Source organism: Physella acuta, unplaced genomic scaffold (assembly GCF_028476545.2).
Source record: "Physella acuta isolate Inbredline_101_S28 unplaced genomic scaffold, ASM2847654v3 ptg001245l, whole genome shotgun sequence".
NCBI lineage: Eukaryota > Metazoa > Mollusca > Gastropoda > Physidae > Physella > Physella acuta.
Window position 1 is genome coordinate 45001 of NW_026732761.1, and position 252500 is coordinate 297500.

General features: G+C 37.7%; 6 protein-coding genes across 15 annotated transcripts in view; 3 read left to right on the forward strand and 3 right to left on the reverse strand.

Moving 5' to 3' along the window:
• The window catches only part of LOC131957453 (uncharacterized), a 29228-nt gene extending 28077 nt beyond the window's left edge, over positions 1-1151 (reverse strand). The window contains exon 1 of the mRNA XM_059322276.1: positions 1092-1151. Within this exon, the coding sequence (XP_059178259.1) occupies positions 1092-1149 (58 nt within the window). The 5' untranslated portion in view covers positions 1150-1151. The remainder of the gene's footprint in view (positions 1-1091) is intronic.
• Positions 1152-4633: 3482 nt separating this feature from the next.
• On the reverse strand, positions 4634-40628 carry LOC131957457 (uncharacterized). 3 transcript variants are annotated; one of them, XM_059322284.1, is made up of 5 exons: positions 37703-40628; positions 27724-27848; positions 19729-19902; positions 17706-17864; positions 4634-5863 (listed from the first exon to the last, which is right to left on the reverse strand). In XM_059322284.1, exons 2-5 carry the CDS (start codon positions 27800-27802, stop codon positions 4740-4742), a joined length of 1536 nt encoding a protein of 511 aa, XP_059178267.1. In that variant the 5' UTR covers positions 27803-27848; positions 37703-40628; the 3' UTR covers positions 4634-4739. The 3 variants fall into 3 exon arrangements, with proteins under 3 accessions (XP_059178267.1, XP_059178265.1, XP_059178268.1); XM_059322282.1 differs by having other exon boundaries at positions 37663-40628; XM_059322285.1 differs by lacking the exon at positions 17706-17864 and having other exon boundaries at positions 37663-40628.
• Positions 40629-41071: 443 nt separating this feature from the next.
• LOC131957456 (GLIPR1-like protein 1) lies at positions 41072-61625 on the reverse strand. The gene is made up of 6 exons (XM_059322281.1): positions 61533-61625; positions 61103-61300; positions 60761-60848; positions 47320-47474; positions 43881-43996; positions 41072-41616 (listed from the first exon to the last, which is right to left on the reverse strand). The coding sequence occupies exons 2-6, from the start codon at positions 61289-61291 to the stop codon at positions 41547-41549; spliced, it is 618 nt and encodes a 205-aa protein (XP_059178264.1). The 5' UTR covers positions 61292-61300; positions 61533-61625; the 3' UTR covers positions 41072-41546.
• Positions 61626-68611: 6986 nt separating this feature from the next.
• LOC131957454 (dnaJ homolog subfamily C member 13) lies at positions 68612-197336 on the forward strand. 4 transcript variants are annotated; one of them, XM_059322277.1, is made up of 56 exons: positions 68612-68764; positions 72478-72545; positions 76179-76254; positions 78226-78375; positions 79157-79348; positions 79994-80047; positions 80405-80547; positions 80669-80828; positions 80963-81054; positions 82031-82128; positions 82792-82860; positions 85226-85308; positions 86465-86637; positions 88459-88558; positions 90294-90401; positions 92726-92881; positions 93354-93410; positions 93518-93639; positions 94696-94771; positions 99760-99855; positions 101079-101186; positions 101431-101523; positions 103145-103325; positions 107695-107770; positions 108039-108198; positions 108946-109110; positions 110530-110634; positions 112596-112798; positions 113030-113114; positions 117770-117970; positions 118231-118385; positions 119422-119623; positions 119780-119895; positions 140889-140967; positions 145688-145820; positions 147014-147198; positions 147581-147655; positions 149974-150090; positions 151223-151402; positions 159752-159925; positions 162534-162560; positions 165770-165883; positions 166397-166513; positions 166601-166654; positions 169318-169444; positions 170859-170950; positions 171334-171433; positions 174507-174581; positions 179063-179263; positions 181862-181943; positions 182710-182926; positions 189662-189841; positions 190501-190641; positions 192543-192683; positions 193981-194080; positions 195587-197336. In XM_059322277.1, exons 2-56 carry the CDS (start codon positions 72478-72480, stop codon positions 195712-195714), a joined length of 6762 nt encoding a protein of 2253 aa, XP_059178260.1. In that variant the 5' UTR covers positions 68612-68764; the 3' UTR covers positions 195715-197336. The 4 variants fall into 4 exon arrangements, with proteins under 4 accessions (XP_059178260.1, XP_059178261.1, XP_059178262.1 ...); XM_059322278.1 differs by having other exon boundaries at positions 82804-82860; XM_059322279.1 differs by lacking the exon at positions 162534-162560.
• Positions 197337-206681: 9345 nt separating this feature from the next.
• On the forward strand, positions 206682-209297 carry LOC131957452 (uncharacterized). Its single transcript, XM_059322275.1, has 2 exons — positions 206682-207108; positions 207974-209297. The coding sequence occupies exon 2, from the start codon at positions 208432-208434 to the stop codon at positions 209287-209289; it is 858 nt and encodes a 285-aa protein (XP_059178258.1). The 5' UTR covers positions 206682-207108; positions 207974-208431; the 3' UTR covers positions 209290-209297.
• Positions 209298-227873: 18576 nt separating this feature from the next.
• On the forward strand, positions 227874-246209 carry LOC131957458 (uncharacterized). 5 transcript variants are annotated; one of them, XM_059322287.1, is made up of 5 exons: positions 227874-227959; positions 233689-233895; positions 234727-234888; positions 237206-237355; positions 243281-246209. In XM_059322287.1, the coding sequence occupies exons 2-5, from the start codon at positions 233733-233735 to the stop codon at positions 243619-243621; spliced, it is 816 nt and encodes a 271-aa protein (XP_059178270.1). In that variant the 5' UTR covers positions 227874-227959; positions 233689-233732; the 3' UTR covers positions 243622-246209. The 5 variants fall into 5 exon arrangements, with proteins under 5 accessions (XP_059178270.1, XP_059178269.1, XP_059178271.1 ...); XM_059322286.1 differs by having other exon boundaries at positions 227882-228036; XM_059322288.1 differs by having other exon boundaries at positions 227882-227959; positions 233776-233895.
• Positions 246210-252500: the final 6291 nt, after the last annotated feature.

Consider the following 252500-nt stretch of genomic DNA (forward strand, 5'->3'; position numbering starts at 1 on the left):
TCCTTAACATTAGTAAAGGTCTCCAATAGATACTAAAGTGACCCACGCTTTTCTTTCTAGTTATTTAAATAGTAGTCTATAATTTATTTTCTACTTTTTAGTGCATCATTACATACAAGCTTGTTATTAAAACGTTTTTTATGAATTTTTTCTATATAAAGTACTAGTTTTCCGCACTAGTATACACATATTGTTCGCTGTTCATTTGGTGCGCATTTTTTTAAATTTGTTTTTTAAAAATTGTTTTAAAACATGTCTATATTCTGTGTTGCCATTCCCTCGTAGTGTTATATAGCAATATTCTAGAAAGTTTAGTGGAGATCATCTAGATTTATTTGAGATGTTTCAAACGCTGTTTGGCAATACAAAGATTACTGCGGCTTTGCTTTCAAGAGAAAACCGATTAGAACCATGTGAGGGTGTCTCTTATGTTTTAAGAGAAATAACAAGATTAAAACATTTGCAACACAGTATTATGGTTTTGGGACTGTGGTTCAAGGTCCACAATTACGGTTATGGGTTGGGTTTTGGGGTTTGGGCGTTAATTTTAGGGACTAGTGGTTATGGATAAGGGTTAGGGATTAGTTTTATAATTAATTTTGGTTAAGGAAAAAGTAAGGATTTCAATCATTTAGAAATAGTGCTCATTTCCTGGATAGCCTGTGAGAGGATGTAAGTATATATACGTCCGGCTCCTATATATATATATATATGTATATATATATATATATATATATATATATATATATATATATATATATATATATATATATATATATATATATATATATATATATATATATTTATATATATATATATATATATATATATATATATATATATATATATATATATATATATATATATATACAATAAGCAAAGTGTTTATTTATACGTACATTTAGTTTTTTTGTTTTACAAAACTAAATTAAATTATTTGATTGCGATGTGATTTTTTTACAAAATAAAAACAACTAAAAAGCTATAAATAGTGGAATTATAGAACTGGGAGTTTGGAATCACACCTTCATCTAAGTTTTCATGTTTTCAAAGATGTACTATCAATGTAGCCTCTAAATAGAAAAGCTTACCATCAATTGCAATGAAAACACAAAACGATAGGATCACTAGACAAGACGTGTTTGTCATCTTTCCCATTCTATCCACACGTTGCTTATAACTCGGTACGTGGCCAGCATCGATGACTGGTCAACTCCTGCGCTTGATATTTACTTTGGCGTGTTGGTTTAGCTGCATATACACACAGCTTGACGTGGCTCCGTGCTTCTTATTTGCAATCAGGATTTCTAGACTCAAGCCTTAGTGGTATTTCTTTGCTAAAGCATCAGTGGTATTTCTTTACTAAAGCATCAATGGTATTTCTTTACTAAAGCATCAATGGTATTTCTTTACTAAAGCATCAGTGGTATTTCTTTACTAAAGCATCAGTGGTATTTCTTTAGTAAAGCATCACTGGTATTTCTTTACTAAAGCATCAGTGGTATTTATTTACTAAAGTCGTAGTGGTATTTCTTTACTAAAGCATCAGTGGTATTTATTTACTAAAGTCGTAGTGGTATTTCTTTACTAAAGCACCAGTGGTATTTCTTTGCTAAAGCATCAATGGTATTTCTTTACTAAAGCATCAATGGTATTTCTTTACTAAAGCATCAGTGGTATTTATTTACTAAAGACTTAGTGGTATATTTTTACTAAGGCCTCTGTGGTATTTCGCCAATTTAAAAACCTATTCAACATCCAGTTGTTTAAATTATCAAAATGTATTTTTAAAATATTGTCAGCATGCATTTCGTCATTTTATACGTTCTCAACACCATTTACTCAATTGGTAAAATTCATCAACCTCAATGTATAGCGTAATACACAACTGGCATTTAGTTTGATGCACTTTTAATTTTTAGCGTGATACACTTTTAATTTTTAGCGTGATACACATATATTATTTAGCGTCACACCTCAACTTCATAAAATATTGTTTTATATCATTTGAAAATTCTGCAATTGTTGTCATCCTATGGCAACTTGGCAAACATCGGGACAATATTTTCATAGCATATAGGATTACATGTGTTTTAGATACGGTTACATATGTTTTAGATACGATTACATGTGTTTTAGATACGATTACATGTGTTTTAGATACGATTACATGTGTTTTAGATACGATTACATATGTTTTAGATACGATTACATATGTTTTAGATACGATTACATATGTTTTAGATACGATTACATGTGTTTTAGATACGATTACATGTGTTTTAGATACGATTACATGTGTTTTAGATACGATTACATGTGTTTTAGATACGATTACATGTGTTTTAGATACGATTACATGTGTTTTAGATACGATTACATGTGTTTTAGATACGATTACATATGTTTTAGATACGATTACATGTGTTTTAGTAAACTTTAGTTTCAGAATACGATAACATTTCTTTTATAAGATGATCAAGATATTTTTACAAGCTTTTATTTAACCCACTTCTTCTATCGTCAGTCGTCAGTCTGTCGTCAGTCGTCAGTCTGTCGTCAGTCTATCTAGATCGAAACGCCCGAGCGAAATTACAGGCACTTCTAACTGACAGATACAATTCGTTGTTGGTACGTGGGGTCAAAACATAAATAGACAATGCAACAAGATATTAAATTTGACTTAGTTGGTTGCCTAATTAATTTGTTATGAATTAATTAAAATTTTGTCCAAATTAGTAGGCTGTCTCATGAAACTATTCCGCGCTATTAGAAACACGTCATCACGTTAAATAGGTTCGCAATGGTTTTTTGTCATGCAACTCTAGTGTAAATAAAACATGTAAAGTAATTTAAAATTTTTATTTAAAAACGTTTTAATAACAAGCTTTTATGTAATAATGCACTAAAAAGGAGAAAATAAATTAAAGAGTACTATTTAAATAACTACAAAGAAAAGCGTTGGTCTCTTCCTAAATATTAGTAAAGGTATCTAATAGATACTAAAGTGAACCACGTTTTTCTTGATAGTTATTTAAATAGTAGTCTATAATTTATTTTCTCCATTTTAGTGCATTATTACATAAAAGCTTGTTATTACAACGGTTTTTTTTTTATGAAAAAAAAATTAATGCTTATGTGTATGTATGCGTGCGTGCGTTTGTAAGAGATGAGTGAAAATATGCCAAAAGAAAGGAGTTACTGTGCAGATAAACAAAACACAAAAGGAATAAGGTACACAAGCCTGCCATACGAACACAGGTTAGCCAAGCATACAAACACACACACACGTAAGCCAAACACACATATCCACACCATATCCATCAACCCGCACAGCTAATGCCTTACACAGGCGCCCTGAACTCATTTACATATACACAAACAAACGTCAGCGAGCATGAATTTTGCTGTGAATAAAAGTCAAACAGACCGTGCAGCCCATACCACGGCCTATCATAAAACCAAGGAGTGTCCAATGTCCAGCATAGAATCCAGGAATGTCCACACGGTTCGATGACAAGTGATCTCAGAACAAATGATCTCAGAACAAATGATCTCAGAACAAATGATCTCAGAACAAATGATCTCAGAACACATGACCTCACGGACAAATGATCTCTTGGACACATGACCTCACGGACACATGATCTCACGGACACATGATCTCACGGACACATGATCTCACGGACACATGATCCCACGGACACATGATCTCACGGACACATGATCTCACGGACACATGATCTCACGGACACACATTCAGTGTTTCTTCCAGGCATCTCTTCGGGTTAGGGCAGACCCCCCCCCTTCCCAAAGAAATCTGCCCCCCCCCCGAACGAGATGGAATATATATAGTAAACATATACTTTTACTATTGTCCGCTCACCCCCCCCCCCCCCCCGGAAAATGTAGACCGCCTCCCCAAAATAAAATATCAAGTGCTCCCCCCCCCCCTGAGAAAAAGAGTCTGGAAGAAACACTGCACACATTTTTGTAAGGAACGTCTGACACTAAGGATTCGGAAATGTGTGTAGGAGGGGGGGGGGAGTCCTGGTTGGTCGCTCCTACTAAAATTAATAACTAGATCAAACCGAAGTTGCACCTGGCATCTCAAGTTATTTGACTAGCAGCTCCAAATATCGCCCACCGACGCCCTAACCCCTGGTAACTGGGTGGTATCAAATGTGTATTTTACCTCACCATAGCTGAAGGTGATCCACTTACACGTCTGGGCGGTAATGCCGACAACCACTAAGATACAAGATACATAGTACCGTTATTGATTACTTATTTGTATACTAGTTCGAAAAACAAAACAAATGTTGTCTATCCGAAATAATAAAAACAAATTGTTTACTTAATTTAAAAAGGTAATAAATTACAGTACGCTAGTAAAGCTACGAATCAAAACTGGATGACGTGCGATTGAAGGTACAACCAGCAGAACGTATGGTATTTTAAGATATTCTACCTTGGTGAATCATTATTGGCCGCAATGGATAAATAAGGGCCGGTGATGTTGCGAAAGAGAGTCTTCCCCCCCCCCCCCCCACACTTTCCAAGCCATTTTTACAAAGAGCTAATACAAACCAATTTGTTAGAGATTTATTGAAATGATAAATTGAGAGGCAAACTTAATATAAATAAACATTTGATTGAAAATCGATAATTAATTTAAACGTTATAATTGTAAAAAAAAATGTCTTATATAGGGCCTATGTATCGAATACAAAATTTCATTAGGCATAGAAGATCATGAACCAAATTTGAAAAGCTACAATCGCGGCCAGAATATAATATTGGGTAGCTGCGCTGTCTGCTCGCCTACTTCTGTCACAGCTAGAAGCTAAAACTTGTAGGTCACAGCCAGCAACTAAAGCGGGCAGCTCACGGCTAACAGTTAGAGATTGATCAGGTAGCGGGTCCAAATAATGTTGGGTGCATCTGTCTCTCTGGTTTGTTGAAAGGTTGGCCTGACTGCCCCGATCAATGTGACTGTGTCCCGTTTGATTGACGTTCCCCTCAGGCCAAACATAATGTAGCTCCACCTTTCTTGGCTCGCCTTTCTCAAACCAGCAATCCCTCGCTTCTAATAGTGCATCAGCACAAAATGGATTGCCGCCATTCCTTTGATAACTTATATTCAGTTTGTCATCATTTGAGCGGTTCACCACTCCTTGCCCAGTTCTGAGGAGTGGATTTCCCTCTTGCCTGCCCACAAGTCCAAATGCTAGTGTGTCTAACTCCAACTTTAGATTCAGAATCGTTTTAGCCAGATCATGTTGGCAATCAATCAAGGCGGTTAACTCTTTGTTAAATCCCAACTTTCTGAGTTGTGCAGCATTTGCTTTTTGTTTTTGAATCTGCCATGTTTTCTGCTTGCTCTCAAATTGTTTTATCGTCCTGGTTTTACAAGTCTTGGATCTAATGGGTACTGGTATATTGCTTGGAACTGGTGTATTGCTTTGTACTGGTGTATTGTTGAGCAATGGCGAATTCTCGTGTCTCTCAGCTTGAAAATGGCTGACCTTATCTGGCTTGCTGGGAACATGTTGCACATGACTGGACTTTGAAGACTGAGTTGCCATCACGTGACTACATAGTTGCCGGGAGTAGCTAGACTCCATTGATTTATCACTGGATTTTGTCTGTGCTTTTTCTTGACTCCCTCTGACATAGCAGGCTCCAGACGTTGCCACATTAGTGTCTGTTGTTCGCTTCTCTGAACTTTGTTTCTTGTCCAGATCTTGTTGGCCGATTGCAATGCCTTTTGCGTAAAACGACTTTTTGCCAGAGCTAGAATGGACAAAAGATTTCGGATTGTACTTGGCAACATTTTTGTTAGACTCCTGGAGACTGTCATCTGAAAATTGAAAGATTAAAAATCTATTAACTAACTCTTCAGCGGTACATGGGTGAACTGACGAGGGTCGTACTTTAGAGGCGCAGCAATGGGGTTTTGGGGTGCTGACTGCACCGGGTGACACCAAAGTAAAAAATTGCAAAATTATATAGAAGGAAAAGCCCAGTTGAAAATGATTTAATTAAAGTTATGTAATTTTTAAATACAAATTAACGCTTCCAAGGCGCGTGTGTGTATTAATAAACAAGCATGAACTGTGTTTAATTATGATTATCAGCCAGAGATACGGCGTAACTCAGAGGATAAAAAGTTGTGTTGAGTATTTATAATAATAATATGGAAGGTGACACACACATTTTTAATTAGCCATAAAACAGTGTTATACCCATTTTTAAAACATTATAATATGTAAACAAATTTACGCCATTAGACAAAATGGGAGGAAGGCTAATAGCAAAGTGGGTTTTTTTTTTGTTTCTTGTTTTACATTATAATTAGTACCAAATACTCATTTTTTAATCCTCTTTAAAGTAATGCATTAATCAAAACACTTTTTCTGCTTTTGAAATAGCTTTTAGAGCCCACAAAAAACACACCTGTGAGGGGGGATGGGAAAGAAGAAACCCCCAGTTGTGAGGGTGGTTTTTTTTGGTTATATCAATGTGTCTATTCGTATATCGTAATATATACTAATACATACAGCCCGGGGATCGTACCGTCTTATTGTCCTCTTAAAAATCGTAGCCTGGCGCAGTTTAATGAAATCCAACACAAGTCCAATTCAAGATATTCTATGTTTATTTATTCACACAAATCATTCTCCTACTCCTACCCTAACTACATCCTACGTTCTACTATCTGCTACCTCTATCTAACTATTCCCTAACTCTACATATCTCCGACCGTTCTCTACCGCTACCTATCAACGACAGCTGACCCACGCTTCAGGGGTCATCTGACAGTCTCACGTGACCGGTCAGCTCCTGTATACTATTGGTCTACCTGACTACGCTTTACTCTGTTTCTGCTAACTTCTACCTGACATATAAGACGTAAACTTGCCTCATCATAACACCCTACAATCAGTTTGCACAGACAAATAATTGAAAAAAAAAACTAACTAGACCAGAGCCACACAGAAGCGACAGACAGCTAATTAACCACAGAATTTGCACACACCCCATTGATTTTCACAAAAGCGGCACACATCCAATCGACATACACAGCATGGACACACACCCAATCGACATACACGGCATGGACACACATCCAATCGACATACACGGCATGGACACACATCCAATCGACATACACGGCATGGACACACATCCAATCGACATACACGGCATGGACACACACTCAATCGACATACACAGCATGGACACACACCCAATCGACATACACGGCATGGACACACATCCAATCGACATACACGGCATGGACACACATCCAATCGACATACACGGCATGGACACACATCCAATCGACATACACGGCATGGACACACATCCAATCGACATACACGGCATGGACACACACTCAATCGACATACACAGCATGGACACACACCCAATCGACATACACAGCATGGACACACACTCAATCGACATACACAGCATGGACACACATCCAATCGACATACACAGCATGGACATAGACATTATTGACCCACACAGAATGGACACAGTCATTTTTTACCCCACGCAGACGCTTATAATATCAATCTATCTATCTAAATCTAAATACTACTAAAACTCAACTTTGTTTACATGTTTGAATATTTATTTGTTTGTCTGATTGGCTACTGGAGAGAATCTGCAATTTGTGTAGAGCTGTAAAATAGTATGTATGTAGAGAACAAGTTTTTGTTTTCAGACAGACTGTTAATCACAAATTTATTTAAAGCCGTTAATTAATTTATTGATTTATTCATTGGTAGATTAACCAAATTAATTATAAAAGTTTAAAAGAATGGATTTACTTTGACTGAATAGCGACGTCACGTTATTTGTTTACTTTTTACATCAACAATGGCGGCTCCCATAGAAGATTGTGTTCCCTTTTCCAATGTTTAATGCGTTCTAAAGCTAATTTTCTGTAACCATCGTCCGTTTGCTGTTTTTATAACGTTTCAACACTATTATCAATGTTTTAACAGTTCTTTTTATTTTATTATACAATACATTTCCCTAGATCTATAGATCAGCTGTTGAAGGAAGAAAAAGCTATGAATCTAGATCTAGATCTAGGTCACTAGACTTAACGTAAATTCTAGATCTAGACTTAATGTAAATTCTACATCTAGAATCAAGATCTAGAACCTATTTCATGCCCTAATTATTTATATAAATCTTTGTTTAGCGTCAATGATCATCTAATTCCGGAATGCATGGGATTTATCTATATTAATTCTAGATCTAGATCTAGAGTTACGGCAAAAACTAGAAATTAGACTCAACGTAAATTCTACATTGTAATAGATTGGAACACTGACGACAGAAACCATGCTGTTTGTATATAGAACTTTATTCAGCCTCAGCCACCATGATGGAAACACAGGAAGAGGAAGTGACGAGACAATAACATATATATTAACAAGGGACATCACTCAAAATGACATTATAAATATAATACTAATACAAGAAGAGTGAGTTCCCTTGACTTCACAATTCTCAATATATTACATCCCTTTACCCTTAGTAAACAACAACACATCTCTCAATAGAACAAATGATAGTATCCTAAAATCACCAAATATATTGCAACATGATCATTATGGTAGATTACACCCATACAAACAATGCACAATATGCTACAACATAATTAAGATACAAAACAATGATGTCAAAGTCCTTTTGACCTTTAAAATCATAGGTCTAACTTATTTGGGACTTTGATTGTCCTGTTTGACCCCCTTTTGATTTGGTGACTCAAGATTCTGACCATCAGGATTCTCTATCTCAGGAAGTCTAGGATCTAAATCATTAATTCCAGAATTTACATTTTCTGACTCCAGACTACTTGGTTCACTCATATCAACAGAACTTGGTTGTAGAACAAACTGAGTTGGTGTGAACTGTTCAGATTTGGTGGGATTGACAGATTTACACTTATTATCCGCACAAGTTATTTTTAACTGGTCTGCATGTCTACGGACAATAAGTCATTTGTTTTTACTTTATAAGACACAGGTCCTGTACATTGAACAATTTGACCTGGCATCCATTTTTCCTCGCTCCCATAATTTCTCAGATACACATTATCATTAACTCCAAATTCTCTTTCAATGGATGTTTTGTCATGATTTACTTTTGATTTCCAAATACCTAGAAGTTTCAGAAGTATTTGGCTTGTTAATTAATTTTACAGGTTTATCCTAGGATGTTTTTTCCTGATATAAAGGAACTATTTTTAAATTGGCATCTGAAAGTATTATGCTATTATTCAGATCCTTAACTGACACATCTCTTTGATTGATCAATTTTCTCAGGTAATCTGATAGTGCTTTTTGGTAACCAAAAATACTGTTTAAAAGTAATATCCTGGACCATATCAATTTGCAACTGTGATCCAGTATTTGAAGTGGGTGTATTAAATGGCAAAAATCTTTTTTTTTTCTTTTGATGTTACCCTTTTAGTTTCTGTAAGTGCTAATGATGTTAGCAAAGTTGTTTGATGATCACATTCCTTCTTATTTAATGTATTCTCTTTTAAAGCATTTGAAATTGCCATATCACCATAATCATTTATTAAGTTACAAATACTTTGTTTAGGCAACTCTGACTGATAATGGACTGCATCTTCTCCATCTTTTAGACTTAATTCCATTTTTCTTATTTTATATGGCCTTAAGTCATCATTCACAGACTCTTCAGGCCAAACCATTCTTACAGTACTCATATACTTTTATTAAGCACTCATCTTTTTGTGTTTCTCTTTTAACATCATTCACATTTATATTGGAGTTATCCATGATAGTGAAAAGAACAAATACATCTTCTGGTACATAACTAAGGCTTAGGTTTTTTAAAGGTAATCGACTAAGACTATCTGCACTATTCTCAGATCCAGGTTTGTATTTCAATTCATAATTGTATGCGGCTAGTGTGATAGCCCATCTTTGAATCCTTGGTGAGGCATGCACTGGCAGGGGTTTGTTTTCCCCAAATAAACCTAGCAATGGTTTATGATCTGTAAAGATGGTGAACTCCCTACCAAACAGTAACTTGTGAAATTTCTTAACACCAAAAATGATGCCTAAGCCTTCCCTATCTAACTGAGAATAATTTTTCTCAGCCTGGTTCAAAGATCTACTGGCAAAAGCAATGGGTCTGTCACCATTTTCATCTATAAGGGATAAGACTGCTCCTACACCATCTGGTGAAGCATCACATGTTAAGATAAGTCTTTTCCCTGGGTCATAGTGAGTTAGTAAGGTGTCAGAAGACAAAGCTTCTTTTGCTGCATTAAAAGCAGCATCTTGTTGTTTACCCCAGTGCCAAGTTGCATTTTTCTGCAGCAGCTTGTACAGTGGTGATAGTTTACCAGACAGATTCCCTATGAACTTCGCATAGTAATTTATCAAGCCCCAAAAAAGCTCTTAGTTGTTGGGTATTTTCAGGTTTGGGTGCTTCTTTAATGGCTTTTGTTTTCTCAGGTTGAGGTCTGAGACCTTGCTTGCTTAAAATATAACCAAGAAAACTAATATCCGTCAGCATGAATTGACATTTATCTTTGTTTATCTTTAAACCTTTTTCACCAACTATTTTCAAGACTTATCAAGTGTTTTAAGATGTTCAGTATCATTCTTACCAGTTATGTACACTTTGTCAAAGTAAACACAAACATTTGGAATATCCTTAAAAATACTGTCCATAACAGCTTGGAAAATTCCAGGGCCAGATGATATAACAAAACATAGTCTTTCATATTGGTAGAGTCCTTTATGAGTGTTTATTGTCGTATAGACTTTTGAATCTGGATGCAGTTCTAGTTGAGTGTAAGCATGATTAAAGTCTAATTCAGTGAATTTGTCTCCTCCTGCCAAATTCAAAGAAATTTCCTCAATGTTAGGAATAGGGTAGCTATTTAGATCTATTTGCTTATTCAGTGCAGCTTTATAGTCTCCACAAATTCTTACAGAACCATCCTTCTTTAACACTGGCACAATGGGCGTTGCCCATTCGGAATAGTCTACCTTCTTTATGATGCCATTAGATTCCAATCTACTTAGCTCATTTTCAGTTTTATCCCTCATTGCATAAGGTGGAACTCTAGCTTTGTAGTATCTTGGATTTGTGTCTTTAATGCTTATCTTCACTGTCCTATCATTTAGTAATCCTGAACTACCAAAAACACTTTCATTGTCAGATATAACTTTATCTATTGAAGTAAAACTAGATTCTCTTGCTTTGTTCACTGAAAATATACTCCCCAGTCTAACTTAAGATCAACTAACCAGTTCCTACCTAGTAATGGTGGTCCATTTCCTTCAACCACAAGAAGAGGAAGTTTAATACTTTGACCATTATAGCTTATATGAACCATACACTCTCCTATCGCTGGAACATTGTCACCAGTGTATGTTGTTAGGCACTTGTGACATGGTTGTAGAGGCACTGATCCTCCTGTGACAGAGTCAAAATCCTTCTTTGTGATGACAGTTAGCGATGCTCCAGTGTCAAGTTGGAAGATGATGCTCTTACCGTTTATACAAACTGGTACATTGATGGGAGCATGACTGTTTGATTTCACAGAGAACAGGTTGAAATCCGGCTGCGAATCAGTTTGAGCATTTTCACAGGTAGAGTGGTTCATTGGTTGGGTTAGGTAGTCTTGGTGAGAGTTAACATAGTGCTGCCTTTGGTTGCGGTACTGTCTTGACTGGCTAGATTTAGCAACAGACGAAGACTTTGCAAAGCAGGCCTTAGCAATGTGACCTTGCTTACTGCACTTATAGCAAGTTGCTGACTTGAACTTGCATCGATGAGATGCATGGGGACCGTTGCATCGATGACATTTTTGATAATTATTACTAGATTTAGATCTAGGATTTGAACTTGCAGGCTGTTTAGCATAAGTTGAAATGCTCTGATAGGGTTGGTGTTTGTTGACTAACCTGCTGTCTACTGCATGGATCCCTGAAGGCGCTAGAGATCTGGCCGCATCGGATGACTGCTGGAATGAAGTTGCAAGTTGTATTGCTTTTTCCAATGTTAGATCTGACTCGAGAAGCAACTTTCTTTGAACATCAGGGCTGTTTACACCTGTCACAAACTTTTCACATAGTCTGTCAGACAGCGTGTCGCCGAATTCACAGAATCTACTTAGATGACGTAAAGCAGCAACATATGCTGATATTGATTCGTTTGGTTGACGAGTCCTACCGTCAAATCTGGCTCTACACAGGAACTTTGATGGTGCGGGCGCATGGTGGTCTGTTAGCAGTTTGCTCAGCTCGTTAAAGCTCTTGGTATTTGGACTAGCTGGTGCGCATAAGTCCTTTAATAGCCTAAATTGTTGATGCCCTATGACTGTTAACAAAACAGCTCTCTTTTTGGCTTCTATCGTCACGTCGTTAGCTTCAAGGTAAAAGCTTAACCTATCTAGATAATCATGAATGGTTTCATCATTCGAATCAAATTCTTTTATTTGGCCATACAGCGCCATTATCCTAGAAATACTTAGCCAATATGCTCTAGCAAGCTTCTTTTTAAGTAAGCATGTGCTCTTTTAAGTCGATTGATCCCATCCTCGTCGCCAGTTGTAATTGATTGGAACACTGACGACAGAAACCATGCTGTTTGTATATAGAACTTTATTCAGCCTCAGCCACCATGATGGAAACACAGGAAGAGGAAGTGACGAGACAATAACATATATATTAACAAGGGACATCACTCAAAATGACATTATAAATATAATACTAATACAAGAAGAGTGAGTTCCCTTGACTTCACAATTCTCAATATATTACATACATCTAGAATCTAGAACTAGAATCTATATACTAAACTATTTCAGGCATTAATTATTTTATATAAATCTTTGTTTAGCTATGGAATTAGCTAATTTGGGATATAGGCCCCTAATTAAATTTAAATAATAGGACCTATTCGCGTAACTGGTTTGCAATACATAATAGGACTAATTCTACATTGGTTAGTCGGTGCCCATATAGCTAATATGGTAGTGTAATCGCAACCATGCGGGTGGTACGGGTTCTAGACACATCACGACAATCTTAATTTTTTTTTTCTATTTTTGTTTTTTTAAACGTGAATGCTGAAGTTGCCTATCGGGAACTCGCGGGGCACTGGGCAGGTGAAGCAGAGTTGAGTATGTCACCTGTGACGTCAGTGTATGAAGGGATTTTTTGTCAGACCCATGCTCAGCCGAAATCGGTGTTTTTAAAAGATAAAAAACGTCTTTTTGGATGTGGGGTCTGGTTATTTTGTGATACGTGACAGACGTGATGGCATTTATGGATGACCCCCGAAATTCACAGTTATCTAACTAGATAACGGGTAGTCTAGTCTATATATATATATATATAATTCTCTTCATGGGGACCATGCAGGACATGACGTAGACGCACGCCTTTACTCCCCCGCTCTCCAGGCAAATCGTTACCACCTGCACCTCCACCAATCTGGTGAGCTTTCGTTTACGACGAATGTTTACAATCATAGAGCCGGGTTAGTGACGGCTATTATGTTAGGTTTGCCTGTCGTCCCTACTGAGACATAGGCCGCTGTCAAGAGCTTTCCGGACATCTCTGTCCTGGGCTAGTCTCTCGACTTGTCCCCAGGTGTATCCGATCTTCTTGGTGTCTTCTTCTAGCTCACGTCTCCAGGTCTTTCATGGTCTGCCTCTCCTCCTGCCTTGCGGATTCCATGTAAGGGCCTGTCTTGTTATGCTGGATACAGGCTCCTTGAGTGTGTGGCCAATCCATTTCCATTTTCTCTGGAGGGTCTCTACTTCAGCTGGCAGTTGATTTGTCCGATGCCATAGAACATCATTTCTAATGGTTTTAGGCCAGCGAATTCATAGGATCTTTCTGAGGCATGCGTTTATAAATGATTGTATTTTCTTCTTATTTATAGCAGTTATTCTCCATGTTCAGCTCCATAGAGTAAAACAGGTTTTACTAGTCTGTTGAAGATCCAGATTTTTATTCCAAGGGTTAAATCTCCAGAACCCCAAACATTTTTTAGTTGGTTGAAGACTGCTCTTGCATTGCTCGTCCTTATTTTTATGTCTGCTTCTGTCCCACCCTGCTTATCTACAGCTATTAGGGGCAGATAATTTAGTATTAAACTTTTTGAAACGAAGGGGAGGTAACAATGTCTGATTGATCTTTTATTTGTCTGTAAACGGCTGCATTCACTGGGAGGGAGGGGGGGGGGGGGAGGGCTGGAAGGGGTAGTGTTTATTTCACAAATTATGAATTGCTGATAAGCAGAAAATAAAACAACTAGATGGCGGCGTATGCTACGTCGCAGGTCAGCTCGTATATTATAATTTTATATAAATGTTTGAAAAAGACAGAAGTATTTTGTGAAATAAATTGCAACAGCTTTTCTATATAGCATATTCAACGTTTATTTTCTTATAAATAAAATTTGAAAGATTTCATAAAATACGTGTATGAAACGTGTTTTTAAATATAAAACTATTAAGAAAGAGATAAACCTCCAAAACTTGTACTGGATGCTTGGTATTGAAATCAATGATCACATTATTTAATTGAATTACAACCATAACCCTTATTTTGGGACTAACACAATAACTACCATTATTTATCTGTTTAGGTAAATTTGGAAAGAATTATGAGTAACTTCGCAAACAATTTCTCAAAATGTATGTATTTCTTTTACTTTTTCCTTACTCTCTGCTAACCCGAGAGTTTCGAGTTCGAATCCGGGTTTAAGTTAGTGGAAAATCCCTGAGTCCACCCTGATGGGTACCTAACACACGTTATATATATATATATATATATATATATATATATATATATATATATATATATATATATATAATCTGACCCTATCCCAAAACTTGCGTAAGTCACTGCTGTAAGGCAGGGGTCTCCAAACTTTTCAGCCCGAGGGCCGCATTAACTATCAAATATCAGTTCGGGGGCCAGAGTTTCTTTAAGGCATCTCTTCAGGGTCGTGCCCCCCCCCCCCCCCAACGAAATATAATTTATTTAGAAATATATACAAATTTCAAGTGTCCACCCCCACCCCCCACCGAGGTCCACGTTTGTTCTCAAATTGTTCTACACGTTTATTCACACAGGCATGTTGTTCGAAAATTTGATAGGTACTTTGATGCAAAAGTTTTAATGTTAGGAAAGTTTTCCTTGTGCAAAAACTTAAGAAAATCAATCTGCCCTTCTTTTAACGTGTCTCTAAGGATGTCATTTTCTTATATTTCAATGAACTCCAGCTGCAGTTCATCTTTGCAACTGGTTACATTTGCTTCAAATGGGTTCTGAAACAATCTCACTTCTTCTGCCTTTGAATCCAAGTCAGAAAATCGCTACTGAAACTGCAGCTGGAGGTCTTTAATGATCTCGTATGTAAATGACGTGGGAAACTCAGTGGTTGATTCAGCCGTAAAGACCTTGCACTGCCGAAAGTGTGTCAAGTTGTTAGCCTGTACTTGTTCCAAAACCATGACAAATTTGTATCTAAAGGCCTTTAGGTGGGTGTATAGATCAGAAACTAGATTTCACTCTCTTGCCGTTTTAGGTTCAGAAAAATTAAATGACTGGTTATGACTGCAGCAGAGGCCAATTTCTATACCCATTCTTCATCAGACAATAATGGCTGTGACTTGCCTTTACTATCAGGAAGTCACCTATTTCTTTTCTTAGATACTCTGCTCAAACTTTTCTCGCAAAATTAGCAATCTTACTGATGTGAAATATGGCAAATCTTGCGATTTTGTGTTTGTCTCTGAACTATCTAAGGTTAGATATCCTCTTCGGTAACAGTGTCATACATTATATGTAGGGAAGCCAGCTCTTGTGTTATGTTCATGTCTTCATCCACACCTCTAATGAACACAAGCAGTTGACAAGCATTTGAGAGGTGGAACAGCTGTCCAGCGACTCATCCATTGCAATTGAAAAATGGCGAAACTTGCTTGAATTTTTCGCTATTTGAGTCGCAATGTTTCCACCAATGTCTGCAACACGGCGAGTAATTGTATTTGCACCCAAAGCTACATTTTAAAATTGTTTTGAATTTTCTGTGCAAAGCTCCTCAGCCACCACCAACAAACATTTTTTCAGTGGACATAAAAAATATTCGCGGGCCGGATAAAATGACCTCGCGGGCCGCATCCGGCCCGCGGGCGGTAGTTTGGAGACCCCTGCTGTAAGGTAAAGGCCCCATGGCTTTTAATGTCCACGGGACCCCGGCCTATCAGTTACATGATTGAATGTAACTGGTCAGGTGGTTGTATTTGACTTTGTAAGCCTAGTTGATAGCAGAGGCGTAGCGACCCTTCCCGGCGCCCGGGGACAAAATGTCAATTTGGCGCCCCCTCGGGAGCAAATTTTCGATTTGCACCCCCCCTTAAACTTTCGATTTGCACCCCCTCCCCCGCAAACTGCAAAAATGCAGCTAAAGTGACATTTTTATTTGTTTCTATAACCCATTTTGGCGCCCCCTAAGGTCGGCGCCCGGGGACATGTGTCCCCTCCTGCCCGCCCCCCCCCCTCCCATCGCTACGCCTCTGGTTGATAGTCTGTATAGGCAAACACATCTAGATCAATTGGACTAGATACGGTGGATTACTTGTTTTCCATCTTTTTTTACATTAAACAAAATTAGTTCCCTTGTTAGACTTAAGGGGATATGCTCAGTTTATTGCATTTTTTTATCAATCTAAGATCTAAAGCCTTTTGAATACTTTAACCATGTTAGGCATACGAAAGTAAGTATTAAATAGCAAAAAATGCTTTAAAATATGTATTGTTGTCATGGGAACCCGAAAAAACCTCCGTCATTTTGAATTTTTCGGTACTTTTAAAAATGCTAAGGCTTTTTTATTTATGCACTTATAGCAATCCAATTTAAACGGCTTATATTTCAGTATATAATACAGCTTTCTTCACTACAACTTTTTAAAGAAAAAAACTGGTCAGAATTCTACAAGGTCTGAAAAAATTGTACTCTTTTCAGTATGCAAAAGTTGCAAAATTTGAATGTTATTTTCCATAAGCTGATTTTCTATGAAAGCTATCAGAATTCCCTCGTGACAAATTTTTTTTTTGCACGAGGAACAATTACTAAAAATATAAGGGGGGGGGGGGGGTGGGGGTGGAGCGGAGGTGTGCATTGTTTAATAAATGTAGTAGGCTTTTTAGTGTTAAACAACTACGAACCGAGAAAAACGGCAAAAGGTAAAGCAAAGTAAGTCAGGAAATTACCATATCTGTGTAATTGGTGCAGCCGATTTTAAGCTTTATGTATCCGAGATGATGGAAATTACACAAGAAATCCAGCTTTCCAATAATGCCAAATACAATATGATGACGAATATAAAACTTTTGTAGAGAGCTTGTAAGATTGTGAAAAAAATTATTATTTTAAATAATAGGGTTATTAAAATGGTATTTTAAACACATAAAAAAATTGTCTCATTAAAGTTATTATCTTTTAAATACAAAAATGGACAAGGAATCCAAAATTGCAAGAAACACATTATTACAAAAAAAAATCAGGATTTTAGTGATTTTTTACTGAGCATATCCCCTTGAACGCTGGCTTTGTAAACTGTAAAATAATGTCTTTAGTTATTGTTATAAACTTTTATCGAATGTTACCATTAGATGTCAGGCTTTGAATGCTGGCTTTATAAACAGTAGAACCATGCCTGGCACGCTTCTCTCTCATTGATCTTACTTTTTCATCCAAGACCGGCCATTTCCGGTTTTTAACCGGCTCTTCTGATCCAGCTCGTGTTCTGCATGGCTGTTCAGCGCCTGGGTAAATAAAAATTGTCGACATTGTCTTGAAGCTTTAGCTCATGTCAAAAAACAGAATCTAATGCTGACCACACTATCCCTTCATATGTCAAGGTCTCTCAAGCACATGAACTCTACTTCATTGGCCCCATGTGTCGTGGGCACGAACAGGAAATGATGATGATGAAAATAACAGAATCTACAAGTGGTCTGTATTAGATATTACAAGCTAGAGAAGGCTCATGCATACATCATCAGCTAGAGTAGACATCGTCAGCCAGGCTTCGGTCTATTTTAGATATTGTAGCTTACAATTTGTAGGCAGGGCAGGGTTAGATATTGTAGCTTACAATTTGTAGGCAGGGCAGGGTTAGATATTGTAGCTTACAATTTGTAGGCAGGGCAGGGTTAGATATTGTAGCTTACAATTTGTAAGCTGGGCAGGGTTAGATATTGTAGCTTACAATTTGTAGGCAGGGCAGGGTTAGATATTGTAGCTTACAATTTGTAGGCAGGGCAGGGTTAGATATCTTACAATTTGTAGGCAGGGCAGGGTTAGATATTGTAGCTTACAATTTGTAGGCAGGGCAGAACTACCATACGCTGGACCCCGCAATGCAGAGAGGAGGGGCATTTAATTGAGGGAGCCAAAATTTAAAAAAAAATATTTTCTTTCACGCTGAGAGCAGTTTTGTGAAAATATTTTTAAAATGACGCAATTGCTTCGTAGCCAAAAATAAAACAACTACGTGACCTGTAGTGTGAAAGATAGGGAAACTTTCAAACCACTTTAATGACTTTCTGCTGTTGTCTAAATCTATAATACAAAATAAATGACCCGTTGAGGTAGAGATACAACCAGCGATAGGTTGATAGTGCTGTCTTTTTCTCTAAACCGATGCTATAACCAAAATCACCACCTGAACTTCAAATTTAACCGGAAACGAAAAATTTCATTAAAAAACGAACTTTTTATCCACATCGGCATTTTAACCTAGAAATAAAATAGCTTTTCACCATAACCTTCATCTGATACTAACTTTAACCACATAAATTAGTTTTCCGGATTTTTTTTTCGATATCTATATTCACTACTAAAATTAGACAAATAAATTAGGCGTTTAATTTTTTGGTCTCTATTATTAATGACGTCATTACTATTTTATATCGTTTTCGGCATTCGATTCTTAATTATATTTTTTATTCAACAATCAATAACGCCAATATATTTAGTGTGTAGACGCTAAATGTAGACATTACCACAATTCTTTATCTGGTAACCTTGATCTACACGTAGTTACTGCACATTCATACTAAGATGGTCGCACTCATACCACTAAACCTTGCACCTAAGCTCAACCTTGACAACAAAAGTCACATTCAGAGTTTCTTTCAGACATCTCTTCTCGAATGAAGTAGAATGCCATGCATTATTTGCTTCGTATTGTATTATTGCAAGTAATGTAGCAGGGTCTAGTTATATAACGACTAAAAGTGTTTCGTAAAGTTTTCATTAATGCGCATACGTTAACAAAAGAACATGAAGAAAATATTAAATGCATGCACATTGCTGAAACAAATTAAGATGATCAATGTCAAATAACATTCTTGCTTAGATTCCTAGAAAAAAAGATACATTTTAATAACAGTAGAGCGAAGAGAACTAATTAATGAACAAGTGGTTGGATGGGTGGGTGGGTTAGTGTTAGGGTTAGGTAGGGCGTGTAGGCGGGCGGGCAGACAGGTAGGTAGGTAACGGGTGGGGGGGGGGCTTTATCCATTTTTTGCGCGAGCGTGTCTTTTTTTTTTGTTTCGTCACAGATTAGAGGTTTCAAATTATGACAAACTTCAGCTCTGACAACCTATGGCCCAAAATACTTACATACTGTTGCTTCTGGTGAGTTCCCGGAAGAATTTCCTTTTTCCATCGCCTCCCCCATCCCTCGGCATTTGTTTCTAAAAGAGACGGTAGACTTGAGATAAACTTTAGGGATTTGCGTGGATACGTTTGGTTTTATTGAGCCGGTCTCAGAGGGTTGGGGTAAAACTTCTTGGTCTGAAAGATAAAATATCGTGAGACATACACTACCAATAGATGAAATTACTTGAGACATACACTACCAATAGATGAAATTACATGAGACATACACTACCAATAGATGAAATTACATGAGACATACACTACCAATAGATGAAATCACATGAGACATACGCTACCAATAGATGAAATTACATGAGACATACACTACCAATAGATGAAATCACATGAGACATACGCTACCAATAGATGAAATTACATGAGACATACACTACCAATAGATGAAATTACATGAGACATACACTACCAATAGATGAAATTACATGAGACATACACTACCAATAGATGAAATTACATGAGACATACACTACGATTAGATGAAATCACATGAGACATACGCTACCAATAGATGAAATCAAATGAGACATACACTACCAATAGATGAAATCACATGAGACATACACTACCAATAGATGAAATTACATGAGACATACGCTACCAATAGATGAAATCACATGAGACATATACTACCAATAGATGAAATTACATGAGACATACACTACCAATAGATGAAATCACATGAGACATACACTACGAATAGATGAAATCACATGAGACATACACTACCAATAGATGAAATTACATGAGACATACACTACCAATAGATGAAATTACATGAGACATACACTACCAATAGATGAAATTACATGAGACATACGCTACCAATAGATGAGACATACACTACCAATAGATGAAATTACATGAGACATACACTACCAATAGATGAAATTACATGAGACATACACCACCAATAGATGAAATTACATGAGACATACGCTACCAATAGATGAAATTACATGAGACATACACTACCAATAGATGAAATTACATGAGACATACACTACCAATAGATGAAATTACATGAGACATACACTACCAATAGATGAAATTACATGAGACATACACTACCAATAGATGAAATTACATGAGACATACACTACCAATAGATGAAATTACATGAGACATACACTACCAATAGATGAAATTACATGAGACATACACTACCAATAGATGAAATTACATGAGACATACACTACCAATAGATGAAATTACATGAGACATACACTACCAATAGATGAAATTACATGAGACATACACTACCAATAGATGAAATTACATGAGACATACACTACCAATAGATGAAATCACATGAGACATACACTACCAATAGATGAAATCACATGAGACATACACTACCAATAGATGAAATTACATGAGACATACACTACCAATAGATGAAATTACATGAGACATACACTACCAATAGATGAAATTACATGAGACATACACTACCAATAGATGAAATTACATGAGACATACACTACCAATAGATGAAATTACATGAGACATACGCTACCAATAGATGAGACATACACTACCAATAGATGAAATTACATGAGACATACACTACCAATAGATGAAATCACATGAGACATACACTACCAATAGATGAAATTACATGAGACATACGCTACCAATAGATGAAATTACATGAGACATACACTACCAATAGATGAAATTACATGAGACATACACTACCAATAGATGAAATTACATGAGACATACGCTACCAATAGATGAGACATACACTACCAATAGATGAAATTACATGAGACATGCACTACCAATAGATGAAATTACATGAGACATACGCTACCAATAGATGAGACATACACTACCAATAGATGAAATCACATGAGACATACGCTACCAATAGATGAAATTACATGAGACATACGCTACCAATAGATGAAATTACATGAGACATACACTACCAATAGATGAAATTACATGAGACATACACTACCAATAGATGAAATTACATGAGACATACGCTACCAATAGATGAGACATACACTACCAATAGATGAAATTACATGAGACATACACTACCAATAGATGAAATTACATGAGACATACACTACCAATAGATGAAATCACATGAGACATACGCTACCAATAGATGAAATTACATGAGACACACACTACCAATAGATGAAATTACATGAGACATACACTACCAATAGATGAAATCACATGAGACATACACTACCAATAGATGAAATTACATGAGACATACACTACCAATAGATGAAATTACATGAGACATACACTACCAATAGATGAAATCACATGAGACATACACTACCAATAGATGAAATTACATGAGACATACACTACCAATAGATGAAATTACATGAGACATACACTACCAATAGATGAAATTACATGAGACATACACTACCAATAGATGAAATTACATGAGACATACGCTACCAATAGATGAGACATACACTACCAATAGATGAAATTACATGAGACATACACTACCAATAGATGAAATCACATGAGACATACACTACCAATAGATGAAATTACATGAGACATACACTACCAATAGATGAAATTACATGAGACATACACTACCAATAGATGAAATCACATGAGACATACACTACCAATAGATGAAATTACATGAGACATACGCTACCAATAGATGAAATCACATGAGACATACGCTACCAATAGATAAAATTACATGAGGCATACGCTACCAATAGATGAAATTACATGAGACATACACTACCAATAGATGAAATCACATGAGACATACACTACCAATAGATGAAATTACATGAGACATACACTACCAATAGATGAAATTACATGAGACATGCACTACCAATAGATGAAATCACATGAGACATACACTACCAATAGATGAAATTACATGAGACATACACTACCAATAGATGAAATCACATGAGACATACACTACCAATAGATGAAATTACATGAGACATACACTACCAATAGATGAAATTACATGAGACATGCACTACCAATAGATGAAATCACATGAGACATACACTACCAATAGATGAAATTACATGAGACATACACTACCAATAGATGAAATCACATGAGACATACACTACCAATAGATGAAATTACATGAGACATACACTACCAATAGATGAAATCACATGAGACATACGCTACCAATAGATAAAATTACATGAGACATACGCTACCAATAGATGAAATTACATGAGACATACACTACCAATAGATGAAATCACATGAGACATACACTACCAATAGATGAAATCACATGAGACATACGCTACCAATAGATAAAATTACATGAGACATACGCTACCAATAGATGAAATTACATGAGACATACACTACCAATAGATGAAATCACATGAGACATACACTACCAATAGATGAAATTACATGAGACATACACTACCAATAGATGAAATTACATGAGACATGCACTACCAATAGATGAAATCACATGAGACATACACTACGAATAGATGAAATTACATGAGACATACGCTACCAATAGATGAAATCACTTGAGACATACACTACCAATAGATGAAATCACATGAGACATACACTACGAATAGATGAAATTACATGAGACATACACTACCAATAGATGAAATTACATGAGACATACACTACCAATAGATGAAATCACATGAGACATACACTACGAATAGATGAAATTACATGAGACATACACTACCAATAGATGAAATTACATGAGACATGCACTACCAATAGATGAAATTACATGAGACATACACTACCAATAGATAAAATTACATGAGACATGCACTACCAATAGATGAAATTACATGAGACATACACTACCAATAGATGGAATTACATGAGACATACACTACCAATAGATGAAATTACATGAGACATACACTACCAATAGATGAAATTACATGAGACATACACTACCAATAGATGAAATTACATGAGACATACGCTACCAATAGATGAAATTACATGAGACATGCACTACCAATAGATGAAATCACATGAGACATACACTACCAATAGATGAAATTACATGAGACATACACTATTAATAGATGAAATCTAGGAAAAGTAGTTGAGACCATCCCAGCTTCGGTACTGATGGACAGAAGCACATCGGCGTTTTGTTGTCCCTTTTAAGTTCCTTTCTCTGACTTGTGACCTACTTAAGTCTTATTTTTATAACTTAGTTTTGGTTCATGGAATCGACCTTGGGAGAGTTGTACAATCACTAGTACTTTTCCGTCACGTCATGTGATGAAATTTTAATAGGTTATTTCGAACCTTAGTAAATACTCAACCAATAGTCTTATGACTTTGGAGTGACCTCACTTGGTTTTGATCTTGTTTAAAAACCCCTGAACAAAAAAGCTCGGGGCAGTCTTTTGACCATAGATCTCGAGAGAGAGAGTGCCATGTGTGTGTGACGCCATTTTGTGTTACATAGTTTGTAGCGGCAGTTTTTCCCCTATTATTGGTGTTTCTAGTGCCATTCAGAGTTTCCAATAGTTTTCCTTAAGTTGTATTCATTCTCCAATGCCACACCTGTGACATTTGTAATCTAGTCTAGTGATTTATTTCATTAACTGTGAGTTGGCTGTAAGTTTGCTGTTGGATTATTATTTACTCTTAGTTTTTATATTATTTTCGTATAGACCAAGTGTCATTTTAATTCCTGTACACTTATTAAACGGTTGTTGACAGTTTCTCCTAGTTGTGAGTCACATCAGTTCAGCGTGCTTATACCCCTAGATCTTATTAACGAGCCCTCGATGAAATTTGTTGTGTTCTCACCCTCTTTAGTAGACCTCTGTCATTAACTACATCAAAACGAACCCGGGGCGTTCGTTAGATCTGCGGCTGTCAGACTAGCGATCGTAATAGATTTTGGAACCATAAAAGTAAACATCGCACCATGCAGTGCTTTTCAGTTCATCGCATTGTCTTATTATAACTAAAAGAGTAGGGTTTGTTTATATAAAGACTTAAATTTATAGTTGCCACTGCTTTAACTCTTTCGCATAACGCGTCTTGGACAGTGTGCGATTTGGCGCCCCGGGCTGAACTTTACTATGCGTTTATGTCTGTATTTAAGTTGTGTTTATGTTATGAGTGTTGTGTTTGTTTTTTCATTTGTGTTTTTTGGCGTTTGTGTTTGCATTGTGTTGGTGTTTTCTTTTGGGGTTAATTGTGTTTTCTTTTGTGTTTGTGTAGTTTTTGTGTTGTGTTTAGTTTTGTTCTATTCCCAAATGGGTACATTTAAAAACGATTTACCGTGGTGGAGCACGGGTATGCAGCTAGTTCTTTTATAACACTACGTGTGATGGAAACTCGGGATATAGGCAATATTTAAAATCTATTTTTAATTACTTAAACGTTTAAAAGTAGAATAGAATCTCGTAGAAAAAAAAATTGCACACTAAGTGAATGCCAAACAAAATGTGTATAATAGTGCGGAATATTATTAGTACTTTATAAATCCACATGCACTTTTTAGAGATATCGGAAATAGCGAAAATTGCTACTTTCGGTCAACGGAAATTACTCCAAATTTTACAGAAGGCAGAAAACTAGATCTATTACTTACAAGTAAAATTTCATTGATCTATCTGAAATAGTACTCAAGTTATAGGCTTTTGAAAAATTGAAAGTAGAAAACGTTCCGATTCCGGTTATCGGAAATTGCTCAAAAGTTGAAACCGATCTACACATTTGATATAATACTTATATCTAAAATTTCATCAACTTAGCTGTAACGGTACTCAAGTAATCGTGTTTACAGACACAGACACAGACTCACACACAGACATACGGACAAGATTGCAAAATTATGTTTTTCCGAATCAGTGAGATGTAAAACGTCGAGATTTGCAAAAATCTCGATTTTTTTTTTGCACGATTACAATACTTTCTCTATACTTTGTATACAAGAAATTAAAAATGGCATCCGTCAGATTTAACGGCCCTATGGAGATTTTACGACGGCAAAAAGTGTTCTTTTTTTTTTCTTTTTTTTTTGGTTATCTACAGTGTTGTTCTACGACGTCGCCAAGCGCCATAGGGGCTCGTCGTGCAAAATTAATTTCCGATATATAGCTCATAAAAGGAGAATTTCATTCGCGGTCACTTCTTAACCCTCATCGAGGGCTTAGAGCCTGTGCGTTAGTTTTCCCATTCGACTTAGCAATTGATATTTTTGAAAACTACTCTTTGTTTTCACAAAAATTACAAAAGTTGTATAAGGAAATACAACTGGTCAGTTTTTACCGCTTTGCCGAAATTTCCCAGATATGAAAACAGATCAGTACGGGGTGGGGAAGGGGTGTTCAACTTCACCACTGTCCGGTCACTTTAGGTCTATTATCTTACCCAGCGTGTGTGACCTGTCCGGTCACTTTAGGTCTATTATCTTACCCAGCGTGTGTGACCCTGGGTGTGACCTAAATGTCGCTCTGTACAATTATGATAACAATTTTGTTTTTACAGAAGGATCAATGGAGGGGGAGGGGTTATAACCCTAACCAGTCCCCCTTCTGCCTGGGTTAAACGTTTCTGCATCACATACCCATATATATTTTGATGCATGCTTATTTTCTGCTTTGGCTTTTTTTTTAATGACAGAAAACGAAATGTGAGTCATGAGTACAGTGAAGCTTCTTCTGATAATTTCACAGGATGTTCCCCCCCCCTAAAGTTACTTACACATATAGTGATTTTAACGGCTAACAGCTCATAATATATATAAGTCCGATAGAACGCAATTTTTTTTCTTTTATAACAGACTGTATTACGGTAACTTCTAAGATTTTAAACTTTTATTGTTCAACATTACTACACCTTTTGGGAAGTTATCGAGAGTATTCATTTGCCGGTTTATATGGGAAAAAATACATTTCGAAGGGCGGCGCCCGGTAGGGTGCCATTAGGTGCCCAGGGCTCAACCGTAAGCAATATGGCCCCGACATTTGATTTAAAGAGTGTGATTCACATTGGATCCGTTTGCGTTTTCTGTAGCAAAGTTGTTTTATCGGGCCGTGTCGCCCACATCCGTTCTCAATTAATAAAACTGTACACTTTCATATACGGGCCGCATATTGAACATCAGGTGGCAAAGAAATACAAAAGCACGAATGTGAATGGATTGGACATACCCTGCGTAAACCACTTAGCAAAATCTGAAGACAGGCTTTAGATTAGAAGCCTCAAGAAAAGAAGAAAGTAGGTAGGCCAAAACAAACATGAAAAATGTCAATTGTCAGTGAACCAGAAGCAGATGGGGCACAACTTAGAAGAATCGCCCAGAAAAGTGTACTATGAAAAAGTGTGGTTGCGCCCTGATGCTCAACATACAGGGATGATGATCATAATGGATACAATGGGATCCTATAGCCTTTCACACAAATCAAATCAGGTGTGTCGTTCGGTACCCCGGACAGGGGCACAAGAAATTCGATGATATGCCGTACTAGGGGCTATACACAGCGCCCCTGCAGTAGTTTAACCGATGGTTACCGAAAGCGCACACGGCGACGCCCCAGATACACAAACGGTCGTGTAGGTGTGTTCTAACTAATTATTACGAAGGGTGATTTACGTGGACTCAGAGTTTTCACACAGTTCCCCTGTGGCGTCTGGCATTAGCGGGGGTAAAGCCACGCCATAACAACTCAGATCCAAGAAAAATAGCGTCGGCATTGTTTATAAATCTAAATTACTTCGTTTTAGAAAACAAGGTCACGCATCTAAAAATTACTCCATTGGAAACGTATTGATGAAATCCGTTTACAATATTGCGTAAGCCCGATGCAACGCGCCGAATGGGTACGCTAGTATTAATATAAATGTGAAGTTAATCTACCTCAATTTAGAACTTGTATATACTATAAATTTGAATGTACGTGTAGGCCTACCTAATATTGAAAGTATTACCTGTTTCTGCCTTCATTGCTAAGGGTATTATACTTCTTCTTTCTTTCTGTGGCTGTTTCCATCTTCTTTCGGAATCCATTCAGAAGATGTGCGTCGATCAGAAGATTAAATGTGCGTCGATCAGTCTTAAAGATTAATGTCAGTAAAAAAATTAAATTGAGGGATCTATTCCTACGCTACAAGAATAACTAAAAATACAACTAATTAAAGCACAAATATTAATTCAATTAATAATATTTTTTTTTTGCTCCTTCATAGACTAGTGGGTTTTTAAAAAAAAAAGTTTAAAAAACGATCTACAACAGCAGTGATTGTTCTAAAGTAATTAACACACAACGGTGCATAGACAAAAAAATTACATGAGCTGCAGTGTGAAAGATAGGCAAACCTTCAAACAACTTCCATGCTTTATCGCCCCTCTTTAAATATTCTAATAGGGTGCCCAAAAAGCTAATTTTAATTACTTTGTATCCCAAGAACCGATTTCCGTTGGAAAAAGAGATGACACTGATGTAGAATTGGCGGATACATTCCTCTCCAATTTTTATCAACGACAAGACAAAGGGGCAAACCAGCTTAAGAATATTTAATTGACCAAGGATATGGAGATAGCCAAACTCCGCGAGAATGCCCTTCCGTTGGAAGAGACAGAACCGGGTCCGTGTGTGTATTATTTGAAAGACGGAATGCTCATCAGAAAATGGAGACCCCCCCCCCCCCTGAGGCAGACGAAGAGTGGAGAGTCCTACATCAAATTGTCGTACCGACATTTTGACCTCGGCACATGATACGCCTCTTTCAGGTCATTTAGGAGTGAAAAAGACTTACCAGAGGATAGCTTCACATTTCTTTTGGCCTCAATTGAGAAAAGATGTGGCCGAATACTGTCGAACATGCCACACGTGTCAATTAATTGGAAAACCAAACCAAACAATACCACCTGCTCTTCTACATCCGGTTCCGGCCTTCGAAGAACCTTTGAGTCGGACTATCATCGACTGTGTAGGACCACTACCCAAGACCAAATCTGGCCATCAATACTTGTTTACCATAATGTGCGCCGCGACCAGATTTCCAGAAGCTGTTCCTCTCAGGAAAATTAAAACTCCAAACATTGTGAAAGCTTTAATCAAATTTTTTACAGTGTTTGGTCTCCCCAGAGAGGTGCAGTCCGACCAGGGAATCAATTTTACCGCCAGATTGTTCAAACAAGTGATGAAACAATTGGGAGTGAAACAGTGTATGTCGAATGCTTATCATTCAGAATCACAGGTACCCTGGAACGATTCCACCAAACACTGAAAAACATATCCCGCACATATTGTTACCACCACAAAAGAGATTGGGACGAAGGAATTCCCATGTTGCTGTTTGCTTCCCGAGAGGCGGTACAGGAATATCTGGGATTTACTGGTGTTCGACCATACGGTTCGAGGTCCACTGAAATCACTTAAGGATATGTGTATGTCTTCGACCCCAACCGAAGGTCTTCTAGATTACGTCCTTAGATTTAAGAATCAACTAAGTGAGGCCTGTCGGCTGGCACGATCTCACTTGAAACAATCACAGAATAAAATGAAAACATGGTATGATAGGAAGACGAAAGCCCGCTCGTTCTCACGGGGGGGGGGGGGGATGAGGTATTGGTGTTTCTCCCCATACCAGGTCAGACACTACAAGCCAGATATTTTGGCCCATATGGGGTCGAATACAAGAACGATGACTTGAATTACACGATAAAGACTTGAACAAGAGTGAAATTTGCCACGCCACAGTCGAATATCTAGGTCATGTCGTCGGACAAGGACAAGTGAAGCCGATTGCAGCTAAGACAGAGACTATTCAGGCTTTTTCACCTCCCAATGATAAAAAGCAGTTAATGAGGTTTCTGAGGAAGGCAGAATATTACAGGAAATTCGGTGCTAATGTTTCAGTGATAACCGCCCCCTTAACCAACTTTCTCAACAAAAAACCGCCAGAATACGAGGAAGCCTTTGTAAGGATTAAAACCATGCTAACTGGCTCTCCGGTATTGGTAACCCCAGATTTTAAACGTCAATTCCGACTAGCTGTGGACGCCAGCGATTCCGGTGTCGGAACTGTCCTGTCCCAGTTAGACGAAGAAGAAGTGGAGCATCCGATTTGTTATTTCTCGAAGAAACTTAAATAGGCACCAAGCCAATTATTCAAGTTTGGAAAAAAATGTTTGGGCATAATCTTGGCATTGCAGCAATTGGAATTTTGTGTCAGTTGTCTTGCTCAACCCATCCTGGTGCTAATGGATCACAATCCATTGACATTCCTTAACAAGATGAGCACAAAAAACCAGAGGTTACTCCGGTGGAGTTTATATTTACTAGAATACCAGTTGGACAGTAAGCACATAAAGGGGCTACACAATGTCGTGGCTGATGCCTTGTCTCAGGGGCGGAACTACAGTGCCGCCAGACCCCGCAATGCGGGGGGGGCCCAGACCGATTGGGGGCCCAAAAATCCTGGCTAAATTATTTTTAAAAAAATGTTTTTAAAAAAATTAGGTGGAGGTCGAGTTATCTTTCTTCTACAGTTACAAACACGATAGTCGGCAAACGTCTTTGAGAAAAATGCACAGACTATAGCTCGAGAGACCGCCAGACACATAGACAACTTCAAAGACGTAGCCTACAGTTCTTTTTAGTGGCGTCGATTAGGAGAACAAAAAAACATTGTTATATTGTTTACATTATTAAAATACATATCTATGATTGTGTGTTTAAACTACTGGCCTGAATTCTACAAAAAATATAATTATTTATTTCGATCTCATACATTTATAATTGCGTTAATTTTTACTTTAACAACGGTATCAATAAACTTGTAAAAGTTTAAGTTATCTCCCTTCAGCGAAGAATCTGAAATTTGACTGCCGGCACGCTTAGAAATCGGGCTGGGGAAATGTTGCGGCGACTATCCTGGTCTTCTAAACGACCGAAAAAAGTCGGCACATGTAGATGTTTATCGGCGCTTTCTTGTCCCCTTCCAATGAACCTTCCCAACTCTCTCCCCGCCCCCCCTCCCCCCTCTCACCCCTACCCCTCACCTCTACCCCTCACCACACCCTTACTCTTACAATAAGATGTAATGCATAGATTAACGAACTACTGAACTGTAAACTGACTACTTCTGCACATTTTGTTAACGAAGTGTCTACTCGGAATAAGATTTTTCGGCAAAAGATAGTTCTGCGCATGCGCAGTGACCTATGGCTAGGGTTAGGGCTAGAATGAGGGTTAGGGGTAGGATTAGGGATAGGGTTAGGGTTAGGGATAGGATTAGGGCTAGGGTTAGGGATAGGATTAGGGTTAGGGATAGGATTAGGGCTAGGGTTAGGGTTAGGGAATAAGATTTTTCGGCAAAAGATAGTTCTACGCATGCGCAGTGACCTATGGCTAGGGTTAGGGCTAGAATGAGGGTTAGGGGTAGGATTAGGGATAGGGTTAGGGATAGGATTAGGGCTAGGGTTAGGGATAGGATTAGGGTTAGGGATAGGATTAGGGCTAGGGTTAGGGTTAGGGATAGGATTAGGGTTGGTGTTAGGGTTCTGCGGTTGTAAACACACGCATGCGCAGTACCATCGAAAACATCGCCGCTAAGTCGTAGTTTCTCTCCATTGCGCATGCGTATCGCATGCGTATCTTATTCCGACTAGAATCGGCCTAAATAAAGATAATCGTACCGCAGCTACAGTGTTTTTCTTTTACAAACCAAATATTAAGGCAGAAATGCACGAAAATTAAATTCAAAATAAAAAAAAAATTACTAATTTTGGTCAGCCGTGGGCCCCTAGACGGCCAGCCCCCCCCCCCCCCCCCCCCCCCCCCCCCCGCGCATTGCGGGGTCTGGCCGGACTGTAGTTCCGCCCCTTTTCATCAGGTAAATGAACAACTACTGACTAGTGTCTTTACTTTATTTAACAGTCACTATACCACGCTCTTCCGCAAAAGATAAAATCCATTACACAAACTGCAGTATAAAATATAGGCAGCTCTTCAAATTTGAATGACTTCTTTGACTCGTTGCCCCCCCCCCCCCCTTTGATAGCTAAATAGAGGACACGTAACTGTTTGACCGATCCTCCAAAGTGTACTGTGGCGGATGGGGCAGGGGATGAGGACCAAAAAGGGGGCTGAAAAATTGTCGACAAGTTTTTTTTTTTACATATTTAAAACAGTTATTTATAGTTGTATTTTTTAACCATCGCCAAGGCCGAGTTCTATTTCCCTACAATCAAACACACGCTGTCGCCGGTAAAATGCTTTTTAAAAAACAACAAAGTCCATAGCACGAAAAGCCGCTACATATGAAGTGGGCTTTCGTGATGCGCGGTTCTTCTCTGCGGCATTGCAAAGGGACCCGAAATCCATTGTACATTTTTCAATGTTAATATGTGTTTGTGATAGTGGTTGAATCTTGTATCCTACAAATAATAAAAAAAAAATACTAGAAACTTCAGTTTTATATACGTTTACTTGTTTATGCTTTTACAAGAAATATCATAGAAAACTTTTAAGGCATATACTTGGAATTATCTCCCCTGAGTAAGTTTTCCAATGGGCGATGCTGACGTACATAGATCAAGGCGTTTTGTTGTCTCTTTCAAGTTTTTTTCCCGAGCCGACCCCTATCCCATCCCTCTTTCTCAACCTCACAAGTATCGAGGAGATAAATGTATCGTTTATGAACTACTTCCTAACCGTACAATTCACCACTTCAGCACATTTTGTCAGACACTAGACAGCACTAGATCTAGTCAACAGATATTAATTTACTTTCATAGTATTAGGCACATCTAATTCACAAAACAGGGCAGGTAAGATTATTTTTTATATAATTATTTAGAAATTAATTAAAACGTTTAGAATTAATTGAACACTATTAATAGTCAATTACTATTTATAAATGACGTCATTGAGGTGCGGGTGTGTGAGGGTCTGGCTTTTTGTTAGTCCCTCCCCCCCCCTCCCCTAAATCAGAAGGTTATCCAACGCCTGACCTGGCCACATACAGTTGTACATGTGAAAAACATTTTTCTGTCTATTATGCATTACTGCATCATTCACCCAATCGCCATGAAAACTTGGGAAGCTGTTGAGTACAGCCCCGCAAAGGTTTCTGTCATAGGCCTAACATTTGTACATATTGGAGTGGGGACTCCTAACGGAAATGTGTGATTTAGCGCCCCAGTCATCCTGCATAAGCGGATGAGGTTACTACTTGAATACAACCGGCGTCAGTGTCATCCTGAGCGCATCACATATGAGCAAGTTGGCCCCCACAGACAGTCGTTTAAAAGTTTCCACAACACTAGGAATAAGTCTCGCTACTACACTCGATGACTAAATCTAATTAGGTGTCGCACCAATGTTTCTTCCAGGATAGACTGTTTTCGGGGGAGGGGAGGGGGGAGCTCTGCCGGAAGAAACAATGTGTTGCACCCAGTGGCGTAGCGAGGTCGGGTGTCACCCGGTGCGGCACTTAATGGTGTCATCACCCACCAGATGCGTAGCGACCCTTCCCGGGGACAAACTTTCAACTTTTCGATTTGCACCCCCCCCCCTCAAACTTTCGATTTGCACCCCCTTCAAGTTTTTCTCTATATATTTTGCTATTTTTTGCCTTGGTGTCACCCCCCTAAATGGTGTCACCCGGTGCGGTCCGCAACCCCCGCCCCCCCCCCTCGCTACGCCCCTGGTTGCACCCATCACCCGTGCAGTAATGTAACCGGTAGCTCCAAGAGCCCCGTGACTCCCCTGACACCTAGGCCGTCGCCGAGGGACTTACAGCATGCCTTGGCGTGTCTAGTTGGTAGTGTGGACAAACCCGCGCCCTAAGATCCAAGAAATGAACTGCCGACATTGTTAACATATAATTCAACTTCTGGAAAACAGGGCACACGGTTGATAACGTTTTGATGAAAGCCTCAAAAATCGGCGTCAGTTTGGTGTGTTGGACTAGATTTAGAGAGTCCGTGCTTCTCACTTGGAAAACTGAAAGGGGCCAGCTCGTGTGTTGGAAAACCTCTGATTTATTCGTGTACCAGATGAAAATTAAAAAAAAAAATTAGAGCGACCCTTGTTTTCCATATATATATATATATATATATATATATATATATATATATATATATATATATATATATATATATATATATATATATATATATATATATATAGGGGCCCAAAAAAAATTCTGCGGGGGGGCCTTTTTTTTCTAGTTCCGCCACTGCCGGTGTTAAGTACCCTGTTGTTCTGACGAATTGCTATTAATGATAAATGCTTTTGAAAGAACAATCTTTAAAATTCTTTAAAACCGTGTTGATTTAGTATGCACACAATATTATATGGTTAATGTTTTTTCAGTGCATTATTTTGAACAATTAACTATTATTATTAACAATTAATCATTGAATAATATAATAAGGAGAAATATTTGATACAGTCAAAATATTGAGAATATTCATTTATGGTCATAATCTATATTGTTAAACAAACGGTTGTTCTGACATGAATTGTTTTTTTTTCATGAATTTTTTATAACCCCAAAAAAGGTAAATGCTGTAAAAAGATTCGCATTTACAAAATAAAAAGGAGAAATCTTTTTTAAGGGGGGAGGCGTGACTTAGATGTCTATACGAAAGTGTGTAGGCGCGGATAGAGAGTGTCTGAGAGTGGCCTCCCCTTGGAAGTGGTGTTCGAGGGTGAAAACAAGTGTGTGAACGAGTGTGGGTAGCGTCAACACAGTGTATCTAGTCGTTAGTCTGTTCTTTGTGTTAATGTTTCTCTTGCAGGGGGTAAAAATTATACTTCAATGTTACTAATTATCTTTGGGGTGATGTGTTTGTGGTGTTAGTGGGGTGATGTGTTTGTGGTGTTAATGGGGTGATGTGTGTATGGTGTTGGTGTTAGTGGGGTGATGTGTTTGTGGTGTTTGTGGGGTGATGCGTGTGGTGTTAGTGGGGTGATGTGTTTGTGGTGTTAGTGGGGTGATGTGTTTGTGGTGTTAGTGGGGTGATGTGTTTGTGGTGTTAGTGGGGTGATGTGTGTGTGGTGTTAGTGGGGTGATGTGTGTGTGGTGTTAGTGGGGTGATGTGTTTGTGGTGTTAGTGGGGTGATGTGTTTGTGGTGTTTGTGGGGTGATGCGTGTGGTGTTAGTGGGGTGATGTGTTTGTGGTGTTAGTGGGGTGATGTGTTTGTGGTGTTAGTGGGGTGATGTGTTTGTGGTGTTAGTGGGGTGATGTGTTTGTGGTGTTAATGGGGTGATGTGTATGTGGTGTTATTGGGGTGATGTGTTTGTGGTGTTAGTGGGGTGATGTGTTTGTGGTGTTAGTGGGGTGATGTGTTTGTGGTGTTAGTGGGGTGATGTGTGTATGGTGTTGGTGTTGGTGTTGGTGGGGTGATGTGTTTGTGGTGTTAGTGGGGTGGTGTGTTTGTGGTGTTAGTGGGGTGATGTGTTTGTGGTGTTAGTGGGGTGATGTGTGTATGGTGTTGGTGTTGGTGGGGTGATGTGTGTGTGGTGTTAGTGGGGTGATGTGTGTGTGGTGTTAGTGGGGTGATGTGTGTGTGGTGTTAGTGGGGTGATGTGTGTGTGGTGTTTGTGGGGTGATGTGTTTGTGGTGTTAATGGGGTGATGTGTTTGTGGTGTTAGTTGGGTGATGTGTTTGTGGTGTTAGTGGGGTGATGTGTTTGTGGTGTTAGTGGGGTGATGTGTGTATGGTGTTGGTGTTGGTGGGGTGATGTGTGTGTGGTGTTAGTGGGGTGATGTGTTTGTGGTGTTAGTGGGGTGATGTGTGTGTGGTGTTAGTGGGGTGATGTGTTTGTGGTGTTAGTGGGGTGATGTGTGTATGGTGTTGATGTTGGTGGGGTGATGTGTGTGTGGTGTTAGTGGGGTGATGTGTTTGTGGTGTTAGTGGGGTGATGTGTTTGTGGTGTTAGTTGGGTGATGTGTGTGTGGTGTTAGTGGGGTGATGTGTTTGTGGTGTTTGTGGGGTGATGTGTGTGTGGTGTTAGTGGGGTGATGTGTGTGTGGTGTTAGTGGGGTGATGTGTGTGTGGTGTTAGTGGGGTGATGTGTTTGTGGTGTTAGTTGGGTGATGTGTTTGTGGTGTTAGTGGGGTGATGTGTTTGTGGTGTTTGTGGGGTGATGTGTGTGTGGTGTTAGTGGGGTGATGTGTTTGTGGTGTTAATGGGGTGATGTGTTTGTGGTGTTAGTTGGGTGATGTGTGTATGGTGTTGGTGTTGGTTGGGTGATGTGTTTGTGGTGTTAGTGGGGTGATGAGTTTGTGGTGTTAGTTGTGTGATGTGTTTGTGGTATGGTTTGTGTGTGTGTGGAGTTTAGTATATGTAACCTGGTTAGTTGTGCTTAGAACAGCACGCAAGCCTCTGTGTATCTGTGTATGTCAAAATTTATTTTCATGGAGGATTTACCTGAAAAAGAAGGTTTGAAATAAAACGGTCCAGTCCAGTAGAAGTCAGGGGCGGAAGTACAGTGCCGCCGGGGGGGGGGGGGGGGGGCAGCTCGTTTAGGGGCCCACAGCCGACCGTAATAATTTTTTATAGTTAAAAAATAATTTTCTATTTAAAAAAAACAGATCTAATACAGCAGTGATGTTCTACACTCTACAGTAAATAACACACGCTGTTTCATAAAGGAACAAAAAAATATAGGCAAACGTTCAAACCACTTCCATGACTTATTTTTTAAACAGTCAATAGAAACTTTTAATAGATTTGCACTAAGCAAATTAAAAAGCAATTAGATCTACTCCTCTTAATTATTTTTTTAATACATAAAGTATAAAGAATGACATAGAATAAAAGGAAATGTATTAAAAACTAATAATATAAATACAAAAAAACATAAAAATAAACATAAGGCGAAAAACCATTACACATACAAAGCTTTCATGCTACATATTTTTTGACCGACTTATCAATCAGGACGCATTATGTCAAACATTTAAACAGAGAATTTCAAACCAGACTAATAGCACTCACACAAATTATGTGTTGTTCATGTTGTGATCATGTTTTAAATAAAAATAAAAGCTAAGAAATTTTAATTTTTTTTCTAATTTCGAACAAGCCCGTATTGAGTATTCTACGTTCATATTATATATATATATATATATATATATATATATATATATATATGAATATATATATATATATATATATATATATATATATATATATGAAATATATATATCAGTGGCGTAGCGAGATCGGGTGTCACCCGGTGCGGCACTTAATGGTGTCACCCCCTCAGAGGCGTAGCGACTCTTCCCGGGGACAAATTTACGATTTGCACCCCACCCCCCACCGAACTTTCGATTTGCACACCCCCCCCCCCTCAAATGTTTCTCTATATATTTTACTATTTTTTGCCTTGGTGTCACCCCCCTAAATGGTGTCACACGGTGCGGTCCGCACCCCCCCTCGCTACGCCTCTGATATATATATATATATATATATATATATATATATATATATATATATATGGGGCCCAAAATTATTTTTTGCGGGGTGGCCCTTTTTTTCTAGTTCCGCCACTGGTAGAAGTTATATTTTTTGAGAAATCAAAAAAATCGTCAAGAACTAATTCCGTTCTCCGTAAATCAATCACAATTTGAAAGAATTAGGTCAATATGTCCTTTTTTACGTATGTAATTTCGTTCACTTAATAAAACGGTATTTACGTTATTGGTATTTTAGAAACCGGAAACAGAAAGTACACATTCTGGTGATCAGAAATCACTCAAAAATTGCGTTCTCTTACATAGAATCTACAGGTCAGGAAAAAATATAATAATGGAAAATACTAAACAAAAATATTACAACCGCAAGTTTAAAAAATCTACTAGATTGATTTTAAACTTAATTTACATTAATAAACGTTTATTTACTTTGTATAAATAAAAAAAACAGTTCAGAATGTATGCCTACACTTATGACAGAGTAGCCCACAGCTTGTGTTTTTTTTTACGCAGGAAGTAGATCTAATTTTTATGGAATAGTAAAAATCAAACTTTCTAAATGTAAGGAAATAATGTGCCAAACATGGTAAATGTAGTCTAAAGGTTTTGATCTTAAATTTAATAAACCGGGAGTGATCTCCCCTAAACTTTCTCGAATATTCTTATATAACACTACGGGGGATGGCGACTCGGGATATAGACATGGTTTTTTTAAATACTTAAACTTTTTAAAATAGAATAGATCATCGTAGAAAAAATAATTACGCACCAAATGAACGCCAAACAATCCGTGTATAATAGTGCGGAATATTATTAGTACTTTATAAATTCACATGTATTTTTTGAGGAATCGGAAATAGCCTAAATTACTACTTCCGGTCAACGAAAATTACTCAGAATTTGAAAGATGGCAAAGAATTTCAATTATAAATCTGAAAAAAGTACTCGAATTATAGGCTTTTGAAAAGTTGAAAGTAGAAAAAATTCCACTTCCGATTATCGGAGATCGCTGAAAAATTGATACGGATCTACGATTTTGATATAATACTTATATATGAAATTTCATCAACCTAGCTGTAACGGTACTCAAGTTATCGTGTTTACAGACACACAGATACACACACACACACACAGACACACACAGACATACGGACAAGCTTGTAAAATTATGTTTTTCCGACTCAGAGAACTGTAAAACGTCGAGATATACTTCTTATATACGAGCAAAGTTAATAAACCGGGAATGATCTCCCCTAAACTTTCTCAAATATTCTTATATAAAACAGGGGATGGGAACTCGGGATATAGACATGATTTTTAATCCATTTTAAATACTTAAACTTTTTAAAATAGAATAAAATCTCGTAGAAAAAAGAATTGCACATCAAGTGAACGCCAAAAATGTGCATAATATTATTAGTACTTTATAAATTTACATTAGCTTTTTGAGAAATCAAAAATAGCGTAAATTACTACTTCCGGTCAACGGAAATTACTCAAAATTTGATAGAAGGTAGAGGATTAGATCTTTTACTTACATGTGACATTTCATTTATCTATCTGAAATGGTACTCAGGTTATAGACTTTTGAGAAATTCAAAGTAGAAAAAGTACCACTTCCGGTTTTCGGAAATCGCTCAAAAGTTGATACGGATCTACTATTTTAATGTAATACTTCTATTTGAAATTTCATCAACCTAGCTATAACAGTACTCAAGTTATCGTGTTTACACACACAGACACACACACAGACATACGGACAAGATTGCAAAACTATGTTTTTCCGACTCAGGGAGGTGTAAGAGTCGAGGTTTACAAAAATCTCGATTTTTTTATTTTTGCACGATTACAAGAGTTTCTCTATACCTCGTATATACGAGAAAGTAAAAAGGCTGAAAAACGTGCATATCATATTAAATGTAGTGGTTTTAACTGATCCACAATTTGAAAATACATAATAAATTAGATTGAAGATCTACACTTAAAATTTTTAGCTGATTACTCCAAAATATAGTAAAAGATTATGAGCTTTTTTTCTTAATTGGGCTTAACGTATAATACTTTATGAACGATGGAAATCCTACGAATAGTTTAATTTTAGATGAGCGCCGTCGCTCAACAATGCAGGACATTTTCTAAAGTATATGCCTGTTGAAAGCCATGGTTCAAATAAATTTAATCTTCATTTTCTTAATATTCTCATTCTGTAATGTTTCCATTACAAGATAATTTTGACATTAGCCTAGAATATGGGTTAGGTTGGTGTGTGGGTGATGAGTACCGAAATGCTCCTTTTCAAACATAACGCAATAACATTTAGCATATAGTTATTTTTCAAAGAGTAAATCATATTTTTTTTATTGCCAAAGTTTCCTCTCATTAACTTGGTGATGGCAGCCATCTTGGAATTTATTTACCTTGTCAACATCGAAATAACTCAAAAATAGCCAATGTAAATTCAGTAAAAACTGACATGACTACAAACACGTTGGTTACAATTCTGCACTTGCCTCTGTGAAAATCCTATATGTAAAGAACCATGACTTCTGTGTTTATTAAGCAACATATACCCTGCTTTTCCGGGTTAAGGAAATATATTACCTTTCTAATTAACCCTAACCTCAATTAACCAAAACTAAACATAAAACAAAAACAAACTCAAACATAACGTACACGCAAACACAGACGGAAAAAACGGAAAAACAAACACAAACGTAACGCAAACACACAAGAAAATACCAAAACAAACGCAAACATAAACGCAACGCAAACACAAACGGAAATAACATAAACACAAACGCAACGCAAACATAAACACAAACGCCAATTAATTACTTATTCTCTATACTTCTTCTCCCCTAAACTTTCTGGAATATTCTTATATGAAACAACAGGGGATGGCAACTCGGGATATAGACAATATTTTTAATCCATTTTTAATTACTTAAACATTTTAAAATAGAATAGAATCTCGTAGAAAAAATAATTACACACCAATTGAACGGCAAACAATATCTGTATAGTAGTGTAGAATATTAGAACTTTATACATTCTTATTCGGTTTTTTTTTGGGAAACCGGAAATAGCTTAAATTACTTTTTCCATCGACGGAAACTAGTCAACTTTTCAGCGATTTTACTATAACCGGAACTTTTTATACTTCTAATTTTTCAAAAGTCTATAACTTGAGTACTATTTCAGATAGATAAATGAACTTTCACATGTAAGTAAAAGATCTAATTCTCTGGCTTCTGTCAAATTTTGAGTTATTTCCGTTGACCGGAAGTAGTAATTTAGGCTATTTCCGATTTCTCAAAAACGCATGTAAACTTATATAGTACTTATTATATTCCGCACTATTATGCACATTTTATTTGGCGTTCACTTGGTGTGCAATTCTTTTTTCTAAGAGATTTTATTCTATTTTAAAAAGTTTAAGTAATTAAAAATGGATTAAAAATATTGTCTATATCCCGAGTTGCCATACCCTGTTGTTTCATATAAGAATATTCGAGAAACTTGAGGGGAGATCACTTCCGGTTTATTTAAAAATTGTGTTTAATTACTGAAAATTAACGTCAAATACATCCACTATTTTTGGAGAGTCCGAAAAAAACGAACAAAATCATATTTCTATTTATTTCTAGCTTCCAACATGTACCTTTCTCCATATCCAACTCTATTTATCTTAAATATCTTTATCTCCATATATTAACTCTAGCCATACCTCTAACCCTCTTTGCTTAATCCTATCGTTAACTCTGTTCCTAAGCCTAACCTTATCCCTGACGTTATCTTAACTTATTCTTAGCCTACCCCAATCTCAATTTCTAAAAGTACAAAACACTTCTAGGCAATAAATATCGTATTTTAATGCATGTTATTAAATTTTCAATGAAGTCAACATAAAAAATTAAGGTTATTCACGTGTTGACTTTTTTACATAATAAAACAATGAATGTTTCAGTAGGCAGACATCGCCAAACTTCAGTAGACAGAAATCGCCAAACTGCAGTAGGCAGACATCGCCAAACTTCAGTAGACGGACATCGCCAAACTTCAGTAGACAGACATCGCCAAACTTCAGTAGGCAGACATCGCCAAACTTCAGTAGACAGACATCACCAAACTTCAGTAGACAGACATCGCCAAACTTCAGTAGACGGACATCGCCAAACTTCAGTAGACGGACATCGCCAAACTTCAGTAGACAGACATCGCCAAACTTCAGTAGGCAGACATCGCCAAACTTCAGCAGACAAACATCACCAAATTTCAGTAGGCAGACAGATAATATTAGACCACATGACTGACTATGGAGTGACCTTGACCTCAGCCGGGATATAAGGCCTCCAATCGTAAGTGACTATCGGGCTGTTTCCTCTACAAATTCAAAAAGACAAATTGACATTTAAAATGACAAATTGACATTTAAAATGACATGTTGATGTCTTTAAAGACCATGTGATATTTTAAGGGTATAGGTGCTGGAAAAAAACTTCTTAATAACGTAAAACTGAAGGTACAGGTAACGATAAAGGTATAGGTATAGGTATAGGTATAGGTATAGGTATAGGTATAGGTATAGGTATAGGTATTGGTATAGGTATAGGTATAGGTATAGGTATAGGTATAGGTATAGGTATAGGTATAGGTATAGGTATAGGTATAGGTATAGGTATAGGTATAGGTATAGGTATAGGTATAGGTATAGGTATAGGTATAGGTATAGGTATAGGTATAGGTATAGGTATAGGTATAGGTATAGGTATAGGTATAGGTATAGGTATAGGTATAGGAATAGGTATAGGTATAGGTATAGGTATAGGTATAGGTATAGGTATAGGTATAGGTATAGGTATAGGTATAGGTATAGGTATAGGTATAGGTATAGGTATAGGTATAGGTATAGGTATAGGTATAGGTAGATGTAGAGGTAGAGGTAGAGGTAGAGGTAAAGGTTGCACCGCCCCCTAATTTTTATTTAAAAACACATGTATTAAAAGTGGAATACATGCTGTCATAATGAAAAAACGTAGAAATATATTAGGTTAGCTTTGCCTGTTGTATAGATTTGTTAAAAAAGCTAAATCTCTCTCAGATTTTAAAATCTTATTTTGGAACAAAGCTTACAGAGTGTGAACACGTGTTAGGTATCACACCTTTTCGTGGTTTCCATGGCAACCAGGCTATCAGCGGCTATATACTATTTTTGTCTATATGTTAAAAGATATTAACATATTATGAATTTATTAACACACATGAAACGTGTTAAATCATTTTTTTTTCCTCTAAGTTGTGTATCCTTGTGGGTAGACACCACATCTATTCTATATAATGCTCTGCATGGGGACAATGCGAGACACCACTTAAACGCACGCGGTTACTCCCCCGCTCTTTAGGCATATCACAACCATCCTCACCCCCACTTGACGGGCGAGCCATGGTTCAAGACGAATGTTTACAATCTATCTATCGATATATATAATTCTCTTCTGGGATCAGTTAGAAAACAAGCTGCAAGCGCGCCTTTGCAGTCCCCTCTCTTCCTCTCTATCACTATCACTACCACCCCCACCCCCACCCCCACATGATCTGGTGAGCGGTGTTCACTCTGTTTACAATTTACAATCATAGAGACGGGTTTGGTGACGGCTATTAGGGGCAGATAATTGAGTTTGAAACGATTTTAAACTTAGAGGAGGTAACTAAGAGGAGGCTGCTTTCACGTGTGGGGGGGGGGGGTTAGTGTTTTTAAGCAAATATTTTCAATGGCAGCATTGGTACTGTCGAATTCACAAATTATAAATTACTGAAAAGTAGAAAAAAAACAACTAAATAGCGGCGTATGATACGCAGCGGGTCGGCTCGTATATATAATTCTCTTCTGGGAGCCGTTAGAAAACAAGCTGCAAGCGCCTCCTTGCAGTCCCCTCTCTTTCTCTCTATCACTATCACTACCACCCCCACCCCACCCCCACATTGTCTGGTGAGCTGTGTTCACTCTAAATGTTTACAAATCGTAGAGCCGGGTTTCTATTAGGGGAAGATAATTTAGTTCGATTTTAAACTTACAGGTGGTAACTAAGAAATAACTAAGAGGAGGATGCTTTCACGGGGGGGGGGGGGGGGGTGTAGGGTCAGGGTAAGGGGAAAAGAGGGGGGGGGGGGAGGGTTAGTGTTGTAAAGCAAATATTTTCAGTGGCAGCATTGGTACTGTCGAATTCACAAATTATGAATTACTGAAAAGTAGAAAATAAAACAACTAAATAGCGGCGTATGATACGCAGCGGGTCGGCTCGTAGTAGTTATGGGTCGGAGTCGTGACGGCTATTAAGGGCAGATAATTTAGTATTTAAACGATTTGAAACTATGGGGAGGTAACTATTTCTGCTTGATATTTTCATTGTCGCCTGTAAACTGTCGTCACGGACGATAATTCACGAGCCATGGAGGGGGGGGGGGGGGTAGTGTCGAATTTAAAAATTGTGAATTACTAAAAAGTAGAAAATAAGACAATCAAATAGCGGCGTATGCTACGCTGCGGGTCGGCTCGTACATCAAAATCTTTTCCCGATTGAGCCCAAGACATATGGGGCATACAATCCATACAAACTTTAATTAATTCAAATTATAAACCAACTCACGAGGGTGTGTAGTAGCATGCGAGAAATGCAATATTTGTCAATGTGCCGCTCCCATAGGCAAGATTCTCACAAGCTGTATACCCACATCCAACTTGCCGAGTGTTGGCCCACACGGCCTAAAAACAGATTTAAGAAAGCAATGTCAAATGCACAAATTAATAAAGGAATAAACCGGGAGTGATCTCCCTTAAACTTTCTCGGATATTCTTATATAACACTACGGGGGATGGCAACTCGGGATATAGACAATATTTTTAATCCGCTTTTAATTAATTTAACTTTTTATAATAGAATATAATCTGGTAGAAAAAAGAATTGCACACCAAGTGAACGCAATTCAAAATGTGCATAATAGTGCGGGATATTATTAGTACTTTATAAATTCACATGCGTTTTTTTGTTGTTGAGAAATCGGAAATATCGTAAATTACTACTTACGGTAAACGGAAATTACTCAAAATTTGATAGAAGACAGATAATTATATATTTTACTTATATGTGAAATTTCATTTATCTATCTGAAAAAGTACTCAAGATGTATACTTTTGAAAAATGGAAAGTAGAAAAAGTTCCACTGTCGGTTATCGGAAATCGCTCAAAAAATGATACGGATCTACGATTTTGATATAATACTTCTATTTGAAATTTCATCAACCTAGCTGCAGCGGTACTCAAGTTATCGTGTTTACAGACACACAAACATACATATACACACACATACACACACACACACTCACATATACGAACAAGATTGCAAAAATATGTTTTTCCGACTCAGGGAGGTGTAAAGCGTCGAGATTTGGAAAAATCTCGATTTCTTTTTCCACTATTACAAGACTTTCTCTGTACTTCGTATATACGAGAAAGTAAAAACGAGCAGTTTATGAGTGCATACGTCTTAAAATATATTTATCTAGGTTTGTAAACTAACACATTCAATGGATACCACTCAGAGTGTTTTACATATATTTCAGATTCAAACTCTTCTGCTTCGTTCTCAATTGAAATGTTAGACGAGATTTTCTCAAACACATTAAATTATGACGTGTCTACATGTTATGCGCCATATGGCATTAGGCATTTCGCTATCGGCTTGCTTTCCTTTGTTGATTTGCTTCCGTAAAAAAACAAACTACAAGTAAGTTGTCTTTTCTAGATGAATTCCTGTCCCTAACTACTGAGCTTCATTTGCCTGTGGGTCGGTCTCAAGACCTCTTTAATTTAAATGTTTGTTGTTGCTGTTTTTTCTAGCTTTTTTACTTTCTCGTATATACGAAGTATAAAGTAAGTCTTGTAATCGGGCAAAAGAAAATCGAGATTTTTACAAATCTCGACGTTTTAGGGCTCCCTGAGTCAGAAAAACATATTTTTGCAATCTTGTCCGCATGTCTGTGTGTGTGTCTGTGTGTGTAAACACGATACCTTGAGTACTGTTATAGCTAGGTTGATGAAATTTCAAATATAAGTATTACATCAAAATAGTAGATCCGTATCAACTTTTGAGCGATTTCCGAAAACCGGAAGTGGTACTTTTTCTACTTTGAATTTCTCAAAAGCCTATAACTTGAGTACCGTTTCAGATAGATAAATGAAATGTCACATGTAAGTAAAAGATCTAATCCTCTACCTTCTATCAAATTTTGAGTAATTTCCGTTGACCGGAAGTAGTAATTTACGCTATTTCCGATTTCTCAAAAAAACGCATGTAAATTTATAAAGTACTAATAATATTCCGCACTATTATGCACATTTTATTTAGCGTTCGCTTGGTGCGCAATTCTTTTTTCTACGAGATTCTCTTCTATTTTTAAAAGTTTAAGTAATTAAAAAATCATGTCTACTCTCCGAGTTGCCATTCCACGTAGTGTTATATAAGAATATTTGAGAAAGTTTAGGGGAGATCACTTCCGGTTTATTACCTTCTCGTATACGAAGTATATAAAAAAGTATTGAAATTATGCAATTGTGAAATTTTTTACTAATCTTGAAGTTTTATATCTCTTTGAGACAGAAAAACATAGTTGTTTTTTTTTCTGGACTATAGGAGCAGGCTGGTTTTTTATTAAGTTTTTATTCAATCTAGGTTGGATTATGCTTCTGTAGTGTGGAGCGGCAGCTTTATAACTAAGCAGCGTCTTCTACTATCATTACAAAAAAAAGGCTATAAAACTGGTTACTGGCTTGTCTAGTAGCCTTGATTCTTTTATTACAACTAGTATACCTTCATTTAATAAAAAGATAATATATACTAAAGAATTTATACATATATATATATATATATATATATATATATATATATATATATATATATATATATATATATATATATATATATACTACGATTTATAAAATATCCCACGAAAAAGCCCCCTCTTACTTATCAGACCTTTCTTTTAACACAAAATTAAATCGTCGTCTTAATTTACCGATCCCATATACAACTTTTTTTCCAAAAACATAGCTTCGCCTACTCTGGTTCTAATTTGTGGAACAATCTTCCTAATAAAATAAAATAATCTAGATCTGAAAATATGTTCAAAACTAAACTAAAACAATAATTATTTAATGACCTCTCTAATTGAATCATTAAAACATTTCTCATGCATATATTATATTCTTATTTAATCTCATTTTGTATTATAACTATGTAATATTATTTCTTTATTCCACATTTTAGTGCTATGTTACTGCTATGTCGTTACTATGCAATTGCTTTTTTACTTTCTCGTATATACGAAGAATTAAGTCTTGTAATGGTGCAAAAAAAAAAAATCGAGATTTTTACAAATCTCGACGTTTTACACTTCACTGATACGGAAAAACATAATTTTGCAATATTGTCCGTATGTCTGTGTGTATGTGTGTGGGTGTGTCTGTGTGTGTGTGTCTGTGTGTCTGTAAACAAGATAACTTGAGTACCGTTACAGCAAGGTTGATGAAATTTCATATAAAAGTATTATATCGAATTTGAAGTTCCATATAAAACTTTTCAGCGATTTCCGATAAACGGAAATGGAACTAATTCTGTTTCAATTTTTCAAATGCCTATAACGTGGGTACTATTTCAGATAGATAAACGAAATTTCAAAAATAAGTAATAGATCTACTTTTCTACCTGCTATCAAATTTTGAGTAATTTCGGTTGACCGGAAGAAGTAATTTACGCTATTTCCGATTTCTCAAAAAAAAAAAAAACTTAACTTATAGGGTTTTGAAAATGTTACTTAACGCATCCGAATTTAATATCTTTACATCACTTTCATTGCATTGGTTTTTTTTCGACGTAGTTCTTTCCTAATGTATAATAGAGCGGAAAATTATTGTTTTATTTAGAGGTATTTTGACATATATCCAATTTTTGAAAAAGCTGTAAGTTCTTTAAAATATAATTCCAGTTATTTAGAAACGTTTGTTCCATTATTCTTTTTATCCCCATTACCTGCGTGTAGTGACAGCAGTCACTTGACTTAAAGCTGCAACATTCCTCGAAAGTGCCGCCAACGTTAAATTTTTTCTCAGCTATCCACTCATTTATCATATCAATCAGCTGATTGGGTATCGGCCTGGTGTTGCCAACAGCTGCAATGTTTTCACCTGAAATACATGACATTTAACTATCACTTGTCTCTTTTTACCATCAACATAATAACAGCATGTGGTATGCTCAAGCACTAACAAAAACGGCCTATACACTCATTCATACTTAAAGTAGATGCATTTAAATATAACAATGAATGAAAATGGCCTACAAACTCACTCAAAAAAAAAAATAAACAAACTTTCTTGTATATACGAAGTATAGAGAAAGCCTTGTTAATGTGCAAAAATAAACCGGGAGTGATCTCCCCTAAACTTTCTCGAATTTTTTTATTTTTTACAAGCTTTTATTTAACTCACTTCCTCTGTCTGTCGTAAGTCGTCAGTCGTCAGTCTAGATAGAAACGCTGGAATGAAAATTCGGACAGTTCTACTTGACCGATACGATTCACATTTGACACGTGGGTCAAGACATGAAGACAATGCAATCTGAAACTAAATTTGACTTAATTGGATGCCTAATTAATTTTTTATGAATTAATAAAAATTTGGACCGAATTAGTAGGCATGTCTAGCCAACCACACCACACGCGTCATCACCTTCAATAGCTGCGCCATCACGTAATGGCTGCGTTCAAAAACCATTGCGCGCCTACTGAACGTGATGTTCAGTAGGCGCGCAATGGTTTTTAGTCATGTAACTCTATTGTAAATAAAATATGTAAAGTACTGAAAAAAAATTCATAAAAAAACGTTTTAATAACAAGCTTTCATGTAATGATGCACTAAAAAGTAGAAAATAAATTATAGACTACTATTTAATTAACTATAAAGAAAAGCGTGGGTGTCTTCCTTAACATTAGTAAAGGTATCCAATAGATACTAAAGTGACCCACGCTTTTCTTTATAGTTATTTAAATAGTAGTCTATAATTTATTTTCTACTTTTTAGTGCATCATTACATAAAAGCTTGTTATTAAAACGTTTTTTATGAATTTTTTTTTTATTTATTTTATTTTTTTAAATTTTATTTACCACAAAACAAATTACAACATATTTTACACTGGTAGGTTGATAATACTTTAACTAGTGGCAAGTTATCTGTTGGAGTTAAATTGATATGTACAAATCGAAAGAATAACCAAAAGGGGAACAATTATAAGCGGTTAAATATAACATATGACCACAATTTACTAAGAAAACATTTTCAAATTACAGTTCAACTTTTTGATCACTTCCAAAAAAAGGGAAAGAATCCACCATACTCACATAATAAATTTTAAAGCAGTGGTTCCCAACCTTTTTCGAGTGGCGACCCCCTTTTATAAATAGTTAGTGACCCGCGACCCCCATAAAATTAAAAAGCCGAATTTAGTGTGGAAATAAATAAGCAATTTGAACTACTCTTGATAACTGTTTTAATACGATGTTTAAAATTGCATGCTATTTACCAAACATTCACTGTTAAGTTTTTGTTAACGCCAACCTATGTCATTATCAACATTCAATTTACTTCTTAATTTTGTTTTTAATCGAAGAATAGTGTTGAAAGGCTATTCTCGAAAAGTCGATCAATTTTACGTTTGGGTATGAATGGTGAATAATACACCAAAATTGTGTGAGCAGTTTTTCATGTTAGGCGGAATCATTCTGCAAATCAAAGAATTCACCTTGTAATTCATCGGGAATGCTGGCAACATCAAGGGAAGTAGAGAATGGGTAATGCGTCAATGCAGATTCTTCTTCTTTCAGCTCAGAGAAATAGCGCCGCAGTTCGTTTTCAAGAGATTCAAGATGCCCAGAAATCGCTTCTTTCAAAATTTTAATTATCTCACAATCAGGTTCATCTACCATACTGCAGAGTTTCTCAAATGTACAACATTTCCAAGATTTATTTTCTTCGCCAATTTTGCAGCTTTGATAAAAATGCCCCGAGATTATTATGGAAAGTAATAATCCTCGTTCATTTTCCCTGAAGCTTCAGGTTAAGCTTACGTTGATGTTCGAATATATCTGCTAGGTATGATACTCTCTCCAACCACTCTATGTCGTTTTAAGTATACCAAAAGGTCTTGTTTCCTTTGCACTTCCAAGAACAATTTGATTACAGATTTCAATTCAAAAACACGATTCACAACACTTCGTTTGACAGCCAGCGTACTGTAGTGTAGAAAAGCAGAACCTCGTGATCTATATTAACCCATATTATCCCAAGGTCTCAAATTTTTATAATTTTTTGATATGGTTTAGCTTTTGGGCACTGAATGAAGGAATGACTATGGATTTTTTTTAAAAATCAATACTTTTTTAAATATCGATTTTTTTAAAAACGTCCCATAAATGGGACGCTAGCAACGAACGGCCCCATGTACATTTATTGAAAAATAAAATCATTTTTCACGAAATATGGCTATTTGAGCGAAAATTAAGCTGTATACTGATTTTGTATTGTTAGACCAATGATTACATTGTTTAGGACAGCTAAAAATACTGATAATGATCAATTGGGTTAGCCGTACCATGGTCTAAAATGCCGAAATTATGTTCAAAAGTCTAGTTTTCTTTCAATCTAGCATCCATCAAAGTGAACAACCCTTGGAAATAAGTAAAGCTGTGACTAGTACATCTAATTAAACACACCTGATCACAAATATTGTTATTATTCATCGAAACTGTAATATAATTAAATATAAATCATTGATTTTTTTGGGGGGGGGGGGGGGTACTTGAAATTTTCAGGGGTGGGGACTTAAATTTCAGGGGAAGGGTGGACATTGGTAAAAGTATGTTTTGTATATAAATTCCATTTTCTTCTGGGGGCAGAGCCCCCCCCCCCCCTCAGAAATGATGCCTGAAAGAAACTCTGCCCTTAGTCAATTTGTAATAGATGATCCGGTCCAGTCCCAGATGTCATCCAGCTATCTTCTCTTTTGTTACCCTCGCTATTCCCCCCCCCCCCCCACAGGCGTACATTAGGACATCAGACATCTTATTTCTAGGGCACGGATCCGTCTCTGGGGGCTTGTATTGAGTGTTCATGGCTCTCATCCATGTATGCACCTCACTATGCGAACAGCTCCCAATCTAACACCAGGAATCTCCTTAAAAAGTTAACAAAGTAAAGCTGGTATCGGTAACCTTTGGAGGGGGATATTATTGCGGCATGACAACTGTACACAGCTAATTCACCTTTCTGCTATATGTAGCTTAAGCTCTCTTATATGAAGAGAGTTAATCAACCCCCATGACTGAATCATTTCACCTAAATCGTGGCCATTGTTATTATTCTGGTTTGTTATAATTTTAATATCACGCGCTAGTAAATTTACAGCAATACTAAATTAGTTTGTATTCAATGGTATTAAATACTTCAGTAAGTGTAATTCTGAAAACTTAAAAATAAAATGTAAGTTTTTCAATATTTGCAATTTTCTAATACAATAATATATAAGAAAATATAGCTCAAGGTCATAATTAAATATCTATAAATACTACTTAACACCCCAAAGTCAACAGTTAACAAAGTCAACAATTGTTTCACCATAAATAACCATTTACCATAAATATATGCATCTGTGTTTCACGCTAGTGTCCAATAAATGTGACGTTTGTGTAACAATCTGCATAAATATAGGTCAAGGTCATAATTAAATATCTATACATACTACTTAACACCCCAAAGTCAGCAGTTAACAAAGTCAACAATTGTTTCACCATAAATAACCATTTAACATAAACATTTGCATCTTTGTTTCTCGCTAATGTCCAATAAATGTGACGTTTGTGTAACAATCTACATGGGGCCATTCGTTGCTAGCGTCCCACTTATGGGACGCTTGTTGTACACTTGATATAACGAAGTAGTAAAAAAAAAAATGTTATTTTTAAATTTTTATCAGATAGAAATATGGTACTGCTACAAGTTTCAAATGTATTTTGCACTTAAAATGTTAATATTTTAGAAGATATGCATTATCCTGTGCGCATGTTTTCTTTTTTCCGCCATTTTGACAAGTCCTGCAAATCAGGCACTATAACATTTTTCTAAATTATTCTTTTTCACAAAACACACACAAATTCAATAGTCTAGCCATTTTCAAATACAATGAAACATAATTTGTGTTTTAACTAGTTTTTAATAAATTTTAGCATTTTTTTTACCAAGCGTCCCATAAGTGGGACGCTAGCAGAATATGGGTTAATGTCTTTGCTCCCGATTAAATATAATGTACGACTGTTACTTGCAATGGAGTCTTGATGACGAGGGCGTACTGGTAAATCATGCAGTGGCTAGTGAGCTAAATCTTTTCTGTTTTCTGAATGCCCGATTTTTACCTAAACCTGGATAGCGCACCATCAGTACAAACCCCCACAGCCGTTTTAACTAACTTTAATCTTCCAGTTTAAAAAAAAATGTATTTATTTTCTCCATGCTATTTCACAAAATAGCAACTCTTCGTTGCTATCAATTGAATGAATATAGACAAAGACCAGCAACTGCGAACACGAACTCACGTCTATTGATTTATCAACTTGAAAAGCAAACAATGGTGAACGCTTGATTTCATTAAAAAAAATGTTATTTAATATCTACGGACACGTCGGCTACAAGCCGCTGAGTAGTATTATTAGGCAGAGATATTTGTTGCATCTTTACTGCACTGGAATCCCCAAGAATTAACTTCACCATCTTCAACATGCAGCGTTTGATGAGATTTTCTTCTATTGTTTGTGTTTTTGTTTTTTTTTTTGCTTGGCATTTTCTATCGCAACTTCATTTGATGCTTGCGCTAATGCTGTATTTCCTTGGCGACGTACGTTTGCAACTAGCTTCATGCCGACGAAAGAACACGATATCTTTTTTGGTGTGTCCCGAATGACTCGTCTCAAATGACGTTTTAGTTTTGAAGATTTTATAAACTCGTGACTGAGAACAACTTTGCACAGTAGGCCTACGTTTTGCTTCTACTCTATTTGAATTCCAGTGATGTTAGTAAAGCAGAACTGCAGATATTCTTCTAAATATTTATGTTTTGTTTCTCATTACTTAGGTTTAGTATACCAGTTGGCGACCCCCCAGAAAGCCCTTGGCGACCCCCAGGGGGGTCGCGACCCCCAGGTTGGGAACCCGTGTTTTAAAGGGTATTCTGCTTAGTAATGTACATCTCAAATGCCTCGCATTCTTTGTAAAAAGGTGATACATGTGTAAACAACAAATGTATAAAATAAAGGAACTTGTCCTGACTGACATCATAAAAAAATTAATACAATAATAAAATTTACAAAAAAACTGTGCCATTATGTCAGAATGTTGCACTGTATCGGTGGGGTGGGCGGGGTCATAGCGGCATGGGTTAAAAGGGGGTGGGGATTGGTTGGGTGCGGTGGCCCACACATCAGGAGCAATGTTGCGTGACCTGAACGCTGTGATGTTCTACATACAGCGTGCGAGTTCGTGTGTTTCTATATGTTTTTTTTTTTAATTTATTTTATTTTATTTTATTTTTTTTTTTTTTATTTTTTTTTTTTTTTTGCTTTAACTATATGATAATACTAAAATAGTAACAAATGATAGCTTTACAATGTTTGTAAGCTGTATAAATTAAACAATACACAAAAATCAACAATAGGAAACTGAAGGACAAATTATAAATGGTGCGAAACAAGGTGGGGACATGGGGGTTGAGGGGTGGGAGTCAAATTAATATTGATTGAAATGTATTTAGATAATACATCATTTTCAGTATTTAACCTAGTATTTCAAAACAGGGGTGGGGGTCGTGGGGACGAAGGGGATGCAGTTATGAGGGGAAATTTGATATTGGGATCATGAGGTTTAGGGGCGAATCTAATATATAAAGCTTAATTCTGTATGTAAAAATAAATTTGTTTGTCGTGGACATACTTCTATGGATTTAAGTGTTAGATTATTATCGTGCTCACGGTCTAAATTTATGAGTTAAAAAATTAATATTGAAAGTTTTGGGAAATAATTTTCATTTATCAAACTGATAGTAATAATTGTCGGCATGTTCATTAAACACAAGTTTAAAAAAATATCATCTTTTACAAAAATTCTAATTATGTCTGAAAATTATTTATATTTAGTCCTTTAGCACTTACTTCACTTTGATAAATTAGGAAAACACAATTCCTTCCCTTTATAAAACATTGCATTAGTGGAAAAGAATTTACTTTTTATTAATTTGTTTTGGTGTTGGGAAAAATAATAATTACATAATTAGCGGGGATTGATCAAGTGCAAATGTAGGTATTTTACGGATAAGCTTGGAGTATTATAATTGTTCATTTGGTTTGGTTTGGCAACTACGTTCGTTTAAGTGAGTGCAAAAGACTATGCATAAGTTGGGGTACTATAGTCGTTTATTAAGCTGAAACAGGCGATTCTGCCCCGGGCTAGACTGTGAGCACTTTGCGTTTATGTTCGCGTTTGTATTTTCATTGTGTTTAGGTTGGGTTTGCGTTAGTGGTTGCGTTTTGATTTCGTTCGTTTTTGTTCTTTCTTTTTTCGTTTTCGTTTGTGTTTTTTTTTCTTTGGGTTTGTGTTTGTATTTGTGTTTGTGGTTGGTTTTGCGTTTGGATTTGGTTTGTTTTCGTTTGCTTTTTTGTTTGTGTTTTTTTTCTTTGGGTTTGTGTTTGTGTTTGTGGTTAGTTTTGCATTTGGATTTGGTTTGTTTTCGTTTGCTTTTTCGTTTTTTTCTTTGTGTTCGTATTGGTGTTTGTGGTTGTGGTTGGGTTTGATGTTAGGTTTTTGTTTTCGTTTGCTTTTTGTTTGTTTATTCTTTGTGTTTGTATTGGTGTTTGTGGTTGTGTTTGTTGTTAGGTTTTTGTTTTCGTTTGTATTTGTAATTGTGTTAGCTTTATGTTTGCGTTTTGTTGTTTTGGTTTTGGTTGGTTGTGGTTTGGGTGGACAATGCCGGGTTTATGATGATTACTAAACACACAGGTAATGGTCTTTAACAGAAAGGTTTTTCACAGAAGCCAGAGCAGGGTATATAACTTGGAATATAGACATGATTTTTGATTACTTAAACTTTTTAAAAAATTTCATAAAAAACGTTTTAATAACAAGCTTTTATGTAATGATGCACTAAAAAGTAGAAAATAAATTATACACTACTATTTAAATTACTATAAAGAAAAGCATGGGTCACTTTAGAACTTTAGTACCTATTGGATACCTTTACTAATATTTGAGAAGAGACCCACGCTTTTCTTTATAGTAATTTAATAGTAGTGTATAATTTATTTTCTACTTTTTAGTGCATCATTACATAAAAGCTTGTTATTAAAACGTTTTTTATGAAAAAAAATTTCAGTACTTTACATGTTTTATTTACAATAGTGTTACATGACTACAAACCATTGCGCGTCTATTGAACGTGATGGCGCAGCTATTAAACCTGATGGCGCAGCTATTGAAAGTGATGACGCGTGTGGTGTGGTTGGATTGACATGCCTACTAATTCGGACCAAATTTTAATTAATTCATAAAAAATTAAGTAGGCATCCAATTAAGTCAAATTTAGTTTCAGATTGCATTGTCTTCATGTCTTGACCAACGTGCCAAGGGTGGGTCACTTTAGTTGGATACCTTTACTAATATTTGAGAAGAGACCCACGCTTTTCTTTATAGTAATTTAAATAGTAGTCTATAATTTATTTTCTACTTTTTAGTGCATTATTACATAAAAGCTTGTTATTAAAACGTTTTTTATGAATTTTTTTTCAGTACTTTACATGTTTTATTTACAATAGAGTTACATGACTAAAAACCATTGCGCGCCTACTGAACTTGATGGCGCAGCTATTGAACGTACCGTGATGGCGCAGCTATTGAACGTGATGACTCGTGTGATGTGGTTGGCTAGACATGCCTACTAATTCGGTCCACATTTTACTTAATTCATAAAAAATTAATTAGGCATCCAATCAAGTCAAATTTAATTTCAGATTGCATTGTCTTCATGTCTTGACCCACGTGTCAAATGTGAATCGTATCGGTCAAGTAGAAGTTTCCGAATTTTCACTCCTGCGTTTCGATTTAGACTGACGACAGAGCGACGACAGAGGAAGTGAGTTAAATAAAAGCTTGTAAAAATAGAATAGAATCTCATAGAAAAAACGAATTGCGCACCAAGTGAACACAAAAAAAAATAAGCATAATAGTGCGCAATATTATTAGTACTTTATAAATTTATATTCGTTTTTTGAGAAATCGGAAATAGCGTAAATTAGTACTTCCGGTCAACGGAAATAACTCACAATTTGACATGAGGTAGATAATTAGATCTTTTACTTAAATGTGAAATTTCATATATCTATCTGAAATAGTACTTAAGTTTTAGGCTTTTGAAAAATTCAAAGTAGAAAAAATACCACTTCCGATTATCGGGAATCGCTCAAAAGTTGATACGGATCAACGATTTTGATAAAATACTTATATATGAAATTTCATCAACCTAGCTGTAACGGTACTCAAGTAATCGTGTTTACACATACACACACACACACAGACACACAGACAGACAGACACACATACATACGGACAAGATTGCAAAATTGTGTTTTTCCGTATCAGTGAGATGTAAAACGTCGAGATTTGTAAAAATCTCTATTTTTTTTCTTTCGCACGATTACAAGACTTTCTCTATACTTCGTATATACGAGAAAGTAAAAAATAATCGTGCAATTCTTTTTTCTACGAGATTCTATTCTATTTTAAAAGTTTAAGTAATTAAAAATGGATTAAAAATCATGTCCATATCCCGAGATGTCATCCCCTGTTGTTTTATATAAGAATATTCAAGAAATTTTACGGGAGATCACTCCCGGTTTTATTAAGTACTTAATCTTTTTAAAATAGAGTAGAATCTCGTAGATAAAAAGAATAGCACACCAAGTGAACGCAAAACAAAATATGGATAACAATGCGAAATATTATTAGTACTTTATAAATTTACATGCGTTTTTTTGAGAAATCGGAAATAGCGAAAATTACTACTTCCGGTCAATGGAAATTACTCAAAATTTGGTATAAGACAGAGAATTAGATCTTTTACTTACATGTGAAAGTTCATTTATATATCTGAAATAGTACTCAAGTTATAGGCTTTTGAAAAATTGAAAGTAGAAAAAGTTCTACTTCGGGTTGTCGGAAATCGCTGAAAAGTTTATAAGGATCTACGATTTTGATATAGATTCTAATACTTATATATAAAATTTCATCAACCTAGCATTAACGGAAATCAAGTTATCGTGTTTATACACACACACAGACACACACACACACACACACACACACACAGGTATACGGAAAAGATTGCAAAACTGTTTTTCCGACACAGGGAGTTGAAAAACGTCGAGATTTGCAAAAATCTCGATTTTTTTTTTTGCACGATTACAAGACTTTCTCTATAGGCCTATTTCGTATATACGAGAAAGTAAAAAAACTAAAAGTATTAATACCCCTTCGTAACCAGTCGCTTACAACCAGTCGCCTACACCCTACCAGCTGTAACCAGTCGCCTACACCCTACCAGCTGTAACCAGTCGCCTACACCCTACCAGCTGTAACCAGTCGCCTACACCCTACCAGCTGTAACCAGTCGCCTACACCCTACCAGCGGTAACCAGTCGCCTACACCCTACCAGCTGTAACCAGTCGCCTAAAACCTACCACCTGTAACCAGTCGCCTACACCCTACCAGCTGTAACCAGTCGCCTACACCCTACCAGCTGTAACCAGTCGCCTACACTCTACCAGCTGTAACCAGTCGCCTACACTCTACCAGCTGTAACCAGTCGCCTACACCCTACCAGCTGTAACCAGTCGCCTACACCCTACCAGCTGTAACCAGTCGCCTACACCCTACCAGCTGTAACCAGTCGCCTACACCCTACCAGCTGTAACCAGTCGCCTACACCATACCAGCTGTAACCAGTCGCCTACACTCTACCAACTGTAACCAGTCGCCTAAAACCTACCATATAATTGTGTTTTAAAGATATCAATCCACAAATAGCAATGGGGATATATAAAAGCTTACAAAAATATAATAATGTAACAATAAGCTATTAGGGGAAAATATTAAGTTTTAAACTCTAATTGAAACAAAGGGGAGGTAAAAAGTTCTGCTTGCTCTTTTCATTGACGTCCGTAAACTGTCATTACGGGTGGCTGCTTTCATGGGGGCGGGGGGGGGGGGGGGGGGAAGAGGGTGGGGATAATCGTCCTTCAAAAGCTACTGATAGTGTTTTAAAGCAAAATATTTTCAGACGCAGCATTAGTAGTGTCGAATTCCTAATTTATGAATAAATGAAAAGTAGAAAATAAAGCGGTTCGTACGGGTTGGCTAGTTGAAAGTTAAACACCTTATAAACCTTACCTCAATCCTAATACTAATACTTACTATACACATACACATACACATACACATACACATACACATACACATACACATACACATACACATACACATACACATACACATACACATACACATACACATACACATACACATACACATACACATACACATACACATACACATACACATACACATACACATACACATACACATACACATACACATACACATACACATACACATACACATACACATACACATACACATACACATACACATACACATACACATACACATACACATACACATACACATACACATACACATACACATACACATACACATACACATACACATACACATACACATACACATACACATACACATACACATACACATACACATACACATACACATACACATACACATACACATACACATACACATACACATACACATACACATACACATACACATACACATACACATACACATACACATACACATACACATACACATACACATACACATACACATACACATACACATACACATACACATACACATACACATACACATATACATATACATATACATATACATATATATATATACAATACTTTTCCGAAAATTCACTCTAAAATTAGACATTTAAAATAACCGGTTTTTTTTTCCATTATCAATGACGTCAGTATTGTTATGTATTATTTTCGGCGTTTGATTCTCAATTCTATGTTTTAAATCAATGACGCCATTATATTTTTGAATAATCGCGAAATTTGTACATTACCACAATACTTTATACTTTATATGGTACCTTGATCAACACCCCAAAGCGTTGCAACTAAGCTCAAACTTGACAACTGTGGCATTCAGATTTTCTTTCAGTCATTTCTTCGGGGTATAGTCTAGGGTTAGGGTAGAACGTGTTTTCTATTCTAAATTATCTTTAGGGGTACAAATTACCTTTTTATTAAACATCTACTGTAAAATAAGGTGCGCAAGAAGATTTTTAAAATTTGACAACACTTTAAGGGTAATTTTTCATCCTTTAACAAAAGCTGCTGTCATATTTTATGTGGTCGAGACACTGTCAGTGCAAGTCAAAAGACCAGACTTTGGAAACAAACGACCAGTACATAAAAATGTCTTAGCGTTAGATTAATGACTCTTTCTTGTCATGAGGCCTGGACAGGGTAAGATTTAACAAGTTGTTTTTTCTTTACTGTAAAAGCTAACTATAATATATTGAGGACGGCACAATGGAGCGCACTAGCATTAAATAGACAAACATTCATTTGAACACTTCACTTTCTCAACCTTAGAAGTCCTCATAGAGTGAGACAGATTGACAATTGACAATTGGTGACACAATTAATTATGATATTGGAATGTGGTGACACAATGAATTATTAGATTAGAAGGTGGTGAAAGATGAGGTATTAGAAGGTGGTGACACAATGAGGTATTAGAAGGTGGTGACACAATGAGGTATTAGAAGGTGGTGACACAATGAGGTATTAGAAGGTGGTGACACAATGAGGTATTAGAAGGTGGTGACACAATGAGGTATTAAATTAGAAGGTGGTGACACAATGAGGTATTAAATTAGAAGGTGGTGACACAATGAGGTATTAGAAGGTGGTGACACAATGAGGTATTAAATTAGAAGGTGGTGACACAATGAGGTATTAGAAGGTGGTGACACAATGAGGTATTAGAAGGTGGTGACACAATGAGGTATTAAATTAGAAGGTGGTGACACAATGAGGTATAGAATTAGAAGTTGGTGACCTTATAAGGTATCCCTTTCAAAGGTGGTGACTATGGTGATTGGAAGATTGTGACACTATGCGATATTAAATCAGAAGATGGTGAGACTATAAAATATTAAATCAGAAGATGGTGAGACTATGAGATATTAAATCAGAAGATGGTGAGACTATGAGATATTAAATCAGAAGATGGTGAGACTATGAGATACGTTTATGCAAAATGTATATATTCTGATCAGCACTGTAAAAACATCTCATTGTATTGCAGTGGCGTCGTTAGGTCGGGTGTCACCCTGTGCGGCACTTCATGGTGTCACCCCCCCCCCCCCCCCCAAGAAACAAAGTATATTTATTTATTTATGTATTTATTTAGTTAGTTATATGTTTGTGTCGCCTACATAGGCCTATAATTTAAATATATGCCACATACACGTACATGTATGTGCATAAGCTTTAATCACTGCAGAATTATTAGTGACTATGTTAATCTATAGTCTGTTAATAATACAGTTCGTTGCAGCATTGTTTTCTCTATAGTTTGCACGATTACGTCATTGTGTCATCCCCACTCCTTTGTGATAATGGTCGATTTGTACATAAAAGACTATTTAACGTTAATTAATACTTAATGAAACTGGCAAAAAAAAGCATTTCTCTTCTGTGCATGTTGCAATTGCCACCCACCCCTTCCTTAATGGTGTCACTCGGTAATGTCCGCACCCCCCGCCCCACTTCGCTACACCTCTGTTGTATTGTATGGCATGAAAATTGGAGTCATTCGTTCTTTTATTTCAGGGCTGTTAGTGTACCGTCAGAATGACCTTTGACAAAACGACCCTGACAAATCGGTTCCCGACAAAAAAGTTTCCGACAAAAAGAGCCGCGAAAACTTGTCTCATAAGAAAAAGACTCGTTCCAGACTAAAAATTCCCAATAAAATGACTCTTTTGGTAGACACGTAACCAATGTCTACAACCGACGTCAGCATATTTGCTCCAGATAAATAAATGTATTGACCACAATGTACCCAACCTACCTTGACGTTAACTTCCTTTAAAAAATCCGCTCTAATGATTAACCTGTAAACGTTTGACGCTATCTGTTTTGATGGGACATTTTTCACGCCGCATGGGATTAGGATTAGGATTAGGATAAATTTGACGACAATAAGGCTCACCCCATCTTCTGGTGCGTGGCGGCTGGTGTGCGAACTTACAGGCATCCGTCCAATTCTGAGCTTTCATCGCTAACTCAGCATTCCATACCTGTTGAGACATGAACTCCACATTTTTGACAGAAGTTTATTATGGTTTGGTTTATATGATCATGGCAAGGTGGAAAAGTATTGGTGTCCATTCAAGGAAACAAACAAAAACAAAATATCAACAAAAAGACGATGAAATTTCAGTAGTTTATTGTCAGTTTACAATATGTCAGTGTGTATGTGTGTGCGTGCGTGTGTGTTACTGATACCAAACTGTCTTGTAAAAAAATATTTTAACATATTTCAATACATTACCAAGTCGGGCATGACTTTAGCGTTTTCCAGTCTCCTGGCTTCATTGTGGCTATCAAGTATGACTTTGATATGTTCAGCCGTCAACACGGGAGGGGCTGTTGTTACATTAGCGCTCGTTCTGATTTCAGCTGCTTTTGTTATGATGAAAATAAGTGCCATCAGTGCTATGAGGCGTACAAAAAAGGCCATGGCGAAAATCTAGAAACAAAATTCGTTAAGATTCAGAATAAGGGTTAGGGTTAGGGTTAGGGTTAGGGTTAGGGTTAGGGTAGTCTTTCAACCGCAATAAGGTTACTACAACCAAACTCTTGAAAACTAAAGTTTGTTAGATTCAGAGTAAGATTGTGATAGTTCTGGATAATTATTTTTTTTATATTTTCATGAGACACGCGTAATTACTTTTCCAATGATCTACCTTACTGATTCTTACCTTGAGGTAATTTTCCTGTAATGCTCTCTTGTTGGGTCTTGAGTCTTGATTAAAACGTAAGGAGCTGTACGGTGAAGCCACAAGCTCGTACGTCACACGTCATTATGCTAATCCCAACGACAACTAGGGCGGCGGTGTAATATTAATTAGTTCGACTTCGCTTTTTAAAAACAACACCTAGCCAGTGGCGGAACTAGAAAAAAGAGCCACCCCGCAATATATATATATATATATATATATATATATATATATATATATATATATATATATATATATATATATATATATATATATATATATATATATATATATATATATATATATATATATATATATATATATATATATATATATATATATATATATATATATATATATATATATATATATATATATATATATATATATATATATATAAACTAAATACGAAAATAGAATACTCAATACGGGTTTGCTCGAAATTTGAAAATATTACAATTCTTAGTTTTATTTTTAATTAAAACATATTACAACAACACATCATTTGTGTGAGTGTTATTAGTCTGGTTTGAAATTCTTTGTTTCAATGTCTGACATGGTGCTTTCTAATTTATAGGCGGTCAAATGTATGTGTAATGGTCTCTCGCCTTATGTTTATTTTTAAGAATTTTTCTATTTATATTATTAGTTTTTAATACATTTCCTTTTATACTATGTCATGCTTTATTATGTTTTTTTTTAAAATAATAATTAAGAGGAGTAATTGCTTTTCAATTTGTTTAGTTAAAAAAAAAGTTTCTTAATTAAGAGCACACATATTTGACTATTTAAAAAAGGGAAATAAGTAATGGAAGTGTTTTGAACGTTCGCATATCTTTCACACTACAACTCCTGTAGTCATATATGTTTTTCCTTTATGAAACAGCGTGTGTACTGTAGAACATCACTACTGTAGTAGATCTGGTTTTTTTTTTTTTTTTTTTTTTTGCAAAAAAATTATTTTTTTTTCTATAAAAAAGTTGAATCTGGTCGGCTTTGGGCCCCTAAATGGCCTGCCCCCCCCCCCCCCCCCCGCATTGCGGGGTCTGGCGGCACTGTAGTTCCGCCCCTGCACCTAGCTAAACGAACACGAACTACATTTTCAGCAATAGTCATACAAACTAAACAAAAAAAATACATTTTCAGCAATAGTCATACAAACTAAACAAAAAAAAAATTATTTTTTAGTAATAGACGTAAAGGCTTACAAAATAAACTATATTTTAATGCAGGGGTCTCCAAACTACGGCCCGCGGGCCGGATGCGGCCCGCAGCGGCCCGCGAAGTCCTCTCATCCGACCCGCGTAGATCTTTTTCTCCAAGTAAAAATCGTTTGTTGGTGATGGCTGAGGAAGTTTGCCCAGAAAAATCGTAGACATACCTGGAAGAAACTGGCCCCCGAACTGAAATGTGATAGTTAATGCGGCCCTCGGACTGAAAAGTTTGGAGACCCCTGTTTTAAGGAATAGTTATAAAGACTAAAAAAACAAAATACAATTTCTGCAATAATCGTATAAACTAAGCTACATTGTTAGCGCTGGACATAGATCTACACACTAAAAACAAAATTCAGTTTCAGGAATAGACATTATAGTGGCTTACAAACTAAGCAACATTTTCAGGAATATTTATATAGGAAAATAATTTACATAAATAAAGTAAAAAAGTTACTATTTTTAACTAATGGGGCCTACATATTCTTATTTACTTGTTGAGAATTGTAGGCGTAGGCCTCTCATATGTCGGTCTCGCAAGTCCACATTGTGTATTGTTGACGTTTTGCTTTAACAACAGCTTTTGAACGTCTGCTTTGTGATGTTATGAGGACGATAAATGTGGGCAGTAAAGGCGGCTAAAACTATTGTTGCTATGCGTAGAGTACATCAAATTATATTAACTATGTCTTCTTCCTATTTCACGCAGATTTAAAGTTTGTATTTTAAAAACATAATGAAAACTAACTAGGCTGGAACATTCTACTTAAATCTATTCTATAAATGAATTAAAATGTGCATACTTCAGAATAATTAATTTGACTTGTGTACAACCTACGAAGAGGCGTAGCAAGGGGGGGGGGAGCTCGGGGTACGGACCGCATGTGGTGACACCATTTAGGTGGTGACACCAAGGCTAAAAAAAAACATAGCAAAATATGTACAGAAAAATGATAATTCCTCTTAATAAAGAGTTAGTCTTTTAAGAGATAAGTTGACAAATCCCGACAAGGGTGGTTGAGGGGGGAAGGGGGAGTGTGATACCATGACGTAAACCTGCTAAAGATAGAGAAAACACGCTACATCAAGCTGTATTTATAACCGACTATAAATAAAAATCGTTAGTATTATCTGAGCACAGTTTAAAGCAATCACGTAGGGGGTGGGGGTGTGGGGGGGGGGGGGGAGGGGGGGAGGTACATAAACTCAAATATATGTGAATACACACACACACACACAAACACACACACATATATATATATATAATATATATATATATATATATATATATATATATATATATATATATATATATATATATATATGTATATATGTATATATATATATGTATATATATATATATATATATGTATATATATATATGTATATATATATATATATATATATATATGTATATATATATATATATACTTCATAGCGAAGTAATGACGTACAGCTAGTAATTTATATATATATATATATATATATATATATATATATATATATATAATACACGTATATAGAACGTGTTAAAAATTCGGCGACTTTTTTTATCTTTTCGCTCCCCCTACAACGAAAACCTGGATACGCCTCTGGAACCTACGCACATATATTTAATATTTTTACATTACATCAAATCAATTTTATGTTGATTTGCACTTTCGGAAACCACAAGTATGAACTAATTAATGCAAATACACATGTGACTATATTTCTTGTGACTTTTTCTGTGCTTTTTGTGGGTTTTTTCTGGTAACTTTTTTATTTTTCTCGTATACAAAGTATAGAGGATGTATTCAGAGGCGTAGCGAGGTCGGGTGCCACCCGGTGCGGCACTTAATGGTGTCACCCGCCCAGAGGTGTAGCGACCCTTCCCGGGACAAACTTTCAAGTTTTCGATTTGCACCCCCCCCCCCCCTCAAGTTTTCGATTTGCACCCCCCCCCCCCTAAAGTTTTTCTCTATATATTTTGCTATTTCTTGCCTTGGTGTCACCTCCCTAAGTGGTGTCACCCGGTGCGGACCGCACCCCCGCCCCCCCCCCCCCCTCGCTACGCCCCTGGATGTATTGTAATCGTGCAAAAAATCGAAATCGAGATTTTCATAAATCTCGAAGGCGTACACCTCCCTAAGTCGGAAAAACATACCTTTGCATTTTTGTCCGTATGTCTGTGTGTATGTATGTATGTGTGTATGACTATGAACACGATAACTTGAGCACCGTTATATCTAGGTCGCTGAAATTTCATATACAAGTATTTAATCAAATCTATAACGCTTTATTAACTTTTCAGTGATTTCCGGTTACCGGAAGTTGAGCTTGTTCTACTTTAAGTATGTAAAAATTGATTAAAAATCAGGTCTATATCCTGAGTTGCCATATACTGTATTGTTGTATAAGAATATGCGAGAAAGTTTAGGGAAGATCACTCACGCCTTATTCATATAGTTATCAATTTTAGTATCCCTCCGTATCCATAGTGTATGGCGCTCATTAAAACGAATTTAGGCGCCGTAGTGCTCAAGGGGGAGCATAAACATCAGAAGCTATCATAATCTTCGTAAATCGCGAGAAGCGATATTTGCAGATTAATCCCATATGCTTTATTCTGCTAGTTGTTAACCCTAAAGTCTCACATTCGAATCCAGGTTCAAGTCAGTAGTACATCCCCGAGTCCACCTAGCTCTGATTGGTAGGCCTACCTTACTCACTTTTGGGAAAGTAAAAGTAACTGGGCATATTACTAACCACACTAACCTTTCATATGCGGAGGTCACAGAAACAGGTGAACCCTACTTTGCTTGCCATATGGACCGTCAGGTTCTTAAAGAGAACTTTACTTTTAATGGATATAAAAGGCTTGTTATTAGAAATGTCTGAAATAGTAAGTTTTAAATATTTTTTTTTTAAATTTAAGACTTAGATCTAGAATCTATGTAGATCTAGACCTAGATCTAAATTTAAAAATAAACCGGGAGTGATCTCCCCTAAACTTTCTCGAATATTCTAATATAACACTACGTGGGATGTCAACTCGGAATATAGACATGATTTTTGTTTACTTAAACTTTTATAAATAGAATAAAATCTAGTAGAAAAAAAAATTGCGCACCAAGCGAGCACCAAAACCAAATATGCGTAATAGTGCGCAATATTATTAGTACTTTATAAATTTACATGCGTTTTTTTGAGAAATCGGAAATAGCGTAAATTAGTACTTCCGGTCAACGGAAATTACTCAAAATTTGATAGAAGGTAGAGAATTAGATCTTTTACTTACATGTGAAATTTCATTTATCTATCTGAATTAGTACTCAAGTTATAGGCTTTTGAAAAATTCAAAGTAGAAAAAGTACCACTTCCGGTTATCGGAAATCGCTCAAAAGTTGATACGGATCTACGATTTTGATATAATACTTATATATGAAATTTCATCAACCTAGCTGTAACGGTACTCAAGTAATCGTGTTTACACACAGACAGCAGTGGCGGATTAAGGGGGGTGCTGAGAGGGCTGCAGCCAGGGGCCCCCGATTTTTAGGGGCCCCCAAATTTCTTTTTTTAAATCATAGTAAATTTCCCTTTAGAGCTAAATAGTTGGGTTTTTTTTTTAACTATAAAAGCCAATGTTTTATTATTCGATCACACACTTTAGATTTAAATAATGGTTGAGTTCTGACACATAAGTCTATGATTGACGCCTTTTGAAAGTGCACAGCACTTGAAAGTTATTTAGTAAGATAGCTTCATATCATATAGCGAGGTGGTAACAAACATTAAAATAATACAAATGTTAGGCATAGTGTCTACATTCTGAATTAGGTCTCACTCGCAAGCATCCAGACAAGCAACATTATTGACCAGCCTTAATAATCAATGAAAAACTGCCTGGCCGTTTAGGATATCTAAATCTGTTTTTTTAGGTACAGGTTATCCAGATCTAGTTATTTGGATTAACACTCCTTAGATTAATTTCTTAGTTGCCCATTAGGGCCTGGTGAGCATAGGGAATATTAGGTAGAGTTCACATATTTAGTTGTTCTCAGCAAATGAGACATTCTGATCAGTTCTAGATTTATGCCTAGCTTCCTTTAGTTGTTTTAAAATTTGACATTGATCTAGGTAGGCTACCCATCTGTGTTTGGTGTTCTTGGATATGAACCTATGATTAGAGCTCAGGACTTTTGGGTCAGCAGTCTACCCCCTATTGTAAACTCGAAACTTAATTTTAAAAAAAATCAAAATAGGCCACAAACCGTTAGGCCTAATTAATTAGCTTGTAATTTCGTTGACGTCAAGGTAGATTTATCGTAAGAGTATAAGAAATCATCAACTTATTGAACTAAAACTTTATACAATTGTGGAAAGTGCGGACGGCGTATGGGTTGAGAAAGGCAGGGCTATGTGGACATCACATTCATTGAATCATACTATGTATTGTTTATAACAAAAACAAAGCTGCATAAACAATGTAGGTCTAAAAACAAATACGACAGTACCCGTGTTATTTTAACCCAACTCAATGGGCAGTTATGTCGCGGCAAACCTATTTAGGCCCTGTAATAAGGTAACCGATGTTTATGCCTAAATTAGGCCTAGACAGAAACAGATCAGACATGACGTTCAGTGGAAATTCAACTTTTTTGTGGGCCTTATAAATGGATGACACCGAAGAGGATGGAGGTGTGGTTTTTTTTTGGGCTTATGCCGTGCTTAGTAGTTTTAGTTGGACCTCGTTTAACCTCTTTATGTTATTAATAATTTCTAACATAGAGTGGTTTGAAATTCTCATTTTTCTTTTCGCGTCTGCAAGCAAACAAGTGCCAACAGTCTTTATCGCCATTATAATATTCTCATGGATATTTATATTTGTACAATGTTAGTCTGCATTTCCAGCTTTATCATGCCTAATATAAATTCGTAAATGACAGTTCAATAACTATCATGACACGGATATAACGGCTCAGGAGTTTCACTCCCATTAGCCAGGGAGGTCAACTCAAACAAACTGGCAAAAAGTGGACTGAATCAGTCTCACGAAGGTGTTGGTTTGAAACACTACATGTTAATCGCTTATTCATTCGTAGGCTCTGACCAAATCCGTAGGCTCTGACCAGGCTTTACTTCCCCCACCACCAGATTTATGACATCGTCCTAACGTCTGGTATCCGGCTAGGTCGATGATCAGAGGTCGGAAACTTCTACAGGCCTAAAGTAACAGTCATATATTTAGTACTGCTGACGCAGCAGATGGATCTCGCCTCTTTGTGTTTTGTTCGTGTGTGTGTCGTGGTAGTGGATGGGGGGGGGGGGGGGGGGAGGGCAACATATAATCTTGCTAAAAATCAAATTGTATCCAATTTATCGTTCATTGCACATAATTGATAGCTTTTAAAATTAGCAGTTTTGTAAATATCAGTTTCAAATGTTCCTAAAAGTTAAAATAATCCATGATTTTAAAAAATAGTTTGTTGATTAGGATATATATATATATATATATATATATATATATATATATATATATATATATATATATATATATATATATATATATATATATATATATCAGGGGCCCCCCAAAAATTTAAGCCTGGGGCCCCGCCCAAGCTTAATCCGCCCCTGACAGACAGACACACAGACACACAGACACACACACAGACATACGGACAAGATTGCAAAATTATGTTTTTCCGTATCAGTGAGGTGTAAAACGTCGAGATTTGTAAAAATCTCGATTTTTTTTTTTTGCACGATTACAATACTTTCTCTATACGAGAAAGTAATAAGACAACTTATGTCTAGCTCTCGCCGCTAAACGAGAAGAAACTATCATTAGCGGAAGTTCGCAACAAACATGGCAGCCTCCTGGATAACAGAAGCTTATCACTGAGAATAACAATCCGAAACAAGCTTTTTTCTCCTGCCATATTATTTACTTGATTTAATTAAAGTAAATAGAAGTAATACAATGATTTAAATGTTACTGGGTTAACTAAGACAGTAAGTTTTCAATCTTAGTTTGCAACATGTTTCATGTTTAATAATAGTGGTTCTCGACTATTATTAAAATTTAAGAAACAATGTCAACATCATCACATGACACGCCCCCTTTTAAATTTAGGCTTTTAATCATCTAATCTAGATCTAGATTTAGATGGAATCTAGTAAAGTCTAAAAAGGCAAGCTATTAATATTCTTACTTAATTTATTTTTCTGATTAGGCCTATAAAATGTAGATTTCTAGATTTAGACCTAGAGTTCTAGACTAAGTGTCTAGAGCCCTGCCCTAGACTCAGTCTAGGCTCTAGACTGTCCAGACAATGATCAATGTTGGATTGTTGGTAGCCTAAATTTAAAATTTAAACTATTTTAGCATTAGTTACTAGTAGTGAGTATTAGAGTATTAGGCATTAGGACTAAATAGGCCCCCTATTACTAAATAATTTAAATATTAATAGGGCCTATAGGATTATAGGCCTATTAAACTTAGTCCTCCTAAGGTCCTAAGGCCTAACCTAAGCTTAGTAAGCTGTAGTGTAGCCAGGCCTATTAAATATTAATAATTAATTAGGCTAGACTAAGCATAATTAATTGATTTAGTTAGGCCTCGGCCTACCTACTACCTACACTGAGAGAACTGCCTAATTTTAAATTTGGCCCCATCTGCCTAAACTTATTAGGCCTAAATTAAGTCCAATCCTATTCAATAGTCCTAGGTGGCTAAGTTTAATAATGATAATCTAAAGTAAAGAACGTCAAAGCAAGATGCTCACAACTTCCACTACATTATAAATATAAAGGCTAAAGCAAAGTCAACTGTAAATAAGTTTGACGAATAAAACAAAAATTTAGTTTCTATTTTCTCAAATTTTAAATTAAAATATTCTGTCACTTATCATACACCATTAAAAATTATATCTTATGGGTCAAGTAGAGGCCAATTTTAATTGTTTAGCTTACCCAGAGGCAGAGAAAACAAAAAAAATGTATTAAAAATGACCTAAAACACTTATAATGCAAAACACTTTTTTTTTGCCATTGCCATAATTCAAACATTATTTTGTTTTCTATGTTAGCATGCTGTCATGGCTATCATCACAACATTGGTTTTAATCACCAAAACAACATCTTTTTCCTAGGCACTCACAAAACTTTATTGGCCTATCCATTATGTTTAATAAGAAAATAGGCCTATTATTTTAAACGAGCCGACCCGCTGCATATCATACGCCGCTATTTAGTTGTTTTATATTCTACTTTTCAGTAATTCATAATTTGTGAATTCGACAGTACCAATGCTGCCACTGAATATATTTGCTTTAAAACACTATCAGTAGCTTGTTAAGGACGATAACCCCCCCGCAGTGAAAGCAGCCTCCTCTTAGTTACCTCCCCTATGTTTAAAATAGTTTCAAATTAAATTATCTGCCCCTAATAGCCGTCACTAAATCCGGCTCTATGATTGTAAAGATTTAGCGTGAACCACAGCTCACCAGACCATGTAGGGGTGGGGGTGGTAGGGAGCATGCTTACAGCTTGGTGTTTTCTAGGGTCTCCAAGAAGAGAATTATATATATTATATAGATTTTTTATTACAAATTCTTATTCTACACACAATTTAAGACATTGGTTAGGACCTACGTGATTAATTTAAAAATAGATACCCATAATATCCACACAAAAAAATTGATCCGACAGGAATCATAGATCTAGTCCTTATAAACTAAAGACAGGACAGTATTATGATAGATCAACTTTTTAAAAATTTTTAATGTAAAATAAAATTATAAATTATAATGTTTTCTCTCCTACAGAAGCGTTAGGCTAAAATGTTTTAACCACTTTATTGAATGCGTCGAAAATTCATAGTTCAGTTCTATAAACTTGCGTGAACTTAAATTGACCTCATGTATGCCTGTTTTTCAATTTGCTTTGTTTATGGGGAGGGGGGTGGAAGTGACATCACAGACTATCTCAAATAGCTAAAGTTCATACTATGATAATGTGTGCTATAGGCCTGCTGAACTCACAGTGACCCTTTGAACATAATGTAATGATTTTTCTTTTGCTGACAAGAAAATGTAGGAAGTCGAGCGTAAGAGTGATGATGTTTGGAAATTTTTGAATAATAATTTTTTTAAACTTTAATTTTGATTAAGAAAATTCTCTAAAAAAGCAAAGTAAAAATAAAGACTGATTAACTTAAGATTCGAACTCGGATCTTCTAGGTCAGCCATGTGTTTTGAGATAAAATATTAGGCATTTTTAACCTAAAGACAGTTAAAAACAAACAAAATAAACACTGCTTCATTTTCTTACTACAATATGACATTTTTAGGGATTCCAAGCATAATTTATTTTCAAAAAGGTAAATAGTATTAGTATCAGAATCTATTACTACTATACTAGTATTTGTAGATTATCTAGATCTATATTAGAGTTTTTGTTTGGAGTATGGAATAGTATACTCGATATCTATTTTTTTAATGTATTCTACAGAAATAAAAATACTCTGAACGCTTGCGCGTTCCGCATAGTCACAGTCTCTATAGACCACCGGTCAATAAAGTCTAACAACTGTTGCAATTAGCACTAAATAAGGCCATTGAGTGAGCATTGTTTAAAATACAATACTACATTTACTAGTTTAACAAAATGATCACATTATATGTTCACTGAAAGTACAATAAGTACATTCAGCATACATTGAAGAAAAAACACCAGTTTACTTCTAAAATTACTAATACAATACTAATTTATATAAATTTATTTTTTCTGCATATGCTACAAATGAACAGTAATAAAATTAGTTCATTTAGTAAAAAACAAAAATTAGTTGGTTCTATTTGACAACTAATGTACTGATGGCTTAAGCTTCTAAAAATAGTGGGCTTAATTTTTACATTGATACCTCAAGAGTGAGGCAAATTGTGGGCAATACAATTGTAAATACAAATTGTCGCAAACTTCATTACATTTTATTGCAACCCACTTTGAGATGATGAGCTGCTGCACTCAGAATTAAGCCTTTACAAAAATGTCCACACGAAAAATTGCTCTTTTGAAATTAAAACTAAAATCAAGCAATTCGTTCCTTGCTGAGGAAGGCAGATAATTTATTTCTTTAGAGTCTCACATTAAAATAATACTGAGATTTCATGTGAATATGTCATTTTTATTTGTCATACGTATTATCCTTAAAAAACGTAAAAAAGCATAAAAAAAACCAGAGCGTGACATTTCAGGGTTCAATATCATTTCTGATTTGCGGCCTAAAGATGGACTAATCAGAAATAGGCATATTGCAGTGCTAAAAAAAATAATTCTTTTGGCTTTTTTAACTATTGTTTACTTACTGTTACCTAAATAACCTTATGCCTGCCTATGAATATCCTATACATTAAATGTAAACTTAGGCCTATACATCAAATGTAACTTTATGATATTAATGAAAATATTAAAAATAATGTTTACAAACTCACCAATCCTAATCCTATATGGAAATATGCCCAATTAGACATGATCTGTGAACATAACTGCTTTCCATAAGTTCAAAGATCTGCTGTATGTGGAATGCTTTTTGAAAGTTTTTGTATATAGAAATAATAAGTTTAAGGTATACAATTCTAATTACTTTAAAAAAAATTCTTTTATGAAATGCTCCATTTTTTGCATTGTTTAAAATTTTAAAAACTTTTACAATTCTAAACTAGATGGGCACTCTGAAAGATAACAAAGATGTAGCCTGCTATTTTATTACAAAGCATTCCTGGAAGGGAAAGTAAGTGCATCTTCTTTTATCGTCTAGCCCAGGGGTCTCCAAACTACGGCCCGCGGGCCATTTGCGGCCCGCGAGGTCCTCTCATCCGGCCCGCGGCGATCTTTTTGTCCACGGAAAATTTAAAACAATTTGAAAATGAAGCTTTCGGTGCAAATACTATTATCCGCCTTGTTGCATACATTGGTGACTCAAATAGCGAAGAGATGTCTTGAAGAAACTCTGGCCCCCCAACTGATATTTGATAGTTAATGTGGCCCTCGGGCTGAAAAGTTTGGAGACCCCTGGTCTAGCCAAATAGGTTTTAAAATAGGGAAGTTAAAAAAAATAAAATTTGATTATTATTTTTTTTAATTTCTTGTATATGGAGCATAGAGGAAGTATTTTTGCTAAACTTAAAACTTGAAGGGACGGAGTGGTCTAGCGGTAGAGAGCTGGACTGCTAACCCGTAAGTCTCGAGTTTGAATCCGGGTTCTAGTCAGAAGACCGTCCCTAAGTCTACCCAACTCAGATGGGTACCTAACACACGTTAGGGAAAGTAAAGGCGGCTGGGCATGGTGCTGACCACACTATCTCTTCATATGCAGAGGTCACAGAAACAAGTGAACTCTAGTTCACTTGCTCTATAGACCGTCAGGTTTGAAAAGGGAACTTAACTTAAAACTTGAGATTTTCATAAATCTTGACATTTTACTCTTCCCAGTTTAGGAAACACCTGGATTTGCAATATTGTGTGTGTGTGATGACTTAAGTACAGTGATGTTGACAAAATTTCATATATATTTTAGGTCCAAGTTCTAGGTTTCTTTTAAGAGCAAAGACCCTTGAATACCCTTGATCTACCTAGTAAAAGTCCTAGTTACTTCTTACTATGTTCTTCATAATAGTAGTTACTAGTTAAGTTACAACTTACAAGATAGACGAGTATTCACTATTTCAGTATCTACTAGTAGATCTAGTTACAGTTCTAGATCTAGTAGTAGTAGATATACTACTAGCTAGATCTAGTATTAGATGATACTTGTAAATATTGCAAGTAAACTAGGAAACAGAAACGTATGCCAAAGGGAGATAATCGCTTTTCCCTGCCTTTTTAAATTCACTTTATTACTTTTTTTTATTAATTTTTATTTTTCAAGAAAATCGGAACAAACTTGAGTCAAATTCGGAATGACGGAGCAAATTACTTTTTTAGGTGAAAAAGCGGGACAGTTCAGATTTTGGGCGGGATGGTAGGCATGTCTGGATTAATAACAGAGAGAGCAACCAGATGTTTACATTTTAAATTAGCTTTTTAAAGTTTAAAAAAAAATCATTTCCACTTTAATAAAATTGTAAAATTTAAAAAAAAATGTTTATAAGGGAAACATTAAATTGCAATTAGAAAGAACTTTTATTTTTATATTATGAGTAACCGAAAATTCTTTATTTAAGATTTAAGATACAATAAAGTATTAATTATATAAACTTGTACATAAATTTACCTATCATTTCTATGGCCTGACTTCATGGAAGTGCTATGACCTCAACCCTTACATGCCAGTTATATAAGAACTAGCATGCCCGCCCCGAGTTGCCACAGTCTCAGAAGGAAGTCAGACTCAATGTTTTAAGAGGGTTTCACCAATGTGTTGCCAATCCTATATTCTTTGACATGTCACCTTGTTAACTAAAACTAAGCTATTTAAAAATAAATAATGCCTCCACTATATATTTTGAATCATATTTGTCAGGGCACAATTTTCCCTTCACTACTGCCTAGTATGCCCCAGAGTGTATTGTATGAAAGCTTGAATGTACGTTAATCACTGTGTCAATATTTCAGGGTGCTCTTTCAAATGAGCGTAGGTTCCATAAAGCTCATGGGAAAACCCAGGGCACCAAATAGCACCCTGCTGGGGCACCAATGGACATAGGGTTTTAACCCTAACCCTCTGCATCATGGTGCTCACAGGATATCCTTGGGTGCCAAATCGCACCCAGTTCCATTCAATTTTTTTTCTCACACAAACCTCCCCAGAAGTATTCTCATCAACTCTCCAAAGCTTCAGGTTCCTCAGATGAATGGTGTCGAACCGCATCCAACTTTTATTTATATATACCAAATATAGAGAAAAATCACATCGCACCCAACTGGGATGCTGCCATTGCGAAATTAAAGAAAATTTCAGCAGAAACCTCTCCAGGAGTATACTCAACAACTTCCCAAAGTTTCATGGCTATCTGATGAAAGGTGTAATAATGAATAAAGGACAAACAAAAATACTTTAGTTTATATATATATATATATATATATATATATATATATATATATATATATATATATATATATATATATATATATATATATATATATATATATATATATATATATATATATATAATATATAAAGCTCAATTCTGTATGTAAAAATAAGTTTGTTTGTTTGTCGTTGACATACTTCGATGGATTTAAGTGTTAGACAATTATCGTGCTCATAGTCAGTCTAAATTTATGAGTTAAAAAATTACTATTGAAAGTGTTGGGAAATAATTTTCATTTTTCAAACTGAAAGTAATAATTGTCGACATGTTCATTAAACATAATTTTAAAAAAATAACAAAAATTCTAATTATGTCTGAAAATTATTTATATTTAGTCCTTTAGCACTTACTTCCCTTTGATAAATTAGGAAAACACAATTACTTCCCTTTATAAAACATTGCATTTGTGGAAAAGAATTTACTTTTTATTACTTTGTTTTGGAGTTGGGAAAAAAATAATTACATAATTAGCGGGGATTGATCAAGTGCAAATGTTGTAGGTATTTTACGAATAAGCTTGGAGTATTATAATTGTTCATTTGGTTTGGTTTGGCACCTACGTTCGTTTAAGTGAGTGCAAAAGACTATGAATAAGTTGGGGTACTGTAGTCGATTATTAAGCTGAAACAGGCGATTCTGCCCCGGGCTAGACTGTGAGCACTTTGCGTTTATGTTCGCGTTAGTGTTTTCTTTGTGTTTAGGTTGGGTTTGCGTTAGTGGTTGCGTTTTGATTTGGTTCGTTTTTGTTTTTTTCTTTTTTCGTTTGTGTTTTTTTCTTTGGCTTTGTGTTTGTATTTGTGTTTGTGGTTGGTTTTGCGCTTGGATTTGGTTTGTTTTCGTTTGCTTTTTCGTGTTTTTTTCTTTGGGTCTGTGTTTGTGGTTGGTTTTGCATTTGGATTTGGTTTGTTTTTGTTTGCTTTTTCGTTTTTTTTTCCTTTGTGTTCGTATTGGTGGTTGTGGTTGTGGTTGGGTTTGTTGTTAGGTTTTTCTTTTCGTTTGCTTTTTTGTTTGTTTTTTCTTTGTGTTTGTATTGGTGTTTGGGTTTATTGTTAGGTTTTTGTTTTTGTTTGTATTTGTAATTGTGTTAGCGTTATGTTTGCGTTTTTGTTGTTTTGGTTGGTTGTGGTTTGGGTGGGCAATGCCGGGTTTATGATGATTACTAAACACACAGGTAATGGTCTTTAACAGAAAGGTTTTTCACAGAAGCCAGAGCAGGGCCTGGCCGGGACGGCTAGTATATATATAGATATACAAGAAAGTTTAGGTAAGCACACTCCCTCTTTATTTTATCATGGGCATAACTATAAAAATTGTCACTTTTATCAACTTAGATACAAAAGAATTTTCTCAGTTGGCACGCATGGCATCACCACCTACAATCCTGCAACTTTTGAAGTCACAAATCAGGTATTTGTTGTTCTCTTATTGTACTCATATTATTCTTTTATTATTTGCTTTGGCTAGCAGTTTTTCTTGCAAGGTTTCGTCTAGAAGTAGAATGCACTTGCTATACGGAAATTATGAGTTTGGGATCAGGACTTAAGGAATGTAGGTTGCTCACTAAGTAATTTACTAATATTCAAAGCAGGTGGTCCGATGCATAAGTGAAAAAGTAATACCCTCACCTGCCCATGGTCAGGACACTCTCCAACCCAACCACACCACTCCCTTACTTATATTAGGCGTATGTTTCATACTGTAGTGTTTCCGTAATGTTTCTTTTAAACTACACTATAATGGCGCCTATAATGGTTTTGCTTATATTAGGTATCTAATCAATGTTTCTTTTCCTTTTACTAATATCTTTGGCCTATAATATTTGTTTTTGTTTCTCTCATTTTTAGTGTGCCTATAATGTTTTTGTTTCTTTCATTAGTGGGTCTATAATGTTTTTGTTTCTCTCATTTTTAGTGTGCCTATAATGTTTTTGTTTCTTTAATTAGTGGGTCTATAATGTTTTTGTTTCTCTCATTTTTAGTGTGCCTATAATGTTTTTGTTTCTTTCATTAGTGGGTCTATAATGTTTTTGTTTCTTTCATTAGTGGGCCTATAATGTTTTTGTTTCTCTCATTTTTAGTGTGCCTATAATGTTTTTGTTTCTTTCATTAGTGGGTCTATAATGTTTTTGTTTCTTTCATTAGTGGGCCTATAATGTTTTGTTTTTTTCATTAGTGGGCCTATAATGTTTTTGTTTCTTTCATTAGTGGGCCTATAATGTTTTTGTTTCTTTCATTAGTGGGTAGTGGGCCTATAATGTTTTTGTTTCTTTCATTAGTGGGTCTATAATGTTTTTGTTTCTTTCATTAGTGGGCCTATAATGTTTTTGTTTCTTTCATTAGTGGGTCTATAATGTTTTGTTTTTTTCATTAGTGGGCCTATAATGTTTTTGTTTCTTTCATTAGTGGGCCTATAATGTTTTTGTTTCTTTCATTAGTGGGTAGTGGGCCTATAATGTTTTTGTTTCTTTCATTAGTGGGTCTATAATGTTTTTGTTTCTTTCATTAGTGGGCCTATAATGTTTTTGTTTCTTTCATTAGTGGGTCTATAATGTTTTTGTTTCTTTCATTAGTGGGTCTATAATGTTTTTGTTTCTCTCATTTTTAGTGTGCCTATAATGTTTTTGTTTCTTTCATTAGTGTGCCTATAATGTTTTTGTTTCTTTAATTAGTGGGTCTATAATGTTTTTGTTTCTTTCATTAGTGGGCCTATAATGTTTTTGTTTCTTTCATTAGTGGGTCTATAATGTTTTTGTTTCTCTCATTTTTAGTGTGCCTATAATGTTTTTGTTTCTTTCATTAGTGGGTCTATAATGTTTTTGTTTCTTTCATTAGTGGGTCTATAATGTTTTTGTTTCTCTCATTTTTAGTGTGCCTATAATGTTTTTGTTTCTTTCATTAGTGGGCCTATAATGTTTTTGTTTCTTTCATTAGTGGGCCTATAATGTTTTTGTTTCTTTCATTAGTGTGCCTATAATGTTTTTGTTTCTTTCATTAGTGGGTCTATAATGTTTTTGTTTCTTTCATTAGTGGGCCTATAATGTTTTTGTTTCTTTCATTAGTGGGCCTATAATGTTTTTGTTTCTTTCATTAGTGGGCCTATAATGTTTTTGTTTCTTTCATTAGTGGGTCTATAATGTTTTTGTTTCTTTCATTAGTGGGCCTATAATGTTTTTGTTTCTTTCATTAGTGGGCCTATAATGTTTTTGTTTCTTTCATTAGTGGGCCTATAATGTTTTTGTTTCTTTCATTAGTGGGCCTATAATGTTTTTGTTTCTTTCATTAGTGGGTCTATAATGTTTTTGTTTCTTTCATTAGTGGGCCTATAATGTTTTTGTTTCTTTCATTAGTGGGCCTATAATGTTTTTGTTTCTTTCATTAGTGGGCCTATAATGAATTTATCAGCATTGTCCCTAACACCAAAGCAGTCAACAATCAGGAGTTTATCATCTCAATGAAAAAGGGGGCAAAAAAAACTGACTCTATGAAATTTTCTACAGACCACAGAGCTGATCTTCTCACTGAGGCTCTGGTGAGTTTTGTTTTCAATGTGACATTTTAATTCTTCTTGGTTTTCAATGTGACATTTTTATTTCTTCTTTGTTTTCAATGTGACGTTTTTATTTCTTCTTGGTTTTCAATGTGACATTTTTATTTCTTCTTGGTTTTCAATGTGACATTTTTATTTCTGCTTTGTTTGCAATGAAACATCATTTTTATTTCTTCTTTGTTTTCAATGTGACATTTTTATTTCTGGTTTGTTTTCAATGTGACATTTTTATTTCTTCTTTGTTTTCAATGTGACATTTTTATTTCTTCTTTGTTTTCAATGTGACATTTTTATTTCTTGTTTGTTTTCAATGTGACATCATTTTTATTTCTGGTTTGTTTTCAATGTGACATCATTTTTATTTCTGCTTTGTTTGCAATGAAACATCATTTTTATTTCTGCTTTGTTTTCAATGAAACATCATTTTTATTTCTGCCTTGTTTTCAATGAACCATCATTTTTATTTCTGCTTTGTTTTCAATGGGACATCATTTTTATTTCTTTGTTTTCAATGAAACATCATTTTTATTTCTGCTTTGTTTTCAATGTGATATCATTTTTATTTCTGCTTTGCTGATAGTTTATATTTTTATTAAGCAATTTTACCGAGGTAAAGTTTTGAATAAATCATTTACCAAAATTTAAAAAAATCTTTTCTCTAACTTTGATTTAAATATTTAAAATGTTAAGTACTAGTAATATTTGTATAAAATATTATGTACTGAGACCACACCCATCACAAAATTATTATTTTATTTAATAGAGATACAGAGAGCAGTTTGCAGATCCTAACAACTTCACTGCTCGTCGTTTTAATTGCTTTAAGCATCATTGGTCAGAAAATAGAGTAGCAGTTCTATTAGAGGTTAATCAAGGCTCACTAGACCAGGTTGATCCATCTAGCAAGAAAAAACTCTGCTCATATGATTATAAGGACATTGAAGGTCTGCAGCTGGTAAGTTGCTTTATGGAACTATACAGTGCTATCATCTGGGATGACACTTTTTTCATTTGGGCGGATTAACACATTGTCTAGAATTTGAATTTTCAGTCAGAATTTTTGTCAGAATTTTTTCACTAATATTTCTAAGTTACATATTTTTGCAGATAATTTTTTAAAAAAAAGTTCTAAAATGATGACAACCTGCAAACAGAGTTACTTTAATACACCTTTTTAATGGGACCCCTCCCCACAATGTTGTCTGTATTTATAATTGACCATTGGTTTCAAACCACTACCATTCCCGCTGCATTCCATTAATTTTAGAACTTGAGATTGATTTTGAAATAAATATGAAGTGCTAAGTGCTTTAGTTAGGTTTAGAATAAATATGAAGTGCTAAGTGCTTCAGGTAGGTTTAGAATAAATATGAAGTGCTAAGTGCTTCAGGTAGGTTTAGATGTCACCATTCATCATTGGGATTGAATGCTTTTCCCATCAGACACTATTTCATTAAACTAAGAACTGGTTTTATATTTTCAGTTATCAGATTATCCTGTAGAACTGGTTTTATATTTTCAGTTATCAGATTATCCTGTAGAACTGGTTTTATATTTTCAGTTATCAGATTATCCTCTAGAACTGGTTTTATATTTTCAGTTATCAGATTATCCTGGAGGAGTGGCCATTATCTATGGAGGCTTCAGCAGGCTGGTATGTAATGTTCATGTTCAGTATTAGTTATAGATAAATCATATGACCATTATGTTGATGTTCAGTATTAGTTCATAGATGAATCATGTGACCATTATGTCATTTAAGAGGAGATAATTTTATGCTTTGATTCGACAGCTTTTCTTTACATGTACATTTGAAACATTTTAGCACCTTTACATGTACATTTGAAACATTTTAGCACCTTTACATGTACATTTGAAACATTTTAGCACCTTTACATGTACATTTGAAACATTTTAGCACCTTTACATGTACATTTGAAACATTTTAGCACCTTTACATGTACATTTGAAACATTTTAGCACCTTTACATGTACATTTGAAACATTTTAGCACCTGTTTGCGCTAGAGCAAAGAGATGAATTATGTAAAGCAATATCGGAAGCAGGTGCAGCATATGTCGGAGTTTTCATAAGGACTAGGAAAGAAACAATGACTTTAGAACAATTTCAGATGCAGAGGTTAGGAAAATACAGGTAAGTTTGTTGGTTTTTCTTTAGAATTTAAAATTTTAATTTTAAAAATTGAAGCCTGCGCTGTTTGATGATTTGATTCCCTTGCCATATTTTAATTCAGAACACTTGAATTATTTTGTAGCACTGATGAAGCTGTTACATCCTATGCGGAATTCACAGTCCAGAAAGTGTCTGTTAGACATACAGACAGTGTGAGGCGCACATTATGCCTAACTGAGACTTGTCTGGTGGAGCGAGATCCAGCCACTTATAATATTTGCACGTGTAAACCTTTGTGTGATGTGAGTTTTGTAAACCTTTGTGTGATGTGAGTTTTGTAAACCTTTGTGTGATGTGAGTTTTGTAAACCTTTGTGTGATGTGAGTTTTGTAAACCTTTTCATGATTGCACGCACTTTTTTTTTGCTTTGTTATAGGTTTTTGCAATAAATAGAGATGCGGAGAATCCACAGAAGTTCAGCGTTGAATATGTTAAGGGGGCCATCAGGATATATCTTTCCACAGACAGGTAAAATGATGGTATCATTTAGATTATCAAAGTTGGAGATTCTCTGATAGTCTCTGTAATGGAATTATCCTTACATTTTTGGGATTATTTGTTTCAGAGATTCTCTGATTGCATCTGTAATGGAATTATCCTTGGATTATTTGTTTCAGAGATTCTCTGATAGTCTCTGTAATGGAATTATCCTTACATTTTTGGGATTATTTGTTTCAGAGATTCTCTGATAGTCTCTGTAATGGAATTATCCTTACATTTTTGGGATTATTTGTTTCAGAGATTCTCTGATTGCATCTGTAATGGAATTATCCTTGGATTATTTGTTTCAGAGATTCTCTGATAGTCTCTGTAATGGAATTATCCTTACATTTTTGGGATTATTTGTTTCAGGGATTCTCTGATAGTCTCTGTAATGGAATTATCCTTACATTTTTGGGATTATTTGTTTCAGAGATTCTCTGATTGCATCTGTAATGGAATTATCCTTGGATTATTTGTTTCAGAGATTCTCTGATAGTCTCTGTAATGGAATTATCCTTACATTTTTGGGATTATTTGTTTCAGAGATTCTCTGATAGTCTCTGTAATGGAATTATCCTTACATTTTTGGGATTATTTGTTTCAGAGATTCTCTGATTGCCTCTGTAATGGAATTATCCTTACATTTTTGGGATTATTTGTTTCAGAGATTCTCTGATTGCCTCTGTAATGGAATTATCCTTACATTTTTGGGATTATTTGTTTCAGAGATTCTCTGATTGCCTCTGTAATGGAATTATCCTTACATTTTTGGGATTATTTGTTTCAGAGATTCTCTGATTGCCTCTGTAATGGAATTATCCTTACATTTTTGGGATTATTTGTTTCAGAGATTCTCTGATAGTCTCTGTAATGGAATTATCCTTACATTTTTGGGATTATTTGTTTCAGAGATTCTCTGATTGCATCTGTAATGGAATTATCCTTGGATTATTTGTTTCAGAGATTCTCTGATTGCCTCTGTTTTGGATGGTGTGCGAGCTTCTGGAAACAGGGATGTTTGTGTCAAAATGCATAACACTCCACGGGGATATCGTCTAGGTATAATCTTCTCACTTGATTTCATATGTTATCGCCATTTAATGGGAGGCAGTGGTGCCCTTTTTCAGGATATGCCAGTAGTTCTTCATTCCTGAACTGTTTTTTAATTCAAAGTTTAAAATTTTGACGTTCTAGAAATATTTGTATTATGAAGACTCCAGAGCAGATTTGCAACATATGGCGCTGTCCACCATTTGCAAATGCATAGAAAGTACAGTATCCTGTGCTCTGTAAATTTAATTAACATTGGCATGACATGATTTATTTTGCCACTAATTTCATTTTAGTTTTAACGCTAACAGTTGTTAAATATAGATTCTGATTTAAATCAAACTTGAAATTCACATGCATTAATCTTAGTACTTTTTTGCGGGACTAAGCATTTATAAATGTGTCTGTTAACATTAGTTGATCAGGGCTTAGTCTACCAGACTAGACATGAATATCTCAGTTGCAACAATCCATGATAATTTTCTTGACCTATGTGGACTGTCCACACTCTGTGTAGTCCAGAAGAAAAGGAAGATAGAAATAAGGTTCTAAATGTGGTCACAAAGATAAGGCATGTCTGTTGTAAGATGTGGCCTCTAAATGTTGAAGGCTCTAAGGTGCTTTTTCTTATGCATCTTTTCCCCCCACATCCACTCTGGTTTTTCTTTGAAGGGCCTTTCACAGTGCCAGTAGATGAAGAGGTAGAAGCCACCCATCTCAAGTCCTTGCAATCACTTCCAGGTAGGTCTTGGTGCATTCAGGTTTGTGTTGGTGCATTCAGGTTTGTGTTGGTGCATTCAGGTTTGTGTTGGTGCATTCAGGTAGGTGTTGGTGCATTCAGGTTTGTGTTGGTGCATTCAGGTTTGTGTTGGTGCATTCAGGTTTGTGTTGGTGCATTCAGGTTTGTGTTGGTGCATTCAGGTTTGTGTTGGTGCATTCAGGTTTGTGTTGGTGCATTCAGGTTTGTGCTGGTGCATTCAGGTTTGTGTTGGTGCATTCAGGTAGGTGTTGGTGCATTCAGGTTTGTGTTGGTGCATTCAGGTTTGTGTTGGTGCATTCAGGTTTGTGTTGGTGCATTCAGGTTTGTGTTGGTGCATTCAGGTTTGTGTTGGTGCATTCAGGTTTGTGTTGGTGCATTCAGGTTTGTGTTGGTGCATTCAGGTTTGTGTTGGTGCATTCAGGTTTGTGTTGGTGCATTGAACCATTAAATCAATTCTCATTCAACCATAACTGCTAAGTATATTGAGAAGGATGTTTTGGGATGGTAACTGTTTAAGAAGCCTTTTCTCCATAGCCTTAATGACTGGGGCGACTAGTTGACTAGAGCAAATGCTATATTGTTTTTCTACATGCATCACTAGGATACTATGAACTTGATTAATTATTTAGAGGTGTGTAGTTTTCATTATGGTTAGTTCAGTAGCTTGTAATTGTATATTCTCTATGATATAATTGTCCTTAACCCTTTGAGCCCGCCAGGCCGGTAAACCGGCTTCAACATTAGGCATATATGTCCGAAAAGCCGGTTTACCGGCCCGATGATCTAGCATCATATTCCTAGCGGCCGGTATACCGTGTAATTAAGTATAATTAGCGGGAGACTGACTAAAACGGCGCATATGTCTTTTGAGTGCGGGATTATGATTCTAAAAATTGATTTTTAGGAAAATTGAAAATGAAAGTGTTTACATTTTGTAGCAATGTCGCCGAAACGAAAAGCTGAGCTACAGCCGTCGACTTCATCACATCAAGTTGGTGCAAAAGATGAAGCAAAAGACCGAAATATCAATAAATGAAGTAGAATGACTGCATCTCAGGCAATACAACTACTTATTGATTCTGATGAAGAAGAAAATATTCCTGGTCTATAGTGTGTTGATAGTGACGTTGAATTTGAGACTGAACACAGTGACATTGAAATTGACAGTGACAATGAAACTGTTCAAGTACGTTCTGATGCACGAGGTGCTAAGGACAAAGACTTGCCGAAACGAAAAAAAACTGTTTTCTGGTGCAAAACATGAGAAGTTTTTCTTTGCGTCGGCTCCAGCAGTGATAACTGTTTTGAAAGTTATCACACAAAAGTGGACTTCTGGCGATGAACTAGTATGGCCAGGTATCAATATTAAAAAAACAATTACTAAATTGGTTTTTTCTATGTTCTATCAAAACAATAATTATGTGTTCGTTTTATATACATTGTTCTGTTCAAACGTTGAAAAAAAAAGAATTTCAGAATCTTGCTGCATTGTTGTTTGATCCTGAGTCTGGATACCAAATTTGGCTTGATTGTCTCAAACGGTTCAAAAGTTATAGGCAAAATAAGAAGCAGATTAGTAAAAATTGGTTTGGCCCTGAGAGCTCAGGAAATGGGAGAAAGTAGGTCAGGGAGGCCAGGGCTCAAAGGGTTAATTTATTCTCTTCAGGAACCAAACGTATGTATAATATAGGATATTTTATAACTGGAAAATTGAAAGTAATGCCATTTAAAAGTAGAGTTAGGGTAGAGTGTTTGGTAGCTAAATTTGTCTTCCTGCCAAAAATAGAATGAAGCGGAAATAGTTTTGTTATAAGTTGTAATGCTGTCTCCTTACATAATGAAATGGAAATAGTTTTGTTATTAGATGTAATGCTGTCTCCTTACATAATGAAATGGAAATAGTTTTGTTATTAGATGTAATGCTGTCTCCTTACATAATAAAATGGAAATAGTTTTGTTATTAGATGTAATGCTGTCTCCTTACATAATGTAATGGAAATAGTTTTGTTATTAGATGTAATGCTGTCTCCTTACATAATGAAATGGAAATAGTTTTGTTATTAGATGTAATGCTGTCTCCTTACATAATGTAATGGAAATAGTTTTGTTATTAGATGTAATGCTGTCTCATTACATAATGAAATGGAAATAGTTTTGTTATTAGATGTAATGCTGTCTCCTTACATAATGAAATGGAAATAGTTTTGTTATTAGATGTAATGCTGTCTCCTTACATAATGAAATGGAAATAGTTTTGTTATTAGATGTAATGCTGTCTCCTTACATAATGAAATGGAAATAGTTTTGTTATTAGATGTAATGCTGTCTCCTTACCTACTGTTTCAGGTGGCATAAGCTTCAATGAAGCCGTGTTCCGATTTAATGCTAATATTTCCTACAGTGGCTTGTTGCATGCAGTAACAGCTGAGGTATGTTCAACATTTCTTACTTCAAACTTTCTATACACCATTTCTTACACCCATTCTTACATCTATTTCTTACACCAATTCTCACATCCATTTATTTCTTACACCAATTCTTACATCTATTTATTTCTTACACCAATTCTTACATTTATTTATTTCTTACACCAATTCTTACATCTATTTATTTCTTACACCAATTCTTACATCTATTTATTTCTTACACCAATTCTTACATCTATTTATTTCTTACACCAATTCTTACATCTATTTATTTCTTACACCAGTTCTTACATATATTTATTTCTTACACCAATTCTTACATCTATTTATTTCTTACACCAATTCTTACATCTATTTATTTCTTAACCAGTTCTTACATTTATTTCTTACACCAATTCTTACATTTATTTATTTCTTACACCAATTCTTACATCTATTTATTTCTTACACTAGTTCTTACATCTATTTATTTCTTACAACTGTTCTTACATCTATTTATTTCTTACACCAATTCTTACATCTATTTATTTCTTACACTAGTTCTTACATCTATTTATTTCTTACACCAATTCTTACACTTATTTATTTTTTACAACAATTCTCACATCTATTTATTTCTTACACCAATTCTTACATTTATTTATTTGTTACAACAATTCTTACATCTATTTATTTCTTACACCAATTCTTTTATCTATTTATTTCTTACACCAGTTATTACATCTATTTATTTCTTACACCAATTCTTACATTTATTTATTTCTTACAACAATTCTCACATCTATTTATTTCTTACACCAATTCTTACATCTATTTCCTTCTTTGACCTATTGTTAAATTATTTAATATCTTTGAACAACGGTTACATCTGTTTACTATTTTCACCAATCTTTTTACTTTTTGGATAAATTCTTATGTGTTTACTTCTTTTGACCATTCGTTTGACTATTTTGTACAACTATTTACTTTTTTCATCATGATATTTATGGCTAGGTGTCATGTGCAGTTAGATAAAATGTACAATTATGTAGTATGATGTTTTAAATAAAACTTTACTTTAGGTAATATGTATGATTAGGTGAAATCTGTAGACAAGTTGAAAGTATTTAGGTGGGAAGAAAGTTGTGTGTAAACTGAAGATTTCTTGGTGAATGTCCAGGGTCTGTTTGCCCAAAACAAAGAGAAGCTGATAAACCTTGCGCTACAAGCATTGATTGAGAGAGAAGGTGATCAAGAGAAAGTCAGCAATGAATGTCTAGAGGCCCAGTTCCATGCCTTAAGGAGACTTGTGGCCTCTAAAGCAGGCTACCAGGGTTTTACAGAGATTCCAAAGTAAGATTTTTGTACTTAAGCAGTTCATACTTTTGATAATTTAAAAAAAAAATATTTCTGGGTTATATTAACTAATCATGTAGTTATTACTAAACATTACTAAATAAATAGATTTGGGATCAAAAGTTTCTAACGGTTATAAAATGTTATGAGAAACAAGTTTGTTTTTCTTTAAAATGGAAGTAGGAAGAAAGCTGAAAATACTAAGATAAAGGTAGAACATTTTTTACTAGTTTAGTAAAAAACTATCTGTAAAAGACCATGACTTGTGTTTTTAGTAAGCAGCGTATACCCAGCATAGATGTTTGGCAAAATAACACATAACACTAAGTTGAACTTTAAACTTAACTCTAACCACAACCAACCAAAACACAAACTAAAAAAAAAGCGCAAACAAAAACACAAACGAAAACATAAACACAAATACAAGTAGAAAAACAAATGCAAACCTATACACAAGCAATAACTCAGAAAATAATGCAAAATCAAACGCAAAAAAAAAGCAAAAATTTAAACACAAACATAAATGCATAGTGCTCACAGTATAGATCGGGGCCCCAAATCTACCGGGGCTGATTCAACTTAGTAAATGACTATAATACCCCATCTTATCCATAGTATATTGCACTCATAATACCCCATCTTATCCATAGTATATTGCACTCATAATACCCCATCTTATCCATAGTATATTGCACTCACTTAAACAAAAATAGGCGCAATAGCGCTCAATGGAAGGCCCAAATAGAGGCCCATGGGAGGAGGCCTTGTTTTTGATTTAGTGAAGGACCAAAGTAACCCTTCTTATCCATAGTCTGGATTTGATTTAGTGAAGGACCATAGTAACCCTTCTTATCCATATAAGTCTATCGTATTGTTTAAAATGAACGTAGGTACCATAGCGCTCACAGGAAGGCCCGGGGCTCCAAATAGCAACCTATCAGGGCGGCTGAGGATGCCGTAGTTTCAATTTAGTGAAGGAATATAGTAACTCTTTTTACCCACAGCTTATCACATTCTTTTAAACAAAAGCATGCATCATAGGGCTCACAGAATAGCCCACGGCGCCAAATGATTTAGTGAAGGACCATAGTAACCCTTCTTATCCTCCCCCCCTCCCTGCTTGTCAGCAAACGGAAATATAGAAGTAAACATAGAGGACATTTAGGAGTGGCTTCTAAAATGGTAAAATGTTATTGGTTAAAAATAATAATTAGTAAATAGTAAGTTCATGGTATTAAATAAATAAAAGGCAGTATTTTAAATAACTGTATTTTACTTACCACATTGCACTTTATCAATCCATGCTAATTATATAATTTTTTTTCCAACGCCAATGCATACTAATAAAAGGTATTTTTTTCCCTGATTAAAATTTTTTTTAAAGGGAAGTAAATTTTTTTTTGGTGTGATCTATCAATGTAGTAATTGGTCCTAAAGGAACAAAGAGAAGTAATTTGTACACTTTTACAATTTTTGTGAAGGGTGATACATTTTCTTCAATTTTGTTCATTCCATATGATGTTAATTAAAATGATAAGTTTGGAACATGAATCTTGTTTTGCAAAATCATCCATATTAATTTTTTTAATCATTAATTTAGATAATAAATACTTTAATAATATTACACAATGGCTATCAAGTAGAGTTTTTTTACTTATACATGTTTAACAAAACCTTCAATATTAATTAGGCATATGCTTTAGGTATATATTTGTTTGTATCACAAGTCAGTCCACCCGCCACATACAGAATTGAGCTTAATATATTAGATAAAAATAATAGAGAAAGTTAAAGACATTTTAAAACATTTTTATTTAGAATGAGAGAGAAGGTTGGATTAAAGGTGATCAAGGCTTTGAAGAGAAAAGATGATGCAATCACACATGCAGCCATTGACATGCTCTGTGCTCTAATGCAGGTATGTACTCACTTTGTGCACAAAATACCTCATCATATGTATACATTCAACACTTTGTTGTGTGCACAAAATACCTCATCATATGTATACATTCAACACTTTGTTGTGTGCACAAAATACCTCATCATATGTATACATTCAACACTTTGTTGTGTGCACAAAATACCTCATCATATGTATACATTCAACACTTTGTTGTGTGCACAAAATACCTCATCATATGTATACATTCAACACTTTGTTGTATGCACAAAATACCTCATCATATGTAAATACATTCAACACTTTGTTGTATGCACAAAATACCTCATCAGATGTATACATTCAACACTTTGTTGTGTGCACAAAATACCTCATCATGTGTATACATTCAACACTTTGTTGTATGGACAAAATACCTCATCATATGTAAATACATTCAACACTTTGTTGTGTGCACAAAATACCTCATCATATGTATACATTCAACACTTTGTTGTATGAACAAAATACCTCATCATATGTATACATTCAACACTTTGTTGTATGCACAAAATACCTCATCAGATGTATACATTCAACACTTTGTTGTATGCACAAAATACCTCATCATATGTAAATACATTCAACACTTTGTTGTATGCACAAAATACCTCATCAGATGTATACATTCAACACTTTGTTGTATACACAAAATACCTCATCATATGTAAATACATTCAACACTTTGTTGTATGCACAAAATACCTCATCATATGTAAATACATTCAACACTTTGTTGTATGCACAAAATACCTCATCAGATGTATACATTCAACACTTTGTTGTATACACATACACCATTTGTACTTTGTTGTATGTAAACTATTTCTGCCTTGTATTATCCTAGTTTTATCAACATCACCTTTATCCTTGTTTTATCCTCACATCAATACCATCTTGTCTAACTAGTTTTATCCCCACATCAATACCATCTTGTCTAACTAGTTTTATCCTCACATCAATACTATCTTGTCTAACTAGTTTTATCCTCACATCAATAGCATCTTGTCTAACTAGTTTTATCCTCACATCAATACCATCTTGTCTAACTAGTTTTATCCTCACATCAATACCATCTTGTCTAACTAGTTTTATCCTCACATCAATACCATCTTGTCTAACTAGTTTTATCCCCACATCAATACCATCTTGTCTAACTAGTTTTATCCTCACATCAATACCATCTTGTCTAACTAGTTTTATCCTCACATCAATACCATCTTGTCTAACTAGTTTTATCCCCACATCAATACTATCTTGTCTAACTAGTTTTATCCCCACATCTATACCATCTTGTCTAACTAGTTTTATCCCCACATCTATACCATCTTGTCTAACTAGTTTTATCCTCACATCAATACCATCTTGTCTAACTAGTTTTATCCCCACATCAATACTATCTTGTCTAACTAGTTTTATCCTCACATCAATACCATCTTGTCTAACTAGTTTTATCCTCACATCAATACCATCTTGTCTAACTAGTTTTATCCTCACATCAATACCATCTTGTCTAACTAGTTTTATCCTCACATCAATAGCATCTTGTCTAACTAGTTTTATCCTCACATCAATAGCATCTTGTCTAACTAGTTTTATCCCCACATCAATACCATCTTGTCTAACTAGTTTTATCCCCACATCTATACCATCTTGTCTAACTAGTTTTATCCTCACATCAATAGCAGCTAGTTTTACCCATCAAATGTTTCAGCCCATGCATGACAACTATGACCTAAGGCAGGAACAGCTCAATAAAACATCACTCATGTCTTCTAGGAAGTTTCTGGAAAGTTTGTTAGAAATGTTTAATGACCATGTGGTAAGTGCAGGATATGGTTTACTTGTGGTCCAACAGATTTCATGTGGTTTACTTGTGGTCCAACAGATTTGATGTGGTTTACTTGTGGCCCAACAGATTTGATGTGGTTTACCTGTGGTCCAACAGATTTGATGTGGTTTACTTGTGGTCCAACAGATTTGATGTGGTTTACTTGTGGCCCAACAGATTTGATGTGGTTTACCTGTGGTCCAACAGATTTGATGTGGTTTACCTGTGGCCCAACAGATTTGATGTGGTTTACCTGTGGTCCAACAGATTTGATGTGGTTTACCTGTGGCCCAACAGATTTGATGTGGTTTACCTGTGGCCCAACAGATTTGATGTGGTTTACCTGTGGCCCAACAGATTTGATGTGGTTTACCTGTGGCCCAACAGATTTGATGTGGTTTACTTGTGGCCCAACAGATTTGATGTGGTTTACCTGTGGCCCAACAGATTTGATGTGGTTTACTTGTGGCCCAACAGATTTGATGTGGTTTACCTGTGGTCCAACAGATTTGATGTGGTTTACTTGTGGCCCAACAGATTTGATGTGGTTTACCTGTAGTCCAACGGATTTGATGTTGTTTTAGTCCCAAACTTTACTGACAGAAAAGTTTTGTCAAGACTTGGAGCTAGCCTTAGTCCCAACCTTTACTGACAGAAAGTTTTGTCAAGACTTGGAGCTAGCCTTAGTCCCAACCTTTACTGACAGAAAAGTTTTGTCAAGACTTGGAGCTAGCCTTAGTCCCAACCTTTACTGACAGAAAGTTTTGTCAAGACTTGGAGCTAGCCTTAGTCCCAACCTTTACTGACAGAAAAGTTTTGTCAAGACTTGGAGCTAGCCTTAGTCCCAAACTTTACTGACAGAAAAGTTTTGTCAAGACTTGGAGCTAGCCTTAGTCCCAAACTTTACTGACAGAAAAGTTTTGTCAAGACTTGGAGCTAGCCTTAGTCCCAAACTTTACTGACAGAAAAGTTTTGTCAAGACTTGGAGCTAGCCTTAGTCCCAACCTTTACTGACAGAAGTTTTGTCAAGACTTGGAGCTAGCCTTAGTCCCAACCTTTACTGAAAGAAAAGTTTTGTCAAGACTTGGAGCTAGCCTTAGTCCCAACCTTCACTGACAGAAAAGTTTTGTCAAGACTTGGAGCTAGCCTTAGTCCCAACCTTTACTGACAGAAAAGTTATGTCAAGACTTGGAGCTAGCCTTAGTCCCAACCTTTACTGACAGAAAAGTTTTGTCAAGACTTGGAGCTAGCCTTAGTCCCAACCTTTACTGACAGAAAAGTTTTGTCAAGACTTGGAGCTAGCCTTAGTCCCAACCTTTACTGACAGAAAAGTTTTGTCAAGACTTGGAGCTAGCCTTAGTCCCAACCTTTACTGACAGAAAAGTTTTGTCAAGACTTGGAGCTAGCCTTAGTCCCAACCTTTACTGACAGAAAAGTTTTGTCAAGACTTGGAGCTAGCCTTAGTCCCAACCTTTACTGACAGAAAAGTTTTGTCAAGACTTGGAGCTAGCCTTAGTCCCAACCTTTACTGACAGAAAAGTTTTGTCAAGACTTGGAGCTAGCCTTAGTCCCAACCTTTACTGACAGAAAAGTTTTGTCAAGACTTGGAGCTAGCCTTAGTCCCAACCTTTACTGACAGAAAAGTTTTGTCAAGACCTCGAGCTAGCCTTAGTCCCAACCTTTACTGACAGAAAAGTTTTGTCAAGACTTGGAGCTAGCCTTAGTCCCAACCTTTACTGACAGAAAAGTTTTGTCAAGACTTGGAGCTAGCCTTAGTCCCAACCTTTACTGACAGAAAAGTTTTGTCAAGACTTGGAGCTAGCCTTAGTCCCAACCTTTACTGACAGAAAAGTTTTGTCAAGACTTGGAGCTAGCCTTAGTCCCAACCTTTACTGACAGAAAAGTTTTGTCAAGACTTGGAGCTAGCCTTAGTCCCAACCTTTACTGACAGAAAAGTTTTGTCAAGACTTGGAGCTAGCCTTAGTCCCAACCTTTACTGACAGAAAAGTTTTGTCAAGACTTGGAGCTAGCCTTAGTCCTAACCTTTACTGACAGAAAAGTTTTGTCAAGACTTGGAGCTAGCCTTAGTCCCAACCTTTACTGACAGAAAAGTTTTGTCAAGACTTGGAGCTAGCCTTAGTCCCAACCTTTACTGACAGAAAAGTTTTGTCAAGACTTGGAGCTAGCCTTAGTCCCAAACTTTACTGACAGAAAAGTTTTGTCAAGACTTGGAGCTAGCCTTAGTCCCAACCTTTACTGACAAAAAAGTTTTGTCAAGACTTGGAGCTAGCCTTAGTCCCAACCTTTACTGACAGGTCCACAACACTGGAGCTCTAGTCATTGCAGCCATGTTGGACTTTTTGACCTTTGCCCTGTGTGCACCTTACAGTGAGACAACAGATGGCAGCCAATTTGATTCTTTGTTAGAAATGGTTGCAGCCAATGGCAGAGTTGTTTTCAAATTGTTTCAGGTAGGTCACTGCTAATCCCTCTTTTTCCATGTTTGTTACTTGCTAAACTTTGTATAGAGCGTTAGCTATCTCTATCCAATCTACTACTGTGACAAGTACCTATAGGACAGCTCTCTATGTGACGTCATTAGCTAAACCTGTGTGCCTTTTGTCTCATTAGATAAGTATTTGACACACTCCTGTGTTGAAATGACTTTAAAAATTTCTTGACTGAAAGACTCCTGTGTTGAAATGACTTTAAAAATTTCTTGACTGAAAGACTGCTGTGTTGAAATGACTTTAAAAATTTCTTGACTGAAAGACTGCTGTGTTGAAATGACTTTAAAAATTTCTTGACTGAAAGACTGCTGTGTTGAAATGACTTTAAAAATTTCTTGACTGAAAGACTGCTGTGTTGAAATGACTTTAAAAATTTCTTGACTGAAAGACTGCTGTGTTGAAATGTTTATTTTGATGTTTATCTTTCCTCCAGCACCCATCAATGGCTATTGTAAAAGGTGCAGGCTTAGTTATGAAAGCCATTATTGAGGTGAGTTGCGTTGTTTAAACATTGAAGGCTGTTCACAGCTACTGTTTTAACAAAGCCATCATTTGGTTTAGCAATGAGTGTTTTAAGAAAGCCATTTGATCATACAGGAAGGAGATGCTGAGATTGCAGCTAAAATGCAAGACCTGGCTTTATCAGAAGGCGCTTTGCCAAAACATTTGCACACTGCCATGTTCACACAGAGCACAGACAGTAGGATGCTTACCAATAGGTCAGTTCACATGACTGACCAACTGGTTAGACAAGCTAGCACATGACTGACCAACTGGTTAGACAAGCTAGCACATGACTGACCAACTGGTTAGACAAGCTAGCACATGACTGACCAACTGGTTAGACAAGCTAGCACATGACTGACCAACTGGTTAGACAAGCTAGCACATGACTGACCAACTGGTTAGACAAGCTAGCACATGACTGACCAACTGGTTAGACAAGCTAGCACATGACTGACCAACTGGTTAGACAAGCTAGCACATGACTGACCAACTGGTTAGACAAGCTAGCACATGACTGACCAACTGGTTAGACAAGCTAGCACATGACTGACCAACTGGTTAGACAAGCTAGCACATGACTGACCAACTGGTTAGACAAGCTAGCACATGACTGACCAACTGGTTAGACAAGCTAGCACATGACTGACCAACTGGTTAGACAAGCTAGCACATGACTGACCAACTGGTTAGACAAGCTAGCACATGACTGACCAACTGGTTAGACAAGCTAGCACATGACTGACCAACTGGTTAGACAAGCTAGCACATGACTGACCAACTGGTTAGACAAGCTAGCACATGACTGACCAACTGGTTAGACAAGCTAGCACATGACTGACCAACTGGTTAGACAAGCTAGCACATGACTGACCAACTGGTTAGACAAGCTAGCACATGACTGACCAACTGGTTAGACAAGCTAGCACATGACTGACCAACTGGTTAGACAAGCTAGCACATGACTGACCAACTAGTTAGACAAGCTAGCACATGACTGACCAACTGGTTAGACAAGCTAGCACATGACTGACCAACTGGTTAGACAAGCTAGCACATGACTGACCAACTGGTTAGACAAGCTAGCACATGACTGACCAACTGGTTAGACAAGCTAGCACATGACTGACCAACTGGTTAGACAAGCTAGCACATGACTGACCAACTGGTTAGACAAGCTAGCACATGACTGACCAACTGGTTAGACTATCTCTAGCAAATGACAAACCAATTTGAGGTCATTTCTTTCTCAATTTATTTCCTATACTTAGGCAGCTGAGTCGTCATTTAGTTGGGTTATGGGTCACTGGTCATCCAACAGCCATGGGACTTTTAAAACGAATTTTGGTAAGTGTTAACACACAAAAAGGTGCTCTAAGTTATCATATTTTGGTAATTGTTAGCACAGAGTGTTCTAAGTTAGATTATCATATTTTCTTCTATATTTATTCTATGGCTTGTAAATGTCAGTCTATGGCTTATGTGTGTCATTCTATGGTTTGTAAATGTCAGACTTTCTCACTTCAAATTTGAAATCTCGTTGGCCAGGGAGTAGAATAAATTTTCCAACTACATTAACTGTTTTGAACATGACTCCCATAGATGACAAAAAAACATGGCGGCTATTTGTTTTTAGGCCTTGCTTCAAGATTTTAAATACCAAGAGTACCCAAAATGCAACAGTTATAAAAAATACTAATAATAGAATTAAAATAAGTACTGGTAGGCCTAGGCTTTTAATATTGTAACTATGTTTGGGACAACTTTTTACGGATTTGAAAAATAATAACAAACTGCAGGTTACTTTTATAAAATTAAAAGAAATCACAATTTGACTTAGGCTAGCCTACATCTTGTAATCTAGCATTATCATTGTTAACAATAATGGAAGTAACTTTTCTATTTTTATTTTTTTACCAATTTAACAAAAGTATTCATATTTGGTTTGAAAAAAAAAACTAGCCGGCAAGTATGACAACATGAAGGTGGTGATCTACTTAAAAACCATATTCTATACAACCAGCATAAAAAGTTTTCAATCAGTTCTAATTTACTCTAGTCTAGGCCTGAATAATGATACAGGGCGTCACAGTCTAGGCCTATATGTTGATAAATAGCATCACAGTCTAGGCCTATATGTTGATACATGGCCTATATGTTTATACATGGTGTCACAGTCTAGGCCTATATGTTGATACATGGCCTATATGTTTATACATGATGTCACAGTCTAGGCCTATATGTTGATACATGGCCTATATGTTTATACATGGTGTCACAGTATAGGATTATATGTTGATACATGGCCTATATGTTTATACATGGTGTCACAGTCTAGGGAAGCCAATAGGGATGTCTTGGGAGATGTCAAAATTAATAGCCGAGGATAGGAAGAAATGGAAGGAAATGGTGGAGGCCCTATGCTCCATAAGGAGCAAAGAGGACTAAGTGAAGTGTGAAGTGAAGTGTCACAGTCTAGGCCTATATGTTGATACATGGCCTATATGTTTATACATGGTGTCACAGTCACCACCCTTGATTCTGTCCACTTCCACGTCACCACCCTTGATTCTGTCCACTTCCACGTCACCACCCTTGATTCTGTCCACTTCCAAAACCCAAGTCACCACCCTTGATTCTGTCCACTTCCATGTCACCACCCTTGATTCTGTCCACTTCCAAAACCCACGTCACCACCCTTGATTCTGTCCACTTCCAAAACCCAAGTCACCACCCTTGATTCTGTCCACTTCCACGTCACCACCCTTGATTCTGTCCACTTCCAAAACCCAAGTCACCACCCTTGATTCTGTCCACTTCCAAAACCCAAGTCACCACCCTTGATTCTGTCCACTTCCACGTCACCACCCTTGATTCTGTCCACTTCCATGTCACCACCCTTGATTCTGTCCACTTCCACGTCACCACCCTTGATTCTGTCCACTTCCAAAACCCAAGTCACCACCCTTGATTCTGTCCACTTCCAAAACCCAAGTCACCACCCTTGATTCTGTCCACTTCCACGTCACCACCCTTGATTCTGTCCACTTCCATGTCACCACCCTTGATTCTGTCCACTTCCACGTCACCACCCTTGATTCTGTCCACTTCCACGTCACCACCCTTGATTCTGTCCACTTCCAAAACCCAAGTCACCACCCTTGATTCTGTCCACTTCCAAAACCCAAGTCACCACCCTTGATTCTGTCCACTTCCACGTCACCACCCTTGATTCTGTCCACTTCCATGTCACCACCCTTGATTCTGTCCACTTCCACGTCACCACCCTTGATTCTGTCCACTTCCACGTCACCACCCTTGATTCTGTCCACTTCCAAAACCCAAGTCACCACCCTTGATTCTGTCCACTTCCAAAACCCAAGTCACCACCCTTGATTCTGTCCACTTCCACGTCACCACCCTTGATTCTGTCCACTTCCATGTCACCACCCTTGATTCTGTCCACTTCCACGTCACCACCCTTGATTCTGTCCACTTCCAAAACCCAAGTCACCACCCTTGATTCTGTCCACTTCCAAAACCCAAGTCACCACCCTTGATTCTGTCCACTTCCACGTCACCACCCTTGATTCTGTCCACTTCCATGTCACCACCCTTGATTCTGTCCACTTCCACGTCACCACCCTTGATTCTGTCCACTTCCACGTCACCACCCTTGATTCTGTCCACTTCCAAAACCCAAGTCACCACCCTTGATTCTGTCCACTTCCAAAACCCAAGTCACCACCCTTGATTCTGTCCACTTCCACGTCACCACCCTTGATTCTGTCCACTTCCATGTCACCACCCTTGATTCTGTCCACTTCCACGTCACCACCCTTGATTCTGTCCACTTCCACGTCACCACCCTTGATTCTGTCCACTTCCAAAACCCAAGTCACCACCCTTGATTCTGTCCACTTCCAAAACCCAAGTCACCACCCTTGATTCTGTCCACTTCCACGTCACCACCCTTGATTCTGTCCACTTCCATGTCACCACCCTTGATTCTGTCCACTTCCACATCACCACCCTTGATTCTGTCCACTTCCATGTCACCACCCTTGATTCTGTCCACTTCCACATCACCACCCTTGATTCTGTCCACTTCCAAAACCCAAGTCACCATCCTTGATTCTGTCCACTTCCATGTCACCACCCTTGATTCTGTCCACTTCCATGTCACCACCCTTGATTCTGTCCACTTCCATGTCACCACCCTTGATTCTGTCCACTTCCATGTCACCACCCTTGATTCTGTCCACTTCCAAAACCCAAGTCACCACCCTTGATTCTGTCCACTTCCATGTCACCACCCTTGATTCTGTCCACTTCCATGTCACCACCCTTGATTCTGTCCACTTCCAAAACCCAAGTCACCACCCTTGATTCTGTCCACTTCCACGTCACCACCCTTGATTCTGTCCACTTCCATGTCACCACCCTTGATTCTGTCCACTTCCACATCACCACCCTTGATTCTGTCCACTTCCATGTCACCACCCTTGATTCTGTCCACTTCCACATCACCACCCTTGATTCTGTCCACTTCCAAAACCCAAGTCACCACCCTTGATTCTGTCCACTTCCATGTCACCACCCTTGATTCTGTCCACTTCCACATCACCACCCTTGATTCTGTCCACTTCCATGTCACCACCCTTGATTCTGTCCACTTCCAAAACCCAAGTCACCACCCTTGATTCTGTCCACTTCCATGTCACCACCCTTGATTCTGTCCACTTCCAAAACCCAAGTCACCACCCTTGATTCTGTCCACTTCCAAAACCCAAGTCACCACCCTTGATTCTGTCCACTTCCACATCACCACCCTTGATTCTGTCCACTTCCAAAACCCAAGTCACCACCCTTGATTCTGTCCACTTCCACATCACCACCCTTGATTCTGTCCACTTCCAAAACCCAAGTCACCACCCTTGATTCTGTCCACTTCCATGTCACCACCCTTGATTCTGTCCACTTCCACGTCACCACCCTTGATTCTGTCCACTTCCAAAACCCAAGTCACCACCCTTGATTCTGTCCACTTCCAAAACCCAAGTCACCACCCTTGATTCTGTCCACTTCCACGTCACCACCCTTGATTCTGTCCACTTCCAAAACCCACGTCACCACCCTTGATTCTGTCCACTTCCAAAACCCAAGTCACCACCCTTGATTCTGTCCACTTCCAAAACCCAAGTCACCACCCTTGATTCTGTCCACTTCCACGTCACCACCCTTGATTCTGTCCACTTCCAAAACCCAAGTCACCACCCTTGATTCTGTCCACTTCCACATCACCACCCTTGATTCTGTCCACTTCCAAAACCCAAGTCACCACCCTTGATTCTGTCCACTTCCATGTCACCACCCTTGATTCTGTCCACTTCCACGTCACCACCCTTGATTCTGTCCACTTCCAAAACCCAAGTCACCACCCTTGATTCTGTCCACTTCCATGTCACCACCCTTGATTCTGTCCACTTCCAAAACCCAAGTCACCACCCTTGATTCTGTCCACTTCCAAAACCCAAGTCACCACCCTTGATTCTGTCCACTTCCACGTCACCACCCTTGATTCTGTCCACTTCCAAAACCCACGTCACCACCCTTGATTCTGTCCACTTCCAAAACCCAAGTCACCACCCTTGATTCTGTCCACTTCCAAAACCCAAGTCACCACCCTTGATTCTGTCCACTTCCACGTCACCACCCTTGATTCTGTCCACTTCCAAAACCCAAGTCACCACCCTTGATTCTGTCCACTTCCACGTCACCACCCTTGATTCTGTCCACTTCCAAAACCCAAGTCACCACCCTTGATTCTGTCCACTTCCAAAACCCACAACTATATAATGACTTGTGCAACACTGCGGGTCAGCTCATGTATTTAATTTCTTTATTCCAAATATTTGAAGGCTATCTTACTGCTATGTTTTTACTACTCAATTGCTTTATTCCAAATATTTGAAGGCTATGTTACTGCTATGTTTTTACGACTCAATTTCTTTATTCCAAATATTTGAAGGCTATGTTACTGCTATGTTTTTACGACTCAATTTCTTTATTCCAAATATTTGAAGGCTATCTTACTGCTATGTTTTTACTACTCAATTGCTTTTTATTGCAATGCTGTTATTATGGTGTTGTTTTTTTTTTTTTTGAACGGCCAGTGTGAAAAAAGGCCTGAGTGCCTACTGTTGTTACCGTTATTGAATAAATAAATGAATAAATGTGGTTTCAATTGTTCTGTTTTAGTCTAAGTGTACATGTTACATTTATTCTTGTTGCTTCTCTGTATTTAACAGTAATGTGCTCTAATATTCTACCAGCCCACAGGTCTGATGACCTATCTTGACTCCACTGATGATGTCCCAGTTTCTGAGACTGACCGCCTACATATACGGGATAATGTCAAGCTAGCTCAGGTATGTAGACAGTAGTATCTGATGAGCTCAGGTAAATAGACTGTAGTATCTGATGAGCTCAGGTAAATAGACTGTAGTGTCTGATGAGCTCAGGTAATTAGACTGTAGTATCTGATGAGCTCAGGTATGTAGACAGTAGTATCTGATGAGCTCAGGTAAATAGACAGTAGTATCTGATGAGCTCAGGTAATTAGACTGTAGTATCTGATGAGCTCAGGTAATTAGACTGTAGTATCTGATGAGCTCAGGTAATTAGACTGTAGTATCTGATGAGCTCAGGTAATTAGACTGTAGTATCTGATGAGCTCAGGTAATTAGACTGTAGTATCTGATGAGCTCAGGTAATTAGACTGTAGTATCTGATGAGCTCAGGTAAATAGACTGTAGTATCTGATGAGCTCAGGTATGTAGACTAGTCTGATGAGCTCAGGTAAATAGACTAGTGTCTGATGAGCTCAGGTAAATAGACTGTAGTATCTGATGAGCTCAGGTAAATAGACTGTAGTATCTGATGAGCTCAGGTAATTAGACTAGTATCTGATGAGCTCAGGTAAATAGACTGTAGTATCTGATGAGCTCAGGTAATTAGACTGTAGTATCTGATGAGCTCAGGTAATTAGACTGTAGTATCTGATGAGCTCAGGTAATTAGACTGTAGTATCTGATGAGCTCAGGTAAATAGACTGTAGTATCTGATGAGCTCAGGTATGTAGACTAGTCTGATGAGCTCAGGTAAATAGACTAGTGTCTGATGAGCTCAGGTAAATAGACTGTAGTATCTGATGAGCTCAGGTAAATAGACTGTAGTATCTGATGAGCTCAGGTAATTAGACTAGTATCTGATGAGCTCAGGTAAATAGACTGTAGTATCTGATGAGCTCAGGTAAATAGACTGTAGTATCTGATGAGCTCAGGTAAATAGACTGTAGTGTCTGATGAGCTCAGGTAAATAGACTGTAGTATCTGATGAGCTCAGGTAAATAGACTGTAGTATCTGATGAGCTCAGGTAAATAGACTGTAGTGTCTGATGAGCTCAGGTATGTAGACTAGTCTGATGAGCTCAGGTAAATAGACAGTAGTATCTGATGAGCTCAGGTAAATAGACTGTAGTATCTGATGAGCTCAGGTATGATGTAGACTGTAGTAAAGTCTGAAAAAGAAAATTTGATTCATTCATAGAAGAGCAGTCCATTGTTTCATTAAAATTGTCTTCTTGTTACAGGACCATTTTAACAAGAATAAACGTAACCAACAGCTCCTTCTGCTTGAAAAAAAAATTGATAACTTGCTCCAGCACTGGAGATCCCGCATAGGTCTTGATAATAAACAGGTGAGATTTCTGTGCTTTTCATTTGATTATGATAATAAACAGGTGAAGTTTCTGTGCTTTTTATTTGATCATGACAATAAACAGGTTTTGTTATTCAAACATGTTTTTTGTACAAACATACTTTAGTAGTTAAAAAACATGTGTTTTATTAACAAAAAGATGTGTATTATTAAACCATTTTCTGTGTATACCAATGTATTCTCTGCAAGTATTTGTTTTGTACACACCTTTCTTACATTTGTAGCAGCAAAATGAAAAGCCAATAGTGCTGAGAAAAAGAAGACAAAGGATCAAAAGTGAAGCCAATTGGCCCTTATTTTACTACTACTTTAATCAGGTAAATGGTTTGGTACACTAACCTTGTATTTGACTGTCTCAAAGGATCGCATGGTGTATAGACTCCACACTTTCAATGCCCTATTGCGTCTTTATTAGCTTTACACTATCTCAGTGTCAAATACATGGTTACTGATCCCATATGAGTGTCAAATACATGGTTACTGGTCCCATACGAGTGTCAAATACATGGTTACTGGTCCCATACGAGTGTCAAATAAATGGTTACTGATCCCATATGAGTGTCAAATACATGGTTACTGGTATCATGTGACTGTCAAATACATGGTTACTGGTATCATGTGACTGTCAAATACAAGCTAGAAGAATAAAGATTGAACAAGCTAATCATACTAATGCAACTGCCTTCACTTGCCTTTATCATCAACAAAAAGAAAGATGTGGAGGAAACTGAACTTACTTACCCCATTAAGATAACCTGTTTAGAACTTTATCAATCAATGATAAACTGAACTTACCACATTATGATAAACTGTTCAGAATCTTATCAATCAAAGATAAACTGAACTTACCACATTAAGATAAACTGTTTAGAACTTTATCAATCAATGATAAACTGAACTTACCACATTAAGATAAACTGTTTAGAATCTTATCAATCAAAGATAAACTAAGCTTACCACATTCAGATAAGCTGTTTAGAACTTTATCAATCAATGATAAACTGAACTTACCACATTAAGATAAACTGTTTAGAATCTTATCAATCAAAGATAAACTGAGCTTACCACATTCAGATAAGCTGTTTAGAACTTTATCAATCAATGATAAACTGAACTTACCACATTAAGATAAGCTGTTTAGAACTTTATCAATCAATGATAAACTGAACTTACCACATTAAGATAAGCTATTTAGAACTTTATCAGTCAATGATAAACTGAACTTACCACATTAAGATAAGCTATTTAGAACTTTATCAATAAATGATAAACTGAACTTACCACATTTACCCCTTTACCATGTGTCACGAGTTAACTCGTCATATAAAATCTTGTGCTTAACTGCACATCACGAGTTAACTCGTCTTCAGATAAAAAAGTCGTCTGTGTGCCATGCGTCCCAAGTTAACTCGTCTTGATACGAAAATAGCATTGGAAATCAATAACAATGTAGAGGGAGGCTAATCTAACAGCCAATTCAACAGCGGATGATAAAAATAGGTCATCACGTGATGTGAAAACGAAAGTGGGAAAAAAAACAATTACACGGTTAACAAAAAAAAAAAAAAAACATTTCACGATAAAGGGGTTAAGATAAGCTGTTTAGAACCTTATCAATCAATGATAAACTGAACTTACCACATTAATATAACCTGTTTAGAACTTTATCAATCAATGATAAACTGAACTTACCACATTAAGATAAGCTGTTTAGAACTTTATCAATCAAAGATAAACTGAACTTACCACATTAAGATAAGCTGTTTAGAACTTTATCAATCAATGATAAACTGAACTTACCACATTAAGATAAGCTGTTTAGAACTTTATCAATCAATGATAAGCTGAACTTACTTACCACATTCAGATAAGCTGTTTAGAATCTTATCAATCAATGATAAACTGAACTAACCCTCAATTGATCCTGTTCTATTGTAGGATCATTCCAAGCCCAACTTGATATGGAACTATAAGACTAGAGAAGAATTGCGTGAGAGTTTAGAGAATGAAATGAGAGCCTTCAGTGTGGATAAAGAATTGGGTGCCACCTTTATTGTAGGCTGGAACCACACAGAGTTTGAGGTGCCATACCACTGTCTAGCTGATGAAATCAAAATAGGTCAGTCACACACGCTTTAGATTATACACTTATCTTAAAATGATATTAGGATAGAGCTCACAGAAAGGGGTTAGGATTATCCACTTATTTTTTGATATATGATATATCTGAGAGTATCCACTTATTGTGTCTGTAGGTGACTACTACCTAAGGCTTGTGATATATATCTAAGTGTATCCACTTATTGTGTCTGTAGGTGACTACTACCTAAGGCTTGTGATATATATCTGAGAGTATCCACTTATTGTGTCTTTAGGTGACTACTACCTAAGGCTTGTGATATATGATATATCTGAGTGTATCCACTTATTGTGTCTGTAGGTGACTACTACCTAAGGCTTGTGATATATATCTGAGTGTATCCACTTATTGTGTCTGTAGGTGACTACTACCTAAGGCTTGTGATATATATCTGAGAGTATCCACTTATTGTGTCTGTAGGTGACTACTACCTAAGGCTTGTGATATATATCTGAGAGTATCCACTTATTGTGTCTGTAGGTGACTACTACCTAAGGCTTGTGATATATATCTGAGTGTATCCACTTATTGTGTCTGTAGGTGACTACGACCTAAGGCTTGTGATATATATCTGAGTGTATCCACTTATTGTGTCTGTAGGTGACTACTACCTAAGGCTTGTGATATATATCTGAGTGTATCCACTTATTGTGTCTGTAGGTGACTACTACCTAAGGCTTTTGATATATATCTGAGTGTATCCACTTATTGTGTCTGTAGGTGACTACTACCTAAAGCTTGTGATATATGATATATCTGAGTGTATCCACTTATTGTGTCTGTAGGTGACTACTACCTAAAGCTTGTGATATATGATATATCTGAGAGTATCCACTTATTGTGTCTGTAGGTGACTACTACCTAAGGCTTGTGATATATATCTGAGAGTATCCACTTATTGTGTCTGTAGGTGACTTCTACCTAAAGCTTGTGATATATATCTGAGAGTATCCACTTATTGTGTCTGTAGGTGACTACTACCTAAGGCTTGTGATATATATCTGAGTGTATCCACTTATTGTGTCTGTAGGTGACTACTACCTAAGGCTTGTGATATATATCTGAGAGTATCCACTTATTGTGTCTTTAGGTGACTACTACCTAAGGCTTGTGATATATGATATATCTGAGTGTATCCACTTATTGTGTCTGTAGGTGACTACTACCTAAGGCTTGTGATATATATCTGAGTGTATCCACTTATTGTGTCTGTAGGTGACTACTACCTAAGGCTTGTGATATATATCTGAGTGTATCCACTTATTGTGTCTGTAGGTGACTACTACCTAAGGCTTGTGATATATATCTGAGAGTATCCACTTATTGTGTCTGTAGGTGACTACTACCTAAGGCTTGTGATATATATCTGAGTGTATCCACTTATTGTGTCTGTAGGTGACTACTACCTAAGGCTTGTGATATATATCTGAGAGTATCCACTTATTGTGTCTTTAGGTGACTACTACCTAAGGCGTGTGATATATATCTGAGTGTATCCACTTATTGTGTCTGTAGGTGACTACTACCTAAGTCTTGTGATATATATCTGAGTGTATCCACTTATTGTGTCTGTAGGTGACTACTACCTAAGGCTTGTGATATATATCTGAGTGTATCCACTTATTGTGTCTGTAGGTGACTACGACCTAAGGCTTGTGATATATATCTGAGTGTATCCACTTATTGTGTCTGTAGGTGACTACTACCTAAGGCTTGTGATATATATCTGAGTGTATCCACTTATTGTGTCTGTAGGTGACTACTACCTAAGGCTTTTGATATATATCTGAGTGTATCCACTTATTGTGTCTGTAGGTGACTACTACCTAAAGCTTGTGATATATGATATATCTGAGTGTATCCACTTATTGTGTCTGTAGGTGACTACTACCTAAAGCTTGTGATATATGATATATCTGAGAGTATCCACTTATTGTGTCTGTAGGTGACTACTACCTAAGGCTTGTGATATATATCTGAGAGTATCCACTTATTGTGTCTGTAGGTGACTTCTACCTAAAGCTTGTGATATATATCTGAGAGTATCCACTTATTGTGTCTGTAGGTGACTACTACCTAAGGCTTGTGATATATATCTGAGTGTATCCACTTATTGTGTCTGTAGGTGACTACTACCTAAGGCTTGTGATATATATCTGAGAGTATCCACTTATTGTGTCTTTAGGTGACTACTACCTAAGGCTTGTGATATATGATATATCTGAGTGTATCCACTTATTGTGTCTGTAGGTGACTACTACCTAAGGCTTGTGATATATATCTGAGTGTATCCACTTATTGTGTCTGTAGGTGACTACTACCTAAGGCTTGTGATATATATCTGAGAGTATCCACTTATTGTGTCTTTAGGTGACTACTACCTAAGGCGTGTGATATATATCTGAGTGTATCCACTTATTGTGTCTGTAGGTGACTACTACCTAAGTCTTGTGATATATATCTGAGTGTATCCACTTATTGTGTCTGTAGGTGACTACTACCTAAGGCTTGTGATATATATCTGAGTGTATCCACTTATTGTGTCTGTAGGTGACTACTACCTAAGTCTTGTGATATATATCTGAGTGTATCCACTTATTGTGTCTGTAGGTGACTACTACCTAAGGCTTGTGATATATATCTGAGTGTATCCACTTATTGTGTCTGTAGGTGACTACTACCTAAGGCTTGTGATATATATCTGAGGGTATCCACTTATTGTGTCTGTAGGTGACTACTACCTAAGGCTTGTGATATATATCTGAGTGTATCCACTTATTGTGTCTGTAGGTGACTACTACCTAAGGCTTGTGATATATATCTGAGTGTATCCACTTATTGTGTCTGTAGGTGACTACTACCTAAGGCTTGTGATATATATCTGAGTGTATCCACTTATTGTGTCTGTAGGTGACTACTACCTAAGGCTTGTGATATATATCTGAGTGTATCCACTTATTGTGTCTGTAGGTGACTACTACCTAAGGCTTGTGATATATATCTGAGTGTATCCACTTATTGTGTCTGTAGGTGACTACTACCTAAGGCTTGTGATATATATCTGAGTGTATCCACTTATTGTGTCTGTAGGTGACTACTACCTAAGGCTTGTGATATATATCTGAGTGTATCCACTTATTGTGTCTGTAGGTGACTACTACCTAAGGCTTGTGATATATATCTGAGTGTATCCACTTATTGTGTCTGTAGGTGACTACTACCTAAGGCTTGTGATATATATCTGAGTGTATCCACTTATTGTGTCTGTAGGTGACTACTACCTAAGGCTTGTGATATATATCTGAGTGTATCCACTTATTGTGTCTGTAGGTGACTACTACCTAAGGCTTGTGATATATATCTGAGTGTATCCACTTATTGTGTCTGTAGGTGACTACTACCTAAGGCTTGTGATATATATCTGAGTGTATCCACTTATTGTGTCTGTAGGTGACTACTACCTAAGGCTTGTGATATATATCTGAGTGTATCCACTTATTGTGTCTGTAGGTGACTACTACCTAAGGCTTGTGATATATATCTGAGTGTATCCACTTATTGTGTCTGTAGGTGACTACTACCTAAGGCTTGTGATATATATCTGAGTGTATCCACTTATTGTGTCTGTAAGACTACTACCTAAGGCTTGTGATATATATCTGAGTGTATCCACTTATTGTGTCTGTAGGTGACTACTACCTAAGGCTTGTGATATATATCTGAGTGTATCCACTTATTGTGTCTGTAGGTGACTACTACCTAAGGCTTGTGATATATATCTGAGTGTATCCACTTATTGTGTCTGTAGGTGACTACTACCTAAGGCTTGTGATATATATCTGAGTGTATCCACTTATTGTGTCTGTAGGTGACTACTACCTAAGGCTTGTGATATATATCTGAGTGTATCCACTTATTGTGTCTGTAGGTGACTACTACCTAAGGCTTGTGATATATATCTGAGTGTATCCACTTATTGTGTCTGTAGGTGACTACTACCTAAGGCTTGTGATATATATCTGAGAGTATCCACTTATTGTGTCTGTAGGTGACTACTACCTAAGGCTTGTGATATATATCTGAGTGTATCCACTTATTGTGTCTGTAGGTGACTACTACCTAAGGCGTGTGATATATATCTGAGTGTATCCACTTATTGTGTCTGTAGGTGACTACTACCTAAGGCTTGTGATATATATCTAAGAGTATCCACTTATTGTGTCTGTAGGTGACTACTACCTAAGGCTTGTGATATATATCTGAGTGTATCCACTTATTGTGTCTGTAGGTGACTACTACCTAAGGCTTGTGATATATATCTGAGTGTATCCACTTATTGTGTCTGTAGGTGACTACTACCTAAGGCTGCTGCTTGAAGAAGATGACGATGAAGCTTCAGAAGAAACCAGTGCTATCAAAAAGTCGTGAGTTATGTTTGAAAACATATCTATTCATTATATTCCCCTATGGGTTAGGGTTAGGGTTAGGGTTAGTGAGTCATCTTTGAAAACATATCTATTCATTATATTCCCCTATGGGTTAGGGTTAGGGTTAGGGTTAGGGTTAGTGAGTCATGTTTGAAAACATATCTATTCATTATATTCCCCTATGCATATTATTCTAGTTTTGATGAATGCTACTATTACACCTCTAGTTAATGTAATTATTGTTTTGTCTTCTGTCCTTTCAAAGATACGAGTTTTTCAATGACCTTTACCATCGTTTCCTGCTGACCCCCAAAATTCCAATGAAGTGTATGTGCCTGCAAGCTATGGCTATAGTCTATGGCAGATGTCATGAGGAGATTGGTGCTTTCAATGATACCAGATACATAGTTGGCATGTTGGACAGGGTAAGTCTGTGATACCAGATACATGTTGGACAGGGTAAGTCTGTGATACCAGATACATGTTGGACAGGGTAAGTCTGTGATACCAGATACATGTTGGACAGGGTAAGTCTGTGATACCAGATACATGTTGGACAGGGTAAGTCTGTGATACCAGATACATGTTGGACAGGGTAAGTCTGTGATACCAGATACATGTTGGACAGGATAAGTCTGTGATACCAGATACATGTTGGACAGGGTAAGTCTGTGATACCAGATACATGTTGGACAGGGTAAGTCTGTGATACCAGATACATGTTGGACAGGGTAAGTCTGTGATACCAGATACACGTTGGACAGGGTAAGTCTGTGATACCAGATACATGTTGGACAGGGTAAGTCTGTGATACCAGATACATGTTGGACAGGGTAAGTCTGTGATACCAGATACATGTTGGACAGGGTAAGTCTGTGATACCAGATACATGTTGGACAGGGTAAGTCTGTGATACCAGATACACGTTGGACAGGGTAAGTCTGTGATACCAGATACATGTTGGACAGGGTAAGTCTGTGATACCAGATACATGTTGGACAGGGTAAGTCTGTGATACCAGATACACGTTGGACAGGGTAAGTCTGTGATACCAGATACACGTTGGACAGGGTAAGTCTGTGATACCAGATACATGTTGGACAGGGTAATCAATACTAGTTGTGTATATTCACTTGGTGTATTTATGGATGTCTTTATCCACTGGTCTCCAGTGCACGGACAAGCTAGAACGTGATCGTCTGATTCTCTTCCTCAACAAACTCATCCTGGACCAAAGAAATGTCAAAGAACTTATGGATGCCAATGGTGTGAAAACTTTAGTGGACCTCTTGACCATTGCCCACCTGCACACAACAAGAGCAACTGTCCCGTTACAGGTTAAGAATCTCAATCTTTCTTACATGCTATTTATATATATATATATTCTACTAAAACTCAAGTTTGTTTACAAGTGTGTATATTTATTTATTTTTTTTTTTTTTTGTTTGTCTGTTCCCCTAGATGAGAACATCTGCCTATGTGTAGAACTGTAATATACATATTTATGTTGAGAAAAATGTTCTTTTTCCCCCAAATATTAAATATTATTTAAAGATGATAATTAATTTATCCATATATTCATTTGTAGAAACACCCCTTTAAAAGTTCAGAACAAAAAGTAACTTTCAAAGGGAACTATAGTGTCATCACTTGAAACAAATAGGATATTTTCAAAATTAAACAAAACTTGTAGGCCCAAAGTTTTAACATTGGAAAAGTATACACAATAATGATGAGTAAAAAATTATTTAAACTCTAATGCAAAAACAATAAACAATAATAATGACATCATCAAAACTTGGTTATAAAGACACTAACATTGCTGCCTAATTTATTTGTTGAATCATAAAAGTGGTCTGCATGCAGAACTTCTTTCCAAATTCTTTATTTGCTTATTTTTTCATGTCTGAGGAAAGTAGGCCAAACTAAATTTAATTACTTATAAAGGAAAACAAGTATAAAAACTATTTTAGTCCTTAAATATTTGATATTAATCTTTGTTTTTTAGCTTCACAGATCATTTAATTAGATGATAAAATGAATTTATCTAGAACAACAGATAAACAAGACTTAAGCCATGTTTCATCTATCTATGAACAAGTAGAGAATCTATATAGATTCTAGATCTAGAATCTAGCTCACTCACACAATGAATAATTGAGTTTCTTTACTAAACTATCTCAGGCCTTAAATATTTTATATTAATCTTTGTTTATTTTTTTAGCAAAGGAATTGGCTAAATTAGGGTATAATTCAATTTAAAATAATATTTGCATAATTTAACTTTATGGCATAGAGTAGTCTTTCAATTTTCACTCAATGGTATGTGCCTAGCTGGCTGAGATGCTAATGTAATAGTAACCATGTAGATGGTATGTGCCTAGCTGGCTGAGATGCTAATGTAATAGTAACCATGTAGATGGTATGGGTTCAAAACACATCATTTCAGTCTGAAATATTTTTGTTTTTATCACAACACGTGATTGGTTCTAATTCATTATTATTAGTTGGACCTTAGCTTTCATAATTTATTCATTTATTATTAATATGAAGTTCAAGCTCAGAAAATATTATAGAAAGAAATCGATGTTTTTAAAAGGCAAAAACATGTAATTGTAAGCTGAGGTGTGACTTCTTTTTAGATGTAAATGATAAAGTTGCCTTTTTGGCGTGGTGCTAGATGACCCTGAAACCCACAGTTATCCAAGGATAACAAGTAGTCTAGTGAACTTATCAATTTTATGTCTTTCACTTAGACCAATGTGATAGAGGCAGCACCTGACATGGAGAGAGAAAGTGAGAGAGAATGGTACTATGGCAACAAAGAGAAAGAAAGACTGGGACCTTTTAGTTACACTGAGGTAAATTTTAATACACATTTTTGTTTAACACAGGTAAATCTAATGCCTATTTTAACCTTATTTACACTGAGGTAAATATGTATTTTAACATATTAGTTATAACCTTTTATTTAGTTCACTATATCCATTTGCTTATTTGTTTGTGGGTTTTGGCAAATTTTGTTACTCAATTTTAACCCACTTCTCACACTGTGTTTACACTTATGACATGTATACTAGACTTGACCTATTTATATGTATACTTAACATGTTATGGGTATATGAAGTCACTGTGCACAAAACCACAACTATTTTCGTGTTCTGGATGAAGTTTTTGTCCAAATTTCTAGCACTCAGCTGATTGCAAAATGTAACTTAAAATAAATATACTTATCTTAAGTTTTTGAGTGCACACTTTTGAAATTTCTAACTTCTCTAAAAAAGTTATAATCACCTATTATTTCTTTAATTAAATCCCAAACATGTTTAAATGAAAACTTGTCTAATTAAAGGCATTACAATTTGCATGAAGGGATCCCACTTGTACTGACTATAAGGCAGATAACAAGTGATCATTATTTAGATTTAAAATGAGAAATAATTAATATTTTTTAAAAAGTGTCATAGGCCCACCTCTAAAATCTAGAAATACTTCTGTTCTTAATGATAGACTCGTCAATAGGAATGATAGACTCGTCAATAGGAATGATAGACTCGTCAATCGGATTTCAGTATAGTTATGACTGGAACTCATTATTTTTAATGCACTTGGCATTTACAGATTTCCAAAGAAATGAGACACTCCTCAGACATTATTCTTTCAAACAGTACAAGCTTTTCCTGTAGGATATAAATGAGCAACAAAGCAGTAGATCTATATGTTATAAGCCACTTTTCCTGTAGGATATAAATGAACAACAAAGCAGTAGATCTATATGTTATAAGCCACTTTTCCTGTAGGATATAAATGAGCAGCAACAAAGCAGTAGATCTATATGTTATAAGCCACTATGACTTTAAAAAGTGCAAATAAAAATAATTGTAGCAAAACATTCTTCTCTCCACTCAAGTAGTGAATGTTGTTTTTTTGTTTTAAGTCTATTTTTTTCTTTGGGTAACATTTGTTTAACTTTTTAATTTGAAAATTCTGAGAAAGTACATCAGAAAACTAAATGCTACTCTCGTTATAAATATCATAAAGTACATCAGAAAACTAAATGCTACTCTCGTTATAAATATCATAAAGTACATCAGAAAACTAAATGCTACTCTCGTTATAAATATCATAAAGTACATCAGAAAACTAAATGCTACTCTCGTTATAAATATCATAAAGTGACAGCAAGCTGGAGAAATGGCTACCGTGGGGGTGGGGTGGGGGTGGGGTGAGGCAATTGTACTGTGGATTGATGGTAGGGTAATAGCAGGTGGGTAATGTTGAATTCAGATTTTTTTGCACAATTACAATATTTCCTCTATACTCCGTATACGAGAAAATAAATATGAATAAATGAAAAGGGAGATAAAAGATGAGTTTGTTGTGGTCTATGTTTCTTAGATGAAAAACTTGTATGAAGAAGAGATAAGTTTGTTGTGGTCTATGTTTCTTAGATGAGAAACGTGTATGAAGAAGAGATAATTTTGTTGTGGTCTGTGTTTCTTAGATGAAAAACTTGTATGAAGAAGAGATAAGTTTGTTGTGGTCTATGTTTCTTAGATGAAAAACTTGTATGAAGAAGAGATAAGTTTGTTGTGGTCTATGTTTCTTAGATGAAAAACTTGTATGAAGAAGAGATAAGTTTGTTGTGGTCTATGTTTCTTAGATGAAAAACTTGTATGAAGAAGAGATAAGTTTGTTGTGGTCTATGTTTCTTAGATGAAAAACTTGTATGAAGAAGAGATAAGTTTGTTGTGGTCTATGTTTCTTAGATGAAAAACTTGTATGAAGAAGAGATGAGTTTGTTGTGGTCTATGTTTCTTAGATGAAAAACTTGTATGAAGAAGGAACTGTCCATGCAAAGACCAGATGCTGGGCTCAAGGAATGGATGGCTGGAAACCATTGCAGTCTGTCCCCCAACTCAAGTGGATGTTGCTAGCCAGCAGTCAGCCTGTCATGAATGAAACTGACATGGCCACACTTGTACTCAACATGCTCATCAAAATGACAGAATACTACCCTAGTCGGTCAGTGACCTCATGTGATTTCTCTCTCTCTCTCTCTCTCTCTCTCTCTCTCTCTCTCTCTACCTCTATGTGTACCTGATTTCTCTCTCTCTCTCTCTTCCTCTATGTCTACCTGATTTCTCTCTCTCCATCTAACTCAGCTAAGATAGAAGTCAGGTTGAAATCTAGCTTGACTTCGAAGTTTCTTCTTGTTGAATCTTTGAATGTACCTTGGCTTGTTTGTTTGACCAGTGACTCTGATGGTGCCATCATTCGTCCCTTGCCTAGGATCAAAAGGATCCTATCTGATGCCACTTGTCTGCCTCACATTGTGCAGGTAAGGGACATACACAGCAGTTGCTTTTTTTACAAACTTTTATTAAGCTGACAAACCTATCTGTGTCCTTAATGGGTGGTTGACATGTGTCTGTCATTAGGTGGGTGACATGTGTCTGTCATTAGGTGGGTGACATGTGTCTGTCATTAGGTGGTTGATGTGTGTCTGTCATTAGGTGGGTGATGATTGTCTGACATTGTGTGGGTAAGTATGTGACACATGTGTGTGTCAGTGTGTGGGTAGGTATGTGACATGTGTGTCAGTGTGTGGGTAGGTATGTGACACATGTCTGTCAGTGTGTGGGTAGGTATGTGACACATGTCTGTCAGTGTGTGGGTAGGTATGTGACATGTGTGTCAGTGTGTGGGTAGGTATGTGACAACATGTCTGTCAGTGTGTGGGTAGGTATGTGACACATGTCTGTCAGTGTTTGGGTAGGTATGTGACACATGTGTGTGTCAGTGTGTGGGTAGGTATGTGACATGTGTGTCAGTGTGTGGGTAGGTATGTGACATGTGTGTCAGTGTGTGGGTAGGTATGTGACACATGTCTGTCAGTGTGTGGGTAGGTATGTGACACATGTCTGTCAGTGTGTGGGTAGGTATGTGACATGTGTGTCAGTGTGTGGGTAGGTATGTGACACATGTGTGTGTCAGTGGGTAGGTATGTGACACATGTCTGTCAGTGTGTGGGTAGGTATGTGACACATGTCTGTCAGTGTGTGGGTAGGTATGTGACATGTGTGTCAGTGTGTGGGTAGGTATGTGACACATGTCTGTCAGTGTGTGGGTAGGTATGTGACATGTGTGTCAGTGTGTGGGTAGGTATGTGACACACGTGTGTGTCAGTGTGTGGGTAGGTATGTGACACATGTCTGTCAGTGTGTGGGTAGGTATGTGACACATGTCTGTCAGTGTGTGGGTAGGTATGTGACATGTGTGTCAGTGTGTGGGTAGGTATGTGACACATGTCTGTCAGTGTGTGGGTAGGTATGTGACATGTGTGTCAGTGTGTGGGTAGGTATGTGACACATGTCTGTCAGTGTGTGGGTAGGTATGTGACACATGTCTGTCAGTGTGTGGGTAGGTATGTGACATGTGTGTCAGTGTGTGGGTAGGTATGTGACACATGTCTGTCAGTGTGTGGGTAGGTATGTGACATGTGTGTCAGTGTGTGGGTAGGTATGTGACACATGTCTGTCAGTGTTTGGGTAGGTATGTGACACATGTGTGTGTCAGTGTGTGGGTAGGTATGTGACACATGTCTGTCAGTGTGTGGGTAGGTATGTGACACATGTGTGTGTCAGTGTGTGGGTAGGTATGTGACACATGTGTGTGTCAGTGTGTGGGTAGGTATGTGACAACATGTCTGTCGGTGTGTGGGTATGTGACACATGTGTGTGTCAGTGTGTGGGTAGGTATGTGACACATGTCTGTCAGTGTGTGGGTAGGTATGTGACACATGTGTGTGTCAGTGTGTGGGTAGGTATGTGACACATGTGTGTGTCAGTGTGTGGGTAGGTATGTGACACATGTCTGTCAGTGTGTGGGTAGGTATGTGACATGTGTGTCAGTGTGTGGGTAGGTATGTGACACATGTCTGTCAGTGTGTGGGTAGGTATGTGACATGTGTGTCAGTGTGTGGGTAGGTATGTGACACATGTGTGTGTCAGTGGGTAGGTATGTGACACATGTCTGTCAGTGTGTGGGTAGGTATGTGACACATGTCTGTCAGTGTGTGGGTAGGTATGTGACATGTGTGTCAGTGTGTGGGTAGGTATGTGACACATGTCTGTCAGTGTGTGGGTAGGTATGTGACATGTGTGTCAGTGTGTGGGTAGGTATGTGACACACGTGTGTGTCAGTGTGTGGGTAGGTATGTGACACATGTCTGTCAGTGTGTGGGTAGGTATGTGACACATGTCTGTCAGTGTGTGGGTAGGTATGTGACATGTGTGTCAGTGTGTGGGTAGGTATGTGACACATGTCTGTCAGTGTGTGGGTAGGTATGTGACACATGTCTGTCAGTGTGTGGGTAGGTATGTGACATGTGTGTCAGTGTGTGGGTAGGTATGTGACACATGTCTGTCAGTGTGTGGGTAGGTATGTGACATGTGTGTCAGTGTGTGGGTAGGTATGTGACACATGTCTGTCAGTGTTTGGGTAGGTATGTGACACATGTGTGTGTCAGTGTGTGGGTAGGTATGTGACACATGTCTGTCAGTGTGTGGGTAGGTATGTGACACATGTGTGTGTCAGTGTGTGGGTAGGTATGTGACACATGTGTGTGTCAGTGTGTGGGTAGGTATGTGACACATGTCTGTCAGTGTGTGGGTAGGTATGTGACATGTGTGTCAGTGTGTGGGTAGGTATGTGACACATGTCTGTCAGTGTGTGGGTAGGTATGTGACATGTGTGTCAGTGTGTGGGTAGGTATGTGACACATGTGTGTGTCAGTGTGTGGGTAGGTATGTGACATGTGTGTCAGTGTGTGGGTAGGTATGTGACATGTGTGTCAGTGTGTGGGTAGGTATGTGACACATGTCTGTCAATGTGTGGGTAGGTATGTGACACATGTCTGTCAGTGTGTGGGTAGGTATGTGACATGTGTGTCAGTGTGTGGGTAGGTATGTGACACATGTCTGTCAGTGTGTGGGTAGGTATGTGACACATGTGTCAGTGTGTGGGTAGGTATGTGACATGTGTGTCAGTGTGTGGGTAGGTATGTGACACATGTGTGTGTCAGTGGGTAGGTATGTGACACATGTGTCTGTCAGTGGGTAGGTATGTGACACATGTGTGTGTCAGTGGGTAGGTATGTGACACATGTGTCAGTGGGTAGGTATGTGACACATGTGTGTCAGTGGGTAGGTATGTGACACATGTGTGTCAGTGGGTAGGTATGTGACACATGTGTGTGTCAGTATGTGGGTAGGTATGTGACACATGTGTCTGTCAGTGTGTTGGTATGTGACACATGTGTGTCAGTGTGTTGGTATGTGACACATGTGTGTCAGTGTGTTGGTATGTGACACATGTGTCTGTCAGTGTGTTGGTATGTGACACATGTGTCTGTCAGTGTGTTGGTATGTGACACATGTGTGTCAGTGGGTAGGTATGTGACACATGTGTGTCAGTGTGTAGGTATGTGACACATGTGTCTGTCAGTGTGTTGGTATGTGACACATGTGTGTCAGTGGGTAGGTTATTTGATGCACATCTAGTGTGGCTTTTGTTTGTTGTCTGAATGAATCTGTGGGCATATGCTCAGTTTTTACTCTATTTTTTTACAAAGTAAGATCTGAAATTTTAAATACTTTTACCATTTTAAAACATGGAAGTATGTTTTAACCAGTAGAAAGGGGTTTGAAAACAATTTTGGTTGTCATGGAAACCCAAAAAACTATCAGCTATTTTGAATTTTTCAGTACTTTGAAATACCAAGAATTTTTTTTATACACCAATAGCAGTCAAATTTACACTGCTTTTATCATCTATTATATTCTTATTCTATCTCATTGTGTATATAACTGTACTATTATTCCTTCATTCCAAATGCTATGTTACTGCTTTGTCTTTACTACTCAATTCCTTTTTATTCATATGTTGTTATTATGATTAAACAAAAAAAAAAGGCCAATGTTTTTAAAGGCCTCCACACCTAGGGTTACCATTATAAAAAAAATGGAATAAATAAAATAAATTATATTTCAGTATATATTGAAAGATTTTTACAAAAATTTGTAATAGATCTGCTTGTCAGAATTCCCAAAAATTGCACACCTCTTAGCATACAAAACTTTAAATTTTTCATAATTTTTACCACAAAACTTCTTTTTTTTTTACATGTGTAACTAATATCAAAAATATGGTGGGTATCATTTAAGAACTGCAAAATGAGAACAACAGCAAAAAGTAATGAAAAAAGGGCCAAAAAAATACCATTTCTGTGTAAGCTGTAAAGCCAAGATGATTTCCAAGATGATGAAAATACAATTTAAAAAACTTTAGAAATCCAGCTTTCCAATGATTCCAAATACAACATGAAGGCGGATATTACATTTTTCGTAGAAAGCCTGCTAGAATGGAAAATAAAGATTATTTTAAATCAGGGGTCTCCAAACTTTTCTGTCCGAGGGCCGCATTAACTGTAAAATTTCAGTTCGGGGGCCAGTTTCTTCCAGGCATGTCTTTGATTTTTCTGGGCAAAGTTCCTAAGCCATCACCAACAAACGGTTTTTCCGTGGACAAAAAGATATCAGCGGACCGGATATGAGGACATCGCAGGCCGGATGCAGGCCGTAGTTTGGAGACCCCTGTTTTAAATTAATAGGGTCATAAAAATTGTATTTTAAACAAATTGTAATTTTCTTTTCATCATCAGTTATTATTTTCTTAATTTAAAAAATGGATAAAGTATCCAAAAAGTGCCAAAAAAATGGGATTTTGGTGATTATCTGCTGATGATATTCTCTTGAAAGCAGCACTTTTATAAAAGAAATATGTTGGGTTTTTTTTTTTTCATTTTTATCCATTTTTTTAATTATAATAAAAGATTATAGATTTTTTTTAATGAGTAGTATATTTCCTAGTCAGGGATAGAGAGTGTAGAAATAAACTTGATCTCTGTATAATAAATTTTGATGTTGTCCCCAGTTGTTGCTAACCTTTGACCCAGTCTTAGTGGAGAAGGTTGCAACTTTGTTGTTCCTGGTGATGCAAGATAATCCCGGCATCTCACGCCTCTACCTGTCAGGTGTCTTTTTCTTTATCATGATGTACACAGGCTCCAATGTCTTACCAGTGGCTCGCTTTCTCAAGTACACACACCTGAAACAGGCATTCAGATCAGAGGAGGTCAGTCTTATAGGGCTAGTAGCCAGCTGATGCTTGCTAGCTTGGTTGCTGGTTGATTGGTTGGTGTGTCAGTCAGTGCTTGGTTGATTGGTTGGTGGTTGATTGGTTGGTGTGTCAGTCAGTGCTTGGTTGATTGGTTGGTGTGTCAGTCAGTGCTTGGTTGATTGGTTGGTGTGTCAGAAACCAATTGCCTATTGTTTGTTCTCAATAAAGATATGAAGTCTTGGGTGTATTCAATGAGTTTTTTCTTTTTGAATTAGAACACGTCCTCAGACATCCTCTCCCGCAGTGTACTGGGCCCCATCCTACCTGAGGCCATGGTGTGTTACCTGGAGAACTACTCAGCTGAGAAATTTGCTCAAATTTTCCTTGGAGAGTTTGATACACCAGAGGCTATCTGGAATAATGAGATGAGGTAAGGGTTAATCCACATCAACATCTCCTAACTCACAATAACCAGAACCCCCACCCCCTCTCACCATTTGCTAAAATGATATGTGTGTGGGGTTTATCACCCCCCTCCCCCCTCCCCAGCAGCAGTCTTCTAATACCTCTGGTTTGTGTGGAGGCTATGTTTGTTAGTGTGGATGGTTTATCACCACCCCCTTCACCAACAGGATGGGGGTGGCCTAGCGCTAGAGAGCATGACTGCTAACCCGAAAGTCTCGAGTTCAAATCAGTAGAACATCCCTGAGTCCACCCAGCTCTAATGGGTTGCCTAACTCACATAAGGGTAAGTAAAGGCGGCTGGGCATAGTGCTGACCCTACTATCTCTTCATATGCAGAGGTCACAGAAACAGGTGAACTCTACTACACCTGCCCCGTAGACCATCAGGTTTGATAGGGAACTAACCCTATCCCCAACATCCCTCTTCTAATGCCTCTGGTTGGTGTGGGGGTTATGTTTGTTAGTGTGTAGGGTATATCACCACGCCCTTACCCCTCCCCAACATCCCTCTTCTAATGCCTCTGGTTGGTGTGGGGGTTATGTTTGTTAGTGTGTGGGGTATATCACCACCCCCTTACCCCTCCCAACATCTCTCTTGTAATGCCTCTGGTTGGTGTGGGGGTTATGTTTGTTAGTGTGGATGGTTGTTGTCACCATGTATTACAGTTTTGTTCATTCTATTCTTCAGGCGCATGATGGATGGTTGTTGTATTACAGTTTTGTTCATTCTATTCTTCAGGCGCATGATAGATGGTTGTTTTATTACAGTTTTGTTCATTCTATTCTTCAGGCGCATGATAGATGGTTGTTGTATTACAGTTTTGTTCATTCTATTCTTCAGGCGCATGATGGATGGTTGTTGTATTACAGTTTTGTTCATTCTATTCTTCAGGCGCATGATAGATGGTTGTTGTATTACAGTTTTGTTCATTCTATTCTTCAGGCGCATGATGGATGGTTGTTGTCACCATGTATTTCAGTTTTGTTCATTTTTTTCTTCAGGCGCATGATGATCGAGAAGATTGCATCTCACCTTGCAGATTTCTCTCCTCGACTACAAAGCAACACAAGAGCACTGTATCAGTATTGCCCCATTCCCTCCATCAACTACCCACAGCTAAGCAATGAACTGTTCTGTAATATTTACTATCTCAAGCATCTTTGTGACACAACACGTTTTCCTGACTGGCCAATCAAGGATCCTGTAAGTTGCTCTTATTACACTTATTACATTTGGAACATTGCTCAACTTATTCAGGCATTTCATTTTTTGTAAACCCTCTGGACAAAATCCTCCAAAACTTACTTTGTTAATTTCTTCATCATTGATACTGCAGATAATAAAATGTTTCCTTTTTAGATTCGTTTGTTGAAAGATATACTGGAGGCATGGAAGAAAGAGGTTGAGAAAAAACCCCCCACCATGTCATTAGATGAAGCATACAAAGTTCTGAACCTTTCTAAGGGCACAGGAGGGTGAGTTGATCACATCATATGTTGTCATAGTGTATGCTGGAGGGTGAGTTGATCATATGTTGTCATAGTGTATGCTGGATGGTGAGTTGGTCATATCACATGTTGTCATAGTGTATGCTGGAGGGTGAGTTGATCATATCACATGTTGTCATAGTGTATGCTGGAGGGTGAGTTGATCATATGTTGTCATAGTGTATGCAGGAGGGTGAGTTGATCACATGTTGTCATAGTGTATGCTGGAGGGTGAGTTGATCATATCATATGTTGTCATAGTGTATGCTGGAGGGTGAGTTGATCATATGTTGTCATAGTGTATGCTGGAGGGTGAGTTGATCATATCACATGTTGTCATAGTGTATGCTGGAGGGTGAGTTGATCATATGTTGTCATAGTGTATGCAGGAGGGTGAGTTGATCACATGTTGTCATAGTGTATGCTGGAGGGTGAGTTGATCATATCACATGTTGTCATAGTGTATGCTGGAGGGTGAGTTGATCATATCATATGTTGTCATAGTGTATGCTGGAGGGTGAGTTGATCATATGTTGTCATAGTGTATGCTGGAGGGTGAGTTGATCATATCACATGTTGTCATAGTGTATGCTGGAGGGTGAGTTGATCATATGTTGTCATAGTGTATGCTGGAGGGTGAGTTGATCACATGTTGTCATAGTGTATGCTGGAGGGTGAGTTGATCACATGTTGTCATAGTGTATGCTGGAGGGTGAGTTGATCACATGTCATAGTGTATGTTGGAGGGTGAGTTGATCATATGTTGTCATAGTGTATGCTGGAGGGTGAGTTGATCACATGTCATAGTGTATGTTGGAGGGTGAGTTGATCACATGTTGTCATAGTGTATGCTGGAGGGTGAGTTGATCACATGTTGTCATAGTGTATGCTGGAGGGTGAGTTGATCACATGTGGTCATAGTGTATGTTGGAGGGTGAGTTGATCACATGTTGTCATAGTGTATGCTGGAGGGTGAGTTGATCACATGTTGTCATAGTGTATGCAGGAGGGTGAGTTGATCACATGTTGTCATAGTGTATGCTGGAGGGTGAGTTGATCACATGTTGTCATAGTGTATGCTGGAGGGTGAGTTGATCACATGTTGTCATAGTGTATGCTGGAGGGTGAGTTGATCATATCACATGTTGTCATAGTGTATGTTGGAGGGTGAGTTGATCATATGTTGTCATAGTGTATGTTGGAGGGTGAGTTGATCATATGTTGTCATAGTGTATGCAGGAGGGTGAGTTGATCACATGTTGTCATAGTGTATGCTGGAGGGTGAGTTGATCACATGTTGTCATAGTGTATGCTGGAGGGTGAGTTGATCATATCACATGTTGTCATAGTGTATGTTGGAGGGTGAGTTGATCATATGTTGTCATAGTGTATGCTGGAGGGTGAGTTGATCACATGTTGTCATAGTGTATGCAGGAGGGTGAGTTGATCACATGTTGTCATAGTGTATGCTGGAGGGTGAGTTGATCACATGTTGTCATAGTGTATGCTGGAGGGTGAGTTGATCATATGTTGTCATAGTGTATGCTGGAGGGTGAGTTGATCACATGTTGTCATAGTGTATGCTGGAGGGTGAGTTGATCACATGTTGTCATAGTGTATGCAGGAGGGTGAGTTGATCACATGTTGTCATAGTGTATGTTGGAGGGTGAGTTGATCATATGTTGTCATAGTGTATGCAGGAGGGTGAGTTGATCACATGTTGTCATAGTGTATGCTGGAGGGTGAGTTGATCACATGTTGTCATAGTGTATGCTGGAGGGTGAGTTGATCATATCACATGTTGTCATAGTGTATGTTGGAGGGTGAGTTGATCATATGTTGTCATAGTGTATGCTGGAGGGTGAGTTGATCACATGTTGTCATAGTGTATGCAGGAGGGTGAGTTGATCACATGTTGTCATAGTGTATGCTGGAGGGTGAGTTGATCACATCACATGTTGTCATAGTGTATGTTGGAGGGTGAGTTGATCACATGTTGTCATAGTGTATGCTGGAGGGTGAGTTGATCATATCACATGTTGTCATAGTGTATGTTGGAGGGTGAGTTGATCATATGTTGTCATAGTGTATGCTGGAGGGTGAGTTGATCACATGTTGTCATAGTGTATGCAGGAGGGTGAGTTGATCACATGTTGTCATAGTGTATGCTGGAGGGTGAGTTGATCACATCACATGTTGTCATAGTGTATGCAGGAGGGTGAGTTGATCACATGTTGTCATAGTGTATGCTGGAGGGTGAGTTGATCACATCACATGTTGTCATAGTGTATGTTGGAGGGTGAGTTGATCATATGTTGTCATAGTGTATGCTGGATGGTGAGTTGGTCACATCACATGTTGTCATAGTGTATGCTGGAGGGTGAGTTGATCACATGTTGTCATAGTGTATGCTGGAGGGTGAGTTGATCACATGTTGTCATAGTGTATGCTGGAGGGTGAGTTGATCACATGTTGTCATAGTGTATGCAGGAGGGTGAGTTGATCATATGTTGTCATAGTGTATGCTGGAGGGTGAGTTGATCACATGTTGTCATAGTGTATGTTGGAGGGTGAGTTGATCATATCATATGTTGTCATAGTGTATGCTGGAGGGTGAGTTGATCACATGTTGTCATAGTGTATGTTGGAGGGTGAGTTGATTACATGTTGTCATAGTGTATGTTGGAGGGTGAGTTGATCACATGTTGTCATAGTGTATGCAGGAGGGTGAGTTGATCATATCACATGTTGTCATAGTGTATGCTGGAGGGTGAGTTGATCACATGTTGTCATAGTGTATGCAGGAGGGTGAGTTGATCACATGTTGTCATAGTGTATGCTGGAGGGTGAGTTGATCACATGTTGTCATAGTGTATGCAGGAGGGTGAGTTGATCATATGTTGTCATAGTGTATGCAGGAGGGTGAGTTGATCACATGTTGTCATAGTGTTTGCTGGAGGGTGAGTTGATCACATGTTGTCATAGTGTATGTTGGAGGGTGAGTTGATCATATGTTGTCATAGTGTATGTTGGAGGGTGAGTTGATCATATCATATGTTGTCATAGTGTATGCTGGAGGGTGAGTTGATCACATGTTGTCATAGTGTATGCAGGAGGGTGAGTTGATCATATCATATGTTGTCATAGTGTATGTTGGAGGGTGAGTTGATCACATGTTGTCATAGTGTATGCTGGAGGGTGAGTTGATCACATCACATGTTGTCATAGTGTATGTTGGAGGGTGAGTTGATCATATGTTGTCATAGTGTATGTTGGAGGGTGAGTTGATCATATGTTGTCATAGTGTATGTTGGAGGGTGAGTTGATCATATCATATGTTGTCATAGTGTATGCTGGAGGGTGAGTTGATCACATGTTGTCATAGTGTATGCTGGAGGGTGAGTTGATCACATGTTGTCATAGTGTATGTTGGAGGGTGAGTTGATCACATGTTGTCATAGTGTATGCTGGAGGGTGAGTTGATCACATGTTGTCATAGTGTATGCTGGAGGGTGAGTTGATCACATGTTGTCATAGTGTATGCTGGAGGGTGAGTTGATCATATCACATGTTGTCATAGTGTATGTTGGAGGGTGAGTTGATCATATGTTGTCATAGTGTATGTTGGAGGGTGAGTTGATCATATGTTGTCATAGTGTATGCAGGAGGGTGAGTTGATCACATGTTGTCATAGTGTATGCTGGAGGGTGAGTTGATCACATGTTGTCATAGTGTATGCAGGAGGGTGAGTTGATCACATGTTGTCATAGTGTATGCTGGAGGGTGAGTTGATCACATGTTGTCATAGTGTATGCTGGAGGGTGAGTTGATCACATGTTATCATAGTGTATGCTGGAGGGTGAGTTGATCATATGTTGTCATAGTGTATGTTGGAGGGTGAGTTGATCATATGTTGTCATAGTGTATGCAGGAGGGTGAGTTGATCACATGTTGTCATAGTGTATGCTGGAGGGTGAGTTGATCACATGTTGTCATAGTGTATGCTGGAGGGTGAGTTGATCATATGTTGTCATAGTGTATGTTGGAGGGTGAGTTGATCATATCATATGTTGTCATAGTGTATGCTGGAGGGTGAGTTGATCACATGTTGTCATAGTGTATGCAGGAGGGTGAGTTGATCATATGTTGTCATAGTGTATGCAGGAGGGTGAGTTGATCATATCATATGTTGTCATAGTGTATGTTGGAGGGTGAGTTGATCACATGTTGTCATAGTGTATGCTGGAGGGTGAGTTGATCACATCACATGTTGTCATAGTGTATGTTGGAGGGTGAGTTGATCATATGTTGTCATAGTGTATGCTGGAGGGTGAGTTAATCATATGTTGTCATAGTGTATGCTGGAGGGTGAGTTGATCACATGTTGTCATAGTGTATGTTGGAGGGTGAGTTGATCATATGTTGTCATAGTGTATGTTGGAGGGTGAGTTGATCATATCATATGTTGTCATAGTGTATGCTGGAGGGTGAGTTGATCACATGTTGTCATAGTGTATGCTGGAGGGTGAGTTGATCACATGTTGTCATAGTGTATGTTGGAGGGTGAGTTGATCACATGTTGTCATAGTGTATGCTGGAGGGTGAGTTGATCATATCACATGTTGTCATAGTGTATGTTGGAGGGTGAGTTGATCACATGTTGTCATAGTGTATGCTGGAGGGTGAGTTGATCATATCATATGTTGTCATAGTGTATGCTGGATGGTGAGTTGGTCACATCACATGTTGTCATAGTGTATGCTGGAGGGTGAGTTGATCATATCATATGTTGTCATAGTGTATGCTGGAGGGTGAGTTGATCACATGTTGTCATAGTGTATGTTGGAGGGTGAGTTGATCACATGTTGTCATAGTGTATGCTGGAGGGTGAGTTGATCATATGTTGTCATAGTGTATGCTGGAGGGTGAGTTGATCATATCACATGTTGTCATAGTGTATGTTGGAGGGTGAGTTGATCACATGTTGTCATAGTGTATGCTGGAGGGTGAGTTGATCATATCATATGTTGTCATAGTGTATGCTGGATGGTGAGTTGGTCACATCACATGTTGTCATAGTGTATGCTGGAGGGTGAGTTGATCACATGTTGTCATAGTGTATGCTGGAGGGTGAGTTGATCATATCATATGTTGTCATAGTGTATGCTGGATGGTGAGTTGGTCACATCACATGTTGTCATAGTGTATGCTGGAGGGTGAGTTGATCACATGTTGTCATAGTGTATGCAGGAGGGTGAGTTGATCACATGTTGTCATAGTGTATGCTGGAGGGTGAGTTGATCATATCATATGTTGTCATAGTGTATGCTGGATGGTGAGTTGGTCACATCACATGTTGTCATAGTGTATGCTGGAGGGTGAGTTGATCATATCATATGTTGTCATAGTGTATGCTGGATGGTGAGTTGGTCACATCACATGTTGTCATAGTGTATGCTGGAGGGTGAGTTGATCACATGTTGTCATAGTGTATGCAGGAGGGTGAGTTGATCACATGTTGTCATAGTGTATGCAGGAGGGTGAGTTGATCACATGTTGTCATAGTGTATGCTGGAGGGTGAGTTGATCACATCACATGTTGTCATAGTGTATGCTGGAGGGTGAGTTGATCATATCATATGTTGTCATAGTGTATGCTGGATGGTGAGTTGGTCACATCACATGTTGTCATAGTGTATGTTGGAGGGTGAGTTGATCACATGTTGTCATAGTGTATGCAGGAGGGTGAGTTGATCACATGTTGTCATAGTGTATGCTGGAGGGTGAGTTGATCATATGTTGTCATAGTGTATGCAGGGGGGTGAGTTGATCATATGTTGTCATAGTGTATGCTAGAGGGTGAGTTGATCACATGTTGTCATAGTGTATGCTAGAGGGTGAGTTGATCACATGTTGTCATAGTGTATGCTGGAGGGTGAGTTGATCACATGTTGTCATAGTGTATGTTGGAGGGTGAGTTGATCATATGTTGTCATAGTGTATACTGGAGGGTGAGTTGATCATATGTTGTCATAGTGTATGCTAGAGGGTGAGTTGATCACATGTTGTCATAGTGTATGCTGGAGGGTGAGTTGATCACATGTTGTCATAGTGTATGCTAGAGGGTGAGTTGATCACATGTTGTCATAGTGTATGCTGGAGGGTGAGTTGATAACATGTCATAGTGTATGCTGGAGGGTGAGTTGATCATATGTTGTCATAGTGTATGCAGGAGGGTGAGTTGATCATATCATATGTTGTCATAGTGTATGCTGGAGGGTGAGTTGATCACATGTTGTCATAGTGTATGTTGGAGGGTGAGTTGATCACATGTTGTCATAGTGTATGCTGGAGGGTGAGTTGATCATATCATATGTTGTCATAGTGTATGTTGGAGGGTGAGTTGATCACATGTTGTCATAGTGTATGCTAGAGGATGAGTTGATCATATGTTGTCATAGTGTATGCAGGAGGGTGAGTTGATCATATCATATGTTGTCATAGTGTATGCTGGAGGGTGAGTTGATCACATGTTGTCATAGTGTATGTTGGAGGGTGAGTTGATCACATGTTGTCATAGTGTATGCTGGAGGGTGAGTTGATCATATCATATGTTGTCATAGTGTATGTTGGAGGGTGAGTTGATCACATGTTGTCATAGTGTATGCTGGAGGGTGAGTTGATCACATCACATGTTGTCATAGTGTATGTTGGAGGGTGAGTTGATCATATGTTGTCATAGTGTATGCTGGAGGGTGAGTTAATCATATGTTGTCATAGTGTATGCTGGAGGGTGAGTTGATCACATGTTGTCATAGTGTATGTTGGAGGGTGAGTTGATCATATGTTGTCATAGTGTATGTTGGAGGGTGAGTTGATCATATCATATGTTGTCATAGTGTATGCTGGAGGGTGAGTTGATCACATGTTGTCATAGTGTATGCTGGAGGGTGAGTTGATCACATGTTGTCATAGTGTATGTTGGAGGGTGAGTTGATCACATGTTGTCATAGTGTATGCTGGAGGGTGAGTTGATCATATCACATGTTGTCATAGTGTATGTTGGAGGGTGAGTTGATCACATGTTGTCATAGTGTATGCTGGAGGGTGAGTTGATCATATCATATGTTGTCATAGTGTATGCTGGATGGTGAGTTGGTCACATCACATGTTGTCATAGTGTATGCTGGAGGGTGAGTTGATCATATCATATGTTGTCATAGTGTATGCTGGAGGGTGAGTTGATCACATGTTGTCATAGTGTATGTTGGAGGGTGAGTTGATCACATGTTGTCATAGTGTATGCTGGAGGGTGAGTTGATCATATGTTGTCATAGTGTATGCTGGAGGGTGAGTTGATCATATCACATGTTGTCATAGTGTATGTTGGAGGGTGAGTTGATCACATGTTGTCATAGTGTATGCTGGAGGGTGAGTTGATCATATCATATGTTGTCATAGTGTATGCTGGATGGTGAGTTGGTCACATCACATGTTGTCATAGTGTATGCTGGAGGGTGAGTTGATCACATGTTGTCATAGTGTATGCTGGAGGGTGAGTTGATCATATGTTGTCATAGTGTATGCTAGAGGGTGAGTTGATCATATCATATGTTGTCATAGTGTATGTTGGAGGGTGAGTTGATCACATGTTGTCATAGTGTATGCTGGAGGGTGAGTTGATCATATCATATGTTGTCATAGTGTATGCTGGAGGGTGAGTTGATCACATGTTGTCATAGTGTATGCTGGAGGGTGAGTTGATCACATGTTGTCATAGTGTATGCTAGAGGGTGAGTTGATCACATCACATGTTGTCATAGTGTATGCTGGAGGGTGAGTTGATCACATGTTGTCATAGTGTATGCAGGAGGGTGAGTTGATCACATGTTGTCATAGTGTATGCTGGAGGGTGAGTTGATCACATGTTGTCATAGTGTATGCTGGAGGGTGAGTTGATCATATGTTGTCATAGTGTATGCTGGAGGGTGAGTTGATCACATGTTGTCATAGTGTATGCTGGAGGGTGAGTTGATCACATGTTGTCATAGTGTATGCAGGAGGGTGAGTTGATCACATGTTGTCATAGTGTATGTTGGAGGGTGAGTTGATCATATGTTGTCATAGTGTATGCAGGAGGGTGAGTTGATCACATGTTGTCATAGTGTATGCTGGAGGGTGAGTTGATCACATGTTGTCATAGTGTATGCTGGAGGGTGAGTTGATCATATGTTGTCATAGTGTATGTTGGAGGGTGAGTTGATCATATCATATGTTGTCATAGTGTATGCTGGAGGGTGAGTTGATCACATGTTGTCATAGTGTATGCAGGAGGGTGAGTTGATCATATGTTGTCATAGTGTATGCAGGAGGGTGAGTTGATCATATCATATGTTGTCATAGTGTATGTTGGAGGGTGAGTTGATCACATGTTGTCATAGTGTATGCTGGAGGGTGAGTTGATCACATCACATGTTGTCATAGTGTATGTTGGAGGGTGAGTTGATCATATGTTGTCATAGTGTATGCTGGAGGGTGAGTTAATCATATGTTGTCATAGTGTATGCTGGAGGGTGAGTTGATCACATGTTGTCATAGTGTATGTTGGAGGGTGAGTTGATCATATGTTGTCATAGTGTATGTTGGAGGGTGAGTTGATCATATCATATGTTGTCATAGTGTATGCTGGAGGGTGAGTTGATCACATGTTGTCATAGTGTATGCTGGAGGGTGAGTTGATCACATGTTGTCATAGTGTATGTTGGAGGGTGAGTTGATCACATGTTGTCATAGTGTATGCTGGAGGGTGAGTTGATCATATCACATGTTGTCATAGTGTATGTTGGAGGGTGAGTTGATCACATGTTGTCATAGTGTATGCTGGAGGGTGAGTTGATCATATCATATGTTGTCATAGTGTATGCTGGATGGTGAGTTGGTCACATCACATGTTGTCATAGTGTATGCTGGAGGGTGAGTTGATCATATCATATGTTGTCATAGTGTATGCTGGAGGGTGAGTTGATCACATGTTGTCATAGTGTATGTTGGAGGGTGAGTTGATCACATGTTGTCATAGTGTATGCTGGAGGGTGAGTTGATCATATGTTGTCATAGTGTATGCTGGAGGGTGAGTTGATCATATCACATGTTGTCATAGTGTATGTTGGAGGGTGAGTTGATCACATGTTGTCATAGTGTATGCTGGAGGGTGAGTTGATCATATCATATGTTGTCATAGTGTATGCTGGATGGTGAGTTGGTCACATCACATGTTGTCATAGTGTATGCTGGAGGGTGAGTTGATCACATGTTGTCATAGTGTATGCTGGAGGGTGAGTTGATCATATCATATGTTGTCATAGTGTATGCTGGATGGTGAGTTGGTCACATCACATGTTGTCATAGTGTATGCTGGAGGGTGAGTTGATCACATGTTGTCATAGTGTATGCAGGAGGGTGAGTTGATCACATGTTGTCATAGTGTATGCTGGAGGGTGAGTTGATCATATCATATGTTGTCATAGTGTATGCTGGATGGTGAGTTGGTCACATCACATGTTGTCATAGTGTATGCTGGAGGGTGAGTTGATCATATCATATGTTGTCATAGTGTATGCTGGATGGTGAGTTGGTCACATCACATGTTGTCATAGTGTATGCTGGAGGGTGAGTTGATCACATGTTGTCATAGTGTATGCAGGAGGGTGAGTTGATCACATGTTGTCATAGTGTATGCAGGAGGGTGAGTTGATCACATGTTGTCATAGTGTATGCTGGAGGGTGAGTTGATCACATCACATGTTGTCATAGTGTATGCTGGAGGGTGAGTTGATCATATCATATGTTGTCATAGTGTATGCTGGATGGTGAGTTGGTCACATCACATGTTGTCATAGTGTATGTTGGAGGGTGAGTTGATCACATGTTGTCATAGTGTATGCAGGAGGGTGAGTTGATCACATGTTGTCATAGTGTATGCTGGAGGGTGAGTTGATCATATGTTGTCATAGTGTATGCAGGGGGGTGAGTTGATCATATGTTGTCATAGTGTATGCTAGAGGGTGAGTTGATCACATGTTGTCATAGTGTATGCTAGAGGGTGAGTTGATCACATGTTGTCATAGTGTATGCTGGAGGGTGAGTTGATCACATGTTGTCATAGTGTATGTTGGAGGGTGAGTTGATCATATGTTGTCATAGTGTATGCTGGAGGGTGAGTTGATCATATGTTGTCATAGTGTATGCTAGAGGGTGAGTTGATCACATGTTGTCATAGTGTATGCTGGAGGGTGAGTTGATCACATGTTGTCATAGTGTATGCTAGAGGGTGAGTTGATCACATGTTGTCATAGTGTATGCTGGAGGGTGAGTTGATAACATGTCATAGTGTATGCTGGAGGGTGAGTTGATCATATGTTGTCATAGTGTATGCAGGAGGGTGAGTTGATCATATCATATGTTGTCATAGTGTATGCTGGAGGGTGAGTTGATCACATGTTGTCATAGTGTATGTTGGAGGGTGAGTTGATCACATGTTGTCATAGTGTATGCTGGAGGGTGAGTTGATCATATCATATGTTGTCATAGTGTATGTTGGAGGGTGAGTTGATCACATGTTGTCATAGTGTATGCTAGAGGATGAGTTGATCATATGTTGTCATAGTGTATGCAGGAGGGTGAGTTGATCATATCATATGTTGTCATAGTGTATGCTGGAGGGTGAGTTGATCACATGTTGTCATAGTGTATGTTGGAGGGTGAGTTGATCACATGTTGTCATAGTGTATGCTGGAGGGTGAGTTGATCATATCATATGTTGTCATAGTGTATGTTGGAGGGTGAGTTGATCACATGTTGTCATAGTGTATGCTAGAGGGTGAGTTGATCATATCATATGTTGTCATAGTGTATGCTGGATGGTGAGTTGGTCACATCACATGTTGTCATAGTGTATGCTAGTGGGTGAGTTGATCACATGTTGTCATAGTGTATGCTGGAGGGTGAGTTGATCATATCATATGTTGTCATAGTGTATGCAGGAGGGTGAGTTGATCACATGTTGTCATAGTGTATGCTGGAGGGTGAGTTGATCACATGTTGTCATAGTGTATGCAGGAGGTTGAGTTGATCACATGTTGTCATAGTGTATGCAGGAGGTTGAGTTGATCACATGTTGTCATAGTGTATGCTGGAGGGTGAGTTGATCATATCACATGTTGTCATAGTGTATGCAGGAGGTTGAGTTGATCACATGTTGTCATAGTGTATGCAGGAGGGTGAGTTGATCACATGTTGTCATAGTGTATGCAGGAGGGTGAGTTGATCATATGTTGTCATAGTGTATGTTGGAGGGTGAGTTGATCATATGTTGTCATAGTGTATGCTGGAGGGTGAGTTGATCAGATGTTGTCATAGTGTATGTTGGAGGGTGAGTTGATCACATGTTGTCATAGTGTATGCTGGAGGGTGAGTTGATCACATGTTGTCATAGTGTATGCAGGAGGGTGAGTTGATCACATGTTGTCATAGTGTATGCTGGAGGGTGAGTTGATCACATGTCATAGTGTATGCTAGAGGGTGAGTTGATCACATGTTGTCATAGTGTATGTTGGAGGGTGAGTTTATCATATGTTGTCATAGTGTATGCTGGAGGGTGAGTTGATCACATGTTGTCATAGTGTATGTTGGAGGGTGAGTTGATCATATCACATGTTGTCATAGTGTATGTTGGAGGGTGAGTTGATCATATGTTGTCATAGTGTATGCAGGAGGGTGAGTTGATCATATCACATGTTGTCATAGTGTATGCTGGAGGGTGAGTTGATCACATGTTGTCATAGTGTATGTTGGAGGGTGAGTTGATCACATGTTGTCATAGTGTATGCTGGAGGGTGAGTTGATCACATGTTGTCATAGTGTATGTTGGAGGGTGAGTTGATCACATGTTGTCATAGTGTATGTTGGAGGGTGAGTTGATCACATGTTGTCATAGTGTATGCCGGAGGGTGAGTTGATCACATGTTGTCATAGTGTATGCAGGAGGGTGAGTTGATCATATGTTGTCATAGTGTATGCTGGAGGGTGAGTTGATCACATGTTGTCATAGTGTATGCAGGAGGGTGAGTTGATCACATGTTGTCATAGTGTATGCTGGAGGGTGAGTAATCATATCACATGTTGTCATAGTGTATGTTGGAGGGTGAGTTGATCACATGTTGTCATAGTGTATGCAGGAGGGTGAGTTGATCATATCACATGTTGTCATAGTGTATGCTGGAGGGTGAGTTGATCACATGTTGTCATAGTGTATGCAGGAGGGTGAGTTGATCATATCACATGTTGTCATAGTGTATGTTGGAGGGTGAGTTGATCACATGTTGTCATAGTGTATGCTGGAGGGTGAGTTGATCACATGTTGTCATAGTGTATGCTGGAGGGTGAGTTGATCACATGTTGTCATAGTGTATGCTAGAGTGTGAGTTGATCATATCATATGTTGTCATAGTGTATGCAGGAGGGTGAGTTGATCACATGTTGTCATAGTGTATGCTGGAGGGTGAGTTGATCATATCACATGTTGTCATAGTGTATGTTCGAGGGTGAGTTGATCACATGTTGTCATAGTGTATGCTGGAGGGTGAGTTGATCATATCACATGTTGTCATAGTGTATGCTGGAGGGTGAGTTGATCACATGTTGTCATAGTGTATGCTGGAGGGTGAGTTGATCATATCACATGTTGTCATAGTGTATGCAGGAGGGTGAGTTGATCATATGTTGTCATAGTGTATGCTGGAGGGTGAGTTGATCACATGTTGTCATGGTGTATGCTGGAGGGTGAGTTGATCACATGTTGTCATAGTGTATGCTGGAGGGTGAGTTGATCACATGTTGTCATAGTGTATGCTGGAGGGTGAGTTGATCATATGTTGTCATAGTGTATGCTAGAGGGTGAGTTGATCATATCATATGTTGTCATAGTGTATGTTGGAGGGTGAGTTGATCACATGTTGTCATAGTGTATGCTGGAGGGTGAGTTGATCATATCATATGTTGTCATAGTGTATGCTGGAGGGTGAGTTGATCACATGTTGTCATAGTGTATGCTGGAGGGTGAGTTGATCACATGTTGTCATAGTGTATGCTAGAGGGTGAGTTGATCACATCACATGTTGTCATAGTGTATGCTGGAGGGTGAGTTGATCACATGTTGTCATAGTGTATGCTGGAGGGTGAGTTGATCACATGTTGTCATAGTGTATGCTGGAGGGTGAGTTGATCATATCATATGTTGTCATAGTGTATGCAGGAGGGTGAGTTGATCATATGTTGTCATAGTGTATGCTGGAGGGTGAGTTGATCATATGTTGTCATACTGTATGCTAGAGGGTGAGTTGATCATATCATATGTTGTCATAGTGTATGTTGGAGGGTGAGTTGATCACATGTTGTCATAGTGTATGCTGGAGGGTGAGTTGATCATATCATATGTTGTCATAGTGTATGCTGGAGGGTGAGTTGATCACATGTTGTCATAGTGTATGCTAGAGGGTGAGTTGATCACATCACATGTTGTCATAGTGTATGCTGGAGGGTGAGTTGATCACATGTTGTCATAGTGTATGCTGGAGGGTGAGTTGATCACATGTTGTCATAGTGTATGCTGGAGGGTGAGTTGATCATATCATATGTTGTCATAGTGTATGCAGGAGGGTGAGTTGATCACATGTTGTCATAGTGTATGCTGGAGGGTGAGTTGATCATATGTTGTCATAGTGTATGCTAGAGGGTGAGTTGATCATATCATATGTTGTCATAGTGTATGTTGGAGGGTGAGTTGATCACATGTTGTCATAGTGTATGCTGGAGGGTGAGTTGATCATATCATATGTTGTCATAGTGTATGCTGGAGGGTGAGTTGATCACATGTTGTCATAGTGTATGCTGGAGGGTGAGTTGATCACATGTTGTCATAGTGTATGCTGGAGGGTGAGTTGATCACATGTTGTCATAGTGTATGTTGGAGGGTGAGTTGATCACATGTTGTCATAGTGTATGTTGGAGGGTGTGTAGGTCACATCACATGTTGTCATAGTGTATGCTGGAGGGTGAGTTGATCACATGTTGTCATAGTGTATGCTGGAGGGTGAGTTGATCATATGTTGTCATAGTGTATGCTAGAGGGTGAGTTGATCACATCACATGTTGTCATAGTGTATGTTGGAGGGTGAGTTGATCACATGTTGTCATAGTGTATGCTGGAGGGTGAGTTGATCACATGTTGTCATAGTGTATGCTGGAGGGTGAGTTGATCACATGTTGTCATAGTGTATGCTGGATGGTGAGTTGGTCACATCACATGTTGTCATAGTGTATGTTAGAGGGTGAGTTGATCACATGTTGTCATAGTGTATGCTGGAGGGTGAGTTGATCATATCATATGTTGTCATAGTTTATGCTAGAGGGTGAGTTGATCACATCACATGTTGTCATAGTGTATGCTGGAGGGTGAGTTGATCACATGTTGTCATAGTGTATGTTGGAGGGTGAGTTGATCACATGTTGTCATAGTGTATGCTGGAGGGTGAGTTGATCACATGTTGTCATAGTGTATGCTGGAGGGTGTGTTGATCACATGTTGTCATAGTGTATGCTGGAGGGTGAGTTGATCATATGTTGTCATAGTGTATGTTGGAGGGTGAGTTGATCATATCACATGTTGTCAAAGTGTATGCTAGAGTGTGAGTTGATCATATCATATGTTGTCATAGTGTATGCTGGAGGGTGAGTTGATCACATGTTGTCATAGTGTATGCAGGAGGGTGAGTTGATCATATGTTGTCATAGTGTATGTTGGAGGGTGAGTTGATCATATGTTGTCATAGTGTATGCTGGAGGGTGAGTTGATCACATGTTGTCATAGTGTATGCTAGAGTGTGAGTTGATCATATCATATGTTGTCATAGTGTATGCAGGAGGGTGAGTTGATCACATGTTGTCATAGTGTATGCTGGAGGGTGAGTTGATCATATGTTGTCATAGTGTATGCTAGAGGGTGAGTTGATCACATCACATGTTGTCATAGTGTATGCTGGAGGGTGAGTTGATCACATGTTGTCATAGTGTATGCTGGAGGGTGAGTTGATCACATGTTGTCATAGTGTATGCTGGAGGGTGAGTTGATCATATCATATGTTGTCATAGTGTATGCAGGAGGGTGAGTTGATCATATGTTGTCATAGTGTATGCTGGAGGGTGAGTTGATCATATGTTGTCATACTGTATGCTAGAGGGTGAGTTGATCATATCATATGTTGTCATAGTGTATGTTGGAGGGTGAGTTGATCACATGTTGTCATAGTGTATGCTGGAGGGTGAGTTGATCATATCATATGTTGTCATAGTGTATGCTGGAGGGTGAGTTGATCACATGTTGTCATAGTGTATGCTAGAGGGTGAGTTGATCACATCACATGTTGTCATAGTGTATGCTGGAGGGTGAGTTGATCACATGTTGTCATAGTGTATGCTGGAGGGTGAGTTGATCACATGTTGTCATAGTGTATGCTGGAGGGTGAGTTGATCATATCATATGTTGTCATAGTGTATGCAGGAGGGTGAGTTGATCACATGTTGTCATAGTGTATGCTGGAGGGTGAGTTGATCATATGTTGTCATAGTGTATGCTAGAGGGTGAGTTGATCATATCATATGTTGTCATAGTGTATGTTGGAGGGTGAGTTGATCACATGTTGTCATAGTGTATGCTGGAGGGTGAGTTGATCATATCATATGTTGTCATAGTGTATGCTGGAGGGTGAGTTGATCACATGTTGTCATAGTGTATGCTGGAGGGTGAGTTGATCACATGTTGTCATAGTGTATGCTGGAGGGTGAGTTGATCACATGTTGTCATAGTGTATGTTGGAGGGTGAGTTGATCACATGTTGTCATAGTGTATGTTGGAGGGTGTGTAGGTCACATCACATGTTGTCATAGTGTATGCTGGAGGGTGAGTTGATCACATGTTGTCATAGTGTATGCTGGAGGGTGAGTTGATCATATGTTGTCATAGTGTATGCTAGAGGGTGAGTTGATCACATCACATGTTGTCATAGTGTATGTTGGAGGGTGAGTTGATCACATGTTGTCATAGTGTATGCTGGAGGGTGAGTTGATCACATGTTGTCATAGTGTATGCTGGAGGGTGAGTTGATCACATGTTGTCATAGTGTATGCTGGATGGTGAGTTGGTCACATCACATGTTGTCATAGTGTATGTTAGAGGGTGAGTTGATCACATGTTGTCATAGTGTATGCTGGAGGGTGAGTTGATCATATCATATGTTGTCATAGTTTATGCTAGAGGGTGAGTTGATCACATCACATGTTGTCATAGTGTATGCTGGAGGGTGAGTTGATCACATGTTGTCATAGTGTATGTTGGAGGGTGAGTTGATCACATGTTGTCATAGTGTATGCTGGAGGGTGAGTTGATCACATGTTGTCATAGTGTATGCTGGAGGGTGTGTTGATCACATGTTGTCATAGTGTATGCTGGAGGGTGAGTTGATCATATGTTGTCATAGTGTATGTTGGAGGGTGAGTTGATCATATCACATGTTGTCAAAGTGTATGCTAGAGTGTGAGTTGATCATATCATATGTTGTCATAGTGTATGCTGGAGGGTGAGTTGATCACATGTTGTCATAGTGTATGCAGGAGGGTGAGTTGATCATATGTTGTCATAGTGTATGTTGGAGGGTGAGTTGATCATATGTTGTCATAGTGTATGCTGGAGGGTGAGTTGATCACATGTTGTCATAGTGTATGCTAGAGTGTGAGTTGATCATATCATATGTTGTCATAGTGTATGCAGGAGGGTGAGTTGATCACATGTTGTCATAGTGTATGCTGGAGGGTGAGTTGATCATATGTTGTCATAGTGTATGCTAGAGGGTGAGTTGATCATATCATATGTTGTCATAGTGTATGCTGGAGGGTGAGTTGATCACATGTTGTCATAGTGTATGCTGGAGGGTGAGTTGATCACATGTTGTCATAGTGTATGCTAGAGGGTGAGTTGATCACATCACATGTTGTCATAGTGTATGCTGGAGGGTGAGTTGATCACATGTTGTCATAGTGTATGTTGGAGGGTGAGTTGATCACATGTTGTCATAGTGTATGCTGGAGGGTGAGTTGATCACATGTTGTCATAGTGTATGCTGGAGGGTGAGTTGATCATATGTTGTCATAGTGTATGTTGGAGGGTGAGTTGATCATATCACATGTTGTCATAGTGTATGCAGGAGGGTGAGTTGATCATATGTTGTCATAGTGTATGTTGGAGGGTGAGTTGATCACATGTTGTTATAGTGTATGCTGGAGGGTGAGTTGATCACATGTTGTCATAGTGTATGCTAGAGTGTGAGTTGATCATATCATATGTTGTCATAGTGTATGCAGGAGGGTGAGTTGATCACATGTTGTCATAGTGTATGCTAGAGGGTGAGTTGATCACATCACATGTTGTCATAGTGTATGCTGGAGGGTGAGTTGATCACATGTTGTCATAGTGTATGCTAGAGGGTGAGTTGATCACATCACATGTTGTCATAGTGTATGCTGGAGGGTGAGTTGATCACATGTTGTCATAGTGTATGCTGGAGGGTGAGTTGATCACATGTTGTCATAGTGTATGCTGGAGGGTGAGTTGATCATATCATATGTTGTCATAGTGTATGCAGGAGGGTGAGTTGATCATATGTTGTCATAGTGTATGCTGGAGGGTGAGTTGATCATATGTTGTCATACTGTATGCTAGAGGGTGAGTTGATCATATCATATGTTGTCATAGTGTATGTTGGAGGGTGAGTTGATCACATGTTGTCATAGTGTATGCTGGAGGGTGAGTTGATCATATCATATGTTGTCATAGTGTATGCTGGAGGGTGAGTTGATCACATGTTGTCATAGTGTATGCTAGAGGGTGAGTTGATCACATCACATGTTGTCATAGTGTATGCTGGAGGGTGAGTTGATCACATGTTGTCATAGTGTATGCTGGAGGGTGAGTTGATCACATGTTGTCATAGTGTATGCTGGAGGGTGAGTTGATCATATCATATGTTGTCATAGTGTATGCAGGAGGGTGAGTTGATCACATGTTGTCATAGTGTATGCTGGAGGGTGAGTTGATCATATGTTGTCATAGTGTATGCTAGAGGGTGAGTTGATCATATCATATGTTGTCATAGTGTATGTTGGAGGGTGAGTTGATCACATGTTGTCATAGTGTATGCTGGAGGGTGAGTTGATCATATCATATGTTGTCATAGTGTATGCTGGAGGGTGAGTTGATCACATGTTGTCATAGTGTATGCTGGAGGGTGAGTTGATCACATGTTGTCATAGTGTATGCTGGAGGGTGAGTTGATCACATGTTGTCATAGTGTATGTTGGAGGGTGAGTTGATCACATGTTGTCATAGTGTATGTTGGAGGGTGTGTAGGTCACATCACATGTTGTCATAGTGTATGCTGGAGGGTGAGTTGATCACATGTTGTCATAGTGTATGCTGGAGGGTGAGTTGATCATATGTTGTCATAGTGTATGCTAGAGGGTGAGTTGATCACATCACATGTTGTCATAGTGTATGTTGGAGGGTGAGTTGATCACATGTTGTCATAGTGTATGCTGGAGGGTGAGTTGATCACATGTTGTCATAGTGTATGCTGGAGGGTGAGTTGATCACATGTTGTCATAGTGTATGCTGGATGGTGAGTTGGTCACATCACATGTTGTCATAGTGTATGTTAGAGGGTGAGTTGATCACATGTTGTCATAGTGTATGCTGGAGGGTGAGTTGATCATATCATATGTTGTCATAGTTTATGCTAGAGGGTGAGTTGATCACATCACATGTTGTCATAGTGTATGCTGGAGGGTGAGTTGATCACATGTTGTCATAGTGTATGTTGGAGGGTGAGTTGATCACATGTTGTCATAGTGTATGCTGGAGGGTGAGTTGATCACATGTTGTCATAGTGTATGCTGGAGGGTGTGTTGATCACATGTTGTCATAGTGTATGCTGGAGGGTGAGTTGATCATATGTTGTCATAGTGTATGTTGGAGGGTGAGTTGATCATATCACATGTTGTCAAAGTGTATGCTAGAGTGTGAGTTGATCATATCATATGTTGTCATAGTGTATGCTAGAGGGTGAGTTGATCACATGTTGTCATAGTGTATGCAGGAGGGTGAGTTGATCATATGTTGTCATAGTGTATGTTGGAGGGTGAGTTGATCATATGTTGTCATAGTGTATGCTGGAGGGTGAGTTGATCACATGTTGTCATAGTGTATGCTAGAGTGTGAGTTGATCATATCATATGTTGTCATAGTGTATGCAGGAGGGTGAGTTGATCACATGTTGTCATAGTGTATGCTGGAGGGTGAGTTGATCATATGTTGTCATAGTGTATGCTAGAGGGTGAGTTGATCATATCATATGTTGTCATAGTGTATGCTGGAGGGTGAGTTGATCACATGTTGTCATAGTGTATGCTGGAGGGTGAGTTGATCACATGTTGTCATAGTGTATGCTAGAGGGTGAGTTGATCACATGTTGTTATAGTGTATACTGGAGGGTGAGTTGATCACATGTTGTCATAGTGTATGCTAGAGTGTGAGTTGATCATATCATATGTTGTCATAGTGTATGCAGGAGGGTGAGTTGATCACATGTTGTCATAGTGTATGCTGGAGGGTGAGTTGATCATATCACATGTTGTCATAGTGTATGCAGGAGGGTGAGTTGATCATATGTTGTCATAGTGTATGTTGGAGGGTGAGTTGATCATATGTTGTCATAGTGTATGTTGGAGGGTGAGTTGATCACATGTTGTTATAGTGTATACTGGAGGGTGAGTTGATCACATGTTGTCATAGTGTATGCTAGAGTGTGAGTTGATCATATCATATGTTGTCATAGTGTATGCAGGAGGGTGAGTTGATCACATGTTGTCATAGTGTATGCTGGAGGGTGAGTTGATCATATCACATGTTGTCATAGTGTATGTTGGAGGGTGAGTTGATCACATGTTGTCATAGTGTATGCTGGAGGGTGAGTTGATCATATCACATGTTGTCATAGTGTATGCAGGAGGGTGAGTTGATCATATGTTGTCATAGTGTATGCTGGAGGGTGAGTTGATCACATCACATGTTGTCATAGTGTATGTTGGAGGGTGAGTTGATCACATGTTGTCATAGTGTATGCTGGAGGGTGAGTTGATCATATCACATGTTGTCATAGTGTATGCAGGAGGGTGAGTTGATCACATGTTGTCATAGTGTATGCTGGAGGGTGAGTTGATCATATGTTGTCATAGTGTATGCTGGAGGGTGAGTTGATCACATGTTGTCATAGTGTATGCTAGAGTGTGAGTTGATCACATGTTGTCATAGTGTATGCTAGAGCGTGAGTTGATCACATGTTGTCATAGTGTATGCTGGAGGGTGAGTTGATCACATGTTGTCATAGTGTATGTTGGAGGGTGAGTTGATCACATGTTGTCATAGTGTATGCTAGAGTGTGAGTTGATCACATGTTGTCATAGTGTATGCTAGAGTGTGAGTTGATCACATGTTGTCATAGTGTATGCTGGAGGGTGAGTTGATCACATGTTGTCATAGTGTATGCTAGAGTGTGAGTTGATCACATGTTGTCATAGTGTATGCTGGAGGGTGAGTTGATCACATGTTGTCATAGTGTATGCTAGAGGGTGAGTTGATCACATCACATGTAATTATGTGTTATTTTTATTATGTGTAATTACGTGTTATTATTATTGACTTCAAAAATTAAGTTCATGCTTTTAAGTTATATTGATGTGATTATGTGTTTAGTTAAGTTCAAGAGTGTAAATTATAATAACATAATACATATGAGAATATTATATTTTATTTTTAGGCATGATGAATCAAAGATTCGTAAAGCCTACTTTAAGATGGCACGTGACTACCATCCTGATAAAAATCCTGAAGGAAGAGTAAGGCGTTTTACTTGTTAACTACACTATACCCTCTTAACCAGTAATGTATATGCACACCATCCACATTTTTTAAAAAAGAATCCGTCTACTGCCCCCTCCCCATCCCCTTCATTTCATATATGTAAACAAACAAAACAAAAAAACAATATATATATATATATATACATATATATATATATATATATATATACATATATATATATATATATATATATATATGTATATGTATATATATATATATATATATATATATATATATATATATATATATATATATATATATATATATATATGTATGTACATACTGGCTGTTCTGGCCTGACCTTGTGACTTGTGTGTGTAGTACATAAGCAGCTAATACCCAGCATTGCCCGGGTTTAGGAAAAATACTACATTTCAAATTAAACTTCTATAAGCAAATATGGATGTCTGAAAAAATGTCTACAAACCTAACTATAACCCTCACCACAACCAACCGCAGCCATAACCAAAACGATAAACATACACAAACATAAATATAAAAACAAACACAACCTCAAATAAATATAAACCAACCCTAACCTCAACCACAAACATAAATATAAACAAACCCTCACCACAAAAATAAATATAAACAAACCTTCACCTCAACCACAAACATAAATATAAACCAACCCTCACCACAAACATCAACCACAAACATAAATATAAACAAACCCTCACCACAAACATAAATATAAACAAACCTTCACCTCAACCACAAACATAAATATAAACCAACCCTCACCACAAACATCAACCACAAACATAAATATAAACAAACCCTCACCTCAACCACATACATAAATATAAACAAACCCTCACCACAAAAATAAATATAAACAAACCTTCACCTCAACCACAAACATAAATATAAACAAACCCTCACCACAAAAATAAATATAAACAAACCTTCACCTCAACCACAAACATAAATATAAACAAACCCTCACCACAAAAATGAATATAAACAAACCTTCACCTCAACCACAAACATAAATATAAACAAACCCTCACCACAAACATAAATATAAACCAACCTTCACCTCAACCACAAACATAAATATAAACAAACCCTCACCACAAACATGAATATAAACCAACCCTCACCTCAACCACAAACATAAATATAAACAAACCTTCACCACAAAAATAAATATAAACAAACCTTCACCTCAACCACAAACATAAATATAAACCAACCCTCACCACAAACATCAACCACAAACATAAATATAAACCAACCCTTACCTCAACCACAAACATAAATATAAACAAACCCTCACCACAAACATAAATATAAACCAACCTTCACCTCAACCACAAACATAAATATAAACAAACCCTCACCACAAACATGAATATAAACCAACCCTCACCTCAACCACAAAAATAAATATAAACAAACCTTCACCTCAACCACAAACATAAATATAAACCAACCCTCACCACAAACATCAACCACAAACATAAATATAAACCAACCCTTACCTCAACCACAAACATAAATATAAACAAACCCTCACCACAAACATAAATATAAACAAACCTTCACCTCAACCACAAACATAAATATAAACCAACCCTCACCACAAACATCAACCACAAACATAAATATAAACCAACCCTTACCTCAACCACAAACATAAATATAAACAAACCCTCACCACAAACATAAATATAAACCAACCTTCACCTCAACCACAAACATAAATATAAACAAACCCTCACCACAAACATGAATATAAACCAACCCTCACCTCAACCACAAAAATAAATATAAACAAACCTTCACCTCAACCACAAACATAAATATAAACCAACCCTCACCACAAACATCAACCACAAACATAAATATAAACCAACCCTTACCTCAACCACAAACATAAATATAAACAAACCCTCACCACAAACATAAATATAAACCAACCTTCACCTCAACCACAAACATAAATATAAACAAACCCTCACCACAAACATGAATATAAACCAACCCTCACCTCAACCACAAACATAAATATAAACAAACCTTCACCACAAAAATAAATATAAACAAACCTTCACCTCAACCACAAACATAAATATAAACCAACCCTCACCACAAACATCAACCACAAACATAAATATAAACCAACCCTTACCTCAACCACAAACATAAATATAAACAAACCCTCACCACAAACATAAATATAAACCAACCTTCACCTCAACCACAAACATAAATATAAACAAACCCTCACCACAAACATGAATATAAACCAACCCTCACCTCAACCACAAAAATAAATATAAACAAACCTTCACCTCAACCACAAACATAAATATAAACCAACCCTCACCACAAACATCAACCACAAACATAAATATAAACCAACCCTTACCTCAACCACAAACATAAATATAAACAAACCCTCACCACAAACATAAATATAAACAAACCCTCACCACAAACATAAATATAAACAAACCCTCACCACAAAAATAAATATAAACAAACCTTCACCTCAACCACAAACATAAATATAAACCAACCCTCACCTCAACCACAAACATAAATATAAACAAACCCTCACCACAAAAATGAATATAAACAAACCCTCACCACAAACATCAACCACAAACATAAATATAAACAAACCCTCACCACAAACATCAACCACAAACATAAATATAAACAAACCCTCACCACAAACATCAACCACAAACATCATCCACAAACATCAACCACAAACATCAACCACAAACATCAACCACAAACATCAACCACAAACATTAACCACAAACATAAATATAAACAAACCCTCACCACAAACATCAACCACAAACGTAAATATAAACAAACCCTCTCCACAAACATCACCAACAAACTTAAACCCTGAAAGAAGTGGGGAAGAGGGTTAAATTATAAGTGGGAAGAAGAGAAAGACGGATGTGGATTAGATCCGTAGAGGAGAGAAGGATGGATGTGGATTAGATCCTTTTATATATATATATACTAGCCGTACCAGCCAGGCCCTGCACTGGCCTCTGTGAAAAACCCAGAGGCTTAGCAGGGAGGGGGGGGGGGGGCTGACCGCACCAGATGACACCATTTCAGAGAGTGACACCATGTGATCAACTCACCCTCCAGCTTACACTATGACAACCTCTGGGAGGTGACACCATTAAGTGCAGCACCGGGTGACACCCGACCGCGCTACGCCATTGGAAAAACTTATCTGTAAAGGACCATGACATGTGTGTTTAGTAATCAGCATATACCAGGCATTGCCCACCCTATCCACAACCAACCAAAACCAAAACACAAAAAAAACGCAAACAAAAATTCAAACACAAACCCATCCGCAAACCCAAACCAAATACCAAGAAAACGCAAATCCAAACGCAAAGTGCTCACAGTCTAGCCCGGGGCGCCAAATCGCACCTGGCTGGGGTGCCGGTGAAACCGCCTTTTTCGGCTTAGTAAACGAATATAGTACCCCAATTTATTCATAGTATTTTGCACTCACTTAAACATATGCGTCATAGCAAACACGGGAAGGCCCGGGGCGCCAAATAGCACCCTGTCGGTTCACCGGAGGACGGGCAGATTTGATTCACTTAAAGACTATAGTAACTTTTCTTATCCATAGTCTATCGCACTGTTTAAAATGAACTTATCCACCATAGCGCTCACAGGATAGCCCAGTGCACCAAATCGAATCCTGCCGGGGCGCCGGGTTATATATATATATAAATATATATATATATATATATATATATATATATATATATATATATATATATATATATATATATTTATATATAAATATATATACACATACACACACACACACACACATACACACAGAGACACGAGCACATTTCATCTTTGTAAATACACTCTAACCAAACCTCATCATATCAGCATTATAGTATGGTCATTTTTGTTTTACTTTATCAGCATTATAGTATGGTGATTTGTTTTACTTTATCGGCATTATAGTATGGTCATTTGTTTTACTTTATCAGCATTATAGTATGGTCATTTGTTTTACTTTATCAGCATTATAGTATGGTCATTTGTTTTACTTTATCAGCATTATAGTATGGTCATTTGTTTTACTTTATTTACACTATCGTATGGTCATTTGTTTTACTTTATCAGCATTATAGTATGGTCATTTGTTTTACTTTATCGGCATTATAGTATGGTCATTTGTTTTACTTTATCAGCATTATAGTATGGTCATTTGTTTTACTTTATCAGCATTATAGTATGGTCATTTGTTTTACTTTATCAGCATTATAGTATGGTCATTTGTTTTACTTTATCAGCATTATAGTATGGTCATTTGTTTTACCCTCTCCTAATAGTCACACCACATTTTGTCCTTGCCTGTTTCACTGACACTCAATCCCCTAAGCCTAATCCTAACCCTAAGCCTAATCCTTATATTATAACAACATTCTCCAATCTTTAATCCATAACAAAGCTTTCAAATGTTTATATCAAATCTGAACACCATAATCCTAATACCTTATCCAAACTCCTTAATCCTGATATCGTATCCAAACTCCTTAAACCTGATATCGTATCCAAACTCCTTAATCCTGATATCGTATCCAAACTCCTTAAACCTGATATCGTATCCAAACTCCTTAATCCTGATATTGTATCCAAACTCCTTAATCTTAATACCATATTTCCTGTCAACAGGAAATGTTTGAGCAAGTGAACAAAGCTTATGAGTTCCTGTGCAGCAAAACAAAAGTCAAAGATGGACCTGACCCACAGAACATTGTACTCATTTTAAAGGCTCAAAGCATTCTCTTCAGCCGTTACAAAGATGGTGAGTAAACTCACTCAAGTCATCATGGGCAGTGGCGTCGCTAGGTCGGGTGTCAACCACTTCATGGTGTCACCCCCCCACCCCAAAGTAACAAAGTATATATATATATATATATATATATATATATATATATATATATATATATATATATATATATATATATATATATGAGTGTGTGTATCGGCCTACATAGGCCTATAATTCAAATATATGCCACATACACATACATGTATGTTTATAACCTTTAATCACTGCAGACATAATAGTAACAATGTTTATCTATATCCTGTTAATAATATAGTTGGATTTAGCCATGTTTTCTCTCTAGTTAGCATGCTTACGTCATTGTGCCATCTCACTCATGTAATAATTGTTGATTTATTATTTAAAGAATATTTAGATTTTAATAATTATTAATTGAAATGGCAAAAAAGCATTTCTCTTCTGTAAATTTTGTGTAAATGGTGTCACCGGTGGGGCCTGCACCCCCCACCCCGCCCTCGCTACGCCTCTGATCACAGGAGCATCAACTCACTATTATAAATCAAAGATATCTCACTAAGTTAATCTCACTAAGTCAAACATATCTCACTAAGTTAATCTCACTTAGTCAAACATATCTCACTAAGTTAATCTCACTAAGTCAAACCTATCTCATTAAGTTAATCTCACTAAGTCAAACATATCTCACTAAATTAATTTCACTAAGTTAAACATCTCTCACTAAATCAAACATGTCTCTCTAACTTAATTTCATTAAAACAGACTCATTGTCATTAAGGCTAAAGGTAAATTAATTTCAACAAGGCAAATTGCAGATTAATTACATTAAGAAAAAAACTGTATAGAAACTATTTTCCAACTACAACAAGTGTCCACCATTTTATTGACCTAAAAATGTCCCCCATTTTACCGACCTACAAAATGTCCACCATTTTACTGACCTACAAAATGTCCACCATTTTACCGACCTACAAAATGTCCACCATTTTACTGACCTACAAAATGTCCACCATTTTACCGACCTACAAAATGTCCACCATTTTACTGACCTACAAAATGTCCACCATTTTACCGACCTACAAAATGTCCACCATTTTACCGACCTACAAAATGTCCACCATTTTACCAACCTACAAAATGTCCACCATTTTACCGACCTACAAAATGTCCACCATTTTACTGACTTCCAGAGCTCCAGCCATACAAGTATGCCGGCTACCCAATGTTAATCAAGACCATCAGGATGGAGACCAATGATGACCAGCTGTTCAGCAAATCTGCTCCTCTTCTCTCTGCAGCCTCTGAACTAGCCTTTCACACTGTCAATTGTTCAGCCCTTAATGCTGAGGAGTTACGCAGAGAAAACGGCATCCAAGTAAGGCACCAATACATTTCTCCCATAATGGCACCAATACATTTCTCCCATAATGGCACCAATACATTTCTCCCATAATGGCACCAATACATTTCTCCCATAATGGCACCAATACATTTCTCCCATAATGGCACCAATACATTTCTCCCATAATGGCACCAATACATTTCTCCCATAATGGCACCAAAATACATTTCTCCCATGTCAATTTGTTTTTGTACTTATATGTTAATTACCTCAAAGTTATGCCAATGTTGATTACCTCAGTTATGCTAATATTAATTACCTCAGTTATGCCAATGTTAATTACCTCAGTTATGCTAATATTAATTACCTCAGTTATGCTAATGTTTATAACCTCAAAGTTATGCTTTTACTTCAGGTACTACAAGATGCTTTCTCTAGATGTGTAAATGTTCTCAATCAGTCAAGTAAACAAGAAGAGACAGCAGTCAATGTGAGTCTACGCTTTCATTACATTACATGATTCCAGGTCTTTACTTACATGATCCAGGTCTTTACTTACATGATCCAGGTCTTTACTTACATGATCCAGGTCTTTACTTACATGATCCAGGTCTTTACTTACATGATCCAGGTCTTTACTTACATGATCCAGGTCTTTACTTACATGGTCCAGGTCTTTACTTATATGATTCCACGTCTTTACTTACAGGATCTAGGTCTTTACTTATATGATTCCAGGTCTTACTTACATGATCTAGGTCTTTACTTACATGATCCAGGTCTTTACTTACATGATCCAGGTCTTTACTTACATGATCCAGGTCTTTACTTACATGATCCAGGTCTTTACTTACATGATCCAGGTCTTTACTTACAGGATCCAGGTCTTTACTTACATGATTCCATGTCTTTACTTACTTGATCCAGGTCTTTACTTATATGATCCAGGTCTTTACTTACATGATCCACGTCTTTACTTACATGATCCAGGTCTTTACTTATATGATCCAGGTCTTTACTTACATGATCCAGGTCTTTACTTACATGATCCAGGTCTTTACTTACATGATCCAGGTCTTTACTTACAGGATCCAGGTCTTTACTTACATGATTCCATGTCTTTACTTACTTGATCCAGGTCTTTACTTATATGATCCAGGTCTTTACTTACATGATCCACGTCTTTACTTACATGATCCAGGTCTTTACTTACATGATCCAGGTCTTTACTTATATGATTCCAGGTCTTTACTTATATGATTCCAGGTCTTTACTTACATGATCCAGGTCTTTACTTACATGATTCCACGTCTTTACTTACATGATCCAGGTCTTTACTTACATGATCCCCATCTTTACTTACATGATCCAGGTCTTTACTTACATGATCCAGGTCTTTACTTATATGATTCCAGGTCTTTACTTATATGATTCCAGGTCTTTACTTACATGATCCACGTCTTTACTTACATGATCCAGGTCTTTACTTATATGATCCAGGTCTTTACTTACATGATCCAGGTCTTTACTTACATGATCCACGTCTTTACTTACAGGATCTAGGTCTTTACTTATATGATTCCAGGTCTTACTTACATGATCTAGGTCTTTACTTACATGATCCAGGTCTTTACTTACATGATCCAGGTCTTTACTTACAGGATCCAGGTCTTTACTTACAGGATCCAGGTCTTTACTTACATGATCCCCATCTTTACTTACATGATCCAGGTCTTTACTTACATGATCCAGGTCTTTACTTACATGATCCAGGTCTTTACTTATATGATTCCAGGTCTTTACTTATATGATTCCAGGTCTTTACTTACATGATCCAGGTCTTTACTTACATGATCCAGGTCTTTACTTATATGATTCCAGGTCTTTACTTATATGATTCCAGGTCTTTACTTACATGATCCAGGTCTTTACTTACATGATCCAGGTCTTTACTTACACGATCCAGGTCTTTACTTACATGATTCCATGTCTTTACTTACATGATCCAGGTCTTTACTTATATGATCCAGGTCTTTACTTACATGATCCCCATCTTTACTTATATGATCCACGTCTTTACTTACATGATCCAGGTCTTTACTTACATGATCCAGGTCTTTACTTACATGATCCACGTCTTTACTTATATGATTCCAGGTCTTTACTTACATGATTCCAGGTCTTTACTTACATGATCCAGGTCTTTACTTACATGATCTAGGTCTTTACTTACATGATCCAGGTCTTTACTTACATGATCCACGTCATTACTTACATGATCTAGGTCTTTACTTACATGATCTAGGTCTTTACTTACATGATCCACGTCTTTACTTACATGATCTAGGTCTTTACTTACATGATTCCAGGTCTTTACTTACATGATCCAGGTCTTTACTTACATGATCTAGGTCTTTACTTACATGATCCACGTCATTACTTACATGATCTAGGTCTTTACTTACAGGATCCAGGTCTTTACTTACATGATCCAGGTCTTTACTTACAGGATCCAGGTCTTTACTTACATGATCCAGGTCTTTACTTACATGATCCAGGTCTTTACTTACATGATCCAACTCATACATATATATTGACTCAGAAATAGACTTAAGTAAGTAACAGTTGTATTATGACATTAAAAAAATTTTACAGAGGGGTCCATGGGGGGGGGGCGGACCAATCCACCTCCCTGCCTACGCCACTGCTTACATGATTCCAGGTGTTTACTTACATGATTCCAGGTGTTTACTTACATGATTCAGGTGTTTACTTACATGGTCCACGTCTTTACTTACATGATTCCAGGTGTGTACATACATTGCTAAATGCTATGCTGTGTCTGCACAATTTGAAGGATGTAGAGAAAAAATTCAAGAGTGCTCTGCTATAATCAAAGACCTTTGTCGTATTTTATACTACAAGGTAATGAATTCTTTTTTATTTTATTTTTATTCCTTCTTCTGCCCCCTAGAGTCCCCAATTGTGCCATAGATTACTCATAGGTTAGGGTTAGTGTTGCCTCATGGGTTAGTGTTGCCTCATGGGTTAGTGTTGCCTCATGGGTTAGTGTTGCCTCATGGGTTAGGGTTGCCTCATGGGTTAGGGTTAGTGTTGCCTCATGGGTTAGTGTTGCCTCATGGGTTAGGGTTAGTGTTGCCTCATGGGTTAGTGTTGCCTCATGGGTTAGTGTTGCCTCATGGGTTAGTGTTGCCTCATGGGTTAGGGTTAGTGTTGCCTCATGTGTTAGTGTTGCCTCATGGGTTAGTGTTGCCTCATGGGTTAGGGTTAGTGTTGCCTCATGGGTTAGTGTTGCCTCATGTGTTAGTGTTGCCTCATGGGTTAGTGTTGCCTCATGGGTTAGTGTTGCCTCATGGGTTAGTGTTGCCTCATGGGTTAGGGTTAGTGTTGCCTCATGGGTTAGTGTTGCCTCATGGGTTAGTGTTGCCTCATGGGTTAGTGTTGCCTCATGGGTTAGTGTTGCCTCATGGGTTAGTGTTGCCTCATGGGTTAGTGTTGCCTCATGGGTTAGTGTTGCCTCATGGGTTAGTGTTGCCTCATGGGTTAGGGTTAGTGTTGCCTCATGTGTTAGTGTTGCCTCATGGGTTAGTGTTGCCTCAAGTGTTAGGGTTAGTGTTGCCTCATGTGTTAGTGTTGCCTCATGGGTTAGTGTTGCCTCATGGGTTAGGGTTAGTGTTGCCTCATGGGTTAGGGTTAGTGTTGCCTCATGGGTTAGTGTTGCCTCATGTGTTAGTGTTGCCTCATGGGTTAGTGTTGCCTCATGTGTTAGTGTTGCCTCATGGGTTAGGGTTGCCTCATGGGTTAGTGTTGCCTCATGGGTTAGTGTTGCCTCATGGGTTAGTGTTGCCTCATGGGTTAGTGTTATGGTTTGGTGTACCCGTTGGGATTGATTGTAATAACATTTGAGATGGGGGGGGGGGGGGGGGGAGGGGATTGTGAAAATTTCAAACATCTTTTTATTTGTTAGTATCTAATCCAATGAATAAAATAAATTCAGCATGTTAGTTAATATTTAAACATTTTCTAACCATTTCAGAACCTTCCAAAATTGTGTGCAGTTGTGTGTGAGTGTATCAGTGCATTTTGTGTGGATTTTTGGCTCCAGACAAACCTGTTCCAGGCAGGTGTCTTATGGCACCTGCTCCTGTACCTGTTCAACTATGATTACACACTAGAAGAAGGGGGGGTGGAGAAAAGTCAGGAAAGTAATCAACAGGTCAGTACCTATACAGGGCTGTCTGATCAACAGGTCAGTACCTATACAGGGCTGTCTGATCAACAGGTCAGTTCCTATGGTAACAGGGCATTACCCCCCCCCCATCAATTACCCCCCTCCGGACTCCCCCCCCCCTGTCATTACCCCCGGAATGATTAGCCCCCCTGTCAATAACACCTTTCCCCTCCCCCCTCCCCCCCCCCCTCCCTATCGAGTAGGACATCTCCCCTTGGTCATAGCTTAAGGTTCAGCTAGGGTTTGCGTTTGGGCTAAGGTTAGGGTTAGAGCTAGGGTCAGGGTTAGGGTTAGTTTTAGGATCAGGGTTAGGCTGAAATCAATGTCTAAAGTTATGTTTGTAGGTTTATTTTACGGTGAGGTGAATTCTAAGGTTTTTCATATTACCTTAAGGTTAGGATTAAGATAATATTTTGGTATAGATTTGGAGTTAGAATCAGGATTCTATTTTGGTGGATTGGGGGGGGGGGGGGGAATTGACAGAGGGGTAATTGCTCCGGGGGAGGTAAATACAGTGGGGTAATGTCCTGTGCCGTACCTATACAGGGCTGTGTGACCTACTTAGGTCTGTTTGGCTTTATGTATATTTAATCTCCTGAGTTATGTATTTGTCCTTGGGAGAATTGTCAGTTCACTGGTACAACTCGGTCAACTGAACTCTGTCACATCAGGTGATTCTATCTTTAATCCCTGGCAGAACCTCAACCAATGGTCTTGCGACCGTGAGGATCCTTGACAGATCCTCAACCAATAGTTGTAAGACTTTTGAGTTATTTCCCCTATTATTGAATGCTATTTAATCTCGGGATTCTCAAGTTCAAAGGCAGCCAGATTGACTTTGGACCAGGAGAGTTGTGCCAGTGGTTATGTACGCCATTTTGCAGTATTGTCATTATGTGACATGATTTTCACCTTTGTATAAGGAATTATGTGACTAGTTGTAGTTTACTGAATATTTTGTTCTGGTGTATAATTGCACCTTTTTGATTACTTCGGTGATAGTTTGATCCTTTATTTGGATTTCTATTGTTGTAGAGGCAATAAGTCTCTTCTTGGTTTTTTGTGGTAATTATGATGCCATTCAGTTGTGTGTAGTAATGATTTATTGGTGTATAATATACTATGCCACAGCTGTGATATATTGTGATTTTTCTCAAACTGTAAGTTGGAGTTTTTGAGGTTATTTATTGTACTCATAGAATCTGTACATTTTGATCTTACCTAGTGTCATTATCTTGTACATAAATTAAAAAGGTATTCATAGTTTAAGTCGTGTGAGTCTCTTCGATTTGTCGTGTTTTCCCCCAGACAGCATTAACGAGCTAACGGCAAGTTGTTGAGATTCCGTTACAACGTCTTCTATCGGTACCATACCAAACGAACCTGGGGTGTCCGCTCCCTCCGCTGCTGTCGGAGGTCAGACATAACAGCTGTATAATATTATGGCTTTGTCACCCAGGTCAGAGAATTGAGATTGTGCAGCAAAGGTTAGACTTTTTGTGCAGCAAAGGTTACACTTTTTGTGCAGCAAAGGTTACACTTTTTGTGCTGCAAAGGTTACACTTTTTGTGCTGCAAAGGTTACACTTTTTGTGCTGCAAAGGTTAGACTTTTTGTGCAGCAAAGGTTACACTTTTTGTGCTGCAAAGGTTACACTTTTTGTGCAGCAAAGGTTAGACTTTTTGTGCTGCAAAGGTTACACTTTTTGTGCTGCAAAGGTTACACTTTTTGTGCTGCAAAGGTTACACTTTTTGTGCTGCAAAGGTTACACTTTTTGTGCTGCAAAGGTTACACTTTTTGTGCTGCAAAGGTTACACTTTTTGTGCAGCAAAGGTTACACTTTTTGTGCTGCAAAGGTTACACTTTTTGTGCTGCAAAGGTTACACTTTTTGTGCTGCAAAGGTTACACTTTTTGTGCTGCAAAGGTTACACTTTTTGTGCTGCAAAGGTTACACTTTTTGTGCTGCAAAGGTTACACTTTTTGTGCTGCAAAGGTTACACTTTTTGTGCTGCAAAGGTTACACATTTTGTGCTGCAAAGGTTACACTTTTTGTGCTGCAAAGGTTACACTTTTTGTGCAGCAAAGGTTACACTTTTTGTGCTGCAAAGGTTACACTTTTTGTGCTGCAAAGGTTACACTTTTTGTGCTGCAAAGGTTACACTTTTTGTGCTGCAAAGGTTACACTTTTTGTGCTGCAAAGGTTACACTTTTTGTGCTGCAAAGGTTACACTTTTTGTGCTGCAAAGGTTACACTTTTTGTGCTGCAAAGGTTACACTTTTTGTGCTGCAAAGGTTACACTTTTTGTGCTGCAAAGGTTACACTTTTTGTGCTGCAAAGGTTACACTTTTTGTGCTGCAAAGGTTACACTTTTTGTGCTGCAAAGGTTACACTTTTTGTGCTGCAAAGGTTACACTTTTTGTGCTGCAAAGGTTACACTTTTTGTGCTGCAAAGGTTACACTTTTTGTGCTGCAAAGGTTACATATTTTGTGCTGCAAAGGTTACACTTTTTGTGCAGCAAAGGTTACACTTTTTGTGCTGCAAAGGTTACACTTTTTGTGCTGCAAAGGTTACACTTTTTGTGCTGCAAAGGTTACACTTTTTGTGCTGCAAAGGTTACACTTTTTGTGCTGCAAAGGTTACACTTTTTGTGCTGCAAAGGTTACACTTTTTGTGCTGCAAAGGTTACACTTTTTGTGCTGCAAAGGTTACACATTTTGTGCTGCAAAGGTTACACTTTTTGTGCTGCAAAGGTTACACTTTTTGTGCAGCAAAGGTTACACTTTTTGTGCTGCAAAGGTTACACTTTTTGTGCTGCAAAGGTTACACTTTTTGTGCTGCAAAGGTTACACTTTTTGTGCTGCAAAGGTTACACTTTTTGTGCTGCAAAGGTTACACTTTTTGTGCTGCAAAGGTTACACTTTTTGTGCTGCAAAGGTTACACTTTTTGTGCTGCAAAGGTTACACTTTTTGTGCTGCAAAGGTTACACTTTTTGTGCTGCAAAGGTTACACTTTTTGTGCTGCAAAGGTTACACTTTTTGTGCTGCAAAGGTTACACTTTTTGTGCTGCAAAGGTTACACTTTTTGTGCTGCAAAGGTTACACTTTTTGTGCTGCAAAGGTTACACATTTTGTGCTGCAAAGGTTACACTTTTTGTGCTGCAAAGGTTACACTTTTTGTGCAGCAAAGGTTACACTTTTTGTGCTGCAAAGGTTACACTTTTTGTGCTGCAAAGGTTACACTTTTTGTGCTGCAAAGGTTACACTTTTTTGGCTGCAAAGGTTACACTTTTTGTGCTGCAAAGGTTACACTTTTTGTGCTGCAAAGGTTACACTTTTTGTGCTGCAAAGGTTACACTTTTTGTGCTGCAAAGGTTACACTTTTTGTGCTGCAAAGGTTACACTTTTTGTGCTGCAAAGGTTACACTTTTTGTGCTGCAAAGGTTACACTTTTTGTGCTGCAAAGGTTACACTTTTTGTGCTGCAAAGGTTACACTTTTTGTGCTGCAAAGGTTACACTTTTTGTGCTGCAAAGGTTACACTTTTTGTGCTGCAAAGGTTACACTTTTTGTGCTGCAAAGGTTACACTTTTTGTGCTGCAAAGGTTACACTTTTTGTGCTGCAAAGGTTACACTTTTTGTGCTGCAAAGGTTACACTTTTTGTGCAGCAAAGGTTACACTTTTTGTGCTGCAAAGGTTACATATTTTGTGCTGCAAAGGTTACACTTTTTGTGCAGCAAAGGTTACACTTTTTGTGCTGCAAAGGTTACACTTTTTGTGCTGCAAAGGTTACACTTTTTGTGCTGCAAAGGTTACACTTTTTGTGCTGCAAAGGTTACACTTTTTGTGCTGCAAAGGTTACACTTTTTGTGCTGCAAAGGTTACACTTTTTGTGCTGCAAAGGTTACACATTTTGTGCTGCAAAGGTTACACTTTTTGTGCTGCAAAGGTTACACTTTTTGTGCAGCAAAGGTTACACTTTTTGTGCTGCAAAGGTTACACTTTTTGTGCTGCAAAGGTTACACTTTTTGTGCTGCAAAGGTTACACTTTTTGTGCTGCAAAGGTTACACTTTTTGTGCTGCAAAGGTTACACTTTTTGTGCTGCAAAGGTTACACTTTTTGTGCTGCAAAGGTTACACTTTTTGTGCTGCAAAGGTTACACTTTTTGTGCTGCAAAGGTTACACTTTTTGTGCTGCAAAGGTTACACTTTTTGTGCTGCAAAGGTTACACTTTTTGTGCTGCAAAGGTTACACTTTTTGTGCTGCAAAGGTTACACTTTTTGTGCTGCAAAGGTTACACATTTTGTGCTGCAAAGGTTACACTTTTTGTGCTGCAAAGGTTACACTTTTTGTGCAGCAAAGGTTACACTTTTTGTGCTGCAAAGGTTACACTTTTTGTGCTGCAAAGGTTACACTTTTTGTGCTGCAAAGGTTACACTTTTTTGGCTGCAAAGGTTACACTTTTTGTGCTGCAAAGGTTACACTTTTTGTGCTGCAAAGGTTACACTTTTTGTGCTGCAAAGGTTACACTTTTTGTGCTGCAAAGGTTACACTTTTTGTGCTGCAAAGGTTACACTTTTTGTGCTGCAAAGGTTACACTTTTTGTGCTGCAAAGGTTACACTTTTTGTGCTGCAAAGGTTACACTTTTTGTGCTGCAAAGGTTACACTTTTTGTGCTGCAAAGGTTACACTTTTTGTGCTGCAAAGGTTACACTTTTTGTGCTGCAAAGGTTACACTTTTTGTGCTGCAAAGGTTACACTTTTTGTGCTGCAAAGGTTACACTTTTTGTGCTGCAAAGGTTACACTTTTTGTGCTGCAAAGGTTACACTTTTTGTGCTGCAAAGGTTACACTTTTTGTGCTGCAAAGGTTACACTTTTTGTGCTGCAAAGGTTACACTTTTTGTGCTGCAAAGGTTACACTTTTTGTGCTGCAAAGGTTACACTTTTTGTGCTGCAAAGGTTACACTTTTTGTGCTGCAAAGGTTACACTTTTTGTGCTGCAAAGGTTACACTTTTTGTGCTGCAAAGGTTACACTTTTTGTGCTGCAAAGGTTACACTTTTTGTGCTGCAAAGGTTACACTTTTTGTGCTGCAAAGGTTACACTTTTTGTGCTGCAAAGGTTACACTTTTTGTGCTGCAAAGGTTACACTTTTTGTGCTGCAAAGGTTACACTTTTTGTGCTGCAAAGGTTACACTTTTTGTGCTGCAAAGGTTACACTTTTTGTGCTGCAAAGGTTACACTTTTTGTGCTGCAAAGGTTACACTTTTTGTGCTGCAAAGGTTACACTTTTTGTGCTGCAAAGGTTACACTTTTTGTGCTGCAAAGGTTACACTTTTGTGCTGCAAAGGTTACACTTTTTGTGCTGCAAAGGTTACACTTTTTGTGCTGCAAAGGTTACACTTTTTGTGCTGCAAAGGTTACACTTTTTGTGCTGCAAAGGTTACACTTTTTGTGCTGCAAAGGTTACACTTTTTGTGCTGCAAAGGTTACACTTTTTGTGCTGCAAAGGTTACACTTTTTGTGCTGCAAAGGTTACACTTTTTGTGCTGCAAAGGTTACACTTTTTGTGCTGCAAAGGTTACACTTTTTGTGCTGCAAAGGTTACACTTTTTGTGCTGCAAAGGTTACACTTTTTGTGCTGCAAAGGTTACACTTTTTGTGCTGCAAAGGTTACACTTTTTGTGCTGCAAAGGTTACACTTTTTGTGCTGCAAAGGTTACACTTTTTGTGCTGCAAAGGTTACACTTTTTGTGCTGCAAAGGTTACACTTTTTGTGCTGCAAAGGTTACACTTTTTGTGCTGCAAAGGTTACACTTTTTGTGCTGCAAAGGTTACACTTTTTGTGCTGCAAAGGTTACACTTTTTGTGCTGCAAAGGTTACACTTTTTGTGCTGCAAAGGTTACACTTTTTGTGCTGCAAAGGTTACACTTTTTGTGCTGCAAAGGTTACACTTTTTGTGCTGCAAAGGTTACACTTTTTGTGCTGCAAAGGTTACACTTTTTGTGCTGCAAAGGTTACACTTTTTGTGCTGCAAAGGTTACACTTTTTGTGCAGCAAAGGTTACACTTTTTGTGCTGCAAAGGTTACACGTTTTGTGCTGCAAAGGTTACACTTTTTGTGCAGCAAAGGTTACACTTTTTGTGCTGCAAAGGTTACACTTTTTGTGCTGCAAAGGTTACACTTTTTGTGCTGCAAAGGTTACACTTTTTGTGCTGCAAAGGTTACACTTTTTGTGCTGCAAAGGTTACACTTTTTGTGCTGCAAAGGTTACACTTTTTGTGCTGCAAAGGTTACACTTTTTGTGCTGCAAAGGTTACACTTTTTGTGCTGCAAAGGTTACACTTTTTGTGCTGCAAAGGTTACACTTTTTGTGCTGCAAAGGTTACACTTTTTGTGCTGCAAAGGTTACACTTTTTGTGCTGCAAAGGTTACACTTTTTGTGCTGCAAAGGTTACACTTTTTGTGCAGCAAAGGTTACACATTTTGTGCTGCAAAGGTTACACTTTTTGTGCAGCAAAGGTTACACTTTTTGTGCTGCAAAGGTTACACTTTTTGTGCAGCAAAGGTTACACATTTTGTGCTGCAAAGGTTACACTTTTTGTGCAGCAAAGGTTACACTTTTTGTGCTGCAAAGGTTACACTTTTTGTGCAGCAAAGGTTACACTTTTTGTGCTGCAAAGGTTACACTTTTTGTGCAGCAAAGGTTACACATTTTGTGCTGCAAAGGTTACACTTTTTGTGCAGCAAAGGTTACACTTTTTGTGCTGCAAAGGTTACACTTTTTGTGCAGCAAAGGTTACACATTTTGTGCTGCAAAGGTTACACTTTTTGTGCAGCAAAGGTTACACTTTTTGTGCTGCAAAGGTTACACTTTTTGTGCAGCAAAGGTTACACTTTTTGTGCTGCAAAGGTTACACTTTTTGTGCAGCAAAGGTTACACATTTTGTGCTGCAAAGGTTACACTTTTTGTGCAGCAAAGGTTACACTTTTTGTGCTGCAAAGGTTACACTTTTTGTGCAGCAAAGGTTACACATTTTGTGCTGCAAAGGTTACACTTTTTGTGCAGCAAAGGTTACACTTTTTGTGCTGCAAAGGTTACACTTTTTGTGCAGCAAAGGTTACACTTTTTGTGCTGCAAAGGTTACACTTTTTGTGCAGCAAAGGTTACACATTTTGTGCTGCAAAGGTTACACTTTTTGTGCAGCAAAGGTTACACTTTTTGTGCTGCAAAGGTTACACTTTTTGTGCAGCAAAGGTTACACATTTTGTGCTGCAAAGGTTACACTTTTTGTGCAGCAAAGGTTACACTTTTTGTGCTGCAAAGGTTACACTTTTTGTGCAGCAAAGGTTACACTTTTTGTGCTGCAAAGGTTACACTTTTTGTGCTGCAAAGGTTACACTTTTTGTGCTGCAAAGGTTACACATTTTGTGCTGCAAAGGTTACACTTTTTGCGCTGCAAAGGTTACACTTTTTGCGCTGCAAAGGTTACACTTTTTGCGCTGCAAAGGTTACACTTTTTGTGCTGCAAAGGTTACACTTTTTGTGCTGCAAAGGTTACACTTTTTGTGCTGCAAAGGTTACACTTTTTGTGCTGCAAAGGTTACACTTTTTGTGCTGCAAAGGTTACACTTTTTGTGCTGCAAAGGTTACACTTTTTGTGCTGCAAAGGTTACACTTTTTGTGCTGCAAAGGTTACACTTTTTGTGCAGCAAAGGTTACACTTTTTGTGCTGCAAAGGTTACACTTTTTGTGCAGCAAAGGTTACACATTTTGTGCTGCAAAGGTTACACTTTTTGTGCTGCAAAGGTTAGACTTTTTGTGCTGCAAAGGTTACACTTTTTGCCTTCAGTACAAATCAAAATCGCCATTAGTTTAAATTAGTGGATCTTTAGTTGGTTGTTTTATATTAAGGTCGAGGGGCCAATGTGGTCTTCTAACAAATATATATATAATATATGTTAATACAATTGATTTCTTTAACAACACTTGCTGGAGAAACCATACATTATACGTTAATACAATTTATTTTTTTATTAAGGGCTAAACAGTCAGGTTGAACATCCTTCCCATTCGCGTTGGCAAAAATAATCAAATGGTCAGAAGGTGCTTGACAAATCAAAATGTTGATTTTACAGAAAGTGGCTATTTCTAGTATCTATTTCAGGAAGTGGCTAACTACTTCAAGTATCTATTTCAGAAAGTGGCTAATTACTTCAATTATCTATTTCAGGAAGTGGCTCACTACTTCTAATGTCTATTTCAGGAAGTAGCTAACTACTTCAAATATCTATTTCAAGAAGTGGCTAACAACTTCAATTATCTATTTCAGGAAGTGGCTAACTACCTAGCTAAGATGAGTGTAATTGCATGTGGGAGACTTGCAGGATTCTTCAGTAATGAAAGTGAGCTGAGCACTCCAGACAATCCATCAGTGAAGAAGTCCTTATATTCACTTCTGACCCCGTACCTGGCCAGAAAACTGTCCAATGAAAGTCCTGTTGAAGTATGTTAATTCCTTATATTCACTACTGACCCCCAGAAAATTGTCCAATGAAAGTCCTGTTGAAGTATGTTAATTCCTTATATTCACTACTGACCCCCAGAAAATTGTCCAATGAAAGTCCTGTTGAAGTATGTTAATTCCTTATATTCACTACTGACCCCCAGAAAATTGTCCAATGAAAGTCCTGTTGAGGTATGTTAATTCCTTATATTCACTACTGACCCCCAGAAAATTGTCCAATGAAAGTCCTGTTGAGGTATCTTAATTCCTTATATTCACTACTGACCCCCAGAAAACTGTCCAATGAAAGTCCTGTTGAGGTATGTTAATTCCTTATATTCACTTCTGACCCCGTACCTGGCCAGAAAACTGTCCAATGAAAGTCCTGTTGAAGTATGTTAATTCCTTATATTCACTACTGACCCCCAGAAAATTGTCCAATGAAAGTCCTGTTGAAGTATGTTAATTCCTTATATTCACTACTGACCCCCAGAAAATTGTCCAATGAAAGTCCTGTTGAGGTATGTTAATTCCTTATATTCACTACTGACCCCCAGAAAATTGTCCAATGAAAGTCCTGTTGAGGTATCTTAATTCCTTATATTCACTACTGACCCCCAGAAAACTGTCCAATGAAAGTCCTGTTGAGGTATGTTAATTCCTTATATTCACTTCTGACCCCGTACCTGGCCAGAAAACTGTCCAATGAAAGTCCTGTTGAAGTATGTTAATTCCTTATATTCACTACTGACCCCCAGAAAACTGTCCAATGAAAGTCCTGTTGAGGTATGTTAATTCCTTATATTCACTTCTGACCCCGTACCTGGCCAGAAAACTGTCCAATGAAAGTCCTGTTGAAGTATGTTAATTCCTTATATTCACTACTGACCCCCAGAAAATTGTCCAATGAAAGTCCTTTTGAAGTATGTTAATTCCTTATATTCACTACTGACCCCCAGAAAATTGTCTAATGAAAGTCCTGTTGAGGTATCTTAATTCCTCATATTCACTACTGACCCCCAGAAAATTGTCCAATGAAAGTCCTGTTGAGGTATCTTAATTCCTTATATTCACTACTGACCCCCAGAAAATTGTCCAATGAAAGTCCTGTTGAAGTATGTTAATTCCTTATATTCACTACTGACCCCCAGAAAATTGTCCAATGAAAGTCCTGTTGAGGTATCTTAATTCCTTATATTCACTACTGACCCCCAGAAAATTGTCCAATGAAAGTCCTTTTGAAGTATGTTAATTCCTTATATTCACTACTGACCCCCAGAAAATTGTCCAATGAAAGTCCTGTTGAAGTATGTTAATTCCTTATATTCACTACTGACCCCCAGAAAATTGTCCAATGAAAGTCCTGTTGAAGTATGTTAATTCCTTATATTCACTACTGACCCCCAGAAAATTGTCCAATGAAAGTCCTGTTGAGGTATCTTAATTCCTTATATTCACTACTGACCCCCAGAAAATTGTCCAATGGAAGTCCTGTTGAGGTATGTTAATTCCTTATATTCACTACTGACCCCCAGAAAATTGTCCAATGAAAGTCCTGTTGAGGTATGTTAATTCCTTATATTCACTACTGACCCCCAGAAAATTGTCCAATGAAAGTCCTGTTGAAGTATGTTAATTCCTTATATTCACTACTGACCCCCAGAAAATTGTCCAATGAAAGTCCTGTTGAAGTATGTTAATTCCTTATATTCACTACTGACCCCCAGAAAATTGTCCAATGAAAGTCCTTTTGAAGTATGTTAATTCCTTATATTCACTACTGACCCCCAGAAAATTGTCCAATGAAAGTCCTGTTGAGGTATCTTAATTCCTTATATTCACTACTGACCCCCAGAAAATTGTCCAATGAAAGTCCTGTTGAAGTATGTTAATTCCTTATATTCACTACTGACCCCCAGAAAATTGTCCAATGAAAGTCCTTTTGAAGTATGTTAATTCCTTATATTCACTACTGACCCCCAGAAATTTGTCTAATGAAAGTCCTGTTGAGGTATCTTAATTCCTTATATTCACTACTGACCCCCAGATAATTGTCCAATGAAAGTCCTGTTGAAGTATCTTAATTCCTTATATTCACTACTGACCCCATATCTGGCCCAAAAATTGCTCAACTGTTTAAACTGGTTGGTTTAACTGTCTAGTCATTGTTTGACCTGTGTAGTTATGGTTTAACTGGCTAGAGCTGATTTAACTGTCTAGTCATGGTTTAACTGTCTAGTCATGATTTAACTGTCTAGTCATGGTTTAACTGTCTAGTCATGGTTTAACTGTCTAGTCATGGTTTAACTTGCTGGTCATGGTTTAACTGTCTAGTCATGGTTTAACTTGCTAGAGCTGATTTAACTGTCTAGTCATGGTTTAACTGTCTAGTCATGGTTTAACTTGCTGGTCATGGTTTGACTGTCTAGTCATGGTTTGACTGTCTAGTCATGGTTTGACTGTCTAGTCATGGTTTAACTGTCTAGTCATGATTTAACTGTCTAGTCATGGTTTAACTGTCTAGTCATGGTTTAACTGTCTAGTCATGGTTTAACTGTCTAGTCATGGTTTAACTGTCTAGTCATCTGTACTTGCTGTTTGTTTTCAGTGTGGTGCAGGCAGTAGGGCTGAGTGGGTAAGATATCACTATTGTCACATTCATTGTGTCATTAGATATCACTATTGTCACATTTATGTAGAGAATGCTAGCCTTTTGCTTTGTGTCATTAGATATCACTATTGTCACATTTATGTAGAGAATGCTAGCCTTTTGCTTTGTGTCATTAGATATCACTATTGTCACATTCATTGTGTCATTAGATATCACTATTGTCACATTTATTTAGAGAATGCTTTTTGCTTTGTGTCATTAGATATCACTATTGTCACATTTATTGTATCATTAGATATCACTATTGTCACATTCATTGTGTCATTAGATATCACTATTGTCACATTCATGTAGAGAATGCTAGCCTTTTGCTTTGTGTCATTAGATATCACTATTGTCACATTTATTGTATCATTAGATATCACTATTGTCACATTTATTGTATCATTAGATATCACTATTGTCACATTAATTGTGTCATTAGATATCACTATTGTCACATTCATGTAGAGAATGCTAGCCTTTTGCTTTGTGTCATTAATACATCTATCTTATATATTTTTATCTATAATAATAGTTTCACTTTCTGTGTGTATCTCTCTATCTGTAGGGAATGCTATAGAGAAACATAAGGAAAGTAAAAACATTCATTTCCATATGAAAAACAAAATGTGACGTCACATGGAACATATAGTAGGAAATATTCTAAAGCCGAAAAAATACACACAATAAAATGATGTAATTAATTCTAGAGTAAACATTGAATTAAAAAGCCAATGTAGAAAAAACACACAATAGTAATTGCGTCATGGAGCTTATATAATAAAAAAACTGACATTACTGCCTAATTCATGTGTCTAATCTTAAAAGTGTTGTGCGTGCAGAGTTTCTTTCATGCATCTCTGTTCGTCCTTTGAAATATTCGGGGGTGGGGGGTGGACCGAATTTTCTTGGACACTGGTACAAATATATACTTTCTATATAAATTGTATTTCGTTAAGGGGACATGCTTCAAGGGGTGGGGTGGGGGGGAGGGGGTGAGAGTCAGCTCAAAGAAACTCTGACTTTTGTCAGGTTTGATCTTATGTGCAAGGTTTAGGGGTATGACTAAAGAAATGCTGAATCTAGATAAAAATCAGTTTTTAATCAAATAAATTTCCATTTCTGTCTAAATTACCGGATCGGGTTGGATTAATTTCCTTTTATGGTTTAATTTCTGAATCCGTTAAAACTACAGATTCCAAATAAAGTTCTTTTCTTTAATTCAATTTTGTTTCCTGTAAAATTTACAGTTATGATTAAATTTTTATTTTTGGTCAAAGTTATTGTTCCTGGAAAATTTCCTTTTGAAGTGTCCGGTTCTGGTAAATGTTTGGGCTGAGGTTGAATTTCCAATTTCTGTAAAATTCAAAACCAGTTTCCTCTTGAAGTGTCGTGGAGATATTATTACTGTTTAATGTCAGTTTCCTCTTGAAGTGGCGTGGAGATATTAGTACTGTTTAATGTCAGTTTCCTCTTGAAGTGTCGTGGAGATATTATTCCTGTTTAATGTCAGTTTCCTCTTGAAGTGTCCTGGAGATATTAGTACTGTTTAATGTCAGTTTCCTCTTGAAGTGTCGTGGAGATATTAGTACTGTTTAATGTCAGTTTCCTTTTGAAGTGGCGTGGAGATATTATTACTGTTTAATGTCAGTTTCCTCTTAAAGTGTCCTGGAGATATTATTACTGTTTAATATCAGTTTCCTCTTAAAGTGTCCTGGAGATATTATTACTGTTTAATGTCAGTTTCCTCTTGAAGTGTCCTGGAGATATTATTACTGTTTAATGTCAGTTTCCTCTTGAAGTGTCCTCGAGATATTATTACTGTTTTTGTTTAATCTTTGGTTTAAACTGAGGTTAAGGTGGGGATTTTGGTTTCAGTTTAGAGAAGAAGAAAAACACTATCAACCTAGCAGCCGTTCTATTTCCTCCTCAACCGGCCGATCATCTAGTTAATAGCTTTTGCTTTTGCTATTGACACATTATAAATATTGTAACAGTTATGTAGAAAACAGTAGCCTTTTGCTTTGTGCCATTAATACATTCATAAATATTGTAACAGTTATGTAGAGAAGGCTAGCCTTTAGCATTTCGCCAGACTAGAATTGTATTTAGCCTTGTATTCTTTAGTTCCACATTGAACATATGTGAGAGTAGGATAGGCTAGGGTAAAGTATGCTAGAGTAGGATAGGCTAGGGTAAAGTATGCTAGAGTAGGATAGGCTAGGGTAAAGTATGCTAGAGTATATGTGAGAGTAGGATAGGCTAGGGTAAAGTATGCTAGAGTAGGATAGGCTAGGGTAAAGTATGCTAGAGTATATGGTAGAGTAGGATAGGCTAGGGTAAAGTATGCTAGAGTATATGGTAGAGTAGGATAGGCTAGGGTAAAGTATGCTAGAGTAAATGGTAGAGTAGGATAGGCTAGGGTAAAGTATGCTAGAGTATATGGTAGAGTAGGATAGGCTAGGGTAAAGTATGATAGAGTATAGAGTTGGATAGGCTAGGTTAAAGTATGCTAGAGTAGGATAGGCTAGGGTAAAGTATGCTAGAGTATATGGTAGAGTAGAGTAGGCTAGGGTAAAGTATGCTAGAGTAGGATAGGCTAGGGTAAAGTATGCTAGAGTAGGATAGGCTAGGGTAAAGTATGCTAGAGTAGGATAGGCTAGGGTAAAGTATGCTAGAGTAGGATAGGCTAGGGTAAAGTATGCTAGAGTAGGATAGGCTAGGGTAAAGTATGCTAGAGTAGGATAGGCTAGGGTAAAGTATGTTACATTAAGCTGACAAAAAAGCTTGACTGAACATAAATGCTGAGTACTTGAAAAAAATATCACCTAACTTCTTATTTGTTTCAAGAGCTGGATACAATGAATAATTCAGCCTAAATGTAGCATTTTTCTAACAGTTAAACTGATTTATATTTTGCATGTTTTCTAACAGTCAAACTGATTTATATGTTGCATGTTTTCTAACAGTTAAACTGTGAACTATAGATTGCATGTTTTCTAACAGTTAAACTGATTTATATATTGTATGTTTTCTAACAGTTAAACTGTGATTTATGTTTTGCATCTTTTTTGTGAACAAGGAATGCTTGTAGAGCACCAATAAAAGCAAATAGAAATGCTAAGTTTGTAGCAGTGTAACCACTTTTAACTAACCCTAACCCTGACCCAAAGATTTGCTGTTTGTTTCAGCTGTTGAAAATTTTAAACAGCAATACAGAAAATCCATACCTGATGTGGGACAATGGTACAAGAGCACAGCTATGTGAATACCTTGGTGACCAACAGCAAAATATTATCAAAACTGTGAGTTCTTTATTAGCAACATTGGACTCAAATCTAGATCAATCACAAAATACTAGTAGCATAATATCAAAAACATTACAGTAAATATACAGAATACAAATTTGTAAAAAAGATAAAGTTTAGTTTAAGTAAATAAATCTGCTGAGTTGGTGTATTGTTGTAAAGTGTCCTGTTGTAATATTGTAAAGTTGTGTTGTTGTAAAGTGTCCTTTTGTGTTGTTGTAAAGTGTCCTGTTGTGTTGTTGTAAAGTGTCCTGTTGTGTTCCTGTAAAGTTGTGTTGTTGTAAAGTGTCCTGTTGTGTTGTTGTAAAGTGTCCTGTTGTGTTCCTGTAAAGTTGTGTTGTTGTAAAGTGTCCTGTTGTGTTGTTGTAAAGTGTCCTTTTGTGTTGTTGTAAAGTTGTGTTGTTGTAAAGTGTCTTGCAGTGTTATGTAAAGTGTCCTGTTGTGTTCCTGTAAAGTTCTCTGCTGTGTTTGTGTTAAGTCTTATATTTAAAGGCAAGAATCTGTCCTTAGGGTGAGTGTGATCCCAGCTATGGAGCCACCTTTGTTTTTGAAATACACAGCAAAGAACTGATAGTTGGAGAGATATTTGTCAGGATCTTCAATGAACAACCTACTTTTGTTCTTGAGGTACTGTTGCCAGAGGTCTATTTGTTAAGACTTAAGTCTCCTGGGCTATCATAATTAGTTGAAACACTGCTTCATTTCTCTTTTCAGAATCCCAAGGGCTTTACCATAGATCTACTGGACTTTCTAGGGTCACAAGCTCAGGTTTGTTAAAGCAATCATTTTGTCTCCATCTTGTTTAGGATCAGCTTGTTGTCTAGTGTTTGGGTTTGTGGCTCTTCATTTCTCCGATGTAGCTGTGCCACTGCCTCAGTGGGTATGGCAGTGGAGGTCTCCTGCATGGGTTGAGTGCAGAACAGACTCTTTGTTGTTAACAAATCTTGATAGAATACCAACAGAACAGACTCTTTGTTGTTAACAAATCTTGATAGAATACCAACAGAACAAACTCTTTGTTGATAACAAATCTTGATAGAATACCAACAGAACAGACTCTTTGTTGTTAACAAATCTTGATAGAATACCAACAGAACAGACTCTTTGTTGTTAACAAATCTTGATAGAATACCAACAGAACAAACTCTTTGTTGATAACAAATCTTGATAGAATACCAACAGAACAGACTCTTTGTTGTTAACAAATCTTGATAGAATACCAACAGAACAAACTCTTTGTTGTTAACAAAACTTGATAGAATACCAACAGAACAGACTCTTTGTTGTTAACAAATCTTGATAGAATACCAACAGAACAGACTCTTTGTTGTTAACAAATCTTGATAGAATACCAACAGAACAGACTCTTTGTTGTTAACAAAACTTGATAGAATACCAACAGAACAGACTCTTTGTTGTTAACAAATCTTGATAGAATACCAACAGAACAGACTCTTTGTTGATAACAAATCTTGATAGAATACCAACAGAACAGACTCTTTGTTGTTAACAAATCTTGATAGAATACCAACAGAACAGACTCTTTGTTGTTAACAAAACTTGATAGAATACCAACAGAACAAACTCTTTGTTGTTAACAAATCTTGATAGAATACCAACAGAACAGACTCTTTGTTGTTAACAAATCTTGATAGAATACCAACAGAACAAACTCTTTGTTGTTAACAAATCTTGATAGAATACCAACAGAACAGACTCTTTGTTGTTAACAAATCTTGATAGAATACCAACAGAACAGACTCTTTGTTGTTAACAAATCTTGATAGAATACCAACAGAACAGACTCTTTGTTGTTAACAAATCTTGATAGAATACCAACAGAACAGACTCTTTGTTGTTAACAAATCTTGATAGAATACCAACAGAACAAACTCTTTATTGTTAACAAATCTTGATAGAATACCAACAGAACAAACTCTTTGTTGTTAACAAATCTTGATAGAATACCAACAGAACAGACTCTTTGTTGTTAACAAATCTTGATAGAATACCAACAGAACAGACTCTTTGTTGTTAACAAATCTTGATAGAATACCAACAGAACAGACTCTTTGTTGTTAACAAATCTTGATAGAATACCAACAGAACAGACTCTTTGTTGTTAACAAATCTTGATAGAATACCAACAGAACAAACTCTTTATTGTTAACAAATCTTGATAGAATACCAACAGAACAGACTCTTTGTTGTTAACAAATGAATCACACTATAATGTGCACAGTGTAGACATCCTGATTACAAAGGCTGTGACTCATTACAACGGGGTTTATAGCCATCCTGATTGTGACAGATGACAATGGGGTTTATAGCCATCCTGTGTACTCAGATGTTGGGAGTTTGACCACGTCAGTCACAATGAAACTTATGAAACAGCCTAGACATCTAATTTCAGTTTAATTTAAATTGTCTTCACATTGTTTCACATACCTGCTTGTCTCTACTTTCAATGCTTAGATTTCTTGTACTTGAACTAGTCCATATAGAAATGGTTACCCTTCATTTGGTCTCTACTTTCAATGCTTAGATTTCTTGTACTTGAACTAGTCCATATAGAAATAGTTACCCTTTATTTGGTCTCTACTTTCAATGCTTAGATTTCTTGTACTTGAACTAGTCCATATAGAAATGGTTACCCTTTATTTGGTCTCTACTTTCAATGCTTAGATTTCTTGTACTTGAACTAGTCCATATAGAAATGGTTACCCTTCATTTGGTCTCTACTTTCATTTTACTGATGCTTAATATGGAGATGTCTATGACATAAATGATGGTAGTGCACTGATAAGGAAAGTTCTATATTTAGCATACCAGAGTGCCTACCAAATAAATAGTGAAAACCCTAGTAAGCACATATTGAATTCTTCTATAGCACCAACAGGTTAGCTAGTCTGTCAACAAAAATAAAAAAATAAACATGGACATAGCTACATCTATCAATAAAAACAATCATTAATTTGTGATGCCACAATAGAATCTCTATGATCTCATCATTAAGAATAGTTTATAAGTGAAATATTACATTTTAAAAATAAAATATTGTTTGGTTTTTATTGTGATTATTAATTGTTGTGTATTGTTATACTTGATAGATATTGCCCTGAATGTTTAAACAATGTAATTTCTATTAAATTTTAAAGAAAAATGATTGTATAGAACAGACTAAACTGACTTTTAATAAATCAATTGTAAAAAACCTTTCCAACAGCAAGCTTTTAAATGCACTGAAAAAAGAAAATAAAACTAGTTTGTTTTCTTTCATAAAAGCTTTGCTTACTTTTGAGATAATTACATATTTTAGTGGTCTACTTAGTGTTATCAATTCTATTTCATGTTTTTTATATTGTCTAATGTTTGTCTAATTAAAGTTTGTTGTAAAAAGGTGTATGATCAAAATGTAATTTTTTTCTCAGTATCTCCATTCTCTACTGATGCTGCAACAACAACAGCTAGCCAGCCCGTCAACTGACCATTTAACTAGACTTGCTCAGATAGAGATGGCTCTTGAGGCTTTGAGAAACATCATTAAGGCCAGTCCAGGTCAGTGCGGCAAGCCAACAGTTGGACGCTGTGGTCAGGGCACTTGACACTGTTGTCACACAAGGCACTTGACACTGTTGTCAGGACACTTGACACTGTGGTCAGGGCACTTGACACTGTTGTCAGGGCACTTGACACTGTTGTCACACAGGGCACTTGACACTGTTGTCACACAGGGCACTTGACACTGTTGTCAGGACACTTGACACTGTGGTCAGGGCACTTGACACTGTTGTCACACAGGGCACTTGACACTGTTGTCACACAGGACACTTGACACTGTTGTCACACAGGGCACTTGACACTGTTGTCAGGACACTTGACACTGTGGTCAGGGCACTTGACACTGTTGTCACACAGGGCACTTGACACTGTTGTCACACAGGACACTTGACACTGTTGTCACACAGGGCACTTGACACTGTTGTCACACAGGGCACTTGACACTGTTGTCACACAGGGCACTTGACACTGTTGTCAGGACACTTGACACTGTGGTCAGGGCACTTGACACTGTTGTCACACAGGGCACTTGACACTGGACACTGTGGGGTGGGTCTAGTTGACTGGACACTGTGGGGTGGGTCTAGTTGACTGGACACTGTGGGGTGGGTCTAGTTGACTGGACACTGTGGGGTGGGTCTAGTTGACTGGACACTGTGGGATGGGTCTAGTTGACTGGACACTGTGGGGTGGGTCTAGTTGACTGGACACTGTGGGGTGGGTCTAGTTGACTGGACACTGTGGGGTGGGTCTAGTTGACTGGACACTGTGGGGTGGGTCTAGTTGACTGGACACTGTGGGGTGGGTCTAGTTGACTGGACACTGTGGGGTGGGTCTAGTTGACTGGACACTGTGGGGTGGGTCTAGTTGACTGGACACTGTGGGGTGGGTCTAGTTGACTGGACACTGTGGGGTGGGTCTAGTTGACTGGACACTGTGGGGTGGGTCTAGTTGACTGGACACTGTGGGGTGGGTCTAGTTGACTGGACACTGTGGGGTGGGTCTAGTTGACTGGACACTGTGGGGTGGGTCTAGTTGACTGGACACTTTGGGGTGTGTCTAGTTGACTGGACACTGTGGGGTGGGTCTAGTTGACTGGACACTTTGGGGTGGGTCTAGTTGACTGGACACTGTGGGGTGGGTCTAGTTGACTGGACACTGTGGGGTGGGTCTAGTTGACTGGACACTGTGGGGTGGGTCTAGTTGACTGGACACTGTGGGGTGGGTCTAGTTGACTGGACACTGTGGGGTGGGTCTAGTTGACTGGACACTGTGGGGTGGGTCTAGTTGACTGGACACTGTGGGGTGGGTCTAGTTGACTGGACACTGTGGGGTGGGTCTAGTTGACTGGACACTGTGGGGTGGGTCTAGTTGACTGGACACAAGACTTAAACCATTTACTCCCTTACAGGTGTAGAAATCCAATGTATCGGCCACTTTAAACTGTTGTTTGCTCTGCTACGGATGGAGGAGTTTTCTAGACTACAACAGTTCACTATAGAGGTTAGTGGTGGTCACACTATAGAGGTTAGTGGTGGTCACACTTTAGAGGTTAGTGGTGGTCACACTATAGAGGTTAGTGGTGGTTAGACTATAGAGGTTAGTGGTGGTCACACTATAGAGGTTAGTGGTGGTCACACTATAGAGGTTAGTGGTGGTCACACTATAGAGGTTAGTGGTGGTCACACTATAGAGGTTAGTGGTGGTCACACTATAGAGGTTAGTGGTGGTCACACTGTAGAGGTTAGTGGTGGTTAGACTATAGAGGTTAGTGGTGGTCACACTATAGAGGTTAGTGGTGGTTAGACTATAGAGGTTAGTTTCCATTGAATAGCTTGTACCTAGCCTACAAGTATTGAATGTGTAATATCTTGTGGATTCTCCAGGTAATCAATTGTGTCACAGCCAACCAAGAATGTGTCAAAGATATTGCAGCATCTGAGGTGCTTGGCTACCTACTCTTTTCATTACAAAGTGTTCCATCCTGTAAGTTCTTTATATCTAGTTGTATCATGTCAGTTCTGTGTGTCCAGTTGTATCATGTCAGTTCTGTGTGTCCAGTTGTATTGTGTCAGTTCTTTGTTCAGTTGTATTGTGTCAGTTCTGTGTGTCCAGTTGTATCATGTCAGTTCTGTGTGTCCAGTTGTATTGTGTCAGTTCTGTGTGTCCAGTTGTATTGTGTCAGTTCTGTGTGTCCAGTTGTATTGTGTCAGTTCTGTGTGTCCAGTTGTATTATGTCAGTTCTGTGTGTCCAGTTGTATTGTGTCAGTTCTGTGTGTCCAGTTGTATCATGTCAGTTCTGTGTCCAGTTGTATCATGTCAGTTCTGTGTGTCCAGTTGTATTGTGTCAGTTCTGTGTGTCCAGTTGTATTGTGTCAGTTCTTTGTCCAGTTGTATCATGTCAGTTCTGTGTGTCCAGTTGTATCATGTCAGTTCTGTGTGTCCAGTTGTATTATGTCAGTTCTGTGTGTCCAGTTGTATTGTGTCAGTTCTGTGTGTCCAGTTGTATCATGTCAGTTCTGTGTCCAGTTGTATCATGTCAGTTCTGTGTGTCCAGTTGTATTGTGTCAGTTCTGTGTGTCCAGTTGTATTGTGTCAGTTCTTTGTCCAGTTGTATCATGTTAGTTCTGTGTGTCCAGTTGTATCATGTCAGTTCTGTGTGTCCAGTTGTATCATGTCAGTTCTGTGTGTCCAGTTTTATCTTGTCAGTTCTGGTTGTCCAGTTGTATCATGTCAGTTATGTGTGTCCAGTTGTATTGTGTCAGTTCTGTGTGTCCAGTTGTATCATGTCAGTTCTGTGTGTCCAGTTGTATCATGTCTGTTCTGTGTGTCCAGTTGTATTGTGTCAGTTCTTTGTCCAGTTGTATCATGTCAGTTCTGTGTGTCCAGTTGTATCATGTCAGTTCTGTGTGTCCAGTTGTATTATGTCAGTTCTGTGTGTCCAGTTGTATTGTGTCAGTTCTGTGTGTCCAGTTGTATCATGTCAGTTCTGTGTCCAGTTGTATCATGTCAGTTCTGTGTGTCCAGTTGTATTGTGTCAGTTCTGTGTGTCCAGTTGTATTGTGTCAGTTCTTTGTCCAGTTGTATCATGTCAGTTCTGTGTGTCCAGTTGTATCATGTCAGTTCTGTGTGTCCAGTTGTATCATGTCAGTTCTGTGTGTCCAGTTGTATTGTGTCAGTTCTGTGTCTCCAGTTGTATCATGTCAGTTCTCTGTGTGTCCAGTTGTATCATGTCAGTTCTCTGTGTGTCCAGTTGTATCATGTCAGTTCTGTGTGTCCAGTTGTATTATGTCAGTTCTGTGTGTCCAGTTGTATCATGTCAGTTCTGTGTGTCCAGTTGTATTATGTCAGTTCTGTGTGTCCAGTTGTATCATGTCAGTTCTGTGTGTCCAGTTGTATTGTGTCAGTTCTGTGTGTCCAGTTGTATTGTGTCAGTTCTGTGTGTCCAGTTGTATCATGTCAGTTCTGTGTGTCCAGTTGTATCATGTCAGTTCTGTGTGTCCAGTTGTATCATGTCAGTTCTGTCTCCAGTTGTATCATGTCAGTTCTGTGTGTCCAGTTGTATCATTTCAGTTCTGTGTGTCCAGTTGTATCATGTCAGTTCTGTGTGTCCAGTTGTATCATGTCAGTTCTGTCTCCAGTTGTATCATGTCAGTTCTGTGTGTCCAGTTGTATCATGTCAGTTCTGTGTGTCCAGTTGTATTGTGTCAGTTATGTGTGTCCAGTTGTATTGTGTCAGTTCTGTGTGTCCAGTTGTATCATGTCATGTTACCTGCTATGTCCTAAGCCCAGTTGTAACATGTCATGTTACCTGCTATGTCCTAAGCCCAGTTGTATCATGTCATGTTACCTGCTATGTCCTAAGCCCAGTTGTATCATGTCATGTTACCTGCTATGTCCTAAGCCCACTTGTATCATGTCATGTTACCTGCTAGTCCTAAGCCCAGTTGTATCATGTCATGTTACCTGCTATGTCCTAAGCCCACTTGTATTATGTCATGTTACCTGCTATGTCCTAAGCCCAGTTGTATCATGTCATGTTACCTGCTATGTCCTAAGCCCACTTGTATCATGTCATGTTACCTGCTATGTCCTAAGCCCACTTGTATCATGTCATGTTACCTGCTATGTCCTAAGCCCACTTGTATCATGTCATGTTACCTGCTATGTCCTAAGCCCAGTTGTATCATGTCATGTTACCTGCTATGTCCTAAGCCCACTTGTATCATGTCATGTTACCTGCTATGTCCTAAGCCCAGTTGTATCATGTCATGTTACCTGCTATATCCTCAGCCCACTTGTATCATGTCATGTTACCTGCTATGTCCTGAGCCCAGTTGTATCATGTCATGTTACCTGCTATATCCTAAGCCCACTTGTATCATGTCATGTTACCTGCTATGTCCTGAGCCCAGTTGTATCATGTCATGTTACCTGCTATGTCCTAAGCCCAGTTGTATCATGTCATGTTACCTGCTATGTCCTAAGCCCATTTGTATCATGTCATGTTACCTCCTATATCCTAAGCCCAGTTGTATCATGTCATGTTACCTCCTATATCCAAAGCCCAGTTGTATCATGTCATGTTACCTCCTATGTTCTAAGCCCTGTTGTATCATGTCATGTTACCTGTTATGTTCTAAGCCCAGTTGTATCATGTCATGTTACCTGCTATATCCTAAGCCCAGTTGTATCATGTCATGTTACCTGCTATGTCCTAAGCCCAGTTGTATCATGTCATGTTACCTCCTATATCCTAAGCCCAGTTGTATCATGTCATGTTACCTGCTATGTCCTAAGCCCAGTTGTATCATGTCATGTTACCTCCTATATCCTAAGCCCAGTTGTATCATGTCATGTTACCTCCTATATCCTAAGCCCAGTTGTATCATGTCATGTTACCTCCTATGTTCTAAGCCCTGTTGTATCATGTCATGTTACCTGTTATGTTCTAAGCCCAGTTGTATCATGTCATGTTACCTGCTATATCCTAAGCCAAGTTGTATCATGTCATGTTACCTGCTATGTTCTAAGCCCTGTTACTTGAATGTGTTTACAGGTCGTCTTCTAACATTAGACAGCCTGTTTGCTCTCATGTCCAACACTAAAATTGTCAAGGAAGCCATGACCAAAGGTAATGATTGAACTGTAACCAATGGCCAAAGGTAATGATTGAACTCTAACAATGGCCAAAGGTAATGATTGAACTGTAACCAATGGCCAAAGGTAATGATTGAACTCTAACCAATGGCCAAAGGTAATGATTGAACTCTAACCAATGGCCAAAGGTAATGATTGAACTCTAACCGATGGCCAAAGGTAATGATTGAACTCTAACCAATGGCCAAAGGTAATGATTGAACTCTAACCAATGGCCAAAGGTAATGATTGAACTCTAACCAATGGCCAAAGGTAATGATTGAACTCTAACCAATGGCCAAAGGTAATGATTGAACTGTAACCAATGGCCAAAGGTAATGATTGAACTCTAACAATGGCCAAAGGTAATGATTGAACTGTAACCAATGGCCAAAGGTAATGATTGAACTCTAACCAATGGCCAAAGGTAATGATTGAACTCTAACCAATGGCCAAAGGTAATGATTGAACTCTAACCGATGGCCAAAGGTAATGATTGAACTCTAACCAATGGCCAAAGGTAATGATTGAACTCTAACCAATGGCCAAAGGTAATGATTGAACTCTAACCAATGGCCAAAGGTAATGATTGAACTCTAATCAATGGCCAAAGGTAATGATTGAACTCTAACCAATGGCCAAAGGTACTGATTGAACTCTAACCAATGGCCAAAGGTACTGATTGAACTCTAACCAATGGCCAAAGGTAATGATTGAACTCTAACCAATGGCCAAAGGTAATGATTGAACTCTAACCAATGGCCAAAGGTAATGATTGAACTCTAACCAATGGCCAAAGGTAATGATTGAACTCTAACCAATGGCCAAAGGTAATGATTGAACTCTAACCAATAGCCAAAGGTAATGATTGAACTCTAACCAATGGCCAAAGGTAATGATTGAACTCTAACCAATGGCCAAAGGTAATGATTGAACTCTAACCAATGGCCAAAGGTAATGATTGAACTCTAACCAATGGCCAAAGGTAATGATTGAACTCTAACCAATGGCCAAAGGTTATGATTGAACTCTAACCAATGGCCAAAGGTAATGATTGAACTCTAACCAATGGCCAAAGGTAATGATTGAACTCTAACCAATGGCCAAAGGTAATGATTGAACTCTAACCAATGGCCAAAGGTAATGATTGAACTCTAACCAATGGCCAAAGGTAATGATTGAACTCTAACCAATGGCCAAAGGTACTGATTGAATCCTAACCCATTGCCAAAGGTAGTGAGTGAATCCATATATCAAGCCATCACTTCCGTATATCATGTCATCACCTCAATATCATGTCATCACTTCCATATATCATGTCATCACTTCCATATATCATCTCACCTCCATATATCATGTCATCACTTCCATATATCATGTCATCACCTCCATATATCATGTCATCACTTCCATATATCATGTCATCACTTCCATATATCGTGTCATCACTTCCATATATCGTGTCATCACTTCCATATATCATGTCATCACTTCCATATATCATGTCATCACTTCCATATATCGTGTCATCACCTCCATATATCATGTCATCACCTCCATATATCATGTCAACACTTCCATATATCATGTCATCACTTCCATATATCATGTCATCACTTCCATATATCATGTCATCACCTCCATATATCATGTCATCACTTTCATATATCATGTCATCACTTCCATATATCATGTCATCACCTCCATATATCATGCCATCACCTCCATATATCATGTCATCACTTCCATATATCATGTCATCACTTCCATATATCATGTCATCACTTCCATATATCATGTCATCACTTCCATATATCATGTCATCACTTCCATATATCATGTCATCAATTCCATATGTCGTGTCATCACTTCCATATATCATGTCATCACTTCCATATATTGTGTCATCACTTCCATATATTATGTCATCACTTCCATTTATCAAGTCATCACCTCCATATATCATGTCATCACTTCCATATATCATGTTATCACTTCCATATATTGTTTCATCACTTCCATATATAGTGTCATCACTTCCATATATCATGTCATCACCTCCATATATCATGTCATCACCTCCATATATCATGTCATCACTTCCATATATCGTGTCATCACTTCCATATATCATGTCATCACTTCCATGTATCGTGTCATCACTTCCATATATCATGTCATCACCTCCATATATCATGTCATCACTTCCATATATCGTGTCATCACTTACATATATCGTGTCATCACTTCCATATATTGTGTCATCACCTCCATATATCATGTCATCACCTCCATATATCATGTCATCACTTCCATATATCATGTCATCACTTCCGTATATCATGTCATCACCTTCGTATATCATGTCATCACTTCCATATATCATGTCATCACTTCCATATATCATGTCATCACTTCCATATATCATGTCATCACCTCCATATATCATGTCATCACTTTCATATATCATGTCATCACTTCCATATATCATGTCATCACTTCCATATATCATGTCATCACCTCCATATATCATGTCATCACTTCCATATATCCTGTCATCACTTCCATATATCATGTCATCACTTCCATATATCATGTCATCACTTCCATATATCGTGTCATCACTTCCATATATCGTGTCATCACTTCCATATATCATGTCATCACTTCAATATATTGTGTCATCACTTCCATATATCGTGTCATCACCTACATATATCATGTCATCACTTCCATATATCATGTCATCACTTCCATATATCGTTTCATCACTTCCATATATCGTGTCATCACTTCCATATATCGTGTCATCACCTCCATATATCATGTCATCACCTCCATATATCATGTCATCACTTCCATATATCATGTCATCACTTCCATATATCATGTCATCACCTCCATATATCATGTCATCACCTCCATATATCATGTCATCACTTCCATATATCATGTCATTACCTCCATATATCATGTCATCACCTCCATATATCGTGTCATCACCTCTATATATCGTGTCATCACTTCCATATATCATGTCATCACCTCCATATATCATGTCATCACTTCCATATATCATGTCATCACCTCCATATATCATTTCATCACTTCCATATATCATGTCATCACCTCCATATATCATGTCATCACCTCCATATATCATGTCATCACTTCCATATATCATGTCATCACTTCCATATATCATGTCATCACCTCCATATATCATGTCATCACTTCCATATATCATGTCATCACTTCCATATATCATGTCATCACTTCCATATATCATGTCATCACTTCCATATATCGTGTCAGCGCCTCCATATATCATGTCATCACTTCCATATATCATGTCATCACTTCCATATATCATGTCATCACTTCCATATATCATGTCATCACTTCCATATATCATGTCATCACTTCCATATATCATGTCATCACTTCCAATTGACCTGTCACTTTACAAATGACCTTTACCTTATGATCACGTTGCTTGATCGACCTACTTGACCCTATAAACAGATTACTTGACCTATAACCTTGACCCTATAAACAGATTACTTGACCTATAACTTGACCCTATAAACAGATTACTTGACCTATAACCTTGACCCTATAAACAGATTACTTGACCTATAACTTGACCCTATAAACAGATTACTTGACCTATAACCTTGACCCTATAAACAGATTACTTGACCTATAACCTTGACCCTATAAACAGATTACTTGACCTATATCTTGACCCTATAAACAGATTACTTGACCTATAACCTTGACCCTATAAACAGATTACTTGACCTATAACTTGACCCTATAAACAGATTACTTGACCTATAACTTGACCCTATAAACAGATTACTTGACCTATAACCTTGACCCTATAAACAGATTACTTGACCTATAACCTTGACCCTATAAACAGATTACTTGACCTATAACTTGACCATATAAACAGATTACTTGACCTATAACCTTGACCCTATAAACAGATTACTTGACCTATAACCTTGACCCTATAAACAGATTACTTGACCTATAACCTTGACCCTATAAACAGATTACTTGACCTATAAACAGATTACTTGACCTATAACCTTGACCCTATAAACAGATTACTTGACCTATAACCTTGACCCTATAAACAGATTACTTGACCTATAACCTTGACCCTATAAACAGATTACTTGACCTATAACCTTGACCCTATAAACAGATTACTTGACCTATAACCTTGACCCTATAAACAGATTACTTGACCTATAACCTTGACCCTATAAACAGATTACTTGACATATAACTTGACCCTATAAACAGATTACTTGACCTATAACCTTGACCCTATAAACAGATTACTTGACCTATAACCTTGACCCTATAAACAGATTACTTGACCTATAACTTGACCCTATAAACAGATTACTTGACCTATAACCTTGACCCTATAAACAGATTACTTGACCTTATGAACAGGTTGCCTGATCTACCTGCTTGACCTTTTCTGCAACTCCACCAACCCAGCTGTGAGAGAGAAAACAGCCGAGCTGTTTGCAAAAATGTTGTCTGACAAGTTGGTTGGGCCAAAAGTCAGGATTTTGCTGGCCAAGTTTTTGCCTTCCATTTTCATGGACGCCATGAGAGATTCACCTGAAGCCGCAGTTCATATGTTTGAAGGTAGGTTTATATAGAAACCTCTTTCAGGGTAGGTTTTTACATAACCTGTGTTAAGGTAGGTTTTTATATAAACCTATTTCAAGGTAGGTTTTTACATAAACCTTTTGCTGGGTAGGTTTTTACATAAACCTGTTTAATGGTAGGTTTTTACATAAACCTTTTTCTGGGTAGGTTTTTACATAAACCTTTTTCAGGGTAAGTTTTTACATAAACCTATTTCAAGGTAGGTTTTACATAAACCTTTTTCAGGGTAGGTTTTTACATAAACCTGTTTAAGGGTAGGTTTTTACATAAACCTTTTTCAGGGTAGGTTTTTACATAAACCTTTTTCAGGGTAGGTTTTTACATAAACCTTTATACCTACATGATTCCACTGTAGCCCCACCCATGTATACAAGAAATTCCGTGCAGCGTCAAAACAACCATTGACAAACAGCCCCGACATAAAAGCCCCGTCAAATTGATCCCCTCAAAAGGGCCAGTGACAAATGAACCCTGACAAATAGGCTCCCAACATATAGGCTCCAGTCAATTTGGCTCTCGACAAAACAGCTCCTTTCAATACCACTCCTGACTAATAGGCTACCATAATTTTGGCTTCTGACTAAAAGGCCCCTGTCAATATGGTTTCCATTGAGACTAAGTCTCCCCAGCGAAACGTCCGCATTGAATATGACACCTGCCAGTGGGATCCCTTCATCAATACTCTTTAGTGTTAGCTTATCAACACTGTTAAGTAGTACAACTAATGCATCTCTTGTTCGGCAGGTCTTAATGTTTTATTATTATATCTAGTATAAGAAATAGTATGCTTTAAATTTTCAAGGGTCATCTAGCTATGACCTCCATAAAGAGTCAGTTGTTCCAGCTCAGTGTGTAGGGAGAGAGGTTCACGCTGTACATTCCTACCTGCAGTATGGAGAGAGGTTCACGCTGTACATTCCTACCTGCAGTATGGAGAGAGGTTCACGCTGTACATTCCTACCTGCAGTATGGAGAGAGGTTCACGCTGTACATTCCTACCTGCAGTATGGAGAGAGGTTCACGCTGTACATTCCTACCTGCAGTAGGGAGAGAGGTTCACGCTGTACATTCCTACCTGCAGTATGGAGAGAGGTTCACGCTGTACATTCCTACCTGCAGTAGGGAGAGAGGTTCATGCTGTACATTCCTACCTGCAGTATGGAGAGAGGTTCACGCTGTACATTCCTACCTGCAGTATGGAGAGAGGTTCACGCTGTACATTCCTACCTGCAGTATGGAGAGAGGTTCACGCTGTACATTCCTACCTGCAGTATGGAGAGAGGTTCACGCTGTACATTCCTACCTGCAGTATGGAGAGAGGTTCATGCTGTACATTCCTACCTGCAGTATGCTTGTAGGTTATCAAAACAAAATGTCTTTATCCTGTAAACATAATGTATATCATACATTTACACTTCCTTGCTCACTTTTAGGCAACAGATCTTTACTGTTGTAAATTACACATTATCAAAATTTTTAAATTGGTGGAATTTAGCTGTTAAGGGCTTGATTTGTTTGTTTAATTGGGGAGCCGGATGTTTTCCCAAAAGACACTTTCCCGAATGCCGTTTGTCCAAAGGCCGATTTTCCGAATGGACTCTTGCCTGAATGTTTAGTAAAACATGAAAAAAGATTTGATACAGGCATTTAAAAGAGGTTATAGTGATAGTGGTTTTAGGACAAAATGGTTACTTTTATGCCAATAGTATTAGTAGTCATATGATTCATTTTGTCTGGAGCCAATATGTCATGAGTCATTTATCGGGAGTAAATGTGTTGTGAGCCCTTTTGTCTGGAGCCCATTTGTGGAGGGCCTTTATGTTGGGAGCCCATTTGTCGGAAGTCTTTATGTCGGGAGCCCATTTGTCAGGAGCCAATCTGTCCTGAACATATTTCTCTGAAGACAATATGTCAGGAGTCCATTTGTTGGAAACCTATATGTCACGTGTCACTATGAAGGGAGCCCATTTGACGCGAGCCAATGTTGGGGCCATTTTGACGGGACTATTTTGACTGGATTGTTTTGTCGGGGGTCATATTGACTGGACCATTTTGTCTCGGGTCATTTTGACCGTGCACCAAGAAATGTCCCACCTATGTATACAAGAAATGCCCCACCTATGTATACAAGAAATGCCCCACCTATGTATACATGGAATGCCCCACCCGCCCATACACAAGAAATGCCCCACCTATGTATACAAGAAATGCCCCACCTATGTATACATGGAATGCCCCACCCGCCCATACACAAGAAATGCTCCATCCATATACAAAAAATACCCCACCTATGTATACAAGAAATGCCCCACCTATGTATACAAGAAATGCCCCACCTATGTATACAAGAAATGCCCCACCTATGTATACAAGAAATGCCCCACCTATGTATACAAGAAATGCCCCATCTATGTGTACAAGAAATGCCCCACCTATGTATACAAGAAATGCCCCACCTATGTATACAAGAAATGCCCCACCTCTGTATACATGGAATGCCCCACCCGCCCATACACAAGAAATGCCCCATCCATATACAAAAAATACCCCACCTATGTATACTCTCATCAACAGGTTCTCATGAAAATCCAGAGCTCATATGGAATGATGACGCCAGAGAAAAAGTTTGTAACACAGTGAAAAATTTAAGGCAAAAGTAAGTTTAGTTTAGTCAGACTTTCATACTTTTACTTCTTTTTTTTTCATATAAAATTGTATCGAGTGATTGTTGTATCAGGTGATTGTTGTATCAAGTGATTGTTGTATCAGGTGATTGTTGTATGAAATGATTGTTGTATAAAATGATTGTTGTATCAAGTGATTGTTGTATCAGGTGATTGTTGTATCAAGTGATTGTTGTATCAGGTGATTGTTGTATCAAGTGATTGTTGTATGAAATGATTGTTGTATCAAGTGATTGTTGTATCAAGTGATTGTTGTATCAGGTGATTGTTGTATCAAGTGATTGTTGTATCAGGTGATTGTTGTATCAGGTGATTGTTGTATCAGGTGATTGTTGTATCAAGTGATTGTTGTATCAGGTGATTTTTGTATCAGGTGATTGTTGTATGAAATGATTGTTGTATAAAATGATTGTTGTATCAAGTGATTGTTGTATCAGGTGATTGTTGTATCAAGTGATTGTTGTATCGAGTGATTGTTGTATCAGGTGATTGTTGTATCAGGTGATTGTTGTATCAGGTGATTGTTGTATGAAATGATTGTTGTATAAAATGATTGTTGTATCAAGTGATTGTTGTATCAGGTGATTGTTGTATCAGGTGATTGTTGTATCAGGTGATTGTTGTATAAAATGATTGTTGTATCAAGTGATTGTTGTATCAGGTGATTATTCTATCAACTGATTGTAATAGTAGTATGAAAGATTGTTGCACCAAATGGTAAAAACTCTGTACTTCCAGACACTACCAATCCCAGAAGGAAGATGCCAATGCTAAATGGAGCATGCGTGAGGATGACGAGGTGGTTTACTCTGACATCCAAGGGGAACTGGTAGTGGGGGGTGTCTTCCTGCGCCTCTTCATCTCCAACCCTGCCTGGGTACTCAGGAGGCCAAAAGAGTTTTTGACAGAACTCCTGGAACACTGGACCAAAGTCACTGCTAACCCTAACCCTGATGTTAGTTTTAGTTCAATTTCCTCTAATCTCTGTCTAACCCTGATGTTAGTTTTAGTTCAATTTCCTCTAATCTCTGTCTAACCCTGATGTTAGTTTTAGTTCAATTTCCTCTAATCTGTCTAACCCTGATGTTAGTTTTAGTTCAATTTCCTCTAATCCGTCTAACCCTGATGTTAGTTTTAGTTCAATTTCCTCTAATCTGTCTAACCCTGATGTTAGTTTTAGTTCAATTTCCTCTAATCTCTGTCTAACCCTGATGTTAGTTTTAGTTCAATTTCCTCTAATCTGTCTAACCTTGATGTTAGTTTTAGTTCAATTTTCTCTAATCTCTGTCTAACCCTGATGTTAGTTTTAGTTCAATTTCCTCTAATCTCTGTCTAACCCTGATGTTAGTTTTAGTTCAATTTCCTCTAATCTCTGTCTAACCCTGATGTTAGTTTTAGTTCAATTTCCTCTAATCTGTGTCTAACCCTGATGTTAGTTTTAGTTCAATTTCCTCTAATCTCTGTCTAACCCTGATGTTAGTTTTAGTTCAATTTTCTCTAATCTCTGTCTAACCCTGATGTTAGTTTTAGTTCAATTTCCTCTAATCTGTCTAACCCTGATGTTAGTTTTAGTTCAATTTCCTCTAATCTGTCTAACCCTGACCCTGATGTTAGTTTTAGTTCAATTTCCTCTAATCTCTGTCTAACCCTGATGTTAGTTTTAGTTCAATTTCCTCTAATCTCTGTCTAACCTTGATGTTAGTTTTAGTTCAATTTCCTCTAATCTCTGTCTAACCCTGATGTTAGTTTTAGTTCAATTTCCTCTAATCTGTCTAACCCTGATGTTAGTTTTAGTTCAATTTCCTCTAATCTCTGTCTAACCCTGATGTTAGTTTTAGTTCAATTTCCTCTAATCTCTGTCTAACCCTGATGTTAGTTTTAGTTCAATTTCCTCTAATCTGTGTCTAACCCTGATGTTAGTTTTAGTTCAATTTCCTCTAATCTGTCTAACCCTGATGCTAGTTTTAGTTCAATTTTCTCTAATCTGTGTCTAACCCTGATGTTAGTTTTAGTTCAATTTCCTCTAATCTGTCTAATCTTGATGTTAGTTTTAGTTCAATTTCCTCTAATCTCTGTCTAACCCTGATGTTAGTTTTAGTTCAATTTCCTCTAATCTGTCTAACCCTGATGTTAGTTTTAGTTCAATTTCCTCTAATCTGTCTAACCCTGATGTTAGTTTTAGTTCAATTTCCTCTAATCTGTCTAACCTTGATGTTAGTTTTAGTTCAATTTCCTCTAATCTCTGTCTAACCCTGATGTTAGTTTTAGTTCAATTTCCTCTAATCTGTCTAACCCTGATGTTAGTTTTAGTTCAATTTCCTCTAATCTCTGTCTAACCCTGATGTTAGTTTTAGTTCAATTTCCTCTAATCTCTGTCTAACCCTGATGTTAGTTTTAGTTCAATTTCCTCTAATCTCTGTCTAACCCTGATGTTAGTTTTAGTTCAATTTCCTCTAATCTCTGTCTAACCCTGATGTTAGTTTTAGTTCAATTTCCTCTAATCTGTCTAACCCTGATGTTAGTTTTAGTTCAATTTCCTCTAATCTCTGTCTAACCCTGATGTTAGTTTTAGTTCAATTTCCTCTAATCTGTCTAACCCTGATGTTAGTTTTAGTTCAATTTCCTCTAATCTCTGTCTAACCCTGATGTTAGTTTTAGTTCAATTTCCTCTAATCTGTCTAATCTTGATGTTAGTTTTAGTTCAATTTCCTCTAATCTCTGTCTAACCCTGATGTTAGTTTTAGTTCAATTTCCTCTAATCTGTCTAACCCTGATGTTAGTTTTAGTTCAATTTCCTCTAATCTGTCTAACCCTGATGTTAGTTTTAGTTCAATTTCCTCTAATCTGTCTAACCTTGATGTTAGTTTTAGTTCAATTTCCTCTAATCTCTGTCTAACCCTGATGTTAGTTTTAGTTCAATTTCCTCTAATCTGTCTAACCCTGATGTTAGTTTTAGTTCAATTTCCTCTAATCTGTCTAACCTTGATGTTAGTTTTAGTTCAATTTCCTCTAATCTCTGTCTAACCCTGATGTTAGTTTTAGTTCAATTTCCTCTAATCTGTCTAACCCTGATGTTAGTTTTAGTTCAATTTCCTCTAATCTCTGTCTAACCCTGATGTTAGTTTTAGTTCAATTTCCTCTAATCTCTGTCTAACCCTGATGTTAGTTTTAGTTCAATTTCCTCTAATCTCTGTCTAACCCTGATGTTAGTTTTAGTTCAATTTCCTCTAATCTCTGTCTAACCCTGATGTTAGTTTTAGTTCAATTTCCTCTAATCTGTCTAACCCTGATGTTAGTTTTAGTTCAATTTCCTCTAATCTCTGTATAACCCTGATGTTAGTTTTAGTTCAATTTCCTCTAATCTGTCTAACCCTGATGTTAGTTTTAGTTCAATTTCCTCTAATCTGTCTAACCCTGATGTTAGTTTTAGTTCAATTTCCTCTAATCTCTGTCTAACCTTGATGTTAGTTTTAGTTCAATTTCCTCTAATCTGTCTAACCCTGATGTTAGTTTTAGTTCAATTTCCTCTAATCTGTCTAACCTTGATGTTAGTTTTAGTTCAATTTTCTCTAATCTCTGTCTAACCCTGATGTTAGTTTTAGTTCAATTTCCTCTAATCTCTGTCTAACCCTGATGTTAGTTTTAGTTCAATTTCCTCTAATCTGTCTAACCCTGATGTTAGTTTTAGTTCAATTTCCTCTAATTTTTGTCTAACCCTGATGTTAGTTTTAGTTCAATTTCCTCTAATCTGTCTAACCCTGATGTTAGTTTTAGTTCAATTTCCTCTAATCTCTGTCTAACCTTGATGTTAGTTTTAGTTCAATTTCCTCTAATCTGTCTAACCCTGATGTTAGTTTTAGTTCAATTTCCTCTAATCTCTGTCTAACCCTGATGTTAGTTTTAGTTCAATTTCCTCTAATCTGTCTAACCCTGATGTTAGTTTTAGTTCAATTTCCTCTAATCTCTGTCTAACCCTGATGTTAGTTTTAGTTCAATTTCCTCTAATCTCTGTCTAACCCTGATGTTAGTTTTAGTTCAATTTCCTCTAATCTGTGTCTAACCCTGATGTTAGTTTTAGTTCAATTTCCTCTAATCTGTCTAACCCTGATGTTAGTTTTAGTTCAATTTCCTCTAATCTCTGTCTAACCCTGATGTTAGTTTTAGTTCAATTTCCTCTAATCTGTCTAACCCTGATGTTAGTTTTAGTTCAATTTCCTCTAATCTGTCTAACCCTGATGTTAGTTTTAGTTCAATTTCCTCTAATCTCTGTCTAACCTTGATGTTAGTTTTAGTTCAATTTCCTCTAATCTGTCTAACCCTGATGTTAGTTTTAGTTCAATTTCCTCTAATCTGTCTAACCTTGATGTTAGTTTTAGTTCAATTTTCTCTAATCTCTGTCTAACCCTGATGTTAGTTTTAGTTCAATTTCCTCTAATCTCTGTCTAACCCTGATGTTAGTTTTAGTTCAATTTCCTCTAATCTGTCTAACCCTGATGTTAGTTTTAGTTCAATTTCCTCTAATCTTTGTCTAACCCTGATGTTAGTTTTAGTTCAATTTCCTCTAATCTGTCTAACCCTGATGTTAGTTTTAGTTCAATTTCCTCTAATCTCTGTCTAACCTTGATGTTAGTTTTAGTTCAATTTCCTCTAATCTGTCTAACCCTGATGTTAGTTTTAGTTCAATTTCCTCTAATCTCTGTCTAACCCTGATGTTAGTTTTAGTTCAATTTCCTCTAATCTGTCTAACCCTGATGTTAGTTTTAGTTCAATTTCCTCTAATCTCTGTCTAACCCTGATGTTAGTTTTAGTTCAATTTCCTCTAATCTCTGTCTAACCCTGATGTTAGTTTTAGTTCAATTTCCTCTAATCTGTGTCTAACCCTGATGTTAGTTTTAGTTCAATTTCCTCTAATCTCTGTCTAACCCTGATGTTAGTTTTAGTTCAATTTTCTCTAATCTCTGTCTAACCCTGATGTTAGTTTTAGTTCAATTTCCTCTAATCTGTCTAACCCTGATGTTAGTTTTAGTTCAATTTCCTCTAATCTGTGTCTAACCCTGATGTTAGTTTTAGTTCAATTTCCTCTAATCTCTGTCTAACCCTGATGTTAGTTTTAGTTCAATTTCCTCTAATCTCTGTCTAACCCTGATGTTAGTTTTAGTTCAATTTCCTCTAATCTGTCTAACCCTGATGTTAGTTTTAGTTCAATTTCCTCTAATCTCTGTCTAACCCTGATGTTAGTTTTAGTTCAATTTCCTCTAATCTGTCTAACCCTGATGTTAGTTTTAGTTCAATTTCCTCTAATCTGTCTAACCCTGATGTTAGTTTTAGTTCAATTTCCTCTAATCTCTGTCTAACCTTGATGTTAGTTTTAGTTCAATTTCCTCTAATCTGTCTAACCCTGATGTTAGTTTTAGTTCAATTTCCTCTAATCTGTCTAACCTTGATGTTAGTTTTAGTTCAATTTTCTCTAATCTCTGTCTAACCCTGATGTTAGTTTTAGTTCAATTTCCTCTAATCTCTGTCTAACCCTGATGTTAGTTTTAGTTCAATTTCCTCTAATCTGTCTAACCCTGATGTTAGTTTTAGTTCAATTTCCTCTAATCTTTGTCTAACCCTGATGTTAGTTTTAGTTCAATTTCCTCTAATCTGTCTAACCCTGATGTTAGTTTTAGTTCAATTTCCTCTAATCTCTGTCTAACCTTGATGTTAGTTTTAGTTCAATTTCCTCTAATCTGTCTAACCCTGATGTTAGTTTTAGTTCAATTTCCTCTAATCTCTGTCTAACCCTGATGTTAGTTTTAGTTCAATTTCCTCTAATCTGTCTAACCCTGATGTTAGTTTTAGTTCAATTTCCTCTAATCTCTGTCTAACCCTGATGTTAGTTTTAGTTCAATTTCCTCTAATCTCTTTCTAACCCTGATGTTAGTTTTAGTTCAATTTCCTCTAATCTGTGTCTAACCCTGATGTTAGTTTTAGTTCAATTTCCTCTAATCTCTGTCTAACCCTGATGTTAGTTTTAGTTCAATTTCCTCTAATCTCTGTCTAACCCTGATGTTAGTTTTAGTTCAATTTCCTCTAATCTGTGTCTAACCCTGATGTTAGTTTTAGTTCAATTTCCTCTAATCTGTCTAACCCTGATGTTAGTTTTAGTTCAATTTCCTCTAATCTGTCTAACCCTGATGTTAGTTTTAGTTCAATTTCCTCTAATCTGTGTCTAACCCTGATGTTAGTTTTAGTTCAATTTCCTCTAATCTGTGTCTAACCCTGATGTTAGTTTTAGTTCAATTTCCTCTAATCTGTCTAATCTTGATGTTAGTTTTAGTTCAATTTCCTCTAATCTCTGTCTAACCCTGATGTTAGTTTTAGTTCAATTTCCTCTAATCTGTCTAACCCTGATGTTAGTTTTAGTTCAATTTCCTCTAATCTCTGTCTAACCCTGATGTTAGTTTTAGTTCAATTTCCTCTAATCTGTCTAACCCTGATGTTAGTTTTAGTTCAATTTCCTCTAATCTGTCTAACCCTGATGTTAGTTTGAGTTCAATTTCCTCTAATCTCTGTCTAACCCTGATGTTAGTTTTAGTTCAATTTCCTCTAATCTGTCTAACCCTGATGTTAGTTTTAGTTCAATTTCCTCTAATCTGTCTAACCTTGATGTTAGTTTTAGTTCAATTTCCTCTAATCTGTGTCTAACCCTGATGTTAGTTTGAGTTCAATTTCCTCTAATCTGTCTAACCCTGATGTTAGTTTTAGTTCAATTTCCTCTAATCTGTCTAACCCTGATGTTAGTTTTAGTTCAATTTCCTCTAATCTGTCTAACCCTGATGTTAGTTTTAGTTCAATTTCCTCTAATCTCTGTCTAACCTTGATGTTAGTTTTAGTTCAATTTCCTCTAATCTGTCTAACCCTGATGTTAGTTTTAGTTCAATTTCCTCTAATCTCTGTCTAACCCTGATGTTAGTTTTAGTTCAATTTCCTCTAATCTGTCTAACCCTGATGTTAGTTTTAGTTCAATTTCCTCTAATCTGTGTCTAACCCTGATGTTAGTTTTAGTTCAATTTCCTCTAATCTCTGTCTAACCCTGATGTTAGTTTTAGTTCAATTTCCTCTAATCTGTCTAACCCTGATGTTAGTTTTAGTTCAATTTCCTCTAATCTGTCTAACCCTAACCCTGTCAGCATGTCCAACAGTGTCTGACTACCACAATCATCTAATTCACCTGACTACCACAGTCAACTAATTCACCTGACTACCACAATCATCTAATTCACCTGACTACCACAATCAACTAATTCACCGGACTACCACAATCATCTAATTCACCTGACTACCACAATCAACTAATTCACCTGACTACCACAATCAACTAATTCACCTACTAATACAATCATCTAATTCACCTGACCAAGTTTGTCTACAACCCAATAATTTAAGTCAATCTATTTCTGTGCTCATTAAAATTTCCTATTTTATCAACATTCCTCCTAAACATAATTAAAGTTGTCAAATTTTCAATCTGGGATACCAGGGTAATGAAATGTTGATGAGCATGACCTTTGGTCACCTTAAGTAATGAAATGTTGATGAGCATGACCTTTGGTCACCTTAAGTAATGAAATGTTGATGAGCATGACCTTTGGTCACCTTAAGTAATGAAATGTTGATGAGCATGACCTTTTTTCATTGAACTTAGGGAGAAATGCTGGAGACTCTAACCACGGCCATCGTGTGTTTATTTCAAGCCCAGTCAGCCCTACTGGACCAAGTGCCCTCCCTGGGGTACATCCCCCGCGTGTTTGCAGCCATGAACTCAAAGAACAATGCCATACCTAAGTCAGCAGTACAAGTGTGCCACCAGCTGGCTTACAATGAGGTTACTCTTATTTCATCTCTTCATCATCAGATTATAAATTTGTTTGATCATTTTTATCAGCAGCAAACTGTCACATTTGTACCAGACAAAAATGTCACAATTGTATCAGAGAAAATTATCACAATAGACATGAAAAGTTGGTTCCAAATGGTTATTGCCAGAAAGAATTTTTTCAACCAAAATTGAATATTTTATAACTTGAGAAATAATTACAAAATGACTTCCAATTTTACTGGTTTAATTTGGATGAGTAGAGTCAGGGTGTCATGGTGATAGGGGATATTATGTTATTAATCTAAATAAACTGCTGTGTAACTTAGCTATACCCCATTGACCGCTATAGTGTATTTTATCATGGAAAACAATGATTATGATTTTCATTGTTTTACTCTCCCTGGCCACTTTAAGAAGGGTTGAGTGCAGTTTTTAATCAATTATTTCAATTCATGAAATAATTCTTAGCGGCTTTAAAACAGCTTATATTTAATATGAAAAGGCAAAAGTGAGTGTAATCAATAGTTTCGAGGCTGCTTTAATTTTTAAGAATAATTTTATAGCTCGCCATATTTTTAAAAATTTAAATTGAGTATGATTACATAGACTTTTCCAGCCTGTTGTACAAGATGATGCTAATTGTTTGATATTTGTGCCAATCTCAGCTGTGCATTAGGAGTATGACTAGCATTGATTGCATTGGGCCAATCAAGGGTGCCATGAGAGCAAGGAAAGATGCCATTGGACTCGCTGCTGAGGCCTTGTCCAAGATGTTTGACAAGGGGGAAGATGAGTTGGTTCAGCAGGTAGGGACATGCTGATGGAACATTGTCCTTGGTGTGATGTGAGGACATTGTCCTTGGTGTGATGTGAGGACATTGTCCTTGGTGTGGTGATGTGGGGACATTGTCCTTGGTGTGATGTGCGGACACTGTCCTTGGTGTGATGTGAGGACATTGTCCTTGGTGTGATGTGAGGACTATGTCCTTGGTGTGATGTGAGGACATTGTCCTTGGTGTGATGTGGGGACATTGTCCTTGGTGTGATGTGGGGACATTGTCCTTGGTGTGATGTGAGGACATTGTCCTTGGTGTGATGTGAGGACATTGTCCTTGGTGTGATGTGGGGACATTGTCCTTGGTGTGATGTGTTGACATTGTCCTTGGTGTGTTGTGGGGACATTGTCCTTGGTGTGATGTGGGGACATTGTCCTTGGTGTGATGTGTTGACACTGTCCTTGGTGTGATGTGAGGACATTGTCCTTGGTGTGATGTGGGGACACTGTCCTTGGTGTGATGTGAGGACAATGTCCTTGGTGTGATGTGGGGACATTTTCCTTGGTGTGATGTGGGGACATTGTCCTTGGTGTGATGTGTTGACACTGTCCTTGGTGTGATGTGGGGACATTGTCCTTGGTGTGATGTGGGGACATTGTCCTTGGTGTGATGTGGGGACATTGTCCTTGGTGTGATGTGGGGACATTGTCCTTGGTGTGATGTGAGGACATTGTCCTTGGTGTGATGTGTTGACATTGTCCTTGGTGTGATGTGGGGACATTGTCCTTGGTGTGGTGATGTGAGGACATTGTCCTTGGTGTGATGTGAGGACATTGTCCTTGGTGTGGTGATGTGGGGACATTGTCCTTGGTGTGATGTGGGGACATTGTCCTTGGTGTGATGTGGGGACATTGTTTTTGGTGTGATGTGGGGACATTGTCCTTGGTGTGGTGATGTGGGGACATTGTCCTTGGTGTGATGTGGGGACATTGTCCTTGGTGTGATGTGGGGACACTGTCCTTGTGGTATCGGGACTTTGCCCATCATATGATGACAGGGACATCCTGTTATATTTATTTTAAGCATACATATTTTAAATGTTAAGCTTTTATATATTTATTTTTATACACTAAATCTACTCTAGGCTGGAAGGGGGAAACCAGTATATATATAATAGTTTCACTATTCCCTCTGTCTATCCCCTTGTCTGTCTGTTTTTCTGTCTGACAAGAATTCTCATAAGAAAACATCAGAAAAGTAAAAAGTTTCACGGGGACAGATGGATGCATCACATAAAATGAAGAAGGAAATATCAAGCCCATATAAATAAACTTAATAAAAAGTTTAAACTCCAGTAAAGTACACAAAAAGAATGTCACTGATTGTAGAGTAAAAAAAAAAGAATTTAAAATTGAATGTAAAACAAGATACACAATAATAATGACGTCATTGATAATAGAGACACAAAATTTAAACACCTAATTTTTCAGTCCAATATTAAAAGTGTATGTAGGTATACAAATAGTAAAAAATATAGTCAACGTTGGGGTTGTTTCCTGGTTCTGCTCAAATTTCCATTGCTGTTTAATTTCCATTTCAGGTATTTAATTTCCTGCTCACTTTGCCTTCTTTGAAATTTCATATCCGATAAGATTTACAGATCTGGGCTAAATGCCATCCCAGATAAAGTTCTGTTTCTTGATAAAATAACATTTCTAGTTAAATTTTATTTCCAGATAAATTTAAAGTTTGAATGTTTAAGGTTGAGTTGGATATATTGTTTTTGGTGTAGAAGAAAACAAACACTATCAGCCTAGCACTCATATTTCCCACTCAATGGGCTATAAGTCTATTATGTAATGTTTTAACATTAAGTATTATGTACTATTGTATCACTTCTCCTGAGCCGAGCTCTGAACCCTAACCCACAGGCACTAACAGCTGAACTGATTCCCTATTTACTGAAGCTGCTGGAGGGTGGTCTAGAAGCCATGGAGAACCCTGCCTCCACCAAAGCTCAAATTGTCAGAGCTTTGAAGTCTATGCAGAGAAGTTTGGCCCATGGAGAAAAGGTGAACTTTGATCTAGTTTTTCTCTCATTTCTTCACACATTCACAACACGGTTAGGTCTGTAGAGCTCACGCGGTTAGGTCTGTAAAGCTCACAAGGTTAGGTCTGTAGAGCTCACACGGTTAGGTCTGTAAAGCTCACACGGTTCAGAAGGTAGAGCTCACGCGGTTAGGTCTGTAGAGCTCACGCGGTTAGGTCTGTAGAGCTCACAAGGTTAGGTCTGTAGAGCTCACACGGTTAGGTCTGTAGAGCTCACACGGTTAGGTCTGTAGAGCTCACATGGTTAGATAGATAATTAGTCATAAGAAAATATTTTTTTAAATTACTATATTCAATAATAAAAGTGGAGGGAACAAGATTTTAAATTACTATATTCAATAATAAAAGTGGACAGAACAAGATTTTAAATTACTATATTCAATAATAAAAGTGGAGGGAACAAGATTTTAAATTACTATATTCAATAATAAAAGTGGAGGGAACAAGATTTTTAAAACGCTAGCAATCACTTGATTAGAGAATCGTTGGGGTGAACTCTATTCAGTTCTTGGTTGTCTGATTTCGTCCAAGGTCTGATTTCGTCCGAGGCAGATTAGGGGTAGGTAACTCGGTTTAAGTAATGACAAGCTGCTGGACAAAACAAATGACTTAATAGTGGAAATAAATCTTACATAAAAAATTAACTAAGGATATAAAAAAAGCCTGGATAATATATTCCCTTTATAGGGATTTCATTGATAGGTTTATGTTTTATTGCATAATTTAAGACCTATGTTCAATGTTCATTATTTTAGTCATACAAGTATATAGCTTTACTGAGGTTACACCAAACTAAATTTATTTTTTTACTTTTTTTTCATAGTCATTAGTGATTTGTGAATAATATTAAAAGCCTATTTTCTTAAAAATTTTATTTTTATGTGAGATTTATTAATTATTTGCAGGTGACAGAGCTGTTTGATAAATCTTATCTTTTGTTTACAGGTGACTGACTTATTAGATAAATCTTTTGTTTGCAGGTGACTGACTTATTAGAGAAATCTTTTGTTTGCAGGTGACTGACTTATTAGATAAATCTTTTGTTTGCAGGTGACTGACTTATTAGATAAATCTTTTGTTTACAGGTGACTGACTTATTAGATAAATCTTTTGTTTACAGGTGACTGACTTATTAGATAAATCTTTTGTTTACAGGTGACTGACTTATTAGATAAATCTTTTGTTTACAGGTGACTGACTTATTAGATAAATCTTTTGTTTGCAGGTGACTGACTTATTAGATAAATCTTTTGTTTGCAGGTGACTGACTTATTAGATAAATCACCCATCTGGAAAGATTACAAAGACCAAAGGCATGACCTTTTTATTACAGACACAAATATTGCAGGCTATCTTACAGGTCAGTCAAGTAAAAACTGAATCAATTGATAGAACTCTGTTTAGTTTGTGTATTGACAAATATTCTTAGACTAGAAACTTGATTATTTGATAGAATGAAGAAACTTGATCTTTTTATAGAATAAGAAAGTTGATTATTTAAAAGAATGAAGAAACTTGATATGATGTAAAATAAACTCTCATCAATGTATATGTCATTTACATTTTTAATGTAAAGTTAGTTTTCCATTTTTTTATTTAAAATCAATATTTTGCTCAGTTTAATTATTAATTTGAATAACGCATATAACATTTGATAATAAATATCTTCCTAAATGCTATAAAATTTAGAAGTGATATATTTTGTTCAAGGTATCATTTGTCCTTATATAGTTTGCTTATGGTATAATTTGTCCCGATAAATTTGTTCATGGTATCATTTGTCTCGATATATTTTATCTATGAGATCTATTATCCTGATATCATTTTCAATGAATCAATAAAAAAATATTTAGATGACCTCATATAGGATATTTATCTGACCATGTTTAAAAAATGTACATGAAGCACACTATTAAGTGACCCCATGTAAGACTAATTAGGTGACCCCATGTAAGACTAATTAGGTGACCCCATGTAAGACTAATTAGGTGACCCCATGTAAGACTAATTAGGTGACCCCATGTAAGACTAATTAGGTGATCCCATGTAAGACTATTTATCTGACCCCATGTAAGACTAATTAGGTGACCCCATGTAAGACTAATTAGGTGACCCCATGTAAGACAAATTAGGTGACCCCATGTAAGACTAATTAGGTGACCCCATGTAAGACCAATTAGGTGACCCCATGTAAGACTATTTATCTGACCCCATGTAAGACAAATTAGGTGACCCCATGTAAGACTATTTATCTGACCCCATGTAAGACTAATTAGGTGACCCCATGTAAGACTAATTAGGTGACCCCATGTAAGACTAATTAGGTGACCCCTTGTAAGACTAATTAGGTGACCCCATGTAAGACTAATTAGGTGACCCCATGTAAGACTATTTATCTGACCCCATGTAAGACAAATTAGGTGACCCCATGTAAGACTAATTAGGTGACCCCATGTAAGACTATTTATCTGACCCCATGTAAGACAAATTAGGTGACCCCATGTAAGACTAATTAGGTGACCCCATGTAAGACAAATTAGGTGACCCCATGTAAGACTAATTAGGTGACCCCATGTAAGACAAATTAGGTGACCCCATGTAAGACTAATTAGGTGACCCCACGTAAGACAAATTAGGTGACCCCATGTAAGACTAATTAGGTGACCCCATGTAAGACTAATTAGGTGACCCCATGTAAGACTAATTAGATGACCCCATGTAAGACTAATTAGGTGACCCCATGTAAGACTAATTAGATGACCCCATGGAAGACTAATTAGGTGACCCCATGTAAGACTAATTAGGTGACCCCATGTAAGACTATTTATCTGACCTCCTTGTTATAGGACCCAATTGTAAATTTCAGGCCCTACAGGCCCAAGTGTGGCAGGCTATCTGACGGCTGGAACCATGAGATCAACCATGCCAGATGTTCCACCTCCAATAGACCATGAACACCAGGAAGAAAATCCAAGGTCCTCTTCTTTCACCTAATGTACTCTCCAATAGCACATAGGATATATTTGCTCCTGAATTACAGCAGGATTTGGATCAGTTTGCTTCTTGTCTGTAGATGTTACCACTCTAAAACAAATGTTGGAGTTGTACAGCATTTTGTCACATCTTGTCTTTCCAAAGTTTAATGCTGGTCAGCATTTCTTGTTGACCTTATAATTAGTCAATAATTTATGTCCACATTTTTCCAAAATTTCCTTTTTTTTTTTTTGAGTACTTGGTAGTACCAAAGTACCTGGTAGAGCTAAATACTGAGTACTACTCAAGTATTTTGTGAAGCTATTATTTCCCAAATTATTTTTAATATTGTTTTTCACTGAACAAAAGTACTCTGATTAAGTTAATTTTATTATATAATTGCTGTCTTGCTGATACTTTATTTTTTATCTATTCTGTCAAGCTGATACATAGTTTTTTATCTTCTCTAGTTTTCTTTCTTCTGCTAATTTTTTTTTTCCTTACCTGACTACGTGATAATGTTTTATGAGAAGTTTCCATGTGTAAACTGTGGAATGTTTTCTTCAGAAGGCAATATTTGAATTGATGTCACCCTTCATGGTCTCTCCAGTCAGCCTTTAAATAGAATTTATTCACGATGTCAATTTTGACTATTTGCATGGCTACTTTTAAGTTATAGAGATTGTTCTACGAATGAATAAAAAACAAAAGAGATTTTAGTGAATTCATATTTGTATTGATCAAACTATGTTTTATGGCTGTGGTTTCTGAGGTTTTGTAGTTGGGTTGGTTGGATCAAATAGCTGAGAGTAACATTTTGGGCTAGGGCTATAAGTTTAGAATTTTGTTTAATTTACTTTGAAACTTGGCATAGAACACCATTGGCCACAGCTAGCCAGATGACCATTGGCCACAGCTAGCCAGATGACCATTAGCCACAGCTAGCCAGATGACCATTAGCCACAGCTAGCCCGATGACCATTGGCCACAGCTAGCCAGATGACCATTAGCCACAGCTAGCCAGATGACCATTAGCCACAGCTAGCCAGATGACAATTAGCCACAGCTTAATATTTAACCCTAGCCCCTCATGTCCAGCCTACCCATGTTAATTACTGAGGGCTCAATATATCTTTATAATAATCTGTGTTTACTTCTTAGAGCCGAAAGGTCACATTTTTATTAAATGTCTAGTTAATTTGTTTGTGGTTGGTATACAACATGTAATGAGTTAATTTGCAAGTGGCTGTTAATGTTGAGATGTATCACATTTGACTTCTGGTACATAGCCCAACTTGGACTGAATGTTAGCTATTTTTTAGATATGAATAATGTTGAAACATTTTTACATTCAAGCGCAAGCCATTCTTCAGGTGACCAAATCTATTGAGGCCACAACCACAGTTTATCTTATGCTTCTTGCGTACAAGTGTGTAAAAATAGTTTTATCTGTCATTTCTTCTTATTTCATTGACATGATTCTTGTTTGACTTTTGTGTACTATTCACTAATGTTTTTATAAAATGCTATGAAATTGTGTTAATCATTCAATACTGTTCTGTTGGCTGTAAAAAAAAATTATATCTACTATAATGACATAAAAATGTTTGATAATTAAATGTATAATAAATGCTCTACTAATTTATTTTCCGGTTGTTGTTTTTTTCTACTGTACCCTAAAAATTTTTTTTTTTTTTTTTTGTAGATGAGCCAAGCTAAAAAGTGTTTTTATATCAGGCAATTAAAGAAATACTGACAGTTAAAGAGGTGTTTTTATATCAGGCAATTAAAGAAATACTGACAGTTAGAGGTGTTTTTATATCAGGCAATTAAAGAAATACTGACAGTTTAAGAGGTGTTTTTATATCAGGCAATTAAAGAAATACTGACAGTTAAAGAGGTGTTTTTATATCAGGTAATTAAAGAAATACTGACAGTTAAAGAGGTGTTTTTATATCAGGCAATTAAAGAAATACTGACAGTTAAAGAGGTGTTTTTATATCAGGCAATTAAAGAAATACTGACAGTTAAAGAGGTGTTTTTATATCAGGCAATTAAAGAAATACTGACAGTTAAAGAGGTGTTTTTATATCAGGCAATTAAAGAAATACTGACAGTTAAAGAGGTGTTTTTATATCAGGCAATTAAAGAAATACTGACAGTTAAAGAGGTGTTTTTATATCAGGCAATTAAAGAAATACTGACAGTTAAAGAGGTGTTTTATATCAGGCAATTAAACAATTACTGACAGTTATATCAGGCAATTAAAGAAATACTGACAGTTAAAGAAGTGTTTTTATATCAGGCAATTAAAGAAATACTGACAGTCAAAGAGGTGTTTTTATATCAGGCAATTAAAGAAATACTGACAGTTAAAGAGGTGTTTTTATATCAGGCAATTAAAGAAATACTGACAGTTAAAGAGGTGTTTTTATGTCAGGCAATTAAAGAAATACTGACAGTTAAAGAGGTGTTTTTATATCAGGCAATTAAAGAAATACTGACAGTTAAAGAGGTGTTTTATATCAGGCAATTAAAGAAATACTGACAGTTAAAGAGGTGTTTTTATATCAGGCAATTAAAGAAATACTGACAGTCAAAAAGGTGTTTTTATATCAGGCAATTAAAAAATACTGACAGTTAAAGAGGTGTTTTTATATCAGGCAATTAAAGAAATACTGACAGTTAAAGAGGTGTTTTTATATCAGGCAATTAAAGAAATACTGACAGTTAAAGAGGTGTTTTTATATCAGGCAATTAAAGAAATACTGACAGTTAAAGAGGTGTTTTTATATCAGGCAATTAAAGAAATACTGACAGTTAAAGAGGTGCTTTTATATCAGGCAATTAAAGAAATACTGACAGTTAAAGAGGTGTTTTTATATCAGGCAATTAAAGAAATACTGACAGTTAAAGAGGTGTTTTTATATCAGGCAATTAAAGAAATACTGACAGTTTAAGAGGTGCTTTTATATCAGGCAATTAAAGAAATACTGACAGTTAAAGAGGTGTTTTTATATCAGGCAATTAAAGAAATACTGACAGTTAAAGAGGTGTTTTTATATCAGGCAATTAAAGAAATACTGACAGTCAAAGAGGTGCTTTTATATCAGGCAATCAAAGAAATACTGACAGTTAAAGAGGTGTTTTTATATCAGGCAATTAAAGAAATACTGACAGTTAAAGAGGTGCTTTTATATCAGGCAATCAAAGAAATACTGACAGTTAAAGAGGTGTTTTTATATCAGGCAATTAAAGAAATACTGACAGTTAAAGAGGTGTTTTTATGTCAGGCAATTAAAGAAATACTGACAGTTAAAGAGGTGTTTTTATGTCAGGCAATTAAAGAAATACTGACAGTTAAAGAGGTGTTTTTATATCAGGCAATTAAAGAAATACTGACAGTTAAAGAGGTGTTTTTATGTCAGGCAATTAAAGAAATACTGACAGTTAAAGAGGTGTTTTTATATCAGGCAATTAAAGAAATACTGACAGTTAAAGAGGTGTTTTTATATCAGGCAATTAAAGAAATACTGACAGTTAAAGAGGTGTTTTTATATCAGGCAATTAAAGAAATACTGAAAGTTAAAGAGGTGTTTTTATGTCAGGCAATTAAAGAAATACTGACAGTTAAAGAGGTGTTTTTATATCAGGCAATTAAAGAAATACTGACAGTTAAAGAGGTGTTTTTATGTCAGGCAATTAAAGAAATACTGACAGTTAAAGAGGTGTTTTTATATCAGGCAATTAAAGAAATACTGACAGTTAAAGAGGTGTTTTTATATCAGGCAATTAAAGAAATACTGACAGTTAAAGAGGTGTTTTTATATCAGGCAATTAAAGAAATACTGACAGTTAAAGAGGTGTTTTTATATCAGGCAATTAAAGAAATACTGACAGTTAAAGAGGTGTTTTTATATCAGGCAATTAAAGAAATACTGACAGTTAAAGAGGTGTTTTTATATCAGGCAATTAAAGAAATACTGACAGTTAAAGAGGTGTTTTTATATCAGGCAATTAAAGAAATACTGACAGTTAAAGAGGTGCTTTTATATCAGGCAATTAAAGAAATACTGACAGTTAAAGAGGTGTTTTTATATCAGGCAATTAAAGAAATACTGACAGTTAAAGAGGTTTTTTTATATCAGGCAATTAAAGAAATACTGACAGTTAAAGAGGTGTTTTTATATCAGGCAATTAAAGAAATACTGACAGTTTAAGAGGTGCTTTTATATCAGGCAATTAAAGAAATACTGACAGTTAAAGAGGTGTTTTTATATCAGGCAATTAAAGAAATACTGACAGTTAAAGAGGTGTTTTTATATCAGGCAATTAAAGAAATACTGACAGTCAAAGAGGTGCTTTTATATCAGGCAATCAAAGAAATACTGACAGTTAAAGAGGTGTTTTTATATCAGGCAATTAAAGAAATACTGACAGTTAAAGAGGTGTTTTTATATCAGGCAATTAAAGAAATACTGACAGTTAAAGAGGTGTTTTTATATCAGGCAATTAAAGAAATACTGACAGTTAAAGAGGTGTTTTTATATCAGGCAATTAAAGAAATACTGACAGTTAAAGAGGTGTTTTTATGTCAGGCAATTAAAGAAATACTGACAGTTAAAGAGGTGTTTTTATATCAGGCAATTAAAGAAATACTGACAGTTAAAGAGGTGTTTTTATGTCAGGCAATTAAAGAAATACTGACAGTTAAAGAGGTGTTTTTATATCAGGCAATTAAAGAAATACTGACAGTTAAAGAGGTGTTTTTATATCAGGCAATTAAAGAAATACTGACAGTTAAAGAGGTGTTTTTATATCAGGCAATTAAAGAAATACTGACAGTTAAAGAGGTGTTTTTATATCAGGCAATTAAAGAAATACTGACAGTTAAAGAGGTGTTTTTATATCAGGCAATTAAAGAAATACTGACAGTTAAAGAGGTGTTTTTATATCAGGCAATTAAAGAAATACTGACAGTTAAAGAGGTGTTTTTATATCAGGCAATTAAAGAAATACTGACAGTTAAAGAGGTGTTTTTATATCAGGCAAACTGTCAATAAAGTTGTAATCAAACTAGATCTGGTAGAACCTAGCTGCAGCAATAATTTAACTATCTACCAGACACATACTTATTTGGTGCACCGTCAAAATGACCCAGTCGAATAGCCCCGTCAAAAGGGCCCCGACTTATTGGCTCTCGTCAAATGGGCTCCCGTCATATTGACTCGCGACAAATAGGCTTCCGACATAAAGACGCTCGACATATTTGCTTCCGACAAAATTACTCCCGACATATTGGCTCCAGACAAATGAATCGTATGACCACTATTGGAATAAAAGTAACCATTTTGTCCTACCTCCACTACCACTATAACCACTTTTAAATACCCTAATGAAATTGTTTTTCATAAACCAACATCAATTCACAAACAAATCGAGCCCTTAACAGCTAAATTCCACTGAATTCTGAACTTGTGTAACACATATGGTTACCAGCCAGGGGAGGGAAAAAAATGAAGTTTTAATTCATTGAGTTGCGGCCCCTGTGGGGCCGTGGCCCTGTTGACGTAGATGTTTTTTTCATGCTCTTGTGAGCGATGTTACCTGTGTCCCATGTCATGTGAAACTACCCACAGTCCCATGTCACATGACATGGGACTGGGTAGTTTCATGCCTAGCCGTGTCAGTCACACGCAAGGCTGCTGTCTGTGGACACGGTGACCAAGATGTAGACCTAATGAAGGTAGAGTAGTTATATAAATTACGAGCCAACCCGCAGCGTATCATACGCCGCTATTTAGTTGTTTTATCTTCTACTTTTCAGTAATTCAAAATTTGTGAATTCGACAGTACCAATGCTGCCACTGAAAATATTTGCTTTAAAACACTAACCCCCCCCCCCCCTTTCCCCTAACCCCGACCCTACACCCCCCCCCCCCCCGTGAAAGCAGCCTCCTCTTCAGTATTTCTTAGTTACCTCCTGTAAGTTTAAAATCGAACTAAATTATCTGCCCCTTATAGAAACCCGGCTCTACGGCTCTACGATTTGTAAACATTTAGCTTTGTCAACATTCAGCGTGACCACAGCTCACCAGACAATGTGGGGGTGGGGTGGGGGTGGTAGTGATAGTGATAGTGAGAGAAAAAGGGGGGACTGCAAGGAGGCGCTTGCAGCTTGTTTTCTAACGGCTCCCAGAAGAGAATTATATATATAGATGTTTGTTAAAATACTTATTTGTGTATTCCTGCTAGTGCTGCATGTGCACACTAGTTAGGGTGAGTATTAATATAAGTATTTATTTGTAGTACTACTTATTGGTACTTGTTGGCAGTGTTCCCTCTAAGCTGCGCGGCTGCGCGGCCGCGCAGTACTTTCAAATATGCCGCGCAGACATTTTCTGATGCCGCGCACAGATTATCAGAACGTCGGGCAAGCCTAATTCACTAGAAAAATTGTGGCCAGTGACTTGAATGAAGCGACATTTTTAGTACCTGTTTTGTTAAACAAACAGTCTTTGTGTTTTGGGGCATAAACCACAGGTATCATTGACTTGGGGGAGGGGGTGACCTCGGTTGTCCTACCACAGATCCAGTTAATGACAACTCTAAACTGAGAGGGGCGGGTTCCGATGTGATGTCTGGGTGGCACTCCCTCTGCTTGATTTAATGGTTTATCCCAAAAACTGGCCGTAGCTGACACATAATACCTGAAAGGGATTACGGCTTGTAGCTGACCATGCAAGGTTTTATTTTCTATTGCCACCGCCCTCCCCCATCTCCCAACCCCACCCACCTCCTTGATACTTTGACGATTTACCCAAGTCAGATGCAAATTCTACGATTCTAACGGTGGATGTATTTTTCCTCTGTTTGGTTTAAAGATTTATATACTGTATATCCAATTCTTGGGATTATTACGTGCACCTGGATCGAACTGTTTCAGTATTCACAGACTGGTTTAATAAATAAGGAATAAAAGTTTACTACTCTGTGCTATTTGAACACGTTAAAAAGAAAAATGCGTGTAACAAGCGGTAAAACAATACAGCAAAAAAAAAAGCGAGAGATTCGTTTAAACTGGAATGGCTCAAAGTTAAAGTGAGAACCGAAACGCCATATTCTAAGAATGTTTCAGTTGAATTAGGAAGCATCTGAAGTGTAACTTCTGTGCTGCTAGTACTTGAAACTAACACTGAGCGAGAAGAACGAATTGAACAAAATGAGCGCCAGCGTTCAAACGAGGATCAAGTTCGAATCCAAATGGATAATGTTCTTCTCGCCATTAGGATACAAGCCTCGATGCTGTCGGTACAACTGATTCATAACCACATGGTGAAGTATGTTTCTATACCAGACAGTTGGCGAAGTAAGAATTACGCCTTTGAGTTTGTTGAAGCAATCAACGAGGTGGTTGTAAAGAACACACTGACAGAACTTCGAGTAGCATCGTTCCACAAGCTTATAGTTGATGAAAGTACTGACATAACAGTATATAAAATGCTAATCCTTTATTTTAAATTTCGTTCAGTGAATTCTTTATTCTACAAAACCGTTTTTGGTGGAATAATTCAGCTTACCGCATGTGATGCCTCAGCTCTGGAGGCAGCCATAACACAGTACTACACTGAACATCAACTTGAAATGAACCGCATGGTAATGATAACATCAGACGGGGCATCGGTTATGTTAGGCCGTAGGAAGGGTGTGAGGGTGGGGGTTTTAAGAAGGCGGTAACGAATGTATCCAACAACACACAGTTCAAGTTCAACTAAAATTGTTCTTTATTAAAATGATATATATGTTCAAGTTTCTACCTAACTAATCTACACTGTACTATTTACTTCTACTACTGACTGTTCATACCACATGCTACCTACTACTACGACCAATCCTAACACTAACTGTTCTCTACATTCTACAATCTCACACCTTCTACCTCGCTAGCTAATCATGATCTCTTAACTGTCTACATTCCTCGGCCGTCTCTGCCGCTACCTAACAACCCTCTGCCTATTGCTCTACCGCCCCACGCCTCAGTGGTCAGCTGACCATACCACGTGACCGGTCAGTCTCTGAATTTTCATTGGTCTACCTCTGACTAACACGCTAAAGCCTATTTCTGCTATCTACCTGGCTTCGACGCAACATTGCGTCATCACATATCTCCCTCCCTTTCTGTAGCTGACAAATTATATTTTTCAGCGTCTGCTACTAATCTAATACATCAACAACTATCTGTCTTACTACTCTATTCTATCCCTAACATCAATCATATAAATCAAATACAAAATGGGACAGCACAGTTTACAAAAACATAAAATCTTGTGTCTGTGTTCCTGAAAAAAAAATGTCATTGCTCATTGTTCTAGTTTTTGTGTAAGTATCCTGACGTCTGTGGTGTCTCTGCTTGATAATGTATGTCTATGTTATGGTTTGATTGAATCTAATCATGTGTAACTCAGTTCTGGTTAGGTTGTCGTGTACTGGCTTTGAGCTAATCTTAGTAGAATGTGTAACTGGTTGAACGGGCTCTGCGAGCAGTGTAAGTGTATGTGTAAGTGTTATGTAATTGCTGGCGTTCCTCTGTGGTGGGTGGGTTGTGGCGAGTTTTGATGTAAATTCCCGTGAGGCGGGTGTAGGCGTAACTTTCGTTGGTCAATGTGATGACGCAACAAACTCATCTCAACGCTGGTTGAGACGTCCACGTAGAGTGGTTATGCGATGAACTGGAGCTGTCTGATGCGGTGGCGAACAATGACGTAACGTTCCGACGCTGGGAACTTGGACGATGGGTCGTCTACCCTTTGTATGTGCCGACGTAGGTGTACGTAGCTGGCGGTCTGTTATTCAACCCCAGTGCGGGTGCGAAGCGGTGGCGATGCGTCCGCTGTCTTGACCAGGGCAATTCTCTGTTCAGCAGGGCTGTTCGCTGTCCAGGTAATTCAACGTAATCAGGGCTTCAGGTGGCGGCATTCTTTGAAGTGTCTGCTACATCTCGTCTCATTCTGAATAGCGCTGGTGGGTCTGAAATTGTATTACGAGACCATGAGCAATGGTTCTACGTGGACTTTTTATTGCCCGCGCAGACAAGTATTCAGACAGAGGTACCTTCCATTAAAAAACTCAATCCCAATTTTATACGTGCTGAACATTTGTCTGGCGGCATAAAAACCATAAAAAAATAACATTACAACATATAACCAAATAAAAAAAATCAGTACACTCTAATCTAACAACAATCCGTAAAGCCTAATAAAGTCAATAGACGTAAACACTACTAGAGCTTAGAAATAGCTTCACAAAAAGAATAGACATGTGAGTGTATATAATAATCGTGCCGTTTCAAATAACATTTGAACACGTAATCATATAGTGGAGCAGCTCTCACTATCTGACTTCTGACAAAAACTGGCTGGCTTGACTTAATGACTGACTTCAGTAACTTCACTGACTTCAATTTACGACTTATTTCCCATTCACGATTAACTTTACTTCGACGATTTCAACTACTTCCATTTGCCGACTAACTTGACCTAGACGACAGATTTCACTGACTGACTTCAATTCAACTTAAAGACTTCACTGACTGACTTAAACTTCGACGACTTAAACGTCTTCACTTTGACTTCAATGACTTTTCCTTGACTTCAACGACTTCAATATGACTTCAAATACTTCACTTTGACTTCAACAACTTCAATATGACTTCAAAGACTTCAACAACATTGACTGACTTGACTGACTTCAAATAACTTCTTTGACTTCAGTTCTGACTTATACTTCACGCCGATTTCTCGGCGACTTAATTCCTAACATTCTTGATGACCAGAGTTGTATGACCTATGTTCTAGTTGCGTGACAGCGTGTCGGCCAACACGTTTTGTGTGCCGGGGACAGGAACAATGTCAAATTGATAATCTTGTAAGCTCAGTGCCCAGCGTACCAGTCTTGCGTTTGACAGCTTCTTTGTTTTTAGTGCTTGTAGGGGCGCGTGGTCGGTCTGTAAAGTGAAGTGTGCACCGGCCAGGTATCTGGCAAACTTGTTTATGGCCCAGACTATGGCCAGACATTCTTTCTCAATGACTGCGTAGTTTTTCTCAGCTGACGACAATTTTCGGCTAATGTATTGAACTGGGTGGAGTTCATTGTTAAATTCTTGCAACAGACATGCACCTATACCGACCGAAGAGGCATCCGTGCAGAGGATAAAGGGTTGATCTGTATTTGGTAATCTGAGAATAGGTTCCGATGCGAATGCTTGTTTTACCCTGTTTAGTGCTGTTTCACATTTTTCTGTCCACAGTAGTTTCTTATTCTTTTTGTCCGTTTTTGTTAAATTCGTTAGTGGCTCTATGATGGTGGCGAAATTGGGTATAAACTTCCTATAGTAGTTACACAGACCGATCAAGCTATGGACCTCTTTAATTGATGTCGGCACGTTTATGTTCAGTATTTTATTCACTGTAGGTTGGAGTGGCTTTTGTTGACCTTGTGAAATGGAGTGACCTAAAAATTCTATCTCTTCCATTCCTATTTCTATTTTGCTAGGTTTAGCAGTTAGTCCATGCTGCTTTAATATTTCCAGCAGCGTTTCCAGTCCTCTCACATGCTCTTGCCAGGTGTTGTGGAACAGACATATGTCATCTAAGTAGGATATGAGGTCGTCTCGACCCTGTAGTATTTTTCGCATGAGTCTGTTGAAGGTAGCCGGTGCGTTCATTAGCCCGAAACTCATGTACTTCCACTGGAACAAGCCAAATGGTGTTATAAAGGCTGTTAGGTGTCTCACATCTTCTTTTATTGGTATCTGCCAATAACCCCTGGATAAGTCAAGCTTTGTAAAGTATTTAGCCTGTTTAAGTTTAGCAAATAAGTCTTCTGGATTTGGCATTGGTTCTGCGTCTGGTATTGTAATGCTGTTCAGTTGTCTGTAATCAATACACAGTCTAAGGTCGTGGGATTTTTTCTTTACTAATGTGAGCGGCTGGAGTGTATTTTTATTATTTGTAACTTAGAAGGCGAATGTATCGTTTCGTTTCATGTCGTAAATTGTTCGTATTTTTTAGTTGTGTAGTCCCGTATTATGGCGCCGCTGTCTCACTGTTTATGTCCCTGGTTATAGCTAGTTTATATATATTTCGTTTATATTGTTGTCATTGTTTATAGTAAGTGTCTTTTTATAATATTCTGTTGCATGTTTCGTCGTGTTTGGTTTGTTATCCGTGAATTAGGGACTATTTGTTTACGTGTAGCGTGTGAGGTGTGTGGAAGTCGGGTTCCGGCTTGTTCAACTCTGTCTTTTGTGTGTAAAGCTGCGGTGAAGGGAGCAGGCAGTCTCTCTGGTCATCCAGTGAAAAGAATAGCAAATTCGCACCATCCAGCCTTATTTATTTTGTGTTCGTCGTAGTCCTGGTAAGAGAGATCTAAGTTTATTTCTTTGCTATGTCTATTTATTTTGCTATGCTGTTTATTTTAGTTACTGGCCATAAGTTTTTTTGTGGTTGTCTTCTGACCGCCATTGTGGTCAGGCCAGGTGGACTCAGTTTCTGAGTTTTTATTATGTTATAGTTATTTTATTACTTTGTTGTATCTCTTGGGCTTGTGTGGAGCCAAGGATACTGCTTATTTATACTTGGCCCACAGTTATGGTTTACTCCTGGCTGTTGGGTTAAGTGGTATACGTATTCTATTGATTGTATCCCTTGGGCTGGTGTTAAGCCAGGGATAGAGGTAATTTTAGACTTGACCCGCAGCTATGGTTTACTCCTGGCTGTCGGGTTAAGTAATACGCACATTTTATTGATTGTATCCCTTGGGCTGGTGTTAAGCCAGGGATAAAGGTATTTTTAGACTTGACCCGCAGCTACGGTTTACTCCTGGCTGTTGGGTTAAGTAGTAGAGTTGTTGTTACCTGACCCACAGTCACGGTTCGTTCCGGACTGTCGGGTTTGGTTATATTTTTATCTTTATAGTGACCTTTCGCTTCCTGTGGTGATCATGTTGATCCCCAGGAGAGTGTTCGGTTCGTTCTAGTCACTGTGAAGGTACACTTGTTTTTAATAGATTTTATTTTACTTAGCCTTTTGTTAGGCTGGTAACTGTGTTGAGCTAGTAGTTTGAGCTCAGTGTCCTGGCAGTGTTCCAGTTAATTGTTAAAGTATATTCTGTGTGAACTACCTGCAGGCGGTGGAGATGTAATCCAGCCAGCCTGTGGTTAATGCTTTGTATATAACTTTTCTTTGTTAAGTAATTAATTTATTTGTTTTCCTTTTTCTAGGACGTAGTCCGAAATTGGGTGTTGTGTTTGATGTAAAAAGTTTGTTTCGTTTGGTTCTGTTTTGTGTCAGTTTATATCTATTCTTTTTTTATAACTTTTGGTTCCATGCAATAAATTTTATTAACTGTAAAAGTTTTTGTTTTATTTTAGTAGCTTATTATTTAGACTAAGGTTAGGGTTCAACCACTGTGGGTTCTACCACGGTTGCACTGACCGGACAGATTAGTTAGTTAAGCCTAGAAGGGTAGATTTTAAGGTATCCCCCCCTAGCAGGGCTTACAAATTGGTAGCACGAGTGGGGTCAGTGCTTTAGTCTAGTTAAATTTTTGTTTTTTTGCTAGGGCTAGGTGTAGCTTAGTTAAATTTTTTGTTTTGATAGGCCCTTTTTGGAACCATATGTGTTTAGTTTTTGTTTAGTGTAGGAATTGTTTGTAGTCTCAACACCCAATTAGGACGAGATGGCGGAGGCTGCATCGACCAACATAATCATCGTCCCACCCAGGGAGGTCCACATTAGGAGGTTTCATGGAGACAGCCATGCCTCTGAGGTGGATCGCTTCATTGAAGAAGTCCGGGCTGCCTGGAAGGTCAGGAAGGATCTCACGGCCGATGAGCAGAAGGACCTCCTCTGGCAGTACCTGGGCGAGGCAGTGCGGGAGGAGCTGAGTTGCAGGGGTGACGACCTGAACCGCGACCCGGAAGCCACCATCAGGCTCCTCCGGGAGGTGTATGGCGAGAAGAGGAGCGTCTCGCAGCTCATGGCTCAATTCCAAACGGTGCAACAGGGCCCACATGAGTCAGTGAGGGCCTACTCACACCGCCTACACCGGGCATTCAAGACCCTTGTTGCAAGGCAGGGCACCCTGCAGGTCCCACAGACCGACACGGAATTTCTTCGGGACCAGTTCCTTGAAAACCTGAGCCAGTCCTCGGTCCGACGTCAGCTCCAAGAACTTGTGTTCCACGACCCCAAAACCCCCTTTATGGCTCTACGAGACGCAGCCATCAGGTGGTCCGGAGATGAGGATCCAGGGGCAGAACCTGCCTATGTAGCAGCTCTACAGGCCCGCCCCAAGGAAGAACCAGCCTTGCCCAGATCCAAGCTAGAAGACAAGGTAGACAGGCTAGCAGAGCAGCTGTCAGCCCTGTTGACCCATTTGGCCCAGAACCCCCCTGCTGCCTTTCCCCAAGTGCCAGCTGGTCGAAGGGTACTCCGCCGACGTCCAGAGGCGGAAACAAGAACATGTTACAATTGCCACCAACAAGGCCACTTAGCCCGTCATTGCCGGCTTGCAAAAAACGGGGGCCCTCAGTAGATCGGAGTCCCACTGCTGGGGGGCCAGGCCCAGGCTCCACCATACACAAACTGGTTGGACACTGTCCCACTCTGACTATCTACATAGAAGGTGTACCGGTGACTGCTGTTATAGACAGTGGCTCCCAGGTTAGCACAGTCACAGAAACATTTTTCAACTGCAGCCTAAAAAACATTGTGCTAGAAACAGGCACCCATCTATCCCTGAGAGCAGCAAATGGGTTGGCCATCCCATACAATGGCTATTTTATTACTGACATTGAAGTCAACAAAGAAAAACTTTGTGACAAGGGGTTCCTGGTCATAAGAGACCCAGTAGGCGGCCCAGCTCCACCTTGCCTGCTGGGCATGAACATTCTCCAAGACCTGACCACATTGGCCCATCTGGTCAAGCCACCTGCTGCGACACCGAAGGTATGGCGAGAGGGCAAAGCCCTCAGCCCCCGCGAGAGAACTCTGGTGCCTGCCAAGAGCATATCAACCATTCGAGCGACGGGAGGAGACCCCAGAATGGTGGATGACATGCTGGTACAGCCATTGGAACAGCCATTTCACCCGGACCTGCTCGTGGTGCCAGGCCTAACTTCCTGCCGTGAGGGATTCTTCTCGGTACAGGTGGCTAACCTGTCTGAGGAGCCCGTCTACATCTCCAGTAGGACCTGTCTAGCAACAATCCACCCGTTCGAGCTGGTCCCCCCAAACCTGCAGTTCAGGGTCAACTCACTGGCTGCTGAGGTGGTCATAGACTCATCCCTGTCCAGCGAGACCCACGATTCCATGCCAGAGCCCTCGTTTTCCAGCATGATGGCAGAAACCCTAGACCCACCACAGCGGGCGGCTCTGGAGAAATTACTCCAGGGATTCACAGACGTTTTTGCTTGGACAGACGACCAGTTGGGTTTCACGGACAAAATTAAACTCAGCATCCCACTAACCAGTGACATACCAGTAGCGCTGCCCTACCGCCGGCTTCCGCCTACAGAGTTCGCTGCGGTTAAAGAACACATTGAAAGGTTGACTACCAGGGGCATTATCCAACACAGCACCAGCCCTTATGCAGCTCCAATGGTCATCGTGAAGAAAAAGAATGGCGAGATCCGGTTATGCTGCGATTACAGGAGGCTGAATGGCATAACCCGGAAGGATGCGTTCCCGCTGCCCCGAATCGATGAAACGTTGGATGCCCTGGCGGGGTCAACCTTCTTCTCCACGCTGGACTTAGCCAGTGGCTACCACCAGGTTGCCATGGCTGAAGAAGACCAAGAAAAGACTGCCTTCGTTACTCCCTTTGGTCTGTACCAGTGGACCAGAATGCCATTTGGCCTATGTGGCGCCGTCCAGACTTTTTCCAGATTAATGCAGGGGGTAATGAGTGAGCACATCATGAGAATCATGCTGGCCTATCTGGATGACATCCTGATATATGCCCCAGACTTCACCTCACACCTGGCCAACCTGCGCACAATACTCGCACGACTGAGAGATATCGGTCTCAAACTTAACCCTGAGAAATGTGTGTTTGGGGCGGAGAGCGTGCACTACCTGGGACATGTGGTGTCCAAGGATGGTGTGAAGACTGACCCAGGGAAAATTACAGCCATCAGCGAGTGGCAGCCCCCAAAGACCCTAAAAGAACTCCGTTCTTTCTTGGGCCTTGCCAGCTACTACCGAAGATTTGTTAAAGGTTTTGCCAACATAGCACAGCCCCTTCACCAAGTGGTCACCAATACTCATGAACAATTCGGCAAGCGAAACAAACGGCAGGACATAACCAACCTGTGGGGCCCAGAACAACAGTCAGCCTTTAACCGGCTTAAGACGGCCTTGACCACCACGCCTGTTCTGGGTTACCCTGACTTTACCCTACCCTTTATTCTAGAGACAGATGCCAGCAGCTACGGTTTGGGTGCAGTCCTAAGCCAGAAACAAGCGGATGGGGTGAAGGTAATAGCCTTCGCCAGCCGGTCACTCCGAGTAAATGAAAAAAACATGAAAAACTATAGTGCCCTCAAGTTAGAACTTTTGGCTTTGAAGTGGGCCATGGCCGAAAAATTCAGAGGGTATTTGCTGGGCAGCAAGACATTGGTACTGACAGACAACAATCCGCTTAGCTACATTAAATCATCTAAGACTGGTGCAACTGAGCACCGCTGGATTGCTGACCTAGATGTCTTCGACTTCGAAGTAAAATACAGGTCCGGCAAATCCAATGCCAATGCGGATGCCCTGTCCAGGTTTCCTGTGGACAAGCCTGCAGCCAGAGATCCAGAAGTCCAGTACTCCGGAGTGTACCAGGTCACCACACGGGTCCCACCAGAGGTGGCAATATCAACACCTCAACCTGTCCCTCTGGAGGCCCACTGCAATTTCTTGTCTTCGGCCTTACCGGCCGATGTGAAGAATGCCCAACAGGTAGACTCAACCATCCAGGAGATCCTACCCTTCCTGACGCCCGGCCACAGATTACATTCCTCGACTTTATCACTCCCAGCCCAGATTCTCCTGAGACAAAAGTCGAGACTCAGGTTGAAGGACGGTATCCTACAGCGCACAGTGAAACTGCCAGGTCAAGGGGAAATCGCACAATGCGTTATCCCCAATCAACTACGACCAGAGGTACTCCGTCTAAGTCACAACGACAACGGCCACCAAGGACCAGACCGCTGCCTGCAGCTGTTACGGCAACGATGCTACTGGCCGGGGATGGAGGCAGATATACGCCAGTACTGCCAGGCATGTGACCGCTGCCAGCACGCGAAAATGACCAGTCTGAAGGTGCACCAGCCTAAAGGTCATCTTTTGGCCACCATGCCCCTAGAGGTTGTGGCAGTCGACTTCACCCTGATGGACAAAGCGGCAGACGGTACGGAGGATGTATTGATTCTCACCGATGTTTTCACCAAGTGGACAGTTGCTGTTCCGACGAAGGACCAGACTGCCAAAACCGTGGCGAAGGCCCTGGTGCAGAACTGGATAGTTCACTACGGTGTCCCCAGGCGACTACACTCGGACCAGGGCAAATGCTTTGGGGCAGCCGTAATACACGAACTGTGCAACCATTATGGGATACAGAGGTCCCGAACAACGGCATACCACCCCCAAGGAAACGGCCAAGCAGAGAGGTTCAACCGGACCCTACACGATCTGCTTCGGACCCTACCTGTTGACAAGAAGAAGGACTGGCCTCGGTACCTGACCGAGCTGGTCTTCCTGTACAATACAACCCCGCACTCGTCAACAGGTTTCTCCCCGTTCCAGCTGTTGTTTGGGCGTGAGGCAGCTATTCCCTTGGACCTATTTTTAAATCAAGCCCCTCCAGCAAACAGTGGTGGTGCTGGAGATTACCTCCAGGGCCACCTAACACGACTGGCCAGCCTGCACAAACTAGCCCAGGAGAGGCTGCAAATAGAGGCCACCAAGAGGGACAGACAGGCCAATAACAGGCCAGCCGCTGAACTGGCCATAGGCGACCTGGTCCTGTTAAGGCAGCACCCCCTGGGCAGGCACAAAATGGCGGATCTGTACGGCCCGACAGTTTACGTCGTGGTCGAAGTACCTCCGATCACCGGCGGGTGTTACGCCATTAAGAAGAAAGATGGCCCTTCTGGCACCCGCCGGGTGGCCAGCACCCAGATCAGGAGATATGTGCCTCCCCGGGCTCAACCACCCTCCCCAAGGCCGGTCAAAGTGATACCGCCGGCTACTCCAGGCTACAGCCACATAATTTATAAGGTCCAATTGCCGGGGACCAGAGCAGCCGGTAACCCCACAGTACCTGACATACCTCTGCGTAGGTCGGTCAGGGAGCGCAGAGTCCCTAGTAGGCTAGACTTGTGATTGTGCCCTGTGGGCTGATTTTTTTGCAAGTTCTTTTGCAAAGTTTTGTTTTTTGTAACATGTATGATTATGCCCTGTGGGCTGATTTTTTTGCAAGTTCTTCCTGCAAAGTTTTTTGTAACATTTATGATTATGCCCTGTGGGCTGTTTTTTTTCAAGTTTGTTAGCTGGCGGTGACCGCAAGCTTTAGGGGGCGTGTATGTGAGCGGCTGGAGTGTATTTTTATTATTTGTAACTTAGAAGGCGAATGTATCGTTTCGTTTCATGTCGTAAATTGTTCGTATTTTTTAGTTGTGTAGTCCCGTATTATGGCGCCGCTGTCTCACTGTTTATGTCCCTGGTTATAGCTAGTTTATATATATTTCGTTTATATTGTTGTCATTGTTTATAGTAAGTGTCTTTTTATAATATTCTGTTGCATGTTTCGTCGTGTTTGGTTTGTTATCCGTGAATTAGGGACTATTTGTTTACGTGTAGCGTGTGAGGTGTGTGGAAGTCGGGTTCCGGCTTGTTCAACTCTGTCTTTTGTGTGTAAAGCTGCGGTGAAGGGAGCAGGCAGTCTCTCTGGTCATCCAGTGAAAAGAATAGCAAATTCGCACCATCCAGCCTTATTTATTTTGTGTTCGTCGTAGTCCTGGTAAGAGAGATCTAAGTTTATTTCTTTGCTATGTCTATTTATTTTGCTATGCTGTTTATTTTAGTTACTGGCCATAAGTTTTTTTGTGGTTGTCTTCTGACCGCCATTGTGGTCAGGCCAGGTGGACTCAGTTTCTGAGTTTTTATTATGTTATAGTTATTTTATTACTTTGTTGTATCTCTTGGGCTTGTGTGGAGCCAAGGATACTGCTTATTTATACTTGGCCCACAGTTATGGTTTACTCCTGGCTGTTGGGTTAAGTGGTATACGTATTCTATTGATTGTATCCCTTGGGCTGGTGTTAAGCCAGGGATAGAGGTAATTTTAGACTTGACCCGCAGCTATGGTTTACTCCTGGCTGTCGGGTTAAGTAATACGCACATTTTATTGATTGTATCCCTTGGGCTGGTGTTAAGCCAGGGATAAAGGTATTTTTAGACTTGACCCGCAGCTACGGTTTACTCCTGGCTGTTGGGTTAAGTAGTAGAGTTGTTGTTACCTGACCCACAGTCACGGTTCGTTCCGGACTGTCGGGTTTGGTTATATTTTTATCTTTATAGTGACCTTTCGCTTCCTGTGGTGATCATGTTGATCCCCAGGAGAGTGTTCGGTTCGTTCTAGTCACTGTGAAGGTACACTTGTTTTTAATAGATTTTATTTTACTTAGCCTTTTGTTAGGCTGGTAACTGTGTTGAGCTAGTAGTTTGAGCTCAGTGTCCTGGCAGTGTTCCAGTTAATTGTTAAAGTATATTCTGTGTGAACTACCTGCAGGCGGTGGAGATGTAATCCAGCCAGCCTGTGGTTAATGCTTTGTATATAACTTTTCTTTGTTAAGTAATTAATTTATTTGTTTTCCTTTTTCTAGGACGTAGTCCGAAATTGGGTGTTGTGTTTGATGTAAAAAGTTTGTTTCGTTTGGTTCTGTTTTGTGTCAGTTTATATCTATTCTTTTTTTATAACTTTTGGTTCCATGCAATAAATTTTATTAACTGTAAAAGTTTTTGTTTTATTTTAGTAGCTTATTATTTAGACTAAGGTTAGGGTTCAACCACTGTGGGTTCTACCACGGTTGCACTGACCGGACAGATTAGTTAGTTAAGCCTAGAAGGGTAGATTTTAAGGTATCCCCCCCTAGCAGGGCTTACACTAATACAATAGGAGCAGCATATGAAGAGTCGGAATGTTCTATTATTCCAGCTTGTAATAATTCTTGGATTTGGTTTTGTACGTTTTCTCTGTGATGTATGGGAATGTTGTATGCGGGCATTTTGGTTGCTCTAAGTGAAGTCAACTTAATATCATGGACGATTGTATCTGTTTTACCAGGTTGTGGGGATAGCACCTCTTTAAATTTTTCTAATATTTCCTTGATTTCTTTTTCGATTTCTGGCGGCATTCTGCCGATTTTGATATCTTGCCATGTTTCCTTGCTAGTAGGTAATGTGTATATTTTGCCGATCGAGTCTGTGTCATCTTCGTGTAACTCTGCGCAGTTTATTGTTGCCGTTTGTTTAATTTCAAGCTCTTCTGGTCTTAAGGTGTAAGGGCTCAATATATTTGTGTGAAACGTTTTTTTCTTCCCTTTTATTTCGACTTGGTAATCTACATTTGAAATTTTGGCTGTGATTGTGAATGGACCCTGCCATGCAAGCTGTAATTTGTTGTGCTTAGAAGGTAACAGTATTCTGACCTGTTCCCCTACTGTGAACTGGCGTAGCTTTCTATTCCTGTTCACCCTGTGTCTTGCTATTTCTCCCTTTTCTTGTAGCGCGAGCTTTGCTTCCTGGCATGCATTGATTATATTTTCTCTAAGATTGACAATGGCTTCATATGTTGTTCTGGTTTCTTGTTCTATGTTCTGTTTGTAGAGAAGTGTCCTAAGTATATCCATGGGGCCTTTGGGGTTGGCGCCGTAGACGAGTTCGAATGGAGAAAATCCAGTAGAAGAATGAGGTATTTCTCGGTAGGCGAATAGGATACATGGTAGCATGGTATCCCAGTTTTCTGGGTTGTCTTTAGAGACTTTGTCTAATAACGATTTAATGGTGCCGTTTAGTCGTTCACACACGCCATTGCTTTGAGGGTGATAGGGCGTCGTGAATGCTTGCTTAATCCCCAGCACACTCGTGAGTTGTCTCGTTAAGTCGGAGGTAAATTGTGTGCCCCGATCTGACAGTATGGTGTCCGGGAACCCGGTTCTTGAGAAGAACGTGAGTAGGGCGCCTGCTATATCCTCAGATGTTATCGTCTTTAGTGGGAAGGCTTCTGGCCAACGTGTTGCAAAGTCGACTATTGTGAGGATGTATCGGTGACCACGTTTTGATGGGGTAGGCAGTGGTCCTATGATATCTATCGCTATTTTTTCGAATGGTCTGTTAGCTAAATCAGTGGTTTGTAATGGGGCTTGGGGTGGTCTAGTGGTATCTCTATTCCTGCATGTCTGACATGACTTCACGTACTGTGAGATGTCTTTGTCCATGCCCGGCCAGTAGAAGGTAGTTTCAATTCTTTGTTTTGTTTTCTTTCTTCCCATGTGTCCTGCAAGTGTAAGGTCGTGTGCATGGTGTAGGATTTGTGCTCTGTATTTCTGTGGGATTACTAATTGGTTTATTTCTTGTCCTTTGCTTTTATATTTTCTTTGAAGCGTGTTATTCTTAATAAAGAAAGAGTGTTCTGATGACCTCGATGTAGTGATTGAGTGTTTACGGGCGAGTCTAAATATCCTTTCTAGTGACGGGTCTTCTTGTTGTGCTAACTGAAATTTTTCTGGTTCCCAAATGTTTTTGGCCTCAGTATTATCTATGGCGTTGTTATGTTGGTCTTCTGCTTGATGACTATTTAGGTCGACGGGTGGTTCATGACTCTTGTTGCTTTCTCTTGCTTTTCTTGCCTGTTCTCTTGTTTCGACCATCTGAATTATTTCCCTTTGTACCCAATCGTCGATTTCCACTCGGGAAATAGTTTCGTTGTTCACTATGTTTCCGATGATCAGATCATATGATCCATTGTCAGTGACCACAGCAATTACGCGACCAGTTAGATATGGGGTTTGAATATTGATCAATGCCGTTTTGTATTCTGCGATTATACCGCCAAATAATTCCACATTTACATATTGGCCTGTATATTGGCATGTTTTAACAAATTTGGCTTTTACTGCTATTGTTGAACAACCAGTGTCTCGAATTGCGTTTACTATCTGTCCGTTTACTTTAGACTTAAATGTTGGTAACGAGCTTGATGTGTTTAGTAGGTGGATTCTTTCAACTGGTTGGTCATGGCTTTGTGAAGGGTTGCTTCTCTGTGGTCTCTGGTAAGATCCGTTCCTTGAAGATGAGCGTTGTTGGCTTAGTTGTTCTAAGTAGTTCACTCGAGTTCCAACTCTAAATTGTTTCACACCTCTAATATTTCCTAATATCACGTCGTATGGCCCGTTTTTAAAAACAGCCGCTTCAACTGTTTTACACGCTGAGGGTGTGGCTATGGTGACCATAGCTGTTGGCCAAACATATGTGCTGCCTCTTGAGCTGTGAACACGTTGTGTTCTGCCTGTGTATTGGTGGTGTTGTACGAATGTGTTACGTACTGCCACTGTTGAGCAGTGTGTGTCCCTAATTGCTGTTGCGTATCTGTTATTAATTTTTGACGTAAATATGTCTGTTCTTCCACTGGCCTCTGTAAACGATGACATAAAAGCTATTCTATTTATCTGTCTATATTTTGGTCTGTTGCGTTGTGCATCTTGTTTGCGTCTGTCATAATATCGTATTCTGCAATTTATTTGTTTGTGGCCTGTTCTATTACAATAGTAGCATCTGACACTGTAATTGTGTTTTTGTTGACTGTAGTTAATCTGAATGTTGTGATTTGCGCTATTATGTTTTTGGAGTGTATGTAGTGTTTCACTTTTTGTAGTAGGTATTTCGCTTGCTTCACTGAACGTGTCATCTGAATCTGAATCGCAGGAATAGTAAAATGTTGTTTCAGCTGTCTGGTTGTTATTATTGGTATCTAAACTTTGCACCGTTTCTTGTTTGGCTTGGCAAAGTTCTCTCAATTTTTCTCTTTCTTTACGAATTCTTTCTGTTTCTTCTTTAAGTCCGGCAATATATGTTTCTGCTTCTCTTTGTTTCTCTGCTAACTCGGCATCTATCTTTGCATCATATTCTTCTTCAGTCAACAAGGAATCTGGATCTCCGAATACCTTGTAATCTACAATTCTATTGATCAAATCTTCCATAGCATCTGGATCATCTAGAGTTTTTACGTCAAATTCTTTAACAGTTAATAACCAGTCTCGATTTTCTGTTGTCGTGTATTGTCCAAGCCTAATAATCAATTCATCCAGAATATCTGGATCCTCAATAGTTCTTGAATTGCTTTTCACTTTGACTGTATTCTGAACATTTATATCTAGTAACGAGTTATCAATTCTACCTGACTCTTCTAGGCCTGACTTAAGCTCAGTTTTAGTGCCCACTTCGTACAATGGAGGCATTTTTAAGGGTAGTGTGGTTGAAGAAACAGACAAGAAGGAGGCAGAAAAACCGCTGGCACCAAATATCCAGCACAAGTCTAAACCCAAACGTTTAAAAAATTTTTGGAAGGTACTTATCTTTTTGGACATGTTGACTGTTTCCTTGTGTTGTTAATCCAAACTCGTTCCGGTTGAAGAAACCCGCTGTTGTGTTGAGTTGAAGAAAGCCGTACACCAGTCGTACTCCGTCATGAATAGCTGATATACGTTCTTTCCCTCACTCGACCCGCGCTCCACCAGATGTGAGGGTGGGGGTTTTAAGAAGGCGGTAACGAATGTATCCAACAACACACAGTTCAAGTTCAACTAAAATTGTTCTTTATTAAAATGATATATATGTTCAAGTTTCTACCTAACTAATCTACACTGTACTATTTACTTCTACTACTGACTGTTCATACCACATGCTACCTACTACTACGACCAATCCTAACACTAACTGTTCTCTACATTCTACAATCTCACACCTTCTACCTCGCTAGCTAATCATGATCTCTTAACTGTCTACATTCCTCGGCCGTCTCTGCCGCTACCTAACAACCCTCTGCCTATTGCTCTACCGCCCCACGCCTCAGTGGTCAGCTGACCATACCACGTGACCGGTCAGTCTCTGAATTTTCATTGGTCTACCTCTGACTAACACGCTAAAGCCTATTTCTGCTATCTACCTGGCTTCGACGCAACATTGCGTCATCACAAAGGGATTAGCTGCTTTACTAAAGGCTAAGGTACCCCATCTTGTTGAACAGCACTGAATTCGATCTTCAGTTAAAAAGGGCGCACTTGAAGAATTGGCCAAGGTGCATGATATGGATGTAATTTCTTTTCGACCAATTTATGAAGTTCGTTGGTTGTCACGTCACTTTGCTGTCAGTGCTTTTGTTAGAAATATTGATGCTTTAGCTGCTTACTGTGAAGAACTAGTCCAAGACTACAATGATCATGTTTGTTGTTATGTTTTGAAATCATTAAAAGATCACCTGTATCAAATTGCGCTTTATGCCGTTAATAATGTATTAACTGAATTAGCTAATCTATCAATGTTGTTTCAGCGAAATAATTTATCATCTATTGAAGCACATCAATTTTGCATTTCTAAAATACGCAAATTAGAAGCACAATACATAAGATGTTTATTGGAATGATAAAGCCAAGACAATTTTGAATGAAAACGTAGGAATCGACACAAGACAAATCACACATTTAAATGTAAGGTTTCCAGGAGATGAACTGCAGTTTTCGCCAGCTTTTGATCATACTGGTTTAAAAAAATTGTGCATTTGAGTTTGACGTCAAAGAGATCAAAGAACTGTGCGTAAAGTACAAAGACGTGTTACAAACAACAAATGAAGAGTCAATTATCACGCAATACAATGACTTCAAATTTCAGATCAGTGAAAAACTCAAATCAGGTTCAGTAAATTCACTAACTGAAATCGCAGGAGTTGCTTTAAATGATGAACAATTTAGCTCATCGGCAAAGTTAATTGACATACGCTGTACATTTCAAGCATCCAGCGCTGATTGCGAGAGAGGTTTTATTCTTATGAACAGCATTAAAGTAAAAGCACGAAGTAGACTTGAAGCCACACATTTGGAGAATCTAATGCAAATTAAATTATATCTAAATGCTGGAGAGGATGTGGATTTAAACAAATCATATAAGGTATGCAAGCAAGGCAAGGTTAAACGCGAGAAATTGCAATAAATGCCCCTGAAAGGTTAGCTAATTTTGTTTTCGAGTCAGCTTTTTAAAATGGTTTACATGTTAAACTGTTGTATTTGTATTACCGTTATGGTATTAACATTATTAACATTATGATTGCATTACATTAACATAGTAAGTCGACCATATAACCTGTAGTCTAAGTATAACTCTAAAAGTTTCTTTTGTGAATGTTATTTTATTTAGATGGGATTCGTATTTTTTTAAATTGCATACGTTTCATTAGTCCTACACATTATACTATTAATTTATCAAAATGCATGTCTTCATTACTCTGCTTAATTGCAAGCCTAAACATACATATTAACTTGCCCAAGTCATTTTTAGCACCGCGCACACAACATTTTTTTTGCACACACAGTCTTCGTCCTTATGTGAGCGGGTGAATGGATTTTTTTGTATTATTTTATTTGTTGCGAATCTGGGAGTGCATGGTGGTCCAATGGGGAACAGCACGGGGTCCCCCTTCCGCTCGAAGCGGTCAGTATAAATTGACCGCTCGGAGTGATTTTCTTCCTTTTTTTTGACCCGCGGCGAGATGTAGGTCGGGTCAGGTTTCTGCGTGGCGCACCGCACGCGTGGAGTGAGGTTGCTTGGGCAACTTGGCTGGGTGTTTTGTTATATATGAATTGTTTTGTTTGTAAAAAGTTTGTTGTGTACGTATTGTGTTCTACGTAATGTATTGTACGTAACGTATTGTACGTAGTGGTTTTACGTAGTGTTTTGTTTGGTGTGGACTTTTGGATGTCGAGAATGGATGAAGGGAGGTTTCTGTGTGTCAGGGTCTGGACCATCCTAGACATCATAAGTCGGCGCAACACCATCAAATGGTCAAACGTAATGTTTTGTGTGGTGTAAAAAGTTTGTTTTGTTACGTTAAAGTTCTGTTTTGTTAAATCTATTTTTTATTTATATAATTTTGGTTCCATGAAATAAATTTTATCAATTCGTTAAAGTTTTTTTGTTTTTAATTTAGACTAAGGTTAGGGTTTAACCACTGTGGGTTCTACCACGGTTGCACTGACCGGACAGATTAGTTAGATAAGCCTAGAAGGGTAGATTTTAAGGTATCCCCCCCTAGCAGGGCTTACAAATTGGTAGCACGAGTGGGGTCAGTGCTTTAGTCTAGTTAAATTTTTGTTTTTTGATAGGGCTAGGTGTAGCTTAGATAAATTTTTTGTTCTTGATAGGCCCTTTTTGGAACCATATGTGTTTAGTTTTTGTTTAGTGTAGGAATTGTTTGTTGTTAAAACACCCAGTCAGGTTGGCGGAGAGACGTGCCTCGGTGAGCCTCCGGTGTGCTAGGCGGGACAAGGCGCGGTGTGTGGCGCGTGATCTGGTGTGTGAGGCAGACCTATCAGCGAAAGGCCTACAGCGAACACCCCTTGACCCACAAAGAGGGCTACTGGACACCCGCCCCACAGGTGTGTCGAAGCGGAGGCACGATCGCTGGGGGCGGGCAACAGCACGAGAGCCAGTGGGGCAAGGCGGTTGCGTCACCACCTGGCCCAACCAAGCGGACGCTCCATACCAACGAGAGGCCTATGACGTAAATTCCTGAACCCACAAAGAGGGCTACTGGACACCCGCCCCACAGGTGTGTCGAAGCGGAGGCACGATCGTTGGGGGCGGGTAACAGTCGGAGAGCCAGTGGTGGAAGGCGGGTGCGTCATCTCCGGACCGACCTAGCGGACGCTCCACCGGTGTGCCTACGGTGACGCAAGACCAGAATGCGTGTACAGATGAGACGTTGCAACGGCGAGTCATTAGTAGCGGGCGGGTCTAGGCTGACCCTCCCCCCTTGTCCTTCTGGATGAACGACCGACAGGACTAGTAGCGCGAATCAGCCCTCAGTAAAGGGAACACTATCTTGGTGCCTTGAGTTTTTTTTTGGGAGCACAGAGACGCAAGATTAATGTTATTGTAAATTGTTTCTTTTTTTCTTGCATTCAAGCTTATAGGCTTGATGTAAGAGATGGGTGCATGTTTTATTTTAAGATTGTTATATGCATTTTTTTTGTCTTACAGGGACTGTAAGATTTTTAAAAGGGGTGAATGTGAGCGGGTGAATGGATTTTTTTGTATTATTTTATTTGTTGCGAATCTGGGAGTGCATGGTGGTCCAATGGGGAACAGCACGGGGTCCCCCTTCCGCTCGAAGCGGTCAGTATAAATTGACCGCTCGGAGTGATTTTCTTCCTTTTTTTGACCCGCGGCGAGATGTAGGTCGGGTCAGGTTTCTGCGTGGCGCACCGCACGCGTGGAGTGAGGTTGCTTGGGCAACTTGGCTGGGTGTTTTGTTATATATGAATTGTTTTGTTTGTAAAAAGTTTGTTGTGTACGTATTGTGTTCTACGTAATGTATTGTACGTAACGTATTGTACGTAGTGGTTTTACGTAGTGTTTTGTTTGGTGTGGACTTTTGGATGTCGAGAATGGATGAAGGGAGGTTTCTGTGTGTCAGGGTCTGGACCATCCTAGACATCATAAGTCGGCGCAACACCATCAAATGGTCAAACGTAATGTTTTGTGTGGTGTAAAAAGTTTGTTTTGTTACGTTAAAGTTCTGTTTTGTTAAATCTATTTTTTATTTATATAATTTTGGTTCCATGAAATAAATTTTATCAATTCGTTAAAGTTTTTTTGTTTTTAATTTAGACTAAGGTTAGGGTTTAACCACTGTGGGTTCTACCACGGTTGCACTGACCGGACAGATTAGTTAGATAAGCCTAGAAGGGTAGATTTTAAGGTATCCCCCCCTAGCAGGGCTTACACTTAGAGGGAACATTGCTTGTTGGCAGTACTGTGTACTGGCCGAAACATATTTTATTGTACCCGTGTATATTGTAGCCTACACGTGGTGTTGTCATGAATGTAACTTTTCCTTTACATTTGTTTTAGGGCTACAATTTTTTTTTTTTTTTTGGTCTGTCTTCAGTATTTTCTCTCGTCGTACTACTGGGTTATGCATCGCCGTCATGGCTCGATGCTGTGAATAAAGGAGTACTTGACAACAACTGTCGGTGTTAGTGTGTTCTTAATCTCAGGGTCAGCCCGTCTTAACCACAACACCTCAGTGGGTAAAAGCATCCCCACTGAGTGAGGGTTACACTTGTAATGATATTTAATTTACAGCAGTAAAGATCTGTTGCTTAAAAGCGAGCACAGAAGCGTAAATGTATGACATACATGATTTTTACAGGATAACGGCATTTTATTTTGATATCCTACGAGCATACTACAGGTAGGAATGTACAGCGTGGACAGAGCCGGCGTTAGGGGGTGGCAAACGGGGCGGTCGCCACAGGCCCCGCGCGTGAAGGGGCCCCGCGCTTCAGCACCGACATTGTTGTCTAATAACCTTTGCTGATACTTAAATTTAAAATAAAACAACTAAATGGCCGAAGTTGTTGTATGTTAAAACTGACGCCACGGGTGATGTTAGTGAGTTATCCTCTGCATGTACTGGGACAGACTGTTATTCTAAAGAAAGACATTAGTGCCACACATCGCTGGCACGGTCGACTTGATATTGTCCTTAGGTGACTGGAGATGGCGGTCGCGAATTAGCCCCCGACCTAACATGGGAGGTACACGTAAAGAGATACCCTATTGTATGCGGACCGTTGAAGACACTTTTTTTTAGTGAGCAGGCGGAGGTGCCTGTAGTAAACAGTCAGTGACCTGATGATGGCTTGCAGAGGAGGAGGGGGGGGGGAGCGGATGGGGACATGCCCCGTACATCCAGAGTATTAATCCCTAAAATCATAAATTATACACTGTATTGGCATCTTTTATGTAATTTTGATTATTCACCACGATACGTTTGATAGGCATCCATACAGTAATTATGTTCATATTCATTTTATATATTGTTAGGTCATCTTTAAATACATTATACTTGTATTTATTTTTATATTTTTGAAGGGCATTTATACAGTAATTATGTCCATAAACTTTAACGGTATTCGTAGAGTGATTAAGCACATGTTTATTTTAATTAATTGTAATTGTAGGGATATTCAGTATAATAGTTAAGACCATAGTGATTCCTGATTTCTCAAACGTCTAAATTACCGGCAGTCCGAGCATGCCATCGCGAAACTCCTAAATAAGGTGAAGCTGGCTGTCACATGGTTCACTTTTTAATTATAGACACGAATCTTCTCTTGTAAGAACGCGGTCTTAACTTGTAATGTAATACGTGGACGCTCTATAAAGACGCACTTTCTCTTGAATGGCTGCGGTCAGAGATCCAGTTACGTAGTACCCGAACTGATATTTTTAAGGGTTTGGCATCCCATAGATTTAAATGTACAGTTATCCTTTACCTCACCCCACCAACTGTCACCCACCCCAGTGTTCCACCCCACTGAGCGTCCGTGATTACATTTGAGAGTCATTTCATTTGGATATCTATAGCCGTAAACAGTGTTTTTCACGATTCGAGCTTATTCCGAAATCTATCAATATTTTTCTATTTACCCGGCATCCACACACTTTGAATGCCACTGTTAACATTCGATAAATTGAGAAAATATCGATACTATTACTACTATCACCCGCCACTGTGGACCGCCTTAGCGTTGCTTTAAAGTGATTACACTATTTTTCCTTAACACCATGGCTACAAGAGACAGATAGATTTCGCAAGTATGAATTAGGTGCATCAAAACCGAGGAAACGCAATTTAAGAGAAGAATTTGATAAAACACAAGCAGGCGCGTTGGACAAGCACATACACTATCCAAAGAAAGTCGTTAAACAACAAAAACTTTTTGATTTGGTTGAGGATTCCAATGTCGCAAATGTAGAACGTAATAAAAAGGACTACAATGAGAGTACTACCATTTGTGGTGATGACGGTAATAATGAATCCTCGAGTCATTAATTATCAGCTGCAAACCCCACGAACTTCGACAATAGGGACAAATCAAGCGGACATTCTGAAAATAATTCTGACGAAAATAATTCATTCCCAATGATCGTAAAAGATATATACGATCCGGGAAATTGGGAACATGTATCAACGATGTCTCAAGACAGTTTCTGCGGCCTATCGATTCTGTGAACGTACTGGTAAGATTTTCATAAATAAACATTAATGTAAAAAATCAAGTATGAAGATGACGTTCATCTTCTCTTTAATACGTGTCTCGAAATTATATCTGTTTTATTTTTTTATTTTTCAAACAAAAAGCTTTAACAGAAACAAGCAATTTTTCAAAAGCACTTCTAAGTAAACAAATTAGTTTTTAATCAGTGTCTTTATGTTAAAACTAATATACGACATTGATAAGCAGCTTAAAAATACCATATATATCGTTATAAATATTAATTCGCGTTGAGAAGAAGAAGAAAACGCCTCACTGTACATGTTTTAGACACCAATGGAAAAATATAGGGCCCCGCGCGGATGGTTGGCCATAGGCCCCGCGAACCCCTAACGCCGGCTCTGCGTGGACCCCTCTCCCTACTGCAGGTAGGAATGTACAGTGTGGACCCCTCTCCCCACACAATGAGTTGGAACAGCCTGTAACCGACTCATTTATGGAAGTCATAGATGACCCTTAAATTAAAGCATGCTATTTCTTAATATAGATCAGGGGTCTCCAAACTTTTCAGTCCGAGGGCCACATTAACTATCAAATTTCAGTTCGGGGGCCAGTTTCTTCCGGGCATGTCTTTGATTTTTCTGGGCAAAGTTCCTCAGCCAGCACCAACAAACGTTTTTTCCGTGGACAAAATGATCTCCGCGGGCCGGATGAGAGGACCTCGCGGGCCGCATCCGGCCCGCGGGCCGTAGTTTGGAGACCCCTGATATAGATAAACTATTATAAAAATAAATAAGGCCTGCCGAACAAGAGACTTTTTTCGAATTTATCAACCATGAGCTTTGCCGACTCGACCACGCCTCCATCACAATTAAGTATACGTGTCAACCGGTTTTGCGCCATTGAGGCCATTGACTCCGATTTCAGCCTGCTTTTCTTTTTGGATTTGCTTCCATAGCCTTTGTCCAACCAAGAACAAACTACAAGGCAGCAGTTATTTGATTTTGGAGTTGTCTCTCCTAGAAGAGTGGCTGTACCGACTCAAACACGCCGACCCCACGGGGCCCATACGTCGCTGTTACTTTTGACGGGGTCGATTTCACCGGGCTCTTACGTCGGGGCCGAATTTTCCGAGGAAGGTGGCGTACACTGGTAAAAGTATGTCTTCTATGTAAATTGTATGTCGTTAAAGGGGGCGGACACTGGTAAAAGTATGTTTTCTATATAAATGATATGTCGTTAAAGGTGGCGGACACTGGTAAAAGTATGTTTTCTATATAAATTGTATGTCGTTTAAGGTGGCGGACACTGGTAAAAGTATGTTTTCTAAATAAATTGTATGTCGTTAAAGGGGGCGGACACTGGTAAAGGTATGTTTTCTAAATAAATTGTATGTCGTTAAAGGTGGCGGACACTGGTAAAAGTATGTTTTCTATATAAATGATATGTCGTTAAAGGTGGCGGTAAACTTTCTTCGGGGGCTCTGCCCCCCCCCCCCCCCCCCTCCCACCGAGGAGTTGCCTATAAGAAACTCGAAATGCAGCTTTGTCAAGTTTGAGCCTAGGATTAAGGTTAAGCGGTATGACTACGACCATATATTAAGTACGGATGTGCAGTAGCTAATTGCCGGTTCTGGATGAAAATCCGTGTTCAAATTCGTTTCCAGTTAAACTTGAAGTTGAGGTGGTGATTTTGGTTTTGGTTTTAAGAAAAAGAACGCTATATAGAAAGCAAAAGCAAAATAAAAACTTCCACAGTCAAACGGAAAACGAAACGTGACGTCACATGGTACATATAGGAAATATTCTAAAGCCGGAAAAGTACACACAATAATATGACGTCATTTATTCTAGGGTAAACATACAATTAAAAAGCCATTGCCCCAAAAAAAAAACAATAATAATGACGTCATCGATACTTGATAATAAAGACACTAACAATACCACCTCATTTATTTCTCTAATCTTAAAAGGGGTTTGCGTGCAGAGTTTCTTTCAGGCATCTCTTTGGGTAGAGGGGCAGAGCCACCGCTCCCCCCCCCCCCTCCACCTCGCCCAAGAACATCTGCCGAGAGATTTGGCGTCCCGGGCTGGCTAGACTGTGAGCAGTTTGCGTTTATGTTTGCATTTAGGTTTGTGTTTATGTTCGCGTTTACTTTTGCATTATTTTGAGTTATTGTTTGCGTTTCTATTTGTGTTTGTCTTGTTTGTGTTTGTGTTTTCTTTGAGTTTGGGTTTGCGTTTGTGGTTGGGTTTGTATTTCTGTTTGCGTTTCTGTTATGTTTGCGTTTTTTTAATGTTTTTTTTTTGTTTTGTTTGGTTGCGGTTAGAGCTAATTCGAAAACTATATATTTCGTAAACCCGGGCAATGCCGGGTATATGCTGCTTAATAAACACACAGGTCGTGGTCTTTTATAGATAAATTTTTTACAGTGGCTAGTGCACGGCCTGGCCGGCACGGCTAGTCTACTATAATACCGAAACAGGGCACTGTTATATTTCTACCGTTGGCTCCTACAAGAGCCCTGCGATATTTTTTACGCATTGACATTACAAATTATTTCAACAGCCAATTTATAGCCGTTACAAAATCTTTCTGCATAACCATTTATATCCGTTACAAAAGTATTTCGACAGTCTAGCGTACGACCGTTACAAAAGTATTTCGACAGTCTAGCGTACGACCGTTACAAAAGTATTTCGTGACCAAAGAATGCAAGGTTCCCAGCTTGTGTGCTGCCACGGGTGACTGAGGCTTTAAAGCACAGTTCACTGAGGCTGTAAAGCGCCCACTAGCGAGAAGAGTGTGTTATGTGTACGATAGTTGCTTAAAGGTCAAAAGAACACCTGTTTAGTTTTCACAAGCTATCATTTCTTACAGGTAAATAATTGTTTTATACCAGCTAAATTTTCACTTAATTATTTGAAAACCAATTTGGATTATGAAAATGTTTTAAGGTGGGTATTTTGCGAATTTAAGGTTCAGTCTACGTTATATCTAGGTCTATATAGGCTATATATATATATATATATATATATATATATATATATATATATATATATATATATATATATATATATATATATATATATATATATAGGGGTCATCCATAAATGACGTCACGCTTTTTTGACGATTTTTACCTCCCCCTCCACTCCGTCACACATCGTCACAAAAAGCCAGACCCCCCCCCCCCCCTAAAATGACGTCACACCCCAGCCTACAAATCCTATCAAAATTGTAGTTGAATTTTTCTTTAAACATCGATATTTCATCTTGTCTGAACTCTGTCAAAATAGAGTATTTTAATCAATTCCCATTGCAATTTATTAAATCAGTTTTCTAAAATGCGAAAACATTGCTTTTTTATAATGCACAATTGTGACGTCGCACCATCTGAACCCCCCCCCCCCCTCATCACACATCGTCTCAAAATTACGGACCCCCCCTCCCCCCTGTGAGTGTGACGTCATTTATGGACGAACCCATATATATATATATATATATATATATATATATATATATATATATATATATATATATATATATATATATATATATATATATATATATATATATATATATATAGTCCTATATAGGACAACGACAGAGGTTGATATTTATAAGTTTTAATTGTTGCTTCGATGACTATATAATAATATGTAATGTATACCTAATCAGAGATTATATTAGTCATTAAAATTTAATTGAAAGACTAGGCCTACTAAGTTCAATAATAAAAGGGTAAGGGGCAGTGGCGTAGCTAGGATTTTCGGGCCCCTATGCAAAAATTATCATTGGGCCCCCTTTCGACAGCCGTCATGTTACAATGGAGTTAAACGAAGAAATCAACTGCTACTTTAAGAAGAAGGATTTTAAATAATATAAATATTCATTAAGCCTACACTTTATACCTTATACATCCTGATTGTGTATTTATACTATACTATTATGTAGTTTTTTTTTAAATGTTAGTCTTACAGTTAATTTGTTTTTTTTAAGTAAACAGAGTAATGTCTTAAGGCGGGGTCAGAGGTGCGGTCCGCATCGGATGTCAACATTTAGGCTTGACACCATGACAAAATATTGTACAATTTACTGTCAAACTAAGTTGTATCTAGCTAAAATAATAAAAGATTAGTGAGAGAGAGGTGACACCCCAACGAAAATGCTAAATTGTTGGGGATGATGGGGGGACACCTTTAGTAAACACGTAGGGTAACACCTAAACTTGTGACGCTACTAACCAAATACACTTTTTTGTTTTAAATTGCTCTTGGTTTATTTAGATCTGTGTTTTTGCCTGCTTTTAATTTTGTAAAATGATAAATAAGTTCATTGAGATCTACTTGAGCTGCGTCTGAATGTTCGATTATTAGGATGGCCACGCTACTGGCCCAATGGGCATATCTACAAATAATGAGATTTAAGAATTCCATCAAAGACATCGAAATCTCCTTCACGATCACCGTAAAATGTTAAAGAATGCTTATAGTAGCTAGCGTACCCGTCCGCGTTGCTGCGATCTAGTCCTACATACTATGGTAACAAAACAATTTGTAAGGGTTTCATCAACGCACTATCAATTGTGTATTTTTAGTCGTGTGACCTTGTTTCCTTAAAGTGAGATAGGTCTAGTTAAAATGTAAACAACACTGGGTTTTTTTTTCGGATCTTTGTTGAGGGGGCTAGGGTTTGTCCACACTACCGCTTAGACACCCTTGGCTGTGCTGTATTAAGTGTATATTAATCATCATCCTTAATAGTGAGGTTTAATACTTTTCGGCGGCCACCTAGGTCTCAAGTTCTTCGGGGGAGTGACTGGTTACACCACCGTAGGTAGCCGGATACAACCTCTGGTTCTGTTTAGTCGTCGAATGTAGAGGCCCACCCTGTCCTATTGTAGAATACTCGTGTGATTGGCGTAGAAAGCCGCCCCTGTTGGAGTTTGACCGCTGAATCAAGACTCTGCAGGACGCCCAATCAACGGATTTCGTGCACTCATGTAGCCTATGGGTAACTCGGGCGCCAAACCGTTACTACAGCTGATGCCCTGGAGGACACTCCTTATTCGATTTAGTATTTGACTTTAAGATCCCAACGTATCCCTAGTGTATGGCGCTCATTAAAACGAATATAGGCGCGTAGTGCTTATGGGGGACCCCGAGGTGCACCGGGTTACAAAACCGCCGAGGTGCCGGCTGCAATTTGACCACTGAATCAAGAAGTAAAGCTTACCCGCTGCGCAAGACACCCAATAAACAGACCCCAGGTGGGTGCAAAGATAGCCGCTGGGAAACTCTGGGTTGCACACAGCACCGCCTTACTGCCGGGGAACCGCCCTCAGAAATAACATAATAATTTAATGACAGAAACCTTCCCAAAAGTCAGAGTTTCTTTCAGGTACATTTTCAGGAAAAATGTCTGGGAAAAAACGTTTCCTTTGGTATAATATCAACGACTTCCCAAATTTTCTTGGCGATTGGATGAAAATCAAAAACTTATAGTGTTAGTAGCGCCATATTGATTAAAGATTGATTAAAGATTAATTAGATCAACAAATGAAAAGTTATTAGGGTAAAGAAAAACACTGACAAATGTTGGACTCAGCTGGTTGTGAAAACACTGTCCAAGGTTATTTTGTTTTAGATGTCTCAGTTGTCATCATGGATGTTTAGAAAGATGGAATTTCGGGGAGGGCAGACAGTTGGGAGAGTGGTGCAGGTCTGTGGGATGGGGTAGGGAATTTCTCAGTCAGTTGAGGTTTGTAGCGATGCATGGTGCTGGATGCCGATCTTACAAAATAGTCGAAGTTCAAGTTTATTTATAGGCTAATTCTCGCAATGGCTTGCACGACCATGCGGCAACGCCTGTAGTAATATGATTACGGTTGGGCCCTGTTCGACCCCCCCCCCCCCCCCATTGAATCCCATTAAAGTAAGAAAAGACTGGGGGCCTTTTTTGGAACTATCATTTCTACAATAGAGAATAAATTGAATTTCATTTTCTTTTTAAAATTATTTATATTAAACGAATATTAAAATTTCAATGCAAAAGTTTTACTTTTTTTAAAGAGGGAAAAGGGGCCCTTAAATGCCGTGGGCCCCTATCCCTTTCTTACGCTAGCTTTACCCTTAGCTATAACGCATATTAACTCAAATAACTACACCAACATGTATAATTAACGCAAATTGTATTTCTTTTTTTAACTTAAACACCTGAACGGGGTAGTATGTTCGGATTTTAATTAAAATAAACCGGGAGTGATCTCCACTAAACTTTCACGAATATTCTTATATAACACAACGGGAGATGGGTTAGGGATATAGACATGGTTTTTAATCAATTTTTAATTGCTTAAAAACTTTTTTAAAATAGAAAAGAATCTCGTAGAAAAAAAGAATTGCGCACTAAGTGAATGCAAAACAATATGTGTATAATAGTGCGAAATATTATTAGTACTCTATAAACTCATTTTCGTTTTTTTTTTTTAGAAATCGGGAATAGCGTAAATTAGTACTTTCGTTCAACGGAAATGACTCCAAATTTGAAGAAGGCAGAGAATTAGATCGTTTAATTACATGTGACATTTCTTTTATCTATCTGAAACAGTATTCAAGCTATAGGTTTTTGAAAAATTGAAAGTAGAATAAGTTCCACTTCTGGTTACCGTAAATCGCTGAAAAAAATTAAACAGAACTACAAATTTGATATAATACTTATATATGAAATTTCATCAACCCAGCTGTAACGGTACACACATACACACAGACAGACATACTGACAGAACTACAAAGCCTAGATTTTTCCGAACCTACTCAATTCTACTTCACCTGCCCAGTGTCCCGCTTAGTCTTAGACAACATGTTTAAAAAAAGATTTCAGACGAGCCTGGCTATGACCACACTATCCCTTCATATGCTTAGGACAAAGAAACAGGTAACTCTACTTCACCTGCCCTGTGTCCCGCGAAGTCCCGATAGGCAACTTTATCATTCATATATTTTTTTTAAAATGGGGAAAAAAATGTCGTTGTGATAGGTCTTGAACCCGTACCACCGGCATGGTGACTATTACACTATCGTCTCAGCTATGTGGGCACTTAAAAATTCAACGCAGTCTTGGTCGTATAATTAACTGCAAAGTAAGAAACTTCATTTACGCGAATAGGCCCTATTATTTCAAATTAAATTATACCCCAAAGTAGTCAATTCCATAGCTAAACAAACAAAGATTTATATCAAATAATTAAAGCATGAAATAATTTAGTATAGAAAATCATTATTGGCATAGATTCTACTAATTCTAGATCTAGATAGAACTAGATCTTGATCTTAAGTATTAACCCTAACCCCGAAGCTAAAAAGTAAAGATTTTAGCCTATATACAAAATTTAAGGACTAACATAATTTTATACAGAAACTCAACAACTTATTGTGATTTTATAATGGTTTTTATTTTTAACTAATTAATTTTGGTTTGACCTAGATTCTAGATTTTAGATCTATGATTGACTTTCTCTTCATCCGACAGCTGATCTCTAAATCTAGAAAAATTATTGTATACTTTGATAATAGTGTTGGAACCTAATAGAAAATAGCAAACGGACGTATCGTTAAAGCTATAGCCAATAGAAAATTAGCTTTATTATGCGTTGAACTTTTAAATGGGCACCAAAATGTTATATGGATGCCGCCATTATTATTATAAAAAGTAAATAAATCATGTAACGTCACTACAAGTAAAGTCATTTTACTGAACTTTTATAATTAAAGTGGATAATCTACCAATATATATATATATATATATATATATATATATATATATATATATATATATATATATATATATATATATATATAAGTAAATTAATTAACGTCTTTAAATAAATGTGTGATTAACAGTTAGGTCAAAAAGAACATTGTTCTCTACCTAAATACGTATTTTGCAGTTCTACACATTGTGCAGATTCTCTCCTGTAACCAAACAAACAAAACAAAAACACACAAAAAATACAAAGATGTAAACAAACTTGAGTTTTAGTAGTAGAAGATCTATATAGATAGAAAGATAAGTATCTATTTGACTTTAACCTAAAAATCGACCATAACAATAGAAAAATTCAAGCCTTAAACCCAACACTTACATCAAATATTTTTACAAGCTTTTATTTAACTTGTTTCCTCTGTCGTCCGTCATAAAATAAAACTGCCGAGCGAAATTTTGAGCGCTTCTGACTGACCGATTCGTTACAAACTGGACACTTGGGTCAAGACCCGAAGACGATGCAATCTGACATTAAATTTGACTTAACTGGAATGCTTAGTGATTTTTTTATTGTGAATGAAGGTTGATAATGTTTCATTGTAATGTTACACCATTAAGTAGATTGGTAATACACCCTTGTCATGATGTACTGTTGTGATGACGTACTATTATGGTTATGAATGATGCACTACTTCAGTGTTTGAACTTGCTACAGCCATCAACCAGCATGGACTGTTTTTAAATGAGCTAGCACTTATTTAATATTTCTATAGTTAGGGATAATATGTAGGCCTATATTAAGGATAGTTTGTATTTTGCAATTTTCTAAAATTATTTTTCAGTTGACTGATATTGGACAGCTTTTCTGTGAGACCAAATCTAAGCCATGTTGTCTGTAGTAAAGACAGGAAAACCAAATCTAATTTTAGCTCTCTGTCTTGGCATTGCCTTGCTACAATGTGGTACCGTCATGCATATTGTCGCCATGGCTAACGATTATTTTCTCCAAATTCTACATCAAGATGCGAAGAGTGTCATCACCCGTTTAGGTATGTGCCGCAGATTTTTTTTTTTAAACATGAGTTGTATGTCTCGTTAGCGTGGACATCTTCAGTTCTATATAGTAATTGGGCGGGGGGGGGGGGCGGCATTCATAAGTGTAAGAAAAATACATATTATCTACACACTCATATGCACATACATAAGCACAGCATTTTAACCGTGATTTATGTCATGAGTTTTCACATAACACATAGAAACCAACCATTTATAAAGATCTAATCTATATCTATTTTTATCACTAAAAGCAAAGTTAGGGCTCTCACACTGCTCTTCACTGGGTATTTGCAGGAAAGTTTTAAATGTATTTTTCAACTTCAGTCGAATGGAAAAACTAGAGCCATCGCAATAATCGCATTTAAAGTGTCCGAAAACTGACATAGACTGACCGCGGACTATATATTTTTAAAGCGCTTCAATTAGATAGAAGACTTAGGTGCACCTCAAACTTTTGGTAAGGAGATAACTCTGGTGCCATAGCCCCCTCGGTCGGTACCAGAATCTCAGAAATATCAGATTTGACGTCTGAAACCGCTCAATTTGACCTCTGAAACCGCTCAATTCGATCTATTAGAGGGACATGACTGTGTTCAGAATTTAAACTTTAATTTTCCCTGTTCTTTGACTATACACAAATCAAATGTTATTTTTATCTATTTATATACAAAAACTCAAACTATACCATTTTGGAAGACGCATGTTTGAACTCTAAAAATAGAATCACTTCTGTTAGGGAAATAAAATATGTTAGGGCATGCAGTTTGACGTACATTTGATCCGATCAATAAACTCAGATGGCTTCATTTCATTTTTAATACCAGGAAACAATCAAAGTGACATAAATAAAAGTGACCTTGAGATTCACCTTGGCATCTGGAGATTGTGTGTGGGTGCTGTAAAGAGCTACAATGACAGTACATGCTACATGTTGGGGTCTGATGTATCGGAAAGTTCGGCTCAACCTAAAACTGTCAGGTCACCGTGTAGGTTTATATACACAACTAGTTTACACACTAGTATGATCATAACCCTAACACAACTAGTTTACACACTAGTATGATCATAACCCTAACACAACTAGTTTACACACTAGTATGATCATAACTCTAACACAACTAGTTTACACACTAGTATGATCATAACCCTAACACAACTAGTTTACACACTAGTATGATCATAACTCTAACTCTACACACTAGTATGATCATAACCCTAACACAACTAGTTTACACACTAGTATGATCATAACCCTAACACAACTAGTTTACACACTACTATGATCATAACCCTAACTCTACACACTAGTATGATCATAACCCTAACACAACTAGTTTACACACTAGTATGATCATAACCCTAACACAACTAGTTTACACACTAGTATGATCATAACTCTAACACAACTAATTTACACACTAGTATGATCATAACCCTAACACAACTAGTTTACACACTAGTATGATCATAACCCTAACACAACTAGTTTACACACTACTATGATCATAACCCTAACACAACTAGTTTACACACTACTATGATCATAACCCTAACACAACTAGTTTACACACTAGTATGATCATAACCCTAACACAACTGGTTTACACACTAGTATGATCATAACCCTAGCCATAGTTTACACACTAGTATGATCATAACCCTAACACAACTAACAGCTAAAAATCCGACACCTTTAAATTAACATTGGTTTCTAATACCTACTAGAAATAAACCGGGAGGGATCTCCCCTAAACTTTCTCGAATATTCTTATAACACTACGGGGAATGGCAACTCGGGACATAGATAATATTTTTAATCCACTTTTAATTACTTAAACTTTTTATAAATGAATAGAATCTCGTAAAAAAAGAATTGCACACCAAGTGAACGCCAAATAAAATGTGCATAATAGTGCGGGATATTATTAGTATTTTATAAATTCACATGCGTTTTTTGAGAAATCGGAAATAGCGTTAATTACAACTTCCTGTCGACGGAAATTACTCAAAATTTGATAGAAGGCAGAGAATTAGAACTTTTACTAACATGTGAAATTTCATTTATCTATCTGAAAGTACTCAAGTTATAGGCTTTTGAAAAATTCAAAGTAGAAAAAGTTATACTTCCGGTTATCGGAAATCGCTCAAAAGTTGATACGGATCTACAATTTTGATATAATACTTACATATGAAATTTCATCAACCTAGCTTTAACGGTACTCAAGTTATCGTGTTTACACACACACACAGACACACATACACACATACACACACACAGACATACGGACAAGATTGCAAAACTATGTTTTTCCGACTCAGGGAGCCCTAAAAAGTCGAGAATTGCAAAAAACTTGATTATTTTGTGGTACAATTACAAGACTTTCTCTATACTTCGTATATACGAGAAAGTAAAAATAACCCCAAATTATATACATTCTTAGTCAACACATAACCATATTAAAGGCACACACTGATTAAAAGACTTAGATGATTCCGTATGGTATTTGTGTTGTTTTTTTAAGTAATTTGTATTAGTCTTGGCCGAGAAAATTGTATAAATTTCATATATTACGTCTCGATAAGTATCATTTGTCGCATTCGGGAAAGTGTTCATTCGGGCGTTTGTCGCATTCGGACAAGTGTCCATTCGGGCATTTGTCGCATTCAGGCAAGTGTCCATTCGGGAAATCGGCCTTCGGGCAAACGGCATTCGGGCTAGTGTCTTTCGGGAAAACGTCCGGCTCCCAATTTCTTCATATTCTAAGATTGGCAGATGACGCCATTGGTTTTGTGTACTTTCCGTACTTCAAACATGTGTCGTCATCAATTTCGGCGTTCTTGTCACAACTATAAAGACTTTCCGGTTGTATAATAAAAAGTGTGTTTCTATATTCGAATACACCTTTATTTTTATTTTCCTTCTTTAGATAAAACTTAGTTTATACATTAAAACATCTACCATATCATGTTCAACAAAAGTTTGTATCAAGTTTTCCATAACTCACCGAGGATACTGATCTAATATCATGTGAAAATATTTTGCGGACAGAGAGAGAGAGAGAGAGAGAGAGAAGTGCGCACATGGTCTTTTATATATTAGGATTGTTTTCTCGTAGATTCGATCAAATGGTTTTGTCTTAACGTGAATCATGATCTAACCCTAACCCATTTTATCTTGTAGACTGGATAATGTCTTTTCCATAACCCATATTATCTTTAAGATTGGATACTATATTTACCATAACGCATATTAGCTTGTAGACTTGATACTATATCCTTACCATGACCCATATCATCTCTAAGACTGGATAATATCCTGCCAAGTGCTATCTGTGGTTGGGGTTATTTTGGCTGAGGCTTCTGTCTTCACTGCTCTAGCCTGGTTGGTCACGTCTATGAAGAAATGTCGACATGTCTTCGTCTACATCACAACACTGAGTACCGTCATTGGAGGTGATTTTTAGTTGCTTCATTAGAGTTAGGGTTTTTTATTTGTCTGTTTATTTGATAAAACAATGCATTTTCGAATGGTGAAATGACAACGAATAACTTAAAATTCCTTCTTTAGTCAGTGATTCTGCCCTTTTTTTAAAATAATCGAGACTTACAGCTCCCATGTCTTACAGGCCCCATGTCTTACAGCTCCCGTGTCTTACAGCTCCCATGTCTTACAGCTCCCATGTCTTACAGGCCCCATGTCTTACAGTTCCCATGTCTTACAGGCCCCATGTCTTACAGCTCCCATGTCTTACAGGCCCCATATCTTACAGCTCCCATGTCTTACAGCTCCCATGCCTTACAGCTCCCATGTCTTACGGCTCCCATGTCTTACAGCTCCCATGTCTTACAGCTCCCGTGTCTTACAGCTCCCATGTCTTACAGCTCCCATGTCTTACAGCTCCCATGTCTTACAGCTCCCATGTCTTACAGCTCCCATGTCTTACAGCTCCCATGTCTTACAGCTCCCATGTCTTACAGGCCCCATGTCTTACAGCTCCCATGTCTTACAGCTCCCATGTCTTACAGGCCCCATGTCTTACAGCTCCCATGTCTTACAGCTCCCATGTCTTACAGCTCCCATATCTTACAGGCCCCATGTCTTACAGCTCCCATGTCTTACAGCTCCCATGTCTTACAGCTCCCATGTCTTACAGCTCCCATGTCTTACAGGCCCCATGTCTTACAGCTCCCATGTCTTACAGGCCCCATGTCTTACAGCTCCCGTGTCTTACAGCTCCCGTGTCTTACAGCTTACCTAGACCTACCTTGACTTAATGTTACATAGACCTACCTGGACTTTCTGTTACCTAGACTTACCTAGACTTCCTGTTACCTACTGTGTCAGTTCAATGTATGGGAACTGACAAGCTTCTATTTTCCTTTCTAAACAAAACTAAAGACAAACCAAAAACATTCTCCATAAAACCTTCTCCATAAAACCTCCATAAAACCTCCATAAAACCTTCTCCATAAAACCTTCTCCATAAAACCTCCATAAAACCTCCATAAAACCTTCTCCATAAAACCTTCTCCATAAAACCTTCTCCATAAAACCTTCTCCATAAAACCTCCATAAAACCTTCTCCATAAAACCTTTTCCATAAAACCTCAATAAAACCTCCATAAAACCTTCTCCATAAAACCTTCTCCATAAAACCTTCTCCATAAAACCTTCTCCATAAAACCTTCATAAAACCTTCTCCATAAAACCTTCTCCATAAAACCTTCTCCATAAAACCTCCATAAAACCTTCTCCATAAAACCTTCTCCATAAAACCTCCATAAAACCTTCTCCATAAAACCTTCTCCATAAAACCTTCTCCATAAAACCTCCATAAAACCTTCTCCATAAAACCTTCTCCATAAAACCTTCTCCATAAAACCTTCTCCATAAAACCTTCTCCATAAAACCTTCTCCATAAAACCTTCTCCATAAAACCTCCATAAAACCTTCATAAAACCTTTTCCATAAAACCTTCTCCATAAAACCTTCTCCATAAAACCTTCTCCATAAAACCTCCATAAAACCTTCTCCATAAAACCTTCATGAAACCTTCTCCATAAAACCTTCTCCCTAAAACCTTTTCCATAAAACCTTCTCCATAAAACCTTCTCCATAAAACCTTCTCCATAAAACCTTCATGAAACTTTCTCCATAAAACCTTCTCCCTAAAACCTTCTCCATAAAGCCTTCTCTATTAAACCTTCTCCATAAAACCTTCTCCATAAAACCTTCTCCATAAAACCTCCATAAAACCTTCTCCATAAAACCTTCTCCATAAAACCTTCTCCATAAAACCTTCTCCATAAAACCTCCATAAAACCTTCTCCATAAAACCTTCTCCATAAAACCTTCTCCATAAAACCTTCTCCATAATACCTTCTCCATAAAACCTCCATAAAACCTTCATAAAACCTTTTCCATAAAACCTTCTCCATAAAACCTTCTCCATAAAACCTTCTCCATAAAACCACCATAAAACCTTCTCCATAAAACCTTTATAAAACCTTCTCCATAAAACCTTCTCCATAAAACCTCCATAAAACCTTCTCCATAAAAGCTTTTCCATAAAACCTCAATAAAACCTCCATAAAACCTTCTCCATAAAACCTTCTCCATAAAACCTTCTCCATAAAACCTTCTCCATAAAACCTTCTCCATAAAACCTTCTCCATAAAACCTTCTCCATAAAACCTTCTCCATAAAACCTCCATAAAACCTTCTCCATAAAACCTCCATAAAACCTTCTCCATAAAACCTTCTCCATAAAACCTTCTCCATAAAACCTTCTCCATAAAACCTTCTCCATAAAACCTTCTCCATAAAACCTTCTCCATAAAACCTTCTCCATAAAACCTTCTCCATAAAACCTCCATAAAACCTTCATAAAACCTTTTCCATAAAACCTTCTCCATAAAACCTTCTCCATAAAACCTTCTCCATAAAACCTCCATAAAACCTTCTCCATAAAACCTTCTCCATAAAACCTTCTCCATAAAACCTTCTCCATAAAACCTTCTCCATAAAACCTTCATGAAACCTTCTCCATAAAACCTTCTCCCTAAAACCTTTTCCATAAAACCTTCTCCATAAAACCTTCTCCATAAAACCTTCATGAAACTTTCTCCATAAAACCTTCTCCCTAAAACCTTCTCCATAAAGCCTTCTCTATTAAACCTTCTCCATAAAACCTTCTCCATAAAACCTTCTCCATAAAACCTCCATAAAACCTTCTCCATAAAACCTTCTCCATAAAACATTCTCCATAAAACCTTCTCCATAAAACCTCCATAAAACCTTCTCCATAAAACCTTCTCCATAAAACCTTCTCCATAAAACCTTCTCCATAATACCTTCTCCATAAAACCTCCATAAAACCTTCATAAAACCTTTTCCATAAAACCTTCTCCATAAAACCTTCTCCATAAAACCTTCTCCATAAAACCACCATAAAACCTTCTCCATAAAACCTTTATAAAACCTTCTCCATAAAACCTTCTCCATAAAACCTTCTCCATAAAACCTCCATAAAACCTTCTCCATAAAACCTTCTCCATAAAACATTCTCCATAAAACCTTCTCCATAAAACCTCCATAAAACCTTCTCCATAAAACCTTCTCCATAAAACCTTCTCCATAAAACCTTCTCCATAATACCTTCTCCATAAAACCTCCATAAAACCTTCATAAAACCTTTTCCATAAAACCTTCTCCATAAAACCTTCTCCATAAAACCTTCTCCATAAAACCACCATAAAACCTTCTCCATAAAACCTTTATAAAACCTTCTCCATAAAACCTTCTCCATAAAACCTTCTCCATAAAACCTTCTCCATAAAACCTTCTCCATAAAACCTTCATGAAACCTTCTCCATAAAACCTTCTCCCTAAAACCTTCTCCATAAAACCTTCTCCATAAAACCTTCTCCATAAAACCTTCATGAAACTTTCTCCATAAAACCTTCTCCCTAAAACCTTCTCCATAAAGCCTTCTCTATTAAACCTTCTCCATAAAACCTTCTCCATAAAACCTTCTCCATAAAACCTTCTCCATAAAACCTTCTCCATAAAACCTTCTCCATAAAACCTTCTCCGTAAAACCTTCTCCATAAAACCTTCTCCATAAAACCTCCATAAAACCTTCTCCATAAAACCTTCTCCATAAAACCTTCTCCATAAAACCTTCTCCATAAAACCTTCTCCATAAAACCTTCTCCATAAAACCTCCATAAAACCTCCATAAAACCTTCTCCATAAAACCTTCTCCATAAAACCTTCATGAAAACTTCTCCATAAAACCTTTATAAAACCTTCTCCATAAAACCTTCTCCATAAAACCTTCTCCATAAAACCTTCTCCATAAAACCTCCATAAAACCTCCATAAAACCTTCTCCATAAAACCTTCTCCATTAAACCTTCATGAAAACTTCTCCATAAAACCTTTATAAAACCTTCTCCATAAAACCTTCTCCATTAAACCTTCTCCATAAAACCTTCTCCATAAAACCTCCATAAAACCTTCTCCATAAAACCTCCATAAAACCTTCTCCCTAAAACCTTCTCCATAAAACCTTCTCCATAAAACCTTCTCCATAAAACCTTCTCCATAAAACCTTCTCCATAAAACCTTCTCCATAAAACCTTCTCCATAAAACCTTCTCCATAAAACCTTCTCCATAAAACCTCCATAAAACCTTCTCCATAAAACCTTCTCTATAAAACCTTCTCCATAAAACCTTCTCCATAAAACCTTCTCCCTAAAACATTCTCCATAAAACCTTCTCCATAAAACCTTCTCTATAAAACCTACTCCATAAAACCTTCTCCATAAAACCTTCTCCATAAAACCTTCTCCATAAAACCTCCATAAAACCTTCTCCATAAAACCTCCATAAAACCTTCTCCATAAAACCTTCTCCATAAAACCTCCATAAAACCTTCTCCATAAAACCTTCTCCATAAAACCTTCTCCATAAAACCTCCATAAAACCTCCATAAAACCTCCATAAAACCTTCTCCATAAAACCTCCATAAAACCTCCATAAAACCTTCTCCATAAAACCTTCTCCATAAAACCTTCTCCATAAAACCTCCATAAAACCTTAATGAAACCTTCTCCATAAAACCTTTTCCATAAAACCTCAATAAAACCTTCTCCATAAAACCTTCTCCATAAAACCTTCTGCATAAAACCTCCATAAAACCTTCTCCATAAAACCTCCATAAAACCTTCTCCATAAAACCTTCTCTATAAAACCTTCTCCATAAAACCTCCATAAAACCTTCCCCATAAAACCTTCTCCATAAAACCTTCTCCATAAAACCTTCTCCATAAAACCTCCATAAAACCTTCTCCATAAAACCTTAAAGAAACCTTCTCCATAAAACCTTCTCCATAAAACCTTCTCCATAAAACCTTCTCCATAAAACCTTCTCCATAAAACCTTCTCCATAAAACCTTCTCCATAAAACCTTCTCCATAAAACATTCTCCATAAATCCTTCTCCATAAAACCTTCTCTGTATTCCGAATAATTTTTGAAAACATCTATCAATGTCATATCTATATGAAAGTATTTTTGTTGGTTTGACTTTAGTCTATAGTTTGTCTAGTTATTGGAAATCTAAACAAACTTTTAAAAGACTTAAAAGTCTGTTAGTTTGTTGACATCATATTCTAAAGTTTGTAGATTGTGTAATATAACATTAATCGTTATATTTATAATACACCCTTTCTGTAATAAAATTAGTTTTAAAAAAATTCCATTAGATCCAAATGATAGCCTTATAAAGTCAATGAAAATCGTCGATATTCTTAGCACAAAAAATTTTGTATGAACTACCGGAAATAGACAGTTGCAAATTATTTAAATTGAAATGGGTTCAAGTTCAAGTTTGCTGTTTATATTTATTATATTTAGAGTATTGAGAAAAGCGTTTAATGAGGGTTAGGGTTATGTAAGACGATATTTTCCTTTCCGTGTGTATTTCTACCAAGAATTGGAAATAATTTGGAAACCTGAAAAATTGGGTTAGGGTTAGGATCGTGAAAACTCACTTTAAAAACGAAGCTTTGTACGACAGAAATTTTTAACAATGTTGGTCAAATGTCTCAATAATAGAAGTTAGGGTTAAAATAATAGAAGTTTTAGTATTAGGGTTAGGGTTAAAATAATAGAAGTTTTAGTATTAGGGTTAGGGTTAGAATAATAGAAGTTTTAGTATTAGGGTTAGGGTTAGAATAATAGAAGTTTTAGCATTAGGGTTACGGTTAGAATAATAGAATTTAGGGTTAGAATAATATAAGTTCTAGTATAAGATGAAATTTTTTTTACCTGTTATTGTGACCCAAAAAATGTACCTATTTAACGATGCAGGTGTGCTGATACTCAGCTCTGATATAGTCCTGGCTGCCCAGAGCTCGATCGATTTCTACGCCAACCTTGACGTCTACAACATCAACAACATCTACTTCCAGCGAGCGGCTAACGCGGCCCAGCGAGCCCGAGAGATACAGGAATACGACTCGGTGCTAGAGTTTGCTTGGTGCTTTGGTCTGGATGTTGCTGCCGGTTCGCTCTCTATCTTGGCGGGCCCGATCTTTTTCTTTATCGCTGCAAAAATTATCAAAACAGAGAAAGAGCAACCGATAAAGATTTCTAGGCAGACAACAGGCGTAAATTATCTGACCAAGGGAGAGTCTGTTAGCAAATTTTGAGCCAAGAAACTTGTTCAACTAAATCTAATGCTAACCAATTTGTGCTGTACATTTAGATCAGGGGTCTCCAAAATTTTCAGCCCGAGGGCCGCATTAACTATAAAATATCAGGTTGGGGGCCAGAGTTTCTTCTAGGAAGTTTTTTTCGAGTTGACGAAACTGCAGCTGGAGGTCCTTGATTATCTCATAAGCAAGTGATTCAGCTGTTGCTTTAGCCATGAAGACCTTGCACTCCCGAAAGAGCGTCAAGTTGTTGGCCTGTATTTGTTCCGAAAACAAGACCCGTTTGGATCTGAAGGCCTTTATGTGGGTGTATAAAACAGAAACTAGATTTTACTCTCCTTGTAGTCTTAGATTCAGAAAATTTAAACGAACAGTTATGACTGCAGCAAAGGTCAATTTCTATACCCACTCTTCATCATATAGTAATGGTTGTGGCTTCCCTTTACTTTTCAGGAAGTAACCTATTTCCCTGCTTAACTTAAATACTCTGCTCAGAACTTTCCCACAATTTAACCATCTTACTGTTGTATAATATGGTAAATGCTGCGTTTCTGTGTTTGTATCTTTCAACATGTCTCTGAACTATCTATTATTGAACCTTTGTGGCCTTCTTAATTTCACCATCTTCACCACAGAATTCAGTACACTGCTAATGTCCATATATTTAGCACACAAAGCTTGCTGGTGAATAATACAGTGCAGGGACATTCGCTTGTCCAACTAAGCCTTTCTTTATGCCACTCATGTACTTTCCTCCATCAACATTCAGCTGAGGTTAGTCCAGTCCTAAGCCTTTCTTTATGCCACTCATGTACTTTCCTCCATCAACATTCAGCTGAGGTTAGTCCAGTCCTAAGCCTTTCTTTATGCTACTCATGTACTTTCCTCCATCAACATTCAGCTGAGGTTAGTCCAGTCCTAAGCCTTTCTTTATGCCACTCATGTACTTTCCTCCATCAACATTCAGCTGAGGTTAGTCCAGTCCTAAGCCTTTCTTTATGCCACTCATGTACTTTCCTCCATCAACATTCAGCTGAGGTTAGTCCAGTCCTAAGCCTTTCTTTATGCCACTCATGTACTTTCCTCCATCAACATTCAGCTGAGGTTAGTCCAGTCCTAAGCCTTTCTTTATGCCACTCATGTACTTTCCTCCATCAACATTCAGCTGAGGTTAGTCCAGTCCTAAGCCTTTCTTTATGCCACTCATGTACTTTCCTCCATCAACATTCAGCTGAGGTTAGTCCAGTCCTAAGCCTTTCTTTATGCTACTCATGTACTTTCCTCCATCAACATTCAGCTGAGGTTAGTCCAGTCCTAAGCCTTTCTTTATGCCACTCATGTACTTTCCTCCATCAACATTCAGCTGAGGTTAGTCCAGTCCTAAGCCTTTCTTTATGCCACTCATGTACTTTCCTCCATCAACATTCAGCTGAGGTTAGTCCAGTCCTAAGCCTTTCTTTGTGCCACTCATGTACTTTCCTCCATCAACATTCAGCTGAGGTTAGTCCAGTCCTAAGCCTTTCTTTATGCTACTCATGTACTTTCCTCCATCAACATTCAGCTGAGGTTAGTCCAGTCCAAGTTATAATCGCATTTTTTAAAAACTCGTTGAATATACCCTCTCCGGTAAAAGTGACATACATGCTATGTAGGGAAGCCGGCTCTTGTGTTATGTTAATGTCTTCATTTACACCTCTAATGAACAAAAGCAGTTGAGAGGTGGAACAGCTGTCCAGCGACTAATCCATTGCAATTAAAAATGGCTTAACTTGCTTGCATTTTTTGCTATTTGAGTCACGATGTTTTCACCAATGTCTGCCACACGGCAAGCAATGATAGTTGCACCCAAAGATACATTTTCAAATTGTTTTGAATTTTTTTTTTTTGGCAAAGTTCCTCAGCCACCTCCAACAAAAATCTTTTCCGTGGACAAAAAGATGAGAGGACCTCGCGGGCCGCATTCGGCCCGCGGGCCGTAGTTTGGAGACCCTCTGATTTAGATCAATAGAAAGGTTTATGTGCTGTACATTTAAATCAATAGATAGGTTTAGGTGCTATATAAATACTACTGTGACTTGCATAAAGCTAAACTATAATTTGATATTTTATTTGAACACGTTTAACATTATTTATTAATTAAAATTATAAATTCATTTATATTTGCCATAAAATATACAACATTTAATAATATTCTTTACATGCATCATAAACAGTTACAAACGGTATCATTGTCGTTTTACTTTTACTTTCATCAGCATATTTAAACACCCGTTTTACTTTCTCGTATACGAATTATAGAGGAAGTATTCTCATCGTACGAAAAATCGAAATCGAGATTTTCACAAATCACGATGTTTTATACCACCCTGAGTCGGAAAAACTTAGTTTTGCAATTTTGTCCGTTTGTTGTCTGCCTGTGGACATGATAACTTGTGAACCATTACAGATAGGTAGACGAAATTTAGGTATCATATCAAATATGTAATTCTATATCAAATTTTCATCGATTTCCAGTAAGCGGAAGTGGTACTTATTCTACTTTCGGTTTTTCAATAGCCTAGAAAGCCTAACCATAGAAAGACGAAATTTTACATAGTAAAAGCTCTAGTTCTATGTTTTGTGTCAAACTTTTTAATTAATTTCCGATGAGTGGGAATCGTACTTTAGGCTAATTCCGATTTCCGTTCTTCATGATCGGAAACTTGCGAGCAAAATTTATAACTTTTCTACCGGACCTATTTATTTCAAACTACTCATGTAGGTCAAGATTAGAAGACAATGTATTGTGACTTAAAATATTAATTAAATTATTAATTAACTCTTTGAAAATACAAAGGTTCCGCACTATCATACACAAACTGTTTGCTGCTCATTTTGTGTACAATTCAATTTTACGTGATTCTATTCCATTTAAAAAATTGAATCATTAAAAAAAATGATTTTTTTAAAACTTGTCCATATCGCGAGGGAGTTGCCATCCCCTTTAGAAGAATACTAGCCGTCCCGGCCAGGCCCTGCTCTGGCTTCTGTGAAAAACCTTTCTGTTAAAGACCGTTACCTGTGTGTTTAGTAATCATCATAAACCCGGCATTGCCCACCCAAACCACAACCAACCAAAACAACAAAACGCAAACATAACGCTAACACAATTACAAATACAAACGAAAACAAAAACTTAACAACAAACCCAACCACAATCACAAACACCAATACAAATACAAAGAAAAAACAAACAAAAAAGCAAACGAAAACAAAACCTAACAACAAACCCAACCACAACCACAAACACCAATACGAACACAAAGAAAAAAACAAACGAAAAAGCAAACGAAAACAAACCAAATCCAAACGCAAAACCAACCACAAACACAAATATAAACACAAACCCAAAGAAAAAAACACAAACGAAAACGAAAATAGAAAGAACAAAAACGAACCAAATCAAAACGCAACCATTAACGCAAACCCAACCTAAACACAAAGAAAACACTAACGCGAATATAAACGCAAAGTGCTCACAGTCTAGCCCGGGGCAGAATCGCCTGTTTCAGCTTAATAATCGACTACAGTACCCCAACTTATTCATAGACTTTTGCACTCACTTAAACGAACGTAGGTGCCAAACCAAACCAAATGAACAATTATAATACTCCAAGCTTATTCGTAAAATAATTAGAATTTTTGTTATTTTTTTAAAATTATGTTTAATGAACATGCCGACAATTATTACTATCAGTTTGAAAAATGAAAATTATTTCCCAACACTTTCAATAGTAGGCTAATTTTTTAACTCATAAATTTAGACTATGAGCACGATAATAGTCTAACACTTAAATCCATCGAAGTATGTCAACGACAAACAAACTTATTTTTACATACAGAATTGAGCATTATATATTAGATTCGGGGTAAAGGAAAGTGGGCCGGCCAAAGAAAACACGGAAAAGAACGGTATAGAAAGAGGCTAAAACAGCTAGGCTCACATGGGCACAGAGGGAGCAGCCCAAAACCGAGTCCGCTGGAAATGTGTAGTGGCAGCCCTTAGGGCTAACCCTAACCCTAACCTAAAACCGAGTCCGCTGGAAATGTGTAGTGGCAGCCCTTAGTGCTAACCCTAACCCTAACAATGCTCCCCAGGGGACACAAAGGAAAGATGATGATGATGACTCCCACTTTAATTACAGGGTATACAGGAAGTATTGTAATCGTGCTGAATATATTTTGACAGTTTTCGCCGTTTTACACCTCCCTACTTTATTGTATACGGAACACAAAGGATTCATTGTTATGGTGCGATTTTTTTTTTTTGCAATTTTAGCCAGTTAGTCTGTGTGTTAGGGTTAAGGTTAGGGTTGGGGTTATTTTATTTTCCATTATATATTTTTTAAATTTACTTTTTTTTCTTTCAATTTTATTTTATTTTAATTCAGTTTAATTTTTATTTTATTTTCATTTTATTTGTTTTTTTAATTTTCATTGAGTTTTTTTTTCTTTTCATTTTTTTTAAATTTAATTTTAATTTAATTTTTTAAAGTTTACTTGATTTTATTTGATTTTATTTTAGGGTTATTTTATTTCTTTTTTATTTTATTTTCATTTTTTAAATTTTTATTTTATTTTATTTTTATTTCATGTTCATTTTATTTTATTTTTATATTCATTTTATTTTTATTTTATTTAATAAATTCCTAACCCTAAGTTCGAAGATAAATGCCTAACCCTAAATCCGAACATAAATACCTGACCCTAAATCCAGTGGCTTAGCGAGGCCGGGTGTCACCACCAGAGGCGTAGCGACCCTTCCCGGGGACAAATTTCAATTTTCGATTTGCACCCCCCTCAAACTTTCGATTTGCACCCCCCTCAAACTTTCGATTTGCACCCCCCCCCCCTCAAATTTTCTCTGTATATTTTGCTATTTTTTGCCTTGGTGTCACCCCCTAAATGATGTCACCCGGTGCGGTCCCCCCCCCCTCGCTACGCCTCTGCCTAAATCTGAAGATAATAGTTCTAATTGGTGACATAACAGTGTAAAAACAAATCAATGAACAATGTTTGTTCAATTACTTTTAGAAATTGTGTCTTCTTGTAAATGTTAAAGCTATTGGGGATTGCACATATGCTATAACACATTAAAACATTTTTAACGCAATTTCCATACGGACAATTGCGATTATTAACTCGTCATTTCTGGATGGATGGATGTATGGATGGATGTATGGATGTATGTATGGATGGATGGATGTGTGTCCGCAGCTTTAAGTGGTATCTCCTCCTAAACGAAGCAATATCGAGGACTAGTTCCAAAAGCAAATATGTTAAGCAAGTTCCAAGGATGATTGTGGGCCAAAAAATTCCCGGAATTCCTTCCTGGATTTCCCGAAAAAGCCAAAAAAAAACCTCGAACAAATGCAGTTTTTGCTCCATATCTCGGCAACCAGACCACTTAGCGAATTGAAAATTTACCAATCGATTTCTGCCATAATTAAGAACAATATTGCCGAAGAAAGTTTTCAAAAATATCCTTTCGTTCGGTCACAAAAAATTAATTAAGAATTTTTACCGATCGTTCTCCTAGCTTGAACGCAACCCAGCATTTTACGTCTTTGTGATAATTTCGACTGATACGGGAGGCTAGCCTGTCGCGACGTGGGGTCGTTCGCGTCACTGCGCTCGGCAAGACAGAGAGAGAGGCGAGCTACGCGTCGCTCGTTATAAGGAAATTGCGCTTAAATTGTCACTAGACTTTTTATTAACTTGTTTTAATGTTGGTGAATGCAGAACATTGATAACTAGCCATCGGTACCCGTTTCACGTGAATTATAGACCTATATATTTTTATTTTAAAATGTACTTGTTTAAGAAAAATAATTTATGAAATAGTTATTGGTCAAAACGCAATGTGCTTTACTACACGCTGAACGATATTAGTGACAAAGCAAAGAAATAACTAATTAGCTAAAAATCCGACACATTTAACATAACACAGGCACACGCTGATTAAGTGACTTAAATGATTCCGTTAAAAGTCTGGCTATTCAATGGTCATTATGTTGTTTTTAAGTAATTTGTATTAGTTTGATCGATAAAATTGTATATATTTCATAGCGTACGTCTTTATGAGTACATCTATAGATCTATATCAAATTTGAATGAAGTAGTTCCTTTCTTTATAGCCTGAAATCGGAAGATTCACATATAAAAAAAAATAAAAAAATAAGTTTGACTTGGTGTGTCTCGATTCCGCACCCCCTGTGTGGTTATTACGTAGACTACCATCTCAGTTATTTAGGGTTAGGGTTAGGTGTGGTTATTACGTAGACTACCATCTCAGTTATTTAGGCACCTTATAAATTATGGAGAATGAAAGACATATTTAAAAAGGTAAACTTACGCGAATATGCATATTCTTTCAAATTAATTTTTTACCCCAAATTAGCAAGTTCCATAGAAAGTTTAGGGGAGATCACTCCCGGTTTATTTTAAGAGGGAAAAGGGGCCCCCAAATGCCGTGGGCTCCTATGCCTTGCTTACGCTAGCTTTACGGTAGCTACGCCACTGGCGTGTCCGTGTGTTCACAACAGTAGGCTACAGTTGATATACTAATATAGATATAGATCTAGATCTACATGGATTGTGCTGTGTTACTAGAGTAGAGATCTTAATATATGTAAAAATATTACTATATTAAATTTAAGGCCTACACTATCTGAAAACTTATTATGTTATTGTCTAAAATTAGAATACTAAATTATTATCAAAGGTTTCAATCAATGTTTATATTCCACTTTTATTTTTGTAATAATTTAGTACGAATCTTTAGCAGGGGAAACAACCAAGTTAATTGTACGAAGTTTAGGTTAGCTGGAGTTGTATACCTTTAATTTTAACGAACACTGTTCCTACATTTTTTTTTATTTCAATGACTCTAAATTCTAATCCTTGAATACCATTTCCATTTTTTTTCTGTCTCTACTAAGCTTACTTTGTGACTATCTTGTTTTTGAAGCTTTCACTTAATATTGCTTGTATTTACTATTTTGGTAAATAATAAAACAGATACAACCGTAAATCATGACCAGGGGAAACAACCAAGTTAATTTTACGGAGTTTAGGGTAGTTAGAGTTGTATACCTTTAATTTGTAGTGGACAAGCGCCAAATTTAAAATGAATAAAAAATAACATCAAACCTGAAGACTAGACTTTTTCGAAAATTTAGACGTTTTTGACTTCTAAGATAATGTAGAATTTTTGAACTAAGTGTCAAATTTAAAATGAATAAAAAAAAATAAAAAAAATAAGACGCTAACCCTTGACCTTGCCCCGTACTTAGACCATTCATAACGGAAGACGCCATAGTGTCCTCGTCCATGGTTTCGGTAAAGATGACAGTTTCGATCAGTCTCGTGTGTGTTTTATATTTCTTCTTGTGTGTAGAGGACGGATACTCTATTCTATTAGTTTAAGTAAGTGTCAGATCTATTTCTTTATAATTAATTACTACGGTTTTGCAATGTCGGCCATAAATTAAATTAATTTATATCATCCGAATGGAAGTGGTAGATCTACTACCCTAACCCTAACCCTAGGCAACTAGATCTAGATCTAGATTCTAGTTCACTCCTTCGTAATTTGGCTTGCATGTTAGGTATGACACAACTATTCGATCTAGATTAAGTATTTTTAAGATCGAATTCTATATCAAGATCAGAACTAGATGTAATCTATTTGAATTGTCATTAATAGATTTAATCTATTAAATCCGAATCGATGTATTAGATCTGGATAGCTAGGGTAAAACCTTAGAGCGTCGCAGTGGCGGAACTAGAAAAACAGGGCCACCCCGCAAAAATTTTTTTTTAGGCCCCCATATATATATATATATATATATATATGCAAATACATAATACGAACATAGGATACTCATTGCTGTCCTGTTCGGGATTTGAAAAACATCAATAAAAAAAATTTCAACATCATGTCATGTGTGTAAGTGCATAAGCGTGTTTTGTGAACATCAGTTGTAATTAATTTTTGACAGAAGCCGTCTTATCATACTGTCGGTCAAAATAATATAAAATATGAAAGCTTTGTATAAGTAATGGTGTCTCGTGTTATGTTTATTTTTATGTTTATTCTTGAAGTTATATTATTAATGTTTAAAATATTATTGATTTAATACATTTCAATACACTTAACTTTTATAAAATATTATTCTTTAGTAATTACTTATAAAAAATAATAATTAAGAGAAGTAATTGCTTTTTAATTTGTTTAGTACAAATCTATTAAAAGGAGCTTATGATCACCCCTATTTGACTATTTTTTTAAAAAGGGAAATAAGTCATGGAAGTGGTTTGAACATTTGCTTATCTTTGATAAGTTTAATTGTAGGAGAAAGACTCGGCTTTCAAAGTTGTTTAAAAACAAAGGGAAAAAGAAGAAACAGGAGCGTGGGGTGGTGTATATAGAATAAAGATAATACAACCGCAGCTACGGTAATTTTTGACAAAACAACCATCAAGTCAAAAATGAAAGAAAATTTACTTTTTTTTAACTATAAAAAGATTTATTATGGTCGGCTCTGGGCCCCTAAATGGCGTGGGCCCCCCCGCATTGCGGGGTCTGGCGGCACTGTAGTTCCGCCCCTGGAGCGTCGTTAATTCCAATGAAGCTAGTAATATGCGGTGGAGGTAACTAATTAATATTTCTTTCATTTGGCCATATTTATGACATATTTTATATATTATAACAGATAATTGATTAACGAATCACAATCCATGACCAAACCAGTCAAGAATATCATAGAATAAAATTTAAACTACCCTGTTCGCAGTGCAGCGCCAGGTTATTTAGCGCCATAGGCAAAAATTAT

Excerpts from the sequence above, each read along its gene's own strand:
- LOC131957457 (XM_059322284.1), bottom strand. The coding sequence starts at position 27,802 with ATGGATTCCGAAAGAAGATGGAAACAGCCACAGAAAGAAAGAAGAAGT. Across the intron at positions 17,865-19,728 it reads CTCACCAGAAGCAACAGTAT|GCGCTGAACAGCCATGCAGA; the intron begins GTAAGTATTTTG and ends TTATTTACCCAG. Across the intron at positions 5,864-17,705 it reads TCAAAGCCTGACATCTAATG|ATGACAGTCTCCAGGAGTCT; the intron begins GTAACATTCGAT and ends TTCAATTTTCAG.
- LOC131957456 (XM_059322281.1), bottom strand. The coding sequence starts at position 61,291 with ATGGCCTTTTTTGTACGCCTCATAGCACTGATGGCACTTATTTTCATC. Across the intron at positions 60,849-61,102 it reads CTAAAGTCATGCCCGACTTG|GTATGGAATGCTGAGTTAGC; the intron begins GTAATGTATTGA and ends ATGTCTCAACAG. Across the intron at positions 41,617-43,880 it reads GCATGCTACTACACACCCTC|AGGAAACAGCCCGATAGTCA; the intron begins GTGAGTTGGTTT and ends TTGAATTTGTAG.
- LOC131957454 (XM_059322277.1), top strand. The coding sequence starts at position 72,478 with ATGGGCACTCTGAAAGATAACAAAGATGTAGCCTGCTATTTTATTACA. Across the intron at positions 107,771-108,038 it reads ACCAGTGCTATCAAAAAGTC|ATACGAGTTTTTCAATGACC; the intron begins GTGAGTTATGTT and ends GTCCTTTCAAAG. Across the intron at positions 145,821-147,013 it reads CTTCAGCCGTTACAAAGATG|AGCTCCAGCCATACAAGTAT; the intron begins GTGAGTAAACTC and ends ACTGACTTCCAG.
- LOC131957452 (XM_059322275.1), top strand. The coding sequence starts at position 208,432 with ATGGCGGAGGCTGCATCGACCAACATAATCATCGTCCCACCCAGGGAG.
- LOC131957458 (XM_059322287.1), top strand. The coding sequence starts at position 233,733 with ATGTTGTCTGTAGTAAAGACAGGAAAACCAAATCTAATTTTAGCTCTC. Across the intron at positions 233,896-234,726 it reads GAGTGTCATCACCCGTTTAG|GAAACAATCAAAGTGACATA; the intron begins GTATGTGCCGCA and ends TTTTAATACCAG. Across the intron at positions 237,356-243,280 it reads ACTGAGTACCGTCATTGGAG|GTGTGCTGATACTCAGCTCT; the intron begins GTGATTTTTAGT and ends TTAACGATGCAG.